Source organism: Tachypleus tridentatus, chromosome 1 (assembly GCF_004210375.1).
Source record: "Tachypleus tridentatus isolate NWPU-2018 chromosome 1, ASM421037v1, whole genome shotgun sequence".
Taxonomy (NCBI): Eukaryota; Metazoa; Arthropoda; class Merostomata; order Xiphosura; family Limulidae; genus Tachypleus; species Tachypleus tridentatus.
Window position 1 is genome coordinate 65,138,815 of NC_134825.1, and position 247,567 is coordinate 65,386,381.

General features: G+C 33.8%; 3 protein-coding genes, 1 long non-coding RNA gene and 1 pseudogene across 15 annotated transcripts; 4 read left to right on the forward strand and 1 right to left on the reverse strand.

Annotated features, from left to right (window-relative positions):
- Positions 1 to 6,569: 6,569 nt before the first annotated feature.
- On the forward strand, positions 6,570 to 32,236 carry LOC143250617 (uncharacterized; annotated as a pseudogene). Its single transcript, XR_013028255.1, has 10 exons — positions 6,570 to 7,062; positions 7,684 to 7,983; positions 12,319 to 12,370; positions 14,986 to 15,240; positions 16,992 to 17,052; positions 17,276 to 17,406; positions 18,216 to 18,385; positions 19,692 to 19,904; positions 21,553 to 22,581; positions 31,604 to 32,236. The product of XR_013028255.1 is annotated as an uncharacterized LOC143250617 (transcript).
- Positions 32,237 to 47,049: 14,813 nt separating this feature from the next.
- LOC143250621 (uncharacterized) lies at positions 47,050 to 53,557 on the forward strand. Its single transcript, XR_013028257.1, has 2 exons — positions 47,050 to 47,393; positions 53,269 to 53,557. It is a non-coding gene; the product is annotated as an uncharacterized LOC143250621 (long non-coding RNA).
- A 45,144-nt stretch (positions 53,558 to 98,701) lies between these two features.
- On the forward strand, positions 98,702 to 116,694 carry LOC143250622 (thioredoxin-related transmembrane protein 1-like). Of its 2 annotated transcripts, none has more exons than XM_076501475.1 (8): positions 98,702 to 98,934; positions 101,779 to 101,894; positions 103,678 to 103,723; positions 104,522 to 104,650; positions 105,074 to 105,119; positions 108,848 to 108,949; positions 111,875 to 111,979; positions 112,599 to 116,694. In XM_076501475.1, exons 1-8 carry the CDS (start codon positions 98,729 to 98,731, stop codon positions 112,686 to 112,688), a joined length of 840 nt encoding a protein of 279 aa, XP_076357590.1. In that variant the 5' UTR covers positions 98,702 to 98,728; the 3' UTR covers positions 112,689 to 116,694. The 2 variants fall into 2 exon arrangements, with proteins under 2 accessions (XP_076357590.1, XP_076357598.1); XM_076501483.1 differs by having other exon boundaries at positions 111,915 to 111,979.
- Positions 116,695 to 125,832: 9,138 nt separating this feature from the next.
- LOC143250628 (uncharacterized) lies at positions 125,833 to 239,519 on the forward strand. Of its 10 annotated transcripts, XM_076501515.1 has the most exons (21): positions 127,016 to 127,038; positions 133,675 to 133,848; positions 135,944 to 136,076; positions 156,090 to 156,273; positions 160,380 to 160,573; positions 161,048 to 161,156; positions 161,704 to 161,897; positions 173,167 to 173,483; positions 174,605 to 174,861; positions 205,931 to 206,003; positions 218,381 to 218,407; positions 222,399 to 222,538; positions 223,441 to 223,581; positions 224,307 to 224,481; positions 225,134 to 225,250; positions 227,016 to 227,108; positions 228,061 to 228,241; positions 230,073 to 230,150; positions 231,989 to 232,843; positions 235,010 to 235,101; positions 236,480 to 239,519. In XM_076501515.1, exons 8-21 carry the CDS (start codon positions 173,400 to 173,402, stop codon positions 236,666 to 236,668), a joined length of 2,502 nt encoding a protein of 833 aa, XP_076357630.1. In that variant the 5' UTR covers positions 127,016 to 127,038; positions 133,675 to 133,848; positions 135,944 to 136,076; positions 156,090 to 156,273; positions 160,380 to 160,573; positions 161,048 to 161,156; positions 161,704 to 161,897; positions 173,167 to 173,399; the 3' UTR covers positions 236,669 to 239,519. The 10 variants fall into 10 exon arrangements, 9 of the variants coding, with proteins under 9 accessions (XP_076357648.1, XP_076357660.1, XP_076357599.1 ...); XR_013028286.1 differs by lacking the exons at positions 133,675 to 133,848; positions 156,090 to 156,273 and having other exon boundaries at positions 126,974 to 127,038; positions 236,480 to 236,905; positions 239,369 to 239,519; XM_076501494.1 differs by lacking the exon at positions 156,090 to 156,273.
- Positions 175,142 to 206,341, reverse strand: LOC143250670 (XK-related protein 4-like). Its single transcript, XM_076501559.1, has 4 exons — positions 205,914 to 206,341; positions 180,883 to 181,399; positions 176,644 to 176,918; positions 175,142 to 176,176 (listed from the first exon to the last, which is right to left on the reverse strand). Coding segments are annotated over exons 1-4 (1,401 nt in total). The 5' UTR covers positions 205,915 to 206,341; the 3' UTR covers positions 175,142 to 175,568.
- Positions 239,520 to 247,567: the final 8,048 nt, after the last annotated feature.

Consider the following 247,567-nt stretch of genomic DNA (forward strand, 5'->3'; position numbering starts at 1 on the left):
GCATTCTCTTTATTACGACAACAAATGATGAAGTTCGGGAACTTACGATTCTTTTGTTCATTTAGAAGGTCTAAAGTTCTTTAAAGTGGAAGACACTTCTAGATAAACGCTTTATGGAAGAATATTTTTGAATTAAATGTTTTATGGAAGACACTTTTGGACAAATGTTTTATGGAAGACACTTCTAAATTAAACGCTTCGTGACAGCTGTAAGTCTTTATTTTTCACTTTACCTCTTCATTTTCAGATTAAGTTACAAGTATATCCATTTTATAGACGTAATTTTAGCTCTTTCTATTTTTAAAAGCTTCCCGATAAGTAGGGGACGTTTCGTGATTGCTTAATATTTAAAATGTGTTCATCTAATCATTCATACAGTTGTTAACCAAAACAAATTGTGTTGAAGAATGAGCAGTAATACATGACATCTCGTTAAACTGCATAAACTATGTTTGTTCTTTATCAGTGAGATAGTCCTTTTAAGATACTGCAAAAAACTACTTTTGGTTTTAGTTCCTATAACACGTTTTTTTCTGTTGTTCTTTTATTTTGCAGTCGTTTTAACTATCAGTTATTTAACCCTGAAGAGTTACTCTTAGTGATTTATTAATGCTATCATTTTTCACATGCTCACATTCTTCCAATGCATTAAAAATACTTCTTTTCAATGTTATTTTTTGACATTTTGCTTACTGCCTTCCATTTCTTATAAACACATATAGCAGTGTAAGACTAGAGGAAAGGTGGCTAGTCATCACCACCCACCGCCAACTCTTGGGCTACTCTTTTACCAACGAATAGTGAAAATGACCGTCACATTATAACGCTCCTACGGCTGAAAGGGCGAGCATGTTTGGTGTGACGGGGGTTCAAACCCGTGACCCTCGGATTACGAATCAAACGCCTTTACCCACGTGGCCATGCCGGGCCTAATTAAAGTCACAGAAAAATAATAATTAAAACACTGTGTCTATGTGTCTTTCAATGTGTCTATCGTGCTGCACTCAAACAGGAGAAAACATTGTTCCCTCACCAGTTACATCTATTTATATTGCGAACCATGGTGTCTGTTCGAGCGTTCGTCTGTCTACCGTTTAAAAAGCTGTGCACGCAGACAAACCTCAACATTCTCGTTGGAAACGACGGGAGAACAAACATGAATAATGTTGATGATAAATTTTATTTCACAAACAGGATATTCTACATCATTTAAATAATCACACTGTTATTATTCACATTTCAAAATGTGGCGTAACATAAATAATAAAAATATAGATTTACCGCATGCTATTCATGAGTAGCTCTTAGCATGACTGGAATGTTCCATAATTACTTTTCGCGTTGAACGATATATATATATATAGTTCAGATCTTTTGCTCTAAGTGAAACCAAGAGTGCAACACAATTAACCTCCTTAAAGTCCATGAAATAATTTAAATTGATAAATCAACTTCAACCTTTCCCGTCACTGGAGACGGGTACTTTTGTTTGCTTATTTATATGTTTCTCAATGTACATCTATTTATTCATTTTTTAATTTTGAATAATTTGGTCTATGGGTGGATTATTTATTTTTATTAAGTTTGTACCTATACAAGAACCTTCCTTAGTCATAAGTCACATTCATTTAAATGTGATGCAGTTTAAATCACTATGCGTTAGCTCATGCTCATCATGCGTCTCTCTAGTGACGACACTCTTTTTATCAAAAGAGTCCTTTTACACAAAAGTTGGATGTGTTACACCCTAGTTTCTGAACTAATCTTATAGAGGCAGACTATTTGTGAAAAAAACAACACCACTTTACTCAAAATCAGAAATCTGTGTAAACAATAAGCATGCATCACATCTTAACGTGTGTGTAGACAGTAAATGAAACAATTTTTAAGCTAAACCGAAGACATTTTTACAAGGTAAGAAATCACAGAGAAAATTTGCTTATTTGCCAAAAACGGGACTCGAAAATGAAGCAAGTAATTATTTGATGTTGTTGCTAATTATGAAGCCACAAGAGTAGGATATCTGTGACGTGTCCACCACGGGTATGGAAATCAGATTTTAAGAGCTGTAAGCCTTCAGACTTACTTATGAGCCACTTGGAGTTTGAAATAACTGATCAAAAAGGCATCTATTTTCTGTGAGTTGTTGATGAACTATAAATGTAGGTATTTACAAACATTCGCCTTAACACATTTATAACAATCATTATTTAAATATATATTGATTTAATTTTCAGTTTAATCGACAAGTAGTTCAGTCCATTATCTTTAACCTTATTACGTAGTGTTTAATTATAGATGAAGTAAGGATTAGATAAACTTTTACTTTGTTTCAACTATAACTTAACACCTTACTTGTTTGTTGTTACCCACAAAGCTACGCAATGAGCAAATTATGTTGTGAGAAAATCTAAAACAATAAGAACAAAAAATCCCTATTTACACAAGTTATTTCGTTAGATGTCTCTAGTTATAAGACACTAGGATAACAAATTTTAGAGCGAGTCATTTTACATACATAGTTTGATATTAAAAATATTTGGTGAACATACTGTTGTTCTCTAAGTATGTTTATTTTTAATAAATCTATAAGTTATATCCGAGGGTTTAAGTAATATTACTCTAGTAATTTGATAGTTGAAAAAGTATGTATTTTATTTACTTACAAAATATTTGTTTTCATATAACAATGTTGATTATCTGAAAGACGTGAGCTTTGGATAGTGATCATGTGAAGTTTAATCAACTGCCTTTCTTCAACCTTTAAAGTTTTTTATTTATTTCCATCTATAGGAATAATTCCATAGATAACAGTTTTGATATGTTAAAGCGTTTATCACTTTTTACAATACATATTTTCAATAATTTGATTCAAAAATATGATTCTTTCTGATTGATCGTGTTGTGTTTTCTGCTGAGGAAGATTTAATAGTTTCTCCCCGTCATAAAACCTGTGATTAAATCTCATAACTGTTCGCCTTAACGCGTCAAGGTCTAAACTGGCACTTTGGAGATTCCGTTCGTCTCATTTTGAGCAATTTTAGGAATTCCGTGGATTTTCATAATAAGTTTGTTTGTTTGTTTTGGAATTTCGCACAAAGCTACTCGAGAGCTATCTGTGCTAGCCGTCCCTAATTTAACAGTGTAAGACTAGAGGGAAGGCAGCTAGTCATCACCACCCACCGCCAACTCTTGGGCTACTCTTTTACCAACGAATAGTGGGATTGACCGTCACATTATAACGCCCCCACGGCTGGGAGGGCAAGCATGTTTAGCGCGACGCGGGCGCGAACCCGCGACCCTCGGATTACGAGTCGCACGCCTTACGTCAATAATAATAGGAAAGGACAGGACAGTTTGTTAATGTTAAAATTTTTATGAAGTCACTTACATTTTATGTTCTTTAAAATGAAATTTCTTTTCTTCACTGTCACAGAACAAACTTTTAAGCTATGTCTCCACAGAATATGAGGGTAAATTTAACTTTACATCTTTGTTTACTTCAATATATTCTAAGATCCTGCGACTTTTATTTGGCACTTTGGTATGTTTGGAACTTTTAATCCAACACACTCCATCCTGAAGGTACATTGTTCTACACACGTGCGTTATTGGAAGTCATTTTTCATATAAATCAAATACAAATCGTATAAATCAAATGTTCCATTTCCAAATGAAAAATTTTAATCAGTGTAACATTATTTTTCCTTCCTTCTTTTAGGCATAAGTTTTAAAATTTCAACGACGCACTTATTATCTAAAAAAAAAACTAAATAAAGCGTTCAAGTTCTGGTACGTGATTCAACAGATGGTAGTTTCAACTTTGCTCAACAGGCTGCGCCTTAGGGGAGCTTCTCTCACTTGTGCTCGTGTGGAACGACGCTGCACGTGCAACAGATGCCCGACAAAACGATAGAAGTTCGAATGATGTGGCAGAGAAATGAGCAAAAAAGCCCTTGGTTCATGTGACGGCTATTGTAAAGGAAGACAGGTAAGAAAAGAAAGGGCAGCTGGGGGCCTTTCCATGCAGACTATACTCCTTGACAAGCATATTTGGCTCAGAAGTTTTTAACTTAATTGATTACAATACCGATCACGTGACTCGTGCTGCCACATCTTAGTGCGATTTTTCGGTTATTAATTGTTGTTCATTTAACATAACAAACACATGGTACTTTGATGTATCAACAAACATTACTAGTGATGGATGTTACAACATGCAAGTAACACGTCTAAATAACTTATGTTATTGTTTACCTCAGTTTATAAAACATTTCTTATCATTGTGCCAAAATAACTTTTGTGTTCGGAGAGATTCTGCAGAAACAAAGTGCTGTATGTTAAAATATCTTAACATTCCATCAGTTAATTACAATTATTCAGTATACAAAAATGACGTTTGAATTATCTTTCTAAATACCAAGTCTATTCCCTTCACCTGTCAACACGAACCTATATTCCTCAGACACTGATTATATCTAGTGTTCTTCCTACAGGCGACTAAGAACCCTGCGTCACACTGTTCGTCATTCACAGAAGGTATGAAATAGACCTCAGCAGCACCAACAAGTGAGAGCTGAGTGGCCAGTGTCTGCAACTGTCACCACGTGTACCATTCTGTTATCTCTTAGACAACTGAGATACGAAATTATTTATGTGATTAATCCCTTCAAAGGGAGTATCTCAAGTCGAAATAGACGTTAATCACCGCCCTTCAGCTGTTTATTTGCATATAACTAGACGTAATTTTGCAGGTTTCTCGAAAGTGTTCTGTTTCAAGAGGGTATAATACTAAAGAGCAACGAATATTTTTATTTCTTGCTTCTGACGTTCATATGTCATTCTAAGTTGTAGCCATACAGTGTGCATAATTATTCTCGTAATTTATGGAATACGCGTTTTACTGAAGTCACGTCAGTACAAACTGCAACGCTACGCATCTTGTACATGTCAGTTTAATGTCTACCGACTGACTGACAAGCAAAACACTACTGTATCGTGGTGCAAATCAGTGGCGTATTTATGTGGCTAGAGGGGGGCTCAACCCCAGGGTCCATGGTCTTAATGGTAGCCCATTGATAATTTTATTATGTGTAAAATTACTCGGGATGTAGGGTCCACAAAAAGTATTAACCCCTGGGCCCACACAACTTTAAATCTGTCACTGATGCAAATGGTTAAAACAGGTGCCCTTTCATACGGCTTTCGGCCCCCTTTCGGAGAAATAACAAAAGGTTCCCTATTTTTACTTTATTCCATTGCGTTATATTCATGTATGCACACGCACACACACATACATGTAGTTTATTCACTCTAGTCTGTGTTTCAAATTCTGCGATCTACGGAAGAGAACAATCCTTCTGTCTTAATCAAGATTGTACTAAAGGCAGAATTGATTTTATATTCCAGGCTATATGAAACGGAAATCGTATTAGATCGTGATTGATGTGCATAGTTTTAAATTTAACAACTAATGTGCAGAAAATAATTAATATCCGTGAATATTTTTAATTCAAACTTAATATATTTAATGGTTTGCTTACAGGCAAATAATTAAATAAAACATTGTTAAAGTTTCGAGGATACCTTTTCATGGGTTTGGATATTCGCTAAAACTTGCACTTTGAGAACACAACTCACATTTTTTTATCACACTATATTGATACCGTAATATACATATAATTAATTCTGTATTAACTTCGGAATATAAATAGTGGAATGAGTTGCATACACAATATGAATATTTTGTTTTAATCTGATGTCGATGTGACTGATTTATCTTCACCAATGATAAATTCCTCGCAAAAATAATAGATTAATTTTTCCACATTTTGTTGTTGTTTGTTATTAAGCAAAACACCACACAAAGTGCTCTGCCCACCACGGGTATCGAAACCCGGTTTCTGGCAGTTTAAATCCGCAAATATACTGCTGTGTCACTATGGGAGCAATCCCGTTTTAGTTGCTTTATGTACAGCCTTGAATTCATTAGGAACCATTCAAGTTAAAAAAGCTGAGAATAAAAACTGTTTTGTATGGAAACCATTATTTTTTGCTAAATATATCAAAATGAGTTTGGTAGCAAAAAAAAAAACAACAACAGCAAAACATAAAAATACGTCCAAGGAGTAGTCGTCTTGATGGATTTCTGTTCGCCGAAATGACGGCGGATACAGCTGGTGGTCAACTCTGAAATACTATACATCTAGATAAGCTTAAAACAAAATATGAACGTTTGTATAATTAATTATCACTGAATGTCGATAACCGAAATGTAGCCCAAAATAAACCCTAACTATCAGTGAAAAATATCATTTTCCAGTTACTTTATAAAGTGTATAAATACATATATAGTGAGCAGTAACTTAACACAAGTTTAAAAAAAAAATGTAGTTCGTTTATTATTTGCAACACTTCTTGCTGTGTGATTCTAAAAGTACCACTTCATGAATTTAATATCAACGACGTTCGGGTTTTGCCAGAACACCACCGCTGCTTGACTGACTCCTATTACGTTGAAGTTGAGTACATGCGCCCGGCCCACTATAAAAACCAGGTGTCAAACAACAGCCCTCAGTCAGTAGCTCAGTTGTAGGCGTGTGGAGCTATCGTAGTTCTCGTTTAGTTACGTTGAAGAGGAAAATTCATTTATTGGAATCGCCAAACAAGCGTTGAAAGTTATGCAACTTCTTCAGTGGTATAGCAGACTTAGATCAGTTGCATTGTTTTTGACCAACAGTTGATTTTGAAAAACATCGGTTAGATGTTCTTATTTAATGATCACACTATAGGATGTAGGCTGCCGTGGTTTCCGCCTAGGATATAGCACCTGGATCCGCGGCGCGTTGTCCACCGGAAACACCGTCGCACGCGACTCACCCTGTTTTCTGTGTTCCTTCAGAATCCTGTCAGTCAAGCGAGCGGGCGGAGCCTACACGATTCAGGGACCAGGCCGACGTGTATCGAAAACAGACTTTAAACAGACGACAGCGTGACGCAATGGGGAGGCGAGAACGTGAGTCTCTGCTCGTTTTCGTGGTGTTTTTATCTGTAGTGTTACAGGTAAGATGACGTTGTGTAAGTTAGTACGTTAATTACAAATAGAAAAAGTATTTATCTTAAAATATTAACAATATTTTAGTAATTTAAATTATTTATTGTGTTAGATAATATTACAGTTACAATAAAGGTATTGTGTTATATTTCAAATTACGACTCAGTTATTTAATAATAAATAACAAAAATCTTTCATTATGTTTTGAAGTTAAATTATTTGATAAAAAATATATTTTGTATATATGTTAGAACTCGGGTACTTGGAGGTAATAAATAGAGAAAACGTTTGTAATGCAATTTGAAGTTTAACTGTTTAATATAATGAATATAAACATTTTTACTTATATGTTTACATGTTTCAATTAAAAAAAAATTCATGTCGATAACTACATTTTCCAGTGACAGTTTTAATATTAGTGTTATGCAAAGTAATATCTTCTCAATTAACGAAATATATGATATTTTTATGATTGTAGTCGAATTAACCAAATTCGTTTTATTGTACCTTAGCTGGTATAAATAATAACAGATATGACAGTTTTGTTGTTGTTGTTTTCTTTCTACAGAATTGTTTGGTTGTATGATAGACAACAGGTTAAATTTTCTGTTTTCTTTGCTGCACGGTAGGTCTCAAGCTCGGGAGCGTTTGAGTTTCGTTTGGTGTCGTTCTCCAACGATAACGGTCGTGATTTCGAAGGAAATTGTTGTACGGGATACCGAACCTCGCAAGGCTTGTGTAGTGGTGTTTGCCGGACATCTTTCCGCGTGTGTTTAAAACACTACCAGACAACTATTGACCCAAAGCCACCGTGCACTTTTGGTGAGATTATAACTCCAGTGTTGGGCAATAATTCAGTGCGTCTTTTGGATAGAAAAGTACCCGGATTTATCAACCCCATCCGATTCCCGTTCGATTTTTCGTGGCCGGTAAGTAATTACTTTCAAATCAATACAGTATTAATGTATTATTTGATAAAATCGAGGGTAATCTAACTAAATTTACCTGAAAGGTTTAGGGTTAGATCATTTTTCCGAGTACAAATGTATGTGAACTGGAACATGGGAAACATGTTTAAATACAACTACATTGTCTGCTGCTAACTTTATATTACATACACTATGGGTGCCAGGTGAAATAAATTCTTCCTGTTAATATTGTGTGGTCATTGAGTTGATATGGTATCACAGGCTAATTAATAAATACAGCTATAGGATTTAGAGGCTGCTTGTTTTTTATTATATCAATTTAACAAGTCAGTAGACAATCATTTCTCACTGTTGTTATTATTACCAAGATCCAGTCGATTTTTAAAAATATGCCAGATTATTGTAACAAACATTTAACATCAGTACAGACGTTAGTTTACCCTGATGTTCCTTTGTTAAAATCAATTAACTGAATCGTATGCCATGATATACTTTCGCAAGTTTCACATTGAATTTGGATAAGTTGTTTTTACGTTTAACACTGAAAAAAGAAATAAAAGCAAAATTGTATATATAAATGTGTCGTCAAGAAAACCTAGATGAAAACAGAAAATGAAACAGTTATGGAGGTGACACTTCTCTGAAGTACGTGGCAAAAACAAGCTTCGTATCACGTGACTGTCAGACGTGTTTCACGTTCGACGAAATAAACTGATTTTAAAAATCAATTCCGGTATTGATAACAAGACATTTTAAGAATTTCAATTAATTTTTTTCCTTAACCACATTTAGCGTTGTTACTCCAACTGTACCATAGTTAAAAAGGTCAAATTATGCTTCAAAATCAAATACGATCTTACGAGTTGTTAAACCTTTACCTCAGACATTTCTTATAAGCCGGTAACGCTAGATGGTATAAACATGAGTCATTTAATTTTAAAGATTCCGGGCTGTTGGTTAAAATGAACTAACGTTGAAAAACAAATTTTTCGCTTACATTTGTTTTGAATTTCGCACAGTGCTATCTGTGCTTGCCGTCCGTAATTTAGCATTGAGAGATTACAAGGAAGGCAGCTAGTCATTGTCACTCGCCGCCAACTCTTGAGTTGTTCTTTTAACAACGAATGGTATAAGTGATCGAAACTTTATAAAGCACCCACGGCTGAAAGGTTTGGTTTGTTTTGAATTTCGCCGAAAGCTACTCGGTGGCTATTTGCGCTAGCCGTCCCCAATTTAGCAGTGTAAGACCAGAACGAACGCAGCTAGTCATTACCGCCAACTCTTGGGATACTCTTTTACCAACGAATAGTGGGATTGACCGTCACATTTTTACACCCCTTCGTCTGAGAGTGCGAGCAAGTTTGGTGTGACGGGGATTTGAACCCGCGACCCTCAGATTACGAGTCGAGCGTCTTAACCACCTGGCCATGTCGGGTCTGCTTAGATAAATTAGGACGTTGCCGAAACGTATTTTATCTCCTCTGACTATCATTACATAAAACTGTTTTTGTTTTTTTCGCCATGTAATACCCTTCTACTTCGTGTTGCGTTTTAACTTTTAAACCTCTACCAGGTTGAAAGAATTGCGTTTTGGATCCGTTTAGATTTATAGAAAAATAAACGTTTCGGATAGGAAGTTTGCAGTGAAAACAAAATTTCATCATAAATAATACATTTTCTAAGTAGCATTTGTGTTATGATCATAATCTCATGCCAAAGGTTCGATAATCTTGCTTAATACAAGCTGTTAAATAAAACGGACTCTAGATGGCATCGCACGCCGGTTGATTGAATAATCCTTCTTATATATCCGTTAAGTGTGCACATTAACCGAGAAGTAATACGTTATGTGGCTCTAAACGTAGCTAGCTGATTATTTATGTAGCCATTGAAAGCAAGCTGAAAAACAGAAGATGTTGCTCATTTCTGCGTCATTTATAGCTTGATTACTGCAGGAAATTAGAGGTATGCACTTGTATGGGTACATTTGTATATTATGCATGTCAGATACATGCAAAGAAGAAATGTAATCACGATATTGAATTTGCTCTTTATAAAAACGTCGCTTAGATAAACAGATGGCCTGTTGGCTCTAGTTCATTAGGTCTAGGTTTAGAGTCCGTAATACGTCGTTCAGTACGCTCCACATATCCACCTTATGGGTACATTATAATAGTAACAACCAATACTGCTCACTGTTCGGTCAAGAATTAATGTGTAAGCAGGTGGTACTGTCGACTAGCTGCCTTTACTCTAAACACCAGTTCGACACTAAGAACCACTATACCTGAACCTTGAGGTCTCTAACCTGGTCATTTAGCTCATGTTTTGCATTGATGGTGTTCAGACTACAGAAAATACCAAATACAAAATCAAACCCGTTTAAAATAAGTTATTCGAGTTATCGAAGACTTTGAATGAAACCATTATTTGATTTAGCTGGAGACCGTAAAATTTGTGATGCATTTAACACAAATAGTTATTTATAAAACCATATACTGTTTATTCATCAGCTTCGTAATAGATTTTCTCATAATCGTAGAGATAAACTAATATTAAACTTGTACGTTTCTCTATTTCATCCACTAGATGTCGTTCATAAAGTAGTTAAACATTTCAGGCAACGTAATTGAGTATTGAGTTTGTATGCCAAGACATCGTGTTTCTTCTTGAGGTGTAAGTTGTAGATTTTCTAAATGTTTATAATAAACGCATTAAAACATTGACAAATTTCCTATTGTGTTGTAACATTCTTTATCTTCGTGACATAAACTGTCTGCTAGAAGTAAGTAAGACGTAGTTCTCGAATAATCATCCCTTCAACCCAAGTGCGGTGTGATTATATCTTTCTTCAACATACAATCTACTTGTATGTTGTATGGGTAGAAGTTTTACGTTCTTTATAATGCTCATTAATAGAATATAGGTTTGTTTGCTTTTTGAATTTCGCGCAAAGCTACACGAGAGCTATCTGCGCTGGCCATACCTAATTTAGCAATGTAAGGCTAGAGGGAAGGCAACCAGTCATCACGACCCACCGCCAACAAATAGTGGGATTGACCGTCACATTATAACAACCCAACAGCTGAAAGGGCGAGCATGTTTTGTGTGACGGGGATTTGAATCCGCAACCCCCAGATTGCCATGCCGGGGTTAGAATATAGATAGGAAAGCTGATGTTTTGTTTTGTACAAGACTAAACAATGGGTTACCTGCATTTTGTTTTCGGCGGTGAATCAAACCTCGGAGTTGAACATTGTAAGTCTGTAAACTTACCCCTGGTTCTGTGGAGGGAATATAAATACGAAAAAGGCGGATTTCTGTCATTCACGACTAGGGGGCACGTGGACCATCCTGGACTAAACAGTTGCCAGTCCATCTTTTTGTTTAAGTAATAGAGTAGAATAAAATAGACAATATTTGACGTCATCTATTTGTTATTCTCGCTATTTTTGTAATATTGGGGAACATTTAATTATATGAAACTGTTTCTCAGCTCCTGTTATTGTCTCTGAAAGTTTTGAAAGAACAGGTAGTATCAAACAACAATCTTTCCCCATATTTATAACAATATCACAATATGTAATGTGAAGGAATGGCGCTGAACCATTATAACGATTGTATAATCGCTTCGTGAATACATGTTCAAACAGCAATTATTTATTAATTACGTGTAAGGAGTCTTGTTTTTTATTGCATTTGGACCTATGATGACATGGGAGAGGAGAGGTCTAATAATTGGTTAATGATTATGAATGCTAGTTTCACACTTCTAATTACATTGTGTAACAAGGTTTTTACTTTTTCTTGTTCCTGGGCAGAAAGTGTTATTTCCCAATTGCTTATGCTTAAAGTAAATGGAAAAAGACCTATTTTTCTCTTCAAACTTTGCTTTTGTGACTTGGGAGCGTATAACGAAAACATGATGGGAGACTGACTGTATTTGGGGGTTGATATGTGAAAGTGATTTACATTACTGTCGCAAATCTCGAAAAACTACTCACCTCAAAACATTTTTGCATAACTTTAGTATAAATACATCTAAGTCTTGATTCATATGTTGTTTTATTCAGACCTTATGTAAATGAAACTGTGCAAATTTGCCCGTTTTTATATAGAAAATGGGTTAATTTCTGAATTTCATTATCCAGGTCACAAAAGCAAAATTTGAACATAAAGCAAACTTTTACAACATAAGCAATTAAGAAATAACATATACTATCCAGGAACAAAATTTGTGTTACATAGTGTTATGACTCAAAATGTAACTTGATTATATGAAGCGAAATTAGTATATTCTTGTTAATATCAGTGTCATTTTCATTCTTTCCTTAGGGAACATTTTCACTGATTGTTGAAGCCTGGCACGAAAACAATAACCGAGAAGGTACGTTTGTAATTGTGTATTGATTTTTGTCGTAAGTAAATTTATTAATAAATAATTCTTTCTTCCAGTGTTTATAAAATTAAAACATCGGATAAGTTATCTGAAACACGATCTTCTGAGAATTTCTATGAAAGATTGTGTAACATGAAAAACCTTTTACCCTCCGTTTAGTAAGTTGCAACTTGCGCAGGTTAAAGGTACTGCGAAGTGATTTCCGGATAATCTTCAGTTACTTAACACACTGTATAGCATGTACTGTCTCCCAAGTACTGAGAGGAAGGTCTGAACAACCAAACAAACTGTATAGCATGTGCTGTTACCCAGGTGTTAGGGCAGTGGTTCCCAACCAGGGGTGCGAGATAGCGTTCCAGAGGGTGCGAGGTAACATTTGTTTTGGCCACCTTCACCTTTATTCTTAAATAAATAATTATTGTGAGGGGTGCAAGAACATATTAAAATTTTTTAGGGGTGCGGGGCATAAAAAAGGTTGGGAACCACTGTTTTACGGAAAGGTCTGAACCACCAAATAAACTGTACTTACCCCACTGGCCCACGCTGAGGAAGTGAACAGACGTGTGTATGTGTACGATATGTATAAAATGTGGTACAGTCACTTACAGCCGTATGATATGTTACTCCAGATCCCTAAGAAATAAACTTTAGAAATAATTCAACTCCAGTTCAGTACTATCTATTGATTACACAAACTAAAGTGATGGGTAGACACTTTACAAAAAACTAATTCTGATAGCTATATTAAGTTAAAGTAATGAAAACGATTTTTTTTTCTGTTCAATGACGAAGCTGTAATAATATTATAAAATAATTGGTTTAAACGAAACAACTAAAATCATCGTTGTCATAGTAACACAGTTTCAATGAAACATCCAGGATTTGATTATTATATTTTATTGGTCGTTTGCCCGGAACGTGGAAATTACATTTATTCCCTCCACTCCCCTGTATATTGGCAAGTGAAGACCACTTGACAATAAGTTTAACTCATTTTTGCTAATACGATATTAATATTGAAATTTAATAGGATTCTCACGTACATGAGGCTGCGATCAATTATAGCATACCCATTTCAGTACCCATAGAAACTCATAATTGTATTCATAAGATTGAATAAATTCTGTAAATAACATTAATGTTCCATTCACTGCTTATTGTAAATTCAGCGTCCTATAAAATTACCCGTAAAACTTTAATTTTGAGCTGTCAGATTCGACACTACCTCAATAATCCCTGCAGTCTTATATCATGAGTTATTTAGAGCGCCCTCTAGGTTAATCTACTAACCTTGCTTCCCACGGTAGAGGCGAGCACATGAATCAAACATTGGCTGACCTTTCTTGCAGGAAACGGTCAGTCAGCCATCTGGCGTTCTCAAGATCAGTGGCGATGCTAAGCCTTGTTTTTTTTTTTTTCTTTCCGTGATTCACTTCCCCTACTCTTTCCTTGTCTTCTAAGACTGGGGACATGAGAACCGTGAGAAACATGCGCTTGTCCACAATCAATATTTGCTAAGTAGACAAAATGTCAACACGGCGGAGTGCACAAAAAATACAAATAGAAGGCACATTCTATATATAACAGTGGTTTACCTGACTTACAACTGGTAAATGTACACATACAGTTTGATCTAAACAGATTATATGTCGTTTAATCTTAATGTCTATGATAATATTATAAAACTGTTGTTGTTTTTATTCATAATACATTAAAATGAATTTCGCGTGCTATTTTTCAGTCTTTATCATGCAGTTAATTATTTGAAGCTCAATTAATACTTAATACAGTGATCAATTTGGAGGGGAATATTGTAACGTCTTATTAAGTTTAATTGGTTCGAAGTGTATTAAAAGTGTGGTTAATTCAATAACTATTTGTTAAAACTCTGACGCTTGTGAGTTGGATGTTACTTAATATTATATTATTGTGGGCTGATTTAGTAAAATTATTACTTAAAGTAGTTTAGTTTTAACGTTTAGTGGTAATACAGTTTACAATAATGGAATCTAGTACCATTTATAACCTTTAGGCATATACTTACAATTCAGAACTTAAGAGTCTGAATGGAATATTCAGACGTATATGAAACACTAATAACATTGTGAGTACCAGGAGGGTTGTTTGTTGCATTTCAGTTAAGAATCGCTTTAATTTTATTTCACTAACTCCAGTATCAGGAAAACAAATCAACTCGCCAGTAACTCCGTTTAATTTTAAAATATATATATATATATATGAAATTTTCGCATCAATCACTTTTTCGTAGCGTACAAAAAATCATTAATTTCGACTAGTTTTTAGCGTTGCATTCGTTACGTTGTTGTTGTCATGTTATGAAGAGGCAATGAAGCTAGCTATTTGTGTATGCCACTTTCAGGCCTCTAATCTCTGGTGACGAGAACTGTTATAGTGTTGTGCGATAACGTGAAACCATTAGTGTTATCTTTGCCATGTTGAACTTCTGTATATGTAATAAAACTATTTTTAAAGACGTCTTTGGATATCGACAGCAATTTAAATCTGCGTTTATGTAAAATTTGACATATCTATGTGTGCACGGTTATTAACGTCAATGTAATGAAGGAAAATGTACACAGCAGGAGAAAAGACATTGGTCAGTCGACTAGCCACGCAGCGGTGGCTGGACGTCTCACCAGAGTGGACGCAAGACGCACATCGTACGAACCACACCACTATGACTTATTCTTTTCGGGTGCTGTGTGAAGAAAATTACTACGGTGACGCCTGTGCCAAGCTATGCCGGCCAAGAGACGAAACGTTTGGCCACTACAGCTGCAATTCCAAAGGCGAGAAAATATGCTTACCTGGATGGACAGGCGAATATTGTTCCAATGGTAACTAATGATATCGTAATGCTAACCTTTTTTTTTTCATTGGTGGATATGTATTTCCTGCAATATTATTATTATTGCTTTAGTTGTAACCCAGAGTAATTTTATCATACAAACTTTAAGTTAGGTAGGTGTACGGGAGTTTATTGTGAAATCTATTATTAATATGTGGTGTGTAGAATAATGCGACGAGGGCCACAAGTTTTGAAAGCCTTGAAAAGTGCTGTTACTGTGAACCGAGTTAGATAACTGCAGTTTGTTAACCAAGAATGGCGTATTAAACAGCGAGAAGACATTTGAAACAAATATTAAACTTATGAATAGATAATAAAAATCTACAAGATAAATCATGACAGAGTATTAAAGCGCCATCTCTTTTTGTACTAAGTAATTTAGTTTGTAATATTTTAATATAATATCCCATAGAACTCCCAACCCGTCATTAAGTAGACAGAAAAATTACATATCAAACGCCCTCGTGGAGTTATTTATGAACTAGTACCTTATTTTTATTTTATCACGTGTATCGTAACACCTTTAATTTAATGTTTAATCTGATCTTCAAGTTAGTGAATTTTGAAACTTTATATTATTTAATATGTAATAGGTGGTATTTTTTTTATTCACTTCACAATGATCCCCGCTAGTACAACAGTAAGTCTACAGATTTACTTCGCTAAAATCAGGGGCTCGATTCTCTTCGGTGAGCTCAGCAGATCGCCTGATGTGGCTTTACTTTAAGAAAAATACACAAATACTTCACAATATCCTTTTTATTGATATATTTGTTCACTCATTCTGACATCGTATCATTTTACAATAAAACAATGGCTTAGTTATTTTTAAGGAGACCAACATTGCTTGTTAACATGAATCCTGTAAAGAGAGTTTGTTTCAGTGTAAAGCTATGTTGAGCTATCTGCTTTGTACACCAAGGGGAATTGAACCCTGGGTTTTAATGTTATAAGCCCATAAAGTTCCCGTTGATGCAACGGGGGACGTAACTTCTGTTTTTGCTCTTGTTTTATTGTTATTAACCACAAAGTTACACGATCGACTGTCACTTCTGTGCTCACCTCAGGAACCCAAACCTGAAATTTCGCGTTATAAACCCTCAAATTTGTTAAATGACATTAAGGGCAGAGTTATCATCATTGTTGATTTTGTAAGGCTAAAACTACCTGTGGTCGAAATACAGCAGCGAATCGGATTCCGGATTTAGTACTGTAAATCCGGAAATGTGCTGTTTACCCAACGAAGAGCAGGGTGCTTTAAACATCGTCACAATATTATATGGAGATTTCCTTTACTGTAATTAATGCCCCCCGCTAGTACAGCGGTTAGTCTACGGATTTACAACGCTAAAATCAGGGGTTCGATTCCCCTCGGTGGGCTCAGCAGATAGCCCAATGTGGCTTTGCTAGAAGAAAACACAAACACACTGTGATTAATAATTAATGTCTTTAGATATTGAATAAACAAAGTCACAGTGAGACTATTTCTAGCATTTATCTGACAATGCTCTTATATAATACGTTTAATGTGGTTAATCACTAAAATGAACTAACGAAACAGTTGCGGGTGCTTCGTTTCACTCAAGTAGTATGCTGCAACATTAATAATCGCTTATATGAAAACATAAAACTATATAACCTTTTTATAACTTTACATTAATATCTTTTATTGATTTTGTGCCTCGGAGGTTATTTTCATCAAGTTTCAGCTGATGCTTGTTTATTTTCGTGTTCTTTCAGCCATCTGCCTTCTTGGCTGCCACAAAGAAAATGGCCGATGCAATGAACCCAACAAGTGCAAGTAAGTATATTGTACACATTTTCCGATTTTCTATTTTAATTAGTATTTTCTATTACACCATGGGAACTTATAAACTTTCTGGGGTATTTTCCCCGTGGGAACTCTAACGTTTCCCAGGATAGTTTTCTTTCGTTGCTATCAAACTGAACACCATTATACATTGGGGTTACTTGTCGGTCGTGTTTGTGGCAAAACAAAGCTCTTTTTTTTTTTTTTTTTTCAGGTGCAGATATGGTTGGGAGGGACCCCTGTGTCAACAGTGCATGCGCTACCCAAACTGTGTGCACGGAACGTGTACCGAACCTTGGCAGTGCAATTGTGAAGAAGGATGGGGTGGTTTACTGTGTAACCAAGGTAAGAGGAGGTGTTACCACGTAATAATATGGTTATTGTTTAATGGTTAAACTAATATAATAGGAAATACTTTTAAAGCATAAAGATGAACGTTTATTATTCGCGTGTAGTGACTCTTAAATTTTTCCAGACAGTAATATTCGTAATTTTGAAAGTTGCGTTTATATTGTATCTTGCTCATATGTACACAGCATAAAGTCACCCGCTGTTACAGCGGTTAGTCTACGAATTTACAATGCTAAAATCAGGGGTTCGATTCCCTTCGGTGGACTCAGCAGATAACCCGATGTGGCTTTGCTATAAGAAAACACATACACACACAGCAGAAAAATATATTTTTTTAAATTCTCTACCGAAGTAACTGTATGCTAAAATAGATTCAACGATTTGTGTATTGAAACTTAAACAAATTCATATTGTTGAATAATTGAGATACGTTTCTGTTAAATAATTTGAACAAAATGGTAATTTGAAATAACTTTGAAGTATACTTTTGATTGACTGCATTTATTTTAAAATAAATTTAAAATGTTTCTTTAATAAAGTAAATTTAGTGAAAGCGTTCCAATGTTGAATTAACTTCAAACTATTTAAATATTGACTTAAACAAATGTATATGTTAAATTATTAGAAGAAAAATATAGTGTTGAAGTAGACTCAATTAATTAATTTAGCTGGAGTAGCGTAAAACAATTCGTATTGTTGGAGTTAGTTAATAAACCTTATGAGAAACAGGGTAATTTTCATTTTGTTTCATTTCAGTTTATCTCTAAAACGTTTAAATCTGGCGTCTCTTTTCTGTTATTCAGATTTAAATTACTGCACCAATCACAAGCCCTGTAAGAACGGGGGCACGTGCACCAACACTGGCCAGGGTTCCTACACGTGCACGTGCCCTGAGGGAATCACAGGGACCAATTGTGAGTTCCAGGTGGACAGTTGTGCTCTCCAACCTTGCCAAAACGGAGGGAAATGCAAAGTAAACATTTTGTTTTGTTTTGTTGTTACCTCAAACAAGGCCATTAAATATCCAGGTGGAAGTGTTGGGTAATTTTTACCTTTAGGTATTAGTGTAATGTAAGGCTAGCTCGTTCACTCCTGCGGAGAGTAATAATATAGTATCATTAAAAAAAACAAGGACTTGAAAAACTTATCTCTCTTCACTCTGTTTTCTTGATCATTTAATCAGAAAAAGACTGTTGCACCAGCTGCTCCGAGTGTCTTTAATAATTAAAACACAAGACAGCACACCTGCAGTTAAGGAATGTTGTAAGACTAGACCAGCTTGTTATACAATCGTTGGTGTAGAAATAAACTACTAACGGTGGGGACGTTGACCTTGCAATACTGATGCATAAGAACAGCCTGTGAGGATATTTTGGGTTCCCTTAACGCAGTGTTTTAGTTGTATAACTCAAAATTTGGGAAGAGGAACTTTGCCTTAATATATAGAAGATATTTGAACAGTAGAATTACGAACAAATAAACGCGAAACCTAATATGTTATTTGATTTACCACTTATCACTGAGTTGTAACGGTTTTGGTGAATTACACCCGTCGTCAGTAACCCTAGACAAGGGCAAATCGAAAGGTTAAACCACATATAGAAATGAAGTGTTCATTGTACGTATGGTGTCTTAAAATGTATTTTATTCACACAGTATTCTTATATTTATTTATAAAATGTCATGATAATGCAGCAATGATGCTACTATCTTGTTTTGTTTCATGAGTATGAAGTGTAGAACATGTTTGTTGTAACATATTCGTCATCCATGTGAATGATCAGAGACTTACACGTATACACGTCTTCTGTTAATGATATTTTGAACTCAAGTGTGTGGGACTTTGACTGAAACTAATGATGTTGATTGTTCCAAGTACCCTAATGTGGCGGTTATAAAACTAAGTCCCCACTACCTCAGTGGTGAGTCTACGAACTTATAACACTAAACACATAATTTCGATAACCGTGGAGGGTACAGCAGTGATAGTCTATTGTGTAGATTTTTGCACTTAACAACAAACAAGTTGGTGCAAGTTGTTACTCACGAGTACCGTAATGTAGATTTCATAAGATTGCGCGTGTCCTGGTGTGATGATTATGAATTTTATTGTTTCAGATATTGGTTGGCATAGTAACGGTTCTTTACATTTTCTGTCTACATCTGGAAAGCCCTGGTTTAATTACATTGGCTGGGAGCTTAAAAGATCTTATGATTAGTACAATTCTTGGCGGTCAGTAGTGGTCTGTAAACAACAAATCTATTTCATTTTCTTCCAGCAAACGGATAAAACCTACAAATGTGAATGTCCACGTGGTTTTTACGGCCGCAAGTGTGAAACGTCAACGAACACATGTTCAGCAATCCATTGCCAGAATGGTGGAACCTGCCAGACTGGACCAGATGGCTACTTCTGTATTGTCCTGATGGATTTTCTGGTGACCATTGTGAACTTCAACCTGATAACTGTGAACCAAACCCTTGTTTGAATGGTAGGTATACCATGTCAGAAGTTAACTTTTGTTTTTCATGAGATGGACGGTGGTGGTCTATTGGTTAGATACGATCAAGTTTTGCAGCGCGTATCCGCAAAAACGCACTTCGCACTTTGAATTCGTTGGTGCGTTATAAGAGTGACAGTCACCCCCAGTGGCACAGCGGTATGTCCACGAACTCACATTGCTATAAACCTGGTTTCGATGCCTTTGGCGGGCTGAGCAGAGATAGCCCATTGTGTAGCTTTTTGCTTAATTCTTAAAACAAAACAGACAAAGAGTGATAGTCCAGTACAACTTTTCGAACTATCATATGTATCCTAATATTTGGCATTGGATGACACTAACTAACTGTCTTTCGTCTTATCTATCAGTTTTACAGTCTGGCATGTTAACCTCTCTAACACGATCTGCTATTGCGTAGCTTTTTTCGGTAATTATAAAACAAACGAAAAGCCTTCCTGAGAGGGTCAAAGATTCAGGAAAAGACATGTTGTGATAATCGTGTCAAAACTTTCTTATAATTTTTTAAACTAAATTTTAAAAGGTTGCATTTTTTACATGTTTTAAATATAAAATACATTGTTAAATAACTCTGCCTAAGAAATTCGTGTGTGTTTGCGTTTTTCTTTTAGCAAAGCCACAACGGGCTATCTGCTGAGCCCACCTAGGGGAATCGAACCCCTAATTTTAGCGTTGTAAATCCGTAGACTTACCGCTGTTCTAGCGGTTGGCAAGAAATTCGTTTTCATAATTTCACTGAAGCTGGTATATTTAAGATAAACGGTACGCTTACGGACTTATAACCCTAAAATTTGGGGCTTGAATCTCCATGGTTGACAGGAGGCCCAGTCCATTGTATAACTTTGCACTAAAACACAATAAATCCTTGGATGTAAAGTGATAGAGAAACGCTCATTTTTTTGGTCTAGTTTAATGCTCTTCAAATATTTTCTTAATGTTTCCCTCTCTCTCTTTCTTTTTACAATCATTTAACCATAAAATATTTACTGTTACATTCATAACCAACACAAAGAGAGAGAAAGGAAAACTTGAAATTTGCAACAAGAAAAACCAACAACAAAGAAAACTTCTTTCGCATTGATCGCTTGAAGATATTACAGTCTTTCAGCTTTGAACAACCCTTGAATAAAATAAAACATTGAAGAGTATGTTTATTTTCTAAAAAATATGAATCGTAGAGTTTGTTTTTTACTGCAGACGTTCCAGGTATGACGACACTGAAATATAAAAAAAATGCAATAACAATAATAATCTCAAAATAAGGACATCTTAAGCGGATGTTTTTTAATGGACAAATTGGCTTTCACGGCGCTCTCTAAGGTTTTCTAATGCGCACATTGTATATTTGAGGACTTAGAGAAATCAGTAGCTTGCCATTAGTTCTCACATACCTAATACATAGGCAGGATGAAGCTAGTCTAGACATCAAACTCTCCATACTCAGGAAGCAAACAATAAAAAACGAGATATATCTAACATGAAAACTTTTCAAAACGTTCGGTTCCCATAAGTCGATTTGGCATTTTTAATCGAATTCTTTTACTGTATAATTCATTGCTATTTGTTGTATTTCATAATAAATCTGGATCTTTCTTAAACAGATATTTATGTGATCTTCTAGGAGGAAGCTGTGTACAACGAGTGGACGCCCACACATGCATCTGTGAAACTGGCTTCACAGGGATCTCTGTGACATAGATATTAATGACTGTGCAGAGAACCCCTGTCTCAATGGTGGTACCTGTGTGGACAACATCAACTCTTTCCACTGTTCCTGTGTTCCAGGGTTCGTGGGCTCTTTGTGTCAGACCAACGTGGACGATTGCCTTATAAAACCTTGTGCTAACGGTGGTGTCTGTCACGATTTGATCAATGATTTCCAATGTGACTGTCAACCGGGTTTTACTTCTAAGGATTGTTCAGTGGAGATCGACGAATGTCGTTCCAACCCTTGTCTCAATGGTGGAACTTGCATTGACCGTGTGAACGAGATCTTGTGTCTCTGCCCACCTGGATTTGGTGGTATTCGGTGCGAGGAAAATGCACATGCAGTTGAGGATAAAAGTACCAGTGCGCGATTTCACCGTGTAAGATTTAACAAGAATGCATCCCTCGACGGACCGAAAGCAACAAGCCCTACTTCTGTATTGGAAGTTTCTCATCATATCTCTGATGACGCAAAACAGTCTCGCTTAACAAGTCACCAGGTGGCGCTGATCGCTACACTTTCTGCGCTGATTCCTTTACTTGTTCTGATTGCAATTTTACTGATATTATTTTTTCGTCGCCGAAAGCAACAAGAAAGAGAGCACGAAGACGAGATAATACAAAAACAGAATGAACAGAATACAGTAAACAGCATGAACAACAAATTGTTAGACAGTAAAATCATTAACACCATTGGTAGGCCTAATCAAAAGTCATTAAATATTAGCACCGAAGGCCGAGATACATCTTCTGTTTTAAAAGGGCAAGAAAATGTGCACAGAACCAATATCAGCAGACTTCTAAATAAGGACTGCTGTAGCAGACACTCTGATAAAACATTGGATACAGACTATGAAAAACAGCTCTCTAGTTCGCAAAGTGCGTTAGAAAGGAGGGGGTCCATACAATCCATAACATCAGTGTCTTCTATTGTCAACAAAAGGTATTTATTTTTACTATTAACTTTTTTTTTATCAAAAGCTTTTTATATCATCGTAGTTGTGTTGCCTGAAATCTTTTGAAGGTTAATATTATTTTGACAAAGTTCTCTGATGAGAGGAAGACGCTATTTTATGTTACAAAAATCTTCCAATATAATCTTCCAATATATTTATTGTGTTAATTGTGCCTTCGGTACTTTATTGAATGAAGTTGCAGATTGCTAAAAGTTAAGCTTTCGAAAAATTTATATTTCTTTACAGCCAGTTTAGCTGAAATGCCCTTATGTAGGACCTCCAAATAAAAAGGTTTAGTAATCTGAGGATCGCGGGTTCGAATCCCCGTCGCACCAAACATGCTCACACTTGGGGGCGTTATAAAGTGACGGTCAATCCCACTATTCGTTGGTGAAAGAGTAGTCCAAGAGTTGGCGGTGGGTGGTGATGACTAGTTGCCTTCCCTCTAGTCTTACACTGCTAAATTATGGACGGCTAGCGCAGATAACCCTCGTGTAGCTTTGAGCGAGTTTCAAAAACAAACAAACAAAAAAGCTTAAGTTATCGTCCTTTACCCTGAACTGCCAATAATCACAAATATTCGAATTTAAAAAAGCAACATGGGCCTGCCGTTACTTACAGGTTTCTTGTTTAACCCAGTTTACAAGTCACAGTCACAATGTACGGTCTGATTTGACTTTTGAAGCTGTTTAACATAAGAATAATACAGAAAAAGATAGAAACAACGCTCGTTTTTATTGTCAACGAGAGATATTTGAAAAAAATTCAGAAGTTTGCCATCACCTAAGAAGCTCCGCTGTTTTCCATAATTAGTTATTATAAACTGTTTATTTATTTTATAACAAAGCCACATTGTTTTCTGTGTCTACCGCGGGTATCAAACACCAGATTTAGCGTTGGAAGTCCATAAACATACTGCTGTCCTACCGGGAAGATATTAATAAGAAAGAGAACAAGACCTTTTTAGTGGCAACATTTTAATATCATACGTGACTTTCCGTAAGCCTGTATAGCAAGGGAAGGAAAAGTTTGGAACTGAATTTGTCATTTTGATGAATAGAACTCGTGTTGAAATAAATAGTAAACAGTGATGCGTGTTCTTCCTAACAATCCAATACCATTGATACTTCATAAAAGTATTTTATGTACTGATTCTGCGCACACGATATTATTCGTCTCTAAAATTTAGTTTTAAATAAATTTTATAAATGGATATTGAAGTGTAAAAAAATGGCAACTTGATCTTTATTTATTTTTACAAATTTTTTATACAGTTTTATACAGATGACGCTTTCAGTGTGTGTATATATGCCGTACATAAAGGGACCTAAACAATTAATAACTGAATACATTTCACAAAAACAGTCCGTATGTCTTTATGTTCAACAGCGCGTGTTGCGAAAATTCAGGCTGTTTCAGTTAGTTTTTACCAGTGCTATTCGCCTTGAAAATAGAGTACTTCCTAATTCGTCTTCAGATTTGTTAGTTTACCGAGTTTCTCTATTAACTTGGGTTATTTTTGCCTTATAATTATTTGAGTGTCTGATAGTAGAAGGTTGAGTTTTTTACCGGATCTGCAAACTGCCAGAACTTTTCAAATATACAAAATTGGAAAAACATAAGAGACAAGTAGTAATAACTCGTTGTGATATATCCAGACTCATAGTGAGTAAATTGTAGACAGCTGGCCTGCACACCTATAGCTAAGGTCGTATATTGTCACGTACGTCATATTACCTGTACAGTATAAGGAACTGTCAGCTACTGTTCGTGGATCTAGTGTGTACTCCTGGACAGCAGTCTCGTGATGAACGGTAACAACAGATTCATAACTGAGGCATAAGGACGTGATTGCCCTGATTCAGCCACGCAGTTAACCTCATGGTACCATAAATTTTATTTGATATCAGTAGAATTGTCAATAACGTCGCTAAGTATCTATATCTTCACGTCCAAGTCAAGGCTTCATGTATCTATCTACCAAGATTTCGAATGTGAAAAGCCATAGATGGATGGCATGCTCATTATTGTTTATTATGACCGTTTCCGGCGTCTAGTCAGTAATGGTGTGGGAAGGATGCAGTGTGTAAAGACTAACAGATCTTGTTGTGGTTTTAAGTGGCAAATTTATCATTCTTTGACATACTGACTTGTCATGTGTGAAGTCAGACGACATTTTCTTTTGTTTCTGTGTTTTTAAGCGGAAAATTACACACTGGACTATCTATCTATCTAAATATATATCTTAAGTCCATCATAGATATTGAACCCCGATTGTTAGCTTTATAAGCCCTTAAGTGTGCTGCTGAACCACTTTATCATGATGCTGTAATTGTTCACTGTCATAATGTTAGAATTGTGATGGAATACACTGAACAAGAAACCGTAATATAATAGTTATGGACATTTCTGACCTATGTTTTATTTATCACCTTGGAAATAAATACACAAGGCAGTGTATTAGTTGAGGAATGGGACAAGATCTACTCACAGATTAGAAGCATTCCCTGCAGAACTTAATGGTTTGGTTTTAGAGATAGCGATTTAATGACGTTCCAATCTGGTTTCTTTAAAGCAGGTAACGATAATACTGTCAACGACACATTAAATGCGTTCAGTGGATGAAGTGATGTTCCTATGGTTTAATTATGTAATTGTTATTCATTCAGATGAAACACTTCACCTATAAAACCTCTCTCTTTTCATTTTTCTGATGAGTATTTGCCGTCAAGTTAACTGCATTTTCCCCTGCATATTTCTTCTAATTTATCCATTGCGACTCAAAATCGAAAAAAAAATAATAATTTTTGTGTTGTTCACAAGTTGCCGTCTAGAAGCTTTTTGTTCAACACCAGATCTCATTTAATAGTTTCCGAGCTTCCTGTGCTTAAAACCGTAACTTTTTGAAGTATTATAGTGTAAATAAAATATCGTTTCATGCATTGAAGATGTGTTAAGCTGAATAGATTCACAGCTGCGTCTCGCGATTTCTTGAAATACGCTTTGTTTATATAACGTTTTGTTTGTGCTGTTTCATTAACAATTAATTCATTAACCCATTGTTGTTAATTAACCTTCAATTTCAAGTTAAATGTTTGCTTTCTTTGGGACTTGACATGGCATGGTGGTTAGGGTCCTCGACTCCGCAATTTGAGTTCTACACTGCTAAATCGGGGACGGCCAGTGCAGATAGCCCTCCTGTAGCTTTGTGTGAAATTCGAAGCAAACCAAACGAAACGATTTTTTTTATTTTACTGAGATACCAAATACTGTTCAACTTTTTCTGTATTTTTGGATTTCTCCAGATATCGTATGAGTGCTATAATCCAACAAATCACTCCTACACGTTATCGTATGATTGTCAAAACTTTCCAATGCAACTATTTTGGTACACCCTGCAACAAGATAGGTAATATATGCCTCGAAAAGAACATATTCAAACGCAAGCTTTGTGTGCCTCGGCACAAACTACAATTTTCTTCACGTCGTATGCTTATGTTCTCTTATATAATTATAATCTATGGCGTGATCCCATCAGCGACTCAAAAGAGGAATTATAAGTAAACCGTCAGAGAATGGTATCTCAGCTCGTAGATTAGTGCACATTCCAGAAATTACAAAGCGCTATTTTTATGATGCGTATTTACGTTGAGCATAATGATGTTGTAGAGAATCTTCTTTGATATACAGGGTGGCCCGTAAGTCCCTACCCATCCATATGTTATTATGTTATATTCAATTACGCATGTATTATAAATTTGTTTCTTTTTTTTCAGAGAAATATGCCCGATGTAAGCCCATTTACACTTGAAGAGCGTATTGTGACAAGTACGTGGGTACATGAGCGCAAGAATACTGGTGACACCCTGGATACATAAGATATATGGATGGGTAGGGACTTACGGGCCACCCTGTAGAGTTAAAGTATCGAGAATTACGTCTACTCAACCACTGCGCCGTGACAGCTGTAATAATTATATACAACTCCCGTCTTATAGTAAAATGCACCAATAGAATAATTTGCTTTCATTACCGAGACCTCAACCACACACACACACACTTGTTTGATAAACTGGGTGCCACTCCTATCTATCACATCTGTCAACTGGATAGTCCTACTTATTCTTATAAAAGTAAAGGCAAACATGCTTATTATTCTGCTCTCCTAAAATATCTGTTTTTTCTCGCGCGCATTCTTTTCAAATAATCCCTTTTTCATTGTCGATATTTCCTGTCTTGCTTTCACTAACCTTTCAAAAATTAATCCAGGTCATGTAATGTTGTGTAATCCAAGTGCTGCATTTTGTTTGTTACGTGAAGCAGCACCTGGATTACACAGCATTACACCCCTACCCTACTCCACATATCTGAAGAATGTTCATCATTAATTCAGTTTATATAGGCCCGGCATGGCCAAGTGGATAGGGCCCTGGACTCGTAATCTGAGAATCGCGGGTTTGAATCCCCGTCACACCAAACATGCCCTTTCAGCCGTAGGGCGTTATAATGAGACAGATAATCCCACTATTCGTTGGTAAAAGAGTTGCCCAAAGTTGGCGACGGGTGGTGATGACTAGCTGACTTATCTCTAGTCTTACACTGCTAAATTAGTGACGGCTAGCGCGTATAGCCCTCGTCTAGCTTTGCGCGAAATTCAAAAAAACAAACAAACAAAACAATTTAGTTTATTACTGAACTCGTTATTTACTGTCATTTTGCGCGCCAAATTTTACCTTGACTTATAGAAACTGTCCAAAATCTTCTTAGTTTATAACCTCAGTAAACCATCTTGACTAGTTTGATTTGGTTTTTTTTTAGTTCAGGAAACTGTTAATATTTTATGTCACTTTTTGCTCTTATAACTGCAGACAGTCTTTTAGGCATTGTTGCAACATATTTAATCAAAGTATCATTTGGGATTATATTCCAGATGTCTATTACACAACCATAAATTTTCTTTAGAAGTAACTTTTGATTTGAGATAAGTTTCTTTCACCTTTTTTCCGCCGGAAGTACAACCTACACTTTGAACCAAATATTTCAAAAGTGGACTCATCCGTCCATAACACCCTTTGACAACCATCAACAGTTCAGTTTTAGGCTTTTATCAAATTTCTGTCTCTTGACAATATTTGGAGATCGAAGTAAAGGTGTGTTTTTTTTTAAAATGCTACACGATTGAATATTCTATTTTGATTGAGTCTTTTCAATACTATAGGCCTGGACACTTTTCTGTCATTTGGCACATGGTTGTTTATCTCATGCTTGTAGTCAGTGGCAGTCTTCCTTCTGTCCCGAAGGCTGCATAAACAAATAAATTTAACACCAGTTTCATTGAGTTTAGGTGTTCTGCCTCTTCTTTTCATATTTTCAAATTTACCTGTCTCGATCTCGCGATCTGTGGTGTACTAGACAGTGTTAAAAAAGGGTACTTCAACTGGCTGTCGATTTTTTTTCTCCAGCTGTGTAAGATCTGGTTTTTTACACTGGTCTAAGCCTTGTGAAACCTAGCTCTTGTCGTGATACTCAACTCTTCAGTGTACATATTAATCATTTTCCCATTTAGCTTTTGGATTCTATGAAATATCTGTACATTAACTAAGATAAACATCTCGCCTAAAAACTAACCTTACAGCCACCTTTTCCAAAGCAATCGAGAGAAACAATCAAATACAATGTTTTCTTGAGACGTACTGGGAGTTGAATTATCCACTTCACCTTTGGCCATACAATATGAATATTACCTTCCTTTACGTATTATGACCATGTTATGATCGCGGATTATCTTTCCAAAATCGTCATCCTAGTTCCCCGAAAGAACTATATTACTTTATTACTTTCCTTCCCATCATTTCACACCCCAATACACTTCATCAAAAATGTATCTGTCTAATCTGTTTAGGCTATTATAGTTTTTACTCACAGTTATTAATTTTGCATATTTAATCTGCTATGTTATCATTTGTTTACACTTCTACTCGTTCTCCTTGTTTCTTCAGTCACGTTTCACTTCCGTCCACACTACTGATGTTTCCTATGATTTGGGTACTTTTCTTCTGGTTGAAGTTGAGACACGACTCTGTGCCGACAAAATTTCATAATAAAACAAAACAGTCTCTCCTCTTCCAGCTCAACTAATTGTTTCTAGTATTTAATAAAAAGCATCTTAGGCAGCGATTATAGGAGACAAATAAAATACTATTTTTACACACCTCTGTTTTTGAACCGCAATGAATAAGTTAAATCAGTTAACTTGATTTTTGTAACAGTTTTTAGGCCTATTGATATCTAATGTTTCCCCGGTTTCATCGTTTAAACCATAATTTTAGAGATATATTTTGTTCCCTGCAAGTCCAGCTATCGGATTATTTCAATAATCAAAAGGCGTCTAGAGCGTGAGAGGCAGAGAAACGGTATAGCTCCATTTTTAGAGATATTGGTATTTCAATTGATTGAAAAAAAAACATCTGTTGTGAATAAGATAAGGTGTAAAAACCTGTAAGGTTATTGAATATGTATCATAGATTGCAGAGTATAAACTAATCCTTTATACGTTACTGACCAGAAAATCTTTCAAACAAAGTTTTGATTACTATTGATCTGTCACAGAAAGAAACAACTTATATTTTATTCGATAAAATGACTCATTATGAACAAAATATTTTCTGTAAATATTTGGAATTAGTGCTAACATATTAAAGGTTTAGACTTAAAGTTTTCTATTAGTTTCGGTTCACTATTGATAATTATTCTCAACAGTATTAACCAGTGTTTTTATTTATATTGAAGAACTTTAGTCCCCATCAGCCACCTTCCAATCTGAGTTTTATTTTAACCACCACTGGCATGAGAACTACTTTTCTACCACCCACACCGAACACATAAAAAGTATAAATGACACTGGAGCGCACTGACATCAGTTATGTCATAGGTTAGTCAAACGCTATGTGACCGACCATGATGACAAGAAAATTTACCTATATCAGGATGAAAAGGTCAAGCCACTTCTTTGACGTTTATACAAACTTTAGAGAAAGAAAGTGATGTTCAGATTATTTAACCCCTTCCACAATATGCTTTCGAAGTCACCTGTCTGCTTATCTGTTTAAATCCTGTGGATTTAGTTTGCTCACTGAGAAGTTTGTTTTAGAAATCTAAGTATAACGAAGTTTTGGAAAGTTTGTCAGTTTATGTGATCTAAAGCTAACTTTGTCTTCATTCGTACAAGCTTCTTATAATGGGTATTCCAATGCCGTGTAGTAGTAGTAACCATGGCAAGGAGAATGAGTGCTATCGTTGACTGAGGGATGAACTTCCAAGCACTAGACGTGGTTCTTGTAAAGTGTGACTAGCAGTCCTTGCGTGAGCACTCAAGTGAAACGTCTAGTGAAATTTCAGAATAAAAGTTGTTTTTTTTTAAGTTAAAATAAAGTATCGAATAACTATGTGTATGAAAACGCTGACTATAATTCAGCGAAATGGGCGATTTCCGCTGATAAATGAAACCCAAATATTTCTAATAAAATTAAAACTAATATTTTTACATAATGTTATTTTAAAATGTGTCTCAGACTATACTAGCACTGAAATTAGTAATGTGTATAAAAGTTGTTTTTAAAGAGTGTTTCAGTTATTCAAAAAAGACAATTATCCATTTTTATTATCTGCTCGTTAAGAAAAAGCCCACGTAATGGGCTATTTGTGCTCTGCCCACTACAGATATCAAAACGGCGATTGTAATATTTGCTGTACGTGAATGTTTAATACAATCGAGGCATTATAAAAGCTAGTACTGATGTGCGTGTCCCTTTATCGACAGAGCAATTTAAATAATTTTTGAGATTTATGATTAGCAGGAATCTACACTCAAGGTTTTTTTTCTGTAACTACTGTTTATTCATATATAAACGCTCCCCTCCCCAGTGACACATAGGCATATCTGCGGACTTACAATGCTACAAAGTGGGTTTCATTAACCGTGGTGGGCAGAGCATGGATAGCCCATTGTCTAGCTTTGTGCTTAATTACAAACAAAAGTATTTAAAGCAAATATATTTGCATGCCGATCTATATTATTATTTGCTGAAAATAAATAAATTTGTAACTAAAACTTAGCTCTTTTCCTGTGATTAAGTTATAATACTTACTTTTGACTGTAAATAGGTGATTAAAATGTTGCTCAAGGGGCCGTTCACGATTTCGTCGTTAAAAAGCATCGAACACACACATTCACACATCCCTTGTATCAAATACAAAAATTAAAGTAGGAAATTATTGTTCTCTTAGACACAGTAATTAAAAAATGGGTATTGATAGGAAAAGTATTTTAAAAATCTATTAACTCTGTCGCAATTTATTAAACAGGTTCGTACTTTTGACCATCCCATGTTTGATCCTTTTTATTAACGAAAATTGTAAACGACCCCTCTCTTCTTCCTCTGTATTGTGATACTTTTCATATTTCATTAGAGCGTAATGTTTTTTACACATACCTGATTAAGGTTTTATTTAACTTGTCCTGTTTGTTTGTTTGTTTTGGAATTTCACACAAAGCTACTCGAGGGCTATCTGTGCTAGCCGTCCCTAATTTAGCAGTGTAAGACTAGAGGGAAGGCAGCTAGTCATCACCATCCACCGCCAACTCTTGGGCTACTCTTTTACCAACGAATTGACCGTCACATTATAACGCCCCCACGGCTAAAAGGGCGAGCATGTTTGGCGCAACGGGGATGCGAACCCGCGACCCTCAGATTACGAGTCGCACGCCTTAACACGCTTGGCCATGCCGGGCCTAAGTTGTCTTGTACGCTAAATATTTATCTGGATCAATGGTAAACCTAAAACTTCTAACACCACAACCCAGGATTCGATCGTAGTGTTGAGGACAGACAGCACATCGTGAAGCTTTGCGCTTAAACAAACAAAACTAATTGTTTGCACTTGCACTAGTAAACTATTTCTAGTCACTATTTTTACTATTTTGAGCAACTAATTTTTTTTTTCTTTCAGTGAGTCCTCCCTTTCGTGTCCTCACAGCAGCGTGTACGTCATCGAAGAAAATTACAAGCAGGAGTTCAGTGAGGGGATCCTCGCAACCGAGGTGTGACGTCACCGTAAACACGAGCTAGCCTCGATAAAGTTTCCTAAACTATTTCAGAAAGAGTCAGTCTATGGATTATTTATTTATTGTTTACGAAGAAAGAAACTTTAAGCTATTTGTACAGCGAGTTCTCAGTGCCTTGTATGTTTGTAAAATATTTGGGGGCTGAAAACTGTCAGAAGAAAGAATTAGTTACTTTGTGATATTAATATACTGTATAGTGCGTAACAGTCCTATTGGAAGTCGGACTCTACAAGTTCGTACGTGTGTATGTTTATTGTTGATTAGGTCCACTAAGTCGCTACAGACTTAAGAACAGACCAAATCATCCTCTCTGCTTACTATGAGATCCTACTTGCTTGTAAAGTTCAGTCATCATAATTTAACATTAGGTTGTACATATCATTGCATATTTATATTATAGACGATCAGTTTTCTTGTTGTACATTGCATTTGTGTTTCTTTTTGTACAGAAACAACTTACATTTGTGTGCCACTTTTGCCTTTGTCAATAAAATCATGATCGTCTATTTTTGCACCACCAACATTTGTGTGTGCGTGTTATTATGCTGTATAAATACAGGAACTTCTAATAACACAACACTCATCACCTGTAAATGTTTTAAAATGAATTACGAAATGAGAGACAAGAGACGAAAACAGTAAAATATTCGAACATTTTGCTTAACTTGCACGTGGCTGTGACATTAGTAGTTGATTTCCTAATTAAAGTCTGGTCCCATTCATTTAATGTCAAGTCTAGGTTAACGCTATTACATTTATAGGCCAGGTGGTTAGGGCGCACGACTGAGGATCGTGTGTTTGAATCCCTGTCATACCAAACATGCTCAATTTTTCAGCCATGGGGGCGCTATAACGTGACAATCAATTCCACTATTCGTTGTTAAAAGAGTAGCCCAAGAGTTGGCGGTGGGTGGTGATGACTGCTAAATTATGGACGGCTAACGCAGGTAGCCCTCCTGTAGTTTTGAGCGAAATTCAGAAAACAAACAATACCAGATTTATAACTTTCGACGTGGTTATGACTTTGAATCTTGCTGCGTGGCAAGTGGTATCTGCTAAATAATCGATCTTATTAAGGAGAAAAGATTACAATATGTTTATTTTTATAACGTTTGAACAAAATTACGCTTCTGTTGATAGTGGAGTTGCATTAAGTTAGGTAAAACTTGTATAATTTCAACTCTTGCTGCAGAATTAATCCATAATTTTTATAATCTGTGAATAACCATGTATTTTAAGATGCATAACTTCAAATTGTTCTTCGTTTACTTTTATTTTAGTCTGTTGCACAAACATCAATTAAGATACTGGTGAAATAAATGTACCAAACTCAAAATAAATTTCTATTTGTTCTCATTTTCGAGTAAAGCTACTCGAAGACTATCTACGCTAGAAGGGCTTAATTCTGAAGTGATAGGCTAACGGAAAAGCAACTGACCAATATCTCTCAACGACATTCATTTTGGGATTTGACAGTAATTCTTAAAATGCACCAATGGCCCTAAAATGCGGAGCGAAATTTTTTCTCGGTGGTAATGGGACGCGAACCTGAAATCGACAGTCTGCCTCACTAACGATTGGATCACGCTTGGCCCAAAAGTAAATGAGAACAGCTCAAATGAAAACATTTTAAACAAACTGAAACAGAAACGAATAAATTAAACGTGATCTCTATTTACAAACGTACATGATTGAACATTTTGTCGTGCACGTTACATTCAAACAGAACAAAGCAAACTGAAACTCTTTGTTTTGATCTAGCGCAAAGCTACACGGGGACTATCTGCGGTAACCGTCCCTAATATAGCGCTGTAAGACTAGAGAAGAGTCAGCTAGTCGCCTCTATCCACTGCCAACTCATGGGCTACTATTTTACCAACGAATAGTGGGAATGGCCGTAACATTATAACAGCCCCACGGCTGAAAGAGCAAGCATGTTTGGTGTGACGGGGATTCGAATACTAGACCCTCGGATTACCAGTTGAGTGCCTTAACCACCTTGCCATGCCGGGCCTAATATCTTCGGTCAATGTTTATTTATTTGTTTGAAGTTAATCACAATGCGCTCTGCTCACCATGGATATCAAAACCCCAAACAGTGTGTTAACTCTCTATTATCATCAGTGATATTATGTACTCTCATTTAATGTTTTCATGAAATAGTTGTATAACTTTACAGTTGAAATAACTTTTACAGTATTCTTCAAAAATTATATTTCTCTCTTTAAAAAAAGTTCGGTAGATAACAATTATAAAAGCGTCGAACACGTTGTTTTCTTATCTTTTTTTTCGTAAGGCCATGAAACTGAAAATGGGTTCTGAGGTACTTTTTGTTTTCCGCCTGCAGTAGGGGGAGTGTCGAAATGAGATGATTTTACCCCAGTGGTCCTTCTACATGTCTAACCCATTCATTTAATATATTTGCAGTTTTAATCAAGGGAGAGGCTTTGAAATTCTCGTTTATTCTGTTTCTATAATATAATTGGATTCGCCTAATTTAGAAAGAACAACAAGCACATTGTTTCCGGAACCTGGCTGCAAACATGTTTTATTTGTTATGCAGGTAATTTCTTTAAAGTAAGCTATTTTCTATTTCTATGACCTTCACTGTTCCGGTCCGTGCCTGAGTCATGCCCCTGGAGTGGGCAAAGATTAACCGAAAAGTTTCTAATTAAAAAAGGAATACACTCCACCAGTAGATCAATCATTAAGCGCACTACTGTGGTCAATAAATTAAAAATCATAAAATTCTGAATCTTTCATGGTAATCTTTATTTAAAAACAAATAGAAGGAATTTAATACGTGTACATGTTTCAACCTGTCGTACATGTACACTATTTACTCGTGGAAACGAGCGTGACTAGGAAATGTTATGGCATTGTAGCTACTGTACACCTACGCAATATATAAAGTTACTTTCAAATACTACAAATAAAATACAAGACCAAAATGCATAATTTCTACTCAAGTTTGGAGACGGAGATACCAAAAAGACTTGAGAGGTGATGTTGAAAAACCACCCACACTTTATTTCACTCATCCAATATCACATAATTCAGATTTGTAACTGGACCCATAAGAACAATACTAGAAAATGAGCTGAAGATGACAGCTACCCCTAGTTTATTAGGCCTAAACACAAATATCAAAAGGTCGTCTAGAATACAACTCGGAGAGATCCAGAGCTTTAGGTAACTATGTTTCTTGGGTATTTTTATTTATTTTCTTTAACTTTACAATGTTCTATATTTTTAAGTGATCTCCAAATGTTCGATGAGATTTTTTGTTATTCTCTTGCCCTTTAAAACCTAGTACAGCTAAATTGAAAATACTCAGTATCCATGTAATTACTCTATATTAATTGGTCTGATTAATAATATGGTTGACAGTCACTTCGATTGAAAAACTTAAATTTGAATGATCATTTTATACATATATATTTAACCTGATTCTTTACAAGAAATAAAAAGGTAGTGCTTGATGCTATAAATATGGCTACTAAGGTAGATATACAACCATTTATATAAATTCTTACCTTATCAATGTAGGTAAGACTATTATATTTGAATAACAAAATCAACGAGTACTGTGGTTACCACAGGTAAGCCGCTGTGGAACGATTTGTTTAGGGCCCGGCATGGCCAAGTGTGTTAAGGCTTTCGACTCGTAATCCGAGGGGCGCGGGTTCGAATCCTGCTCGCACAAAACATGTTCGCTCTCTCAGCCGTGGGGTGTTATTTGGAATTTCGCGAAAAGCTACACGAAGGCTATCTGCGCTAGCCGTTCCTAATTTAGCAGTGTAAAACAAGAGGGAAGGCAATTAGTCATCACCGCAAACTTTTGGGCTACTCTTTTACCAACGAATAGCGGGATTGACCGCACATTATAACGCCCCCACGGCTGAAAGGGCGATCATGTTTGGTGCGATCGGAATTTAAACCCGCAACCCTCAGATTACGAGTCGAACGCCTTAACCCACCTGGTCATGCCGGGCTCTGTGGAACGATATATACCAGAACTACAAGTTAAGATTGTTTGGCAGCGCCTAATTATGCTTTTGGAAAGAATATGAGACAGCATTCTGATGAAAAATAATCATATATTTGGACCTAAAAAACGTGTTCGAATCTAAGATTCGAATTTTTAAGACAGAAATAATCCTTTTTTCCAAAATGAGGATATCCCTCGCACTTAATAGCATTAAAAATATGGAAATGAATCAACTTGGGCTTCGAAACCATTGAAAGAGAGACCTTTACACTAGTCTCATAAAGTGTGGTGTCTTATAACAGGTGACCATGAAAAAACTGTCCAAGTACCCCAAGCAAGAGCACACAAAATACTGAAGAACTATCTTTGTCTGAAAATAAGGTTAATAGGATATGAGTTCATCCAGATAAAGCTTACAGTCATACCACGCATTGAACAGTCCAACTGGAGAACGAAAACAAATATCCATACTTGTTCATAAGAAGACATACTGCTTACAACTGACGCACTAAATATGGATTTCTTTGCACCTGAATTTTTGAAACGGAAAGAAAGGACTTCAAAATCATGTGTTATACTTTTATAAGTCATTACAAAATGTAGTGTTAGTTGTGGGCTTGTCAAAGTGAAACCCGAACTACGTCAGAAGAAAACATATTTTTTAAATATTCTTTTTTATATAATAAAATAATGATATTTTTCAAGCATATGTTCCTAATTCCACAATTTTCAGTCCTTTTAGTTTCACATTTTAACGCGACTGAAACAGGATAGTTTGGAGTAAACTTGAGCAGACTCCAAATTAGGTATAAAAAAAAAAACACTTCGAAAATTGAATGACTGATGTATATCAATAAAGTCCTTACTGAATGATAAAACTCTATACAAATAAAGTGATCTGTTTCAACAGCAATCAAAATATTACTCCATATGCATATATTGTCTTACTATATGACAGAAACATTAAAACAATACTTGTTAAATGCGCATGATTGAACAGCAAAGTCCTGTTTCTTTCAGTCAACAACGAAAATAAGAATGAACAAAGATGTCTAGTCACGTGATCTCGTTTACCCTATAGATCTCTATCTTACTGCAGACTAACGTTGCATTGACTGTTGTTTTCACAAAACAAAACAATGAGGAAGTAGTTTACAAATGACTTTTTGTACTTAGTGTTGCCAGACAAACAGAGTTCTCAATGATAGGCCCAGACACCAGTGAGTAACGTTATAGCTGGAACAGACCTTGTGTATATCACACAACCAGACACTAGTGGGTTACGTTATAGCTGAAACAAATCTCGTGTATACCACAAAAACCAGACACCAGTGGGTCACGTTTTAGCTCCAACAGACCTTGTGTATACCGCACAATCAAACATCACTAAATAACGTTATTGCTCGAGCAGACTTCCTGCATACTGCATAACCAGCTGGTGAGTTACGTTACAGTTCAGGTAAACCACACGCTCAGGCACAGGAAGTGACGTATAGTTCAGGCAGATTATGGATAACATACAGCCAGACATAAGTAACACACTTAGCCATTCAAATAGACCTGCGCATATCAACAACCAGAAACTGTTCGGTTATAGTGGTAACTCAGACGGTTACATAGTAGTGTAGTATTTTGAATATATCCTGAAAATATATTTATCCTTCTAGAAATTTCTAGTTGTTATCTATATTTCAGGTATACTTCTAAACTTTGATCTATAAAACTCCACAACTAACTGCTTTAAACCAGTACTTTAAGAATGTCACAGATTCTTCAAACCAGTACTTTAAGAATGTCACAGATTCTTCCATTTTTCGACTGTTTCTGCGTTCTCAATCGTTTGTTCAACCAAAGTAATTTGGAAGTGATGTTCTCAGGTTGTTGACCCGACCTTCTCATGGGAATACAGAAGGGTCATTTTGTGAAACCTGTGCGGTATTCCTTGACGCACAGAACCACTCTCCTGATCACCACATTATATAGAAGTTCAAGAACCTAATACACAGGAGTAACGGTTTGTCGCTGGTTAATAAATGATCACAATATTAGCCTGAGCACAGATAAAAACAAACATTTGATTAACAAGAATGCTCACAAAGACTGCATCAGACCGTGATAAGTCAAAAAAGAATATTGAATTATAGCTTAAAAAACATTTTATATTTATATGTAAAAGAAGAAGAAAAAAGAAAAACTGTATTAACGTATTGTGAAACTGTAATAAAATTTAGATAGAGACTGTATTACTCTCAGACTAGAAGTCAAAAATATGCATTGAAAATTAAAGATAGTCCATGCACAGTTGTGACAATTAATACAACAGTCAACGACGATGGCGTTTTTGTACTAGTTAGCCTTGGGCATTAAGAGCAGAAACAAATTTATTTCTTTGAAACGCCAAACTGCCCTCACAAACAACATTCTCTTTACACCTGACCAATCACACAAATCCGGAAGTCTTACATTCAAGGTAATGTTGGATACAATAAAATTACTTATTGAAACAGTAGATAACATCGACAACGGGGACTATCACATACGTTTAATTACCACAAGACTTAGATTGTATTTACTTGAATCTCAAATAAAACTAGGAAAGTTTAAAAGTTTTGTTACTTCAGGAAGTTTAACATTGTAAATGATTGTGTCTTAAAAATCACTCGTGAAAGGAGAACAAAAAACCCATCAAAGGCATTTTAAGAATCATAAGTTTAAGTCCTCTGCTTCCAACTTAGTAGGGCCCGGCATGGCCACGTGGGTTAAGGCGTTCGACTCGTAATCCGAGGGTCGCGGGTTCGAATCCCGGTCGCACCAAACATGCCCGCCCTTTCAGCCGTGGGAGCGTTATAATGTGACGGTCAATCCCACTATTCGTTGGTGAAAGAGTAGCCCAAATGTTGGCGGTGGGTGGTGATGACTAGCTGCCTTCCCTCTAGTCTTACACTGCTAAATTAGGGACGGCGAGCGCAGATAGCCCTCGTGTAGCTTTGCGCGAAATTAAAAAAAAACAAACCAACTAAGTATTATCATACAGTTCATTCGTTGTCGTTCCTTTACTTTCAACAATATAGGATTGGTGATTTGATAAAAATTCATGTCAGTGGGCTTCATATTGCAAAGATCAATGACAATAGTCTAGAACAGACAAAGCTTGAGGGAACTTCATTTACAGATAGGTTTTATCTGTTGATTGAGAATGACGGAAAACATATTGAATAACTTCTGTGAAACGCATTTCCCCTAAGGTAAGCAGATGTGAATATATAATATTTTTAAAAACTTAAATTACCTTTTTAATGACTTGTATATTACAGAAAAATAGTATATGAAAATTGCACGTGGATGTCTGTATGTCACAATCTCTTTTCTGATTGGCATACACGCATCTGTATGTACAAGTATTTCTGTCTCCTTTTTTGTAAGAAATCAGATTCATACTGGTTTTCGTCTTCAAAGAGTAGAGTGCAGCAAGTCCCGTTCTACAAAGTTAAGTATTTCTACTTTTGGTCCGGTATGGTTAGGTGGGTTAAGTAACTCGACTCGTAACTTGACGGTCGCGGGTTCGAATCCCCGTCGCACCAAACATCCTCGCCCTTTCAGCCGTAAGCGCGTAATAATGTGACGGTCAATCCCACTATTCGTTGGTAAAAGAGTAGCCCAAGAGTTGTCGGTGGGTGGTGATGACTAGCTGCTAAATTAGGTACGGCTAGCGCAGATAGCCCTCGTGTAGTTATGCGCGAAATTCTGAAACAAACAAACAATTTCTAATTTTGACCAGGTTGTACTTGAAACAGTTGAGTGCAATAAGTTCCGTTCTACAAAGTAAGTATTTGTCCTTGAAACAGTTGCGTGCAGCAAATGCTATTCTGCAAAGTTAAGTATCTGTACGGTTGACCAGGTTGTACTTGAAACAGCTGAGTGCAACAAATTCTTTCTACAAAGTTAAGTATCTGAACTGATGACCAGGTTGTACTTGAAACAGTTAAGTGAAACAAGTCCCGTTCTACAGAATTAAGTACCTGTAATGTTAACCAGTTTGTACTTGAAACAGTTAAGTTAAACAAGTCCCGTTCTACAGAGTTAAGTATCTGTACTGTTGACCACTTTGTACTTGAAACAGTTAAGTGAAAAAAGTCCCGTTCTACAGAATTAAGTATCTGTACTGTTGACCACTTTGTACTTGAAACAGTTAAGTGAAACAAGTCCCGTTCTACAGAATTAAGTACCTGTAATGTTAACCAGTTTGTACTTGAAACAGGTGAGTGCAACAAATTCTTTCTACAAAGTTAAGTATCTGAACTGTTGACCAGGTTGTACTTGAAACAGTTAAGTAAAACAAGTCCCGTTCTACAGAGTTAAGTATCTGTACTGTTGACCAGGTTGTAATTAAAATGGTTGAGTGCCACAAGTTCTGTTCTACAAAGTAAGTATTTGAACTGTTGACCAGGTTGTAATTGAAACAGTTAAGTGAAACAAGTCCCGTTCTACAGAGTTAAGTGTCTGTACTGTTGACAAGATTGTACTTTCTTTTCGTCTTCATGTTGTTTTTCTGACTGAAGTCAAACTTTCCAACTCAGTGTTGCTACATTAGGTCAAATTTCTCCTCTCTGTTTTTGATCGATACACTGGCTACCGATGAATTAAGTTATTTTACTGCTGTGGGGGGCGAGTTACCTGTTTGTATATTTCGAAATAAGAAAAAGAATGCCACTTTAATTCAGACATATTTCATGTGCACTTCATTGCCAGGAACGCTTTACAGTCCGTGTCCTTATGAAAAGCTATGTTATGCCAGTAGCTACACTGAGGGTAATTTTACATGTAATCGACTTTGTGATCATAGTATGGGTTGACACAGGCACACATAGGCAATATTCAATGAGAAAATTTTCTTCCAAAAATGAAGGAACTACTTAGAGGGCGTCCTCAGAAATTTTCAGAAAGAGGAGTTTTGTTTTTTTTTCAAATAATTAACACATGTAGAAGTAAGCAAGCCATGATTCTGTTGAAGTCCAATACATGATTCTAACAAGGTTCGTTTCAGATCGAAGAAGCGCATTAGCAAACAAAAGTTGTTGTGAATATTTATTATAATGCCACATTCGGCAGTTATTATAACAGTAGATGTAATTTTTGGAGACTGCGTGATTTTAGAGAAGTATCTACACTTGCATTAAATATCAATTTCCGATGAGTCTAAGATTAAGAAAAAATTGGTTTCTTTCAAATTTTGCGCAACGCAACACGAGAGCTATCTGCACGAGCTGTCCCCAGTGTAGCATTAAAAGACTAGAAGGAAGGCAGCTAGTCTTCACCACCCATTCTCAATTCTTAGGTTACTCTTGAACCAACTAATAATGGGATTAAATGTGACATTATAATACCTCCTACAGCTGAAAGGGCGAGCATGTTTGGGGTGAGGAGAATTCGAACCAGCATCCCTCAGATTGCGAGTCGAGCATCCAAACTACCTGTTCAGGCCGGACCGAGATTAATAGTTTCTACAGTAAACTCATAAGGTCTATTTAACAGTTTCACTAATATGTCAAAAATGATTTTACTACAAGGCAACGTTACCATCCGACATATACAAGTATCGAGATAAACTCGCTTTTAGAGTCCAAACTGAATAGTCTAGATTATTAACACAACGTTTTTATTACTAAAATGTATTTCTAAGTTTGAAATAACACGTCTTAATTTGAAATAACGTGTCATCTCTTTCAGAGTGTAATTCAGAAACAAGTTGGCATTAGATCCATATCAGAGTCGGTTCATTTTTCTTTTTTTTTTACAAAAAGATACCACCTAAACGGCTATCCATTTCATACTAAAACTGATTAATTAAAATGCGTCTGTGGTAATTATAAATCTGTTTAAAGTGCTCTTTCGGTAGAGTATTAAAACTAATTATTGTCATAGTGCTAAATGCCAAAAACAAACAAAAACGTTGAAATGTGAAAGCTACTTTAGGCCTAAATATTGACGAAACATCGTATTAACTGTCAGATGACTTTGTTCACTCATGATTTTCCTGTTCAGGCCATTCAGCATTTCAAACAGGATATACCACCTGTATGATTTCTTTTAAATATTTCGTACCTGCTTGTCATCGACTGTATAGAATTCGCAGCATATGAGGCCTAAGTTGGATCTTTGGAACATAACATACACACTTTTTTGAAATCCAACTTGAACATCGTTAAACTCTAACACAAAGATTCATTTCTCTACTCTGTCGTATATTTTTTTATGTGGTACTCCTCTTCATCTTATATTTTAACAAAAAAAAAAACTCTACTCCAAGGTGTATAAGAAACCAACAAGTCCATTTCGACTTTTAAAAAGCAACCATCTTTCTGTAAGTCATTTTTAAATAATTTATTAAGTCAATGAAGTTGTACATTTAAAATGAAAAAGCTTTAGGACGCCCGAATGATGTCACAATTTTGTGTTCTAAGTTCTCAGTACGAATTGGAAAAGAACTTTAGCTGGAATAGTTAGGCTTTACGTCACATCACCTTTCATTTATTTATTCTTTTCTCTTTTTTTTTCGTGTGAGTCAAGGACAGGTAAGAATCTCACGGTTACTGATAAGGGAACAAGTAAGTGGACAATTACTGATCGACAACGCTAGTTAAACCTTGACTTTCAGACACCAATTATCCCGTTAGGCTACTAGACTGTCGGGACAACTGGCTGACACTACAGCTGTAATGCAGTTTAGGTAAGTTCACAACAAAAAAGAAAAACGTAAATTTTTACACGGGTTTAATGGCTTTTCACTCTCTTTCTAAACAGCGTGTACCTATACAAGTTTCCTTATTTCTTTTCAGTTTCTTCATTAACTAAAACCCAAAATTGGACGATGTAGTGTTGAAGTTCTTGCTAGTCTGAGCCTTCTTTAGTTGATTTTAATATTATTATGCTTGTTTCTGATGTTTATATACATCTGCGTATATTGTTCTGGGAAGTTTACAACCTGTTTAACATTTAAATTCGTCCCCTGTAGCACAGCGGTATGTTAGTGGACTCGCTTCGCAATAAACCGGGTTTCGATACCCGTGGTGGGCTGAGCACAGATAGCCCATTGTGTGGCTTTGTGTTTACCTCTAAAAAAATTAAATTGAATTTACGAAAAAGCATGGACGGCTTCTTTCCTATTTAAAGTCGAAATAACATAAAATAATACCAAAACAAAAACAAATAGGATGGTACATCACTTGGAAAATGTAGCTTCAATACTTACTGGCCCAGCATGGCTAGGTGGTTAGGGCACTCGATTCGTAATTCGAGGGTCACGGGTTCAAATCCCCGTCACACCAAACATTCTCGCCCTTTCAACCGTGGGGACGTTATAATGTGACGGTCCATCTCACTATTCGTTGATAAAAGAGTAGCCTAAGAGTTGGCGGTGGGTGGTAATGACTAGTTGCTTTCCCTCTAGCTTTACACTGCTAAATTTGAGATGGTTAGCACAGATAGTCCTTGTGTAACTTTGCGCGAAATTCAATCCAAACCAAATATTAAATGTAAATCTGTAATACGGATTAGAATTTCGATTTATAGCCATTCTTCGCAACACATGTTCCGATCCCAAGATCTGTTTTCTACAGTAAAGATTTCACTTTTATTTGTCTGAAACAGCAGTTTTTGGAAATTTTGTATTTTGCTGTGTTTGGTAACCTTATACAATCTGAACATGCTGTCAGTAATGAGCATAGGGCTAGTTATCTTTCTATTCATTTATGGTATGCTTATTTTTACAGAGTCCGTAGTTTTGAACATAGTGTCAGTTATTTTTTTGTCCATTTATGGTATACTTATTTTTACAGAGTCCGTAGTTTTGAACACAGGGTTAGTTATCCTTTTGTCCATTTATGGTATATTTATTTTTGCAGAGTCCGTAGTTTCAGTAATTTACCCAATTGGTGATCAGATTACCTAGGGCGTAGAAGATTAAGGGCAATTATCCCCAGTAGCTAAGAGGTGAAAACTGAGCATTCCCAGCAGCATGTTTCCACAGTTTTGAAAGAAGGCCGACCGCTACTTCGTGTCAAACGCAGTAGCTCCTGCGTTATTGTCACATTTGTGTGGGACTTTTGTAAGGCGTCCCAACATCTTAGGTTTCAGAAACGAACCTCACATTAGATGGTTTTGAAATAATTTATTTTCCAAGTAACTATAGCCAATATTCGAATTTCTGAAAGGCATAAACTATGTTTTGGAGATTCACTTAGTTTTAGCATCCATTGGTGTATCAAAACTTGAAATTGTGTATTTACTGTTTATCACTGATGTATCAAAATTTGGAATAGCACATTTACAGCTTATCGCTAATGCATAAAAAATTAGAGTAATATATTTAGTGTTTATCATTGATCTATTCAATTTATCACTGATGTACGAAGAATTGGAGTAGTATACTTAGAGTTTAACACTGACATTTGTTGGAACAGCACATTTAGTTTATCATTGGTTAATATTTCTACCAATAACATTGATCCATGATCGTAAAAAATGTGTATACTCAGTTATAAATTTGATTCCCATAAGTGCTATTCACGTTACAGTAAAGTGTTGTTCATCATCAGTATGACAATATATCTATCTTGTCACAAACCACGTAGAGGTATGGGATAGTTGGCCAAGGGGTCCTAAAAATCGGCATTTTAAATTTTTGGCATTGAAATTAAGGGGAAAATATTTATAACATGAAGAAAGGTTTTCATAGGCAGACAATAAAATGTTTTACCTCAGGGCTTTGTATGACCTACTTACGCCAATACTTGTCATGCAGGACTAAATCTCCTTGAGAATCGCGATATTAATCTGTTATAACCTTATAGAGGAGGAACTATAAGTCTGATACGTCTTTGGATCAGAAGAATCGCGACAAGATCACATTGCTGATAACCACGGACTAAGAAGGAACTATGAGTTCGACACATCTTTGAGTTAACTGGATCACGAGTAGATCAATTTGTTGATAGCCACGAGAAGAATGGACTGTACGTCTAACATCTAGCACATCTTTGGCTGAGAAGTATCACAACAAAATTAATCTGTTTATAGCCGCGGGTTAAAAATGGACTATATGTTTAACATGTCTTTGGATCAGTAGGACCACAAGAACATAAATAACTTTATAGCTAAGAGATAGGAAAGGACTGTAAGTTTGACACGGTGTTGGATGAGCAGGATCACAAGATCAATCTTTTTTATAGCCACGGACTAAGAAGGAACAGTGAGTCTAACACGTCTTTGAGCCAGAGGGATCACAAAATGATCATTCTGTTTATAGTCACGGGCTAAGAAGGAACAACGCGTCTAAAACATCTTTGAACCAAAGAAATCACAAAATGATCAGTCTCTTTACAGCTCCTGGTTGAAAACGAACTATACGTTTAACATGTTTTTAAATCAGCAGAATCTAAGAAAATTAGTCTATTTGTCTATAGCCACAGACGAAGGAGCCACTATAAGACTGACATGGCTTGTGATCCAGCAAGGTTAGTCACTTTATCTTAACCATCCAGTTTATTCTGAATCTTGGACAGTGGTTACGAATCCCTTCTTTAGTTGGTAAACGTGGACAACAAAAGCTTCTGAGGGAATCACAATGAAAGACCAGGTAAAAGTAGGTTAGGAACTTTTTTTTTTTACAGGTAATCTGTGAGAATTGGTTGCCGAACAAAGAATTGGTGGAACATACTAAAGATGACAAGCTGGTGATCCTACATGGCCTTCGGTTTTTGATAATTTTCAAGTAGATGTGTTTTATTATATAAGTCTTAGTATCTCAGACGCCCTCGAAGCCTTTAATTTACCCTAACTGTAAAGTATAGGGCTGGTACCAAATAAATGTAGGTATGAACGTATGGTGGTGGGATAGCCATTAGATCTACAGCTTTGCTAGTTGGTTTAGTACACATTTATATAAAAAAAAACGACCTAGAAGGTGTTGTAAGGTGACTTTGAAACCATATTTGCTTATCATGTTATGTTATTAGGAAATGCAGTTAAAAGCGTGAGTTTGATGCAAAAGCTCATTTGTTTCATGTGTTTGTCACCTGATCAGGAGTCTGTTACTGGAATGGTGTGTTGAGCATTTGAAGTCACGTGCTTTGATAACACCAAATTCTCAATATGAAATATACTTATTTCAAGATCAGTTTGCATCGCTACTTATGTTCTTTTTTAATGTTTCGTATGTATTATGAAACATCTATACAAATTGGCGAAGCTGTAAGTTGTATAGCTGTCTTGTGAGTATCATCACAAGAAACTAGTAAGGTACATATAGGTACACTGTACTGACAGTTCTACTACTGCTAGCTGTAAGTTAGTTAAAGCTAATCTAAACAAGGCTTCAGTTGTTATACAAGTTAACAGAAGCTCGACGTGTTTCGTGTATTATATAAAAACAAGTTCATAATGTTATTAATTACAGTGTACAAATCCCGCTAATAATACTACGGTGTAATATCAATCAAGTGCATTCAAACTTTTGATAGATTTTATAATATCTATGCATATAAAATGACTGTTTATTTTAATGATGTCATGTACATATGTAAGTATAATGGGTATAGTAAAATATACATTCAAAAAGCCTTAACACGTCGTGCAGATGTAAAAAAAATATTTTATTACGTCCACAGTTTCCTAGTTAGCGTACTTTGAGATGAATTGTTATAAAAAGATATTAAAAGGAAATTGAAAAATTTGTTTAGAATTTCGATTTAAGCAGAGAAGTTGTCCAATATAATAAAATGACGTCACAAGAGAAGTTGTCCAATATAATAAAATGACGTCACAAGAAAAGTTGTCCAATATTATAAAACGACATCACAAAAGAAGTTATCCAATATGATAAAACAGCATCACAAGAGAAGTTATTCAATATGATAAAACAACATCACAAGAGGAATTGACCGATATTATAAAATAACATCGTAAGAGAAATTATCCAATATGATAAAAAACAACACAAGAGAAGCTATCCACTATTATACAACAACATCACAAGAGTTGTTCAATATGACATGACAATATTACAATAGGATCTATCCAGTACGATGTAAAATCAACATCAGAAGGAATAATGAATAAAAATATGAACATTTTATGTAAACGTATAGATAGTCTTAGATCCATTGATAAACGTGTAACAATTCACTAATGGTAGAATATCTTCATTAATGTGATACTGTATATACAGACACAGCAATGCACCATTTGTCAAAGAGTCACTTAAAACGCTGACTGAAACTGCAGTATACAATCATTTCATAATAATTTGTATGCTACTATGAACGTAAGTACATACATGTACTCTATATGGAATAGTTTTAACCTTTATAATATTAGGTTCAGAACTTCTTGAGTGCGTATGAGACAAGACTTGATCAACAGAATCAGCTCAGCAAATCGTGACGGTTGAATCAAACGTGACACGATATGAACCTAGTCTCGTCAGGGGTCAGGCCAAACAAAGACATGAACGTTCCATTGCTGTGTTGGTGAGGCTTACGTGCGGATTGACTCTTGTGTGATTTGAGGGTTTGCACAAACATGTTGATGTTTGTTTAGAACAGTGGATGTAATGTGCGTACTGCATATGAACATCAAGCACGACGATTACTTTAAATGGGAACCTGGACATGATTTGAACTTAAAAGGTATTAACACGCATTCACCATATTCAAAAAATATATATACGCTACCATTGTTGAAGAGTGGGCGCATGACCATAATGTTTTTCTTTGTAGCTGTAAGACCACAATGATAATGCCATGCACACAACAATGCATGTTATTGTTGCTCCTGCATGACCATTACATTGTTTTTTGATGATAACGCAAAATATTTGAGCTTCAGAAAATTTACCATAAAAATCAATTTCATTGCTTCGTATCACCAATATGTAAATACAGTTTGTTTTTTTTGTGAATCCACTTTTTTCCTACAACTCCCTCTAACAGTCTTTACTGGTAAGATTTCAGGATTCAACTTGAAATTGAAAATTTCAGTTCACGATAAGACTCAAACAAAGCAACGACAAAAATCTTTGGTTATATTTTATCGTGCTAGTGGTAGATGTCGCTGAAATAAGAAGTGTGTTTTTATGTTTTATTTCTCATTTTAAAACCTGAGATAAATAATTGACCATAATAGGAGGTACTAGAGGACCGTTTTAAAGTGATTATGCCAAACGTGTTAGTAAGTCTAGTCGTTTTACATATGTTTGTAAGTAACTTATGCTTATCGTGAGTACTGCTACAAAAACACCAGAAAAAATACAAATCAAACCTCTGCTAGCTCTTCCAAATTTTTTTGTTTAGAATTTAGCATAAAGCTACACAATGGTCTATTTGCATTCTGCTCACCACGGGTATCGAAATCCGGTTTCTAACGTTGTAAATTCGCAGAAAACTTGTTTGTCCTTTAAGGCAATCAAATCAGAGATAAAAAAGTGTTTTACTTCAAAATCATGGTATTTTATATTTAAAAATGCGTCACGAAAGCTTTCAAAACATGCTGTTTGTTTCTTAAATTCACAGCTGAGATTTAGATATCATTTCTAAATTATGTGTTTTTTAAGAAAAAAGTTGCATTATTTTTTAAAGATAATGGTATATCAGAACTCATAGCTAGTCCAATTTTCCACCGAGAACTTGAGTTTTTCGTTGCTAAAACTATTTTTTTAAAAACGATAAACTGTTAGCTTACGAAACTTTATCGGGGTCATACGTCACTTTGTATAGTTCCTCAGTAGTACAGCGGGTATGTCTCCAGACTCCCTCTCCTAGAAACCGGGTTTCAATATCCGTTGTGTAAGTTTGTATTTAATTCTAAACTAAACACTTTCTATCTAAGATTACTGCATCAGATATTTAGTGTCAGTAAATGGAATTTCTCAGAATTAACGTTGAATCGAACTTTGTTTTTATTTTCCAGCTTTTAGAACAAGAAAAATGACTTTCACAATAAATGCAACGAAGTTTATTTTAGACAAGTAAAGTACAAGCTTAGAAAGTAATGCAATAAATGAGGGGGAAGGGTCCCGTTTAACTATTTTGAGTCTTAGCACATGAACCGTTCGTGTGTTATAACAAAGTACTCTAGCTAAAATCAACATCACACGCCCTCCAGTGGTTCAGCGGTATGTCTGCTGACTTACAACGCTAAAAACCGGGTTTCAATACCTTTGGTGGGCAGAGCACAGATAGCCCATTATGTAGCTTTGTGCTTAATTCAAAACAACAACTGCATTACACGTCAATTTAGTTTTATATCAACTGCACGTATGACATTTCCGACCTCTTGTTTTAGTTGAGCCTTCATTCGCAGCATTAGTTTCAATAATAAAAACTATTTTCGCAATAACCTTTAAAATAGTTTATGCACATTTATTAAACATGTTTTCACTTTTGTAATATATTTTTTAGCAACTGTCAGATATTCTAAAGCATTTATGAAAGGGGGGTAAACATTCCTTCAACTCATACGCTATTGCTGATGCTTTTATTTATATTGGTAATATTCTGCATCGTAGACGGATAACATTTCACTTCTCATGTCTGTCGCACGCTCTCCAGGTGAGTTAAGGTCAGTTTTCTTATAGTCCAGAGCAGCCAAGCGTGTGGAAGAAACGACTATAATTGTTTACATTCTTGAATATTCTAGTGCCAGCGAATTTAGATACCGAGTTTGACCACGATTTATATGAGTAAAGATACACACTTGCTGAAAGATTTACACGAACCTGTGGCTTTTTTAAACGCCATGTGATAACAAACATCACAGTAAAAAGAGTAAAAACTTTTTCCTTTGCATACACACACAGATTTTTTTACATAACAAATCTATTAAAGAGTAAGCCAGACAAACGCTTTTTTTTTTTAAGAAGACAAAATATTGTTTGTTTGTTTTGTCGAATTTTGCACTAAGTTACTACTGGAGGACTATTTGCGCTAGTCTTCCGTATTGTTGAAGTAATAGGGTAAAATGAAGGCAGTTGATCAACAACACCCACAGTCATACTATAACACACCCATTATTGAAGAGGTGAGTGTATTCGGCGACGATTTTCGATCCTGCGATCCTCAGATTGTGAATCGGACATCAAAAATATCAATCCATATCAATCCATATATTGTCGGTTATTCCTTGGTCCAAGAAAATGAAGCGTTAAATCAGTGAAGATAGTTTTCCGATAAACAGATCTTATGATTAGGTTTCAAGATGATTTTGTCAATTTCTTAAAATTTCATTTTATAGTGTATTGCCGAGTTTTTATATCTAATTGTTAGTCTCCTGTTTGGTGCGGTAAAATTATTTAGTATTTGTTGAGAAACATCTTAAAGCTTCTAGTCTGTTTGAGCTAACGTTTCGATTTCCAAGCATGAGCAAATATTCGTGTACATCAAGTTCTGATTAGTACATGCTTCGCTGACATATCTTAAGTCGTGACCAAATAATTTTCATTTAAATAGCACGTAAATACACTGTACTGTGTGAAATAGTTTATAACACAGTTAAAACCCACTATTACAGAAGTTATGTTGAAAAGGGAGTATGAAAATGACGAAACTTGTCGCTCTGTAATCGTGGATTGTAAACTTGTCGCTCTGTAATCGTGGATTGTAACTTTATTATAACTTTTTATTTACCTGATACATTTTAAAATAAGAGCAAATCGCCCCCACGGTGGAGGAGGACACAGAGGTTTGAACAAAATAATTTCTTAGCAGCGTTGCAGGAGGTAGGATGCGAACTAACCTTCTTTTGGAACACAAATAAACATGAAGCCACCACATATATTCGCATACTAATAGCACAAACACACCTCTTACAGATGTACTGAAGATCGAATTTCTTAATATAATGAGAACAGCCAAGCGTTAAACCATTCTGTAAAATCACAGAAAACCAGTATCATTAGCACAACCATGGCGTATTAAAAGTTACTGAACAATTTCTTAATATAACATCAATGGTTAAGCCTCTAGCAGTCTTTAAAATTACGTTCCGGCAAGATAAATCTTTTGTATTTTAATTCACACTGAACAATTTAATACGCTTCAGAATACTGTAGTTACGTGTTCACACTCACATACCTCTAGCCAGTTGTACACAGTACGATACGGTTGTTAAACTGAAAATGCAAAATAATTATTGAGATAGGGACTTACATACGTATGATTGTACGTAGACGTAAGCTTGAATTAAATAATAATTTTGTAAGAATGATTATTTAAGATTTACTTGCTCATCAATTAGTTCGCGTTATAACACATGCAGTTTTACATGTGTATGTTTGCTTATATATATATTCATTTCTGAAAGAAATGTATTATATATAGAAACGAAACTTCCACTAAAACAATCCTGGTGACGTCCATATTTCACGATGTGTTTATGTAATAAACACTTGATAAACTGTGAGGCATGCTAAACATACAAACTAAAACCGTGCAGCAGTGTCGAATAACCAGTTTAAAGCAGCAGTGTCGAATAACCACTAATCTTGTTAGTACAAGTGCTAACTTTGCTTTAGTGGCAATTTTTTCCACTTGCATGTACAGCATTCAAAATAACTGACACTAAAAGTAAGTGTTACATCACCTGAGATATAGGGTTAACCCACAAGCAGTTCCTAATAAGGCATTTTTTAAATAATTCACAACAGACAACATAATATTTAGTTATGCTTCCATTTATAGTATGTTTTATCATTTAAAGAGATTTTTAAAACTGTCCAACTTGGTTCATTAGATTTTAACATCCTTTAAATTTGTGGATAAGAAATGGAATCAAATTGTACGTGTTGTTCTACTAAAAACAAAACACAACAAAACGATAGTTCTCATAGGTGGAAATACTTGCTTTTAGTCGATCGTAGAGAAGATAGATAAAACCTGATGGAACTTTTTGACATGCACTATTAAAAGCCAGTATTTTCCGTCGTAAACTTGTCTTCGCATAACTTTAACCTTATTCATAACAAACAGCTGTTATAAAGAGGACAGTGCCTCAACTTACGACCGGTGTCATTTAGGTTCAAAGATACGAGCAAGTTTTTAGTTTATTTGTTCTTATACATCATTAACTCGTGCTTTTGTGGTTGTCTCAGATGCTGAGAACTTTGAAAACAGTCGGTTTCCAGGTATATTATTAGACAGACAATGTTAGCAGGGTATAAAAACCAAATCCTACGTTGAACTGATACTTTACGTTGGGAAGACGGGTTTACAATTAGGTATAATTTTCAATCTTGCAAATAAATTGCGGGTACTCATGAAATAATGTGTTGAATACTAATAAGTATTTAAAACACATGACGTAATAAATGTTTTAAATTCCAGCATCTTCATTATTGAAATTTTGTCGGTCACACAAATCAGAGATTCCATTTTTTTTTCTGCACAAAATAAAGAGTTACTGCGCTGAGATTGTGCTATTTTTCTTGCAATTCTTTATAAGATGGCCCAGGATGGCCAAGTGGTTTAAGGCACTCGACTCACAATCGAAGGTCGCGTGTTCGAATCCCCGTTACACCAAACATACTAGCCCTTTTATTCATGGGTGCTTTATAATGTGACGGCCAATTCCACAGTTCATTGGTAAAAAAGAGTAGCCCAAGAATTGGAGATGGACCGTGATGACTAGTTGCCTTCCCTCCAGTCTTACACGTTTAACACAGATAACCCTCTACGCGAAATTCAAAACAAACCAGACCAATTTTTCTTCATTAAAAGCAACAGAAATAAGAGGGACTTTGTCATTGAAATTTCTCGTTGTTTGTTAGAAGTAAATGGTTTATTAAAATCAGTTTTATAGTATTATGTAATGAAAGCATATTTCTAGTTCGCTTTAAATACAAACATGTAGACCCGACATGGCGAGGTGGTTACGGTGTTATGTGGGGGCGTTATTATATTAAGGTCAGTACCACTATTCGTTGGTAAAAAAGTAACCCAAGAGTTTGTGGCGGGTGGTGATGACTAGCTGCCTTCCCTCTAGTCTTACACTGCTAAATCAGGGACAGCTAGCACAGATAGCCCTCAAGTATCTTTGCGCGAAATTCAAAATAAGTCAAGCTTTATAAGGTCGAAAAATATAACTTATTTATTTTGTTATTTTTTAACTCCTTATCCATTGGCCATGAAGAGAAACAACTGCTTTTGACCTTTGGGGCCTGAAAAATACTTAACCAAAATGTCTATCAAGAATCGATGAGTCTTATTAGTTTTAGTTTTATAAAAAACAGTCAAATATTTTGTACTTTACTGTATTTACTTTTCTACACGGTAACATAAAAACTTCCCACTATGTTTATTAAGCATATTGTATTATAATAAATAAATTAAATGTATTTTTCATTATGTTAACTGTTTCAAGTCCTTGAAGTGTTTGTGTGACTTCTTAAAAACAGTAAATCGTAAATTTGGCAGAATAGTTGTTTATTAAACTTCGCGTTTTTAACAGTGGTTTAAATGTATTGAAAAATAGAAATAATAAAACATGTAAATGTACTAATCCTATTTTCAGTGAAGAAACATTATGAAGGTTATGAAGAGGGCGCTGTTAAAGGACAAGGATATTCCATCCATCACAGTTTATGTCACGAGACTAACCTCTCCGAGTCATTGTTGTGCCCACATCCTTTAAAAGTTCAACCAAATACAAGGAAGCTGTAAAAAAGTCGTTTGTTGTTTGTATCAGTTAAAAACATTATAGCCAGATACAAGAGCCGAATAGCATTTGTAGAGAAAAAACAAATAGAAAAAGAGAACGAGCAAGGAAGCGTTTTTCGAATTAAAATTTTAAAAAATTTCAATGTTTATGTGGAGATACAATTTGTTCACGTGATCCAATAACGATCTATGTATATATATATTTACAACTATAAGAAAACAAATGTAAATAATCGGTATAATGGCTGGTATCAAACCCCAAAAACCCCAGTTTTGACATCACACACATATTGAGTTCTAAGAAGGTACTAATTATATTATCATTTAGAAAAACGAATGGTTGGCAGGAATAAATTATATTTGACTTCTAGATTTGGGTTTGTTTGTTTGTTTTGAATTTCGCGCAAAGCTACACGAGAGCTATCTGCGCTAGCCGTCCCTAATTTAGCAGTGTAAGACTAGAGGGAAGGTAACTAGTCATCACCACCCACTGCCAACTCTTGAGCTACTCTTTTACCAACGAATAATAGGATTGACCGTCAAATTATAGCGTCCCCACGACCTAAAGGGCGAGCATGTTTGGTGTGACGGTGATTCCAACCCGCGACACTCGGATTACGATTCGAATGCCTTATCCGCCTGGTCATGCCGGTCTCTTAACTTCTAGGAGATTGATGGATTGATAATGTACAAATCTTATTGCTTTTTACATAAACGTCTGCTCGGACTTTTTGGCAGTTGACAAAAGACACTAAACTTGTGGATCCCTAAAAAGGTTTTTCTATAAAGTTTTATCTCTTTCCAAAGAACACTTAATACTGAAGCTCTTACACTTTACAAAACGGTATTTCTCCCTACACTATTGGCACTTTATAAAAGACGCTTCTTCTTAAATCTATGGCATTTTACAAAGAAAATGTTTTGGTCCCATAAAAAAAGTTTTTTTTGCTTGTTTTTTACCTTTTTCACAAAAAATACGCCTGCAAGTTTTTAGACAATCTTCCCTAATATTCTGACACTTCTCCCACTCTTTAGCAGTTAATTTCTATCTTTCACTCTTCTGCGTTGTCGGAACTTCTTAGGCACCATAATTCATGTTTTTACATTACCATTGACTAAATCTTCGAATTGGTACCCTGTTCTTTGCACTGAAAACGACTTTGATAGTTTGCATTATGTATGTCAAATGAAGATGCTTTGTTTTCATTTGTACATTTGTGTATATACACACATACAGCGTACCCGGAAGTTTATAACCATAGATGATATGCAGCTTTTTAAATTTAAGATACGTGACTGGTTTTGGCGCTGTCAAAGCATGAGAAGGTCAGGTTAAAAGTTAATACTGTTGTGTGGCAGACGAGGTTGGTCTCAGCGGAAGATTGCTGCCAAATAATGTAATGCATCCATTTAGACAGAGCGAAAAACATCACTTACAGTACTGATGGAAACACTATTAGTAACATCCATTTAGACAGAGCGAAAAACATCACTTACAGTACTGATGGAAACACTATTAGTAACATCCATTTAGACAGAGCGAAAAACATCACTTACAGTACTGATGGAAAAACTATTAGTAACATCCATTTAGACAGAGCGAAAAACATCACTTACAGTACTGATGGAAAAACTACTAGTAACATCCATTTAGACAGAGCGAAAAACATCACTTACAGTACTGATGGAAAAACTACTAGTAACATCCATTTAGACAGAGCGAAAACCATCACTTACAGTACTGATGGAAAAACTATTAGTAACATCCATTTAGACAGAGCGAAAAACATCACTTACAGTACTGATGGAAAAACTATTAGTAACATCCATTTAGACAGAGCGAAAAACATCACTTACAGTACTGATGGAAAAACTACTAGTAACATCCATTTAGACAGAGCGAAAAACATCACTTACAGTACTGATGGAAAACTACTAGTAACATCCATTTAGACAGAGCGAAAAACATCACTTACAGTACTGATGGAAAAACTACTAGTAACATCCATTTAGACAGAGCTAAAAACATCACTTACAGTACTGATGGAAAAACTACTAGTAACATGAACCATTGACACGAATATGGTTTGCAGTGTTCAAAAAGAAGTGGAATATTTACTCAAAACTTGTTTCGAATTACCAGGACAAAATATGTTACATATTTTGTAAAACTCGTTGAAGTGCCTATGGTTCCAGACTTTTCGGACACCCTGTATGTGGTATAAAATCTTAACAAAATATATTATAATAATTTTTAAAGCTTTAATTCTAATTGGGGTAAAAAACTTCTCAATTGCTCCAATTCAAATATATACATATATGTCAGTGTCTTTGCTGACATAATTTTAATAATATTGTGTTATTAGTTTTATTGTAAAGAAAAGGATTATGCGGATATTACAATAATGATTCAGGTTTTGAGTCTTTCGCCGAAGGATTGTATTGAAAAAAAAAAAAAAAGGTAGGGAAATGCTCACTTCACTATGATTTATTGATTTATGCATGGTGGTCAGAAGGACTTCAGATGAATAGTGAATCTTATGTAAAAGTCTGAACCTACGTGTGGTAGAGGAAGATGTGAACACTGACTACGACTGGTAATTGTCTTGAGAGGCCCGGCATGGCCAAGCGTGTTAAGGCGTTTGACTCGTAATCCGAGGGTCGCGGGTTCGAATCCCGGTCGCCCAAACATGTCAGCCCTTTCAGCCCTGGGGCGTTACAATGTGACGGTCAATTCTACTATTCCTTGGTAAAAAGAGTAGCCCAAGAGGTGGCGGTGGGTGGTGATGACTAGCTGCCTTCCCTCTAGTCTTACACTGCTAAATTAGGGACGTTTACCGCAGATAGCCCTCGAGTAGCTTTGCGCGAAATTTAAAAACAAAAAACAAACAAACAATTGTTTGGGGGTATTGTACCTATGAAATAAGAAAAGAGAGTTACAAACAACTAGAAGACCATGGGAACAGACGTCTGCTTGTGAAGGGAAAATTTGACGATTGTTGGTAAGAATGTATATGTGAACGCTGTCTTACAGGGCTTTAGAAATCTGGAAATCAGAAATAATCTTCTCCAACAACTTCTTATGAGACATGTAGTTGGGACGCTAGTAGTCCTTGTACAGCTTCAATTGCTTCCCTCTTTCTTATTATCCTTCTTCTTCCCGCCTTCCTCGTGAAATGTGACAGTCTGAAGTTCGCTGAATCTGCGGGAAGTTTCGAGTCCGCCGGAGGCTCTGGCTACTACAAAAACATGTGGACAATAGTTGACTGGTCGATAGGGTCCTAGGGGTAGGGAGAATAATAAAACTTCCCCGTCGTACAAACAACCTACCAGAATAAAACTATCAGAGATCGAGGCTTAGTTCACACGAACCGGTGTTCTCTTAAATTTCGCGAACAAGTAAAAATAAGTCTCATGAAGGGTTTATTTATCACGTTCTGTAGTTCGTCTAACTTCTAATACAGGTGTAATAACGCAACATTGTTGAAGCTATTGTACTTAATGTTTTGTTGTACATAAAAAAGCGTGACGCAGTACATTGATTATAAATATTATGTTATAAAGATGTTACCTAAGATACATTGCTAACCGCAAAAACAGAACATTTCTTACATAAATTCATTTGATATCGTACTAATGCTATGAATACCACTGTTGTTCGTAGAAAGTATTTGTAGGTATTGTAAATTAACTTCTAGATATCATTTTAAAAAAGATATCACTGCTTTTACATAAAAATATCTCACATTTAGTACCTACGTTAGAAAATAAAAGATTGTCATAATGGTTATACAGAATATATTTTTTGCATGATTTAAATATCTATTCTTGGTAAGGTTTTAAGAACACTTGAATCACGAGGGTCGCGGGTTCGAATCTCCGTCACACCAAACATACTCGTCCTTCCAGCCGTTGGTGCATTATAATGTGACGGTCAATCCTGCTATTCGTTGGTAAAAGAGTAGCCCAAGAGTTGGCGGTGGGTGGTGATGACTAGCTGCCTTCCCTCTAGTCTACACTGTTAAATTATCGATGGCTAGCGCGTATAGCCTTCGTGTAGCTTTGCGCGAAATACAGAAACAAACAAATAAACTTCACTTGACGGGAATGCTAGCTAGCTCTATTCTTTGTTCGGCCTAACGCGGTTTATAAGCTCACTTTTTACCGACGAATATATCTAATGCCTTCCTAGAAATACTAACGTCCGATGTTAATTCACTGATGTTTGTGATGTTCGAAATCTTTAAACGCTCCTGGTTAAATATCTGTACTTTTTCCGTTTGATAAGCATTTGTTTGAATTATAGTTTTAGCTTTAGAGGCTTATAGTGTACTAACTGTAGCGACTAAACAATATTCTGTATTGTCTTCGCGTGTTACGATACCTCGCTTTTATATTCATCAGTCGAAGTTCTCGAAAATTCAGCTGGCTCAACCATAGCTTATGTTTTCGTAAAACATGCATTGTTGATTCACTCGACAATCTTTTACAGATTTAGAGAATAGGCGGGACTTGCGCAATTCATATTTAACAATATACGTTACATGCATTAAAACGAAACATAGATATTAAAGTTATGTTAAATCCGTTACACAGTGTCAAACATGAGTACGTGACACTTCGTTTTTCAAACTGGAAAGTGTATTTGTTGGATACTAGTGATGTCATAGTCAGCAACAGATTTTCGCAGAAAATATCCATGGTGTAACGCTTTAAGCTGAACTTGAAAACTGCAATCATATAATTTTAAAATCACACTGGTAATGTGTTGTAAATATTGAATAATTTAAAACACCGACGAAATATTCAAACTGATCATTTTTAACTTATCTAAAATGCTACTTCAAGGAGGATAAAAAAAATACAAGGCAATGTAATCACCTGTTGGCTCAGGAGCATATCTGAAGACATATAACGCTAAAAACAGGGTTTCAATACTCGAGGTGGGCAGAGCATAAATAGCCAGTTGTGTAGCTTTGCGGTTAATAAAAAAACAAACAAGTAACTATTTATGCATGCGATAGATTTCCAGTTCAACTGTCTAAACATAAATATAAGAATCGTTGCTTGAGAAAAGTTCCTACTCCTGGGAGTTATAATCGCTTGTAAAGCGCAAAGCCCCCCTTCCTGTTATGCCTGTTTTTTTGTTTTTTTTAAGTTATAAATCACTCAGTGAGTGACCTTGGCGAGGAAAAGATTGTTGGGAGAGCATTGTGCTATATCTTTTGAACTCAGAACAGCCATCACCAGTTGCCTTGGGAATGTTGTTCTGGGACAAGCTCGAAATAACGTAGGGAATGGCGATTTATCTTTTGTTGTTCACCAGAGGGCAAACATTTCTAGACGAGTTCATCCCTGAATTTGGCTGAAAAGAGTTGTAGATTACTTGAGGTTCGTATAATATAGCTTATTCCAAAAGTTTCGCTGCATGTTATTTGTATATCTGAGAATATAACATTTAATAAGCCCCTTAATAATAATAATATAAGCATACAACACACATATAATGTCCTTCTTAACTTTTCATCTAGTCTTAGGCCTAATTTCATTCATTCTCTCTCCACCCCTAAGGCGGTACAGCAGTGAGCTTGAAGACTTACAATGGTATACTTCAGAAGCCTGATCTTTTTTCTTTCTTTTATTTTCTGGTTTACAGACACACTTACTTTTATTCTATAATAGGTTAGTGTCTCCATTCCGTACTATTTTTTCTCTTCACACGTATCACCTAGCTTGTCACATGATTAACGTTTATTTGTTCATCCCATTTATTATATTGTATCAACTTATTTTTTATTATTTAAAATTTTAAATATTTACTTGATGCCATGTTTGCTCTCTTTAAAGAATAAACATGAAAAGCAATTCCTATCTGAAACTCGTCCCGGAAAATAATGGTAAATACATCAGGTCTAACAAAAAACAATATTTGTTTGTTTAGCATTATCGTAACTTTAGAAATTAGGCTATGTGTGCTATACCTACTGTGCGCATTAAACCCATAATTATATTGCTATAGTTATTGTAATTACTCGGGTAACGAGGCTATTTACAACTGCATTTTTTAAATCTAACCATAAGAATGCAATTTAGTATTCCGATTAGAAGAATCAATAACAATGTTGATATTATGAATAATGTCACACAATAGGTTTGGTTTGTTTTGAAACAAACGCAAACCTACTCGAGGGCTATCTGCGCTAGCCGTCCCTAATGTAGCAGTGTAAGACTACAGAGAAGGCAGCTAGTCATCACCACCCACCGCCAACTCTTGGACTACTTTTGTTACCAACGAATAGTGGGATTGACCGTCACATTATATCGCCCCCACGGCTGAAAGGGCGAACATGTTTGGTGTGACGGAAATTCGAACTTGCGACCCTTGGATTACGAGTCGAGCGCCTTAACTACCTGGCCACGTCGGGCCCACACAATAGATTTATAAGCGAAATGTATCTTAAAATGTGAAAAACTAGTAACCGACATTACAGCTAAAGAAAATGAGTTAATGGACATATTATAAAAGAAAAGTGTTGTGTTAAAAAATACCAGCCTTTTATTTAAGTCAGCACTCGTAACAATAGTGTTTAATACCCACTACGCAAGGAAGTTTGGTACTTAGATTCTATTGAAAATTTGTCCACATCAGATACGATGACTCTTTAACTTTCACTAAAAAATTTGCTGGTGCTGGGAGAAGTCACAAGAGTTTAACCTTTCACGCTTTCAACCTTAGTACTAACTCCACTATCCTTGTCAGTACGTTAGATTCTCATATCTAAAGGCCTGACACTTACAGCTTTTTGGAAAGGAGGTAGTATTTTACCGTGTATAGTTTTGCGACTCAACAACGGGTCGCCTGATCTTCAATACAAGAACTGTTGTTTTAAGCCAAGTCTGAAGTTAATTTTCTTAAAACGCATCTAGGATGTAGAGGTTATTAAACAATATTGACTCATTTAACAAAAATAAAAAACGTTAGAACACTTTTAATGTTAATAATCTAGTAAAACAGCTTTTGAAACGGATATAATGAGAAATCTTAGAATGTTTCAACAATTTAGCCAATACCTCTCAGTAAATTGCTAAAAAAGCTAGAGAAGCCTTTTTTCCCCCTTAAATTGCCACGAAATGGATTATAATGTTACTAAAACGATCTAAGCCACATACTGCTACATCGTCACTAAAACTTCGAAACATTTGTGTGTAAAATCATGTTCAGTTAAAGAGAGAGGGGACGTAGTGAATGCGTAGTTTTGGTTTTTACCAAATTATCCCATACAGAAGGTGTACTATTAGGGCAAAAATAAAAGATACAGTATCAAGCAGACGCTAGACCAAAGCTACAAACCCAACATTTATATTCACCTTTTCGTATTAACGAACATATTCTGAATATGACTTTATTGAGAGTTTTTATTTTGTTGTTTTTTTCTTGATTCGTCTTGCAGCTCTCCATACCCACGGTAAACTGTAAACGATGGGTATCATGTTTACCCGCCTTACTCAAGCTACCGTTTTAGGACAAAAAAAAAACACGAAAAATTAAACTTAACTTCAGGCTAAAAGGCAGTAGCCATCCGTTAGTTAAGATACATTATCTCCCTTCCCCTGGGCTCGGCATGGCCAGGTGGATTAAGGCGTTCGACTCGTAATCTGAAGGGCGCGGGTTCGAATCCGGTCGCACCAAACATGCTTGTCCTCTCAGCCGTGAGGGCGTTATAATGATACGGTCAATCCCACTATTAGATGGTAAAAGAGTAGCCCAAGAGTTGGCGGTGGGTAGTGATGACTAGCTGCCTTCCCTCTAGTTTTACACTGCTAAATTAGGGACGGCTAGCGCAGATAGCCCTCTAGTAGCTTTGCGCGAAATTCAAAAAACAAAACAAATCCCGCTTCCTGGCTAAGTTTGAGAGAAACAGACCGACCTAAAAGTAAGTTATTTATATTCTAGTTTCCCGTTTAAATTGCGTTTAAATACGTTTTCTCGGTCAGTTAATTTTAATAAAATATTCAACATTTGATATATAATATTGAAATGTAATAACAAACTTAGATATTCTAAATCACACCCATATATGTAATAGATACAGACAACAGGACTAACAACACATTTTTATCTCACAGTTTCATTTTGTTTGTTTTTGTTTATTTTGAGGTTCGCACAAAGTTGCACGAAAGCTATCTGCGTTAGCTATCCCTAATTTAAAAACGAAAGACTAGAGGGAAGGTAGCTAATCATCACCACCCATCACCAACTCTTCGGCTACTCTTTTTACCAACAAATGGTAGGATTGACCATCATTTATAATGTTCCCACAGCTGAAAAGGCGAATATTTAGTGAGATGAAAATTTGAACCAATAACCCTCAGATTACGAGTCAAGCGCTCTAACCATCTGGCCATGTCAGGCCCTACAGTTCTATTCACTTCCTGCACTACCCAAATAAACTTAACCAAAAAGCTATGATAAATCACAAATAAATAAAATTTTATTAAGATCCGTTAAATACCACACGAAGTATTTACGTCTCTTACACTTAGAGAATGATGCGATGGATTACATTAATCCTGCTATCTTCGAATTCGTTTAGTTATATTTGCCCCTACGCTAGTAAAATAATTGTAAAGTAAGTTTATTTAGTTTCAGATGTTCAGTCACCTGTTTGTTGAATTAGGACTCCAAGCTAGTGCGACTAAATTAGTCACAATCCACCTTCGCTGCTTGTAAACCAAACGCACACCAATGGTTCAGCAGTAAGTCTATATACTTATAACGATAAATATTGGGTTTCGATATCCGTAGTGGACACGGCACAGATAGCCCATTGTGTAGCTCTGTGCTTAACATGAACCAAGTAGAACAAACAAATGGAGTTGGAAATAAAATTATTTAATCATATATTATTAGTATCCTCCTATATAGAAGTTGAGTATGCGATATTAAAATGGGATTGGAGTGTCACCATGTCCGGTTGTCCTCTGTCTAACCAGCGTGTATCTTAACAACAGGTTTGCCGTGCAGTTTTCAGAGCAAAAAGACTCGTCGTAGGGTGTCATTCCAAAGTGCATCATATCTCTCTGCTGGTTTCTATAATCAATCTGGTAAGAGTGGGTGACGGTTTCGCAGCAGCTTTTTCAACAATCTGATCGCAGAGAAATCCATAGGCATTATGTTTGGTTGACAAGTTTACTAGCTTATCATCCAGTGGAATAACATGAATAATCATTTTATTTTATAACTGTGTGAGGCACTCAATAGCTCAACAGAAAGTAGACTAGAAACCTTATATTGGTGAATTTATACTCTATCGGCTTCTTCTCCATACGGATGTCATTCTTGATTACGTTCTGTATTGTTTCTCAGGTTATATGGACATATTTTGCCACTGATATGTGTGTTTGCGGATTACTATATGTTACGAGACACGTCATTTTGTTTTACAACAGCTTATTTCAGGTCCATTTCTGGATGGCCCTTGTATCCGAAATTAATCCATATTCGTTTTTCTTTTCTTTTTTTCCGTTTTCTAAATCCCCGACCTGAACATATCTTTATGACTGGAGAGTAGTAATATTTTGTGAGGAAAAGAAGTATTACATACCTTATCCAAAAGAGCACAAGTTTTGGTGGCATCACCCTGCCAACACGCCACGCCAAACAACGTCAAAAATGTAATTCTAATTTATTCGTTCCTCTGCTACTCTGTATCAGCTGTTGTCGTCCCATGACTTGCTGATTTGTATATTGAAAATCGTTGTAATAAAACTTATTCAATCCTCTATATATGGTGTTTTAGCTAATTTTATTTTTCCATATAAGTGGTTGTATTTTAAATAAACCACACTTTCAATAGATTGGCTCGGGGAAAAAAAAACACCTGACAATATGATTTCAAAATATTATTTCATAGTCAAACAAACCACAGTACACAAGAGAAAATACTAAGAAAATACGAAAATATCTTGACAACTTTTATAAAGGTCTGTTTCCTATTGAACATACATGAACCTGGTATTATGGTGCGATTGTCCTTGTCCTTTGAATCTGAGGGTTTATGGTTTGTGGCTGGTTTTGTCGTCAAAACATGTTCTGCATTTTGTAACCATGTATACGTTAGGATCCTTGTTTACATGGTGCAAAACTTATGCCACACAATTGCTGGTTTTACCAAGAACTAACATTCTGTATTGATAGTGCTGCAAATTTTAAAATAATGCAACCCTTCCCTTAAAACCTCACAATGGCACAGCGATATGTTCGCGAAGTTACAACGCTAGAAATAATATGAATTCGATACCCTTGATGGGTAAAGCACAGACAAGCTGTTGTGTAGCTTTGTGCTTAACTTCAAACCACCAAAACTTCTCCTGAAGTAAAAATAGTTTAAAATAATAACATTGAAAAGGAATAATTTGTTTGTTTGTTTATTTTAACGCAGGGCTACATGATAGGTTATGTGCGCTTTGTTCACCACGGGAAATCGAAATCCAGCTTTTAGCAGCTTAATTATATACATTTATAAAAACAACACACTTTAGGAAGTTTTGAAGTTTCAGACTGTCGTGGCTAGCAGACAACATTTGCCAAGCAACAAGTCACAACTAATTCAAAAGTTGTAAATCAAGTGACACTGGCCGAGATTATGTAATGATTAAAAGATCAATCACAAATTATGACGTCATATATAAATCACGCAAAAAATGTCACAGCAATGTTATGACGTTGAATATAGGGCTATAAGAGTGACAGGTAAATCCCATTATTTGTCACACAAGAGTAGCCTAACATTTAGCTGTAGATTCTGTTGACTGGAACTTCTTTATATCTGAGCATGTCTGTTTGAATTAAATACAACTGCGTAGCTATGCAGAAAATTCTGAAAAAGAAAGCCTCCAAAATAATTTAATATTTACAAGTTTCTTTTAGCACTATCATTCTTTATTTACATCTTGTTTGGCTACTTGCTGGGACGTGCATTACATACAGAAATTCTTTTTCACGTCTCAAAACCAGTCTTCACATATTCAGATTGTTTTGTTCACCAAGAGACTTCATCACCAATTAATCATGTGTTTTCCATTATACAAGCTTATTTTCTTACAACATTATACTGGTCACAGTATCCATCACACACTCTCAGGTTACATGACTGATTTTTCCTGTACCTAAATGCCAATGGTTTGGAACTACAAGAGCACGAAATTTGTTCGAGTTAGTTATTTTTAAAACGTGAAAAGAAACTTTAATACTATTGCACTGTATTTGCCCGAATATAAAGCTCACCCAATTCTGAAAAGTTAAAGTATATTTGTTTATTGCACATCAGTTGTACACAATATATTGAATACTTTCTAAATACAGTAAACAACTATCGATGTATAAAACATTTTCAGAAATCTTTCACAGAATATTTTTTGGGCTTTAGTTTTGCAAAATTTATTGAAAACTCTCTATGTTGTAATAGACTGTGCTATTCATTGATTTTATCGGATATGCTTCTTTGAACTTCTGTTTCATTTTTTTCTATGTTATCCAGTGGTACAGCGGAATGTCTGCTGATTTCAATACTCATGATGGGCATAGCATATATAGCCCATTGTGTAGCTTTGTATTTAACTACAAACAAATCAGCTTCCGATTCCCACAACATGTCATCATACATTACATTGGACATGTAACATTTTTTGAAATCTATAATGATTTTCGGGAGTAGGTTTTTGTAAAATAACTAACAAATTTGTATGTGCGGAAATATATTACACAGTCAATTTGTCGGGAGGTATTTAAAGGATAAAAGTGCGCTTTATATTCGAACAAATACGGTATTTATGGGAAAGCTACCAAGTGTATCTGCGCCAGTCCCTCCTAGTGACCAGATCACTGATCAGTAACCTGTGGTTCTTTAACCCTCTCGTTGTCCAATTACTGAAGTTGGGGAAACATACATTGTGGTTTTCGGCATATACAGAAATTGGGAAAAGAAAAGCTCATGTTATTTGAATCGCCCACTTATGGACTCGAGGGAAGGTAGCCAATCAGCAGCATAGTACTGTTTACCATTTACGTTAAAAGACTAACTTTTACTCTGATAATGTACCCATTCTTTAAAGTGCGGGGAATGTTTTGGGGCATCGCACGAATTCGAAATAGTGGACTCTGAAATTTAGAGCGCTACAACAGAAACGTTAAAAATAAGGACAACAAATATGGGCGTATCCAAAATGTAACTATAGGCTGGTATTTCATTAAACGAATATCAGGGTAAAACCATAAAACTTCAAATTATATGTACACAAGGTCAACTTAAAATTGTTGTTCTACGTCGATTGGATCTAAAGAATATTGTCAAGTTGACCATTTTCACACCTCAAAAGAAGCTGTTGTGATTGTAAAAAATCAGCAGGGTTCGGATTTATATACCCCCATCCCCGCACATAAACATATGAATCTCTTTGTGGGTGTAATTCTTAAAACTAAGCAAATCGAAAAACTCGGTTCAAGTCGAGTAGTTTTTCTGTCGCAGATTATGGCTGTCCATTAAAGCGTAACGCGATGACAGTGAATGAACAACAACGGAATGCCACTACAAGTCACGAGCCACGTGAACTGATGCTTTAAGAAGCTTCTGGAAACAACAGCTTTGTTTTTATCGACGTCAGAAAAGGAACGAAGCACAGCTTTGAAAAATACCAGTAATGTAAAGATAGCTAAAAATTACACAAGAGTGTTTTATTTCTTTATATAAAAAACTCACATGTTTTGTCAGAAAAATAAAATCAAATCACATTGTAATCATTTCATGCGGTGAACTTTGCAGTATTCATGTTGTGTCACTACTTTTTAGTTGAAGTTTTACGTTATCTGACGTTTTCATACTTCCAAGAGAAGCTACAGTAACGTTTGTAACTAACCACATGACTTCAGAATTGTGTAAGAACAGTTTGTTTGTTTTGAAATTTCGCACAAAGCTACTCGAGGGCTATCTGTGTAAGAACAGAGCCAAGTTGATTACTCGCCTCAAGAAAGACAGCTGCTACAGTTTCTCATATTAAAAGATTACTTGATGCTGAGCTAGATAGGGTGGTTGATAATGACAAGATCTACACATATTTTATTATTACTCCTTACAGGCAGGACTTTATACCTTACAGCAAAGGCTCGCGCGGCCCACAAGCAACGTCGAGTTGGCGCGGGAACAGACGAGACTAAAACGACAGTAGGGGAATGGGGGAAGGGGAACGGCGACCACAATTGCTAAAACTTGCCATAAGTAGCTCCTTCAGCAGGGTGTTTTTTTTATTCACATTGTGGCTGTTTTTACCACGCTTAGTAACTACTGTGTTCGCTGATAACTAATATATATATGATAGAGAAATAAAGTTGAAATGTGGTTTTCTATGATATGACCTTACTCTTCGAATTTTCACCGATTTTTTTAAATTTGAAAACTTTTTAAATCCAAAATTTTATATCAACGATTTACTATAATGATATACATACGGATCACTAACAAAGTGCTTATTCTCTAAATTCAAATAAATATCACAGTACTAGGTACGTATTTTGCATTAATTAACAAGGCATAGCTATTACTCTTCCAGCTTTATTTGAACATATACATGCATAACAGAGTAAATAATTTGTATCTAAGTGTTGATAATTTACTAACAACACATGTAGAGTGTAGTGCTGAAAGAACACTATGTAACACAAATTTTGTTCCTGGATAGTATGTGTTATTTCTTAATTGCTTATGTTGTAAAAGTACAGAAAATGGTCATTATTCTTTTCAAACTTTGCTTTTGTGACCTGGATAATGAAATTTAGAAATTAACCTATTTTCTATGTAAAAACGGGCAAATTTGCACATTTTCATTTACATAAGGTCTGAATAAAACAACATATGAAACAAGATTTACGTATATTCATACTAAAGTTATACAAACATGTTTAGAAGTGAATAGTTTTTCGAGATTTGTGACTGTAATATAAATCACTTTCACGTACAGCCCCCAAATGTAATCTCCCATCATGTTTTCGTTATACACTCCTTGGTAGCAGTGTTCCAAGTCCAGTATATCTTGGTGGAAGCGCTCGCCTTGCTCCTCTGAGTGTGTTCCTATATTCCCCTTGAATTTATCAAGATGAGTGTCAAGAATATGGACTTTCAGGGACATCCTGCAGCCCATTTTTCCGTAGTTCTTCACCAGAGCCTCAATCAGTTACACATAATTTTCGGCCTTGTGATTGCTCAAAGAAGCCTCGAACCACTGCGAGAAAGTTGCCCCAAGCTTTTTTTCCTTCCTACTGAGCTTCTTTTGGAAATTCTGTGCACTTCAGGATCTTCTTTATTTGTGGTCCAACGAATACACCAGCTCTGACCTTTGCCTCAGACAGTTTAGGGAAGAAGTCTCAAAGGTACTTTAAGGCTGCAGACTCCTTATCAAGAGCTGTGACAAATTGTTTCATAAGATCTAATTTTATGTGCAATGGTGGGAACAACATCTTCTGGAGGTCCACTAGTGGCTCACACTTGACATTGTGCCTCCCCACAGAGAACTCAGTCCGTTGTGGTCAGTGCTTCCTGTTGTAGTGCGCTGCTGTGGTATTATGAAGAATAAGTTTATTTTATCCACAACTAATGTGTAAGAGGTTCATGCAAAATATTTTATATATGATATTTTTCTATATATTTCAAATTAAAAAAAAAAGATATTTAAACTTTAAAAGGTCTAAAATTTGTATAATATAAAATCTTATTATTCAAGTTAGCAAAAATTGTCCATCTTACCTTCTAGAGTTTTCTTGCAGTGCTCACAGGTAAAATGAGGTACCCAGGGTTTGTCCTGATCCCCAACAAGCATGCCGAAATATGCCTTGTAGGCTTCACACATTTTAGCAGATGCTGTCACAGAGTACTTTTTCGCTCTTGTCTTGATAAATTGGCCACATACGTAGCAGAATGGTCTGGAGAATGCTTGCAGCTTCTTGATGCTTCTCTTATAAAATCAGATAGGTCTATGGGTTCACTTAGGCAGCTAGAACTAAAATGAAGTGGTGAGTGGTGAGCCCCTGGATATATATTACTATGGAAAGTTCTAGAAATGTCTAAAAGGTTCTTGAAAATTCTCGTAAGTTCTACAATATTCTAGAAAATTCTTAAACTATTGTAAGTTCGAGAAAATTCTCTATCAGCTACACAGCACTGAATCTATCTGCAATGTTCTGGAAGATGTGTCAATTTGAAAATTTCATAACCCAGGTCACAAAAGCAAAATTTGTAAAGAAAAATAGGTATTTTCCATTTACTTTAGGCATAAGCAATTAGGAAATAACACTTTCTACCCAGGAACAAGAAAAAGTAAAAGTTTTGTTACATAGTGTAATAGTGTTTGTGTATATACCTCTAAAACGTTGATTTTGTTTGTTCATTTGGAGTTAATCCCAAATAGAATATTCATGCTGTGCTTACTATGAGTATCAAAACCCGATTTTTAGCGTTATAAGTCTACAGACTTACAGTTGAACTGCTGGAGGGGGTTAAATTTTTGACAGAAAAATTAAAACGAAATTTTCGGAATATATACTTCACTTCTCGTACCAATTTGTTGCATTCCGGTCATACAGCTCTACTCACTGTTCTAGGTCAGAGTGTTTACTTAAGATTGAGCCTCTATTTAATTACACAACGGTCTATGACTACATGCTTATAAATACTAATATTACATCATAATCGGCAGGTATCCAACTGTTAAAAGGAAAGAAACGACCCATGGTTGTCGCGCCCAGACTGTAAATCCATACTTTCGGGACACAAATGAGGTTTACACTTTGAGGTCGTGGATGCGCTATAGGGATCAGTTCATATTGCACTATTTTACGAGACAAGAGTGAGTCAATTGTTGGTAATGGGTATTATTGAATAGAAGCCTTCCTTCTCGACCACCAGCTTAAAATCTTAGACGATACCTCTTGTATAGCTTTTTACTACAATAATTCATATATCGATACTTTGATGAGTAAAGGTCAAGTAAAACTAATCGAACTGATAATACTTATTTGATGAGGTAAAGATTATTCGAGTAAAGAGGTGAAATTCAGCCTTCTAATAAGAATAGAATTCATGTACTGTCCTTATGGGACAGCGATAAGTCTTCGGAGTTACAATGCTAGCATCAAGGGTTCGAAACTCCTCGGTGGGGACACAGCAGATGGCTCAAGGTTGCTTTGTTATAAGTTTATTTGTTTTAACTTTCACGCAAAGCTACACGAGGGCTATCTGCGCTAACCGTTCCTACTTCAGCAGTATAAGACGAGAAGGAAGGCAGCGAGTTATCACTGCTAACTCTTGGACTAATATTTTACCAAAGAATAGTGAGTTTGACCATCACATAATAAGGCCCTCACAGCTGAAAGGGCGAGAATAGTTTGGTGTGACGGGGATTCAAACCCGCGACCCTCAATAACGAGTCGAGAACCCTAACCATCTAGCGATGTTGGGCTCAGGCGTTGCTATAAGATTGAATTTATACACATTTGTACTTGATTTATTGCCATCTGGTGACACAATATGAAAGCTTAAAAGAGAATCCGGCTGTAGAGGAAGGAATAATTATTAATAAAATACTTAACCTTTAAGTCAAACAGAACGGTTTCGATTAAAGCAGATACTTTCAATACAAAATAATATAACTTACTAAAACAGGTTTCTTTGTGTTAAGTGAAAAACTTATAATAAACGGGCACAATATTTTACGTTTGGGCTAACTGTAAAATTGTTCGTTTGTTTGTTTTTGAATTTCGCGCAAAGCTACAGAAGGGCTAGCTGCACTAGCTGTCCCTAATTTAGCGGTGTAATACAAAAGGGAAGACAGCTAGTCATCACCACCAACCGCCAACCCTTGGGCTAGTATTTTACCAACAAATACTGGGATTGACCGTGACTTTATAACACCCCCACGGCTAAAAGGGCGAGCATGTTTGGTGTGACGGGAATTCGTACCCGCAACTCTAAGATTACAAGTCGAGCGCCTTAACCACCTGGCAATGCTGGGCCTCAGTAAATCCGAGAGCAGTCTTTTTTCAGGTTGAATCAAGCCCGTTATGTACTAATGTATTAGTTGATCCAAAAGTTAGTTATCTCCCAATTAAATCTCTACAGGCCAAAACATATATATGAATTGCAATACTACAACTAGTTGGTTATTTGTCACTCCGTGTATCTTGCATAAATAGGAGTTCACGTATACTTGCAAGCAGAGTGTAACAAAGGAGTTTGTGTCCCTTGCTGCTTTGCTTATTAGAAGGCTTAAGGGTCAAGACGTGATCCTTACGTTAAATTTAGCGAAGATTGTACTCGAACTCTAGAGGTTTCCGATCTCACTGTTTAGTTCATGTATTTATAAGATGTTGTTGAAATTGAAAGAGTCAATACGTGTACAGAAATAGAGCAAAAGAAAATTGGTAGAGCGCTCTGAGGTAACTAAGTTTCATAAAACGTCACACAACAAGTTAATTAATTTAACGTAGGTTTTACTTGGATGAAACACGATCAAGTAGAATCTAAATCGAACCATCATATCCATCATTTTGAGTGAAATGAAACCACATATGTTATAGCCACTTCAGCGGCATAGAACGTTAGTAACCACTTTGAGCCCTAACAGTGTTGCTATCGCTCACTATTGCTAGACAGTTGCTCTGTCTATTTTAATACGAGCAGCAAGTCACTCATAAGTCATTATATATTTTCTGGGATATTATTAAATAAGTAACATTTCATCGAAGAATAACACTAAAGTGAAAAAGATTTAAACCGTCTTTGGTTTACAAGGAGCTCCGAAAGTTCCCTAGTTCGCGGCTCGTTGACACATTAAGGCGTTCTGCATTTCGGGGTCTGTGGGTGCGACATAACACATTTTACTCTTCGGTCAGACAAGAGTAGCCTAAGCGTTGGCGGTGGATGCGTTCAAAATTAGGAACAGATATAAGGAAGTTCGCAAACAATAGTAGTTTATGTGGTGGAGGAGAGTATACTTTACATTAGTTATCACCATTAGATTCCATCTAGGAACATAGAGCCGCAATTGCTTGCACACTCTTCAACAAGTATTTAAGTGAGCAGGTTGTTAGCCCACTGCACCGAGCCGTCCCTAATTTAGCAGTGTAAGACTAGAGGGAAGGCAGCTAGTCATCACCACCCACCGCCAGCTCTTGGGCTACTCTTTTACCAATGAATAGTGGGATTAACCGTCACATCATAACGCCCCCACTGCTGGGAGGGCGAGCATGTTTGGCGCGACGCGGGCGCGAACCCGCGACCCTCGGATTACGAGTCGCACGCCTTACGCGCTAGGCCATGTCAGGCCGTATACTTTACATATACTTGGTTAATAAGCGCTGTGTATTATCATCAGAACACACTGAAGTGCTTGTGTGAATAATTAACGAAATAAAAGGGAAGATCTATGGATTTCTTTCTGATAATTGCGTCGCCATTAAATTCCTTTCCTTTCGTTTGCGTTTAATTTGTTATTTAATTTGTGAATGGTACAAAATTTCGTACCTTACTCACAGTATAAGGATGAGCGCTAATGAAAGACAGCCAATAAACGATGTTTCAAAATGGAATTTGAAATATAAATTATCATATTTTCCGCATACTGTAATGTAATTTACAGACTATAGTAATGTTGTTGTTGTTTTTCTTTCAAACGAGTTTGATGGTTATTTTTTCTACTTTGCATGAAAATGAGTGCATGGACTACGTGGTAAGGAATATCAATAGAAAGTACATATACAAAATGCATTTGGTATTTTTTTATTTGAACAGCACCTTATGTAATCCAAGATTTAGGCAGAGGTATCCCTAATTCAGAACTGCTCATCGGAAGGAGGAGCAGTCAGTCACCAACACCCGAAGCCTATTTACGCATGTTTAACCTAATACCGTCACAGTTATAATGGCCCCACTGTTGAAATTGCGCTGCACACATTCAGTAGGATATCACGTCTCGAGTCTTTCGACCCGTAGTCCAGAATGTTAGACCTTGAATCATTATATAGTAATGAATATTAATAGAAAATACATGTGCTACCTGATAAAGAATGTTGATATATTACACAGATTAATCACTAGTGGTTTTTACAACGTTATTCTTATTAATAACAGTTTCAAAAATATTTGTAGTGACTGCACGTAGAGCATTGCTTCACACAGGCTTGCTGTCCCTAAGTTGGTATGTTAATTTTTAATATTCGTGCTTGATGGTTTAACATTTCTAACCTGTAATTTTTTTGTGTTAGAGAAATCTTTTTGCTTTAGTAAAACTAAAATATATTACACTCTATTTACTATATACGTTATTTAACTATTTTTTAAACATCAAGCAATAAGAAATAAAAATCGATCATCTATTTGAAAGTTAAAGAAGCAATATTTTATTTACATTCGGAGGAGGGGGAACCTTTTTATTTAGTGTAATTACAGTCAAGGTTCAATGAATGTCTTTGTGAAGACGATTCATCTTTGGATTCACTTACAAGAAGTTGACTTTCTGTAGGGATTAAAAAACTGTTTTCACAAAAGCATCTGTTTTAGCAAACCTCGTTCCTAATCTTTAAATCAATTTATATTGGTTGTTTTAATGAACAAACTGGATTGTAGTGTTAAGAAGGATTTTGATCATTATCAATCAAAAATAGCTATTTCCGAAACAGATTTAACAATTACTGTTTGAAAAATCCTATATTATAGTTAAATCACTTAGCTCCTGTTGTGTAGCAAGTAAAAACAAGAAATATAACAGGTCGTTACGCTTAAGGAATTTAAGTAACAGACTACAGCATTGTGTTGGCCAAACAATTTTGTTATTCACAGCCCAAACCCCTAACGTGTGGACTTAATAATGACTATCTTTTCATTTTAATTAACAATGTCGCTATCAGTCATGGTTATCAAATCGTATTTGATACGTTATGGCTCTGAAACTTACACTAAACGGGTAATGAAACGTAATTGATAATAAAAATCCTTTTTTAAAAAAAGTTAATCAGCCACACAATCACTGTAGATGATTGGTTAGGTTTCTTCCATAAAACATTTGTAGCGACATCTACGTAAAATAGCGTTCATATCGCAGCTGTCATGACAACAGGAAATCAGCATGTAACACACATGTGAATAATAATCATGTTATACAGAAGCAGGGTTCCATTAGTTTGCAGATAGGCCCACACCTATAAAGTAAGGCAGGTGTCGAAAGGTAGTATGACACCCTTTTCTCGTTTATTTCGAAACATAAAATTACGCATCCTGTTCAATTTCTTTCCTTGCACACAGAAAATAGTTCTGACAATAAAACACCAAGGTGAATCGAGTGTGTTTGTGTTTTTCTTATAGCATCGGGCTATCTGCTCAGTCCACCGAGGGGAATCGAACCTCTGGTTTTAGCGTTGTAAATCCGGAGACATACCGCTGTACTAGCGGGGGGAGGTCGGTAAATCGAAGAGTGCCAGCTATGAAAAAAATATTTGTACATTTTGCCACAGTAGACACAAAAGGATTGAACGTTACAAAAAAAAAAAAAAAATATTAACTTGAATATATTGTGTTGCTAAGCCTTTCGGCATCTTGAACGAACACACCTGTTACCATGTTGCCGAACTTTTTTGTATCATTTTAGCTCTACAACCTTCGATAGAGCACGTGTTGAAGTGATGGCAGTTATTTATTTCATGGAAAGGGCTCGCGAATTATTTGAAAATAAACCTAACAGAAACCAAACAATTTAATACAATTTTTAGAAACGTCGAAATTAGTTTAGAATTAATAACTAAAACATCATTTATGTTAGCTATTGTACAACAAAATATTTTCGTTTATATACCAAATGTTTATTAATTTATATCAGTTTCTTTTTCAGTTTTTAAAAGCGTGACTATCTCACATAAAAGGTGTAATCAGTAATGGCATTTTCTGAATATTACAGTTTAAAATCTATGTTGTATATATTAAAATCAGTGAGAGCGCTATGAAGTGTAGGATTGTGATTTGTTCATCCAGTTTCCGGTTCCAAATCAACGTAGCAGATGTATGACAAATTAAAAATTAAAATAAATTAAATTAAAGCTAAAAATAATAATAAGTATCTCAGACGTAAATGTTTCTAACGGCTTAATAATAATATCAATAATTTGTTTCTCTGAATCGGAAAACTACATTTGTCTAAATCATAATAATGAGATGTCATATGGTCGGTTAATTAATATTAAGATGGCTATTATAACATTGCTTATAAAAAAAAGAAAAAAAAAAAAATGGATATAGACGGGACTGAATCTTCTGCATTTAAAGCTTATATTGTGTCATATAATCCCAAGCCCAAACGTTTTTTAATACATGCAGCATTATTAACTGGAATATAGAAATGAGAAACATTTTTTAAACAGATAAATCTTCTAAATAATGTTGTTGTTGTATTATGTAGTTGGACATTATTCAAACAGAAACCTACTGAGCAGGAAATGGATTCAGATTTAAAGTAAAGAAGTGCAAATACGTGGAATGACTTCAAACAAAATATAACTCTGTAGATAACATTTTTTTCTATAAACACCATGTTTTCCTGGATATTTGCCATCTTTCACTGAGATCCTGTGATTTATTTCTTGATCAAACTTGTGATAAAGCGCTGTTATAAAACAATGAATATTTAAAATTATGGTATCAAGAATTGTAAATATCAACTGTCTTCGTTTATTGCTATTTCGCTTATTTTACTTTTCTTCCCATAATGGTAACAACTTTTTTGTTGTTTTTACTCTCCATAAAGTATTAACAAAGCGTCGGGTTTATTGATACCAATAATAGACTTTTGCTCGCCCTTTCCGCCGTGGGTGTATTATAATGTGACAGTCAATTACACTATTCGTTGGCCAAAGAGTAGCCCAAGAGTTGACAGTGGGTGGGGATGACTAGCTGCCTTCTCTCTAGTCTTACACTGCTAAATTAGGGACGGCTAGCGCAGATAGCCCTCGTGTAGCTTTGCGTGAAATTCAAAAGACAAACAATCATTTGCGTTTTAGCGCAAAGCTACGTTACCCAATAACTAAAATTATTTTTAACATAAATTGATATATACTTTAAAGAAACTGCTGTTTTTGTAAGTAACTGTTTAACATTAAAAGAACAACGACACTCAAACATGAGAATAGACTCCACCTTCAACATATTCATAATTTTTATATTTGGCACAGATTAAACTAAAATGTTTATAGAATTAACTAAAGAAAGAAGAGGTCTAATTTTATTACATCAACTTTTCACGGTACAGGGACAGTCTAAAGAAACAGCATCCTAACAATTCTATTATATCGGAGCTATATCGTGATCGTAAGAAAATGACGTCATTTTAACCATCGAAGTTGGGCTAATTTAATAAAACAAAAAAACAGCTACTACTGTTTATTTCTTTACTATGCTGTAAAATAAAGTTCGCCCCATTCAGAACAAGTCTAATTTAACGTTCGAAAGAGCATATGAAATGATAACACGCATGGTATGTCAAGCGGCAAATAATTTTGTGATGACACCAAGCTTGTCCTGCATATATCAACATTTCAAAGAGGTAAGAACGAAAAATGTATCTCGTTCAATATTCTCAGACGAAATACCTTTTGTGAATAAATTTATTATAGTAATCAATTATTTCAGTCCTTTTTAAAACAGGCTCGGCATGGTCAGGTGGTTAAGGCACTCGACTCGTAATCTGAGGGTCGCGGCTTCAAATCCCCGTCACACAAATATGTTTGCCCTTTCAGCCGTGGAGGCGTTATAATGTTACGCCCAATCCCATTACTCGTTGATAAAAGAGTACATCAAGAGTTTGCGGTAGGTGGTGATGACTAGCTGCCTTCCCTCTAGTCTCACACTGCTAAATTAAAGATGGCTAGCGCAGATGGCCCTAGTGTAGCTTTGCGTAAAATTCAAAAACAAACAAACAATTTTTTTTTAAAATTAAGGGTAAGAAGTTTTGTTGAATCTTGGAATTGTGTTTGCCCATGTTTATTAATTGTAAAAGTATAAAATGAGCTATCTGCGCTGCGCCCACTGTGGAGATCAAAACCCGGTGTTCAACGTTATAAACCATTCTGCTTATCGTTGAACAACCAGAAGACATGTATTTGGGCTTAAATAAGGCCTTTCTTACTGTATTGGGACTCATTTAAGGTCTTTATTTTGTAACAATGATTATTCATTCATTACTGAATTCGTTTATTATTATTAAGAATTGAACAAAGTTATAAAATTGTTGTAGCAGGTTTAATATGATTATTTTTGCAACTGTTACAATCTTGTCAGTATTACTCCACCATCTCATAATTAATATGCTTGATAAACATACAACATCTTTCTAGTTTTTATTAGCTGCTGTTCCACTCTTTGGAACATAAACTCCAGTTACAAACAACTGAAAAGCTTCCTCACGTCTGTAGCTTTTATCGTAGATGCATTTTTGTTTCAATATTTAGGTTCTGGTGCGACGCTGAACATTAGTTAATGTTAGCACCTGCACAACTGTCACAGGCAAGAGATGAGATGGATTAATGTCCATTGAAGCCATTAGAGCACCAATAGATCTATTTTTAAAAGAGATATATTTTACATTGTAATATGTGTACGTTTTAGCAGATTCTGGTTTAGATTTCCAACCAACGAAATTGTATCTTCTGCTGGTTAATAACTACTTTTGTACAATGGTTTGACTTTCTTAGAATTTTACTCGACTTTATATTGAATTCATATCAGCTCAGTTTGTCTCGTTTTTAGTTTAACCTTACTTCAACTTTCATTCATCTTTGTCTACTGTGTTTGTATTCCACGTATATTGTGCTTTTATCTTAATTCTACCCGTTTCTTAAATACAAAGTCTGATCTCTTCACCTCCCATATACCAAATATTTTGTTTGTCCACATTTGTTTACAGAATCTTCGATCTTCTAGTTTCTTAGTCCGTTTCGTAAAAGTTTTTCCTTGGAATATCTGTATTACCACTTTATATGCAAAACAATATAAAACACAAGTATGGTCATCCGCCATGTTTTCAAACAATGGTGTTTGATACCGAATTTGTCAAAACGCCCCATAGTATTTGAAATTGACAATCTTATTTTGAATGTCCTATCTATTTATCTATATTATATAATATAGTTATTTATCCGATTAAGAAATGTCATTAATGAAAACAATTTATTGCAAGCTTACAAAACTACTTGAAAAAGTAAGACAGAAATTATGCACACACATATTTTAGTGAAATACCTGATACTCTATCAGCGTACGTAATGTCTCAAATTAGAATTAGCCTGAATACATTAATAAAACCAGGGACTTTAGACCTTGAACAATCGCAGTATTTACTAAACTATCGACGTTATTACACCCCATTTTCCGATTCACTAAGTGCAAGTAGAGAGAAACAAAGAAGCCCTTGTTTTGTGATAATGCCAAACCACTAAACCAAGTTAAAACTAAGTTAAGACTACATCTAAATGCCACTAAAGCAGAAAGTTTAATTTCTAAAGTTTCGACTCATGTGCTATAGGAAGCCCAGAAACACAAACTCTCTCTTCTGGCCCGAAATATAAGGAACGTGATCCTGATAAGGAACCGAAGAAGACTTAGGTGTGCAATCCAGACGCCCCAAAACCTCAAATTATTCGGTAGCTACAACTATCAGCGACTCAACCTCATTCTACTATAGACCTGTCGACAGTATTTGTTACCTACTTATGTAACTGTGGTGAATCAATACAGGTGAACTTATCTTCAAGGAAATCTTAGAAGCACTAAATTAAAGAGCCAATCAGCGTAAAGCTATTATCGTCGAATGCATTATCGTGTACATGTTGAACCTGTAGTCACAGACGTTATAAACATCGTAAATAATAATGAAAAAACAACAACAACAAAAACTGGATCGCACAGCTCACGTTACCCAACGCAATAGCAAACACTTCAAAGTATACCGAATTCCGAGCTATTATGAAACAATATTTCGTCTATTTTAATTCTTTTTATTAAAAATACACAGTTTTTAAATAAGACAAATTAAAAATAAGTTTTTACCCTCTATATGTGCATAAGTGATATGTCCTATAAGAGAAGGTTTTAACGCTAGTGTCTGGACATGTTGATCAGCAAGTTTACAATGGTAGTTCATAATAAACGTTTTCTTGTATTCAATACAGAATACGTCTAAATGTCGCGAACATTTCCTAGCCCCAGTGGTTCAGCAGTAACTCTGAAGGATTATAACACTAAAAACCACGATCAATACGTATGGTGGGTACAGAACAAATAGCTAACTGTTTTGTAGCTTTGTGCTTAACTACAAACAAACCAAACCATTTCGGGAACAACGCCCCATTTTGCTACTCAATTCTTATTCAGTTATGTTCCATATATTCGCTTTTAATAACATTACAGGCCAACAACCATTGAATAGCATAAACATAAAACAAATAAAAGAGCAATACAGTACTTAAGTTGAGATGAAAAATACCTATCTCGAGAGATTTTTTTTAATACTGATTTATGAATTAGAGTTTTATTCATCTAAATTGCATTAAAAATATATCTGTAGATTGAAATGACTGTTATATATTAATCATAGTGTTTGGACGTGTTTTACTTTTTTATTAAGTGTGTCAAACTGAGGTTCCAGATGTGATGCCATAAATATGCTCCTTACTTTCAGCTCTAGGCGCGTTAAGAAAATGACAGACAAATCTTTTGTTCTGTTTAAAGCCAGGATGTTGCTGATTGGCCTCTTGTGAATAGTTTAACATTAGAAACAGTCATATCTGAGTTCTAGAGGTTTCTGATCTGGCTGTTTAACCTGGATACACGTGAGGTGCTATTCAGGTTTTAAGATTACAATTTGTATCATGAAAAAAAAATTACACATCACATATTTGGAACTCCATATATAAGTTCCACTATAACAAATTATTATAACATTTAAATTGAACTATTTTCTTGAAATTTAATCTCCAGCTTTAAGCCGTAAATGAAACCAGCTCATAATTGAAACTTCAGAAGAGTTTTTTTTATTCAGTGCCAGTAAATTAACTCAACTTTTAATACTCTCAGTTAAAATCTGTATTTCGTTCCAAGTGGCACAGTCGCATATCTGCGGATTTAAACTCCTAGAAAATTTGTTCAGCAACAGTATTTCGTGTGGCTTAATAACAGACATGTATATTTCAGCCGCCCTCTAGGGAACACGAAAGAAAATAAAATTACAATAGCAATTGTAAAAGTCAGTGAAAAATAGTATCTAATTATTTTTCAGAATACATTACCTCGGACTAATAATTTATATTCAAAAGGGAATTTCTGTACTGTATGGTGTAAGTGTTAAAAGTCAAATTATTTTTTTTATAATTCTGGCGGCTACGTGCTGGATTCCCACAGAGAAGCTTACATTTATTATAAAAATGGTAACAGAAAAATTTAAATGTATTTATTTTTCTCAGTAAATAAGCAATCTAAACTTAAATTTCGGAAATTTAATTACTATCTTCAAAACTGCCAAAGCCTGCCTACACTATAAAAGTTGGGAAACGGTTTGAATGAATAACGATTTGTTTGAAGCACAATGAGCTATCTGTGCTCTGCCAACCCTAGGTATCGAAAAACGATTTGTAAGGTTATAATTCCGCACACCTACCACTCTGCCACATAAATAAAGAAGAAACTTTATCATAAATGTACAACGTGTCGACAAGATTACGTCATCACACAAGTCGTCTCCAAACTTTTATTTTCTAAAAAGTGGGTTCCTCATCATCAAAAGTAATTGTTATACTAATAGAATTACTAAATTATATAAAATAGCAATAACATTCACAAAAAAACATTCAATCAGCTTTCGAAACAACTCACTAAATGTATCTTATTCAAGTAGGAATTAATAAACTTCATTTTATGGTAAAATAAAAGCCAATGTATTTTATTTGGTTGTACTAACGTTGCCTTATCGAATTGAGCTGAAAGTGTATCACCTACCTTCAGTGGTTTTATTAATTTTTTCTCTTTTAAATTCTTAGATCGTAGAGATGAGTTTAATATTAAAGTACAGAGTGAGTATTTGTTTGTTGTCGTTTTGGAGTACAAATTTGTACAATGACGTTACGTATCGTGTTCGCCAAGGGTATCGAAACCTGATTCTTAGCCTTTAAATTTAGTACTGTGCTACTTATAGAGGGTCTATGTGAATTATGAGGTTAGTGGATAGAAATATAAAATGTTCTATCTTATTTGTCAATTACGTGTAGGTGAAAGCGAATCTGTTATTCAAAATGAGGGAAATTATTAAGCAATGGTACAGGGCTTTGTTTTGTTTTAGAATTTCGCGCAAAGCTACTCGAGGGCTATCTGCGCTAGCCGTCCCTAATTTAGCAGTGTAAGACTAGAGGGAAGGCAGCTAGTCATCACCACCCACCGCCAACTCTTGGGCTATTCTTTTACCAACGAATAGTGTGATTGACTGTAACTTTATAACGCCCCCACGGCTGAAAGGGCGAGTATGTTTGGTGCGATTGGGATTCAAGCCTGCGATCCTCGGATTACGAGTCGAACGCCTTAACACGCTTGGCTATGCCGGGCCTGCTACAGGCCCCTATTAGGACTTATTTCTCGATATTGACGGTTCTTTATTCTAAAAACAAAACAACTTCTGTTGAGTGTTTTTTTCAAGTTGATTTAACCATACCTGACAGCTATAAATGATTATACGTGGTATCGTTGAAATGAACGGTATTTTACATGGTAGTTAATATTTTAAACGTGTGAAAATAGATACTAGTAAGTAACAACTATGGTATAGATTATAATTAAAAGAGGCCATATTGTACATAGCACTTCATATTGTACTACACCTGTAACAGTGTTATACTAATAGCTATGGTATCATTGAAATGAACCGTATTTTACATAGTAATTAATATTCCAAGCTTGTAACTATGGTGCAGTTGAAACAATATTTGTTCAAGTAGTTGATGATATAAATAGCGTCTCAACCATTACTTTTTCTGTCGTATCTTATATGGCCTGAAGAACCCCGTATTGGACGAAAGTCCTCATTGGTACTGGATATGATCGATATGTTGTGATTGACATATTATTAGATTCTTCTTTGCTTTTAGCCATAAGTTCTTATAACGGTAGTAGCTCCAAGAGCAACAAGGATCCTGAAACATCTTCTCGGTATAAGCTGTTTTTGATGTTGTAGTCTCAATGGTAACTAGAGGGAGTTGCGAATCTTAATGATGACGTAAATATCAGAAGATTTAATAAGATAGGCCTAGATTATCTATAAAACTATAAAGAAGTGATGTAAAGTTCTAGAACATACGTAGCTAAACTATAAATACGAGTAATTGTGAACTATGAAGTTTAAAGATAGATGAACCAATCAGTGCGTAGCTAATTCAGTTATTTAATGTCATCAAAGAAGGGCAGCAAGAGGGATGAATCTTTATCCATCCATTCACTCTGGAAATGGTTTCACACTTAGTCTAGTATAAATTCCACGCTACCTTCCTATCATAGTCTGTTTCTCTACTGATTAATGCTGAATTCTGGAAGTGGATTTGGTAATATCATAGCTGGAGTTGTACATGAATATTCCTCTGTAACAGATGGAAAAGAAGCAGTTTCCTACCTCATATCTGGTGTTAGATGTTGTTTTAGACTGGAGGTCTTGAGTGGCTGATTTAATAATTCATCTTCCATATGTTTTATTCTGTCACTAATGTTCTTTTCTCCCTAGTCAATTTTGTCATTACATCCTATCTGCACTTCATTCATGTTTCCCTGCATTTCTTCGAACTTGTTGTTGTGATTTCTCTGTATAATTTCAATAGTTTCATCGAACTTGTATTCAATAATATTTGTTTCAGTTTTAATTCTTCTTTGAATCAAACTACTTTCATGTTTTCCTGACCTTCTTTTATTTTTCTCTGTATTTTCTCAATTTTATTTTTATTTTTTGTCTCTCTTCAAATTTTCAACGTTCCGCTCCATCTTATCACAACAATTTTCGTTATCTCAAGTGACTCTTCACTCTCACTATTTGACCATATCATCAACGTCTTCACAGTTCAGGTTCAACCTCAGAAATATTCAGAGCTCTATTTTATTTTCACACACAAAAAAAGCCTCCCACTTTTGAAATCATTATTATATATGTTCTTTCGCTGGTGGATGCTTAAAAGTTATCTCATAAAAATAGAGCAATTTTCAGTCCACGTAACTATAGTAAATTACTTTATTTACTCCTTTAACGTTTCTACAAACTTGAACACTTCTACGCTGCCTTAACTTGCTGTAGGCCTACGTTACAAATGTGGTTAGCTAACGTAAAACAAATCATCTTACTTGTATGAAGTAACCGCGATAGCTATTACTTTAATTGATTCATTATTTTGAAATCACTCCACACGCTTCACAGCTATTTCGTACTTATGATATCGCTTCAAATGTGCTAGAACACTTTACGTCACATTCTTAAAAGTTTTCTGTATATTCTAGGCTTGTATTATTAAATCTTCTCCATTGTGACTTGCAGTTAACATTTAACATTTAAATTACATTGGATATATATATTTTTACACAGGTACTTTACAGAGTGTTAAGTAGCACAACTGTTTATACGAATACATTTTTTTCTTACAGAAAATAAAATGACATTTTAGGAGTTATATCCTTAGTCTATAAGTGATATTAAACGTTTATAATGTGAAATGACCATAGGTTAAGTAATAAATTTCTCCTCAAGTTTATGTTGTTACTAATTTACATTTTCTGTGATTCGTAATTCTTGTTTTCGACATACAATATTTCGTCTAGCTTCATTTACCACATCTTTAAATTCCCATAGAGATAGCTTAAATACTTGTATATTTGAATTTCCAAGGTGAACCGAAGCGAAACATTGAGTGAAAAACAATAACAAAAATACACATGGAAAGGCGTGATAAATTCAGATTTTGAAGGTCAAACTTTTAAAGAACTGAGAAGTGGAAAATAGGATTAATATCTTATGAAAAATTATGAGCGATGCTAATTTTTTTTTTTCTGGTTTATGATCATAGTCAGTTGCCGAATAAAATGTTTGTTTCCCAAGCATGGCAACAAAGACGTTTTCACGCTCGGTCGTTCTGTCGAGGGTGGAGTTCTTATCACAACCTTATGCACGAGTTGTTCTTACACTACTCTTTTCGTTGAAGCCAAAATTAGTGCCACTACCTTACCTCTCTTTTGTTTTCAACGAAATGACGGTGAAGTTTAGTCTTGTACTTTCTCATGACTATTGGTTTCGCAACTATCCGGTTTCCTGATGTGAGAAACAAAGCAAAAAAATTGGAGCTTAGTTCGAAACTAATTACACATGATAAAAATAACATTGTTATGAAAACTGGTTACTACACTGTATTCATGCGTGAAGTGAGTATAACGTAAAATAATGAAACCGGTTTTGATGTACGAAAATAGTAAGAACAGATTACGCAGTGCGGCCGAAACCAATTAATATGACGTCTTCGCTCACGTTTCTGTTAAATTCTAGTTTTCTTTCCAATGTTCTAACGAGCTGTGCTGGTACTTATAAAGATATATGTATCGTTATTACTGTATTAAATACGTTGTTTTGTCTCCCGTGTCATTCTTCATGTAACTCACAAACTTTCGGTCAGTATTAGAAACTGCCTTCAAGTATTTCAGTTTTCAAACAAGGTAAGATTTAAAGAATATTCGGACTCTTTGTTTTACATAACTGTAACGATAATCTAGTGTCAATGTACGAAATTTCATGGCAATAATTTTATGTTATTAAACGAACACGTTTTAATCACGTTCATATAAAGGCCACAAAAACATCTTTGTCATAACACATGTAATTAAAACTCACAAAGTTTTAAGGAGTTTGAAAGAACTTAAGCAACGTTTACTTGTAATGTTACGAAGAGGTGAGGTGTTTGTCGGTGTTACAATCTTGGAAAATCGTCTACTCAAAAGAAAGCTGTGAAATATATAACGTTTAGGTTTGTGTTAGCTTGACTTATTAAAAAGGTGTTACTAAAAATAAGTAAGGGGCAGCTAACCCTTTAGCTTGGTTGGAAGAGCATCGTTTTTCGTTTGAATAGTCAAGGATTCAAATCCTACCCACGGGAAGCACAAATATTTAAACTATTACAAACCACAGCAATACTTGCTTAGGTGTTAAAGTATCAAGTATTTAGGCTTAATTTTCTTAGTTGCTTTAAAATTGGTGAACATTTTGCCTGAAGTAACTGAGAATATAAATCTCACTGTCTCAAATTGTGGAATTTAAATTTTTAATTATTCATAAATTTATCAGATAGGCGGCAGCACGGTTAATGTAAGGATCGCTCGGATTGTTCATCGAAATAGTATTTTAAATACATTCTCAATAGGTCATCAGAACTTTACAATATTATATAATGTTTTTTTTATAAAAAAATATATGTAGTGATCCAGTCACAAGTTATTGGAATATCTGTTACTATCACAGCTAAAAGTTTGGATTTCTTTCTTATTCATGTCCGGTCCACAGATATAAGTGTTTAAAAGTTTTATTTTGTAATATAACGAAAAAAACAAAACAAAAATCTATTACATTAACAGTATTGCCCGACAATTATATATTACATAGTTTTGTATGTAATCTCTGTGAACACAAATATTCTATTACATATTCCATAATTTACAGCGACCTGAAAAAAGGATACGTAAATTAAATTCAAATGATGTGAAATACATTACATCACCATAATTATTATACCAAAATACGTTATTCACCATAACTTGCAAACATAAAAAATGTTTTATACTTTAAAAAAATATTATAAATGTTTTAAATGAAATTTTCCAATAATAAATCACTTTGTATTTCATAAAGTTCGACGTCTGTAAATATAGCTGTGTCCCTTAGTTGTACAGCAGTAAGTCTGAAAACTTATAACGCTAAAATCCGGGGCTCTGTTCCTGCGGTGGACACTGCAAATAGCTCAGTTTGGCTTTGCTACAAAACAAGCACACACAAATATGTATGTGTATTATACCAAAGCCACATCAGGCTATCTGCTGAGTCCACCGAGGGGAATCAAATCCCTGATTTTAGTGTTGTAACTCTGTAGACTTACCGCTGTACCAGCGGGAGACCACACAAATATATAATTATACACTATGCTTCGAGTCCTGGTCAGAAATAATTATTATAACAACATTTCTTAATTCAACTTTTTGATCAATACTTATATCACAGGTCGGGTGTGGCCTAGTTGTCAGTGTGCCTGACACTAACTCAATAGGTTTATGGCTCCAAGCCTGTTGCTGCAAATATGTGATCCAGTCTTTGAAATCATGAACTCTTTATACCAACGACAATCAAATCTCACAACTTAATCAGACAAGTGTAGTCTAAGAGTTGGCGATAGGTGCTGTAGACTAGCTGTCGTGCTTGTAATCTATCAGTTCAAAGGATGGTTAAGCACAAAGTTATTTGTGTGAAAGTGATGAGAGAAACGTAGTCCCATATTGGTTAGAATTTATGGTGTATATGAAATTGTGAATAAAATACAAACAGTTGTGTTTCTTTGATTTCAACTTTATCTTTCTGTCTATATGACAAAATTTATTTCAATATTTGTTATAAAAAGGTTCCTTAAAATTAAATAAAATGCAATAGTGAATTAGTTAAATTAATTCCAAATGTGCAGTGATTTTTCTTTTCCACTCATTACAGTGATCTGCTAATTTTGTAGCTTTATGCGAACCTAAAGCCAAAAAATTAAAAATCTGTTACAAATTTAATATTCATGGTATAAAACTTAGAACCCGTGACATGAACATGGAGGGTGATAAAGAAGGGCGTCGGTTTGCAACAGTAATATGAAATGTGCAGTTCAAAGGAGCGTGACAAGTAATTAAAGAAGTTTCTGCAATATGGTGTGTATTCAGTAGAATTTACTGTTAACTTCATTTACCGACTTTTAAACTTTTTTTATTTTTAGTTCTTGGAAAGATAACACGAATTACACATAGAAAATATTGTTGAAAAAAGAAACGTGTTCTATTGTTAAAAGACATGTGAATGGTCATTTCATTACGGCATCTATTATTATGCAATCGTCGTTCGTCCCATATCGCATAAGATTTTAAGAATAATTCTCTGTGAAAACATCAAGAAGACTGACCAGTGTCCAAGTTTTTCTAACTTAATTATAATAAGTGCTGAAACGTTCATATAATTTTTCACATCGAAGTAATTAATAAAAATGTACCTTGAAAGAAAACTGAGAAACTTTTTTGTAACAATGCCATCAAGCGTGTTTCTTTGTGTTTTTGCTTTATTCAAATATGGGACAAGACACATGTGGCTTCGAAAAATACTTTATTTCGTAAGCTTTTTCACAAACTCAGACAAAAAATTAAGATATATAAGGTTTCTGTTTTGTCTGTTGGTCTCAAAATTTCACGAAAAATTGTTCAAGGATTATCTATCCATAGCTTCCATAATCCCGATCTGAAAGGCAAGCGAAATAGATTTACTGCTATACACTTATTTTAGTATCAACGTTTGTTTCCATTTAATGCATGTAATGTATATTGTTAAATATGTATTGCGCAAGTCCCACCTGTTCTTTAAATTTGTAAAATATTCTCAAGAGTAAGAATCAACCACATATGCTTTACAAAAACACTAACATATCTTCCAATACTGTGGGATCAACTAAACTTTCTAGAACTTCGCCTAACTATTATAAATCGACACGCTAAGAAACAGTTTAAGTTTATTGTTTGGTCTGTACAGTCAGTAGCTATAATTGCGACAAACGCTTATTCATCGGAAAACTACAAATATTTGACCAAGAACGCTTGTAGATTTCGAACATTACAAACTTCAATTAATTAACATCAAACGTTAGTATTTCTAGAAGGACATCAGATATTTTCGTCGGTAAAAAATGAACTTATAAACCGTGTGAGGCCAACCAAGGATAGAGCTAGCTAGCTTTCCCGTCAAGTGTAACGATATCAACTCAGAATTAAGTTGCTCATTAGGGACCTGGATCGTCGATAAAATACTCAGTTCCAGATCTGATGAAAGACTAAATATTGTTTGTGAGTTTGTAAATTTTTTGTGTATAAATCATTATTTATAATAACAGTTACCATAAATTATATTGTTGTTTGTATATTAAAATATATTTCTGTTAAGAAAAAAAATATCAATCATGTAGACAAACATCATAAACTTAATACACATCGACATTTAATTAACTTCTAAATTAAAATTAAAATTTCCCGCTGTTTGAAATAGTAGCACGTAACATAATTAATCGGAGACTCGTTCAAGATAAATTATAAAACATAGCACAAAAAACAGAACAACTATTAATTCTTGACATATCACATTAACGACCTCAATGTGCGGAACTCTTTCTGCTGGCAACAGACGACAATACACTAACTTTCAGCATCACAGTCCGGACACTTAGGTGTTAGGCCACGCTTGGTCTGTGGTATAAGATATCCTACACCAGAGATTATATGTGTTTAACATAGACTTGGTTACGTTTATTATGAATGAGTTTGTATACTATAGTAATGATTTACAAGGGACATTTTCGCTTCTTTTCGATAAATCTTTCCCGATAAAAAATGATGTATGATTATGAGTTGGATAAAATAGTGAATATGCATACATGTTTGTTTTATTGAGTTTCGCGCAAAGCTACACGAGGGCTATCTGTGCTAGCCGTCCCTAATTTAGCAGTGTAAGACCAGAGGGAAGGTAGCTAGTCATCACCACCCACCGCCAACTCTTGGGCTATTCTTTTATCAACAAATAGTAGGATTGACCGTCACATTATAACGCCCCCACGGCTGAAAGGGCGAGCATGTTTGGTACGACGAGAATTCGAACCCACGACCCTTAAATTACGAGTCGAACGCCTTAAACCACCTGGCCATGCCGGGCCATGTAGACATGTATAGCTTAAACCTAACAGAACTTGCATGGTTTTACACAGATTTGAGAGCTCATATATGTCCGTTTGTAAAGTAATTCACAATAAGATTTTCTTAATAAAGTTCACAGACGGAAGACCTCAATGAGTCTTTGTTTACAAACGTTCACAAAATTAAGATTTCATTAGGGGATTCTGTTTGGAAAACGTTCACAAAGTAAAAATTTAATAGTTTTCTGTTTGTAAATCGTTCACAAAAACTAATGTATTAATAGATGTTTGTTACAACTGCCCGTAAAATGAAAACTCTCACAACCCTTACTTTTCTAAAACTGCTCACAAGACACAAGGTGTGGATTTCTGACTTTTGTTCATGACCTGAAAGTTTGGATTCCAGAAGCAGACGTCTCCCTAAAATGAAAATATCAGCAGAACTATAATGTACATAGATTAAACGTTATCCCAAACTCATTTGCCTCTGATAAATTAACCAATTCATTTATGTTGGTATTCACTCTATCATTACACTATTATAACGCACGTTTCCTATTTATAAACCTCTCATTCTTCACGAAAAAAATAGTTTCCAAATATGTAAAAACAGCTTCTTCTTTCCATTTACCACTAAACTGTTTTCTTAGTTTTATAGGGAAGTCTTTTAATTCAACTTTATGTGTATAAAAGAAAACAGCTAATAGTTTTCCCTACTTTTGATCATCAACTGATTTGGACGAAACGACTAACATTGTTATTTGTCATTTTGAATTTCGCTCAAAGCTTTGTTTGTTTTGTTTTTGAATTTCGCACAAAGCTACACGAGAGGTAAATTTATTCGTCTTTTAACATTTCCTTCAAACTTCCCGTACAATGATACTTAATGCTTAGCTGTTTATCACAACTTTTCTGTGTTTGGTTTGTTTTGAACTTCGCGCAAAGCTACAAGAGGGCTATCTGCGCTAGCCGTCCTTAATTTAGCAGTGTAAGACTAGAGGGAAGGCAGCTAGTCATCACCACCCACTCTTGGGTTACTCTTTTACCAACGAATAGTGAAATTGACCGTCGCATTATAACGCCCCCACGACTGAGAAGACGAGAATGGTTGGTGCGACCGGGATTCGAATCCGCGATCCTCGGATTACGAGTCGAACGCCTTAACACTTTGGGTGCGTTTTTCTTATAGCAAAGCCACATAGGGCTGTCTGCTGAGCCAACCGAGGGGAATCGAACGCCTGATTGTAGCGTCGTAAATCCGTAGACTTACCGCTGTACTAGCGGGGTGCGCGCCTTAACACACTTGGCCTAACATTACTTCCACTGTTACACTAATTAGGTACAACTGTTTAATTTCTTTATAATATTCTTAAATATTCTTTGTATTTATTTATGGGTGTGAGCTAACATTTTTTTATAAAACAAAAATTAAAACTAAATTTTTAAAGCAACATAAACTGTCAATTTTCTAATTTCGTTTAATATTCGGACGATGCTCTTGATAAAAAAAGAGAATAAAAACCATTATGGACGTTGCCATTCAGTAGTGACCATTAATTTGCCTGAACGAATGACTAATATTTGTTTCTTCAACGTTTTAATTATTGTTAATTATATATTCATTCAACAACCGCTAGACATTTATATGTCTTAGGCATGTATATGTCTCCTAATTCGTGGCATAGCCTGGTAGTTAAAGCACTCGACTCGTAATCTGAGGGTCGCGGGTTCGAGTCCCTGTCACACCAACTATCATCGCCCTTTCAGCCGTGTGGGCGTTATAATATACCGGTCAATCCCACTATTCGTTGGTAAAAAAGTAGCTCAAGAGTTGGCGGTGGGTGGTGATAACTAGCTGCCTTCCCTCTAGTCTTACACTGCTAAATTAGGGACGGCTAGCGCAGATAGCCCTTGTGTAGCTTTGCGCGAAATTCAAACCAAAACCAAACTTTTTAACTAATAGCTCTGCTATCTCTTGACCGAGCTGTAATGTAATTACAACTTTGGATAAAGGAAATCAAACCCTTCTGTTTGGTGTACTTGACCACGCCCAAAGCTTCATAGACTAATTTACTCTAATCCTGCCTAAAGTAATTTAAATTTAAAGATAGGATGATAGAGATCCTGGTGAATAATAAAATCAAATCAGGCGTAGGTGCGCCCCACGTTTGGTGTTGCTGGTGCAACAAAATATAACTAACAAAATGGGGATTAGACGGTCTTATAAACTAATTTATCCTAGTCCTATCTAGAAGAATTTCAACTGCCTCAGCTATAAAGGATTCCCTCTTGTTTTATTGTAATCAGTGCAAAGAGTGGTTTCATGTTTCGAATCGTTCTCAACTAAATTCGCAAAAGTCGCAATTTGTTTTGTATATTTTGCCATTTTTTTACAATGCAATGAATAGATAAATAATGGAAACAAAAACACACCTGAAAATGTGTATTTGTTATGTGGGTAAAAGCCTTCAATAAAGTTATTGAAAAATAAAGGAAACCCTCAATAAAATAAAACGAAAGGTATTGAAAACAACAGGATGCATTAGTGACTAATTAACGCTCATCTGCTTACAAATCATCTCATGCATAGTATTACAAGTTAAAATTAGAAGGAAGTGAGTGAGAACCTTTAGAAACCCAATAATTTGAAGATTTATTTTGCACTTGCAGCTCAGTTCATTTATTGCTCATTCAATACGCCTATTTAATTAAACTTTTCCTGTACTAGATTTTTGTTCAGGAAATGTCTCACGGTGAACTACAAATAAGTTAGTAAAAGTTACAAAGTAGACTCTCCGTCCGTGACTCCTTCCTGCCGATAGATGGAGACACGCTAAAACAAAACAAATTGCATCCTTTGGGTGTGCGTAAATGCTTGAAGCTCGCGGTTAGGTTTTATTGTGCTTGACTTTCAGGTTTCAGTAATCGATTACTCTGAACCACGTAAATTTACGCCAATAAACAATTCATTATTCTAAGGCACTGAATGTGTCCACTCTTTTTAGCTTCAGGGAACGGTTACATGCAAAATCGCACACTGCACAATAGAAACAGCATGGAAACATCTAACATCCTGTAAGGCAATTAATAAACTATATATCTAAGTATTGTCACCAAGAGGTAGACTGTATAAAAAAAGCCACCTATATTTTACCTCGATACATTATTTTTACCAAGCTTATAATACCCACCACTCTCATTACCCACCACTACTCATCAGATTCACGTTACTCACCATTTTCATTCCCTTTCATTACCCACCGCTACTCATCACATTCACGTTACTCACTACTTTCATTACATTCACATTAACCACCAGTGTTATCACATTGGTATAAACTGTATCATTTAACATACTCATGTTACTCACCACTCTTATCACATTTGTGTTATTCACTACATTTAACACCCCCATGTTATCTCATTAAACTTATCACACAAGTATCACTCAACCAGACTTCTCACACTCATGTTACACCGTCACATTTGTCATACTAATATCACCCCACAAGTCTTATTACGCTAATTATACATACATACATATATATACAGTCATGTGAAAAGGTAAGGACGCCTTATGAAAGCCTGTGTATTTTTGTAACATTTTTGGATAAATGGATATTTAATCTCAATTTCAACAATACTTAGAGATTATAGGAATATAACTAAACAATTAAAACTGAAGAAAAGACTTTCCAAGATCTTCTGTAAATGTAATTCTACAAAAATGCATATTATAACTGAGGGAAAGTTAGGACACCCTTCTCCCTAATAGCTAGTGTTACCCTCTTTGGCTGAAATAACTGCAGTGAGACGCTTCTTGCAGCCATCTACCAGTCTCTGACATCGGTCTGAAGAAAGTTTGCCCCGCTCCTCAATGCAGAATTCTTTCAGCTGTGAGATGTTTGAGGGGTTTCTTGCCCGTTTCAAGTCACCCCACAGCATCTCAATGGGATTAAGATCTGGGCTTTGACTCGGCCATTCCAGAACTCTCCATTTCTTAGTTTTCAGCCAGTCCTTGGTGGATTTACTGGTATGTTTTGGGTCATTGTCGTGTTGCAGGGTCTAGTTCCGCTTCAGCTTTAATTTTCTTACAGATGGTCTCACATGATCCTCAAGCACCCTCTGATACACAGTAGAATTTATGGTGGATTCTATGATTGTGAGTTGTCCAGGTCCTGCTGCAGCAAAGCAGCCACAAACCATGCCAATTCCACCTCCATGCTTCACAGTTGGTATGAGGTTCTTTTCCTGGAATGCTGTATTTGGTTTACGCCAAACATGCCCTCTGTTCTGGTGTCCAAATAAATCAATTTTGGACTCATCTGTCCAAAGAACATTATTCCAGAAGTCCTGGTCTTTATCTACATTCTCTCTGACAAACTTCAGTCTGGCCTTGATGTTTCTCTTAGAGAGCAAAGGTTTCTTCCTTGCACACCTCCCATGCAAGTTAAACTTGTACAGTCTCTGATTGTAGAGGCATGCACTTTCACATCAACAGAAGCCAGAGCCTGCTGTAGGTCCCGTGATGACATGTTAGGGTGTTTGGGTTAAATATCTATATATCCAAAAATGTTACAAATATACACAGGCCTTCATAGGGTGTCCTAACTTTTTCACATGACTGTATATACCACATTATCACATTCACGCTTCCGCTTACTCTTAACACATTCACGTTATCCCATCATGTTTACCACACTAGTTACTCCACCACTCTTATAACACTTACATTGCCTAGCACAATTCTTGCATTCATAGTGTCTATGATATTTACTAAAGCCATGTTTCATGCCAAACTTATGAAACTAATATTGGCTTTCAGAATTCACGCCCTTTCGCTTAGCACATTTATTACACTCACAATACCCATCACTCTTAACACACATATTATCCCACCGTACTCATCACGCTAGTTATCCTAGCACTCCAATACACGTATGTTTCATACCATATTTATCTCACTCGTGTTATTTACCAAACACATTGCACTTATATTATTTACTACACTTACATTGCTTATCATTATTATTTCATTCATGTTGCTTCATTCATCATTGTTATCACATTCATGTTACTGACCACACTCACTTTACTCATCATTCTTATCACATTCATGTTACTGACCACACTCACTTTACTAATCATTCTTATCATATTCATGTTACTGACCACACTCACTTTACTCATCATTTTTATCACATTCATGTTACTGACCACACTCACTTTACTCATCATTCTTATCACATTCATGTTACTGATCACACTCACTTTACTCATCATTCTTATCACATTCATGTTACTGACCACACTCACTTTACTCATCATTCTTATCATATTCATGTTACTGACCACACTCACTTTACTCATCATTCTTATCATATTCATGTTACTGATCACACTCACTTTACTCATCATTCTTATCATATTCATGTTACTGACCACACTCACTTTACTCATCATTCTTATCATATTCATGTTACTGACCACACTCACTTTACTCATCATTCTTATCATATTCATGTTACTGACCACACTCACTTTACTCATCATTCTTATCACATTCATGTTACTGACCACACTCACTTTACTCATCATTCTTATCACATTTAATCTTATCACATTCATGCTACTCCACTAGACTATTTCTTATAATACTCATTTTAAATCAACACTTACACTTTTTGAACAAATGTAAATGTATATCTCACAGTGTTTCTTAACACTAGAGGGGTACACCTTATAGCGTTCCTTAGTCCACGCATACTATCTACCGTACTATTACTTACTGAATTCACCAGTCTTATTTGACATGCTCATTCTACCATAATACCCACGCTTATTTTTATCACACGCAAACAGTAGCACCAACATTTCACACGTGTAGTCCAGGCCAGGTGTGGCTGAATGATTAGCATCTTCGAACTGTTGCCTTAGTAACGCAATCCACGGCTTTTGATAATATTTTAGAGCGATGGTAAGAAGAGAGTCTTGTTGAGGCTGAAATTATCCCAAAATGAGGCTAAGCCTCCCTTGTAGCCACCGCATCCAGCGAAAAATTCGAATGTCATTTTGTTTTATAAGCATTACAGTACGTGTGCCTACAAGAGTTTGAGTGCATTTCCCTCAATTTTTTCTGCCCAGTGAACTTCAGTCTTATAGTTAAATAATAGTATAGAATGCTAAACGTGACAACGATTGATAGTCGATCACCAAATCCTTACCTAAGATAAATTTTTATCTTATTGTTTTAAATTGAACTTGTAGCTCTACCTACTCATAGTCAAAGAAATTATAGCAATAGAAATAATTATGAAATAATCTTCGATATTTTAAGTATTTGTTGTGCCACTTCTGAGATTAATAAAGTACGATTCTTTGCTGCGAAGTCACAAATAAGACATTGAAAATGGAAAGTTATTGTACAGTAAAGTCGCGTGATACTGAAAATTCCATGCTACAAAAATTATTTGCAGGAAGAGTAAAATTTTCTGGAAACAAATAATGTTAGGGAAATATTAGTAAAATACCAAAATTAGTTACAAGCAACAAAGAATTATTTCTAGTTTCGACTTTGTGCTTTTTAAACTTTTTGTAATAAACGGTATACTGTTTTTATAAGCCTTAATGCACTTGTAACTCGTCACTTGCTGATGGAAATACTACCATCCAAATAAGCCTGTCTCATTATGAGAATATTTCACAAAAAAAAGTGGTTTTATCGGTCATTAAAGATACATAAAAACAAAAACTTACTAAAAGTAAAGCCATGCTAAAACATTTTAACAATGTGATAACATCTCGATTAAAATACTAACAATAAAAAACACGATCAAATATATTAATCGAATCTGCAACATATCATTAAAATGTAATAAAACGATAGAATAACACAATGTATTTTAAAGATTCAATCAATGAAACTATTTAAGTATTGTTTTAAAATCCCATAGTGTAACTGTATTTCTGAAAACAATTTTGTACGTGATAGAGGAAGAATATGTATAAATACATGAAACATTTCTGTATTTAGACATCGTAATAGCGTTTACTCATCTAATACTTTCGCAAATGAACATCGAAACTTGATAACTTACGATTTTCCAGTACTTTGGGTGAGTGACTCATTAAATTACAAAATTATTTTGTCCTAGTACATAGCCACACAATGGGCTATCTACTCTTTGTCCATTGAGAGGATCTAAATTATGGATTTTAGTATTGGAAGCCTTATTGCTTACCCACTGGGGAACGTGTTTGATTTTTACACAATATTAATTTTTACAAAATGAACATATACTAGTAATAAATTGTGACAGGATTGTAGATAGTGATCTGGAATGAACAGAAACTGTCACACCTTTCTTTAACATTTATATAAGTCTTGTCTCGATGACGAGAAACCCACTTGAAGTTAAAATGTATCTCAGAACGGCTGGCTTGGGTGTTAACACATACCAGCCGTTCTGAGATACATTTATATAGATAAATTTATATAAGAAATACTTATAGAACATACAGGCAAAATTATCTTAAAAAACTAGACTCTTCTTAAAACAACATTCAAGACTTTTTATCTCAATGGCTAAGACTACTAAAATATTAATATCATCAAAAAAGCTGATTTTTCGATTGCTAGACAAAATTCATCCATTTATTCTTCATATGGTTAATTATTCATATTATTCTTGTCCCACAAGCCTACAGACAAAATTGGCTATGAATATTTTATTAAAAATTGGAAAAACATACACAAAAAATCTTGTACACGACATAAGACTACTTTTATGTTGATTTTCAAAAGAAAAGGAGATATTTTTATCGCTACCGGGCAAGTTTCGCTTCAAAGCCATTCAAACACCGAAACCTATAATAAAAAAGGCTATATAAACAGAACCAAAATCTATGTACAGCTACTAAACAATCTTCTAAAAGATTGTAGAGCTATTTTTAAATTTATTTTTGAAAGTCGAGATTCCACCCTCTAAGATTTTCTAAGTTCTTCTTCGCTACCAACATAGGCTACTCAAGCATCACAAAAATGTAGAAGCTATTTAAGCATCCTAATACTGGTTGGAAATAATCCATTTTATTAGTTAGTTAGTTATCACCATTAGATTTCATCTAGGAACAATCGCTTGCGGATTCTTCAACAAGACTGCACTGAGCCGTCCCTAATTTAGCAGTGTAAGACTAAAGGGAAGACAGCTTGTCATCACCACCCACCGCCAACTCTTGGGCTACTCTTTTACCACCGAATAGTGGGATTGACCGTCACATTATAACGCCCCCACGGCTGGAAGGGCGAGCATGTTTGGCGCGACGCGGGCACGAACCCGCAACCCTCGGATTACAAGTCGCACGCCTTACGCGCTTGGCTATACCAGGCCAATCTATTTTATACCAGTATAAAACACTTTGTTGTATCAGAATAAACAATATGCATATTTATAATAGTGTTTACAACCTTAATAGTATTTGTTATAATTTTAAAAGCCGTTACAGAAAGGAAAAGCCTACAAATATCTTACTAAGTTCTTCACTTTCCGCCATTAAAAAAATCTGGTATTTTACTGATGCGAATTAATTGGAAAACAATTTGTGCAACTTTTAGCGCATTAATTTAAAGCTGCAACGTTGAAAATTTATCATTTCTTGAGTTCTGTATCCCACAGTGGAACAGCGATGCCTTTGAATTTACAACACTCAAATGAGGAGTTCAGTTTCCCTCGGTGGACACAGCAGATAGCCCGATGTGGTTTTATTATAAGAAAACACACACATTTTTCGAGTTCGCTTCTCTTCATTGTTTCTCGAATACCCTGCTATATTTTCTCCTTACAGAGTTTTCTGCGACTATTTCAGTGAGTTTTTTTAACAGTAGACGATCACCATAGTAGATTTATTTACTGTTAAGACGAACGATTTATTCAACTGATTTCGTACTTCACTGAAAATGTGAGTACGTATTTTATTATTTGTTTTATTATTATTATTCATATCTTTGTTTCACAAGTCTACAGCAAATCAATTGACTATCTTGTACTAAAACCAAGGTAGATATGTTATATGACACATTGCGAATGTTCATCACCTATTTAAAAGTTTGATTCTTTTACATTGAAGTTGGTTCAGGTGGCTATAAATACATAATATATGCGATGTTGTTGTGAATGGATTCCTTTGTAATCGGCATTTGTTAAACAGGTGTTGACACGAAACCTCAGACATAAAACCACCTAGCTCAGTAAATAACTGTTGGGTGAAAAAAAAAAGTAAACTGTTAACAAACATTTAACTGAAACTTAAAATTTATTCTCCATAAATAGAAATAAAATAAAGAAACCTTAAGAAACGAGATAACTAATTTCAGAAGGGGAATAGGCATCGTCCGTAAGTATAGAAACATGTTGAATCACAGTGCAAAGATTGTATATTCAAGCCAAGAAATAAGGACTCTAAAGAAGTAGACAACTGGACTGGAAACAGTGCTCCTTATTTTCTCAAGCTACAAATATTTATATTGCCTTCATGTCTATAGCGCTTTTCAATTTAAGCGGAGTCAAAATAACGACTTATAGCTTTAAAAATAGTATAGACACTATTTGCAGCTTAGTTTGTTTAGAGTCCCCAGTTGTAGGATTGAAAATGGAACTTGGCATTTTGATTCAACTTGTTTGTTTGTAATTAAGCACAAAGCTACACATGAGGCTATTTATGGGTATCTCAGGTATCAAAACCCCGATTTTAGTGTTGTAAGTCTGCGGACATGCCGCTGCGCCACTGGAAGGCTAAGCTTGTTTTTGGACTTTTTGACGAACGCTATTGATTTTTTCTTAAGTTAACAAATTTTAATTAATTTACTGCAGTATGTTAATTACATTTTTCTATTTATTATTTTTAAGGTACTTGGAAAATGGCATAAAACAGTTATTGTTGTTTTGAATTAAGCGCAAAGCTACACAAGGGGCTATCTGTGCTCTGCCCACCACGGCTATCGAAAGCCGGTTTTTAGCGTTGTAAGTCCGCAGACATACCGCTGAGCCACTGGGGCGCGACATAAAACACTTATTTTACTTTATATTAACATAATAAAGCTAACTACAACTCAAACAATATATACCATAGGCAAAAATATTTTGTGAAAATAATCGCAATGTATTATTGTACATACATGTGTTTAAAATAGTGTTGTTGTCTATTCACTTATTAATCATACTGGTAAGGCGCTGCTACATAACATACTAAAAAAAGCAACATGGCTACTTGGATAATGAGTAATATGAAGAACGTTGTGAACGTCTTACCCCCATGTCATTGTTCGAGAAAGACTGTTTTGAGAAGTTTGGTTTTATTGACCTGTTTCATAAATTTATGCCCTACAGTCTTAGGCAAGGGACAATTGTTGTCATTGGATGAAGATAACTGGCAAGAAATGCTTTCAGGAGAGTGGATGGTTGAATTGTAGGATTATTTTAAACTCAATTTTGAAGTTAAGCTTGAAAGTTTTACTTCAGTTAAGAGTAGCAAACAAGCTTTTGCTTAGGCTTAAATGAATTAAATTAGGTCTATGTGTACCTTTTTATCTTGAAATGTTTATTTTCCAGAAAGCTGGGTATTTAATAAAACTTTATGAATTACTTGGAAATGGAAAGGCATCTTGAACTTGGAACTTCGGTTTTATGATAGAGCTTTTTCTTCTTTGATGGTAGTATCCCTATTTATTTTGTGTATTGAGGCTTCCAAAAGTTTGACAAGACTTTTTACAGCAAATTAATTAGTATGTTAGATCTTAGTGAATTGAAGAAACCCAAAATATGGTTTAAAAATTAGCCTGAATTGGGAAACAGAGAATGAAGGTAAATGGTCATCATTCCATTTGGGATAATGTCACTATTACTTGAGTGGGTACCAGAAGGTTGTAGTTATTTTGGGATCTGTTTTTCTTTGTTATCTCTGCAAATGATATGGACTATACTGTAAAATCAATATGATTTGTAAATTTGCTAATGGGAAAGTTTGGATTTTTTGATTATGCTTTTATTATGCAGGAGTTGAGTTTTGTTAATGAACTGACATGTGGAAAATGAGTTGCAATATTGATAAACATGAGGGGGCAAGTAAGGTATGAACATTTGTAAATCCCTTATTTTGTATACAGAAGAAATACTTTCAGTCTGAAGAAAGAGTAGAATTTTGGTTGGGTGATTGATAAAAGTCTTTATCCTTTAGCTGAATACTTGGAAGTATTGAAATGAGCAAATAGTGTACTGGAGTCTATTTACCAGAATTTCGAATTCAGGAGTTCTAAGGTTATTATTACACTGCATGAAGCTCAGTTGGATGTTGTAATATTGTGTTCAACTTTATTGTCTAATTATAGAAAAAAATACCAAATTGCTTTAAAAAATTTGGAGATGGACTACTAAACTTTTGAAATATTTAAGCTTTGAAGAGATGCAATGACTAGAACATGTTTTACCTAGAACCTAAAAGTATTACAGATGACTTGATGCTAATATTTAAAGTCATTAGGAGTTCAAATAAACTGTTTATGATAGGTTTGCTGGAGTGGTGAGAGGTTAAGAATGAAGATGAAATTCTGAATACTAGAGTTAATAAGTCCTTATCCAGACTGGTTATTTGGAAATATATTTCCTTTGTTAGAATTATTAACTTGTAGAATGTTTATTAGATGATGTGATGATTTAAGCATTGTGTGGATCATGCATTCAGTTTTGGCACCTTGTATTTTAAGAAGGATGTTGAACTGTTGGAGATAGTTCAAAGGAGAGCTACAACTGTGCAGTGAATCCAATTATGTATTGCTTATAATGTGTAAGTTGGTGAAAATCTCTTTTAACTTGTTCTCTTTTGGAAAGTGATGGGGAAGGGATGATCTAATTGAAATAGTCAAAAGTATGATGAGAATTAATAACATTGGTGGATCAATTTTTTGTGTTCAATTCTGAGTGCAGTCGTAAATCAGAAAGATCAGACACATTTCTATTTGAGACAGGTTTATTTTGCCAGTAAGGTTATAAATTTGTAAAACAACTTTCTATCTATTGTAGCACAAAATACATCTTTATGAAAAGCTTGATGGATATTTGGAATCATTGCTGGATTCAGCAATTAATTTTCTGTTTGTTGATGGCAGTTGGAAGTTGATATTTCTTATGGGTTTATAAGATCCCACAGTATCCTGTATAGTTATAGTATTTGTTGTTTTTACTTTCTTTTTAAGGTTTTTGGATAATTTTATTATTGTAATGGTTTATATTTAGATTGTGTGGGTTTCTTTGTTTGTTCTGTAAAAATATCATGTAATTTGTTTCAAGCTTGGTGTTAAATCTTGTAGTAAAGGAAAATAGAAAGATAATAAATGTAAGACCTTGCTTGCTTAATTGCTTGCTTAAGGTTATATATACTGCAAAAATTTAGTGTATTATATACACTACAGCCAAGTTTTATTTATTTGAAATTTAATCATTGTCAATTTTTAATTTTTAAAATTATATTAGAGTACACACTTAAAAGTTATTCTTTATTCTACCACAGAAAGTACATGTCTGATATGAAATAATACTGATAGATTTTAGAAAATAAAAGTTGCCCAGGTTAAAATAAAATTATTTATGTAACAAATTCTAAAGATAATATCAGATAAATTTTTAGGTCCCATTTTAATTTTACTCTTTCTGAAACTCTGCATTCATGATGGAATGCATACATTGCAATAAATATTATCCAGTTATCTACAGTTTATAATTTAGAGACACTATACTTGTATTCTACTACTTGGAAGAAGGTTTTAAAATTTTATAATTCTAAATATATGAAACAAGTTATTTTTAGTTTTCTATGATGTAAAGAAACCTAATTCATAATTTCCAGTCCCATTTTTTATATTTTTCTTACCTGTTTGGTATTTAGGCTAATGACAGTCAGAGATAAAAAAAATCCTTCATCAGTTATTAAAATAGAATCATGTTGTAAAGAAGAATGTGAGAAGGGAGCCTAACCTGTATGTGAATAATAGTTAAGACTTCTCTTCATAGTTATGATTGTTTAATAGGCAGTAATTTAATTTCTGAATTGTTAAATTTACAATGAGTGAGTTGTTAAAATTGGTTATTTAGATTTTAAAATCCTTGGTTTTCTGTGATCAACTTAAAAAGCTTGATATGTAACAATATTACAAATTACATGAAGGTAATGTATCTTTCCCATTGTTTTCTTGCATGTATAAGCATTATTCTATTTGTGTATAAAACATGTTATTTCACTGATGGTTTTTTTTCACAGCTTTGCACCATGGTGCCCTGCATGTAAGGCTTTAGAACCTGTTTGGAAAGAGTTCTCAGACTGGAGTGATGATTTGGGAATAAAGATTGGAAATGTTGATGTTACCCAAAACCCAGGTATTATGTACTCTAAATGATTATTTGATAAAAAGTGTTTGATATTTGTGAATGTGTGTGTAAAGCTCTTATCTTGCATTTGGATTTTTTATAAACTGATTTTTTTTGTTCAGTACATAATACTGTTTTAACACTTAACTCCTTTTGGGTATAACCAAGACCACTTTTTAAAAACCAGTTTTGGTAAAATAAAGCAAAACCAGAAAGTATTTCATTCAAGAGGGTGTACAAAATTAGTCATAATTTACATTATTAATGAATAACACATGTAAATTAATAAGAAAACTATAAAAAATGTTTTAAATGACCATTCACTTATTTTGTCAACTTTTAATTAAATCTTTATAGCCAATAACTGTAAGGTTCCCCATATGTACCATGGATTTCTTATTTTGGAAATTTCAAAAACCTGAATGTGGATACTACAATCTCTTACTTGTTCATGATAATTTTAATGGAAATCCATGTATACATTCATAATAATCCACAAACTCCTTGACTCTAGTGTAAAGGCTTACATTTGAAAATGTCTAAAATTCGAATTTAGATCATTTTGTCTTTAGTTTCTTCTGCAAATACAGATTTTCAAGTAAAATTGCTCATTTAAGTCATATAACCTCAAAAAAAATAAACATTTACCTCATATATGGAACCCCTCAAAACCTTAATTTGTTGTTGTATATATATCAGGAACCAAAAAGCCTGTGTACAAAATTTCAAGTCATTTTATCAAAAATTGTGGAAGTAACTTCAAAATGATTAAATCATAGGTACAAAGTTATTCAGATATATACAATAATTTCAACTTACTCTATCTTATGATGTAATTTATCTTCTTACTCTATAGTTGATCATTCACTGGTATTTGTGTTATTTTTCTAATGGTGACTCCTCTTCTTGGACAATCTTTATTTTCCCCTGAAGCTGTCATTAGGTAGAATATTAATCTAATTTTAATTCATTAATGGACATAGCATTACTAAAATAGAAAATTTGTCTATAAACTCTTGTTTAAGCAATACATTTTTGAGATATCTGAAAATACTTTTTCAGGTGGAAAGATCTGAATTGCTTTATTAAAACTACTTTTGCTGACTCCATTTCGTTGAGTGAACAACTATTTTGGCAATTAATAATAAACATTTGGTAATAAAAAGATTAAATTGTACTTTATCTCTGTACTTTTTTAAACCAGAAACTTTTCTTTGCAAAGTAATGTATTTATATTAATTTTTTGTAGAATGTTTTAAATTTTAATGTTTGCTATTTAATATACAATTGAACTGTTACTTAGACAAGAACCAGGTGACAACAGGTGAAGTACTTGTCCATTATTGGTTGCTCTGTCCTTGTCAGTAGTTGTTAAGCAAAAACAGAATAGTCCGTAACATACATGCATGATTGCTCCCACAAGTCTAATCTAATTTGAAAATTTCTTCAGTAAGAAATAGATCAGCTCACAACTAGAAAGTCATAATCAAAGTTAAAATTAAAGAAAAGTGAAAGGACAGTCATGACAACAATGTATCATAATAGATTGGTTCAGAACTGTATAATTAAAAATGAATTAGTTTAACTTATGACTGGAGGTTTACAAACTTGATGTCATCACAACATTCACATCAATCAATCACCTGTTGGTTAATTCAGTTGGAAAAGTGCAGTCAAGTTTTCAAATTGACTTACAAACCCTAATTATATACATTTTAGAAAGTTTGGTTTTTTGATAATAAACATGTGTTACTCATTTGTGTATGTTTGAGTTTAACATGCCTTTTTGCAGGAATGAGTGGAAGGTTTATGGTGACAGCATTACCAACAATCTATCAGTAAGTCTTCTTGCTTATATCTTAATTGGAGATTTGAATAAATGTACATGGTAATGGTTTTATCTGTTGTAATTCCTATTATAATGGAGCTGGTGATTTATACATCCAAAACTTGGATCTGAGAAACTACTGATCATCACCAATCATAACTAGATAATATTTTTATAACTAGACAGTAATTTTATAGCTGAGCAATTCCGACAAAAATAGTTATTTTTTCTGATTTAACCAGTAAAAATTACAGACAAAAAAGGAATAAGTTTTGTATTTAATTGATTAAAAATTAAAAATAAACAAAATCTACAAAGAAATACTTCAATAAAATCTACTCTGTGATATAATGCTGTAATTATAGCTAATTTTTAAACTAAAATTTCAGTAATGTCATTTTTCTCATGGATGGTAAACATTATTGAATGTTGATTGTACATTGTTGTAGACGTGTCAGACAGTTACAGAAAAACTCCAGTCCCGATAGTCCTCTGCAAGACCAAATAGTCATACCTGCCTTCCAGACAGATATTTCTACTAGTATTGTTATTGAAAGCAGTGTGATTAATAGAACACTAAAATACTTTAATATTATGTAGTTGAGTGTATGAGTAATAAAAAGAAACATTTTCATACTTTATATGTTATGGTACATTATAGACATACTCCATAAATCACTGATGCAGTGAGATAAATACAGAATTATAGTATTATATATTCTGTATCAAATATACTTAATTGAACTACATACAAAATAAATTTAGTTATATATATATGAAATCTAAAGTTTATTGTCTGTGGTTTTAGTGTCATAGATGGACAGTTTCGACAATACAAGGGATCTCGTGATAAAGTTTCATTTATAAACTTTATAGAAGAAAAGAAATGGACTAGCACTGATCCTGTGTCATGGTGGCAATCACCCCAGTCCTTTATGTAAGTAATCAACAATTCTACTTTAATTTCTTATGATAGCCACAAACACTCATATTATAAAAAGTATTAAAAATTTCAGAAAGTTTTCAACTCCATTTGTTTACTTTCTTCACATGTGTTTGAGCTTATTTCACATACATTTGTACTCTCTACTTCATTAGAGTCCTGGTAATTGTTTCACATTTGTTTCCTTACGTTAGTTGAGCTGTTTCACCAATTTCTAATATTATTTCACATTACAGATTATCAGTTTAATAGGACTTCTGAAGATACAGTATGTACAATTTATGCCATGAAATATTTTAACTTTTTTTCCTATATTGCATAGGTGCATTTTTATCATTAAGCTTAAAATATAAGTTTTTGATGTGTACTTAAGTTGTATGCTTTCATGACTTCAAGTGTTTTCTTGTTTTTGTCTAGAATGTCTACTATCTCCTATTTTTTCAAACTGTCTATGGCACTGAGAGTGAGTATAGTTTCTTTTTGCACTTAGGTTTTTAATAACAATTTCAGTGTTGTTTTTTTAAAACTTATTATTTGTAGTTAAGTGTTTAAAAGCAATAATAGATGTAGTCATTTCAATACTTTTGTAAGTCCTAGGTTTTAAAAAAAATTATGTCAAAGTCTTTAAACAAAACAGTTATAAAAACAGAATATTGAAATAGAATGTTTTCTGGCTTGTTGATGACATCATTATTAACTCTTTCATCACAGGGTCAGTCCTTGAATCCACTCCATAACTAATTTATGCTTATTATAATTTTTGTGCTATGAATTTTAAATTAGTAAGCATGTGTTCATGACATTTGGCATATTATCAGTAAACGTTAAAAGGCTGTCATATGCAAAATATCAGATTTTTATAATTAAATCTTAAGGTTTGTTAAACAGTGTGTTTCTCATGCCTTTTTTATTTTTGCGTGTTGCCCATCCGATGGGAAAAGTAATTTTAATTTTAAGATTGAAAATACTTTTATGTATCAGAAAATTTTCAAATTTCACAAACAAAATCCTTATAATGTTCATATATTTTTATCAAATGTGTCTTAAGAAAAAACTGTTATTTTCGCTAACAGATATCTGTATAAGTTCAGTTAGTTTGACCAATTTCATAATCACCATGTAAAATAAGGAAATGAATATACATTATTCCTTTTTCATTCTAGAATGACTACAGATTATAAAATGAAAACATAAATGTTTAGACTAAATAGCTTAAATCTTGTAACATTATACATTTATACGGATTTATTATTTTATTATATTGACACTTTAGCCATGCCTAGATAACAATACAGAAGTTACAATAACATGGCACATGTACATTCATGTAACTGTATCCAGTAACATAAAACTGGACCTTTAGTTTCTACAAAATGACCTAGCTTGGCTGTGTTTTATTGAATTTGGATTAGGTGAAATTAGTCATATTTCAATTATTATAGATTGTGTATATATATATAGATTATTACTATTTATAAACAAGTTCTTAAACTTATTTGTCTTAAAACATAAAATAGTAAATAAAGAAATAAAGCAAACAATTATCTCTTCTAGTTATGACTGTTATACTCATTGCTGCTTGTCTTAGTCTTAAGAAATTTTGCACATGGAGGATGTGACACAAAATCTTTTTTTTTTTAAATCATAAATTACTTTATCAGTACAATAGAATTACATTATAATTTATCAAGTTTAATAACTAAGCTGTATTTGTATCTTAAAAAATATGAAATCAAAAACAGATTAAAGATGCAACTTTCCAGTTTGAAGGTCTGTCTTGAAAGAAAGAGAGGATACTGTTATCTGTTATATTTATAAATGGCTGAGAAAATCAGTAAGGGAACATTCTAGGCTTCTGAGTGGTTATTCACATGTCAATACAATGTCAATATAAATGTATACAAGGGACCATTTCCAAAAAGGGCAAGAGATGAGTAAGGGAGCCACTGTGTTTGATTCACTAAATATAGTGATAGCTTAGCAAATAGAGAAGATAAAAATATTTTTATTTTATATTCTAGCATGTTAATATTGGTAATTAGAGTCCCTAATTCTTTCAAAACTATAAACGTTTTTATTTTAACATCACAAACATTTAATTTGAACCTATGCTGCATTCAGTAAACCATGTGACACAAAAAATCAATGTTTAGTTGTGCCTGTTTAATATTTACTTTGAAATTAAGAAATTAAATAATGTATAATATGAAAATTTGAATTATAATCTACAGATTGATACCAAACTTAAGGAGATAAATTGATAAAATATTAGTTCAATAAAATTTTTAATGTTTGTCGAAAAATATAATAAATTAGCTTTTGACCTGTGATTCATCTGGAAAAGGAAGTTAGTATTTTGTGTGTGTATGAATCATGGTAGGAATTTAATTTTTTGCCCTAGACAGTACTTTTTTCACAGAGAAAGTGGTAGCAGGAAATACTACAATGAATCAATTGAAGGTATATTGTTGCATTTAACCTCACTCAAAGTAGGTCATTGTCCAACTTACCAATGTTAAAGTGACTCTCTGCACTCAAAAATTAATTTTTACAAGAGACACTACAACTATTTATTTTGATAACATAGCTCAGAAATATTATTCAATAATCCATTTGTTTGTAAACAAAATAAAATGGAAATTCTTTTTGGTAACAACTTGCAAGGGTTTATTCGTTCGGTTTAGTTAATCAATGGAAGAGGTGTTCATCTCTGTAGAAAGCTACTTTGTTGCCTGCCGTAAGTGCTTTTAATACATAAAACAACAACAATATATATATTTTATATACAAAAAAAATTAAATCATTATTTGTATTGGCCTTTTATGTAGGAAACTGCTAGTTAAAGATAAATTATATATATATATCTTAAAGAATTCTAATAATGGAAATTTTTTTATTTAGCAAACAATGACTGTTCTTGACCTGCCCATCTGAACATGCCTACTGATAATATCAAGACTTGCACTTGGACTAACTTTCTTGTATAAACAAACGTCATGTTTTAAAGATACTAATATTTCTATGGATCTTTATTTTAGTTTACTGTGACTTGTTATGACTTTTGCATAAATCACTCTTGTGACCTCTTAATATCTGTTGTGGTTTATGAGTACTCCTGGAATGTAAAGGTTGTTCTGAAAAAAAATTCATAAATCAGTACCTGATGCAAGTTTACATTATTTTAAGAACATGTGTAGTAAACTGATACCTGCTAGTTAGTGAAGGTACTTTGTGGTTGGTAACTATCACTTTATTCCTTGTTCTGATCAACACCTACTTAACTGTTGTGGAGAGTACTGATTACTGAATGACATATCTAAAGAAAATGTGTACTTATTGTAAGAAATAGCTGTTGCAAATTGGAATGTAAGTATATGAATTATACATATTATTGATTAAATTTCCCATTGTGAAGATTTCTCTGTGAAAAATCTTCTGAATTGTCAATTTTTGGACTAACTGCATACTCAAACCATTTTTATTTAAGTAAAAATCGTTCCTAAGCCTTACTAACTCTCACAAAATACTGTAAAGAAAATTCCTGAATATTTCAAATATTCAATTTAGAACACAAAAAGTATATTGGTCATTTGAATAGGATGCCCCAAAATTAATACAGTTTATCTTGATTCTAAGCAAACTAGAAATAGGTTAAACAATTCTACTGCTATTTGAAGCAATAAACCTGATTAATACAATCCAGGTAATTCTCCTTGATTAATGGCTTACAGTACCCAAATATCAGATTTTGTATTATTGACATTTCAAGTTTCTTAATTTCAAGAAGAAATATTTAATTTCAAACAGTTAGAAACAAACTATACATAGCTACAATAAATAATCTAAAATTAACTTCTTGCCCTCTTAATCTGATAATTGATAATAAAGTTCAATTAAATTATGAATATAAGACTAAAAGGGCATGATATGCATTTTGACCCATGGAAAGGAAAGGTTGTACCAAGAGAATTAAATGCTTGCTAAGACTAATAAGCTCAAGTTATTGAAAGCTTGTTAAATGTATTTGTTTCCGAAGTGTGTATTAGATATATCTATCTGGAATATTTAATATGTTGATATATAATTGTGTGGCTTAAGATGTAATTAATGTATTTCTTAACTTCATACCATAAGTATAGATATATATACATACACACACAGATTATATACTTGTTTCATTTTCTTCCACAGAGTGCACACAACAAAATAATTGAAGAGTATGGAATTCCTTACTGGGGATCATATATTATATTTGCACTAGGAACCATTGTATTAGGTGCTATACTGGGTTTGGTAAGTTGTGCTGTTTTCAATCCCAGTAGAGTTTGAAATACTTGATATTTGTTATATCAGAAAAGTGTGAATTCCATTTTTTCTTTTATATATGGCATTGACATTACTATCGTGAATATCATTAATACCAATTAATAGAGGAAATTTGAAGCTAGTTCTAGGTCATAAAATTTGTTAATCCATGAAAAATAGAGTTCACTTTCTACAGTGAATACATAAAGATTGAAGAATTTATAAAAGGGTGTGATAAGATTTCCCCCACAAATTATATTGTCATTTAATCTTACTTTTATGGTGGGAGATAATTGAGAAAGTCTAATAAAAAAGAACCTTTACAAAATCAGTTGGTGAAATATATTATGAAAGAAAGCCAGTATAGATTCACCATAGAAAATCTTGCCTCTCTGTATTTTGGTAATAATCGTACAAGAATTTAAAAGAAGTGAGGGTTTAGATTTTCAGTTTTCTCAAGGGTGCATGTGTAAGAACAGCCTTTAAGGACCAAATGGTTCATTGTTGTCTGCATGTTGTTATTTTACATTTTATTGTGTAAAAGCCACTAACTCTCAGTATTAAAAAACAAAAAATGAAAAATTGAGTAAGCTGATAATATGAACATTTATTAGCACTTCTCTAATAACTACCACATTCCTCATTCAAAATAAAGTGCTTAGCATTGTTATAATATTCTTTTTAAGCTTAACAGTTTCAGTTAATAACTAAATAAAAAAAAATTGCATAGTTAAAATTAATTTTAAATGTTAAATATGTTTAAGAAAGTGTAATGGTCTCATAAGGATAGTTATCTTAACACATCTGATTAACTTTTTTCTTGCTTTGTACAGATCTGCTTTAACTCTTCTGGATACATAAACTAAGAAGAAACTATGTAGTGATGTACAATAAATTTTATGTTAGAAAAATAGAAAAATATTTTAAGTGGAAATACAGAAAAAGAAAAACTTTGTACTTTGAAAGATCAGACATAATCTTCATACCTTTTATCAAACTGGTTTTGTGGCCAATAGCTATTTCATCAATCAGAATGTATTGAGTAGAACATCATGTAAAATATTAAAAGTGTATAATTGTTTGTTTGTTTTTTTCCAAAACTCTAAGTTGTTAGAGGGCACTATACTTTATTATGAAACATTTTTATATAATATGATTAACTATTTTTTATTACTTGTAATAAATCCATAAACAAAAGTCTTTTAAAATCAGACTGAAAAAAAGATATTAATAGATACAAATGTAATCTCAGTTGATAACTTGTGTGTTATAATATTTAAAAAAAACTTAGTGATTTTTTTTTCAGTGCTGAGTCAGGGTACTGTTGTTCTCTCTTTGATTTAATTATTTAAATTAGCAATATTCAGAAACTTATCAGGATTCCTACATGTTTCCCATACATGTCTGAGCAGAATATTTTTATGTCCCTACTATGAAACATTATAAAGTGAGACATGTTGGTTTTCCTCTGTTTATACCAACATTTTAAACAAGATATTTTAATATTGGATGGATGGGTAGTTTATGACTACTTATTCAACTAGTGCTAAATACAAAAATACAGATTTGATCAATTTTTCAAGGCCATGAGTCAGGAGATCACAAACTTTGTGGATAAAATATTTCAGTATAAGGTGAATAGTTATTGACCAGATCCATAAAATGTATTAAATATAAAGTTCTAGACCTTCTCAAGTTATTAAAGATGGGGAATTAAAAGATCACTTGTACAAAGAAAATTCATCCAGTCATGTGGACAGTTCCTACATAATCAAATGAAAGGGTAAAGCATTCAGGAGGCCCAGCATGGCCAGGTGGGTTAAAGTGTTCGAGTCATAATCTGAGTGTCATGGGTTCGAATCCCCATTGCACGAAACATGCTTGCCCTTTCAGCCATGGGGGCATTATAATGTGATGGCCAATCCCACTATTTGTTGGTAAAAGAGTAGCTCAAGAGTTGGCAGTGGGTGGTGATGACTAGCTGCCTTCCCTCTTGTCTTACACTGCTAAATTAGGGATGGCTAGCGCAGATAGCCCTCGAGTAGCTTTGCTCGAAATTCAAAAACAAAAAACAGAGCATTCAGTATAACATTATTGGGGGTATAAATGTTTCATAAACACAGTTTGAACCTTTTTTTTTCTCTTTAAGACCAGTACCTAAAACATTTGTTTTTTTGTATAATTTCTCTTCAGAAATTTTTTTTTATAATACAGTTTTATAAGATTTTACACAAAAAAGAAACATTTGTTGAATTATTCTTTGTGATCAAAGTCCACTAGAGGAAAGACTACAATAAACTTTGCCATTAAGGTTGGATGTAATTAACTAATCTGGTTAAACTTTATTCTTTATCTTTCATCTTTTTCATTGTACCCAAAATTATTAATGGTACAATTTGTTAATTAGTTTCTTCCTGTTTTCAAGTTAATTGATAAGGGAAAAGCATTATCACTGCAAACTAACCATTTTGTGAATCTGTTGATTTGGCACTCAGAAAAAATATTATAAGGAAAGTTACTGATTTTGTTGGGTTTCTTTCCAGCTTAATTATTAAATACAGAAATAAGTAATCAACATTCTTTCATTGATCGTTTTGATTTTCAAGTACTTTGGACCTGCAGGCCACTTCCCTTCAGCCATACAGCACCCACATAGCTAGCAAATTAAGGTTTAAGATGTAATTAATGTATTTCTTAACTTCATACTATAAGTATGAACCCTGAATATTTTTTTCATTTTTTTAACAGTTTGCAACTTCCAGTTAATCCAGTTGCAACTTCACAAATAAATTGTTTTTATTTTTTTAAAATTAATTGTTCAGATGAAATTTATATGATGTATGATACGTAATAGCTGAAGTTTTAATAATAAAGTTATTTATATAATTTGTGAAATACTTATTTTCCTTTCAGATGATTGTATGTATTATTGACTACTTCTTTCCTCCAAAAGTGTGTACACAAGAAGTATCTGAAAAGATTCATCCACCTGAAGAAGAACTGGATAATGGTGATTTGGTGAGTATTATAAATATACAGCTTTGTTTTTCAGTAGTTCTGTAATTTGCTCATGATAGTTTGTTTGTTTTAAAGTTTGCTAGATATTGCATAGCCACAGAATACCATTGAGTGTCAGACATGTATTGAAATTTTTGAAATTCTATTTCAGGATCAATTGTTAAGAGACAGTTGTCATTAACTTACCGTACCAGTACTGGTTTCATTGTAAAACAGTTTTATCACTTGGTAGCAAATCTTCTTACTTAGTATCTGAAGTCTCATGCACCAGTCACACAATAATATAGTTTTCTCTTGTAAAATGAATCAGTTGGCATAAGAATATACAATACAAAAACTTTTTCATGGAAGAGAAGCTAAGATAAAAGTAACTGTTTGTGCAGTGTTTGAATGTTGGTCTACAGTAGCTTCTCAGCCAATAGCAACACAGGAGCATGATACTGTTTAGTAAATAACACTTTTAGTGAAATCTTGTATGAAAAATGTTTATTATTTGTTGTTTAATTTACAACTTTTTTGTTTCTTCATGTCTCAGTAGAAATATATATTATTCTTAAACGTTTTTCGAACTACTCATAAGTTTTATGTTAATATGACGAATGAGATTTAACCTTTTTAGGAGGAGGAAGATGTGATTGAAGATGATATTATCAAAGATAATCAAGAACTCAGGAGAAGAAATATTGAAACAGAGCAAGCTGAAAAATGAAAATGTTACTTCTTTGTTTTCCTAATTTTATAATTGCCTTTCAGCAGGAAAAATGTGGGTCTGTTTTCAGTTACTAAGAAATGATGTTGGACTGTGTACAATCTTGTATTATTCAAAGGTTGATCTGATATGTAACTGATTAGTAGCAATTTATGGGAAATGTTTGTGTGATAATTGTTGCATCAGCATGTTTAATGCGTTGCTGATTCTGTTAATAAGAAATAATAGTGAACTGTGTACAACTCAACACCAGGGGCATGTGGTGATTTGTCTTGACAGGGAAGCATAAAAAGTGGATTATTAAATAAAAATATGTACAGAATGGCCAATAAGGTAAAATTAATTACATGTAGTAATTAATCATATTTAGTATTAAGTACTTCCAATTAATGACAAACACAAGACATGTTTGACTACTTACTTTATATGTTAATTCCATTCTCTTTTCATTTTCATTCAATAAATTTATTACATCGTAGTAAAAACTAACAGTCTTTATTTCCTTAAGGAGATTTTTCTCAATCATGATTAATACTAAACTTCCAAGTCTTTCTTGTCATTGTGCATTTTTGGTCTATCTGTGTATTATTTTTAAATGAAAGAAAGAATGCTCAGCTGAGGCATTGGTAGCTGGAAGAGTCGAGGTTAACTCACACACCTTTGTAAGTTGTTGCAGGATGCATCTAACTTGGAATCTTGCAAACAAAAAGTAATTCATTCACTAGTTTTCCTTTCAAATCAGCATCAGTGTATAAAACCAAAAGTTCACTTTTCAAGTGATGAATATCAAATTGTTTTCCATAATTATTTTGTAATGATTTTAATATTAATTCAGGAAATATTTTTTTTGTCTTCCTGTTGTTTAGTGTCAAGAAGCTCAAGGAATGATATGTTTTTCAGCTTTGAAACCTAATTTCAATTTGGCTGCCCAAAATTCATCAAACTTGTTTCTCATTCTTTGCAGAACAGTCACCATTTCATTTACTTTATTCGTACAGTAAGATATGTTAAATATCCTATTCTGTAGAACATCAAATATAACATTTGTATATGAAAAAATACTGGCAAATATATTCAACAAGAAACTGAACTCAACATCTCAGATCCAATGGAAGTGCTTAGGCACAAGGAAAGGTTTCAGTATCTCAGTTGCCAAAATTATCAACAATATTTTGAAAGAAATCAACATGTTTTCCTTGTATTCCAAGACAGTTTCAGCAAGATGGTGGTTATAATTCCAACCAGATGGGGCCACTTTTGAGAATCTTTAGTATCTAAAAGGTGTACATGCTTTGTTGATTTTGCAAAAAAACGAAGGGAATGATGTACATTTTGCAAAAATTCTGTCACACTCCTTGATCTTCAGCAAAGATTGCGACAATACTAAATTCAATCTGTGTTATATACAATGAATGAAAAGAACTTTTGGATACTTGTCTACAACTTTCTTTTAAAGCCCATTCAGCTCACTGGGCATCACGTTTGCCCCATCATAGGCAAATTTTAACTCAATATTTAATTCCTCGACTAAATTAAACACTATGTTAGATATACCTACAACTGTTCAATCTGCACTAACATTTGTAAACTCCAGGTATCTATCACAAATTTCACCATCTGTAGTCACAAACTGTACAACACTAGAAAGCTGAGAAATGGTTCTTTATTTGTTGTTTCATCTTAGCTAAGAGCCACAAATGGAGAATCACTTATTTCACTTTTACTTTTATTGAACAATCTTCCCTACACAGTTAATTAGATTGTTTTGGATTTTATTTGACAAGCCAGAAAACACTTGAAATGTTTATTGGAAGTACGTTTTATGCATTAGTGTAAAAATGCTTGATGGGTTAAAGTAGCAGTGAACAAAGTGATAACTTTGGATTTGCACTTTTATCTGAGGTATGGAACACTAGTGTGCAACTTTGTTTTTTTAAAGAGGTGCTAAAGATTTGACTTATGCTGAATGTTCTTGTGGTTTAAACCACATTTGGGAAATATCTTCCTCAACATTTTTTTTTCTACCAGACGTGCACTGTGGTAAAGTATTTTAGCAATGAGAAAAATGCCTCAAAATCGCTTCTAAATATGTAGCTTATAATTATTTTGTCCGTTAAACACTGAATGATACATTATTGCTTGATAAGTACTTTTGCACATGATAAACCAAAGTTGTTATTAAAATTAAGATTTCTCTTCATTTCAAGCTATTGAATCTTCATTACTTTAAATGAAGTGCAAATCAGTGAATAAAATTAAGACTAACACTGCAGACTTAAAATTACAATTTTCTGTTTCTTACTTTTATCTATACTTGTTGAATCATGAGTTGTCTCACCTAAATCATAAGTTATTTGTACTTTAAAATATGAAACAGTTAATGTATGTTTTGTAAATCCTTAATTTTAAAATTACTCAAAACACATAAACATGTTTAAATACTTTTTACCATTTCCATAAAAATGTGTAAAATTATTTGTTTGGTTAGTTTTTGGTAGGTTTATTAATTACAAGTTTTTTTTTCACTTAAGAAAGCTTATTAATATCTAATTAGCATGCAACAGAAAATGTTATTAATTACTGTATTTGAATGCTTCTGTGTGCATGTTTGAAGTTTTTGCAAGATAAATTGATATATACTTTACTGTTATCAGCTTCAACATTGAAGAATATCCCTATGAAAAAAAACACATCAGTAGTTATTGTGTGTATTAAACACATCAGTAGTTATTGTGTGTATTAAAAATATCAATTATTGATTGCTACTAAGATCTTTCACAACCATTTGGAATTCATAAGCATTAATGGGATGCATTTAAGGCTATATCACAACTGGTAAATTACCAGTTTGTGTTAAAAGATATACCATGCATAACTTTATTTTCAATCTATTAATGGGATCTTGGATCATTTCACTTTTCTTGTTCATGATTAGAGTAGTAATGGTTATTTTAACATCCTAAATCAAATGTAACCATTATAAAGTAAGAAAATTATTTAATAAGTTACTTCCTAGTTAATAACTTTTTGTTAATACATTGCTAGGATTTCAAAACTTGACGTCACAGAACAAACCTGCATTGTAATGCTGGGTGGCTAATTATTCAACATTCATTGGAGTGGTTGTTTTTCTCCAGAGACTAAGCTATTTAAAGCTTCTCAATGACTACTTCTCAATGAATTTGAAATAAATCTCAAGAATGATGACATTTTGGCTTTCTTTTGCCTCAAAAACAAACTTTTTTTCAAACAACTTCCTTTGGATATTTTAAAATGTTTGTTTTTGAGGCAAAAGAAAGCCAAAATGTCATCATTCTTGAGATTTATTTCAAATTCATTTCCTGAAACGTAACAGCTGTGCAAAGGTCAACTTTTTCTATCAACTATTTACAGAAATAACCTGAATCTACTATACTTTTTGTTATATAAAAGTATCTTTTTTATTTAAAGTTTAATGTTTACTAATTTGATATGATAAAAATATTGAAGTAACACAGTTGTAGTTCTGGTTGTTTTACCCCAGATTCTGTTTATGACCTGCACTTATAAAAATATTTTTTTTTTTTTTTTGCTGGTGTTTTGTTTTTCCTGATTTAAGTTATGATATAATCAGGAATAATAATATAATCACACAAGAATTGTGATATAGTTGAATCTCATGCTCTTATGTTTTATATAAGAAGAAATATTTTGAATGTCAATATATATACACACATATATATAAATGATCTGTTTTTAATTTTCAAGTGCTTATGGAAGTACGCATTTGGCATTCTTCGCTTCACAAACATCGTTAATTTGGGAATTGTTGGTAGATATTTGAATCCAAAATAAATTGACTTGAGCTCCAGGCTTATTTGTCATACCATTTCTGCTTCATCATTAATGAAAAAAGTTCTGTATTTTAGAAAGTGTGTCACTACTACTGAAATATAACTTGCACTATAAGTGCTTATTGTAATGCTGAAAAACTGAAATAAAGATTTACTTACTTTTTTGGGGTAAATTCTTGTCATGTGTCTTTTAATTTCAAGAAAATAAATTTCTGTAATCTAATTTTAATGATATACCAGAATATAACATAGAATTTAAGAACAATTAGAAACCTGTTTGTCCATCTAGACATCTCAGCAGCTAAGTTAAACTTGAAAAAGTTCCCAAACCACCTTTCCTGCGACGTTAATCAAAGTTTGAAATATGAGTTAGGCAAGTACCACACACACACAAGGCCCTAGGATCGATCTCGGGTGAAAACATTTTAATCCAATTCATTTCTATACTGTTCGATATTTAAAAAAGTTTCTTTGAAAAATTAAATTAATTACTAAATTCAAAATGGCTAAAAAATTCTGAAATTAATATTAGAGTAATCCCACTGTCTTATCAATAGTCAATTTAAATTTAATACTTCTAATGCATGTTTCATTATTTGGATCTGTCACATCTTTACACATCAGCGACAGAAACATCTTTGCATATCAACAACAACCACTGGAAGAAGAAAAAAAGTGAAAAAGACCTTCACAACTTTCTCTCTAAAACTTCCTGTCAGCAATTCTAAACGCAATTATAATTATAGTCACTGTAGTTAAATGTTTTCTCTCACAGGATGGACTGTAAAAAAAGGTTTTCGAACACCCCTAGTGGGAAGAGCAGGTAAATGTCACTTTGTTTTGTCTTCCTTCAAACAAGATTCCTGTCACAGTTGGTTTTTGTTTTGTTTTTTTACACTCAGACATTTTTTTCTAATGATTCAACTTAACCCCCTACTTATTCAAATCATTTTTAACAAGTCATTGATCTAATTTGTCATTTCTAAATTTAAAATGGCTAACAGTTAGTCCTCAAATAACAGCTCAAGATTTAATTAGCCTTTTTTTGTGGCACGTTGTCAGATGCTTTGTGAAAATCCAGACGCACTAAATCCGCACGCTTACCTTTATTTACATAAGCTTTGTTTGTTTGTTTGTTTTGGAATTTCGCACAAAGCTACTCGAGGGCTATCTGTGCTAGCCGTCCCTAATTTAGCAGTGTAAGACTAGAGGGAAGGCAGCTAGTCATCACCACCCACCGCCAACTCTTGGGCTACTCTTTTACCAACGAATAGTGGGATTGACCGTCACATTATACACCCCCACGGCTGGGAGGGCGAGCATGTTTAGCGCGATGCGGGCGCGAACCCGCGACCCTCGGATTACGAGTCGCACGCCTTACGCGCTTGGCCATGCCAGGCCCCATTTACATAAGCAGTAACCTGTTCAAAGAATATCAAAATATTAGTAGAACGAGATTTTTCTCTAGTAAAACCATCTTTACTATTTTACAAAATTTTACATTGTTAAATGACTTTGTAAAGCATCGTTATGAGACTTTCAAGAACTTTTCAAATTACTATTGATTTCAGATCAATAAGCCTATTAATGCCCGAACAATTTTTTATCACCTCACTTCAAAAGGAATTTTCTATAATTGGCCAAAAGTACAGAAGTGGTGCTTGCCGTCGGTGTTATGAGCACTCACTTTAAATTTAAATCGCTCTTAAAAACTGCTTGAGTCCTATTACTTGTGGGTGAGTGTGTGAAGAATCTGTTTTAAACAACTATGACGCTGTAAAACTGGTTATATAAACCTATATAAAACACGATACAATGACATTATTCCTTTTAGAAAATACAAGATATGTGTTTGAGTCCGCAATGATCACATCTCAACTATTTATAGATTCTGTAGAAGACATTCAATACACCATATTTCACGAAAAGGATAGAGAATGACGCTTCATCGTGGTTTGTTTTTATTAATAATTCTAATTTCCTTTCGTTTGAATACTACACACATCTAATAGTCGACAACCTAGTTTATCCAATATTAGCTTCATATAAAAGGTTTTTGTTTGTTTGTTTTAACTTCGCGCTAAATTATATGAGATATGTCTGCGTTAGCCGTCCCTAATTTAACAGTAAAAAAACTAGAGGGAAGGCCGCTAGTCACCATCACCCACGACCAACTTTTTTATCAACAAATAGTGGGATTGAACATAACTTTATAATGCCTCCACGGCTGAAAGGGTTAGTGGGTTTGATGGAACGGGGATTCGAACATACGCCCCTCAGATTGGTATGCCGAGCTTATAACAAAAGATACAAAATCAAACCATGACCCCCATCACACTCTTTGATTTTCTTTTTTCTTTCTTTCTTTCTTTCGAGCATCACATATTATAAGATTTTTATCATATGTAACTTCCATAGTTTAAAGTTAAATAACAGTAAGAAATTTTGTTTGAACAATTAAATAACAAAACATATAACTCAAGTACTCTGTGGGATTAAACATTTTTAACGAGTAGTAATGCTTCAAACGTTAAATAAACTTTAAAAACGCAGAATAAAAATATTTCAATTAGAGATAATTTAATGATACTAACATAAAAAATATTATTTTTGGATGTTATACAGATACACAGGTCATAGACACCTGGTGCGAGAGTGCTGGAGTACTTAGCAAAAGATATTAGTTTCGAATTTCGCGCAAAGCTACACGAAGGCTATCTGCGCTAGCAGTCCTCAATTTAACAGTGTAAGGCAGCTAGTCATCACCACCCACCACCAATTCTTGGGTTATTCTTTTACCAACGAATAGTGGGATTGACGGACACATTATAACGCCCGTACGGCTGAAAGGGCAAGCATGTTTAGTGTATTTAGTATCAATGTGTGGAAAGAGGGCTTTATCCGTTCAGTTTGTTTGTTTGTTTTGGAATTTCGCACAAAGCTACTCGAGGGCTATCTGTGCTAGCCGTCCCTAATTTAGCAGTGTAAGACTAGAGGGAAGGCAGCTAGTCATCACCACCCACCGCCAACTCTTGGGCTACTCTTTTACCAACGAATAGTGGGATTGACCGTCACATTATACACCCCCACGGCTGGGAGGGCGAGCATGTTTAGCGCGACGGGGGCGCGAACCCGCGACCCTCGGATTACGAGTCGCACGCCTTACGCGCTAGGCCATGCCGTATCCGTTCAGTATCCCTCTGGTTTTATAGGTATGTACATGTGCATTTCTTGGTAACTAAATAGCATGTTTTATTAGAAAAGCAAAAATTTGTTCTTGACATTTATAAGTACTATCTAGTGGCATTTTCAAACATAATTGTCTTTCAAGAATAGTAAATTTTTAGCAAAATATCTTACTACAAATTGTACCATTTATCAGACATTCTGACAGTTATTTGGCTCATAATACAAAAGAGTTCATTCATTGGATTTTGAAAATCTACGAATATGTTGCATGAGTGCCTCTGATTTTTTGGCCGCTGGTATTGGGACCAAAGTGCCAATGGAACAAAGAACCCATCTTGGTCCCAGGATTCCCAGAAATTTTGGGCATCTACCGTTACCTCGTTTAGTAGAGTTTTCATCAACAAATCAACATAGTTTATAGGAAGAGTTTAACATGTAAAAAAAGTAACAAAATTGCATTGAATTATATTAGTGTATCTATGATGTAGTTTTTCTCATAATTTGCTTTTTTCCCCTTGTTTGTTTGTTTTTGAATTTTGCGCAAAGCTACACGAAGGCTATCTGCGCTAGCCGTTCCTAATTAAGTAAAGTAAGACTAGAGGCTAGGCAACTAGTCATCACCACTCACCGCCAACTCTTAGGCTACTTTTTTACCAACGAGTAGTGGGATTGACCGTAATATTATAACCCTCCTCCCCCCACGGCTGAAAGGGCGAGTATGTTTGGTGCGACAGGGATTCGAATCCAAGACTCTCAGGTTACGAGTCGAACGCCTTAACCCACCTGGCTATGCCGGACACCGTTTTCCCCTTGTAATAGTAATAAGTATATTGAAACTTCTATGTTAGTGCAGACAAAAATGACTCAATCTCAATGTCCTTACTGAATAATGAATTAACGTTTTTGGCTTGAAAACTGTTTCCTCCTTTCTTCCATCTAGGGAAACAAATAATGAATACTGGTTGAGACTCCAAATTGACTATCTGCTTTCTCACTGTAATGAAGCGCAGCAAGGCACACGCTAGTTTGTTAAAGATCGCGATCTTCACAGTTTCTTTACGTTAAGAGATTCTTATTTGTTACGTAATTACGTATTTTCATTAATATGAAATAGTTTTGATAAAATTCCTAATTTGAAGAATAACTCACCATGTGAGTATGCCATTTAACAAAAAGTGTACACTCTCTGGGGCGAACTGTGTGGTAAGGCTGTAAAAAGCCTCCACACTGGAAGTCTGTTTCACAGAACTCAGCGTGTTTACATATAAATAAACAAACTTTACACCTTTGACCATTCTTTTCTTTGCAATAAGGTCGATAAGTTTCTCACAGACTTTTGTTTCTGAAAAAAAAAACAAATTATATACATATATCTTTTTTCCGAATACCTTGGAACTAATTTTCCTACTTTGAGAAACAGTATGGATTTGTTTGTTGTTTTTTCTCCAATGGTGCCTATCCATTACCATTAAGACATTTAACTTTTTAAAATAATACAGTAAAGATAGACGGCAAGAATCATACACATTTGTTTTAAGGTACTTTTTGGTTGTTAAAGGTTTAAACTCGTGCTCGTGTCGTGGAAAAAGTTCTCCAAAGCCCTTGTGTTTATTCTGGATATGATTACTTAGAAATATCTATTTGCATCAGCCAAGTGGATCTAACCATTAATTGAATTTACGCACTAGTAAAAGTGATTGGATATACCTTTAATTCAGTCAGTCAGATCTGAACAGTTCTACTCCTTTGCCAATCGTTCGACCTTTCAGATGCAACCTACAAAACTATTGAATACAAGTCTAAGTAAGAGAATTGATAATGTCAATGCATTAGTCTTTTATACTTAATAGTGAGAAATGGTAGAACTAAGGAACATAAATATTTAAAGATAAGTCATTTTAGCCCAGACAGTTTTAATTTTCTAATATGGTAGTTGGTTTCTGTAATAGAGGACTTTCAAATGATGGAAACGTTTAAGGAAGGCTTGATGAATATTTAAGTGATAAGAACTACCTTTTATTTTAGTATTTTATACTTTAGTGGTTGGACCTGCCTAGATGAACCAACAGCTATTTTTTGTTATTATTCTTAAATGCTAATTTATGTTAAAAGAACACTATAGGTTTTATAATCTGTATCATCTGTCTTAATTGCTAAAGTAATAAATATCTCTTTCTGTTTACATTGTGACAGGTTATTTACTAACCGTAAAATGAACTATTGATTGATTTACTTTTATAAATGTTATTATCTGTGGAACTTTATGTAGTTGATTTTAAATTCTTGTAATATGCTGAAGTTGCATTAACCTAAAATTATTAGAAAAATTTTGCAACATGCCAAACATCAAAATAGCAGCGAGTATATTATATATTTTCTCGGATTTACTTCTCAATTTGAGGATGGTGATCAATGATAGTGATGGCGACATATAGGTATGTTATGACAACATTTCCCTAGAATATTTTGTTAACTATTTAACGGATAAAGTTGTTCACCGTCTTTACATTTTCAAAACCACATTGATACTAAATACAATTTCATTGCTCTGCAACGAGAAAGCTAAACAAACTATTATATACAAAAAAATGAATGTATTGCCATACATTATGATTGAAACCATTAAATCACATAAGTTATCTATAGTATTCACCTGCACCAACTGAATTTCGATGGCTTTGTGTTGAGGCACAATTCCTTCACAGTATATGAACCATATTTTGCGCTATGGCTAGGACTGTCGGCTCTTCCATCACCATCAAGTTGAAGCCCACCCTTCCATCTTCGCAAACTATTATATAAGACCTTGTCCTTGGTTCATCCAAACACAAAGTTCAAGAAACACACGCTTATACGTTTTGTACATATTTTGCAAGATAATGCAACTTTTGGCGGTATCTATGACTTATAGGTGTAACGAATTTAATATTATTTTAATTAATGTGTTTGTTTCAGTTTAATATATATTTAGAAACGTATGTAACATATATCGTTAAATGTGTATTGCGCAAGTCCTGCTTGTTCTCTGAATTTGTGGAGGAATCTCGAGCGTAGGACTCAACAATGTGGTAGGTATGTAATGTAACACTGGTGATTGGCAGTATTGTTGCCAAGTAAACTTTCTAGAACTTCGCTTAAAGATTAAAAATCGATGCGCCAAGAAACAATAAATGGAATATTGTTAGTGTACTACAATCACTATGCTATAAGTCTCGGAAGCTATAAATGTGAAAAACGCTTAATAATCGAAAAACTAGATTTATGACCAGGAACGTTTATAAATTTCGAACATTACACATTTCAGTGAATAAACTTCGGAGGTTAGTATTTGTACGAGGACATTAAATTTCCTCCTTGCTAAGAAGTGAGATTATAAACCGTGTGAGGCCAACCAAGGATAGAACTAGCTAGCTTTCCCGTCAAGAGAAGTGTAACGATATTAACTCAGAATTAAGTTGCTCGTTAGAGACCTGGATCGTCGATAAAATACTCAGTTCCAGATCTGATGAAAGACTAAATATTGTTTGTGAGTTTGTAAATTTTTTGTGTATAAATCATTATTTGTAATAACAGTTACCATAAATTATATTGTTGTTTGTATATTAAAATATATTCGTGTTTTTTTTACTTTAATTTTTTTAAATCACGCTAATCGTGTAGCTTGTTTTGAATTTCGCGAAAAAACACACAACGGCAGTCTGCACTAGCCTTCCCTAGTGTAACAGTGATTTTGTTCTTTTTTTAATTTCGCGCAAAGCTGCACGAGGGCTATCTTCGCTAGCCGTCCTTAATTTAGCAATATAAGACTAGAAGGAAAGCAGCTAGTTATCACCACCCACCACCAACTCTTGAGCTACTATTTTACCAACGAATAGTGGAACTGACCGTCACATATAACGCCCGCACAGCTGAAATGGCGAGCATGTATTGTGTAATGGCCCTATCCACTCGGCTATGTCGGGACGAAATCACAAGAAACTTTTGATTAATACAATATTGTTAAACTGTATATATGCTAAAACTAAATATGCAATCAAACTTATAATTCAATTTATCACTTGTCACTTAGGTTATTACACATATTTCCTACTCTGCTGTTAGTTTTGAGTAAAGGTGCTAGTCTAATAGATGAAACTATTAGCTCTAATAATAAATATGTCTTTTAAAAACAACATTTAAACATTCTGTTTATTGTAATGATTTTCATATGAAACATTTAACTACAAAAGTTGGTATCCTGCCTTTCTGTCATATATATTTAATCAATGGAGAGAAAGCTATGAGAATCTCACACTTTAATGGTTTGGCACTATGCATATGCTTGACTTCAGCATAAATTGTGGTGATGGTTGAAAAATCTTCAGATTTCATCTTTTCATAACGAGAATAGATTACACATGTGTCCAGGTGTATCCAATAACATATTACACGTGTATCCAGATGTATCCAATAACATATTTTCCACTTTTTAAATGCAGTTTTGCTGTATTTAGTTAAGCGTTCTTGTAAACAGGATGTAGATAGCTGTAGATGTGCTTTGACCATTCTAAGACTAAGGTTATACTCGTTTGACCAGTATCTTTACCCCTGAATTGTGAATTATACTTTAGTAATGGATGCGTAATAAAAATGAGTTATTATACAGGTAATCTAGAGTGTGTCTGTGCACTTTCTTATAGCAAAGCCCCATCAGGTTATCTGCTGTGTCCGCTGAGGGGAATCGAACCCCTGATTTTAGCTTTGTAAACCAGTAGACTTACTGCTATTCCACTAGGGGACTTTGGAGTGTGAGAAACCGAATTAGAAGTTTAGCCTAACTTAAGAGTACGATATTATCAAAATTTTACTGTTCCTTGTAACGCAATGTTATCTCTTTTTATCTCTAGCAGTAAAAAAGAATTCAGAAAGCTGATGAATCAATATAAGATTCCAGCACGTTTTCTGTGTAAATGTATGGGATGATGGTGAAATAAATATTCTACGTTTTACATTTGTATTCGAGCCCTTCCTTCAGTGTCTGTGTTAAATTTATTCGTCTCTTAACATTTCCTTTAAACTTCACGTACTATGATACTTAATGCTTAGCTATTTATCACAACTTTTCGGTGTTTTGTTTGTTTTGAACTTCGCGCAAAGCTACAAGAGGGCTATCTGCGCTCGCCATCCGTAATTTAGCAGTGTAAGACTAGAGGGAAGGCAGCTAGTCACTACCACCCACCGCCAAATCTTGGGTTACTCTTTAACCAATGAATAGTGGGTTTGACTGTCACATTATACGCCCCCCCCCCACGGCTGAAAGAGCGAACATGTTTGGTGTAACGGGGATTCGGACCCGCGACCCTCAGCTTACGAGTCTAGTGCCTTAACTACCTGGCCACGTCGGGCCACTTTTCTTTGTGTAGTTTATAATAGGAAGGAAAAAATATACCTTACTTTCTTTATGTATTTTGGAGTATGTTTAGATAAAGTGTTAATGATGAATTTTACATTATAACAAATTTTCAAAATCTAATCGTCGTTAATTAATGGACTTGGCAACAGTAGAATATGTACATTTGATGGATGAGGTTCATTTGTGTTTACACAACAAATTCATTAATTTGAGAAACACTTTGTAATCATTTGATGAAAATAAACAAATAACAAAAACGAAACTACACTGTTTATTTGATTTACTACTTGCTTCTAGTGAATGCAGATTTGGAAGATGATACCATATTTTATGATATATAGACACACACACACTCAAAGAAATGCTTTATTAACACTTCTTTCAAAAGGTAGTTAATTATCTTTTCTCTAAAATAAACTTTTTTTCTTTCTAGATCAATGCTAGCATTAAAATGGAAGGTTTAAGTGTAACTTCATAACTTTTATGTTTTATAGTTTTTTTCAAAGACAGACATACGAATCAAATATCTTAAATAATTCGAGCACAAGAAAGTTATTGACCAAGACTTTTATCAAAATAAACAGAATGAATTCCCAAATATATAAAACTAACTCATACAATACAAACAGAAGGAAATTTATGTTGAAATACTGTCTCGAAAATATTTTGTTTGTTTGTTTGTTTTTAAGCACAAAATCACACAGCGAGTTATCTGTTTTCAGCTCACTAGAGGTGTCTAAATTTTATTTTTAGCGCTATAAGCTTATACCATGATTTGCCGCTGCGCCATCGAGGGGCACCTCCAGAATGAAATAAAGGTAACTTGTTATGTTGTACATTTTTTTCAATATTACAGCTGATAATACAACCTTACTGCTTGGGAAACTACATTTTAGTTCCCTCATTGATAGCGAACGCGTTGGAACATTCGCAGCAAAATTTTAATATAAAATATAATGAAAATGTACCATATTATACCATAAGTGTAAATTGAGATCAGACGATATGCTCACCTGCCAATTATTTTGATTACCGCTAACGCAAATCTTTTACAGGACAATGTGACCCATTAAATAACAATAATAAAAAATTCTATAGCTAAAGCACAGAAAATTGCATTTTCAACAACGACAATAATAACAAAAAGAAAATAAACGAGGTCTGACTTTTACTATTTAGATGATTGGTATATTTCAAGAGTTCTGTTAAATTTTACCCTTAACAACTAATGTAGCGACGACCGAGGATTACAACACTGAAAGACGGCATCTTTTATGATTAAAGTGTTTGACCAGTAAACAGTCACGATTCAAAATCTGCCCAGTCTCAGTTTTTACTTCATAAGAAGTTGTACCCATTCATAGAATCGGTGTTACTACAGTAACAACACAAATACAAAGACCTATGTTTTAATTAATATTTTATTTCATTTAATATAGAAATAACATACCAAATGATGGAATCTGTGACATGAAGAACAGCGATCAAAATATGGAAAAGCCTTTATGTATCCAAAGAGCTTTATGGTCCGAATTACGAGCACTTATCACAGCTACAGTGACTAAAATTTAATTTAGAGTAATAACAGTAAAGAGAAAAACACTAGTAAAGCACACCATAAAATGTAATATTTATATATATTCAAAAAATGAAGAAATTACACTTTTACCTAATTATTTTGTGAACTCTTTATTGCCACTTTGTTGGTGAAATATACAAAAAATAACAATATATGTTATGGAATTACATTTTATTATATATCATATGTTAACGTGACATTTATAACAATTATTTGTACAGATTAAAGTTGACAAAGAAACAACAAAACAAATTTATTTTTGAAGAATATTTTATTTTTCACATTCGTTGTACCATTACTGAGAGGGGCAAGTATCTGTATAGTAGCATGATATCAAGTTTTGTTGATAAGGGCAACGTGAGTAAAGAACTTCTGTATTATTTTATCTATACTGATGAGTATAGATAGAGAGATTAATTTATTTATTTATAACTTTACTGCTGTAGTTAAGTGGTATTAGTTTAGAAGAACTAGTATTTAGAAAATTGATACAGTTGTCGAACCAGTGTCAAGCATTTTTAAGAGTTTTCGTATGGTATAAAATTTTGGAACATATGGAATTTATAATTATAAACTCTTTAATTTTAAGTGTGTACATGCAGTGTACGTAACTTCACCAATTATGTAGTGAATTAGGCTAAGTTTGCTGTTATTGTTAATGCTAATGTTATAGTTTTGTTGTTTTATTCGAAATGGTCTCAGAAAAATAATTAGTGCTACTACTAGTATAAGAAACCGTAACTATTACACTTCATAGAAAAGTGTCTGAATCTTGAAAGCAAAAGCAACTATTTCTGCTCGACTATGCTATTCTTAGTAATAAATAAGAGTTTTGTTGATCATTCTTGAAATGTTTAAAAAATTTGTTTTAGTGGCATTGCAAATATCTGAATTTATGCTTATCTTTTGAAAAGTTTCAAATATATATATATATATATATTTCAATACTAGTATTAATATTGACCTACCAACATCATTCTTTTTGTAACTTAGCATTGTACTAGACTATATTTGTTACTTGAATTCATAACAGTGGTATTACTCGATATAACTGTGAGCAGAATAACAGAATTTAATACACTGGTGTAAAAATACTGATTATTTCATTATATCAGCAATCAACTTAACTCCAAGGAATTCAGTGTAAGTTTAAAAAGTGTAAAAGACTGTGGTAGTGCATTGGTTTTTTGTAAATGTAACAATTTGTTAGCAGTATTATATTAGTAATAATATTTTTTCTAAATTTTTGTTTTTTGAGTGTTTTTAGTTTAAGCATATAAGAATTTATGAAAGAAAGTAAATAGCGCTATATCTGCTATATGTTCAATGTGGTCTTTTGCCCAATGCTGGAGCTTATCAAGATGGGTCAGATATGACACATACATTTGTAGTTTAAATGCCATCTATATCATCATGTGTTCAAACAACACAGTTTCATTGGGGGTAAATCCTGGGAAATAAAAATTTAAATGGCTTTTAACTGTAACAAATGCAAGGTAGTGCTTGTGAGTTACTTAATTTAAATTATACTTTTTATGGGATCTTGGTGTCATGGTTGATCAGTCTTGTAATCCATCCAAGCAGAGTGCCTTTGCTAGTGGTAGAGAAAATATGATTTTAAATTGTAACTACAAAACTATTGAATACAAGTCTAAGTAAGAGTGGTTGGGTAGGCTACATGTGGAATATTGTGTTCAGTTTTGGGCTCTCATCCTCAGGAATAACATTCAGTTGTTGGGGAAGTATCTCACAGGAGAGATACTGGGATAGAAAATTGTCATGAAGAACAAATTAAGAACTCAGAAAGTATTTTTACTTTATAAAAGGAGAGTTAGGGATTGTTCAAGGAATTGATAATGTCAATGCATTAGTCTTTTTATACTTAATAGTGAGAAATGGTAGAACTAAGGAACATAAATATTTAAAGATAAGAGTCATCTTTAGCCCAGACAGTTTTAATTTTCTAATATGGTAGTTGGTTTCTGTAATAGAGGACTTTCAAATGTGATGGAAACAGTAAATTTAAGGGAGTTTAAGGGAAGGCTTGATGAATATTTAAGTGATAAGAACTACCTTTTATTTTTAGTATTTTATACTTTAGTGGTTGGACCTGCCTAGATGAACCAACAGCTATTTTTTGTTATTATTCTTAAATGCTAATTTATGTAGGAATTTTTTAAAAAAGAACACTACAGGTTTTATAATAGCCTGTATCATCTGTCTTAATTGCTAAAGTAATAAATATCTCTTTCTGTTTACATTGTGACAGGTTATTTACTAACCGTAAAATGAACTATTGATTGATTTACTTTTATAAATGTTATTATTTGTGGAACTTTATGTAGTTGATTTTTAAATTCTTGTAATATGCTGAAGTTGCATTAACCTAAAATTATTAGAAAAAATATATAGAAAAAGCCAAAAGTAAACATACAAGTGATTTTTAATATTGTGCTTCTCAGAAATAAGTTAATTGTATCAAATAGTGTAAGAGCAATATATTTAGTATTTATCAAACCAGAGGACGTGTTTTGAGCCAAAGATAACATCTGTCAAGGTATGTTATACAGACAACATTTAAACTAGAATATTTTGTTAACTATTTATGACCTGTGTGTACATTTATGTTACATGTAAAGTTGTTCACACTTTTGTTATCATAATGCAATAATTTTTGTATACATTTTCAAAACCAGAATTCCTCTTGAATGGGTTATTAGATTAAGTGTCAACTGATAAATATAAAAACAAGACATCTTAGATTTCTACTAATCATGTAAGAACTGACTGTTGGTAAATACTCATAGAACATAGAAAATTAAACTATTTAATATTGCAATACAAAGGAGAAGTGAACATGAACAAAAAAACCAACAAAAAATAAATGTTGTGCATCTGATATAAAAGCATTACCTGTTAAGAAGGTGGAGAAGGTAGTGTGATGGTTTGGAGGTGCTCTTCTGCTGAGGTGATAAGAGATATCTACAAAATAGATTGAATAATGGACCATCAGATTCTGATCTGTCATGGTATACTCAGTGGTTTGCATATTATTGGTAAAGGATTCTACTACCAAGAAAATGATGACTCCAAACATTCATACAACCTATGCAGGTATTACTTAGTTAATAAAAATGCTGCTGGAGTTAATCAAATGATGCAGTAACCCGCATAGAGCTCTAATCTCAACCTAATGCAGCAGACCTGAGATTTGACAGAACAAAAACTTTACAAATCAAAAGAATCTTCCAAAGAAACCTTATGAGGGGTGTATTACAGACATTTGGAGTAAAATTCCAAAGGACACTGTGGTTAAATATGTTGCAACAATACCTTGTAGATCATCTGCAGTTATTAAAACAAAAGAGACACAAAAAAAATATTAACTGTTTGCTGAACTCAAACACTTCCACTGAGTTTCTGTTGTACTAAATATGAAGAGTAATGAAATTTTGATATTTCTACTTTATTTTACCTTCCACTGTTGTTTGAAAGTAGTCTGAAATCTAATTTTTGCCTTTTTCCCAACACCTTTGCACAGTATTGTAAATATGTGAATTAACAATGTCAGTCTGATTTAAACTGAGAAGTGATGGAGTGTAAGGTAATGTTCATGTGGAGAATAAGAATACTTTTGTCCATTGTACAGTTTGCATATTGCATTTCCATTAACTTTGAAATACATATCTCTAGTTTGTTTAGTATCTCTTTATATTGTATCCTGTATTTACTCTTTTCTAGCGCAAACTTTTGGCAAATCAGTGGTGTAGGGTAAAAATGAATAGTTGATAACTTTGACATGAGGTGTTGAACAGCAGTATGTGGAAGGTTGTGGATTACATAGTTTGACCATGTGTACACAGGTGTAAAGAAACATTGTACTGGAGTCAAAAGTATAGATCACATGCTTAGATGTGTGTTTTCTTGATTTCTGCCCAGTGCTCTGAATGTCAAAGTGAAGAAATTCAACCAAGCGCAGGTAAACAGCATGAGTAACTATGACTCTCTTAAAGTAGTCAAGTGCCTTGCCATCTAATTAGTGATGAACATGAATGGATTAACAAGGTTCCCACTTTCCCTATCTACCATCTAGTGAAACCACAGCCAAGGCTTGGAGAAATCTTTATTTTTAGTTGCAATTTCAGTCTGTATTACAAATTAAAAAAAGTTTCATCAATAAATTTATGCATTTAATATCTAGTTTGAAACTCATTGATAAATTAATGTTACTGTGATCAAACTTTAATAACAGTATTAATACTTTCTAGACTGTAGACTATAGCTAGCATAATAATTTATTCTTGCCAATCTCTATATAAGGTTTGAAGTTTTGTAAGCATTGATTCCTTGTATGTATCCAATGTTTAGTCAGTTACTTTTTGGTTAGCTCTTATTATAGCAAACTGTACAAATAAAGGAAGAGAATACTTTATTAATTTATAGTTGGATAGTGAGCACCTTGAGAGAATATTGCAGAATTATCACTTGTATGTATGGTCATATCAGAACATTTTCGTAATGTCTGTATGTGTTGAAGGTGTGAACTGCTTTTGTTGTGATGGGCTTTTCTGATCTTCTTAATTTCATTAACATAAGTACTTTCCATCAAACATTAGAATGTATCTTGTAGTTTTCAATATACGTGAAGTGGAACAATGGTGAATCCCACTGGAGGAGATTACAGAGGTGTGTGATGCAACAAATTTGATGATTATCTTACACTTGTGACGTCATGTTATGCGAGTAGTGGCTGGTCTCCACCTCTCATGTCTTTGATCAGACCCATAATTTTGTTGTTACTGTGATTTTGTTGCTCACTTGTTTAAGAGCTAATGTTGTTGGACTTAATCTGTAATACAGTTTGTGATGATCTGTGGGGTGTGTGTTCTTAATCATTTTATTCCAGGTAAAGCTCTTCTCAATCATGATTAGTTCATCATACTCTCAAGTGAAAAAATATGTTTGTTTAATGTGAATTTGTTAATGTATTCTCATTATATCTATTATTTGACTACACAGAGATGATGCAAATGCCATTTTTACTATTTTATTTGGAATGTTTTTGAAAGATTAATATTATCCATCTGTACATTTACTTTTTGTTTATAAAAGTTTTTCTTTTTTTACTTACAGAAATTTGTAGTGGTAACTACAGAACATTTAAGATGATTTACAATGATTACAAATATCTACCAATGAGAGCAGCACTTGTTACAATATAGTGCATGATGTAATGTAGATCATTATTCTAGCCAAAGTAAAACATAAATTTATATTACTGCATTTGTTGTATTTATGAATATTGTAAACCAATGAAGTGCTGCTAATCTATCATTATTATGTTTGATGCTAGGAACTTGCACAATAGTCATAAAGAATAGCAAGTATAACCTAACGTTACAATCACACACTAGTATGTTGTGTATACTACAACGTTACAAAACTCAGTATTGAGTGTCAAAGTACTTGCAATTATTTCAGTGCTGTGAGAGATGCAAAGTTTCTACGAAATAAATATATAAGGTTGTTATTCTAGTCTCAGAACTAACGTCTTTATCGTTTATACAATAATAGTCCTCAATTAATAGACTTATTTAGCGCATTTCTGTAGCTTGTCTACACTACCTACTCTTTTCTAGTACGTGTTCGGGACTGTCCAGCTTCCGGTAGGGTGAAAACAACTCTCAAGTCTGAAACAGATTTGTGATTAGCATTGCGCTTCTGCTTTTGCTCTCGAAGATCATACTCTGTCTTCGGTTTATCCGTCACTTTTTACCTTTCTGTTCGTGTTTAGGTTTTTGTATTTTTTCATGTATAACAAGTCAAAAGAGCACTTGATATTCTCCAATGTTTTTATTGTGGAAACTGGATAACACAGAATAAGAAATGATCTCGCTTAACGCATGTAAGCAATAAAAGAGAAAATTATAAAATCAGCATGAAAAATATTGAAATAGATTGTCGTTTCTATAGGAAATTCAGGGATTGTAGGGATATAGAGAACACTGGACAGTGAGCCTGGCGTTGGAGTGTTAAATAAGTTATAATACCAGTATCTCGCGTTTTAACACTAGAACCGTACATTCAGTATTATTTTAAAGCTTCCTATTATAGCTAGATTTAAGATGATTAAAAGCTAGAAATGATCTAACACTAGCCATGCAGTTAATCCATACTTTTTTGAAAGGATTGAACACAAACTTAGTACCAGGTTATTTCTAGGTGTTTAGTGAAACTGACATTTAACAATTTAAAGAAAGAACAAATCAAATAAGTTTCAGTATTCTACTAGTTTCACCATGATTAACATTAATACAGGGTGTTCTGAAAGTCACTGTGCACTTATATATTTATTAACAGACATGTTTCAATATAGAATACAGGAGGTAAATAAGAATAACAATTATAAACAATGTTGAAAGTGACCTCCGTTGACATCAATACAGACCTCGGTCCTTCTTATTTTGTTTCTAAACACCACTACAGTTGCTGGCTTGAAATATACCGAATAAAATATGATTACAAAACTGCACAGTGACTTTCTGAACACCCTGTATTAGATATTGGTTAGTGTTTGCTATTTAAACTAAAATGTTAGATCTGTTTTTTTTTTCTTAAATCGTCACACCACAAGCACATGGATAAACACGCATCTGAAGGTTATTTTGAATAGGGTAAATTGTTGTTGTTTCGGAATTCTCATATTATATTAATGAAATGTGAATTAACACAGAATTTATTTAAAAACATTCTTAAGTGGAACTGTACATAAGTCAGTTTAACTAAAATAGTGAACATTAAATGATAACAGATAAAATCATTCTCTTAACTGTACAGATAACAACTTTCAGGATAATGTGTTATTATTTGAAAGTAGAATAACGAAAGAAATTATGTACGGTGTACGGTAAATTTTGCTGTGTACAACTTACGAAAGTTTTTCTGTGTTCGTTATTGAATATTCTAAACGTCTCTTATACCCTTCGCTTCTAGGTAATCGTGAATTTTTTATGTGCACAATTATTAGTTTCACTGTTCCCATTCACTACCAACGTCATAACCCATGTTGCAGTCAGTACGTGAACGTTAACGAATCAACCATTTGTCACATCGGTAGTGTTGCTTCACGTTACAGATGCGTGACTGTGGACACGTGCGTTATGTCAGGTGAATCTGTTGTTATTTTTTTCAATGGCGGGCACAGACTAATTTTTATGGATGTCCCGCAAAATAGATATACAGGAAAATGTTTATAGTGCTTCATGAAAGGATAAGAATGTTTAAAGCTTACAATTTTTAGAAATAATGGATATTATTTACAGTTATTTACACCAGCATTAGTATAAGCTATACCGTATTAGACGATGTTCAGTGATATTAGGTTTTGCATGACTGAAACATATATTTATAATAGGCTATCATAAATTTGGCAGTTGATATTTTTCATTTTTTTTATCCCACGCTTTTCAAAATTCAACCAGTTTTGTATTCTCTAACAAAATATATGCATATTGGTTGAACGCTGCTGGTTTAAATATTGTTCAAATTAGTTTGTTTTTTCCCTAAGGTTTACGAAGTAAAAACATTTCAATTATAAAATAACAACTTAAACATCTGTGGCCAGATAATGAACTGTAGTTAGTGTGAAGTTGAAGGTTCATGGTTTGCGTTCCGCTACCGCAAAATCACGCTGCGCACTTTACGAGTATAGATGCGATATAAGAGTGACAGTCAAATACCACTAATCGATTAGAGTAGCCTAAGAGTAGGTGGTGAGTGTTGTTGGAAAGCTTTTCTTTCTCTGGTCTATCCGTTAAAAATTAAGGGGTTTGGTTTAGTCAACTAAATATATAATAAATAAAAGAAATGAAAGAATCGAAGTTGTTTTTTAGTACATTTACCAACAATGTTTCACTATAATAGTTTGTGCAAATATTCGAAATAAACAAAATCTGAAAATGAGAAAAGTAAGTATTTTTTACGAGAGAAACCCTGATTAGAACAACACAGAATTAGGTGTTTGGACAGTTGGATTTGGTATCACATATAAAACGAAGTTCATGTATAGCGGAAGATGGTCCTTGTCATTTGAATCTACGTTTCTGTAGGTCATTAACTATTCATTGGCTGATAACACTATGTAAATTTTTGTTCCTGGATAGTATGTGTTATTTCTTAACTGCTTGTGTTGTAAAGGCACACAAAATGGCCATTATACCCTTCAGACTTTGCTTTTGTGACATGGATAATGAAATTTAGAAATTGACCTGTTTTCTATGTAAAAACGGACAAATTTGCACATTTTCATTTACATAAGATCTTAATAAAACAACATATGAATCAAGATTTACATGCATTTATACTGAAGTTATACAAAAATGTTTTGAAGTGAGTAGTTTTTCGAGATTTGCGACAGTAATGTAAATCACTTTCACATATCAGCCCCCAAATATAGTCTTCCATCATGTTTTCATTATACGCTCCCAGGTCACAAAAGCAAAGTTTGAAGAGAAAAATAGGTCTTTTCCATTTACTTTATGGATAAGCAATTGGGAAATAACACTTTCTGCCCAGGAACAAGAAAAAGTAAAACTTTTGTTACATAATGTAATTATCGATAAATAGATTGCGTTGCAGTTCTACAAATACATTAAAACAGTAGAAATATATTTTACTGACACTAAAGAACTAAAGATATACATCTGTTATATTTTCTTTATTATTTGGTGAAATAATAATTTTATGTGCGAGGCTTCAAAAATATATTTATTTGGCTTGGAAAAATTATTCTACTGTGTTAAGTTGTAATAGTGGTTACTAGTATGTGGAGTTAAGAGGGTAAATTACTTTGTATAAATTACAGTTTTACATTTGAATGGAACGCTAGTTTGATCGTAATTAATATTAAATTCTTATCAAGGCAAGATACCTGTATAGATCAGGTTAGAATGCACTGTTTTTCAGTTGGGTGCTTTCACTTTTAATTGTATATATCTCACAAAATTCGATCAGTTTATGAGAGTTATGTTAGTCCTCAACCAGCTAAGCTAATAATGTAAACTAATCCGCATAATGAAAAAGTGTATATAATATTACATTTGGAAAAAAATAAAATTATAGATTTCTGGCCATTACTATTAATGAAAATAATATTAAAGAAAGAACGTAGTACAGATTGCTTATTGTTTACGTATGTTCGTCTGCATCCTTATATCTTTGTGTAATTACAAAACTGACTTTAATTATTTTTATGTTTGACTAGTGAGAATATAGAAGACCTCACCTTAGGAGTATTAACAACTATAGATAAATATCAACAAACGACACGTGTGTGTCTTTTCTCACCAATGTACAATTGAAAAACACAAGATACTGAATATAAACTTGGAATGTGGGTAAGTACCTGAAAGGAGTTTGTATGAGATGTACAATTACTAGGTTACAACCTAGTTGTTATTTTTTGTCTAAATATCATTTTGCTTGCTTTTTTTATGTTTAATGGTATTGTAACAATAAGATATGAATAGAAGATTACCAATATTTGTAATGCAATTTATGGATTTACTGTTGGCATGGGCAAGTAGTTAAGGCACTCGACTCGTAATCTAAGGCTCGGAGATTTGAATTCCCGTCACACCAGACATGCTTACCCTTTGTGTCATGGGGGCATTATAATGTTACGGTCAATCCCACTATTCTTTGGTAAAAGAGTAACCCAAGAGTTGGCGGTGGGCCGTGATGACTATTTGCCTTCCCTCTAGTTTTACACGGCTAGCGCAGATAGCCCTTGTGTAGCTTTGCGCGAAATTCAAAACAAATCAAACCAATTTGTCTTAGTTAAAAGCAACAAAAATAAGAATGATTTTGCCATTGAAATATCTCGTTGTCTGTTAGAAGTGAACAGTTTATAAAAATCAGTTTTATAGTATAATGTAATGAAAGCATATTTCTTATTCGCTTTAAATACAAACGTGTAGACCTGGCATGGCGAGGTGGTTACGATGTTTTACTCGTCACCTAAGGGTCGCAATTCGAATCCCCATTACGTTATAATGTTATGGTCAATCCCACTAGTCGTTGGTAAAAGAGTAGCTCAGAGTTTGCGGTGGGTGGTGATGACTAGCTGCTTTCCCTCTAGTCTTTCACTGCTAAATTAGGGACGGCTAACGCAGATAGCACTCGTGTAGCTTTGCGCGAAATTCAAACCAAACCAAACTTATCAAAGCTCTTATTATGATTTATGGTATTTTTTTTTATAAAGTTAAACATCTGTCATGGTAAACTATAGCTTTCTGTAGCTTGATACTTTCTGATACCCTTTGTACTACTGTATGCAACTTTTACCTGTTTCAGTTACAAAATAAAAAGGTTTATGATATTTACAACCCGTGTTTCGAAGACTGAATTGATATACTGTTTTCATGTGTAACTCTTCCTTTATTTGTGGTTTGCGATAGAAATCTCGAGCTGCATTGTTTGTTTGTTTGTTTGTTAAATTTAGCGCAAAGCTCATCAAGTAATTTAGAAGTCATAAATTAGAAGGATATGTGTATGTGTTTTTCTTATAGCAAAGCCACATCAGGCAATTGCTGTGTCCACCAAGGGGAATCGAAGTGTTACCGTTGTACCAGCGGTGGACAGATTAGAAGGAACGAAGCTAGTCAACATTACCTGCCACCAATGGGATCGATCGTAATATCATAATGCCCTTACGACTAAAAGAACGAGCATTTTCGGTGACGAGATTCGAACTCACCGAATGCAGATTACCAGTCAAGTGCCTTAGTACCATGTCATATTAGATATTTCAACGTTTGAGTGCTGGTTTTGATTAATAATTTGTTCTGCATTCGTTGTTTCTGTCTATGCGAACAAAAAAAATTAAAATTAACCAACACTAAATGTAAAGTTTATTTTTCTTTTGATTATTTAGCATATAACGCATGATAAACAGACCCTCCAAGATATAACAATACCTGCCATTTTCTCAAGCAATGTAAGAGCCCAGAACAACGAGATTCCATTGTGACTTGATATTTTTGGAATGTTTGGGTGGAGTTTATTTTGGATCAGATGTATTCATTCATGTTACTAAACAGATAAGGGGCGTTTTTAACAGCTTCCATAATAATAAAACTGTGTTCGAAGTACAGTTAATTGTTTTATTTGTAGAGTTCATTCCACGCCAATAATTATTTTGTATGTCTGTCTGTGACGAAATAATATATATGACAAGAAGACTGACAGCAAATAATTTACCTTTGTTTGCTGTATTCAGAATCTTTCCTTTCGTACAATTGTGATTTAATCACTTAATGACAAAAAAACATACGAGTTTCATACCGATATATCGCTGAAAATCGTGAAAAGTGGTGTTTATAATTCTGCCTGAACTGTAACTAACCTTTTATTTTTATGATTTATTTGATATTTTAGAGACAAAAATAACCAATGATGTTTATACTCTGTTATAGACGTTACCTTTTGTGAAGTTTCAGTTCGCTTACATTCAACAATTTTATCTTATAAGGAATCTTAGCAAGGCATGTATGTATTATTACAACAGTATTATTATACAACTGACAAGTCACGTAGTTTTGCACAACGTTCACGATTTGATTTCGTGCCTAATACTGGTTGCTTCGCTTTTTCTATTTAAAAAATTCTATAAAAAAAATGGAAAAGGTGCTTTGAAACAGTTGAGTATGTTAAAGATTTGTTGTTCAGAAGTCACGCCATGTAGATTCTGTTTGATATCGATCCATGTTTGTTACTTCCTTTTCGAATTTCCAAACATTTCCTAGAAATGATGTGCAAGTATGTTATGAAAACGAGTTAAATGTATTTTAAATTACAAGTCTCCCTTTCTCACTCTTCTGGTCTGTGTAACATGTATACCATCAGACTAAAATGCTTTTCATAAACTCATTGTTGAACAAAAAACGACTTCGAATTTAAGAAAAATAAAGAAGTGATGTAGCTTATTATTATTATTAGTTGATATGGCTGTAATTATAAATGTGATCCATGAGTTGTGTGTTTGTGACTCGATCACAAAGTGTATTGAAGTTCATGGTTCCCCTCATGCTCTTCTTTGGCAGGTCGAAAAAATGATCGACTCTTGTTGTCCTTCTGAAAATAAGACTGTTCGAAATCATTTTGATTTTTAGCAAGTATTTTGCGCATATTCTTTGACTATTGGTTATATGCACGTTCCAAGAACCCTGGCCTAGTGCGTTAAGGCGTGCGCTTCGTAATCTGAGGGTCGCGGGTTCGCGCCCCAGTCGCGCCAAACATGCTCGCCGTCCCAGCCGTGGGGGCGTTATAATGTGACGGTCAATCCCACTTTTCGTTGGTAAAAGAGTAGCTCAAGAGTTGGCGGTGGGTGGTGATGACTAGCTGCCTTCCCTCTAGTCTTACACTGCTAAATTAGGGACGGCTAGCACAGATAGCCATCGAGTAGCTTTGTGCGAAATTCCAAAACAAACAAACAAATCCAAGAACCCTACCTCCATATGGAATAGGCTCACCTTTTGGGGTCAGTGTTTTTATACCCAGGCAACTGTGCAAACTTTTGGATAGTTTCTTAGGAAGTAGAGAAGTACCTATTCTACTTTACACTACAATCAAATGTTTTTTATGGTCCAACTTTTTAACGAGCAGTTGTATATTTATTTATATTTTTTTAAATGTTGTACGTTTTATCCATTTTCTCGAAAAGACTGCGAAATATCTATCTACAGAGGAAGGACAGTCTAGATTTTTCTCATAAAATTCAAACTCTTTATGTGCGCCACTGTGAGGTGAAAATAGGAAATAAAGTTGCTGTATTTAGATAAATCTCTTCTAGGTACGCCTATCTTAAAAGTAACAGACGCGGATCTTTGATACAGTATGGATTATTGAAGCCGAAAAACCTTTAATACACACAGCATGTCAATTAATTAAAATATGATAATATCAACATATTTCAATTATTTTCATTTAACTAATTCATACACTCGTTTCGGTGGATGAATATTTTTATTAATATCCTGCTAACGAAGTTTCTTTTTGTCTTTAGCAAGTGACTTCTAATTATTCTATTTATGTTATGTGTGTGTTTGTTTTCGTATAGCAAAGCCACATCGGGCTATCTGCTGTGTACACCGAGGGGAATCGAACCCCTGATTTTAGCGTTGTAAATCCGTAGACTTACCGCTGTACCAGCTGGAGACTTCTACTTATGGGCAGGTATGTTCTGATTGTACAATGTGCATTCCGGAAATGCACGTAAAAAGAGTGATAAAAATGTCCTAATGAGTGAAAAAAAAACCCTCTGTAGAAAGTGTTCCCCAGTGGCTCAACGATAAGTCTGCGGAATTATAACGTTAGAAGTTGGATTTTAGATACCCAAGATAGGCACATTACAAGGGGCCCATTGTGTAGCTTTGTGCTTAGTTACAAAAAAAAACCAAAAAACTGTTTCAGGTATTTTCAAACTGTGAGTCACGACAACTTGTGGGTCGCAAAAAATTGTTTGGAACTTGGAAATATGCAAAAAAAACTCACATAAATACTGTTATTGGGATTACGGCCGTAAATATCCGTAACAGCAAGGACACCTAACTGCTACATTATTACTTCTTTTATACATTTCCTAGTTAGATTGGTACACTAGTGCAGTGTTTATTGTATTTGAAGCTTGCTTATTGGAATTTACTGATACAGTTTTTAATCTTGCACAAAGCTACACGATGGCTATCTGTGCTAGCCGTCCCTAATTTAGCAGTGTAAGACAAGAGGGAAGGCAGCTAGTCATCACCACCCACCGCAAACTTTTGGGCTACTCTTTTAACAACGTATAGTGGAATTGACCGTCATATTATGACGCCCCCACGGCTGAAAGAGCAAGCATGTTTGGTGTGACAGGGATTCGAACACGCGACCCTCAGAATACGAGTCGAGTGCCTTAACCACCTGGCCATGCCGGGCCCCTAAAAGAGTTGCTTTACTTGTAATTGTGCTGCATGCTCCCTCCTTTCCATGTTTTTAAGTATCCTACAAATAGCACTTGTTCTCTGTTAACCTTTTCTTACACGACTGGGAAATTAGAAAAGGGACCCTAGATTAAAAAAGTTTGAAAATTTTTGCCCGACAATGTTTTTATGCTTTATGAAAGTTCAACTGCCCTTCCTTACATAAACGGTTGGCTGTGTTTTAAAAGTATATATTATTCTGAGTTGTCACAAGTAGTTAGAACACTCAAAATTTTAAAAACTGTTTAATGCACACTAAAAATGACCTTTTTTTGGGGGAGCAAATTTTTTGAAACGCTTAAATGTTAATTTTAAAATAGTTGAAAAATACTTTAAATTTTGAAAAATTAAAGTAAAATAAAAACATTCAAGTTTTAAATTATGTTTTTATAATGTTCCGTAATTGTGACTAGAAGGTCGCGTTTATAAAGTGAAATAACCTAGAGATGACTTGGAACTTAGCTGGATGCACGTTTTGAGTAAAGAGGGATTTGATTTCTATAAGAAAGTATCATCGATCTGCGACTCTGGTTGATCACACAGCGTTTTGGTGCCGTTTCAGATTACAAGCATTTTATTGGTTGACTTATTTGCATTTTCACTGCTGAATAGCGAATGTTACAGACGGGTAGTGTGTGTGTTTGCGCGCTTGAGATTTTTCAATTATTATTTGTGAAGCTGTTTGGAATTTCACCATGCTTAGCTAGAATAGTTAAACTTCTTCCCATAAGAGATAGTCATAGATCTTATAGGAGAGTGTTGACATGCTTGTAGAGGTGTGAGTGAAAAAACAAACAAACAGTGTTTGAGCGCCATCTGCGTTCATCACCATCTAAATTAAGCAGGCAGAATACCACGGTACAGTAGTAGAGTCTGCTGATTGGTTGCGTATGAATGTTAACAGGAATTAAAGACAAAAAACATATTTTGTTGAAACGTGAACTTTTGGCTCTATATTCGCGAATTCTTGAATAATTTCCTATAAGTTATTTTTGTAGAGACGTTATACTATCGTTATCTCGTTTAAGTCGTAGCACTTAGTGTTGTGGATGGCAGTTTTTTGTTATTTTCTTCCATCCTTGTGTATTTTTCCCTTCAGATTTAACAATCAGTCCAGATTAGCAGCAGTTCACAACGAGTAACTATGCCCCAGTTATTTACATAGAATTTGTAAGCTGTTGCGAAGATAATAAATAATTTGAAACTTAACCTCTTTGTGTTTTCCGTGATAAGAATAGCCTGCTCAAATTCATGTAATTCAAATATTAAAACAAGGCCTAACTGTATGAGAATAATTAAAGTTAAAAGAGATTACATAATCACGTTTCTAAGTTAAATTTAGTTTGTAGTCATTTCTGTCAATAAATACACGTGAACTATGGGTAGTTAGAGGAAGTGTTGTGTGTGTATATTAGGTTATTAAATGATTAAGTGGTTACGTTTTTTTTCCATGCCCATGTTTGTTTTTTGCAGCTTTACTCCCATGTTAAGGGTTTTTTTAGCCAATCCTGTACTGCGACTCAGTTCTGAGAAGATTTTTCTGTGTATACGTTTTTCAGCAAGTACTAAATGTTTAATGCTACAATACGTTGTCTGTACAAACTGGAACAGTCCATGTAGGTTGGCCTGTTCATTGGAATATATGTACACCATGTTCTACGGCAGCTGGACTTTACGCAAACTCGTGGTTTCCATGCTGATTTCTGTTTGTTACGGTTGTGTGCACTTCATTTTCATTAATATCAGTGTAAAAGAAACAGGAAACGTGTGTCATCACGGGTTTCTCAACGGTGAAAGTACATTAAGAAAGATTTAATTAATTACAGACAAAACTAAACACTTCAGGCTCTTATCATAGTGTTTTAGTTCTGAAGCTAGTCTAAAGTTAAAAAATAAGTCATATTTAAAGTTTTATAAAAATGTGATGAACATATATTTCAGATTTGTACGACCGGAAGTACTTAATATAACGACAATGTGAAAATGATCAACTATTTAATTGTTAGTAGTTTCGTCGTAACGATAAGTGAATAACGAAAAATAAGGTCTCTGAAATAGAATAAAATGACGTGGAAACGATATATATATGTGTATATATAGCCATCATCACTTCACAAGTGATATTCAACCCACGATCAGGATACTGAGGCTTCGTGAAGATATATATCTTATTAAAAAGTTGTATTTTTAACTGATATTATATCTAATTATGAAACGTATATATTTATGTACTGTTTGGAATATATAAATATGATCATTTGCTCGAATATTTCAAAAATTTCGTATTACGTATTCTTTAACGTACAGAAAAACGGGGTGAGGGAAAAAAAAAAAAGATGATGAAAATTACAATTCACATTACACTAAGAATAAAGACATGGTTTAAACTTCAGTATCTCGTGGCAGTAAAAGGTTAAAATTAATACCTTATAGAATGTTGTAACTGCATTAGGAACATGAACAAGTAGTTCTTATAGAAAGTAAGGAACTCTACTTGATATTCAGGTCAGTTCTATATATTGACTACTGTAACAGGACAAAAATAGAATGTCTTAATATAATACAATATGTCAACCCACCGGTAGCAAATGGTATAAAAACAGTAAGTAATGTTTTTGTTTGTTTTGTTTTTTTGAATTTCGCGCAAAGCTACTCGAGAGCTATCTGCGCTAGCCGTCCCTAATTTAGCAGTGTAAGACTAGAGGGAAGGGAGTTAGTCATCACCACCCACCGCCAACTCTAGGGCTACTCTTTTAACCACGTATAGTGGTATTGATCGTAACATTATAACGCCCCCGCGGCTGAAAGGGCGAGTATGTTTGGTGCAACGGGGATTCGAACCCGCGACTCTCAGATAACGTGTCAAACGCCTTAACCTACCAGGCTATGCTGGACCCCAATCGGTAATATGAAGGTTCTGTAGAAATCCGAATTAATTGGGCCACCAGTGGGCTTTTTTTTTTTCTGTATATCAAAGATTTGCAATGACGTAATAAGATCACATTGATAACTACAACATAGAAAATTAATAAATAAATATACATACAATGGTACCTCATTACTTTTGGACAGTACAGTTTATTTTCTATATTGTGGTTTCAGTCGAATCACAACTCTAAATTTACGTTTCATCAAAGCTATTGCAAAAACAACAAACAACTATGATTATTCAACCCAATATTGATATTATCCTGTAATTACACACAGACATAAATATAATGCAGCACAATGAGATGTGCTATACTGATTGTTATAAGTCATTTTTAATAGGTAAAATGATGCACTTATATCTTATGTTATGTCGTAGGGACATTTAGTTATGGTATTGTTTTCGCGTTTTCATTATTAATTAGGCTTAGATTGTTGGAGGGTTGGAATGGAACCTGATGAATAAAAAAAATTTTTTTGAAGTTTTCTTGTCGTTTCAAGCACATGCACGTGCATATCGTGAATCACGTAAATGCCTTGTGAATATATCAGCACGTTAAAGATAATGAGAAGCGGAAATAACGATTTTGATTCGCTGCTTGACTCGCCATGCATGTATATTTGAGTCACTTTCTGATTCTCGGCGTGTCATTTGAGAACAACAAAAAGTAGCGTCAGAAAATGCCATAAAATACATCCTTTTATGTTTTTGACTCATAGCGAAAGAATGAACATGTGGTGTTTACATGTGCCCTAAAATAACATGAAAGTAATAGAAGGAAAGTTGGGGTGTATGATTCCACCCATTAGTATTTGTATCTTTTGAAGACCTTACTCACAAAGCATCGATTCTCAATCACAGATCTCCCATTTGTACATTTCCAACCAAATACATTAAATTGGCCGTAAATCTAAGTATGTCATTAACTAGTTAGATATTTCTTGATATGTTGGATATCCAATCATGTATTTTTTTTTAATATACAATCTTTATATGTTTTATGTAGTCATGGAAACGCTCACATTTCTCAATATAAAAGCGTGGTGACAAAACAGAGAAATGATAAAAGTGTACAAAAAGTTTTCAGATAAAATTATTTTTATTGTTGTTAAATTTTAAAAGGTAAATTAAAACAAATTAGTATTTATGTTTTAGAAATAATCAGGTGTTTTATGCCACTTTTGCATTGCTACGGATATTATTGAGCCTGGTATGGCTTAATGTTTAGGGTATTCAGTTCATAATCATAATGCCCGCCGACTTGCTATGGCCAGGTGGTTAAGGCACTTGGCTCGTAATCTGAGGGTCTCGGGTTCGAATCCCCGTCACACCAAACATGCTCGCCCTTTTAGTCGTGGGGACGGTATAATGTAACGGTCAAGTCACATTAGTCGCTGCTAAATTAGGGATGGCTAGCGCAGATAACCATCGTGTAGCTTTATGCGAAATTCAAAAGAAACTAAACCAAAGTATGTCCGCCCTTTCAGCTGTTGGAGTGATGTGAAGGTGAATCCTACCTTTCGTTGGTAAAGGATGGTCCAAGAGTGGCAATAGGCACTATTGTTTAGCTGCTTTTCTTCTAGTTTATCACCTCTAACGTAAATTAGGGATGGCTAATGCAGATAGCTGTCGAGTAGCTTTGCACAAAATCCAGCAAAACAAACAAAGATACAGTACCAAAGATATATTTTACGAATTTCCATCACAATACAGAAGCCCTCAAAAACACGATGACAGTATAACATTAATTATTAAAATAGCTATAGAACACTTAACACCGTTACTACCTCATATTATTCAACTTCCTGTACTTCCACACAGAACATAACAACACAGCCAACATTGTTTCAAAAAGAAAGTGGTAACAGTAACCGGTAAACATTCAAACCAGTTTATCAAACCATAGAACATTCAAACAACAATAGCTCACAGCTGAAGAAAATGTAAATTTGAACCTGAGCCTCCAGGGTCTTCAAGTCCTAAATAGCGATGAAGAAGAGATACCTTTTAGCGCTGATAATAGACCACAATATTTTTTTATGAGCCATAATTCAACCAGTTTTACCAGAAAGGCTTTCTTACATATCAACCTATCGGATATTAAACGTGTATTAAAACTTTCGCAAAACAAAAACTGACATATAAAACTGCGTAAACTAAAATTTTATTCAAATAAAACCCCTTCGCTCGTGATACTTGTAATGTATCACAGTGTAAACATTTCTAGACATATATTTATTTACAAATTTGTGGTGGCAGTTTGTCTCATGAATGTAGTTGTAACTCGTAGCCTCTCTTTCCACGCGTGTAATCTTCACAAACTAATTTTATCCAGCGTAGTCTATGACGTTATGTGACTTGATACGGCCTTACTTGTTTCATCGCCCACCATTTCATATGATAGAGAGATTCATTGTACTTTGATCATTTTGTACACTAACCGGCATTGCATGGCCTGATAGTTAGGATACTCAACTCGCAATCTGCGGGCCACGAGTTCGAATCCCGTCACCAAACATGCTTGCCCTTTTAGCTGTAGGTGTATTATAATATGACGTTCAATATTACTACTCATTGGTAGTACTGGTTAGCCACCCTCTGTCACCTTTAAATTAGGAACGGTTAGCGTAGGCAGATAGCTCTTGAGTAGTTTTACACAAAATTTCAAATACAAATAAAAGATTCGACACTAATTATAGTGTAATACGCATTTTAGTTTTGTAAACAATAGAAATCAAATGAAATATTAAAGTTTCCCTTCGTACTTTTATTTAATGATCAGACCGTCATCTATAGTTTACCTAAAACATGTTTGTTCATCTGATATAATGTGGTATTCGTGAAGTAATTTCTGGTTGTGCTTTAGAGAACACTAACGTTTTCTTGAAAACGTGAGTTTATTATAAACAGAAGTACGAACAACTAACTAAAGATAAAAATGTTTCACTGTTTTTACCTGTACAAGTAATTTGCACTCTCAAATTGTAATTTTAATACTACGATACAAATTACCTTAATATTCAGTACGAGGCTGTCTATAAGTTGATGTAATGTTGTAATACTGCCGATAAAAATCGCCTTAAATTAATAGAGGGCTGTTCGTAAGTTGAATTGGTATTTTTAATATTCCAATAAAAGTGCTTTAAATTTAGTAACCATTCTCTGTAATTTGACCTGATAATTGTAATATTACCAATAATCACTTTAACTTCAACATAAGGTATTCATTCGTAGTATGTTCATCAACATATCGTGACTAGAACCTTGACTTTTGTGATCTGCAATCTTAAGTTCAGTAAGGGTTACCCATAACTTGATTAGTTAAGTATTTTGCACAATTTTTGTGAGATGTCTTTTGTAAGTAGCTTGTGTAGCAAACACAAAGTCACCGTGAAGATTTTTGAACTCAGTATATAAGCTATCACAACGTACACACCAGGAAAGATTAACCAAAGGTTGATTGTTTTTTTAATAAGATATATTTTAATAGCATAAGTATTTATCGAGTGTAAAAAATACGCATGTAGACATGTAATTCAAATACTAGTAATAATATATATAAAACGTTGGAATTCGAATAATTTTGCCAGGAGATTCCAGAATATGTCTCGTTGCGAATAAGCTCTGTGTTCCAGGAACTTGCGGTTAAACGTTGGCCCAAGGCTGTACGAAAATCACAAAAGTGTCAAACTTTATTAAATTATTTCAAGACTATCAATTATACTTAGCTAAGAATTAAAAGTCCACATCATTAAGGGAAATGTGAAAACTTTCGACAAATATTAAACCGTGTTTTAGTTTTATTTCAGTTTGATTTGTCAAAGTACATTCTCGACAGCCCATCCTACAACATATAGCCTTCATGAATATTTATAGTATTATATTAATATAAATATTTGATATTTATTCTCATTAGTTGTATCTTCTTTCCTGCTACAGCATGTGCAATGGAGACCAGATGACTGCCAGCAGTCTAGAAAGCAAAGATAACCATATACAGTGCTTGGTTTGTGTAAATTAACCTCTGATAACGTGAACGAATACATTCTGAATATTGATTTTCAAGCTAAACCTTTAATTTGATGATGCAATACAGCCTTTCGTGACAGATATCATTGCACTAGTGCATTCAAATGTACTTACATCAGATAAAAACATTACCTCCCAGTTCTCTCTCGAAGGACTAGAAAAGTAATAATTACGTTTTAGTTACAATTGATGTTTTCAACCAGAAAGTTTATTTATGAACAAGAGCAGGTGATGATACCAGACTAAACTCCTATACAAGATCATCCTTTAGCATATATTAGTAATGCCTAAAGTATTTTATTTTAGCAAAGTGTATTATGGAATTTGGAACAATACCCCAATTTTTTTACGTGTAACTATTCCAATCTCTGAAAGGTTTTTTTTTTTTTTCTGTATTTGTTTACACGTTATATTCGACTTTTTAACTAGTCAACAGCAGTTACTGTTTCTAAGTATTGGCGACAATACTAACATTTCCAGTTTTTTCTGCTGCTTCAAAAATCATTTTCCTGTAGTGTCTTTAATGCTTCTTGAAATTGCAATATTTTTTTTATTTCAACCTTTATTCTTTGCTCAATATTTTTTTCGGATACTAATCATGTGCCTGACATCCAGAACTTGTGTTCTGGGACATTATTTCTGTGGCATAGATACTGGGCTGAGCTCATAGGCGATTTTACCTATGGGACAAAATTGGGCAAATACTTGTGGCCCTGCACATGGAAGAGCCCCCCGATGCTTTGCATTTTAATCTACTTCTAATTTTTCTTATCATTATGGCGGGTTCGCGCCCGAGTCGCGCCAAACATGCTCGCCCTCCCAGCCGTGGGGGCGTTATAAGTGACGGTCAATCCCACTTTTCGTTGGTAAAAGAGTAGCCCAAGAGTTGGCGGTGGGTGGTGATGACTAGCTGCCTTCCCTCTAGTCTTACACTGCTAAATTAGGGACGGCTAGCACAGATAGCCCTCGTGTAGTTTTGTGCGAAATTCCAAAAAACAAACAAACAAAACAAACTTATCATTATGAGGGGCTCATTTGTTGAATTATTCTCAAGGTTCCAGAATGACGAAGACCGTCCCTGGCTGAGTTGGTTATTGTAAGATGAAACAGACGAACATGGTGTGTGTATATGTGTACACATGGTGTGTGTATATGTGTACGCCTGTTAATTTATAAGAAAACTTCCCAAGTATTTGTTTCGATGTTATTCTTGGTAATGGGACAGCATGCTATAGAATGTTTAAGGACAACACGAATCTCGCTTGCTTATAGTCACTAAATGTTTTGAAGAAGTATAGCAGCGCTGTAGAATTTAGGTCAAGTGTTTAGAATTGTTGTATTTTGAAATAGAATTAAAGATGTAAAGTTTACATCTTATCTTGCTTTCTTTAGTCAAGTTTTTACACGTGTAAGGTTAAGAAAAAAGATGGATGTAGCTTGGCCAAATGGTTACTGTGTCGAGCTTTAAACTTGAGGTTCTCACCCTCCTTGCCACATATTAAAAAAAAAGAAAAAATACAAAAAAATTATCTCCATACTTTTGGCTGCGTTATAAGAGTGACAGTCGAATTCCTCTATTCCATTAGAGTAGCCCATGATTTTACTAACTGCCTACCGTCTAATTTATTACTTCAAATTTAGGGTTACTTTACTTGAAATTCAACAACAATTCACGAATGTACGATAATACTGTTGTTCAGTGCAGGGAACTGCAAACATTATCGTCAGAAAACACTTTCTACATTCTGCCTGAAAAGGTACTTTATTTTGTGAACGTTCTTCCTTTAAACAAACAAAAAAGAAAACATTGTTATGTAAAACCTGTCTTATTATATTTAAGTTACATTTTTTATTTCACCTTTAAAAAATAAAAAATGACTCGTGAATTATATGGATTTAGTTATATCTTGAGTCACTTAAAGCATATTAATATATTTTTTGAATCTCGTGATAGCGCAAATTGACAATTTTCAAAAATTATCGGTTCTGAGTTTCGATTGTACACAACGCGTACATGTTTAGAGAATCAACATTATTTAGTATCATGAACGTAAGCCTTGTGACATTCTTGTGCAATGATAGGTCACGAGCTGAAATCGTTGTTCATTATACTTGAAGTACGAGATTTGAGGTATCAACGCCCTGTAATTTTTACTTTAAAAGTAGTTTCAAATGGCAAAACCCTTCTTTCGTAGGAAAACTTCATCGCCTTCATCTGGTTGCGAAAATAGCCGTTTTTTTTTAACGTGTGCACGCACTAATGGACGTTACACCTGTATTCTCTCATGCATAACAATTTTATGTCAATAACGTGTTTGTATACATACATAACGTCTTTTTTATGAGTACATTTCTTACAAGAACCAATGCAGAACAACATCTGGTGGAAAATAATTTGAGCTTCATGCTCCGATTCGTATATAAGTATGTGTTTGTTAAAATTGTAAATCAGAAGACCAAGGACCTCAAGCTAGTATGTTAATATTGGGTTACTTGTGGATGCGAATGGTGATCAGTTTCATTGGTAGTATCAAGAGAGTTTATGTTTTGTAGCAGTTATTGCAAACTTCGGTTGGCGACCAACCAATATTTTTAGTCGTGTAACACGCATCTAGTTGAGTTAAACGTAATTATTTTGCTGAAATCCAAACTGGAGACTGGACGATTTTACGATACGCCATGAGAACCTTTACTTCTGTACCAGGTAGACTTGTTCCTTATTTGTTTTCAAACTGATACTTAACTTTAATTTTGCAATGCACTCATCTTTAAGATTGCCGGGCATAGCCAAGTGGTTAGGGCGTTCGACTCCTTATTTGAGAGTCGCAGGTTCGAATCTCAGTCGCACCAAACATGCTCGCCTTTTCAGCTGTGTGGGCCTTATAAAGTTACGGTCAATACCACTATTCGTTGGTGAAAGAGTAGCCCAAGAGTTACACCGCTAATGTAGAGAAGACTAGCGCAAACAGCCTTCGTGTAACTTTGCGCGAAATTCAAACAAACAAACAAACAAACAAAATCTTTAAGATTTAATAATGTTATAATCTTTGTAACAGACGAAAGTGAGTTACAGGTTAGTTAAAGAGAGTAGAGTCCCACTCTTTTAGTATTAAGATTAGAGTTACAATAATAAGATGGTTTATAGTATTTTATATATCTGCACTTCTGGTAAAGAACAGGTGCAGATGTTGATAACGGTTATGTATAAATTACATATAAACATATGTATATATATTAGTGTGTAGAAACAATGACGGTGACTCACTTTTATCAGCATGGTCTGTATAGCGAACCACATTTAATTAAAAAAAAACTTTGTTTTTGGATTTCTAAAAACTCAAAGAAAAGTAGAAAAAATAGTTTAGCGATTTTCACTATTACTAATAACCTAACAATAAAGCGTCTTACAGAGGCATAATCGTAACGAAACTTACTGTTGTTGTCATAAGCTGATTACATTCAGCCACTTTAAAAATTATAGTTTTATTTTGTGGATAGCTTTGTTCCTTGTCCGATTTGAGAGATGATATGTGGTAAAAACGTATAATTAGCTTTGTGATTCGCCCTGTCCCTTAGAGTTTAAATCTTAAAATCTTTTAATGTTTTTGAATGGTGTAAGTACCCACAGTGATTGTGTGGGTAATCATGTTTCTATGAACTGTTGAAAACATGTAGTACCTGTTGAAGTTACTGTTGAGTATTTATAAATAGTTTAAATTATCGTGATGATTATATTGAGTTTACAAATGTCTGACTCCTTCCCCCCCTTCCCCTTGGACAGCGGTAAAATAAAGGGTTCGATACCCTTCGGTGGACACAACCTGATGTGGCTTTGCTATCCTAATATACACTTCTCTGAATCGTTGAAAACATGCAGAACATGTTGAAGTTTATATCGAAAACAGTTGATTATTTTTAAATAGTATAAACTTCATCGCTAAAATCCTGGGTTCGATTCCCCTCGGTGGACTCAGGAGATAGCTCGATGTGGCTTTGCTATAAGAAAACATACACATAAACTTCATAATAATTGTGTAGGTTATCATGTTTCTTTGAATTGTTGAAAACATGTTTTATGTAGTGAATTGACGTATCCGATAAACCGAAAAGTTGGCTTTATATTGAAATATAATTGTGTAATGAAACTTATGTTTAATCCAACGTGCATCAGATTGTTGTAGTGAGTGAAATTTCACCACATAATATGATGTATAATGTTAGTTGTATAATATGTAGTTTAGCAACACTTTTTTTTTTCGTTTGAGAAAACAGTTTGTCTACTCGTGATACATTTTTAGTATGTTCGGTAAATCAGAACTAAAATTATTTCTTATTATTCTTCTTTTAAAAGTAGAGTATAAATGATGTGATAAGTAATATACTATTTAAAAAATAAAAAAAAACACTGAAATAAATCTTAGAGTTCTGATGTAACTATATTCTAAATTAAAATAATCTAATGTTGCGCTAAATCAATTGAAATTGAATTATTTTATTAAAAAGTACTGTTAATCAAAGTAAGCAGTGGATTAATTATTTTGTTTATTTAGGTTTATAGAAATCAAATAAATAAAAGTACGACTAGAAATGAAAATGTCACTAAGACTGCTTTAAGCTGTCGTTATGCTTTGATAGTTTCTTCTCATATCTAGTGTTATGAGCAGGTGTTATTTTAATTTGTTAGTTAGTGTTGATCTGAATCCAAAGGAAAACCTGTTTGTTGATCCTTAGAAAAAAAGAAACACGTTTTATATCTTTGTTTTTCTCTTTCTTTTTAGTATTTACAGGTTTCTATAATCGAAGGACAATTAACTGGTTACAATTAATAAACCAGTGGCTTGGCGACAAGTCTGAAGGCTTATAACGCAAAATCTGTTTTGAGCACTCGTGATGGGCACAGCACGAATAGCTTATTTTGTAGTATTGTGCCCAACAATAAACAAACAGTAAATCGCGTTAAAGAATTGAGATAATCGCGACGTAGTTTCATTAAGCTAAATATATACACACAAAGACTTGTTGTGTCACTTATTGCTTTCATCTTGTGTCAACAAGTTGTCGAAGTTTGATTTTTCACTGTACGTTGTATCTAATACTACTTCTCTTTTCTAGCAAGACAGAAAAATCAAATATCCCATCGAATATTAACTGATAGAGTGATTTTAACTGTGGCTAAATTCCAGGAAAAATATTGTCATTCTTGGATCATTCATTATTTCATGGGTTTGAATGAGGACTTTAGGTTTTGTTTCTTTTTAGAATGACATAGTGTGAAGATAACGTAACAATCGAGCTTGTTTTAAGTGGAAAAGTGAACAAAATGGGTTACCTGCAATGTGCCCATTGCAAAGATCAATTTTGTTTTTGTTTGTGAACACCAACCTACATAGTAGGCTATTTATGCTATACCTGACACGAATATTTACACTAGGTTTTCACGGTGTGAGCTCTCAGATATACCGCTGAGACTTTGATTTGCGCACGGAGATCAAACTCCGAAATTGAGCGTCAGGTTTACCGCTGGGCTATCGAGTGGTAGTTGAATTTCGCACCCTAATGAAGCTCAGATATAGAACCGTGGTGAGGTAATTCTAGTGGCGTTAAATTATTGTATCAGTATACATCTTTTTCAAGCATTGGACGAGACTTTTCCTTATCGTAGTTTACAGACAAACTGCACAGTCTGTAATAATTCGTCATTGGTGTGACGTTCTGTTATTTTAATGTAAGTTTCATGATAACCTATTCTGTATGAGTATTTGATGTGGAGTCTTCTCAAACTTATAATAAAGGGAGTTGCTTATGGAATTGCACGGTGATTGGTAGAATTCGTTTGTTGCACTTGATGGGCGGAACGGCTTTTAAAAGATGTAGGTCACAGTTTAGCGTTACACATATCTTAGATTTAGCCATCTCTACACCTAACATCTTACCACACGTATCTAATTTTCGGATTCTTCCCAACATTGTGGGAGATCATGACCCCATCTATTTCACATTATATAACCCAGAGTTAATCAATAGTGAACCCATACCCGTAATTCACGATTTTGCTAACACTGACTGGGGCCAATTCCGAATATTTCTCAACTCTTCTTCCATCATCACAGATTATACCTGTCTCAATAAAGATACGATCTACATCCTGACAGAAAAGAGTATTTCTTCCATACACGGAGCAATCAGGGCTACTGTCCCACAAAAAGCGCTATCCCGCGAATACAAGTCATGGAAATTCACACCTGAAATACATTTACATATTAAACAGAGAAGGCGGTTACGCCGTCAGTTCATTGTTATGCGTGACCAACATCTTAAAACACTAATCAATAGAGAAAATAACCTTATCAAATCACTTATTAAGAGACAACAAGAAGTTAATTGGGAAAATTTCTGTATTACAATTAATGAAAGTAAAAATGATCCGGCAGCATTTTGGAAAAAAATTTAAATCAATTTGTAACAACTCCAAAATGCAAGTTAACTCAGTTATCATATATAGCAGCTCAACAGCCACAACTGATTCTGACAAAACTAACCTCTTTGCACAATATCTTGAACACACCTTTCAGACACCAAACCTCCCATTTTTTGACAATAATCATATTCACACAGTTAATAACTTTATCGCCAACAACCAATATATTTTTCAAACTAATTTCGATCACTCATCTGACCAGTACACAGTTCACACTCACGATAATATATCTCGTCCCATATCATGCGCTGAGCTCAGAATTCATATTTCAAAACTCAAGAACACTGCCTCAGGTGAGGACCAAATTAAGAATATTATCCTAAAAAACTTCCCAGACCTACGTTACCTCACTATCCTTTAGAATATCATTATCAACAGGTTATTTCCCTAAACATTGGAAATCTGCAATAATCATTGTTATCCCCAAACCAAATACTGACTCAGAATCCTGCCAGTTATCGACCCATAAGCCTTTCGAATTCCACAGGTAAACTGTTGGAAAAATCGTGGCTAGCCGACTCCTATACTTCCTGGAATCCAACAACATCATCAACGATATACAAAATGCCGCCAGACAAACCAGTGATCATTTACTTAGACTTACAGAAACCGTGTTTGAAGCTTTTAATCGTAAACACAAGACAGTTGCAGCGTTTTTGGACGTTGAAAAAGCATTTGATAGTGTCTGGCACAACGCACTACTATTCAAACTACATTGTCTCAAAATCCCACACACGATCATAAGGTGGACTTCAAGTTTCCTATCTAACAGACATGCTAGTGTTCGGGTGAATCATGCACTCTCTTATCATTTTCCAGTAAAAGCCGGCGTAACGCAAGGGTCTGCCATCAGTCTATTACTTTATATTATCTATGTTAATAGCAATTCCATCCCTAAACATAATTACACGCACGCGTCCCAATATGCTGATGATGTGGCAATCTTGAGCAAGTCTAGCGATCTGGCTGCCGCAGTTTCGCGCGTTCAAAGCTCACTAAATAACGTACCAGCATGGTGCAATCACTGGCGCGTCGCATTGAATCCTAATAAAACTCAAGCTATAGTGTTCTTTCGTTGTCGTAAAAATAAAAGTAAAAAATTGAACAATCTCTCATTAAAATTACTCAATACCAACATCAAATTCTCGAAAACTGTTAAATTTTTAGGGATTACTTTCAACAGGTTATTGGTCTGGACCGACCACTTTAATAACATATGTAAAGCAGTCTACCAACGCATCGCGTATCTAAGGCGGATCGGTGGCATTCATGTTGGGTGTTCTCCGGAATCGATCCTTGTCACTTATAAAGCATATATCAGGTCACTCATGGAATATGGCTCCATGGTCACATGCAACATGTCACCTAATATCTCAAACAAATTAGAATCCATACAATACGGGGCGATCAGGATAGCCTACCGTTTGCCTAAATACACTCCGCTATCACACCTAGATTCCCCGCAGGCACTACCCAAAATAAATACCAGGTTTCGTAAACTCGCTGTTAAATACTGTAAGTCTGCACACGTAAGAAATTCTCTTACAAAACAGTTCCCTATATTAGCTGCCACACCAAGTACCTGGCGCATTCATAAGTCTCCGTATTATGTCTCTCACACCTAAATTCTGGTATATGTATTAATCATATTTTCTTTTTCAGTTCTCAACTCAAGTTCTTCGATTTTGCAGTCAACTCAGGCACTTCCCAATTAAATTAGCATGGGAAGTGAAAGTGGGTTTTCTCGGGGTGCTCCCGTTTCCCCCACACTAAATTAAACCAGACATCGGATTTATTGATCCACGCCGCCCTGAATGACCCTTTGTCATCAATTGGCCATTGATTTTGTGGTATCCCCTCGAACCGGGTGCTTGTGGTCGGTTTTTTTGTGCTTGTGTCTGCTTGCCTTTTTCGCACGAGTTCGGTATCTCATATTACTTTTTTTTTCTTTCAGGAAGCTTTACCATATTCAAAATTCGTGAGCGGGGCGAAGAGGAAGCCCATCTTTCTGAGCACCCCCGGTTATCTCTGTCTCCTCTGGGGATAGAGAATTTCAAATCGAAATTACTGTCAGTTTTGTTGTTGTTGTTGTTGTTGTTGTTGTTTAGCCTTACACTTGACTTCAAGATTCAAAAGACGTAAATATTTTACAGCAGTTGTTTTGAAGTTTATGTTTTTCTTAACATCGTTTTAGGAGTTGCATCAAAAACTAATAATACATTTATTACATGTAGGGTACGTGATTTTAAATGAAAATCAAATAACAAGTATGTACAAATCAAATGTTAATATATATATAAAAGTATCTTTGATAAAAGTGTGACTTTTGGATTTACTTGCATTGCACTGTATACAAACTCTGCTTTGTCAACATTGTTACTGTTCTGTGATATGGGAAGAGCTTCCCTCCTGTCAGTCCATGGATAATACATGTTGTTTGTTTAAAGTGTGAAAATTGATGTTAAATATTTCATTTTGAAAACAGTTGTTTCAGTTAAAGATAATGAGTTAAGTGTTATATAAACATCATGATTTATCTCAATATGTATCAACCAGAAAAGGATTAAATTTTACTTTTGTCCCCATAATACAAAGGATTTCCAGTTTCCTTAATTTAGATGGCATGTGAGACTGTTGGAAATTTTCCTTAAAAATAAAAAAATTATAACAGTTATTAACAACCAAATAATGGCGAATGAGGAGATTTCATAAATATCATGGCAAATCAGATATGGGTTGGTCATCAATAAACTGACTGACTTTATATTTTTGTAAATTTGTTTGAGAAAAGTTAAACAAGCATTTTATGTTATTGAAATGGAATATTTTATATAAATTTTAATACTTAAATTACTAGGAAATTAAGAATAAATCATGTTTTAATGACAGTCCCAATATAAATGTTTAAATATCCATATTTTTATCATTGTCATTCTTATCTTTACCTTTAACTGTTCAATTTAATTTTTATCTTCCTAATCATCACTACACTTATAACACTTATTATCATTGGAATCTTCCTTTCCGAGCATTAACTGTGATGAACAAATGTCTCATTACTTAGACTCCATTTCATCATTAGTAGACTCTGATACATCTAGATTGTATGTGTAAGCTTTGTAGTTTATCCTTATAATGTGATCTTTAAGATAACTTGTTAGGGAAAGTACTTTATGCAGTTAGAGAATAAAATGTCAGTGCAGGAGCAGCATTACAGCTCTACTGGTTGGCTGATATACTAAGTTTGACTTCCCGATCTTAGCTGAGGTATCAGCAGTTAGTGTAGCCACTTTCAGTCAGTGGTATTATGTACTTTCTGAGCTATCAAGTGGTATTTTACAGTAAAATGTCAGCACAACTTAGTTTATGAAACTGAGAAAGAAACTTCAACTTATTGATTCCTAGATTGTAACACATTAAGATGACTATCAAGATATGACTAATAGAGGTAGCTTGTGTTGGTTATCGTGGTAATGGTGCATGAACTACATGATGATTTGGATGGTTGATTAGAGGGTGGACATTGAATGAAGTTGATTCAATTGTGGAAAGAAAAAAATAAAGCAGTATGTGAATTAAAATAATAGATTTTATCAGAATATTAATATACTGATATGTGAAGTAAATGTGCAAAGTCTTATCAGATTATACGGTGAATATATTCTCATTAAGACTTGTAAAACAATGTTTTCAGTTTCTTCTCTGAAATATTTGACAGATGATGGATTTTTGTTGAAGAGGTAAGAATAATGAATGAGCTTACTCTTTGTTTAGGAAAAATGTTTTCATAAGGATAGTTTCAAGTGGAAGAAATTGAATATTTGTGAGTGAGTGAACTTGTTTGTAGAAAGTGGTAATGATATATACAGTCATTGGTTATGCTATATATGCAAAAACGGCTCGTTTGGGTTGAGAAAATATTTTACGTAGAAGAGCAAACAACGTTTCGATCTTCTTCGGTCATCGTCAGGTTCACAAAGAAAGAAAGAGGTAACTGACCGGAAGCTGACTACATGTTTGGAAGGGGTTGTGTAACTGAGTGTCGGAATGTAGAGGGCAGTGTTAGATGTTTGAATATATAATTTTATTTTATTATATTTAATATAGGTATAAAGGTGTTCCTTTATATTGGTTTATTTTAGGTTTAAGTTGTTGTATAAGTAAGGCTTCTTTAATTTTGCGTTTGTTTATCTTTGTTTCTTTATTTAGTATTTGAGTGTTTTCTATGGTTATGTTGTGTTTATTTGACTTGCAGTGTTCAAAAATGTGTGAAGGTGACTTTTTATGTTTTTTGAATCTGGTTTCCATTTTTCTACTTGTTTCTCCAATATAAAAGTTGTGGCAGTTATCACATTGTATTTTATAAATAATGTTGGTGTGGTGCTTGTCAGTGTAGTTTTTACATAGTACAGACCTCAGTTTTGTGCCTGGTTTTTGAATAAATTTGGTATTAACTGGAATGTCATATTTTGTTACTAGTTTTTGCCAAATGTTGGTTATTTGTCTGCTGATGTCGGGAATATATGGTGTGCAGCAGTATATGGTTTTGTGGTTTTTTGATTCGTGAGATATATTTACTTTTGTTGGTTGATTTTGCTTTCTGTCTAGGTGTTTTCTACGGTTTGTGGAGGAAACTTATTGATGTTGATGAAGTATTGTTTTATTTTGTCTAATTCATCGTTAATTTTATCTGGTGAGCATAGTTTTATGGCTGTGTTTATTTGGTTTCTTAGTATGTTGAGTTTTTGTTTTGTTTCATGTGCTGAGTCCCAAGGAATGTATAGTCCAGTATGGATGATTTTTCGGTGGATTTCTGTTTTGAATTGTGTGTCGGTTCTTGTAATTTTGAGGTTAAGAAATGATATCTGATTGCTTTCTTACTGTTCACATGTGAAGTTAATATTGGGATGTATAGAGTTAATGTGATTGAAAAAATTAAGTGTGTGTTCTGTAGATCTGAATCCCACAACCGTGTCATCTACATATCTGTACCAGTATAGTGGTGGATGTAATGCTGTGTTAAATGCTTGTGTTTCAACTTGTGTCATAAAAATATTGGCTAGAACTGGTGATACTGGGTTGCCCATGCTTAAGCCATTTGTTTGTATATAGTTGTGGTTGTTGAACATGAAGTTTGTCTTTATCGTGGTGAATTCTGTGAGGGTTGCTAATTGATTGCTGGGAACGTCTATAGTTGGGTTAGGGTCTCGGATATAGAGTTCTAAGGCTATCTTGCTGGCTTCAGTGGTTGGAACTTCTGTAAAGAGGGATATAACATTGAAACTGGCCATTAAGGCTTTATGATTAAGCTGATTTGGATTAGACTTGAAATTACAAGAGTCTTTGATGAATGAGCTGGCTGATGTTACTCTTGTTGTTTGCTCTTCTATGTAAAATATTTTGTCAACCCAAACGAGCCATTTTTGCATATATATTTCTCTACAAGTGGGTTTTCTCGACATGACTGATCATTGGTTATGCTGAAAATTCACTTTTTTTTGGCCTCAACCAAGTGGTTTGTTAGCATTTTCACTGCCAGCTATTAATCAGTTATTACAAACAAATTAAAATATATAACCTCTATGATTTAGTCAATGAATAAATGTTTCCGGCAGCAAAAGAAAACAAAACAAAAAATCTCACTGGGATTCCCTCTTCCACATGCATGGACACTGGAAACATTTTTCTTGTTTGATTTGTATTAATTATGCATAATGTTGTGGACACTCTCTGCTGCCATGCGTTAGAGTTGGTGTGCCAATGTAAAATTGAGATTAGAGGAATTTTAGTCATATTACATGTAATACTGAGAAATTTTGGAGTACATGGTGAAGGAAGTCATACTAACAAGAATGAATTGTGTATAAAATGCATGACTTTCCTGGATCAAGTATTAGAACAATAACATGGAACTACTTTGGATTTTATAAAAATCTGAACAATAAATAAAATTTATTAATTATGTAAAACTATTTAATTAAAATCTACATTATTGCCAATAATTTATTCTGAATATGTTTCTTAACAAAAATTTAAAAATAATATTTATCATAACATCAACTTTCTAAGAAATGAAAAAGGTTAAACATGCTTAAAGAAAAAATATGCATTTTTTTGACAAAAATATTGTTAATTTCATTACATTTTGCCATGTTATAGCAGCATTTTTCTCTTACTTGTATTATAAACATTTTTATTATTAATATATCAGTTTTATGTGCTTCAACTTTGTATATTTGTACAGGGTGGGTGATGGAAGAAGACAACAGTCAGGATACCTATGTTGCTCAACTACGAGAGGTGTTTGAAAGCTGTGACACTACAGGGAGTGGGTATCTTGGCCAAGATGAGATTACCTCTCTCTGCCAGAAACTGCAGTTGACAGACCAAGTTAATATCTTTGTAAAACACTTGTTGGGTAGTGACCCCAAAGCAAGAGTAAGTTTCAGTGATATTTTGATGATTTATATCCACTTTAACATGCCTGAGAGATTAATATGTTGTTATCTCTTTAGAAAGAAGGTAAGAAAAGCCAAAACAAATTAATATGGTATGGGTTTTCATTATTACCATTTATTCAACAGTTTTACTGCATAATTGTCTTAATTCAGAAATACCTAAAAATATTTTGAAGTATGTTTGCAGTGTCAAAGTAAAGTTAATATTGTTGTTATTATTTATTTGGAAACCAAAATTAAAATCTTATGATTTGAGAAGATTCAAAATTTGGGTTGAAATTTGAATAGGTATCTAGTTTTTGTATGTTTGCTGTTGATTTTCACAAAATTGCATTGTTTTATAATTTATCCATTGGGTTTCATAAAAAATATTTTGCACAACATATGCATCCAGTCTCATACAAATTACAATATTTTGGTGGTATTTGAAAAGATAAATCAGATTTTTTTTCAGATTGCTTTTCATGAGTTTAAAGAGGGGTTCATATCACTGTTAACACAATCAGTTAACATCAAAGATGAGGAAGAAGAATGTGATGATTCTACAGTTTACCAAGTTTCAGGTTTGTGAAGATTAAGAAATTCTAATTTATACATTTATTGACTCCACTTGTGATGCTGTAAAAGTTAGAAAAGACTCAATTTGTTTTTATGACACAAAGCATATAATATCAGATTGGGTGTATAAAATTTAATTAGTTAGTACTGTTTTGTAAAGGGTTTTGCCACTAGTTCCTAGTTGGTTTTATCCTCTTCTTTCTGGATTATTCAGTATGACTTAATAGTTACTATAATGCCAGTATAGTAACCATCAGTTCTGACTTTTAGTTATTAACTTATGTGACCATTGACAAAAAGCATGATAAGTTTGTTTCTAATTTTATTAATGTATACTTCAATTTTTATTTAGGTTTCTAATTAAAATCTGCTTTTGTTTCTGACTAAATTTTATTTAGTTTTAATATATTTAAATGCTAAGGTTTTATTCTGTAACCTAAAGGACTGACCAACTTTTATAGTGTTTTCACAGATTCTAATTATTCATTGTTTTTCCTATTGCTAATCCAGAAAACTTCAAGATGAAATTGAATCACATGACTGTTTTTGTAGATCGTGAAGTGTCACCCAAACTGGTGCTAGGAAATAAGAAGTATGGAAGACGTTCTCGGCCAGAATCTTTAGTAGGTGCAGAAGATGAGGCTCAGACGAATTATTCAGATTCAGCAGTGCTTTATATGGCAGATAGCACACCAAGTATGATGTGGATCACTTCTTCTAAAGTGGATAGCAGTGATTTAAAACATGTAAATATGATTATTAAATCTTTTTTGTGGTGAGCATTGATTCATTAAAAACATTAACATAAATAAAGGAGGCTCCAGAAACACTTTATTTCTTTGATTCTATTTTATTTTAATATTGTCAACAAGAACCCAAGATTTCTAGAACTGATTGTTATTGTTACTCACTGAATTATCAAACTTCTAGGAGTACGTGTGAGAGCAGGCTGCATGCTATTATCTCTAGGATGATTCTCTTGAGGCAAATGTTCAAATTTTTAACAGTTTTTATGTTTGTCTGATTAAGTACGTACTGAATGAGACTCCATATAAAAACTGTTACAGTATTTCCATTTTGAAATACTGAACTGAATGTTTTATTTATTCATACAGAGACTTCATGGAAAGTATTAAATATTAAATTTCACTGGAAACACAGTCTTACACACTAGAAATTCAATAATAATAATGAACTTAAACATTTATCATTTTAGACTCCATTACTCAAACATAGACTCTAAAGAACTGTATTTGTCAGCTCAGCTGAAAATAGTTTAAGTATGTTGGAATGTTTTAAATATTTTAAATATCATCAGATGAAAAACTCTGTAATAACAGATGAGCTTGCAAATTTGAAATTAGATGTTTGCAAAGCTAAATAAAATCACTTTGCCTGTGGTTTTTAGTATTGCTCAAATTAAATTAGAAATAACTTTGCTGGAACAGTTATTAATTTCCCACTTCTATAATATCCTTATTCTGGTATATATATATAGAGGTAGATTGTTCAAAATACAATTGATTTTCTGCATGTCATTTCTCATGCCTATGTCAAATAAATGTCTCTAGGCTGTAAGCATGTCCTAATCCACTTACATATTTGTTTTCAAGTCAGTAGTTAACTTGAACATGTTTCTGTATGAATTTCTTGAAGGTAACCTGTTTAAAAGGCAGTACAGAAACTAGTACAGCTGGCTTGGGATAGCTTAGAATTGAAAATAAACACTTAGACTTGTAAGATACCTTACCAAAGCTTTTAGTTGAAGATGAAAGTGGGATATTTACATAGTTTCATCACTTTTTTTTCTCCTGATTTTGCTTTTTCTGTTGTTTTATTCTGATGGACATTTCACTTTTATCTTCAACCCCAGCAGCTAGTCACATAAAATTAGGAACTGGCCAGTAATGTGGTGATATTACAATCATTTTTGTGAATACAGGTGATTTTTTATTGTTGTGCATTTATTTGTTTGTTTTGCTCTCTGTGTTCTACTTGTTCTTTTGTTAACAATCCTAAAGTTGCATTTATGTTGGATATAAGTGTACCTGAATACTACAGTAGAAGTCTCACACTGGACTCATGAATTTTCTTGTATTTACAGTTATTCATGGTTAAAGCACAGAAACTTGTTTTTGTCCTCTCAATCAAATTTTAAAAAAAATTTGTTTCTCTAGAATATAATTACTTCTAGTAATTAACAGTTTTAATGACTGATTGGCTACCTTGCAAGATTTTTTTATGATAGCACAGATAAGTTCCAGAAAATAATTTTTGTGTTACATCTCTATCTATCTCTTTTTCTTTCTGTTGCTATGTGCTGTTATTAAATGAACCAGATTTGAAATTACATTGGAAAATTCTCATTAACTTCAATATTTTATGGCATGGTTATTAAATATTCAGGAGAAATTATTATAGAAATGAGATCACTTAGAAGTATACACAGTTTTTTTTTTAACAATTAATAACTAAATGACTGCTAATCACTATTTCTCTCAGAAATATTTGTTTCTCTTTTATTAAAGATATAATAATTTGTTGCAGGAAGTAGTGTAATAAATCTATGATGTTTGTCATCGATAAAACTAAAATTTGTTGTGATTCTTTCATTGATAAAGAAATTTTATTGTTTAAGGATATAATGTAAACAATAACTAATGATCAGTTTTGTTAAATAAGCAAAAAGTAATATACATTTATTAAAGTGATTCTTTGTTAAAATTAGAGCCAGTTTTAATGATTATACATTTTTGTTTTCAAGAATATAGGTCATTATTGTAAAACTTATAATCTTGGAAGGTTACTGGAAAAGATAACACTAATAAATATCTTTTTCCTAAATCACAGTTTTTCTGCTATGCCAGAGAAAAATTTAAAAAGCTTTCAAATATTTACAAGTGCATATCTCAAGAAAAGTGATAAAGTAGTACTAATTTAGTGTAGTTAATTGGAAAATGAAAATCATTTTTAAAAGTCATTTGATTTAACAAATGGAAAACTGCACAAAGGAAAATTTGATTGTAACGAGCAGTATTTAAACTGCTAGTATCACGGTTTATGTTCTTTGTGTAATAAACTGTTCATTTAATTTATAGATTAGAAACTAAAAGTAATTTAGTATTTTGTAATTAATCTGGCTGTTTTTTGTCCATCTTCTAATTCAGCTACAAATCATCTTGACAGGAGGGAACATTCAGGGTCATTGAATATACCTTAATTTATCAGTATGCATTTAAAACAGAGATTGAATCATAGTTTATTTGTTCTTAGAGTTATATGATTCAATATAATACACTTTAAGTGTCAAGGTGTACAAACAAGGATATGCAATATCACTCCTGTATACTGATAATATCAAAAAGATACTGTTTAAAGATTTTCATGTGAAACTTTACTCCTGGTTATAATAATTCCAGTCTGCTTAAAACTGTTGTATTCTCAAATAGACTGATTTTCATTCATAGTAATTAAATAGATTCTGCAGAATAACAGGAGGTTTTTTAGTACTAAATCTGAATTCTCAGATTTTGACTTAGTTATGAAAGTAACAAATAGGGCACAATTTAGTGTGAAAACAATTATTGAAAACGTAAGACAAATTTGTGAGTGTTAAAAAAAAAGTTGGTGCTTTTACTGTAGACTGTGAACACCAAATAAGTTAAAATGATTTTCAGTAAGTCATGTGATCACAGTCAGTATGAAGTCAGGTGGAATGGAGTATATTAGAACTACATTTTAACATTGGCACTTGATAGGTAGTATGATGCCACCAAAAATTGAACACTTTTGTGAAGAATATGTAAAAATCCTTACTGAGATGAAATAGTATATTCAGGTATTAAAGATGTGTTCACATTGGAGATTTAGAATTTTTTTAAGATACAGGTATTCTTTACACTTAATAGCTTGGAAAACAAAGCGACATAGATCAATTTGAGGCATCAAACCATCCAGAAATAGATTTGCTATAAGTTGTATAGTGCTCATGGTAAACAAAGTAAAGTACTGTAACAGATAAGAATCCATTGAACTCAAAGGCCAGTGGCAAAAGCCATCACTTGTCCAGAATAACAACACATAAAGTAATCAAGAAGAATTTCCAGCTGGTAAAGCAACACAATTCAAATGTTTCCATGCCATATCTAGAAATGGAATGTTACCAAGCTGTGGAAAAATGGATATAACTTCTTCACAAAGCTTATGTATAGCTTAATATCTGTAGCAACTGTCTTGCCATTGTCTACAAATAAATAGGTGAAGAATTGTTTACAGTGATACATGTTGTGCCATGAAAACCTTTCAAAGGACTTCAGGATCATCAGCAAATGTTGTGCCAGTGGCTAGTTAGGGGTCAGAAGAATTGATATGTAAGAGAAGTCTAATCTGCTTATTATTAGACTGATGTTCCAGATCTTTTGTACCACATATGGAAATGAGACCAACAATTACACTTCTAATTCAACTGTCACATACCTCATGCAGCTTGAGAATGAATGGGTGTTAATGCCATTTCATATCAGGAGACACTGCTTTAGTCACCAGACAGCTCCTCTAATTTTCTGTACAAATTGGATTGTTGCAATAGTTGTTAATGATTTGTCTTTGTATACTAGATGAATTATGGAAAACATGCAGGATGTGGTAGTGCACTTGTACATGATAGTATTCATGGCTATTATTCAGATGCATCATCATCAGATAGAGCATAGCCTAAAGTAGCAGTGTGTAGCTCCAAAATTATTTTAATATAATGCATTCAGCCTTTTCTAAGCCTGTAATAATAATAATGCTATTCTTCCAAGGGTGTATGTACTATCAATGTCATAGTTGGTCTTTTCCATCAAACAATAGCAGAGCTAATATCCTCAAGGTATCTACTAACCTTCAAGTGCAATAAATTGCTGTCTACTTTTGCAAACAATACTTTTACTTGTACAATATTCAACTTTACAGAAATATTTCTTATGACTGTAAATTAATGATTCAGAACAATAGGTAATTATAGCAGAAGGAATTTATCTAGCATAAGAAACATCTAAAATGCATATAAAAATTATTTAAACCTCAGATCAGCTTATTCTAAAGCTCATTTTTAAAAGAAAGAATAGCTTTTTAATAGTTGAATTAGTATTAAAGTGGTAGTTGTACAATTTACCATTGGCACATTTTACTGTATGTAAATTAGCAATTCTGCTTCATCTTTCCTGGTCACTTTACTTTCTAAGTATGTAATGAAGTGAAAAGAATATCAGATTGTCTTCACAAATGTAACTGATGTGTATTTTGCTACATAATTTACAGTGAAGCAGTTTTATTTTTAGTTTAAAGATTTTGGTGTAACTTTAGATATGTACACATTAACACTTATTCTTTCCAAAAGAGAAGTTAAGGCAATTTAACTTTCCATTTTAATGTGGCACTCAGGTTTTCTTCATATATTAAGGGAGTAAATTCAGATATAAAAATGTATAAGCTTACATTTGAGACTAAAACCCTTACCATGACTATCTGAAAACTGTAGTTTTACATAGTGTCATTTCTCATCAGCTCAAATATGACAGTGATAAAAACTATTGTCCAATGAAGCTTTAATGGCTGTGCTGATGAGAACTGACATTGCCTGAAACTTTAGTTCTCAGCTGGTCATGATATATTTTTCCTGTCACTTAAAATTTATTGAAGATTTTATTCCAAAACACACACACTTTCTCTCATGCTTTATCTTTTTCCCAACAAAAGTTTCTCTTCTCATTGCCCATCTAAACATTAGTATGAATCTTACCTCCAGTATTTATATCCCATAATATTGATTATAGCAATCTAAATCTTGAAATTCTCTCCTCATATGTTAATGTATCCCCTATACCAAATTTGTATGTAAGCTCCCCCTGTTATTACTTCTTATTCACTTTTCATTATGGCAGAATGTTATAACGATAGTTGTATTTGGTTGCTGTGAGATTTTCTAATGTGTTGTATACACTTTGAAGGGTTTTTATTATTAACTTGGGTTTTAAACTTATCATCTTATTTTCTTTAATTTCCAAAAAAAATTCAAAATTTTGAGATTCTTCCAATATGAATTCGGATATTCACATTGCTGTTACAGAGTCTCCTAGTGCTCCTAATCTGCCACTTCTAGAGAATTTGTTCTCTCTTTTCCAGCTCTTTCTTTTGTTCATACAGCTAATTATGAGCCTAAGATGGACCACCCACCTCCTGTACTGTTTTGTAAGTAGTACATCAAGTTTGTAATGTCTTCAGCATTTCCTTTGTGGTTAATGACTCCTTTCTTTCTTTTTTGGAGCAAAGTCATTTGGTTGTTTACCAAGTCTTTCCACCTTTGCCAAACATTGGTGTGCATGCTTAGAGATTTGCTGGTCAATTGAGAAAGGATGCTGTCATGCCTTGTCCTCTACATTTATCAGATAATCATGCCTTGCTTTCTATCACACTTGAAGGACCCATATTTATATTCTCATAGGTTAAATTCTCTTCTTCCTATTTGGGGTTCTAGACCTGATTCCACTATTTGATCGAACTCAATTTTCCCAGACTTGATTTTCCTATATAACAATTTTACTTTCTTTTTATCTTCTTTCCAACTGTTATCTGATACCTATAATGGGTATTCTGCCCAATTTTCAAAGGATCTTAGTTATTTATTCACATCTAATTTGGTAAGGTAATCAACTTCTACTCTCTTTGGTTTTTTGGTTGGTGTGTTGCTTGGATTTTATGGAGAAAAATGCTTTGCATGAGGGTGTCCAACTTCCTTCTTCAGCCTTTAGGGTTATCAGAGAGGCTTCTTTTCTTGTACATTCGAATTTTGCAAATATTCCAGATTCCTTGGAATTTGGGGTGGATGTGGTCCATCTTTACCCTTCTATTTTGGTACTGGCCTCTCACCTTTTCCAGTCTTCTATTTGATGGTTTACTGCAACTACAGTTTGAGTTTCCAGACCTCCTGTGGACTCCACTTTCTTTCAGGCAAAGGGAAGATTCTGCCCTTATTAGGGGGAATCCTGTGAGGGCTTGATTCAGATGGCTTGTGTCTTTATGTGAAACATTTGTCAGTGATTAAGGGGTCATTCAGGTTCTTACAAGATGGTTTGTTCTTCATTTCACATCTCCTTCATTGTTTGCCATACTGATTGCTTTTTTCCTCCCCAAATATTGTCTTACATCTAGGTATCAGGTACAAGTCATCCAAGATTTTCTGTTTAATGTTACCATAGAGTGCATTAACTATTCTCTCTTGAGGGTTTTATTTCCAGTGTTTGTGGTACCAAAAAAAGCAGGCAGTTGGGTGACATGACATCAACCATTCTCATCTCAATCATTTCCTAGAGCCTCTTCAGTTTATCATAGAGTTGTTTTTCCCTCCAGTGGCACTTTGCACCTAGTCTATAGATGAAAACACTCAATTGTGCTGATACTTACTTTCATATTCTGATTGTGGAGTCCTCACGTTGGTATCTACATTTTGTACATGAGAGATAGGTTTTCAATTTTTACTCTACTTTTCAGTTTTGCATCTATACAATAAAATAATCAGATCTTTTTCATGCAATCCTCACTCAGTGGGTAGATACAGTTACCATTATATGAGCAACTGGCTTATTCTTGCTCCTTCCCACCATTTGGCAGACCTTCACACTTCTCTTTTATTTAATGTGGTAAGATCTGGATTTCTAATCAAAACAGAAAATATTTTCTTACCCATACACAGTAACTAGTCCATTTTGGGGTATTTTTCGATTTACATCTCAGTTGGGCCCAGCCTTTTCTTCAATGCCTTCAAGCCATGTAATTGGTTATTCTTTTAATACAGTCATTTCCTTTTCCATCAGTACATGTAATTCTAACTTTTGTGAGGATGCAAACATTTTTGAAATCACTCATTCCTTTGGATCAGGCTCACATAAATTCCCTTCAGTGGTTATTATATGACCAATGGAACATTTGCATGGATGTGCCATATTATCTGGTGACCATATCTTCTATCAGCCTGCTTGATTTTGACTGGTGTTGAACAATGACAATATGGCAGTAGACTTTCCTATCACCTGTCCAGAGAAATATTTTTTAATGGATGCTTCTCTCCAGGAATGAGAAACTTGTGTAGGGGATATGGAATTCAAGGACCTTTGGACAGAAGAGGAATCTTCTCTCCACATCAATCCTTTTGAGCTTCTAGCAGTTCAACAAGCTATGTCTTGTGCTCTCGAATTGTTGTGAGAGAAGATGGTAATGCTTCACTTGAAAAATTCCACTGTGGTCTACTACATTTTCAAGCCAGTGGGTACTCGCTCACTTCATGTCTTTTTGTTTTCAGACATTGGATCTTCTGTTTTGAGCCCACACTCACCAGATTGTTCTCCTTGATTGTAATCATCCAGGTGTTATGAATTTAATAGCCAATTAGTTGTCTTGACCCAACAGAGCTCTTCTCACAGAAAGGATGCTTTACCTGCAAGTTTTTCATTAGAATGCATCAGATTGATGTTTTTGCCAATCACAGGAATGCCCAGCTTTCACCCTTTTAGTATCCTGTCCCTCACTCTCTGGCTTTGGGTATAGGTGTTTTCAGCACAAATTAGATAACTTTTCATCTTTATGTGTTCCCTGAGTTTCATCTGTTATCCAAAGTTCTTGCACTGAATCATTCATCATCCTGTCAAGTTGTTCTGGTGGCACCATATTGGCTAGGTCAGCCTTGTTTTCCACTGCTTCATTATCTTCAGAACTTTCCACCTACTCTGCTTCTTCTTTGTTCATTCTTCTTGTTTCAGACTCAGTCGAGCATTCTTCATCTGATGATCACTATTCTCCAGTTTCTTGCCTGATTTTTTTATGCATTCTGTTGCATGATGTCAGAGATTGACCTTTCAGGTGGAATCTTTATTGATACAGTCCATTTAACATTCTTCATTAGATGTTTATCAATAGTGTGGTTTACTTATTATAAGTGGTCTCTGAGACATTGTTCTAATCCTTCTTATTCCACTGTGTTGGATGTTTTTTATATTTCTGATGTGGTTATTCAACAAAGTTTGGCACATTTGCCCATTTCTCTGTACAAGGTGGCTTTGTCTGCTATTTTTCATTTTTTTTGAAGATGTAAAGTTTTTAGTCCCCAGTTCTGTCAGTGCTCTTACAATCTTTTCAGGTTATGAGCCCTCGATGCCTTCTCCAGGTTCCTATTTGGGATATCTTGGTGGTTCTCTTTATCCACCCTTTGAACCTTTAGTACCATGCTCCCCAAATTACCTTTTGATTAAGACTTATTTTCTTCTATTGTTGGTTAGTGGATGTCAACATTTGGTTGTGTTTGCAACTCATGTTCAGAAGACTTTTTATCATTCCACTTATGTTCTGTTGCATTCTGATAGGTCCTCTCTTCCTAAGACGTAAGTGACTAGAGAAGAAGATGAGGCTTTCTCTCCTATTCAGTTTTCCTTCACTTCCCATTTTTATGAACACTTTGGCCTGGATTGTCTTTTATGCCCTGGTTTGGCTCATTGATTTTATGTTGTATGCATTGAAGGATTTTGAGGGTCATGTCACCATTATTTGTTTTTACGTTGAGATTCTAAGGTGCCATGCCACTTTGACTAGTTGGGCTCATCAGATAGGGTGTATTGCTTACACTAGGCTTTCATTGGAAGAACAGAGAACTTCTTTGGGTCTCATCAAGTTTACAATATCTTGATATCTCTGGCAGCTCAATTGTGTTGTCTACTGAAGGAGATTGCACAGGCTGGTGTATGGACAATACCTAATACATTTATATCTTATTATTTGCATATCTCCTGTAGCTATTTTCTATGTCCCAGTTTATTTGTAAAAAAAAGGTGATTTCATTTATTTTGTGTTTATTTCTGTTCTTTTTCAGGTTCTATCTTGCCCTTTTCATTTGGATCTCACTCTGTGATGGGTATTGCCTGATCAGGTGTGCTTATTTACAAATCTGCCATAGTTACCAGCTGACTGATTTCAAATTTTCTTAACAGCAACAAGCTCTGTTGAGATGGGGTGTTCCAAATCACCATCTTCTGCACTTTCTGAATGTTACACAATTATAAAACAAAGACAAACACGCTACTGGACTGCCACTCATAGACTATCATGAATAAAGCTTAAGGGAATTTTGCCCATCCTTACTGACTTATAGATTGAATAAAACAGGGTGGTTTGCACTGTCTCCAGAGCATCATTCTCAGTACTTTCTAATGTGAGTATTCCATTTTTCCTAGTGAGGCATGGGAGTCTTTATTACTACTAAATTTAAATCATTAAAGTGGTGGACAGAGGTTTATTTCTCTTGAGTGATACTTGTACTCATTATTCTACACAAGGAGAAGAGAACCCAGAAGACTCTCTTGTAATTCCAGCTCAGAGAAGACTCTTTGCTATGTGGTTGAATTCTGTATGGCCATTCTTTTTTGGTCATTCCCTTTATTTTGATGATCATGCAAGAAGGTCTTTGATTCCTTGTAATTTCATATATGAAGTGTCACTTTCTGTGACATTGATTGAATTTAGTTTGTTCCACATACTTCTTATAATTCTGGGGACAGAAGGTGTTGTTATGCAAGGTTGGGAGTTAGCATTTTGGTTCATAATTGCAAACTAGGTAATCTCTGTTTCTTTAGGTTGAGTAAGGCAGGACAGGTCATATAATTCTGAAATTGGTTTATTACATTTTGCTCATATTCAGGTTGGGGTTAAAGTATATTAACTTTTGTATTGTTTGGCTTGTGTTCTTAATTTTGGTGGCTTAACATACAACATTCTGTAACTTTCAGGTTGGTTCCAATAATACTGCATTACCAAACAAGGCCAGAAATGAACTTGTCTTCATGCCCTAGTCACTATACCTTGTTTTGGGATAAAATCTTCAAGTGATTGTAGGTAACAAGAAAAATATATCATAAACAGCTGAAAACTAAAGTTTCAGGCAGTGTCAACTCTCATCAGCCAAGAATGAAAAACAAACAATTCACTGACTGAACCAATTTTCAGTGGCAGGAATTGTTCTAGGAATCTGTTTTAATATTATAATATCAGTTAAAGTTATACTTGTGGAAAATATTTTATGTTTTTAAAGAAGTTTGTTTTACCCTTTAGTTAAAATTTCCATAAAAGTAGTAGACTATGTAACTCCTCAAGAAATGAGTTCTATTTTTCTTTCTCTCTTGTGTTATATCAGCTGAAATAATTGCTAATTTTACCCTTCCACAAGTACCATAGAATATATCATTATTTAAGATTGCTTATATAATTTCTGTATGTTTCCATCCAGGTATTCTGCATATGGTCACAGTTTTCTCATAAACTGGTTGTACAATGGTCATAGATATATAATCCTCTTACTCAAGTAAAGGTTACATGTTATTATGACAATTTCATAGAGCTTATATCACCTTGACTCTGTATTTGTGTCTACTTCCTTGGGTTGGGTAAGCCCGTATCAAAGGGTGACTCAGATATTTGTACAAGGTAGTATGAGTTGGGGGTTATTCTTCTTTATATATGTTATTTAGAAAGAGTTGTAGGATACCACACTGTGACCTTTGTCTGTCTTTAAAGTGTGGTATTTCATTATTATTTATCCTGGTTTGCCCTGAGTAGATGTTTTCAGAAGTATTCTATCTACTTCAGCAGCCAGTTTGAGCTTTAAGAAAGAGATAGTTGGGCTACTGGATAAAAACACAAAAACAGTTATTGTAGATAAAAGATTATTTTATTTTATCATTTGTATATTTACACTTTCTTTACCATCCTTGACTAAAATAATACTTTGTATAAAATTTCCAAAACCAGATTTCACAGATGGGTATCTGTGCACCTGAATACTATAAAGTTATAAATTTTATCTTTTTTTTTTTTTTTTGTCTATGATAATTTATTTTTGTAAAATTTATTTTTTACATCTTGAATAGTTAATGTAATTAATTCAAGATTACATATTTGAAGGAATATAATATTGTTTCATCCTATCTTCAGGAGACCTCATGGACTGAAAGGGCAAATATTTATAGAAGATATAATGATTTAATCCCCAAAACCTCAACATTCTATTCTCCCGTTCAATCAGTATCCTCTACTTCAGAGCACAAATTTAGGAACACTATAGGGCAGCATCTACTTCCCAGACAGCCAACACTGTGGAATTGGACCCATCATTTAGTTCACATAAAAAAAGTGCAGAGGAGTTTCTTAAAAGTATCTGGAAAAAAATGGATGTTGGTAAAGATGGATATCTGAATGTAGAAGAGTTGACCAGTGTATGTGAACATATTGGAATGGAAATGTCTGATGATGTAAGATTTGACATTAAACTACTTTTAGTTAACAGTTTTAAACATGTCATTGAGTCTATTAATAATGTGTAAAAAAGTTTGAACTGGATTTATACTGTTTCTTGGACACAAAACAAAGTTAAAAAACATGATTGATACCTTTCTACCAAAAAATACTTAATATTTTGTGATTGGTCTAGAAAATAGTGCTATTTTTGTTAAAATGTATACAATAGCAGAATATGTTGATGCTTTTTGAAATAAGAGGTAAGACACTGCAGTGAGAGTATGTTTATTTATACCTAGCATCCTTGTGTTCTTTGTTTATTGTATCACAATCTTCCAAGGATACATGTGAAAAGTTCTCTTCAATCAGTCTATTAGTGTTTATTGATCTATTATAACTAGAATTATATATATCCTAATTAAAACTAATTAAACTCAATCTGTTCCAAAACTTATATTGAAATTATGAAACCAGGACTATCTACAGTCTAATCAAAACCAATTTAGGCTTGATGTTCGACTTAAAATAATGATGGTTTTTATTTTAGTTCACATCAAACTATTCATCTATATTTAATTGCATTGGAAGAACATTGTTATATGACACTGATACTGACCTAGCCCATGTGTATTCGTGTATATAATTTCCAACAAATAAACATTTGTTTGGTTGTCAAAAACGTTTTTGGTGTCTGTGTATGTGTGTGTTTTGAATTTTCAAGACATTGGAATCCTACAAAAATCTGTGTTTGCTCCTCTGTTACCACTTGTTTCCTTAGGTTTGATTTACAAGAGCTTATCCGAGATGCAAAATTGTCAGTTTACAATAAAGATGCCAGTTGTTAAGAATTAATTACTACAATTTTTTATTATTCAAAATGTATGTGTTTATATATATGTTGTTGTTTTAACCTAGAATGAAACAAAATAGCTAAGCATAGTAGTAAAATGTTAAATGATTTTATCTAATGCAAGATGACCACAGTGCATAACTTTTCACTGCAATGAAAGATTTGTAATTATTCGTGGAAATTATATTTTGGTTTTATTCTTCCTCAGGTTATGTATAGAATTTGGATCACATACTTTAGAATTATATAAATAAGTGTAATAAAAAATAATTGTGTTTTACATAGGTTGTCACTCAGTTGTTTGATAAATTGGATTGTGACCAAGATGGACGGATTAGTTTTGAAGAACTTCTGCAAGGACTTTTCCAGCACGGAGGACCAAGTGCTACCCACTTATCATCATATTCTTGTGATACTCCCCTTGAAGGAAGTCCTGTTCATAAACCTGAGTTTTTCAAAAGCACTTCTGGGGACGATCGGCAGATGGCGACAGAGGGTTCTGAATCTGGTGTTTTCTCTTCCATTGATCCTGACAATTCAGGGTAAGCGTTTGCAGTATCATAATTTATTTTATAAGGTATATGTAAGACATGGAATAAGAATAGGTTGTTTGTTATAGATGATGTTTGAATTCTTGATACTTGAGTATTTACTTAAAAAACATATTACATTTTATTTTCATTAAAGATTAAAATAATATTTTGACATGTTTCTTGTGCATGCTAATTTGTTTCCCTTGTTTAATTTAGCACTTTGCTAAAATTAGTAATAGTATTTGTAACAACATACATGTATATTATAAATTATTTCTAGTATGTTTTATTTATTAATTCATCGTAGTAGCGTGTATGAAGTAATTTTTTTCTAACTTGCGTGTTTACCTACCAGCTGTATATACGTTATAATAATTTTATTTTTTGACGTTTCCTGTACAACATGAAACATTGTTTTTACAATAAAACCACATAAGAAATAACAAGTCTCTAAAAAGCTGTGTATAGGTATTCTCAGTAGAAAGGGTTTTAATTATTTTATAGTGAAGACTTAAAAATGCAGATTGATTGTTTTGTCAGTTCGACACTTTTGTATTGATAACGTATTCAAGCCCTCGTTATCCTACATAATTTATCACAGTTTTTTTTTCTCTCTATAATATTTGAACTATCTTCTCTACAAGCTGTATTTTAATCAATCTCCTCGTGATTCGTTAAATGCATTGATCTTCTTCCAAAGCTCGGTGTTTGTTAAATTAACAGCAACCTGCTCGACGATTCTTTACTGGGAGTCTGCCGTTAGGGTGACAGAAACGATAGTACACAGTCATGATACTTACACCAAATAAAGAGCTAGTAAACACACCAATAAAGGCTGGCAGGTGATACCACACGGTTGACTCAGCCTGTATGTACCACAGCACAGTGAAAGTGACATTTTCAAGAAAAACAATGATGTAATATGCGGTAGCTTTGTACCTCGTGGGTTCGTCCTTCACATTGAGAAAACAGATGAGATAAATTGCCCCGATGACAAAGTTGAAAAGGTATTCTTCACACTGATGTTGTTCCCCCATTTCGCCATCACAAAAATGAGTTTGTTGATGCATGATCCAAACGGTCATGATACCCCAGTGCCCCACACATAATGGCACTAGCCACAACTTGTACTGTGAAGCAAACAGCGCTAGTGCAAACACGCGTGCTCCGATGGTACAAAAATGCCACATAAATTGAAGCGCAGTTCCAGTTCGTGTCATGTTCTTCTTGTTTTGAACTGACCGTCGAAGAGCACGTTGATAAAATGCTAAAGTCCAGGAAAGGTTAAATAGTGACGAGCTCACAGAAGCCACCTGGAGACAAACTGTAAAACACTGTGATGAAAAACATCTGCCCTGTATATACTAATATGATATTAGATTTATTGAATCTAAGCGAGCATATATCCTGGAATTTCAGTGTTTCAAATAAAGTGGTAGTTTGATTGCAAAGAGTAAATTTACAAAATACTGCCATGCATAATGTGATTCTTATTACATGTTTCCAAAATACTGACATATAATTATTTCCAGAGATAAGAACACAAGACGGTTTTTAAACTTTAATGGATTATTTTAAGTTTAAATTGCTAAATAACAGAAGCATGCATAAGGTATTAAAATATACACTAAGGTAAAATAAAATGTGGTTAAGTAATATAAGTTAAATACCATTCAAATTTGAGAACGAACCTGGTAAGCATAATTTTAATGAAAATAATCATATTGTAATCGTTAGCTTCACGGCAGGGAAGTTTATGGTAGATAAATTCAGAAAACTTGCTAGCTGTACCTGTCGTAAGATCATGAGACACTTTCTCTCGCTGAGTTAGAATGTAGATTTGCAACACCAGTTGAGGAGCTGATTCCATAAAGCTCTGCAACAGAGCTAGAAGCGTTGCATCTCTGTCTTCCTGAATCATCAGAACGTGGTGGTCGACACTGCTTGGTTGCTCTATTCGCATTGGTGAGGGCTGTCGGTAGTTAAGGTGCCAGTTTCGCTCTCTGCGCCGTTTTTCTTTGTGGAGCTGTCTACTACGGAACCCATACACAAGTACGTCAATATATCTAAAAAAGAAGAAATATGAAAAGTTACCTGCACGATTTAATGGGCCGGTCAGATAATACAAAGAAACAAGAGAGAAAAAATACAAGTAGAATATACAATTGACGTCCCCCCACCATCCTATTAATGTCCTGGTTACGTTCTCGAGAATTGGGATATTATTGAAAACGACGTTACTGGGGACCAAATTTCCCATTCTTATAATGGTATAAGTTGTGTTCCAGCAGCGTAATTGAACGCCCTACATATGATCACAGGCAACATATATTACAACGTATATTACCATAATAAAAATTAATCAAGAATAGATGAAATTAAAAAATACATACCATAGTACAATATTGACTGAAGAGCTGAGCTGGCAATAGTTTTAGTAAATAAAGCCAGTAAAGCTAACCCATGAAAGGAATTTATAGAAAAAACGTTATTTTTTTTTGACAATTTCTAATTTTCTTATCTCCCCACCAGAAGCACAGCAGTAAGTCTGCTGACTTCCAGTGCTATAATACGAGTTTCGATATCCATGGTGGGCAGAGCACAGATAGCCCGTTGTATAGCTTTGTGATTAACTTCAAACAAACAAGCAAGTTTTACGTTTTAATTTCATTTAATATTTATTAATTTTTTCGACGATACAAAAAGTGAAATGATGTAATTGGGGACGACGTTAATGGGGAGTCGACCGTACTTGTAGAAATGTTTGCAAGATTCAAACTTAAGAGAAAAAAACGTATTAAAAGGAAGTGAAAACACCATACAAACTTCACAGTGGTTGAATCACAAACTACCAGTGTCCACCTGGCGGTATTATGTTAAAGGATTGTTTGTATAAATGCTTCACATATTACGGTTTTTATTCATATGTGTAATCATCTCGTAGCCGAAAAGTTTTATCATAACTGAAATACATACAGTGAAATTTACTATAAGTACGATTTACTGAACGAAAGTAAATATACAAGTATTTGTGTTTTATTTTGACTTTCGTAAATTGTACTTACCGTGAATTAAAATTGTGTTAAAAGTTATGCATGTGAAATCTTTGTAACTCTGAATAGGCTGACTCGGCATGGCCAGGTGGCTAAGACACTCGACTCGTAATCTGAGTGTCGCGGGTTCGAATCCCCGTTACACCGAACGTACTCGCTTATTCAGTCGTGGGGGCGTTATAATTTGACGATTAATCCCACTATTCGTTGGTAAAAGAACTGATAGACTAAAGAGAAACAGATAGCCAGCCGAACTTACGAACAGCTACTGGGTTAATTTTTTAAACTGAAGAGATGGATTTAACAGTCGTTCGTATAGCGCAGCTATGACCCTCAAATGCGGAACAAAATGTTTGAGTCAATGTTGAGTCTGCACGCCCTATCTCTTTGATAAGTCCTAATACTTTTTAATATACTGGTATAAACATTCATCGCTTTATTAGTAAGAAGTTATGTTTTTGTAATATTTATAGCAGATGTATTATTAAAGTTCTATTTTTACAGTAAAATTAAATATTTTATAAAATTATTTTCAATCAATTTCTCCAGATTATTTAATTTCACTCGTGGAACATTTTTAAAAACAAATAACATTTCCGAAAAGAGCACAATAAAACGTAATTTAAAAAAAATGTAGACCTGAAGTGGCCTGGTAGTTAGCGTATCTTTACTGTGAACCAAAGGTTTCACAGTCCGTGATCCTTGCCGGAAAATAGCGCTCCACGGTTTGAAATTGTGGATGCTTTATAACAGAGACGTTCAGAATTCCACTGATTGGTCAGACAATAGCAGTGCAAAAATTAACAGTGAATGTTTTCGACTTGCTACTTTCAGTTTTCTTTTTCTATCATTTCATAATTAAGAAAGGCCGTGTATAGATCGCTGCTTTGTTGTTTGAAATTACAACAATATTAGTTGTAAAAACAGAATACATTACTTGAAATTATAGTGAGAATTACTACTCGAAGATTTGATGACTTTAATTTGCCGTTTCTCTCTCTCTCTTATTTGTTTGTTCGCTTTTTTAATTTCGCGCAAAGCTACAGATATCTGCGCAAGCCGTCCCTAAGTTAGCAATGTAAGACTAGAGGGAAGGCAACTAGTCATCACCACTCACCATCAACTCTTGGGCTACTCTTTTACCAACGAATAATGGGACAGACCGTAACATTACAACGTCCCCACGGCTGAAAGGGCGAGAATGTTTGGTGTAACGCTCTCTCTCTTTCTTAGTAACAATATAAAACTAATGAATTCAACTTTGCAATTTTAGATAGAAAGTATCGAGATGACTTATTAATGAACTGTGACGTCCATAGAGTAAAATTATAAAGAAACATCGCCAAATTATTTGTATAATTGGTCCAAGTAAAATGTATCTTATACACTTAAAGGCAGTTAAGTTCTGTTTATCTTTGGGATACTGTTTCAAGAACAAGTTATTTGAACAGCGATAATTACTTGCAGGTATAGCTTTACTTCAGGAAATATAAACACTTACTTACTTCCAGGGATTGCTTTGAATACATTAGACACACTTAAAAAGCGTTTAATATTCACCAATTTAAATAGCATCCTTAGATCTCACGGTAATATGTTTTGAAGAGGTCTGAATTAAAATTCAGAAGTGTTAGAATGTAAATATTATATTTTTCCTCGACGTATATAGAAACTTGAAATTCCTCGAAGATATTTTTAGACGTGGATTTTTTAATGTCAAGTAATGCTTGAAGGATTGGTGAATTTGTTTAATGCACTAATGAGTATGAAAAATTTCATGCGCTTTTGATGTGAATAAGTAACGTTAACACTACATTAATTATGAACATGACGTCATGTTCTATCTAACAATTATTTTCCCCGGACTTCCCTGCATCCCTTTATTTATTATAAAGAAATATATTAGGTTGCACATTTTAGACAGTAAAACATAAGAGTGCAAAACTGACATGATTCAAGCAGCTGTAAAAACATTTGTGATCTGTCAGGTTGGTTTCAGTTTTTTTTATGTTTTATGACTTCATTAAAAGATCGTGTTCGTTATCGGCCACGGAACGTATTTTATAATGGCTGCGTTAATTCCTGTTTCAATAGATTTCGTGTATCACGCCTGTAATATATCATACATAGTCTCATGGACTCGCGGAAATTAAATCACCCGCACTATTTATCTATATCAAAACTGGTGCTTTCTGTTGACTCATTACACCATTCGCTTGTCGTAAAGATAAACGAAAACGTGTAATCTTGTATTCAATTGTTGTGAGGGAAATCTAACACGTGTAATTTTGGTTGTAATTATTAATAACGTTTGGTAAATATATTGAAAAATATTATTTTTATTGGGGTTACTACATAAATATTTCTAAACTTCTAAATAAACTGTACAATTCCCATCTAAACCCATTTTAAACGTGTGTTATGTTAATCAAACCTTTTATACAGTAATTTAATTCACTTCTATTTTATAGTATTCAGAGAGTTGTGTGATAGAATAGTACTACTTCACAAAACAGCCCGGCACAGCCAGGTAGTTATGACTTGTAATCTGACGGTCGCGGGTTCGAATCCCCGTCACATCAAACATGCTCGCCCTTTCATTCGTGGGAGCGTTATAATGTCATGGTCAATCCCACTATTCGTTGGTAAAAGAGTAGCTCATCAGTTGGCGGTGGGTGGTGATGACTAGCTGCCTTCCCTCTAGTCTCACACTGCTCAATTAGGAACGGCTAGCGCAGATAGCCCATGTGTAGCTTTGCGCAAAATTCAAGACAAACCAAACCAATCAGATGAAAGGGTTTATATTTTTAGAACTTGTCTCAGTGAATGAATTTGTAACACTTGAAATTATACTTTGAGACCAATCTTTTCTTTAATATACAGTACTCTGTTACCATTGACAAAATCACCTAAATTCAAACTTAGTAAAGGTTTGAACATAGTTTTTGTAGTTCAGGTCATTTGTAATAAGCTTTACCTGATTACTGGTCCAAGGAGAAGAATGTGGAAGAAAACACGGACCACCCAGTCAAGTTTCGTTATATGAGGTCGAAAGTGTGTGTGGGCCTTTATTTCCTTGAGGTACCAGCGGATACTAAATATGTTAACTGTTAATGCTGGAACCGCCGTGGCTGCTGCCGTGAAACCGAACCACCACAGGTTATCTTCCACATAAAGAAAGTAGCTCACTGCTACATCTGTACCAAAGTTAATTATGTAGAAAACGATACAAACAAAGGTGGCTAAAGCACTGAGCATGGTGAACTGGTCCTGTTCTTCCCATGTCTTAGTGAACACCAGTTCGTTATACGTTTGGTCTGGGAATTGATGATCCAACGTGATGGTTTCAATCTGGCAACTTTCATGGTCGCTGGTCATCTTTGTGTTTCTCTTGTTATTCTTTTTCATATGCTGGCGGCAAATTTTGATAGCTGGATGATGAATATCAGCAAACTGGTCAGTTTCATGCACGATGGCCTTTGAACTTCTGTTCACTAAATCAAAAAGTCAAAATTTTTCTTTTAAACTAAAAACAATAAAAGGTGAATAATGACATACACTATGAAAGATAAATTTAAAAAATAATGTAGCATAATTATTTGCTTTATCTAATTCCATATTCTGTGGACATCTAGCTAAAACGTGACAATCTTTTACGTGAGATAAATTATTTTTAACCGAAAGGTATTATTTTGCTACTTTTGTACAGCCTTCAATAAAGATATTATGAAAAATTTTTGCCACTTAACATAGTAGCTACAGATAACGTTTAATTTTCTTTATTCGATACTTACAGCTTTCTAACTAACATAAATTCTGCTGAGTCGGTTGTTTTCCAGGACGTGATAGTTTAATTAGTGTAAAGAACTTAATTAATATAGTCAATACAGAACATAAACTGGGGGAACACACAGTAGAGCGCATACCGTGTTGATAATATTAATTGTAATTTTTTGTAGAAAATATTTAGCAAACTCCTGGTAAGCAGTTATTACGTAATTGAAGTGCAGTCAACCAAATCTTTGTTATTTACTTTATCTAAATTTTAAATTCTCCCAGTTTTCTTTTCTGTCAATTTTGGTTCCATGAGGTGTCGATCTCATGTTGTTTACCGTCACTGTGGAAGTTATCTACAAGTAGATATTCCGCTGGTGGATTCACCCTTGGTGACATTGAAAATTGCCCTGAAAAAACCTTGGACTCTTCAGCTGGTTGACATACCACTTGCTGGCCTTTTTTATTATTCTTGTATGTACAATAAATTACGGCCTGGCATGGCCTAGCGCGTTAAGGCGTGCGCTTCGTAATATGAGGGTCGCGGGTTCGCGCCCGAGTCGCGCCAAAACATGCTCGCCCTCTCAGCCGTGGGGGCGTTATAATGTGACGGTCAATCCCACTTTTCGTTGGTAAAAGAGTAGCCCAAGAGTTGGCGGTGGGTTGTGATGACTAGCTACTTCCCTCTAGTCTTACACTGCTAAATTAAGGACGGCTAGCGCAGATAGCCCTGTAGCTTTGTGCGAAATTACAAAACAAACAAACAATAAATTACTTTGATTTGTGAGATCAGTTTTATATATTTTTACATAGCCAAAACTGCACTGACAGTCTGTTTATATGCACCAAACTGCCGAGAACTGTAAGGACAGCTTTTGTACGTTTATGCAGCCAAGATCGAATTACGGTTATTTTACATTATGTAATTTATTACAGTTTATTTTTTTACTGATTCTAAAAATAGAAGAATTCTTTATTAAAAAATAGGTTTCGGAGCTATTAATAAAATAACTATAATTCGAATTATCTAACTTGTTGTTATTATAAATAAAACTATTTACGTTTATTTTATTTTCTATCCAGCTGTACACTGGTGTGAAAATGGCTGATATTTAAGGAATTCGACAGACAACCTTTAGTAGTAGAATATATAGTTCTTGAGAATGTTGACGTCATGTTATGAAACCTGCCGCGATTACCATACATCCATTGGTGTCGGCAGCAGTTGTGTGATATTTTGTTCGACTTCTATGCATTTGTCAACTTTTATGCCGAAACTTGCGCTAATGCATGTTTCACATCATTAGTTAGCACCATTATAGAAGCGCAAGTTCCGTTTTCCTAGTGCACGTGCCATACCTCAGTGATTGTTCAGTGACGAACTCCTGTGTAAAATATCCAATGATCCAAAAAACTCTGATGTTTCTAGTTTTTGTAACATTTTTTTTTCATTCGACTTCTCTCCTTCCTTTGTATACTTCATTGAGTATGGAAGTATTGCACTTTGTTCTGAGTATGCCATGAAAAATGACAAACGGTTCTGCAAAACAGGTGCAATGTATATACAACACCGTAATCGCTCGCCTTTTGTTTATTTCACGTTTTTTCTTCTATTCTCTTTGTTGTTTTTTTCAACCATTTGGAAGAGTTGTTCTACTTCTCTGATGATGACAAATTACCAGCAGTTTTGAGACAATGTGTGCGTTACGGGTTTTAAATTTTTTATTTGCGAGCCCGAGATTTACGGTAAAACCATCCACATACAGTATGATATAAAAAATAATGAATTCGGAATCACGTTTCTAGTAAAAGATTGTTTTTCATGAGTCCCTAACACCAGTATCTTGTTTTAATTACGATTTCCTAATGAGGCATTCGCTTGGAGTCGTCCAACAATCCCCAGCATTAAGGCTGATGGATGACGGCTTATCAAGTCGTATGTTGTTTTTTTTAACAATATGAGGCCGATATTGCCGAAAAGGGTTTTCCTGTACGCTTTCTTCACTGTTAATTGTAATTTAACGTGATATAGAAGCACAATTACTGCGTTTAAAAAAAATCTGTTTTTAAAGGTTTTAGACAATAACAACAATTAAAAAACTTTAAAGTATAAATCGTATAGAAAACACAGTCAAATGTGTGTACTTAAGAAGAAATTCAATATAAAATTGGGAACACACTCAAATTGAGAACAAAATAACAAGCTAGCTAGACAATAGACTTTTATACACATAAGAAGAAACAAAAACCAGGTTAGGAAACCGTATCAATATTTGCACCTATAGAAATAAGTAAATAGACTAAAAATAGTCACATATATTTATGTAGACGTAATTTCACAATAGAATAGAATATAGTTGCATATATTTATGTAATCATAATTTTACAATAGGCTAAAAAATTGTATATATTTTTGTAAACATAACTTGACAACATGGTAGAAATTACTTGCATATATTTAGGTAAACATAATTTAACAATAGGCTAGAAAACAGTAATTTTTATACACTTATGAAGTCTTAGGAAAAATGCTAAGACACTTAAACTTGCTTATCTTGGAAAGATAGAAAATAGATCAGAAACAAACACAGTCATAGGAAGGGCGTCTGTAAGGTTTGAATTGTGTCCCATGAAACTGGATATTATTTTGTCATTGTGTCTTAGTTTATTGCAGTATGTATTATAAGGCCATTCTTTAGGCATCTGAAAAACCTTAGGCCAAATATAGGTGCCCATAGACTTTGTAAATAAGCATATCGACACAGCGGCGTCTATTGGACTGACATCGTGACATCGGATGAAGAATTACTGCTAAAAAGAAATACTTTTAAAAACTGGGTTTCAGTACTCGCGGTGGGCAAAGCACAAATAGCTTATTATGTAGCTTTGTCCTTAACTTTAAATACAAACAAACAAACTTTGAAACATGTACGTAATATCAGGTTGAAGTGTGATACTTACTTCATCTGTCGTTTACACATTAAATACAAATGCAATACGTTAGTAAAGACGCTCGTGATACACATACACACTACGGTTTACTTCATCGCAGGCATTGCCAGGTGGTTAATGCGTTCGACTCGTAATCTGAGGGTCGCGTGTTCAATTTCCCTTCGCACCAAACCTGCTCGCCCTTTCAGCCATGGGGACGTTATAATGTGACGGTCAATCCCACTATTCGTTGGTAAAAGAGTAGCCCAAGAGTTGGCGGTGGGTTGTGATGACTAGCTACTTCCCTCTAGTCTTACACTGCTAAATTAAGGACGGCTAGCGCAGATAGCCCTCTTGTAGCTTTGCGCGAAGTTCAAAACAAACCAAACACAGAAAAGTTGTGATAAACAGCTAAGCATTAAGTATCATTGTACGGGAAGTTTGAAGGAAATGTTAAAAGACGAATAAATTTACCCCTCGTGTAGCTTTGCGCGAAATTAAAAACAAAACAAACCCAACAACAAACAAACTTCATAATTTCAAATAAAACAAAAATCTAAAATCTTAGAATGCTTTATCCTTCTAATTGGTTTCGTATCCATAGATGATCTTCAGAGTGAAACACGGAGCACAAAGACCCGAAGAAAACACATGCAGAAGAAAAATAACTAAACGTAATTAATAAAACATTTTCTTTTATACAGAAATAAACTTTTGTTCTTAACTTTATCTAAATTTTGTGTATTGTTGATTAAAAGTTACAATAAATTTGCTAACAAAGTACTTAGTTTTAGACTTTGAACAGAAAACAAAAATTGTATTATTTACCGAATACAAGTTTACCCATTCCTTTTACTGAGTATAACACATTATTTTTTGTTAGTTTCCGACTGTTTTACTACATTAAAAGATATTTATTGATAATTGTAGCTCTACGTTACACACACACGCGCGCACGCATGCAAAGAAAGCCTGGTAAACCATGCTCTTAAATGATGACAAGCAAATTAAAGGACCCCCAACAAAATCCTAATTCTGCTAAATATGACGAATCTATAATTTACAATGGTTATGGAAGCCTAGTAATTTACTGCACGTGACATACAAAGAAAAGCGTATTTATTAAGTTAACTGTGAGCTATTTTTCTGAGGAAAAATGATCCATTTTTCTCTAAAAAATTCCCTTCATTCAAAAAGACTGTTTTTTACGCCAGAAAGGTCTGTTTTGTGTGTGTAGGGTTTAGGGGTTACATCTCGAGACTACTGCTGGTGGATCAGAGGTAAGTCTACGGACTTACAACACAAAAGTCCGGTGGACTAAATGTAGGTATCATGTTCTGTAGCTTTATACCCAGAAGAAATGTCTTTCTATTAAACACTTCCAATAAAATCGTAAGTAAACTAAATTCGCCTCGTGCTTTGATGTGGATTGTAAAGATGTTGTTAAAAGTTACTTAATGCATCGCTAAAGTATATTATAAATAATGCAAAGAAAATATCTTTCGAAATTACAAATTGGACTTTATGTTGCATCTTTTATCAATGTATCTGGACATGGTTAGCGTGCCCTAACGAGAATTCATGGATCGCGATTCGTTCCCGCACACTAAGGTTAAATGGCACGATCAGACCGGATAGTGGCCCCCGCTAGTACAGCGGTAAGTCTACGGATTTACAACGCTAAAATCAGGGGTTCGATTTCCCTCGGTGGGCTCAGCAGATAACCCGATGTGGCTTTGCTATAAGAAAAACACACACACACGGACCGGATAGCCCAAATGTTAGCGGTGAGTACTGTTGAAAAGTTGCCTGTACTCTTGCCCAGCGATTCTCGACCTTTTGAGGGTCAGTTACCGCTTTTTGTTTAAAAGGATGCAATAGGTTTCAGACGTATTTGAAAAGAAATCTGGTGTAATTTTCGTCAAGTTCACGCGAAGGTCGGGTTCAACATTCAGCCTTTATTTGTATTTGTTTTTTCAGTTTAAAAGGGAGTTTCACAACAGTAAGAAATTGTAAAAGGCATTAAAAATTCTGAAGCAGTGTCAGGTAATGATTTTGACTGTTCTCTAGCTTTTAACCAAAAACATTTTTAAACTACCGTCGCAAAAATGTTCAATTAACTCCGTCTTTTCCGTCAATAAAAAGTGAGTAGGTTATTTGTTTCTTAAAAGAGTTATTTTAAATTTCACGCAAAGCTATGTAAGGGCTATCTGCGCTCGCATTTCCTAATTTAATAGTGATAGATTATAGACTAGAAGGAAGGCAGCTATTCATCACCACCCACCGTCAACTCTGGGGCTACACTTTTAGCAACGACTAGTGGGATTGACTGTAACTTTATAACGCCCCCACGACTGAAAGAGCGAGCTTGTTTGGTGTGACGGGGATTCGATCCCGTGGCCCTCAGATTGCGAGTCAAGCGCTCTAACCCCCTGTCCATGCCAAACTATATACTGTTTATTATTGTTAAGCGCAAAGCTGCACAATGGGTTGTCTATGCTTTGCTTAATGCGGGTATCGAAATCCGATATTTATCGTTATAAACCTTTATATTTACCCCTGAGATTTCAAGAAGCTTTACACTGTTAAAAAAGTTCGTTGAGACACAATTTGTGTGTTCTATCGGAGAGCTATATCTAAAAGTTATTTCATTAGACCATAACGGTTAAAATATTTCACTGCTATGAGATGGTGAGTAAAAGTTTCGAATACCTTTAATTAATTAACTAATTTACTTAATGAAATAGTTACAAAATTTGTAAATACTACAGCAGATATAAATGTTGACATATACATATCTGTATAGTTTTTTTTATAAGGGGTAGCAAAGCAATCTTGTATACTTATTAGCAGTTACCGTTAAATTATGTTGATTACAGTTGCTATTGAAATGTTATTGAATATGACCACTTGTTCTGTAAAACTATAACAAAGCAATTTAAAAGTTACCATATTTACAAAAGCATAAAGTGAAAGTGCGGATATAGTACCCAAAAGCATTGGGGAGTATTCCGACTGTCAAACATAATCAAAACAATATATGCAAAACTGGGAAGCAAGTTACAGTGTCAGTCAAGGATTAGGACCCACAACGCCCCAAATCTCACTATTACTCATCGTTTACTGCCTCCCGTGGGCATCATAGATACTCCTAAAAACTAATTAGTAAAATGAAAATATCACCCTATATTGCTATTAAGAACATCACTCAGTTTCTCACTAATTACTAATCATTAATTACTCTCAGATATTAATATACAATAGTGGATTAGGAACTATATGGTAACCTGACAATTGTCCCCCTCATCAACTGTCTCAGTAGCTATATCTTATTTTATGGATATAACTGACTAAAATAGGAAGAAAAAACACACACATATTTCGTAGAAGAATGAATTATCTAAAACCGTTTAAGTAGGACAAAATAACACAGGTTTCATGGTTTCGTGTTATAGTTTGTTTATTATAATAAAATGAAACTGCTGAACTATGTGAAGTTATGTACGTACACTTGAACTGTAAGCTATGGCTTGTTCCCCTCAAAACGTCTGAAAAATTGTGGTTTTCAAAATCTTCTACAGTGTTTGATATCCGAATAGTTGATTCTTGATACCGCTTCTTATGTGTTACGTGAATTACTAAAACCTCGTGAAGTATGCAGTAAAGTATGGCGGGGGCGAGAGGAGAGGGTTAAATGTTTCTTATATAATTCATTCTTCTATAAAATATGATAAATGTGTTGTCTTTTTTAGTCAGTTCTATAATATAAGAATATATATGGTGGGGAACAGTTGTCTGGGGAGCAGTTTTCCTACGGGGGCACTTGTCCTACAACCGAACTATATAACCCTCCTATATAATCCAAATAATAATACTTATATACCATTCCTTCGCCCGTAAATCTACTGAACCTGCATGATAATTAACCAGTATAGTTGGCTTAGCACAGGCAGGTGGTTCAGGCGCTCGACTCTCAATTTGAATCGCCGTTAAACTAAACATGTTTTCCTTTTCAGCCATGATGGCATTATAAAGTAACGATCAATTTCATTATTCGTTGGCGGTGGGTCGTGATGACTAGCTGTCTTCCCTTTAGTGTGTCTTTTTCTCATAGCAAAGCCTCATCGGGTTATCTGCTGTGTCCACCGAGGGGAATCGAATCCTTGAATTTAATGTCGCAAATCAGAAGAATTACCGCTTTCCCAACGGGGACATCTTCCCTCTAATATTACACTGCTGAATTAAGGACGAAGAGCACAGATAGCTCTGTGTAGCTTTACGCGAAATTCAAAAACAAATAACCAAAGCATTTTGAAATATAATTGATGATAACCTGAATTGGGTTTGAGCACTAATCAGTTTTCTTTATTATGTTTGCACTATTCATTATAAGAAACAATAATTATTTAAATATTCGTTAGACCACAACAATTGAAACATTCAAAGTATTAATAGATATGCTTCACAAGACAGTGTTTCCTGTGCAGCACTGTTGTTAGCTTTTCAACTGGTACTTTTATTTTTATTCTGCTATTTACAATGACAGCGATCACCAGTTATCTCGCACTGTGCAATCTTGTAGATTTAAAGTATATCTTTTTGTTTCTATATTCATGAGTATTCTAAATGTCTTCTTTATTCATTTAATGTCTTGTTGTATCATTGTGCCTATAGATGACTTTTGTGTGGTCAACACAAGTATCTTAACGGAACTTGATGACGTAGATGATTTCACTGTTTTTCTTTTAAACTAGAATCAGACGGTGTGCTCAGCATATGAACTGAGTGTGCTACGGACTTCTGTTGTTTTTCTTAACTTAAAGACGGTGTTTCGGACTTCATGCTGCGACCTTCATTAGACGACGTATGGAAGCGAAAAAACGTTTTGTTTCAAATCAAAGAAAACGACAGAAGTCCACATAGTTTCACAGTTTATCTTTCATGCATTTTAGGCTTAACAGTTGAGGATCAGTCTCTGTGTATGAGTTTTTCCTCAAACTTAGCTGTTCGAACGATAAATATCACATTAGATCTATTGCTTGATTCGAAACACTGTACAATAGAAATAACTAAGTTTAAAGTTCGTAGAGCCTCGAGATACATATATAACAGAGAATACGACACTTCTAACGTAGCGCCATCTAATGACAATCATGGTAGATGAAAATTGTCTTTTTTTTTTCTGAACAGAAAGCATATATCTATATATTTCAAACACATTTTATTTTGTACAACGTATTAATAGTTTCATTTGAGAAATACAATGTATGAAGTAGACGTGAACCAAGATACAGCTTAACTCTTTCTTTGATCTTACCAACTTATATAATAAAAGTCGAAGAAAACAAAAAATGGTAAAGCCACGTTGCTAACTGAAATATAATGAATCGTTGCTATTAAACCTTTCGTGATACATATCCGAAAGATGTTCAAAATAATTTGTCACAAAATTTAATACATGCACAGTTATTATCTGGTTCTGTGAGGAAGCCCTTACAGTTTTGCATTAAATTCGTATTTTCTACTTGCATTATTTTACGCTATCATAACGTTAATAATAATAGAGAAGTTAAAGTAGGTGAAACCTTAAATTGTTACATTAAAATGTTACAAAACTACTTTTTACTGTAATTGATCTTTTTCAGGCATAAAATGTAATAGCTTACACTTGTTATTTTAGACATTCAATATATCCTCCAATTTTAACTTTGTTTGCAAGTAAACCAATCTGTTCACATTTATGCTCCCAGTGGTTCAGGGGTAAGTCCGAAAGCTAAAAACGCTAAAAATCGAGTTTCTGTATTCGTGGTGGGCACATCACAAATAGCCCATTGTGCAGCTTTGCGCTTAACTGCAAACAAACTATTACAGATTCTTGCGTGGTGTATCAGAAGAACAAATATCTAGAAATAATAAATATACAAAAATTAAGAAATATTGAAAAACAGGTATTTCAGTCAAGGAAAATGTTAACAACTTACATATTTATCATCCGACCATTCTATTGGTAGCTGACACATAGACACTTCACGTATTTCCTTGAAAGGTATTCCGTCATTGGTTGAAAATAAAACGAGCAACAAACACGCTAATTGGAATTACTTGCCACTGTTCCTGATGTATCGAACGGACGAAACAGCTAGGTAACAGGATCAGTGAATAAGGACGAAAGTTTGATAAGACGTGTGTACATCTCATTTCACCAGCAGCTGGGTTATATAAGTTTTTCATGAAAAATTGACAACAGGGTTAACGAAGTGTTTTATGCATGATTCATTATAACTGATTGCTTTTTAGCGAACTTAACACGCCGTGATGTATTACTGGGGAGTTGAATAGTGAAGCTTCCAAAATTGGGAGGATTCGGCAGAAATGTGTTAATCCTCTGATGCGTAAGTTTACTGCAGTTAATTTACCGAGCGCATTGGAAGTCTGCTGTCTGTGCCAGATAAGTCTCATTAATTAATGGGCTAGGTGCTGGACCTGGCAGAATTAATGATATTAATCACCTGAATGACGTGAAAGCACATATTTCATTAAAAATTCACTACTAGAAGTTTGATGTGGAGATGCATCAGCCGTTGTTTCCTATTTCATATTCGTTTATGAACTGAATTGAAATCTGTCCATTTACGTATTGGTATTTTCTGTTAAATTGAATGAGTGTGTGGAGTACATTGGGAGTTAGGTTCTGTAAATTTGATTGATTATTTATTTGTGCGTGATTAAATATTTTCTTCCTGGTACATACTTCAACGATAATGATTGCAGGTTTTATACCGTGATCAGTAAAAATGTTTTTAAGCAATTAAAGCATAAGATAGGCTGCTTCTATTATAGACCCAAACTTTGTACTTTTTAATTACTGAAACAAAAGGTGGGGAAATCGTTGTAAAGCTCTTGATCATGTTGAATTTAAACGTCACCTGTTAATAATGATTACAACCCCCCAGTGACACAGCGGTATGTTTGCGGACTCACACCGCTAGAATGAGGTTTCAATATCCGTGGTGGGCAGAGCACAGATAGACCATTGTGTAGCTTTGTGTAATTCTAAACAAAATACTAATTACAGGTTTCTTTTTATTGAATACGTTTTATAGTGTGTCGTGTGTGTTTATGTATGCAATACCAGCTGATGTACTCATTCAACGCACGTGGGAGACACAGAGTACCCTGGGGAAAAGCGCTAATTTCCTATGTCACTCGACGCAAGGCCCTAAAGGCGAAAAGTGGCCCAGAGGTATGCCAGTGATAACCGTAAAGAATGCTCAGGAATGACGTGGGGGGATCTTGGCGACGACCCCCTGTGTTACTTCCGTAGGAGCCCCAAGGATACATGCCAGGTTTGATAACGATTGCTCCAGCGGTTTGTTAGTTACAAGCGGACACACAAACACAGACTTTTTCCAAATAATGGTTTCGACATTGATGTTAGACTTCAACGCTTAAGTTTTATTCAGTACATTACCATGGTTGAAATCGTTACAAGAAGAATGTATGCGGACTTTGAATAACTACGTTCATCAATGATGTGTAGAAGAGTATGAGGCTGGCTTGTCATTGTAGTTACACACACACTCACTCATATATTAATATACGATCAGAATATCTGGAGAAGAATAGACCATTTTGATCATATTTGTCTCATCGATTTGACAATAATCTCGGACTAAATGATGTGCTTCTGACAACAAGGCATGTACCAAACCGGTTCTGTGATTCCCGTCAAGATATATCTATTTATTTCGTCTAGAATTTGACAGCTCTTTTATGGCGATTTACAATAACGTTATGATGATGTACGTCTGTATCTTTGGATGCGTGGAAACCTATGAATGTATGTCAAACTGAAACAAATGAATTGTACGTTAAATATATACTATCGGAGTAGAATCCAAATATAAAATAACCTCGCTTATCTTAAACGTTTCTTCAAGAAATTGCTAATGCTTATATTTTTTATTCTTAAAAAAAATGCATATACATAATTCTGAGCTGCAGAATTCCATCAGTCTAGGAAATGCAGCATTATAAAAATAGTTGCAGTACACAACGCTGACTGTGACAGTGGTTAATCACTTAATAGAAGTGAGCTATGGGATTGTGGAGTTCAGATGTAAATATAATTCTAATTAATATTTAGAGGTATGCTACCAGAATACTTTTGTTAATTTAACGTAAACGTGTATTGTAAAGACCATGTACTTAAATTTATACATATAGGTTCTTACTGTAAGATGTTACTTGTGTATATGTTTGTATTGCCTCAGTGATCTGGAATATACAGAATAGAGGTTGACGGTCTGTGTAAACATTGTATAGAAACATTAATTAACTAGCTAGCTTATTACTTTAGTCATTAATATGATTTAATTGGTTTGTAGATTTGCTTTTGTGACTTTTAAGTAATCGATGTTTAAGTAGATGAAAAAGTGAACAAGCAAGCTTCACATTTGTAGTTCTCTTACTGTTTGTTGGCAAAGTGCTATTATAATAAGTTACATTTGTCATGAAACACTAGTATTAGGTTTATCATATATTTGTTTATAAATACCAGTTACCTATTCCCTCCCTAAGGGTTTCCTTGAAGAAGAGTGTTAATGATATTTCAGCCATGATGAGGACACGTTTTGTCCAACACCAGAGCTCATAATGTCATAGAGTGTTAATGATATTTCAGCCATGATGAGGACACGTTTTGTCCAACACCAGAGCTCATAATGTCATAGAGTGTTAATGATATTTCAGCCATGATGAGGACACGTTTTGTCCAACACCAGAGCTCATAATGTCATAGAGTGTTAATGATATTTCAGCCATGATGAGGACACGTTTTGTCCAACACCAGAGCTCATAATATCATAGAGTGTTAATGATATTTCAGCCATGATGAGGACACGTTTTGTCCAACACCAGAGCTCATAATATCATAGAGTGTTAATGATATTTCAGCCATGATGAGGACACGTTTTGTCCAACACCAGAGCTCATAACGTCATAGAGTGTTAATGATATTTCAGCCATGATGAGGACACGTTTTGTCCAACACCAGAGCTCATAACGTCATAGAGTGTTAATGATATTTCAGCCATGATGAGGACACGTTTTGTCCAACACCAGAGCTCATAATGTCATAGAGTGTTAATGATATTTCAGCCATGATGATGACACGTTTTGTCCAACACCAGAGCTCATAATATCATAGAGTGTTAATGATATTTCAGCCATGATGAGGACACGTTTTGTCCAACACCAGAGCTCATAACGTCATAAAGTGTTAATGATATTTCAGCCATGATGAGGACACGTTTTGTCCAACACCAGAGCTCATAATGTCGAAGAGTGTTAATGATATTTCAGCCATGATGAGGACACGTTTTGTCCAACACCAGAGCTCATAATGCCGGATGTGATACAACAGACATAGTAGTGGTCGAAACGCTGTTTAAACATCTTTAGCAGTTGATATTACAGATATAGTGTGTTGAAATACTATTGTGCACTCTTCATGGAAAATTTCTAAGTTGGCAGGGGATCTAAAGAAAAGGATGGCTTAGCTCTAAGTCTGTAGGTTTGTGATAGTAAAAATCGTGTTTCGATGTCATTTAGTAGTTTACGATATTCATAATGTGTATCAAAAGACACCGAATAATTCACAATGATATTGTTTAGAGTTATACACCCATAACTAATGTTCACAGTTTTGTTACAAACGTATTTTGCGTATTGATGAATAAGAGTTTCGGGCTTTAGACTAAAAGTAATTGATTGGTACCTGAGAATTCGTACGTAATACATGTGGACCACTTGGTTAATCTGTTGTGTAAGTTGTGTTTTCATGTAAATGATTACAGTAGAATTATAATACGAGTCTAATTTATTTTGTGGAATATACGAACAGATTGCATAAAATAATTTGTTAAGTATACAACACAAAAATCTCAATACAGTTTTTAACATAAATTAGGGGGAGTTTTTGTTTTGACCTAAAAACACTTCATTTTCAGCTTTACCCACGATACTTTATAACTGAATACACATGACATGATTTTTTTACCATATATTTATTTCATAAATTATAATAGTATGCACTAAATGCAGTGTGTGCACCAGGACAATCTCACCTAACAGATATTTCTCATGGGATGTTTCTGTTTAGAACAACTTATTTGTAGCTGGTTTCTTAGGTCATCTTCAGGTTAACCTGAAACGTTGTTCTCTGCTTTATCAGTAAAAGTGTTAATACCCATACCAGCCCTCCTGAGATACATTTTTGTTTCAACTGGATTTCTCATTATCACGAATTTGTTTAACATATTTTGTTTCTTATTCTGACTAGTGCAAAGTATTCATAGAGGTTGAGGGTCCACGGTTCGATATCTGAACAGTCGCGAGCATTTGATCTTTTTGTCTGTGTTTATTCTGAATCGTTTATGAGACGTTGAACCTCAGTTAAAAAGTTAATTTTTCAAATATTAGAAACGAGAGGTCAAAAGTAATTATTTGAATATTTATGAACTCATGATGAGAATCTGTTTTCTTACATCTGGTACTCAACTTACCGGCATATAAAGGATGACACCATGAAAGGGAACTTAGAGTGAGTAAAGAGAGCAAACAATCAGTGCTAAAAAATATGTAATAATAAACTGAAGTTGGAGGTGCAAATAAAATAGACAATAGAGGTGTTGAATTTCGCACAAAGCTATACGAGGGCTATTTGCGTTAACAGTCCCTAATTTAGCAGAGGGAAGACACCCATTGATAACTCTTGGGCTACTCCTTTACCAACGAACAGTGGAATAACATTATAACGTGCTACGGCTGAAAAGGCGAACATGCGTCGTGGGACGGGTATTCGAATTCGTGACTCTCAGATATTTCATACGCACTAAGAAAATAAACAGGCAATCAAACAAATAAAAAAGAAGAATATAGTACATATAAATATATATGGGTAGCACGAAAAGGACAGATTAATTACAGTAAGATTGGGGGAGAGAAACAGAAATGAAACAGGAGAGAGAAAACGAGAGAATGAACGATCAATAAACGAGCTGCAGCAATTTTCATTGGCATCGATATTTTATGTATAGTTTATACAGAAGTTGAAGTTTTCGTATGGATCTTCAAACTACATATGTTTCAAAATTGATGTTAATTAAAATAAAGCTGATTTGTCCGAAATCCAAGTTAAACTGGTTTATGAATGTTTCATGTCCTGTGTTACGTATTATAATTTATCTCGGACGATTCTCCGATGTATTATGTTACGTACACTGGATATTGCGATTTCAAAGAGCCGGAAATTTTAATTTTAATTTGTAAGTTAATTAAATGTCGATATGTATTAAATTTATGATATTTGCCAACAAGATTGCAGTGGACTCAGCAGATAGCCCGATATGGCTTTGCTATAGGAAGACACACACACCAGCAAGATTAATACATACAATTTTCTTTCTTAACACAAATATAATTTAATATACAAACAACAATACAAATTATAATAACGGTTATTACAAATAATTATTTATATACAAAAATTATACAAATTCATAAACAATATTCAGTCTTCTATCTGGTCTAGAGCTGAATATTTTATCGACACTCCAGATCCAGAATTTTATGTTGATACACAGATACACTTTATTTGACGGAAAAGCTAACTAGCTCTTTTCTTGTTTGGCCTCACACTGTTTACAAGCTTACCTTTCATAGAGGAAGATAGATATTTAATGTCCTCGTAGATATACTAACGTCAGAAGTTTGTTTTGTTTGAAATCTGTAAACACTCCTGGTCAAATATATGTAGTTTTCTGATAAATAAACGTTTGTCACAATTACAGCTTCCGGGGCTTACAGTATACTGACTGTGGCGATCAAACAATATTCTTTTTACTCTCGGCGTCTTGCGATGGGTAGCTTTTATACACATTAGGCGAGATTCTCGAAAATTCACTTGACAGCAATATTCGAAGACAAGCTAGTGCTTTCGTAAAACGTATATTGTTAATTCTTACACTTGAGAATCTTCTACAGATTTAGAGAACAAGTGGGACTTGCGCAATACACGTTTAACAATGTACGTTACATGCAATAAACTGAAACAAACGTACATATTAAAATAAATATGTAACAGTAAATTCGTTACGTCTATAAGTATTGAGTAAGTTGCTCTCTTTGTTTTGTTATTGGCAACATGATCGACACCTTATGCAACAGAAGGGTTAATTTTCCAGGTCAAGAGATTCTGAGGATCAAATAGAACCCGGCTACTTTTAATCGAATAGCGAGATTGACTGTCACGGTTTTAACGCCCCCATATCTAAAAGTTTAGAGCACTTTCAGCGACATTCTGCGGCTCGAACATTGGACCTTTCGTTCCACAGTCTGGCACGGTATCCACTAAAAATCCAACCTTCTTCACATTAATATAATTGAAGTAACGAATATTTAAAGTATTGGAAGTTTTTTCTTTTCTTTGTTACACTGAAAATCAAATGAGCGCAACATGTATAACTGAACCAACTAGAGACTGTAAAAGTTCGCTCACTGGAATATTTTTCTATTCAAATGCTAAATTTATTTAAAAAAACTGAATTATTCAATAACTCGTGAGCCTGAATAATGTAAGATTTATATAATTCAGTACGGCAACATTAAAGAATCCGTTTTGATAGATAGTTCAGACAATATAGGTACGTATTTTATTGCTCTCTAAAATTGTCACATTAACTGAACTTTTGTACCAAATGCAGTTGCTGAAGAAACTGATAAAACTAACGGTCAATGGGATTACTGGTCAGTCGGTGCCTGATAAGGATATCACGATCGCCCAGCTTTCGAGGTTACTTAGATTGGAGTTTATTGTGACAGCAGGAACAAAAAAGGTTTGCGAGAAGGAACATTATTTGTGTGGTTTACTTTCTTCCAGGAGCTTATCTGTAAAAAGAAGAGAACCACACGACTCGATAAAGTACTAAACTAATAACGGGAGAGGCATGCCACATCTAATAATGTACTTCTCATGCGTCCTTCCCCGTCAGATTTCTAAATAAAACGAACATTTTTATTTTATAAGTGTATGAATTAAGAAAGAACCCTTACAATTTCTCTAGGGAGACATATAGTGATGTAGTTGTTTGTACTTCATTGATTGCTTGTTTGATGGTTTTGGCTGAAGTACGTGTCATTTACTCGCACATGGATTAAAAAATATCTGATGACTACTAATTTAATGGTATTGGAACTGACGGATATTAACTTCCTCTCGAAGTTATATGTGAGGATGTATCTGCATCGGATAAGTTTCTGACTGAACTACTACTTACAGTATTAAGTGTAAAAGATATATACATAGCCAATGTGAATACACTTTGTACCCAACTTGTATTTTGTATTGTCTAAGGAGCATCTACACAGGGTAAAATAATTACAATACTTACTATATATATATGTGGATTTTGAAACGAACCAAGTTGGCACTTGTGGCAAAAGTGGCAGGAAACGACAGAAAATATATGGATGCAGAGGTTTAAGAAATTAGTTAGTGACACGAATTACTCGATCGACTGTCACATTATAATGGATGAATGAGCGAGAATGTTTGGCGTCGGGTTTCGATTCATCGACTCCCTAGTAACGAGTCTGGCGCTCTAACCACCAGACCACGCCAGCCAGGTATTGATAATTTGATTATGTTTGTTTATTCTTAAACACAAAGCTGCTATTCTTGCTCTTCCCTTTGCGGATATCGAAACCCAATATTTAGCCTTATAAGTTCTTGGACTTTCCACTGGACCACTAGGTAGCTAATAATATCAAGTTTAATCTCTGGTAGGCGTTGGAAATTTTTAACATTATTCTTCTAATGATATTTGTACGAGAGCGATATATTTTGTTTTCTTACCCTATTGTAAATAATTTATTTAAAGTAACAAAAATAAGCTGTTAAATGTGCAAAAATCATGTAGCTAACACTTTGATTCTTTCACGGTGCAACGACTTTAAACCAAGTAATAACAGCGTTATGTGCACTGTGTTCGGAAAGTCACTGTGCATTTTTGAAAGCATGCGATAACAGCATTCATTCAGTCTATTTCTAGTCAGCAACTGATAGCAATGTTTATAAACAAAATAAGAAGGATCCAGGCCTGTATTGATGCCAACGGGGGTCACTTTTAACATTGTTTATAATTGTCATTCATATTTACCTCCTGTATTTACTTTCCGAACACTCTGTATAAGTACATTAATGAACTCGGAAAACAAAACTTCTTAGTTTTAATAAGTTTACTAAGCGAGAATCCGATAGTTAATTACATTTATCGATTGTATCCATTTTTGGAGTGCTTTCTATATCCTAAGAACATTGTCGTGCATATGTCGCTGTAATATCGTGTTAAATATGTAATCAGCGTGCATAATTTTTGTTTATTGTATTACATACGTCCAAGCTGTCTTAACTTTAAAACAATTATTGTGGTTATATTTCATGAAAAGTTAGGCCTGAACTATTTGTATTTGTGAATATGCGATTATTTATGTGTCCGACAATATATGTATTCATGGCGTGGATGCCATCACATTCATATCTGTCAGTTTTCCTTTTCCTTTCCAGGGCTCAGCGGTAAGTTTCTGAGCTTATATTGTTATTTGTTGTTAAGCACAAAGCTATACAAGGGACTATCTGTGCTCTACTCACCGCAGGTATCGAAACCCAGTTTCAGGCAGTATAATTCCGCTGACATATCACCGTACCACTGGGGGTTTCTGTGCTTGTGACGCTAAACACCTGGTTTCGATTTCTGTTGTGGTCATAACACAAATAGTCCACCGTGTAGCTTTGTGCTTAACAACAAATAAACCCATTCATATCAGAAGCAAATAATTTCCGACAGAACTTGTCGGTGTACATCAATATGTACACCTGTTATTCTTCATCCTAATTTCGCAAAATTGTAAAACTCAGCCTTTATAATTTACGTCTTTAATAATCGGTTTATGGTCTGAAAGCCGGTCATGAAATGAACATTATGGATCTCCAGGTGTGGAGAAGATGAACTGATTTGCATTCCTGAACGTATCGAGCGTGGTCCTGTGGGTTAACGTGCTGGTCTGTGAAACACAAGTCCATTATTTCATGTACCGTTGGCCCGGCATGGCCAGGTTGTAAAGGCGCTTGACTCGTAATCTGAGGGTCGCGGGTTCGAATACCCGTCGCACCAAACACGCTCGCCCTTTCAGCCGTGGAGGCGTTATAATATTACGGCCAATCCCACTGTTCGTTGGTAAAAGAGTAGCCCAAAGGTTGGCGGTGGGTGGTGATGACCAGCTGCTTCCCTCTAGTCTTATGCTGCTAAATTAGGGACGGTTAACGCAGATAGCCCTCTTGTAGCCTTTGTGTGAAATTCAAAACAAACACACACAAAAAACTTTAACCATTTGTATAGATACTCAAAGTTAATAATAATAATAATATTTTAGGTAATTTTAATTACCTAACTTACAGGTAGAATAGAAAGAAAAAATCATTGTGCAAAGAAAAGCAAAATGTGGGATGATTTTTTTTTATTTTGATTGGTTGTTAAGAATTTATGTATATATATGTATGACTCATTGTATGCAATAGAGTTATTTCAAACTATTAAAAATAAACGGTTTAAACCTATTAGATCTCCCTATCTTGATGGCTTACAACGTGGTTTGATCCTTATGGTAGAGGCGGCACACATAGTCCATTGTTGTGTTTTGTTCTTAACAACAAAACAGAAACATTTAAATTTATTGTTTTTATCTTTTATCAAGAGAATCTGTTCAATGTGTGTGAATAATATTTTTTATACAGTGTCTGAACAATCTGAGCAGAAATCTGAACTTTCTAAACTATCGGGTGTGTTTTTCAGTTCCTTTTGTTCGCTATTGTTGCGTTTGTGTGCACTTTTGCGAATAAATATTTTTGTTTAGTTTTCCAGTTCAGAGAATTTGATGAATCTTGTTTGTACATCTGTTTCTTTGCAACCAACAGGCACATAAACTTGTGTCTCAAGAACGAAATATATGCAGAAACCATACATTTACTCTTAAGAAATAGATGTTGAAATTTAATTAAAGCCAATGAAACTACCACTTTTCTGGCACTGGTACTCGGGGTTATCTGTAGTGAGTAATAGACATATTTACTTAAGAGTTCTGAAGCGTGGAGACACACTGAAGTGATTGAAATAAAAAGCCTTAGGAACGTCTTGGTAAAGAATACAATCCTTTGGGATTAAATTGAAAAGTAACACTGGACTGGAACAAATTCCAGAGAATATTATTAACTTAAAATAATAAAATTTAAAGTGTAAACTTCTATTGTTTGACTTTTAAATCTACCTATCGGTAAGTCTACGGACGTACAACGTTAAAATTCTGGGTTCGGTTCCCCTTGATGGGCAAAGCGTTGATAGCCCATTAGCTGGCTTTGTGCCTAAACAAACACAAACCTAGGTAAATGATGAGTCAGTTCATAGACAGTTCTGATTATACGGTACACTTAAGTTGGTGTAAGATCAGTAAAGTAGAGGCTATTTGTTAAGCTATACGCGACTAGTATTTAATATAGGGTTTTAAAATGAATTCTTCATGGATATCTGTACTTGGTAAAACCCAATGTACTTTATACATTCATTGTGTGTGTGCTATATCACATCATTGTAATATGTATTTATGAATACATAAATGTATTCGAGAGTTTTAGTTAAGAGTATGCTAAACTTATTATTGACAATAATAAGTGCCATTATTCGAATGGCACTGAAAACAAGATACAGTGTTTTTATTTTTGTAATTGTCGCGCAGCCTTACTGATGTGACCAAAAATTAAAGACAAAATTTGTAAGAAAAAAACATTAGATTAAATGATATATTTATTATTTCTTTACTTATTAATCTTTAAAAAGCGAGGACGTGGTAGTTCGAAATCTCCACAATGCACTTCATCAGCTGTACCACATCAAAATATGAAACATTGAGTCATCTGAAAATTACTCTTGAATACCATTCCAAAAATCGTTATGTAGTTAATTATGTGAACACATTTTACTTGTGCTATTGTGAGACTGCGAAACTGTTTCGGTGCAGTTTTCTCGTCTCACCAGCTAAGGAAGCGTATACATATTTCGGTTGCAGGTTTTATAATTTGCTGATTTCGTGATTATTTCAACTTTATTATGGATCCCGTATAAATGCGTAACAGTACTATCTGGTTCGCATCCCGGTCGCGCCAAACATGCTCGCCCTTTCAGCCGTGGGGGCGTTATAATGTGACGGTCAATCCCACTATTCGTTGGTAAAAGAGTAGCCCAAGAGTTGGCGGTGGGTAGTGATGACTAGCTGCCTTCCCTCTAGTCTTACACTGCTAAATTAGGGACGGCTAGCACAGATAGCCCTCGAGTAGCTTTATACAAAATTCCAAAACAAACAAACAAACAGTACTAACTATTACCTGCAGGTGGAGGTTTGTTACGAAAGTCCAGACTGCTAGCGCTTTTCATCTGTTAAAATATGAACAATCAGATAAATAAACGACAATGCATAGTGGGAATGTTATGGACAGGCTGTAAAACAACTAATTGATACACTAATTGGCCTGGGTGTGACCTAGCAGTTAGCGTGCCGGATTGTAAATATGAGGATTCACGATTCGCGTCCTACTGCTGCAAAGTCGTGCCACCGGTTGGAACAACTTGTGCGTTATGGGAGTAAAGGTCAAACCCCACTATTCTATTAAAGTAGCTCAAGAGTTGACTGTAGGGTGCTAACATTATAACTGCATTCTCTCAAGTTTATCAGCTCTTAATTAGGGACGGCTATTGCAGTTAGACAGTCCTTGTGTAGCTTTTAGCGAATATCCAAAAACAACAACAAACAAACGATACACTAGATATCCAGGACAGCGCGTGAGAGGTAAAAACACCATGTAAAGTGATCGTTGTCTGTAAACGTGCCTGGTAAAAAAAATGCCAGTAACCCGATGGACTCAATGTGGACATCAACACAGAAACTGAAGTGATTATTTGGAACTAAATTGTTAGGAACAATTTCGTAAGTCTAACTCAAGTCACGAAGATCTGCTAAAGCCCCACAATTGACCATAAAGCACTCTTGAACTACTATGGAGGTTACCAGAACTGGTGGTAATGCTGTTGGGCAACTATATACTCTTCACGTATAAATTCAGGCATAATATCATTACCAGTGTATCAGCAGTGATGTATTTCAACACTTGTGTTATGATTTATATTTTAATTACATGACCCACGGTTCTGTCATTGGAATATTTTCCTCTTCTTCTATTTTCAGAGAAGAGGGTCTAATATGAAAGTAATGATGATAGATGGATAAGTTTTACATGGTACAATATGTTTAACATAATATTTACTGAGTACAAAATCAAGGTGTTTTTTTTTTAAACTCTGTATATGACACTCAAGAAACATCGAACTCGTATGATTATACCAGTTTCTTGTAAATTATTTATGAAAGATAGGACAAACATTTGGTTTTACCAAAATAATATGATCGTTTTAAACAATTTATTTTATTTTAATAAGTAGTAATAAAGGTTCTAGAACGTTCCTGTGTACCTTCGATCGAAATTATTGTAAAAATGGATTTGTCAAATTGATCGAATCTCTCTCGTTTCTCTGGTCGTTGAGTCTGCCAGTCAATACATATTGTAAACAAACGTAGTTTTGATCAGTGTGTACGTTTTATCGCATAGATAACACAATAATAAGTGTTATGAAAGGAGCACATATCTTTCGAATGTCAATTATTTCAAGTTTTTATTATATATTGCTGGTACTTGGATGTTTTCTGGTTGTGTGTATGTGCACATTTAGAAAATATATTTAAATGGGACTTCGTTGAATATGTTTATAGTTTAGTAAATGGTGAGCGCAACTCTCATTGTTATATGTCTAAGACAAGTTCAAACAGATTAATCGTGATGTAAAGAAAAATTCGTCATTTTGAAACATTCATTAAAGAGGCTACAATTCAAAAAGACGAAGGTATTTATTTTTGTAGTGATTATTCGTATGTTACCAGTTCCTACAAGGTCTTTAGGTTTCCACATGTTGTTTAGTTCAACTTTATTAGTGCGTGTATGTCTAAATAGACGTTATATTCTGGTTTAAGTTAAGGTAGCAGTAAAATATTTTACTCTTTCGTTTTAAAGCTATAATTTTATATAGCACATATAGTGTAAGCTGTCGTATTAAATAAAACTAGAAAACTCAATTATTGTACCTATATTGCTTGGAACGACACCTAACTGAGGAGTTTTGTTTCAGAATTTACGTAAAACTGTATATATTAGGGTTACCGGCTAGTGCTTTCCTAATTTTTGGTTGATAGACTAAGAAAGGAAAGTGTTCACTGATCCCAACACGTGGGCTGCTCCTCTGCGATGGAACAGTGTGATTTGACCGCCAATCTATTTGTACTCCCACGACATAAAAAATACGGATTTAAAGTCATTGCATGCTAATCACACCAGAATATTCTTAGAACTGATAGCGCCAAGGAACTGCTATAACGTGTACCTTAAGCCTGCATAACTGTTTCAAATACTGATGTGTATATTTTAGGTAAAATGCTTGAATCATTAAACGTGTGTTCTCGGGAACATGATTGAATATCTTTTTAGTCATGTTAAAACGATGCCCGTCTTCATACATTACAGGAAATTCCGTTAGGTCAGAATGATATACATGTGGATACGTATGTGTGAACTAAGAATAAGGTTCTTAGCTGAGTTTTAAGAAGCGATCGAATTGAGGACTAGCACACATCCGATAGTTGAAAATAAGTGTTTCTTGTAATAAGATGAATGTTATATATGTTTAGTTAGTCTGTTTTTGTTTTATCTTAACAATATCAGGTTTGTTGCCTTGTGCAGCCATAAAGAGATTCAAGGGACATATCTTATATACACGCGTTTTAAACAGTGTTCCCGCCAAAAATGTATGTGTAGAAATTGAAGATTTCGCGAAAAAGAAGGCAAACTTGTAAAGAAGTTTATGTAACTTTAGTTTTTAACATGTTATAATCATACTGGAACGGATCATGAAGAGAACACCTAACACTTTGTCATACTCTTTCTGGAATTGATCATGAATAGAACACCTAACATTCTGTAATACTCTTTCTGGAACTGATCATGAATAGAACACCGAATAATATGTCATACTCTTTCTGGAACTGATCATGAACAGAACACCTAACATTCTGTAATACTCTTTCTGGAACTGATCATGAACAGCACACCTAACATTCTGTCATACTCTTTCTGGAACTGAGCAGGAAGAAAATATTTAAATTTGTTTTATATTTATGCTAGAACTAATCAAGAGAGTATCTAACAGTATTCAACTAAGTTTAACTATGAATACGAGACTCTTATTATTTCTTGCCAGAACGCTCCCTATAACATTAAATATTTTACACAGATGAGAAGTTAGTTTTAAAATGTTTAATTAAGCATTACGTAATTACTTTTATTGTTGTCTGTACACAAGTACTGATATTTATGCATAGTGAAGACTGATTATTCGTATGAGTAACCTAATAAATGTACAAAATATATATATATTTTCTGAATATATAATTGTCATGCTTCTGCCAAAAAGAATCATTATTGTCTTACAAAATCAAATACAGTTTGTAAACCATCTCGATTATATTGTTTAATTTTTATTTATCTTGTATAGTTGTCAAAGGAGGTTGAAATTAATAGGAACAGTTTATCTGTTACATTATACAATCATAAATGGCACAATTATACCGTTATTTAAAATATTTAAGTTTATAATTTTTTTAATGAAATGAATTTCGTCGCATACTACAAAACTGCCTCTCTAGCACAGATGAGACGCTAAAACGTAGAAAAGTTTGACTGTTCAAAACTCTTAATCTCCACTATGTAAGTATACGAATTTCGTAGCATGCTACAAAACTATCCTTTGGTAACGAGGGCTACCAAAATCCCAGGAAGTCTAGATGTTAACTATTAATCCAAACTACGTTAATATACGTGCGACACCTTTAAATGTAGTTGTAATTTACATCAAATTATTATATGAAAATGATATAAAATTATGAGTACAGATATGTAAAATGTAAGAAAATGATGCATGCCATTTTTATATTGTTTTGTCACTTCACAACGTACGTAGTAAAATAAAGTTTTAGTGTTAAAACTACGATAATGCTTTTTTGAAGAGGTTAAAGTGAATTTTCTAAACTTACTTGTGACAATTCTTTAGGTATGCTGATGTTTCCTCTGTGGTAGAACTGTGGCAGTCGCTCGGCCTGTCGGGAGGCATGCAGTTTCTCAAGGTAAGACACTTGTCACATCAAATTTCTTTTCTTGTTTTTTTTTTCAGTTCGCATGCTGTTTTCAACTAGTCGGTGTAAGTTTTATTTTCAAAACTTTTGTAAGCGTGCCAAAGAGGACAGGCTACCGCTTTCAAGCCGTCTAAAAAATTCATTCGCGTGCGTACACTCTTCCAAAGCCAGTATTTACTTCGGCACGTTCCAATAAAGCAAGCGAAGCTGTCACAGCTGAATCAGGTGCCCTCGGCCGTCAAGCTGCTTCACCTCACTAAGTTCAAGGCGTTCTCCCCCTGTTCATTCTTGTGTGCAAGAGAGAAAAGGCAGGCTGCTTGGCATTACAGACGAACGAAATCGACGGCTGGCTATTGATTTTTCTTCAATCCATTCACGAAACAGCAGCCGATCTGCATCAAAACGTGTTTCACAGTGCATTTTTTTCTTCTTCTCACAGAATACAGTTCACATAAATCTTTAAAGGTCGAAGCTAAATCTCCAATAATTTAATTAACTACTCTCTAAGTAAGAGCTGAGAAATAAATTAAAATATCCTTAAATATTTCGATTTTTTATTTTTAGATTATTTTTTATAGATTTTTTTTTTGTATAAAAGGAAATAATTGGATAAAAATTTAATTTCAAAGTAGGCTATTGCGTATTTTTAAATAACTACACACACTGTATCAGCATAACTTACGTTTATGTGTTTATCAAAGGGTTTTTAATTTAACTTACATTGACTGATATTCGTCTTATCTTAGTAAAAGTCTAAGAAGACCATGCGTAATTAAAGATAGTTTTTATTATCTTCAGGCTTAGCTATTTTTATTTTTATTTCTGTATTCACAAATTTTCTTATTATATTCATATAAGAAAAAAAAAAGTCTCGAAGCAGTGATTGTGATACAGTTAAACAGATTAGTTTCTTTTTCACAGTTAGTTTGAAAGTAACCTAGTGGTTAGCGTGAAAATAGGTTATTCCTGGTTTGCACAAAATCTCACAACATACTTTGTAGTCCTGGGTACTATCAAGTCTCACAATATCTGGCGGTAGATGTTATTGTTTTCTTTCTGTTATTTCAAATAAAAGTTGGAGATGATTAGCGCGAATATCCGAAACAAAGTTTTTAACAAATACAATGAGTACAATTATAATGTTCAATATTTCATACTTTCAACAACAACGAACAAATTGGTAGTATTACGCCTGTGCATAATTAGCTAGAAATAGTGCATTGTTATATCTACATAGTTTTTACACGTTTTGAAACTTAATACATCTAAAGTTATCCTTATTGTTTCCCCAAATAACTTTTGTAGGACGGTGTAGTTCTTTGTTGAAAAATATTACAGATATATGAATTATTTTATAGACCAAGACAATAATTTTGTATGAGTTACTTTTAAAATATTTATATCCAGTTAGGTTTGGTTTGTTTTGAATTTCGCGCAAAACTATACAAAGGCTATCTGCGTTAGCCGTCCCTTATTTAGCAGTGTAAGATTAGAGAGAAAGCAACTAGCTATCACCACCCACCGCTAACTCTTGGGCTACTCTTTTACCAACGAATAGTGGGATTGACCGTAAATTATAACGCCCCCACGGCTAAAAGGACGGGCATGTTTGGTGTGACGATATATCCAATTAGTACAACATGATTTCACACCTTTGATATCTCTAATACCAAACAGCTTATAACAACAGGAAACTGTGTAACATTTGTCTTATTTAATTTATTGCGATTACGAATTTTAGCGCCTGTTGGTTATAGCGCTGGACTCACTATCTCCAGGTCATGGGATCGAAACCCGTCTCTCAACATTCTCGCTCTTTCAGCCGTGGATTGGTGGTGGATGGTGTTGTTTGTTTTTGAATTTCGCACAAAGCTACTCGATGGCTATCTGTGCTAGCCGTCCCTAATTTAGCAGTGTAAGACTAGAGGGAAGGCAGCTAGTCATCACCACCCACCGCCAACTCTTGGGCTACTCTTTTACCAACGAATAGTGGGATTGACCGTCACATTATAACGCCCCCACGGCTGAAAGGGCGAGCATGTTTGGCGCGACGGGGATGCGAACCCGCGACCCTCAAATTATGAGTCGCACGCCTTAACACGCTTGGCCGTGCCGGGCCCGGATGGTGTTGAACAGCCGCCTTCTCTCTAGTGTATCACTTTAAAATTAGGGACGGCTAACGCACGTAGCTCTCGAGTAGTTCTGAGTAAATTTACTAAATATACAAACGAATTCCAACCAAAGATCAGTCCTGTGGTTCCAGTATGTGTAAATATACTTACGAATATGTACATACTGCTAAATCAGTTTACAAAATTACTAAATAGATCAACGGTTTGAGCTGTGTTTGTCTGTGTATCATAATATAAGTAGATATTCACATATACTAGAAATTAACATTTAATTTGTTTGTTTTTGAATTTCGCTCAAAGCTACTCGAGGGCTATCTGCGCTAGCCTTCCCTAATTTAGTAGTGTAAGACTAGAGGGAAGGCAGCTAGTCATCACCACCCACCCCCAACTCTTGAGCAACTCTTTTACCAACGAATAGTTAGATTAACCGTAACATTATAACGCCCTCACGGCTGAAAGGGCGAGCATGTTTGGTGCGACGGGGATTCGAACCCGCTACCCTTAATTTAATTTAATACTTGTATTATTATTTTGGGCTTCTAAACAACAGGGTTAGTCTGTGTTGTTACTAACTGCTCGTTTATAAATGTATTGAGAAAAAGTTTCTGTGTAGAGTCAAAGACAACCGCTAGGTGAAATCTAGGACGCAGGTGTTAGTGGACGTCTCTAAATGTTTACCTTTCGCCACTACAGTAATGTATATCTGTGATAGCTTGAGCCCAAGAGGTTTATGTATACAGTTATAGCGTCTTTAATCGGAATAACCTATATTTACTTTAGTTTAAGGTGAACTACAGATCTTGCATGAATAATCTAGGTCGATGACGAGACACATCCAGAATCTTAATGAGCTCATCAATGATAAAAAAAACGACAATTCATTTCCTGTCTATAAAAAGAATTAGGAAAGAATCGAATAAAGAACATAGAAGAAATCATTTAAATTTGATTGATTTTTGCAGTTTTTTTAATAAAATAAGACGCACTTAAATTTTGAAGAAATACCAATAATATTTATTTCAAGCCCAGTCGAAGACATGTCGCAATATCACCATGTTTTTGGTGGGCTGATAGAATACTGTCGTCAGAAAACGAGTTATTATAAAATATACATTTCCTTTTAACCGATACTTCAAGAGGGTCTGAACTGAATGAACTGCCAGAACTTTAACTTGTTAAAGTTATTTTCATTAAAATGGGTTTGAAGCTCTTTAATTATAGCTTCCATGTAAGTACTGTACTGTACTTTCAGTCTGATACGTTACAATTTAACTGTCATCTTATATGTTGTATCTAACTCGCTCATAATTTCCATTTGTACTTGAGAGTTATGTATTTAGCAAGTCCATAGCCTGTACTAGTTGAACTACAGATTTAATCATTTGGTGGCATCAAAACACAAAGTACTATGCCGTGCAGTCAAAACAACCTGCAGGATTTTTTTTTTTTTTTTGAATTTCGCACAAAGCTACTCGAGGGCTATCTGTGCTAGCCGTCCCTAATTTAGCAGTGTAAGACTAGAGGGAAGGCAGCTAGTCATCACCACCCACCGCCAACTCTTGGGCTACTCTTTTACCAACTAATAGTGGGATTGACCGTAACATTATACGCCCCCACGGCTGGGAGGGCGAGCATGTTTAGCGCGACGCCGGCACGAACCTGCGACCCTCGGATTACGAGTTGCACGCCTAACGCGCTTGGCCATGCCGGGCCCAACCTGCAGCACACACTACCTTATTAACAGGAGTGATAGTTAATAGTTTTATCGATTTTCTACTTGCTGTAGCTCGGACTGTGGTAATCCAAACTATCACGCTTTCAGTGGATGTACTTTATGCAAAAAGCCACGAGAAATATCGGTCGGAAATTTTTACTACAACATCACCTAAGAGTAAAATTAAATCGTTTTTAGTTTTTATCATCTGGGCTAAAGACGACTGATTTAGAAAGAAAAACTCTAGGGTGAAGAGACATAGAGGTATATGAGTATTGGTTAAGCCAAGAAAACTAGCAGTTTCTCGCTCAAGCTTTCAAAAGAATCACACGGATAAACAGTTACTATTCATTGCCAACTTCTAAGCACAATTTTGCTAATATTTATAAAAATATCCTGATTAAAAAACGTTTCGCGTAACGTGATAGTATCTAAAGCAAGTAGGGTAAATAATGATGTTTAAAACGGCCATACCGAGTGCACATGGGTGATAACAAGAAACTATTAGTCTAAATTCCATGGCGTTACTTTATAGGAAGTTATTCACACTGTTTTAGAGAGTGAAAGCTTCCACTTTTTTTTTTTTTTAAGAATCTGGTTGGTTCTACAAAATATAGGTCTGTTCCGAATAATAGAGTTGCGATCCTAAAGCTAATATTGGTTGCTATCGAGTGTCGCTTTCTTACTTGCTGTGGTTTATTTGTGTGTCTTGACAAAAAGTCGTGATATTTAATCAAAAACACCTTAGGTGTAAGAAATGAGTATGGCCAAAAAAAAAATCATACCCCAAATTTAACAAAAAACACGGCCTATCTTGCTAGTGAATGATTATTTGCTGTAAATTTATTAGCAATGCTATAAGTGTAGCTGCCAGTTTGGCCTCCAATTTTGATGTCGTTCCTTTAAGTTGCACACTCAGTCCTTTTTTTTTTAGCCACACTTTTTTTTCACACCAAAGGTGTTTTTGACTATATTGTTATATCTAAATATATGTTATGGCTGTCGTGCTACGGATTGACAACCATTAGTGCCCAATCCTCGCAGGTATCGTACTAATGTCTAACTGTGGATTTGTGATTCATGATCCTTTGCCGCAAAAAACACGATCCGTACGTTTGTGTACTTGTGGGTGTGCTATGAATAGTAGAACTTGATAAAACAAGAGTAGCCCAAGTTTTAGCGGTGAGTGCTTTAGAATAACGCCTTTCATTTAGTCTGTTAGTTCAAAATTAGGAAAGATTGACGTAACTATTTTGATTACTACAATAAGTAAACAATCAATTGAATTGGTTTTATTATCATATCTACTCACAATAAACTGATGATGTGTTGTAACTAAGCGTATTTATTATAGTTTGTAACACGTTTTAGGATAGTACATTTGACAGCTTGAAATTTGACCAAAATTTTGAAACAAACAAACAAAAGCCCTCTAAACTTTACCTCAGAGGCGACATCATCATTGAAAAACACAATGTTCAGATATCCTCTATGATCGTTTTGCATTACCATTACGGACTGACAGTCGTGTAGTTTGTTTGGAACCATAGAGTGAGATAAAAAAATTGAAGTGTGCTGATGGTACTGAAACGCCCAATCGGAGCGAGAAGAAACTTATATTTAGAGTGAAGCCAGTTAATATTTATCATGTGAACAATTAAACTTAACTGTGCATTTAAGAAATGCAACACTGAATCGAAGAGAGAAATTTACGATTATTTTGTTTGTATACGTGATTTTCTAGTTTCCTAATGCTTATTAAATCTTCTAGTGATGTAATTGCCAGGAGACATTTCGAAGGTCTTAAACCTGAATATCATTACAAAGTTTTTACGGATGACATTAAAAAACATGAAATATGTTGTCAAATCTGTGGTCATTTTCATTATCCCACGGTAGGCGTTTTCTAAGCTTACCATCAGATACATTTTACAATACTCTCACACTTCTGATTTCATAGTGAACTAAGTAAACAATCATTTGAATTCCTGTGTTGTTCTTGTGCATGCAGTGATGTGTTTAAGCTGGTTATGACCAATGCCCGTGATACTTAAATTCCGTACACTTTATTACAATCTACACCAAAGCTGAAATCTCATGGTGATCATGATTTGAATACTGTTATCAATTGGAAGAAACGTGTTGGAGTACACGATTCACAATGACAAAGATTGTAACATAAGACTATTACTTTTTATACCATCATGTTAAAGATGAGTCACGAAGTCTGAAATTGTAATATATTGTTATTTGTTAAAAGGAAATAAAACAAAAGTCAGTGTGGGTTTTCTCCAACAGAATTAAACAGGTGAATGACCATATTGATATAGACCAATTATGTTATCCAGAACTTTAACATACAGTAATGCAGTTACACTGTGTTAAAGTTTGAAAACTCAAAAATTTATCAATCTGATGTAAGAAGGTAGAAAATGATAATTCACACAATGAAGTTCTGTTTTCTTTAACTCCTTAGAATTCCTCCTTTTACAAACTTTTTCTCTCGTTTTAATTTCATTATTTCTCCACATGTAAACTTTCAATTCCCCATACAAACGTGTAACCACTTATCTGTGTTTCCATATAACACGTTTTCACGTTTTCTGGAACAACACAAAACTTCTTTGCTTTATGCTTTCTCAAATTATTTGACAATTTCAAAAGAAAATAGCGTTCTTCTGCAGTTTGTAATTTATGTTGTTTCCCAAAACTATCAGATTGAACACTATCTTGCGCAGTCGTTTTCCACATCTTTCATCTCAGTTTACAGCCCTAAAGCTGTGCCGAACATCTGTAAAATAAAGTAAAAAGTGTGAGGACTTGTACGAATTCCAGGATTACCGGATCAGGTCCAAATAACCCTACTGAGTAAATTTACAAAAGCAGTTCCTTGCAGTTTTCTTTATTATAATTAAAAAAGTTTTGTATATTAACTTCTTTAATTTTCTGCTTGAGAAGGTCTAAATTTTCGTGCTATTTTGTATAATTACAAGACGAACGCCGTAGTTAAGCTGCCAAGCTTAGAAACCCAGACCAGAGTTAACGCTACATAAACTGGTAAATTACATTATTTATATCGATGTCTTAAAATTATTATTAAAACCAGAGTACGTCCTTGAATTTAAGATCATCAGAGCACAAACGTTAAAAATCCTAAATCTTGTTTATGTATACACACAAACACACACTTGATATTGAATACACTGTGTTTTAGGGGCTTGTAGTAGTAGTAATATGTGGAAACGTATTATAGGGTCTTTGTTTGTTTTAAAATTTCGAGCAAAGCTATTCGAGGGCTATCTGCGCTAGTCGTCCCTAATTTAGCAGTGTAAGACTAGAGGGGAATGGAGCTAGTCATCACCATGCACTGCCAATTCTTGGACAACTCTTTTACCAACGAATAGTGGGATTGACCGTCATGTTATAACGTCCCCACGACTGAAAGGGCGAGCATGTTTAGTGCGACGGAGATGCAAACCCGCGACCCTCAGATTACGAGTCTCACGCCTTCACCCACCTGGCCATGCCGGGCCATTTTTAGGGCCAGCGCTCAGACTTTATTTGTAAGTTGTGAAAGTATAGGGTCAGCGTTTAGACTTTATTTGTAAGTTGTGAAAGATGGCCTATAAAAGTCCTTAGATAATTGAAGTTTATTTTTACAGTTTGTTTGTAGGTAAAAACAAAGCTACATTATGGGCTATCTGTGCTCTGCGCACCATGTGTATGGAAACCAGTGTGCTACTGGGGGACTCTTACAGAATATTCAGTCACGCCGTGATATCTTAAACCATAATAATAGATTAAAAATCATGTGTTTCTTGTATGGAAAGACTGAAGATACAATGTAACGGTCAATCCCACCATTCGTTGGTAAAAGAGCAGTCCAAGAGTTGGCGGTGGGTGATGATGACTAGCTGCCTTCCCTCTAGTCTTATACTGCTAAATTAGGGACGGCTAGCGCAGATAACCCTCGAGTAGCTTTGCGCGAAATCCAAAAACAAACAAATAAACTACTAAAATAATTTACTATTTATACTTTTATATGTAATAATATAAAAGAACACTTCCAACTGCTATATAGAAAGTAAATTACGTGAACACACTACTTCAGCACAGAGAATTGTTTGTTGTTCTTAAGCGCAAAACTACACGCTGGGCTATCTGTGCTCTGCCCCATGCAGTTATCGAAACCTGATTTTCAGTGCTACAAGCTCTTAGACTTACGACTGAGCCACGGGGGATATGTATTGTTTTTTCGTTTTTTGATTTTCGCGTAAAGCTTCACGAGAGCTGTCTACGCTAGCCGTCCATAATTTAGCACTGTAAGGCTAAAATGGCGAGATATTTGATGCGACAGGGATTCGAACCCGCTATCATCAGATTACGAGTTGAGCGCCTTAACCCACCTGGCCATGCTGGGCGCGATTGTATTGTGAATATTGTAATATGTAGCTAAGTTAGTTTTTCTTAATATTCAGTTTGATGGTAATACTTTTTACTATCGATTTTTAGAACATATATTTAATATTTTAAAGTTGGGATTTTCATACAATTCATAATCATACACTTTACAGTGCTATGATTTTTAAAATCCTTTTTAAAAATACACTTATCAGTCGCTTTCACGAACGCTTATAGATGAACAGGAAAAAATTAATTCGATAAAATATTGATTTAAATGTAGACCATTTGGTCAAGATAAAAGCTGGTTGGAACCACCTATTAGCTCCACCTTCCTGGTATTCAAGCTTGTGGGAATATTGTGTTATACATTAATTCAATTAAAGCTCTGGTATCGCATATAGCCTAGTTGCTTTGCGCCATAAAACACCAAACCAACCTAGTTCTAGCATAAATGTCCTTCTAACTGTTCTAAGAATTCTATGTTGCTAATCAGCTAATCTGATGTGACGTATGTGGTAATATAGACTTACAAAGAACCTCTATAGAAAAATCACTTTAATATGCGCTGCCCTGCACGTAGTAAATGAATTGACTTTGTTCATTTTATTTGAACCACGTAGAACGATTTTTTTTATCAAGACATAATGTTAGAAAAATTAGGATGTAAGTGGTTGCTAAGTTTCTGAATTTTTCTTTCACTGTTTTACAACTAATTTGCTATAATGTATTAGAAAGTACTCTTTAGTATACATGCATAAACCAGCCTTATGTGTCATCTGGGACGAGAACTGCCATCTGGTTGTTAATATGGCACATGCTTTAAAGAGTAAATCTCACGCACTGTGTAGTTTGAGAACTTCCGTGTCAATATGTACATCTAGCACAGCGTGACAAAGGGATATTGGATTATACTTGAAGATATGCCAAACGAAATGCATGATGTTCCTTCTTTTCTTCGATGTAGAATATTCAGATATATTTAGAAATAAATTCGGTCTTTATTGTTTTAATGTAACCTACACTGCGCAGAAAGCGAACGTTTTACTATTGATGAGAGTTTCTTGTTGTCAGGGTAACGTTCATAGCTTATTTTTCGAAAAAAGAAATAAAATATATTATAATTTTGCTCATTGCACTCGAGTTACATTCTAACTTCGTGGTTGGACCTATTTCTTGATTTGTCTTTGGAAATACGGAAAAACTCATTTAAGACGCATGCAAGCAATCACATTGTATCTATCCAAATTATTATAATGCACGCTAAAACGTCATGAAACTATAACATTTTGACAGTAATGTGCACGATAGTATTCTCACGCAAACAGTATTTTTACGTACACTCAACTTGGTTTATTTGTTTTTGAATTTCGCGCAAAGGTATATGAGGGCTATATGCGCTAGCCGTCCCTAATTTAGCATTGTAAGACTAGAGGGAAGGCAGCTAGTCATCACCGCCCACCGCAAACTCTTGGGCTACTCTTTTACCAATGAATAGTGGGATTGACCTTCATATTGTAACGCCCCCATGGCTGAAAGGACGAGCATGTTTAATGAGACGGGATTCGAACCCGCGACCCTCAGATTACGAGTCGAGCGTCTTAACCATCTGGCCATGCCGAACATATAGACTAACTATACCAAAACGTGTAGAATTATTCGTTAGTTTGTAGGAAGTCCATACAGAAAAAACAAACAAAGAAAATACAGCTATGATCTCAAAACAAGAAATACTGAAAGAACAAAAATATCTACAAGCTAAAATTTAAAATATGATTAATAATGGAGAACAACTGGTGTGTGTGTGTCTATATTTTTCATATATACTCTTCAAAAAAAGAAACGCAAAAGGGATATTTTTTTTTATTTTAAAGAGAAATATATGTAATAACGTTACAAGCTCAGAGTATGTGATTTTACACGTGTTAAGGCACTGATTGTCAGACCAAAATGACAATAAAAGTTGTGCACTTTGAAAACGGAGGAAAACATCGGATTTTTCGCCAAAACGCATGCGTGTCCAATAAATTTGTTTGAGAGATCTGCATGTTCTGCAAGTGCAACATGTGCAAAATCCCTATAAAAGTGACGGGTTCTCGGTTTCCATAGCTCAGTGTTAAGCCACCGACACGCAATACAGTTACGCCAAGACTGACTGAAGCACAACGCAACAACGCCATTGGTCACTTGGAAGCAGGCGAATCTCGATCAGATGTTGCCAGAGCTGTGAATGTCCACCCAACCACCATCACAAGGCTATGGAATCGTCACCAACAACATGGATCAACTTGTGACCGTCCACGATCTGGCAGACCTCGTGTGACCACGCCCGCACAAGATCGCTACATCCGGTTACGTCACCTTCGGGATAGGACCACCACTACAACGTCTACTGCCTCAACCATACCAGGGCTGCGTAGGATTTCCGATCAGACCGTACGCAACCGTTGACGAGATTCTTAGGCCCCATGGGCAACCCATCATGGTTAACGTCAACGACGTTTTTCAACATCACAACGCCCGTCCTCACACAGCCCGACTCTCCACTGTCTTCTTGAGACACCACAACATCAAAGTTCTTTCCTTGCCCTCCAGATCACCAGATTTAAACCCCATCGAACATCTTTGGGACGAGTTGGACCGACGTCTGCGACGGCGACAACCTCAACCGTAGACTCTACCTCAGCTTGCAACAGCTTTGCAGGCTGAGTGGACAGCCATTCCACAGGATGTGATTCGTCATCTCATCGCTTCCATGGGCAGGAGATGCCAAGCAGTTATTGATGCTCACGGGGGGCATACTCGTAATTGACGTTGAGTGACATTAAACTTCAACTGGTGAGCGTGGACTTCGCCTTTACAGACTTTGGATGTTCAGCAGTGAATGTGCAAAGTTTCACACATGTCATACAGAACTACCCGGAATAAACTTGTTAACAATATGTCTCAAATTTTGCCTTTTGCGTTTCTTTTTTTTGAAGAGTATATATTGCAAACAAAGGTGTCTGTCTCCCGTTTAAAACGCTGCGCTCGCAGGTAAAAACTCAACGTTCACTTTGGAAATGACGGGAGAACTATTTGTTTTTTTCTTATAGCAAAGCCACATCGGGCCATCTGCTGAGTCGGGAGAACAAACATGAATAATGTTGATGATAAATTTTATTTCACAAACAGGGTATTCTACATCATTTAAATAATCACACTGTTATTATTCACACTTCAAAATGTGGCGTAACATAAATAATAAAAATATAGATTTACCGCATGTTATTCATGAGTGGCTCTTAGCATGACTGGAATGTTCCATAATTACTTTTCGCTTTGGCTGAGTGAAACCAAGACCGCAACACAAATACATGTTTTACACTTCATAAAATAATTTAAATTAATAAATTAACTCGAACTTTTCTCGCCACTGAGGATGGGCCCTTTGGCTTGTATTTTTATATAGTGAAAGCAACGTTATCAGGCTTGGTATCAAAAGCTGAATGAAAGCGATCGCATTAGCCGGTCATGCGTTTTAAGAAATTATTCCAAACATAATACAATAAATCGGTAAATACAGCAAAGCTAATATATATTTTAACCATTAAAGACGCAAGCAGTTATAACGGAAATAACGCTAACAGTTGGTAGAACGATAATATTAGTTATTTTAGTAGCAAGATATGGACGAAAAAAATAACCACTTTCCACTTATTCGTAACAAAGATACTGTGTATTTGAAGTAATTTTCAGGTTATTTATATAATAAGCATTATGATGTTGGTGAAATATGGCTGTTAATTGTAGAACTGAAAGTTTAATACTAATGCAAAAAGCCCACGTGTATTAAATACACTTTTCATAGTTAATTAAGAATGATTGCGTGTGAGTACCGCATGATACATCAGAACACAGATAGGCCAATGTGAATTTCTCAGACTATATACCAATTCTATTTTTATTTAAAATTGTATCTATGTAGAACTTACCTTAACTATACAACAGTTTTAATGAGAAAAACAGGCATATTTTGACTATATATATATATATAATTAAAGTATTGTTCTCTGTCATTTATTGTGAAGGCTGTGAAAACCTGTGCCTAATATTAACTTCATTAACCCTTATGCTGCTAGAATATACATTTTACGAAGACGGCGAAGGTATGTACAAAAATTATAAACTCTATAAAGTATTAAAACTAAAATAATTAGATACTATGTATTTTCTCCTAATTTATACGTTAAATCTATTTATAGCGTGCATATGATAATATATCTAATATTTGTTGAAAAACATGTAACGAAAAAGGCGAAGTTACGTTTATATGACTACAAAAGCCTGACGTTTCGCGTACATTGTTAAATTATAAAATTAAAGATGCTCTATATAAAACATTGACTTTAGAGACAATTACCTCAATAAACTAGACAGAAATGCATGAGAAGACATTAAGTTAATCCATAAACTTTTAGATGCTTATAAAAAACAAAATATTTTTAAGTAATGAAAACAAAAAGTGAAACTTAGTAAACCCTAGTAGTAACCACCAGTACCACAACTTCATGAACTTCCGTTCTTCTGGGCCCGGCATTGCCAGGTGGTTAAGGCACTCGACTCGTAATCTGACGGTCGCGGGTTCGAATCCTCGTCGCACCAAACATGCTCGTCCTTTTAGCCGTGGGGACGTTATAATTTACGGTCAATCCCACTATTCGTTGGTAAAAGAGTAGCCCAAGAGTTAGCGGTGGGTGGTGATAGCTAGTTGCCTTCCCTCTAGTCTTACACTGCTAAATTAGGGATGGCTAGCGTAGATAGCCCTCGTGTATCTTTGCGCAAAATTCAAACCGTTCTTCTGCACTTAAAATAAAGAGTCTCTATGCTTAATATATTGTGCAAAAGAAAATAATTCTATATTGGAGATGATAGATATATGTATACGATCTGAAACCTTTCGAAACAAAGAAAACTCAACAAAACAAACACGGTGGCAGTTACTTTTTGTACTTCTCACTGTGATAACTTTAACAGTGATTTATTTAAAATAATTACACGAAGAAATTACTTCCACATTTATATTAAGCCTAAGCATTACCGGTTGTCTATCGCCTTCGCTGGCGAGAAATTTGCTTATCCCCACTGTATTTGTCTCCCGCTGGTACAGCGGTAAGTCTACGGATTTACAAGGTTGATTCAGCAGATAGCCCGATGTGGTTTTGCTGTAACAAAACACACACCACTGTATTAAAACAAATTCCAGCTAGCGGCAAGAAATCGAAACTTAAGGCTAAAGTTTCTATTTCTTTTATTATTATTCTGAATGTTAAAATGAAACTTATATCAAAAGACAATTTAGAACTTCAAAATTTCACTTATAATTTAATATTTTTGTGGAAACGTGTAGGAAAAAATCACAATAGTGACGTATTACAGTTTGAAATAGAATGAAACTGACTTAAATTGTGATTTAAATTTAGAAATTAATTAAATGTCGAGATGTATCAAATTTATGATATTTACTAACAGAATCGATACACAAGTTTTTCTTTCTTAATACAAATATATTTTAATATACAAACAATAATGCAATTTATAATAACGGTTATTATAAATAATGATTTATATACAACAGTTTTACAAACTAACAAACAATATCGAGTGTTCTATCTGATCCAGAACTTCCTTGATATCCTATCGAAGGTTCACGATGGATGAATTAATTTGACTTGATATCGGTATAATTTACTTAACGGGGAAGTAGCTGACTCTTCGCTGATTACATTCGAGTTTTTCACAGCTGAAATTATATAATATCTTCGTGAAAGTACTCACATTTGATGTTAATTTGCTAGTGCAGATAGCCCTGGTGTAGCTATGCGCGAAATTAAAAAAGATAAAGTTAATTTGCTGAAGTTTGATTTGTTATGTTCGAAACCTTTAATCGTTCCTGGTCAACATCTGAACTTCCTGATTGACAAGCGTTATTCACAATTATAGCATCTAAGATTTATAATATACCAACTGTAGCAAATTAATAATATGTACTGTCTCTTGGCGCGTTATATTAGTTAATTTTATAAGCGTGAGGCGAGTTTCTAGAAACTTCAGCTTGCACAACAAAACTGACGATCATTAGCGTTTACGTTAGTGTTGATTCTTGCACTCGAGAATTTTCTATAGCTTTATTAAGTAGGTGAGAATTTCGCAATACAGATTTAATAGTGTTAATAGCTTCCTTTATAGTAACGCCATGGAATTTAGATCAACAGTTTCTTGCAATCTCTCCCATGCAATCGATACAGCAATATCAAGCATCATTACTTATAGTAACTGCTTAATGTAATATTAGTGTCACTAAATGTTCTTTAATTGTGATAATTTCTTAAAATTTAGTAAGTTTGTGCTGAAAAGTTGACAGTTAATAACAGTTCACCCACATGATTATTTTGAAACCATGAGCTAGAAACCCTCTCACATCAAACATGTTCGCCCTTTCAGCCATGGGGGCATAATAGTGTTACAGCCAATCCCACTATTTGTTGATAAAAGAGTAGCTCAAGAATTGGCAGTGGGTGGTGATGACTAACTGCCTTCCCTCTAGTCTTGCACTGCTTAATTAGGGATGGCTAGTGCAGATAGCCCTCGAGTAGCTTTGGGCAAAATTCAAAACCAACCAACCATCACTCTTGCTATTCATTTACGAGTAGTTTCAGGTGGTCGAATGACTAGTTGCTTCCCCACTTGTCCGTAGTTCAAAATTAGGAGCAGCTATGTCTGACTTGGCTTTTTAACTCTTTGTGTGTAAAAAATAGACAAAAGAGCTGTTTAACTGTTAGTTTTGTTATTCACTAGAACACGAATTTCAATGAAGAAAAGTTCCCTTAATAGGCCTAACTCATTCTTTTATTTGCTAGTTGATCCGCTCAATAATACTGTAAAATTAATTGTGTATCTTGCTTGTTATCCAAACACCTAAATTATTTTATATTATTAGTGGTGACTAAAGAACTATACATCAAAACCAATCCAAGAAGTTGTCAAATCTTTAATTAAAGAAGAAGATCGTCATAAAATTGTGCATGAAATGATTACACTATAATGAAACTCTTTGATACAACAGTGCACAGTAGTTAGTTGGGCAGAAACTGTATTCCATGTGTGCTTTAATACCTGCAATGCTACTGTCTAATGAAATGAATGAGAAAATACTTTTAGGCATGTTTAACCATAATTAAAATGAGAAAATTCCAATTAACTATTACACCTAAAACATTAAAAATTTGAGCTTAAAAAAATACTATGAGAAAACTAATACCAGTATCCTTGATAAAAGAAATGCAGCTATAGTGAAATCTTTGGCATTATGAGGTTAACAATTAAGACAGACATGAAAGGATAGTTGGAATCTTGATATGCTGTATATACATAGATTCTCTCTTTCTATTTTTACACTTTTAGCAGTTGTTACTAAAGTATCTGTGAACAATTATAAAATTCAGATGAAAAATGACCATTCCAGGAGAGATGGTGAAAGAGCAGAGAAAACACTTGCAATTCATCCATTTTAATGTTTTATCGAAAGTACTTAGTGTTATGTTTGTATTATGTACAAAACAGATTTAAATCATAATTTTTATTTGTTCTGTTGAAAACATCTGTCATGTTTGATGGACTAGTTTTTAGACTATAACTTTTAATATAAAAAAATATTAATTACTTTATTGTCTTGGCATACTCAACCTGCTGTGCATAAACAAAATTTTTTTATTCTTGTAACTTAATGTTTTTTTGTTGTTTTTTAACCACTTTCAGTAATGTATTTATTTACTTATATGTAATTTAAAACAATTTAATATTTATTTTGATGTACTAGAGGCCATTACAAAATATATTTCATCAAACGTCAGTTATAGTCCTATTTATCTAACAAAGGATATATGCATGGAATGTACTCTTAATGAAAAATAAAACCAATTACTTTTTCAGTGAACTTTTCAACACCAGAGTTCTGACAAATTGAGTAATCAACACAACATTTTATTAGTTTATTTAGTTTAAGGTTAGTTTAATATTTCTATCATATCTGTACAGGTGCTAGGTACTGATTGTGCATGTAGTGGTTTTAAAAAGAATGTTAATTTTTTTCGTTTTCAGGAGCTGGGTTACAATACTAACTTGAAAGTTAATCTCCAAGATTTGACACTTCTGTTGGAAGAGGAGCTAACTACAGCTTGTCAATCCAGTGGATTTCATTTTTCTTTAACAACATACTTGAATGAACTTCAATACCTCAAGTAAGTTATTGATTGGCTGCCTTCTCTTTAGTCTGTTAGCTCAAATCTAGGGACAACTATGTGCAAAAAGCTCTTTATGTAGTTTTGTGGTAATTTTCACAACTTATTGATTACAAATTTTAGATAATTGATACCTCTAATGCAAAAGGGTTTGGTAACTGTACAAAATATTTTGGGTAATTAGTTTAAAAATAATATTTTGTATGTTATAAATATGTATTCATGGCCAAATTCATAGTATTAGGAAAACTTTTTTATAATTTTTTTCTGTTTTTCCACTCTAAAACATCTGAGCAGAGGGTTTTAATATCAAATGAAAGGCTTTCATGAACTCCTGTGTAGTTTGCTTAATGACACTGAGAATAAAGTCTGTTGGATATTTGGTTAAGAAACATTTGGATACACTAATGTAATGGCATGGATAGTTGTTCATGCAAGCCATGGCATTATGTTAATAAATACTTAACTTAATCCATTTGCTGCCTGAATGGAACGTGAGATCAGTGTATTGCTCCATGTTCTATGACACAATAATTTGAGAATGATGACTCCACCTCAGCATAGGCAAATATCTATTCAAGCATTTCATATTTCCAGCACCTGGAAAATAGAATGAGTATTTGTTTTAAAACATTTAAAAGCTTTTATAACTTAGCATTGTTTGCATAACCTCCTAGTACCTTAAACTCTGTAACCTAATACTGTATACATTACTTGTTTAGTAATAGGTCTGTTAATACCATTAACTAGATATATTAAACAAGCAAATACTTCTGTAACATTAAACCTTTTAATGATGCACATATATAATAAAGACTTCATTCCTAGAGACCTTATTATTAATAGGTTTAATCTTTTGAGATACAGACTGTGTTAACTAACAATGTATTTTATCCATGTAGAACAAACTATGAACAAGTAAAGGCAGAAAGAAACAAATTAAGAGTTAACTTAGCAGAAGCTAATACCAGAGCTGCCCTGCTTGCACAAGAGGTTGACGATCATCATGCCAAGTTAGAGAAGGCATCACAGAACAAATTAATGTATGTGAGTTTTATAACAGAAAGAAATATGTAGGTTTTAAGACTTTAATACATTAACTTACAGGAACAAAATAAATGATAACATATTTACTTTGTATTAACAGTGTTATATTGCATTTTAACAATCAAAAGGAATACTTAAGGATAGACCTTTTGCATCCTAACTTTCATAAAGCCCTATTTAGATAAAGAAGAATTCTATAGGACACGGTCTTTATCCCAACTTTCAAATAGCCTTATTCAGTAGGAGAGACTTTTTCAGCATGTCAAAGAAATATTACCTGATTACTGAAAAACCAGCTTGCACATAGAATAGAAAATGTAAAGTAATAATGATGTACTCATAAAAATTTCTAAGGACAAAAGGACTCTTGACGAATGGACAGTAACATAAGATCACTCCCTTTTTTTGTGATTGTTAGTTTTATGTAGTTTACAATAAATATACTGAACCTAAAAAAGATATGATTCACAATTTTTTCTTCTTCTTGGATTTATATTTTTAGCACAGCTAAATAAAAGACACCAATAGATTGTTGGTTATTTCAGTGAATTTAAAATAATAAAATCCAGTTTTAGGATAAGTTTATAATAAATGTTAGTGTATAGTTAAATAGAAATAGAGTATGTGTAATATATGTATGTATGTGTCAGAATGAGTGTTTGAGAGGTAAATGCTTTAATGAGATTACTCTTTCACAACTGATACTGTTCTCTCTGCTAAGACACCTTGAGAAAAGATACCAGGAGCAACTGAGAGATTTACAAGAAGAGTTACAGAAAGAAAGAGATTCTTTAACAACACACACATCTGGTTTGAAAAAGCAGCATCAGGAAGAATTAGAGTTGGTTCGAGATGAAGAAAATAAGCTACGTAGCAGACTGTCTACTCTACTGAAGGTGAGAGAATCTTTATAAGATATATGGACTGATTTAAATGTTTTCCTGCCTTTGAATAACTACAGTAGAGACATCTATTACCAAGAAAAGTGGTTAATTATCTCATATATCACCAGAACTTGATATTCCATACTTGTACTGTTATTTACCTTTGAATGATATGGTACTTATATCTTTAAAGAGAAAATTCCATTTTGAAAAGTGAGTTAGTTTATAGTAACCTTTCATATGACTTTTACTTCATGAAAACTTATTGTATTCATTCTAAAATGATTATTGATTAACTAAATAAAAATATTTAAACTTAAACATCAAAGAACATAGTAAAACAGATAAGTAAAAATTAATTCAATGTATTGTTAAAGAAAAGGGATCAATTTTTAAAAGTAATCAAGCACAATGTGAATAATCTGCTGAAACTTTTACTTAATATTGTTTATTTTTTATCTGGTGTGCTTTTATTTCTGACATATAACAGTTTCACTGATATTTATTTGCCGTGACTTAACCAAGGTCATCTGACATTTCTTTCTCATTGTTAAATCTTCTTTGAAAATTTATTTAGCTGACAACATCAATATCATACTTGTTTTGTTGTGTAAATTATAGCTTTAAATACACTGTTATTAATTAACATTTCATTATAATTTAGGAAAATTCTCGTTTGGAGGCTGAGATTCTAGAAACAACTAAAAAGTTCAGTGAAGCTAAAAAATTAAATGATGTTCATCAGAAAGAAATAGAAACTGTTGGAGAATTAAAGGAGAAGGTAAAAGAAATTTCAACAAACTTCACAAGTTCCTTAAATTAAAGCACATTGTCGAATTTATATTATCATTATGTTTTGAAAAAAAATATTGTACATCTTCTACCACTATCAGTCTTTCATTTGTACATATAATGCCAGTACACTTAGTGAAGTAACCATCAGTCTTGTATTATTATATATAATATAATATATTTCTTTACATAAATCAACTTTTAAAATAAACAACTAAATATTTTTGTAAAGTTGAAATTAATTTTTATATGCAACTTAGCTATTATATAATGCATGCACATCCTTACATGCAAGACTAGTTTTTAGTTCTTTTTTCTGTTAAATTTGTTTTGCAAAATTTTCTTTTTTACAGTATTTTGTGAGTCGTTTTTACTTCATGATTCTCAAGTTACTTTTGGTTTTTCTTTTTTACAATATTTAATTTGAACTGATAGAAAAAAAACTGCAAAGTTTTATTTTTGTATGTTATGAAACCTGAAATTTATGGGAATATTTTTGTTGTTCTTATCAGCATCAGGATTTCCCAAATGAGAATTACATTTGTTTCAGTTGAATATCTTAACCCATTTGATGCATAAAACACATTGTGTTGGCTTCCAAAAAGCATCAGTTATCCATGAAAAAATTAATTTAGAAATTTGATCTTTTCTAGTCTTTTATCTCACCAAATGGCTGTAAATGTTAAAGCAGATATAGTTGCTTGATGCATCATCAACATTGAATAACAGATCTTTGCAAATTAAGCATTTTGTTCATGAGTTTTAATATGAAGGTTTTCTACTGAATCACTTGTTTTCTGAAATTTACGTACACAAGACTCATAACCTTCTTAGTTTGGTCCATTTGTTTTCCCCTACTCTGATTTAGCCACCTTAACTTCAGAAAATTCACAGACTTTGATTATTTTCATGAAATATGTAGGATAGATAAGTAAAAATAATAATTATTGATAATTTTAAAGTGTTTTTTTTATTTTGTGCAGTTAGAAGCAAAGATGCAAGTGTATAAATTGTTTGTAGATTTCAGTAATATTATTTTGTACCCTAAAATGGATGTAATTATATTCATAAACATAGGTTTATTTACACTAACTTAAAACATATGTTTGACCAACTGAAACAGAGTAACAAGTGTCATTGAAATTCCAAGTTACATATTAATTATGACTTATTTCTTTTATTCAACCTTCTAAGGACATAAGTACTTGTTTGATGAAATTTGTAATTTTGCTTGTGCAAATTCAAACTAAACTATATTAAAGCTTAATGAAGTAAATCATTATAATTGAAAAGGTATATGTAATCTGTATTATACATAGATCAGGACGTAAAGTTATTATAAGAATTAATTTGTTGAGCTATCAATCAGTAGAATGGTTTTGTAACACTCCTAAAATATGTTTCAACTTATAAAATACAGGGTGTTTGGAAAGTCACTGTGCAGTTTTGTAATTATATTTTATTCAGTCTATTTCAAGCCAACAACTGATAGCAGTGTTTAGAAACAAAATAAGAAGGATTCAGGTCTGTATTGATGCCAACGGGGGTCACTTTCAACTTTGTTTATAATTGTCATTCATATTTACCTCCTGTATTCTATATTGAAACATGTATGTTAATAAATATATAAGTGCACAGTGACTTTCTGAACACCATGTAAAATGTATTTTGAATTTTATTCCTGCAACATAAATTATAAAATAAATACATTTATAGTAATGTGTATATAGTTTGTAATATTATAAGTTTTATAGATTGCAGAATTGGAATCAGGTAGAGATATACTTCAGAACCAACAGTATCATTCCCTTCTTCAAGAATGCAACCAATACAAGAAACAAAACAAGGTAAGTTATCAACAGTGTCAGTCCCTTCTTCAAGAATATGACCAGTATAAGAAACAAAACAAGGTAAGCTATTGATAGCATCAGTCTCTTCTTCAAGAATATGACTAGTACAAGAAATAAAAGAAAGTGAACTACTTCAAACCAGTGACAGTGATGCCAGATTCTTCTTTCAAGTACAGCAACTATTAAAGAAACAATGAAACAATAAGAACTGCATAGAATCATTACCCACAATATAAATTCTATTTCTACAGTATTTATTTCTTGTATCATTTGAAATATTTTTAGTTAATTATTGCACATTGGCATGTGAAGTTCAAATTGTGTTAACAGTGATTAATTTCTACTATAGATTATTGTTTTATGATTCTGATTTTGAAAAACTATGGTCATGCCTTGAAATTGATTTTGTATCTCTGACCCAAAAGAAAACCTTATTAGATTTAACATAATCAAAACTAAAAGCTTGTTTTGTAAGGTGTGAGAATTTGGAAGTTAAAAGTGTGTTATAAAAGCTGAGGGAGAATACTGTGAAAAGGGAAACCCAAATGAGATTCTTATATTTATTCTTATAAAAAAACAGGAAAATTTGACAAACATAACCCACATTTGCCATTGAAATTTGTGATAATATATTTTGAACAAACACTTTCAAGTTAAGGTGTTTTTAATCTTTGTAGATTTTCTAAAAATGCTTGTTTTTCTTAAAATAAGAATATCCAACGGGATTTACCATTTATGAAATACTAAAGGTCAGAAACTTAATGTACCTTGAATACAAATTTATTGCAAAAAAATATTATAAATATGCTCTAATAATCCACAATAACTGCATCTTTGCTTTGTCATGATTGATGTTTCTTCTAAATTTCATTTATAGAGTGATATCACTGTAGCATTTATTGAAAATGAGAAAAGTTAACTAAAGTTAGGCTTTTTTTTGTTTGATCAGGAATTACAGGACCACAATGATGAATTAACTTTGGAAGTAGAGAATCTTCAGCAGCAACTGACGTTGAGTACTAGACCACAGGAGAAGAAACATAAGCGTACAGGTTCTTGGCTTTCTGACTACAATAAAGGAAGTAGTCCTGGTAGTCGATTGAAACGGCGAGGAAGTGATTCCTCTACTGGTAAGTTATTATAAAAATTTATGATTGAATAATCTGATAACTCCAAGTGGTATATAAACGTCTGTGCACATACTGATAATATCAACTTAGTTTTCCTATAAAGAATACTGTATTATTCACCATCTGTTGTAGAAGTTCTTCATGTATGTGAAATCTATTTATTTAATCAACTCACCACAAAATCCAAATAAAAGAAACAGTAAAAAGAACCTTTTCAATTTTATCTTTCTACAGGAGTGACTGCATAATTCTACTTGCAATAGAGAATTAGATAATATACTTGTTTCCACTCTCATCATCAGCTTTGGAGAATAGAACAGAATGATGATATGATCAGTTAGATAATGTGTCACTAAAGCAAAATCTATATGAAAATGAAAAATAATAAATATTGTTAAAAGAAACAAGTGATGATGTGTGGTGTCTTTGCCAATTCCATACCTCAGAGATAGACTTAAAAGTTGACTTCCAAACAGTAGTAAAACTGATGGCCTTTTAAGATACTTAAACAAGGGCTTGCAAAATCCACATATCAATACCAGGCAATGCATTTTAAAGGGAAAATCAACCATGACAAGACACAGATGTAGTTATTGTAAATTATTATACCAACTTTATAATAAAGTAGTGGAAGTGTTTATATAAAAATATCTTTCACCTTGTCAAAGGTAACATTATGAAACTTACTATTTGTTCTTGATGCTTTTATAGATGAGAAACATTTTAAATTTATTTTTTTAACTGCATAACTTCATGGCTTTGGAAAATGTTTAATATTGAACTGATAACAGCAAAGTGGATCTTACTTTGAAAATATAAACTGTTTCTGTCACAGTTGTCTAGTAATAATAGAAAGTGTAATTAAAGAAACAGAAAGAAGGTTATAAGTGTATCTTGCCTAATTACATGTAGTAGTTTATTAGTATTTCATGTTTCAAAGTTACATGTAAACATATATTGTACTTGGTATGCCTAGATAATGTTCCCAAACTGATTATGGTTTGATTAATTAATGAAAATATTAAACTAACATAGATAATCAGTATTTTGTATTGAACAGTATAAAATAAACTGTTTTAGTACATGCATAATTGAAAAAGCTGAACTGCAGTTTACTTCTAGGAGAAATATTGTGCAAATAAAATAACAGTTTGGTGTCATTCATCAGTCTTCTACTTTTACTAGTGCATCACACATATAGTAATGAATATAAGTAAACTCGGGTATCATTGGACCTCCAAATCTAGAGAAAGAATATTGTTTACTAAGTAATATTTATTGCTTGAAAAAGTTAAAATGTTTTTATCAGACGTGAATAGGTAAAATATACAGGAAATGACTTGTTGAAACACCATTCTGTTTGAGGAATTACCTACACCTTGGAATGGTAGTAATTATACTGTTAGAAACTGGTTCTTCTAAACATTACATAAAATGAGAAAGCATGGTGTATATTACGTCTTATTATACTAAGTTATTGTAAAATTTACACATAAATATGTATTTTAACAAGCAAATAATTTCTTACATTTTCTGTCAGGTTTTGTTGAAGAGACCAACTACAAAACTTGTTTTTGGTTAAATCCCAGTTCCTGTTAGCTACTGCAACTGTGAATATAAGTTCAACTGTTCATTTTATGAACATTTGAAAAATATTTTAAATTCCTGCAGCAGATTAATCTTTAAAATATTTTTATATTTAGATGCAAGATAACAGAAACCCTATAACTGAAGTGCTTTTGAAAGATCCACCTTTAGGAAGCACTTGGGTTATAGGGTTTTTATCATTTTAAACCTATGTGTTTTTCTAACATCATAAATTTATATTTAGATGATAATTCTGGAGATGAAAGTCCTAAGCTTGGCAAAATAAGGAGAAGAATACATTTAACACCAGAAGTTTCAAAAGGTATATGTAGGACATGTCTTTAACATTCACATACCTATTTATAATTTGATACACACTTGCAGCAAAACTAGTGCATACATTTAAGCTTTTTATCAAAATGATGTATAATTAACCAATATTAAGAATTGTTTTGTATCAGTTTTGACACAAAGTATCAGTTTGAAATGTATTTTGAACTTTTCAGTAACACTTATCATGTTTCCTTGTGTTTTATCTGCATTTTATTTATTCTTATGTTGTACAAATGTTAATTATCTCTATGCATATGTGTGTCAGAAGAACAAAACCATGCAGTTTTATTAAGTGAAGTGATTTTCAGTAGATTTGAAATTACATCCAAATAAATTACACATATTCCATTTGTTGTTAGATGATCAGTAGTAACCTGTATCTTTCTGAATGACATTCTTCAATAAAAGTTATTTGAAAGTGCTATAGACATTATGAATTGTAATATTTGTAAAGATAAATTGCATGTACATATTGCTGTCTTGGAATTTTCTTTTAAGGATGTATTTAGTAATACATTTTTTACATTAGTAGCTTGTATGAAAACCATCAGTAATTTAATTCTTTTGTGCCAGATTTATTTGTTCATTTAAATTTGTAAACTATTCATTTCCCAGGATTTTATTGTATTACACTACTATTTTATGATTTGATGAATTATGTTACTATTTTCCTATGTTTATATTTCTAAATCCAGTTTTAGTTCTTCTAATTATAATTTTTTCTGTATACTTGCAAATTTTAATATTATTTGGGTGGTAACTTGAACAATGTTTTTATCAGTACTTTTGTCACTGTGCTCTGTGTTGAACATTTATTATTAGAACCTTTGGACTAATTTGTAACAATCATTTATAGCCTAATTCCATTGTAACACAGTCTTTAGTGTCTGGTGAAGGGCATATGTTTGAAATGTAGCACAAAATAAACTTGAAAACATTTCGTTTAGATGTATCAGTTTATTTTTTATTACCATTTATTCAAGAACTTGAATTTCAACCAGGAATCAGAATTCAGACACAATAACTAACATCTGTTGTTTACTGTATTAATAGTGGATCAGAATAATGGTTGTTTCAGTCGTTTCCATGCAGTATTAATATATATTTATATTTAGAATGAAGCTAATAACATGTTACTTCTGTTGCTAAAATATGCACAGTTGTGTTTTTTTCAGTACCTCATGACACACAGTTGTGTGGCTAATACAACATGATATAACACTGTATGTTATTAAAAGGATGATAGTTTAGCAATATTCTATTTTCTTTAATTCAGACTGGTAATCCAAACTATCACACATTTTCATTGAGTGTGCTCTACTGGTAGTCAGGTTTTGTTTGAATTTGTTTGTTTTTTTCTCCTTTTGCACAGAAAGTATGAAAACTTTATTTGATAGAAAGACAAATTTTGTTACACTGTTAGATTTTTTACAACCCACACTTAGGTGTCAAATTTGGTCCAAATACAAGTCACATGTGCAAAGTTATTCAACAAGTACTGGCTTAAAAATTCACCGAGCTCAATCTTTCAATTAAGCTAAAAAATGTTTTATCAAAAGTCAAAGTACTCAAATGCTAAAAAAAACAACTGATACATCTCCAGTTGTTTTTCAGAGCAAAATGGTTAACTGTACTATTTGTATTGTACATTGTTTATTTATAGATATTACAAAAATAGTGAAATTATAAATGAATAATATTTTACTTCAAAAAAATTTTAGTTTTCATTCTGATTTTTTAATTTTCATTTATGTTTTTTTCCTGAAAAGTATTTAGACTTGAATATTTATGATATGAAACTTTTATGTTTCAATAATTGTGTTTTAGAGTTACAACAAATGCCATTTGAAATTGAGAAGATGAAAGAAAGCCATCAAGATGAGCTGGAAAACTTGAAAAATAACTACCAAAAATCCCTTAAAGAATTGGAAGACTCTTACAGAAGTAGAGTGTCTGAACTAGAAGCTCAGATTCTAAGACAAGCAGACCTGGACAAGGACCAAATGGATATTAGTTTAGATGGCTGTGCACAGATGGATGCTCTGGTAAAAAGGTTACAAAAAGAGCTGGACCAACAACAAAACATGACTGAAACTTTAAAAAGTCACATGCAACTTGATCTGGAGGAAATAAAAAAACAGCTTGAAGAGGAAATAAGAACCAAAGAACAAGGTTTTAATGAGAAGCAAGCTGAGATAGAAAAATTGCAAGAACAGTATACCTTGCTTTTAGACCTGAAAGACAAAGAGCTAAATAAGCAAACTGAAGTGAACAGGCAGCTAGAAATTCAGATGCAAGAGCTTGAGAAGAAATTGGAAACTGGGATACTAAACTCCACAGATAAAGAACAAAAGGTAGAAACTAATGAAACATCTAAAATCAGGACAGAAAGTAAAGAAGACACTAAAAACTTCAAAAAGGGTGCTAGTGTGGAACTTAATCCTTGTATTAAATCCTTGAAAGTCCAACTAAAAAATGAATTTGAGGATCTGGTAATATTGTTAAATTCTAATCTAGACCAGAAAGTGGGTGGAGATGATGGTTTTGGAAATACATTTGATGAAAAACTGGATGCCATCCTTTTGGAAACACTAAGTGCTGTAGATAATTATCTAGAAAAAAGATATCTTCAACAACAGGAGACAATTAAAGAACAATATGAAGGAGAATTAAAACAATTAAGTAAGTTTCATTTTGTTAATACTATTAATGATACTATGCACAAAGTATGAAATAACAATTTTATTTGTTTGTCAAAAAAGTTCACAATTTGTGAACTGATTATAGGAATTGGAGAGCAAGAAAAAAAAGACAATTTTTTTAAAAGTCTACATAAAGTAAATATACTTTAATAAGAAACTGGAATATATTTGTACTGTTATAAATAAAACAATTTACACAGTGAAGTTACTACATTGACAATCTTTTCATGCATCAGATATAATTTAGTTTTGTGCAAATGTAATGAGTTTGTAAGTCTTGAACTTATAACTGTCACATTGTTAATAACAGTCTTTACAGCACCATTTTCACAACAGGAGTTAATTATGTTAGTATTGAAAATTATAATAAAATATAAATATATTTGTGAAAGTATGTAATAGTTTACTTGGTACAGGCAAAAACTAATGATTTTGTCGAGTTACATTCTGCCATTAACATTTTAATTAATCAGGTTAATAGATAGGTATGGATAATAGCACAGCAGCCATGGTTCTGGATTTTTACATGAAAGTTGAGTCATCTCAGAATAGACAAAAGTAAAAATTTATGCAAGCTAAATTGTTGATGTTGATAGATATGTATTATTATATATATTTCTTCATGTTACATAAAAAAGTAACATAGATGAGTATGCTGTTTAACATCCCTTGAATGTGGTATTATCTCTCATTCACATTGCACCATTGTGTAATGGCCTTATTTGTATCATTTATTTTGAATCTTGCCACAATTAAGCTTGTATTTATATGCTTTATTCTTTAAAATTTTCATTTTACAAAAATGAATGTATGTTCAACAAAATTTAATGAAGTTTCAGTTTCATATACTTTCACTTAAACTTTATTTGTATTGTAATGTGGAAGGAAATTTAGTGAAGATAAAACTTTAAATTTTGCCTTATTTTCCAGATGTAGTTAGTAATTTTCTGAGTGTTTATCATTGTTTCAATCACTGATACCTAACATGTAGGATACTAAAACTTTTTATGCAGAATATGGATTGGAGTGGTGTTATTTGTATGCATTTGGGAAACATTTATTTTCACAATTATCCAAAAAAAGGAATAATAACATTCAATAATAATCTAACACAACATCCAAATGAAAATTACTTCATCTATAAAAATGTTGTACAAAAAAGTTAAGTGGATTAAATAATGGTGTGGTATGTTATTTTGTATATAAAAACAAATATTCTTAGTTTACAAACGTTTAACTTTATCCGATAACACTAAATATGGGTTTGCTTAGCATGCAGAAGAACATTATTTTGTATTACTAGCAAAATCCCACAAAATACTGATGTATATTACTAACTAATATTTTTACTTGACAAATCTTTTATCCAATAATTATCCAATTTTTCAAGGACTTGAGCACTAGAAATATGAAACTGATACACAGTTAGCATCAGCACAGTAATGGTGATGGCTGTGCTACTGGTGTTGAGTTGTTTCTTTATTAGAAGTATTTACAGTAGTAATTGATGGTTAGGTAAAAAGAAATATATTCAGCAACTAAAGCTAAGTGATAGTGTTTAAGTTTATATGTTTTTTTCATAATTTTATAGCTTAAAAGTTTTTGACACCTTAACCTTAGATTGCTCTAAAATTTAATTCAAATCATATATAAAAAAGGATACCCACAATGCTAGGAGTTGCATTTAGCAGTAGAAAGTCATTTGACATCCTTTATTTGATAGTTGATTTCTTTGTTTCTAATTAAGCACAAGGCTTTACAATGAGCTATCTGTGTTCTGTCAACCACTGGTATTGAAACCAGGTTTCTAGTGTTGTAAGTCCGCAGACATACCACCATGCAACAGTGGGGTATTGATAGTTGAAGATGTCAAATATGAACATGCTAGTTCTATTACAATAAATATTAGAAATGCTAGTTAATGCTACCCTGTTAATAAATTCAGAGCATAAAGCAAGGGAGTAATTCAACAAGATTCTTAGAGAAATAAAACTGCAATAATGTGAAGACAATCTTCAGAAAAATCCCCAGAACAACTGTATCATTTAAAACCTATACAATGTGATTATGTTATCTGATTACGTATGTTAAGTAACAAGATTATTTTAACGTCCATGATTAATCCAATAATCAAATGTGCCTTTAGAACAAGAACATGTGTTGGAGCAAGTTGATATGGAACTACATTATAAGGAGGAACTTCACAAACTACAACACAACCAGTCACAATACTTGAAGGTTGGTAATGCATGATTAGCATATGTTGTTTTTGTGTGTGATTCACTTAAGCTATATATTCTTATTCTAATCCACTAGTGGGTTGTTTTCTGCTGCAAGTGAGGTCTGATTCTTTAAACTTATAACGAGTTCAGATTGAATTGAAACAGATTGGAACATGATATTTTTAATTATAAAAAAATAAGTCATTCACTTTAATATTTTCCAGATACTTTCTCCATAATGGGTATCTTGAGACATCGAACAATAAAATTTATTAGTAGCCTTAGAGTACCTCTTTTTCTTTCTTTAAAAAAAAAAAAAGATTCCTCTACATTTAAAATATTCCAAACATGTATGGTGCACGTAATTTATTTAAGCCAGACGAAACAAAATTGCAACAAACTTTCTTATACCTTCAACAAGTTTTTTTTTTTAATTGGTATTTAAAGAAATAAGTAATATTGGTGTTTACAGCATTTTGTAAGTAATAACTTTTAATCATTTTGTTTAAAAACATTCATACACAGTTACTGGGTTTGATTTTTACCATTTATATTTAATATTTTCTTCAAAAGTGACAACTTATGGGTTTAAAATAACAGAATTACTTCCAGAAAGTATGCATTATTTGTATACTTCATTGAAGAGTACATTTATGGTGTATCAAGGTGTACTTTGTATGCTCCATAAATCATTGGGAACACCTTAAAAAATTACCATTAACGAAATTAGTGCATTGCATGAAGTGTAGGATAAAACCATCAATGGGTAAGAGTGAAGACAAAAAACAATATTCTGCAGGTCCATTTATAGTTTCTAACCAAGAGATGGTGTATATAAGAGGCTGAGGGGGGAGTTTAGCCTCCCCTAATAAATCATCCCCCAAGGGCATTATTCTCATTAACTATAAATCATACAGTACACATAGAGGAAGACAGAGAAATCAAAAGAAGGTATATTTGAGTAACTGAGGAGAGTTTATTCTTCCCAATTGTACAACCCCCTTCTTCCCAAAGTGACAGAGTAACCTACCCAAATGAAAGACTTGCTCACCAACTGTGTTCCAACTAGTTAAATTTTTGAAATGAGGGAAGGGAACCCCCCATGTCCAATATGCACACAAAAAAAGATTATTTTAATACGTGTGTGTATGTATATATGAAGTTTTCAAAGTGAGGGAGACATTTTTACATTGTAGACTTTTTAATATAATATTCCAGCTATTAGTACTTTATGTATATTGTTTTTTGAATAAACTTCCAATAGTATATAATTTTTTCCTTACTATCTATAAATATTAGGTTAATACAAATATTATTAAAAACGTTTTAATGTGATAATCTTACAAAGGTAATGCTTTGTAAAAAAAATTATAATAATTTGTTCTCTATTTCAGATGAAGTATCCTAGCCAGACAGATGTGTTATTGAAAGACTTGTATGTAGAAAATGCAAATCTAAGTATAGAACTACAAAAATGTGAGGAAAAGCTGCAAAAGGCTGAACAAAACAGTACTCGACTACAGTACAAGTGTAAAGTGCTGAGTAAACTGTTGAAAGACATTACACGAACTGCTGTACTCTAATAAGCTGGTGTGCCCAGAAAGGCTGGTCAGTTTTAAACAGACTGCTTGCAAATTTTATGTTACACAAAATGTAGATTTTAGGAATATTTAAGTAAAGTGCTTATCAATGTTACACACTTTACAGAGTACATTGTTGGGGTTGGCTGCAAGTGGGAAGACTGGTCAGTTAACCACCATTTGTGTTAAGTTGCCATAACAGAATTTGTTATATTTGTGGATTTTAGCCTGCAGCATATGGTAAGTACATAAATCATATCTGTTGAAATATGTTAATGTGCTTGTACTGAACAAACTTGAAATGCAGTTTGAAAAATGAGACTGCAGATCTTACTTAGTTTTCACTTTCATTTGTAATGTATATGAAAATCATGTTTGTACTTACTCTGTATTTTTATGTGTGGTCAGTATATTTTATTATATAAATTATACATGTTTTTGCTGGCTGGCTATTAAGTAATATCAACAGAATAGTTGTTGCACAACGTCCATCTCTATCACATATGAACACACATGCACCAGTTCCAAGAAATCCAACCACATTGTCACCTTTTCTGCACACCCCTATAGTTGTCATGTATCCAAACATAAAGAACTGTTGTTATCTTATTTTCACTCTTTATTATGCAAAGCTTAAAAGTGATAATTTTACTACAAACAACTGCTAGCAAACTTACTCATTTTCACACTTTTGTATACTGTCGTATTCTATGCTATAATAAACATACTAGACAAAGACACTTCCTGCTGTAAATATTTTCATTGTTACTTTGTTCATAAACATTTAAATTATTTTTTGTGAGATATATTTAAAGAATGTATGTGAGGTAAATGTCTTATTTTTATACTTTTCAAACACTCACAGAATGTTTAAGTCATCATTGTTTAAACAATGAACAGTTTAGATGTTTTCTAGAAACTCAAAGTGCTTTTGTTATGACTTACATTGCACCACATGTACCATATGATGTATTTCTCAGCTTTCAAGAAAAAGCATTGCATTACCTGTGCTACTGTTTTCAGGAATAAAATGGTTAATTTCGGAAGTCTGACGTCACAATAATTTTCCAATGGTACATCTTAACTGAACGTACACAAGGTAAGTTCAAGGGACTAATCCAATATTGGAAAAAGACGTGTTGACTGTTAAAAGTCTGACTATGCAAAAAATCAATGTGTGACAGAAGTATTTGCACTCAGGATATGTCTGAATTGATGATGGCAGTTTGATAAGTTATAGTGGAAGTTAATTTTAATGTGACGAATTAAAATACATCGGTGTATTGTACAATTTCACATCTACAGGATTTATTTTTCAAAATTCCTGTATGTTGTATCTGGTATTTACTCATTTCAACCAAGAACTGTTGCTAAATAAGCATTGTAGTGTAAAATGAATAGTTAATAACTGTAAAAGATCCTGCTGTGCACATTTCAACCCCGTCCATGAACATTTAGTTAATACATGGTGAATTATAAGCATTGTTTAACATCACACTAGTAACAGCATTATACACAGGATTTAAGCATCACTTTAAATTTCTTATTATAAAAGCATCAGAATTATCTTCTATGTAAATTTCTTGTTCATCTTTTAACTGAAGAAGTTGAGGATGCATAAGAGTTGTGTAGGTAATCATTAAATAAATTGTCTCAAACATAGTAACAACATTAGTAGCACATGATAAAATACCCATATAAAACTTGCTATTTCTGTGTGGAACCAACTTGTATTCTTAGCATGTGAAAACATCAATTCTCTGTAGTAAAGTAGTTTATATCAGCAGAAAATGACAACATTTACCCAGCTGCATGGCACTTTATTTCTGTGTAAAGCCATATTATTAATGGATTATCTGTGTACTGTCCACCACATAGAACTTAACCCCAAATTTTCAAGTTGCAAGTCTGTAAACTTATCATTTGAGAATGCTGTCATTAAAATTAAGATGTTTGAGGTATCCCATATATGTGTTCTGACTTTGTTTCCATTTGTTCTACACTTTAAAGATGTCTTCCATTTCATTTGTTTGTTTGTAAAAATAACTTACAGATTTTAGTTAAATAATCTCTGTAATTGGCATAGTAAATGTTAGAAAGAAAAACAAGTTTTATCAAAATTCCTGAAGATCAATAGTGTACACATTTCACTTATGTTTTGCACATTGTCTAGCCTATCCTGAGCTCACTATTCATGAATATACGTTACTTAATGTACATGCACTTGAATGTTTTGGTTAACATTCTCATACATCTATTAAAACATTGTTTTACTGTGTTATTATTAATGACCAACATCTGCTTTTTTTTTTCTCCAAAATGTCACATAGTTATTCATCATTTACCCGTTTTTTTAGTAGTCTGATTAAATTAACATAACTAATACTTATGTAACCATCTGAGTAATTGTTAAAGTATGTCACTGTTGTGAAAGTTCATTTTTAAAGTAACATAGTATTCTTTTTCACTGAAATATTTAAGTGTTAATTTATTTCTTTTTCTTCATATTTTGAACTTAAACTAGAAGCATGATTTTTTCCAGTATTTGTATAATGCATGCAAGTTATTTGGTGGAAAGCTGGACTCTGTAGTGTCTCATTTGAATTCATATTTATAGAATGTGTTCAGTGTATATCAGGTAAAATAGAAAAACATGATAGTAAAAGAATAATAATAATTGTTAAATACTGCTTTGTCTTCTAGGCATGTACTGCATATTTAGTATATACATGCTTATATGATGAACCAGAAGTTTTATACAGAAAGTAGAAGCTTAAAGGTTTGTATTGTTAGCAAGCTTTTGTATCAGAAATTGTTAGAAGCATCTTCATAGTTAATAAATATTGTAAAATTATGTTCAAAAACTATTTTCAATGGAAATATGAACAAGTAGGTTAATGATGTGTGCATGCTTCTTTCATACAGAAATTTTGTTGGCATTCAAAAATGGCAAAATTGTACCATAATACTTTATTTAAGGGTTAGAAAAACTGTATCTCTTGCTGAACTAAGATCCAAAGATGAAATACCTTACACCTTAAACTGGTATAAAATAAATTATATGTCTTTTACCTGCTCTTTCAATTTTTAAATTCAGTGAAGTAGTTATATTTTAGTATTTGTAAAATTAAATATTAGTTTTTTTAATGAAAATGAAATTGATGGAAGTTCAGGTTAGATATTATATTTTGCTAAGTGTACACTATTAACATGGACCCTTCGATATAGTATTCAAATGTTTTATCAACTACCTTCAAGGAGTTATAGAGACAAAATGTAAATCTCAAACTTAGCCAACCTGTAACTGTTTTGAAGCTGTAGTACAAACCAGTAGTGAACTACAATTACTAAGAAATGAACTTTGGTATTTCTGAGCATAAAATGTTTTCATAAAAACAACATCAGGATGATATCACCCAGAAAAACCACAGAATTGAAAATTTTACTTGTACTTTTCCACTAATTATAAAACCCTCTATATTCTTTATACTGTGAGTGTTATCAGTGATGTCGAGAAACCCACTTGTTGAGAAATTTATATGCAAAAACGGCTCGTTTGGGTTGAGAAAATATTTTACATAGAAGAGCGAACAACGTTTCGACCTTCTTCAGTCATCGTCAGGTTCACAAAGAAAGGGGTAACTGACCGGAAGCTGACCACATGTTTGAAAGGGGTTGTGTAACTGTGTGTCGAAATGTAGAGGGTGGTATTAGATGTTTGAATCTATAATTTTATATATTTTATTATATTAATATAGGTATAAAGGCGTTCCTTTATATTGGTTTATCTTGGGTTTAAGTTGTTGTATAAGTAAGGCTTCTTTAATTTTGCGTTTGTTTATGTTTGTTTCTTTATTTAGTATTTGAGTGTTTTCTATGGTTATGTTGTGTTTATTTGACTTGCAGTGTTCGAAAACGTGTGAAGGTGACTTTTTATGTTCTTTGAATCTGGTTTCCATTTTTCTACTTGTTTCTCCAATATAGAAGTTGTGGCAGTTATCACATTGTATTTTATAAATAATGTTGGTGTGGTGTTTGTCAGTGTAGTTTTTACATAGTATAGACCTCAGTTTTGTGCCGGGTTTTTGAATAAATTTGGTATTAACTGGAATGTCATATTTTGTTACTAATTTTTGCCAAATGTTGGTTATTTGTTTGCTAATGTCAGGAATATATGGTATACAGCAGTATATGGTTTCGTGGTTTTTTGATTCGTAAGCTGTATTTACTTTAGTTGGTTGATTTTGCTTTCTGTGTAGGTGTGTGCTTATAATGTTTTCTACGGTTTGTGGAGGAAACTTATTGATGTTGATGAAGTATTGTTTTATTTTGTCTAATTCATCGTTAATTTTATCTGGTGAGCATAGTTTTATGGCTGTGTTTATTTGGTTTCTTAGTATGTTGAGTTTTTGTTTTGTTTCATGTGCTGAGTCCCAAGGAATGTATAGTCCAGTATGGGTGATTTTTCGGTGGATTTCTGTTTTGAATTGTGTGTCAGTTCTTGTAATTTTGAGGTTAAGAAATGATATTTGATTGCTTTATACTGCTGTATACCATATATTCCTGACATCAGCAAACAAATAACCAACATTTGGCAAAAATTAGTAACAAAATATGACATTCCAGTTAATACCAAATTTATTCAAAAACCCGGCACAAAACTGAGGTCTATACTATGTAAAAACTACACTGACAAACACCACACCAACATTATTTATAAAATACAATGTGATAACTGCCACAACTTCTATATTGGAGAAACAAGTAGAAAAATGGAAACCAGATTCAAAGAACATAAAAAGTCACCTTCACACGTTTTCGAACACTGCAAGTCAAATAAACACAACATAACCATAGAAAACACTCAAATACTAAATAAAGAAACAAACATAAACAAACGCAAAATTAAAGAAGCCTTACTTATACAACAACTTAAACCCAAGATAAACCAATATAAAGGAACGCCTTTATACCTATATTAATATAATAAAATAAATAAAATTATAGATTCAAACATCTAATACCGCCCTCTACATTTCGACACACAGTTACACAACCCCTTTCAAACATGTGGTCAGCTTCCGGTCAGTTACCTCTTTCTTTGTGAACCTGACGATGACTGAAGAAGGTCGAAACGTTGTTCGCTCTTCTATGTAAAATATTTTCTCAACCCAAACGAGCAGTTTTTGCATATAAACTGTGAGTGTTATGTTTTGAAGTATACAGGGCAACTTGAATAAAATTTAAACAATAATCTTTCAAAATAAATTCTGGGCATGTGGATTTTTACAATGGAATAAGTCCTCTCTTCTTCATCCTGAAAAGCAGATTATCTGTTTACATAGGTACTTAAAGGTTTTCCATAATTTTGACTTACCATTTTAAAATAGTGCCAGTCAAACTTCTAATGAACATTAAGACTTAAGTTTACTTAATTATGTTCTTCTCACAGTAAATGCTCATGTCCTTGAACTATCTGTGCAGTAAAACTTAAGAAACAAAATGATCAACTGAAGAAAAGAATTTGTTCAGTGGTGTCTCTGTGTTTAACAAGTTCTTTTGAATTAGGAACAAAATTTTTTGCATATCTAAAAAGAAGCATGTTCAGATAACTAAAACAAAGAAGGACAGATAAGCCAACTATGATACAATAGAAAAAACAAGTAAAAGAGAAGAAAAACAAGTAAGGGAGAAGAAAACCAATTGAACTGGTATGAAGTTTGTTTTTTGAAATTCACGCAAAGCTACTCGAGTGCTATCTGCACTAGCCATCCTTAATTTAGTAGTGTAAGACTAGAGGGAAGGTAGCTAGTCATCACCACCCACTGCCAACTCTTGGGCTACTCTTTACCAACAAATAGTGGGATTGATTGTCACATTATAATGTCCCCACAGCTGAAAGGGCGAGCGTGTTTGGTGGGATGGGGATTCAAACCTGCAATCCTCGGATTATGAGTCAAACACCTTAACCCACTTGGCCATGCTGGGCTGATATGAAGATATTAGAAAATATTCTCAGCAGTCTAAAACAAAAGTGCCTTTGGAGAACTAAGCAGGAAAGTGTATAACCTGAAGATGACCCAGAAAGGTCAAAACATTATCTGTTTTATTATTAAAAGTGTTAATACCCATACCAGCTGTTCTGAGATATATTTTGATTTCAAGTGGGTTTCTTGTAATCAAGAATCAATAAGCAGAAAAGTAGTCTTACATGAAAAGAAAAATTGGAAAAAAAATTAAAGATAATGAAAAACAAAGAACATTTATTTTATTAAAGAAAACACCACATTGGAAGAAACTAAACATTTGTACAAAATAAATAAAGAGTTATTTTATCAAAACACCAAAAGAAGCAGTAACTGAATTTCTAAAGGAATTTTTGATCAAGTCATCTTTGAACAAAAAATGTCAGTAAATATGAAGAAAAGAATTTTAAAGGATCTAATACAAATGAAATGAGCTATAATTACAAAAGGTGATAAAGGTTATGATATTATCAAAGAAGTCATTGAAAAATACAAGACCTGAAAAAGTAAAACACGAAACATGGGAAAGCACATTCATATTTAAAGCAGTCAAATGACAAAATTTGATAAACATTGATCTTTCTTTACTTTTAAGAAGTTCTGCTATACCAGTAATATGAAGTACCAAAGGCAGAAATAACTCTTGTTAGTGAGATCAATCCTGTAAGTATGCCTTCATTAGTTATGAATTATGTAAATAGTTAGCCTTGATCTTGAAACTTAATAACAACACATATAGTAAATATACACTCAAGAACCATTTAAATTATATTAAACAAAATAAAGCATAATGACAGCAGAGATCTAAAAATACATTTATAAGATATGGAACAATTATATGAATTAGCAACTCTTCTATATTTGAAAAACTTTTATGTAGAGACAAGGTTACAAACAAAAGTCCTTTATCTGCAATATTGGCAATACCATTCCTTATCAGTACAGATACTAGTGTAATTAATACAGCTATATGTTTACCATTTATTCTGGTAGAAGTATATATGTTGATAATATTCTGTGTTTTTAAATAAGAAGAAGTGATGGTTTTCTTAACATTGGCAAACAACAGAAATGTGTAAGTTGCTTTTTCCACGTTATAAAAAAATAATACTAAAAGATCATATATTGACAGCACAAAGATTATGCACCAATAAAAATGTGTAAAATGAACTTTCAAAATATAACAAAATACTTCAGAACAAAAAAAATCTGTCTCTACAAGTGAATAACCAAAATACCCATGAAGATAAGGAAAATAAATGCACTTGTAGAACAACACTGTTTGTGGGAGTTATTAGTAAAAATTATCTCGTAGGACAAACTAAGTAAAAAATGTTAAACATAAAAGGCAAAATAGTAACTAAATTACAAAACTAAGTTTTCCTTCAAAATTATACAACAATGAAGAATATGGTATTGGCACAGTATATAAAATAAAACATGCAAAACTTTCTATACAGGAGAAACAGGTAGGAAAATTACATCAAGGTGAAAAAAACATTAGAAACGAAAATAAAACATAAATGATTGAAAAGCAACACAAAATCAAAACTTCTAGAATACTGCATATAAACAAAAACACAAAACAATAATTAGAAGCATTACGAAAAAATAATTTAAACTTAAATAAAACATCAGCAGCAGCATTATGGATTATTTTAAGTTTACATAGAAAAAAAAGATAGAGCATGTGTCATCCTAAATATGCCCATCTTGTTAAGTTCAAAGTCACTATCTGTGCTGAAAAACCTGATTTCTAACATAACATTTACAGATAAAGGACCTGTTGGCCCATCTAGATTGTTTCATCCACTAAATTATACTATGTATAAAGAAAACCTCAAGATCAGCCTTTATCATTCAAATAATTTGTAAGGCTTCTCTTAAAATTACTGCTTCTACCACATCTGTAGGAAAACCATTCAAAAAGTTGAAGATGGCTCCTATTCTGCCATTATTTATATTTGTGTCCTCTATTCTTACCAGTCTCACCATTAAATGTGCAAAAAATATAATAAACAATCACTATCAATTTCCTTAGCAACTTAAACACCTCAGTCAGATCCTTCTCATTTTTATTTTTCATGACAGAGTGACAGGTCTTAACCTTATCATACCAGATATCACCCTAGTACATCTCCTCTGAACTCTTTCCAACAGTCCAATGTTGTTCATGAGGTAAGTATTTAAAGAGTGAACACAATATTTCAAATGTGGCCTAACCAGTGACCTATACAATGACATTATAGCCTCTTTAGACATTATTTAATATTTCTGTATGTACAATATCTGACTTGCCTTACCACTAACAGCATACAGCCTGGATAACTTAAGACTGATCAATGAGAACACCAAGATCCTTTTCTTGAATAATACTGTTATGGTTATTCAAGTAAAAATTATATCTGTAATTCTAGTTACAATAATCTACAATACAGCATCCTCCTCACAACAAGCAACATCCAAGGTCTTAATATAATTTGCAACTTTGTGTAATTTACCAACCATTCCTTCATCTGTGTTACTGATATATATAAAAAAGGATACAAAGGTACTAACAATGAGCCCTAAGATACCCTACCCATGATATTAATCCAGTATGACTGAACCACATTTATAGCAAACCTCTGCTTTCTTCAACACAGCCACTTTTTATCCAATAAGTTCATTTTTTTTCTAATAGGCCTTTTATGTGTCACATTATTAAATGCTTTTTGAAAATCCAGATACATAAAACAATATATCTACATACTAAAACAATAACCTTTTCAAAGAATATCAAAAGATTGGTGAGGCAAGATTTTCTTTAGTTAAACCAGAGCTACCTGACTAAAGTTTAAACTTTGTTAAATGACTGTGCTAAGCATCTTTTATCAGCCTTTGGAGAGGTTTTTTCCACTACTAATGTAAGACTAACAGGTTTATAATTACTGGGGCAACTTTTATCATCTCAACTCCCAATCCTCTGGCACCTGTAAAATTCAAGAACTTACATACACAAAAAAAATAGTAGTATTGACTCACATGTCCAATCTTTAACTTTCTTTAAAACACTAATAAATATTATCTGACCTAGGAGTTTTATCATTCTTCAAACCTTCCCAATTTTTTCTTAACAACTTAAGAATTAATGTCATCATTTTGCCTTCACCTAATAAATATTCAGGATAAGGAATATTGTTTAGATCTTCATTAGTAAAAACTGAATAAAATGTTCAATTTAATGACCAAGCCATGCACTGTAAGCTCTCAGACTTATCAGGAGAGCAAGATTATTTATTGGAGGTATAATTATTATAATGTATTTGTACTTCTGAATGTTTTACATTATAATAATTCACTGGCAGAAATGTAACATAATACCTAAATCTATAATTTCATCAAAGGTTTTAAAATATTAAATTTTTACTGCAAAATTCAATGTGACCATTTTGGAGGGAGAATATTTTTCCTTTCTCAAGCATAAACTGATGAGTAAAAAAAAACAAACAAAACTTACTATGCAATTTTTAGTGATTTTATAGAGATTAGTAGTTTTTACTATTTACTCATCTGATATATACTGAAGTTTGGATGCTGATACTGTGGTAAGGTTCAGAAGAAATTTCCAGTTTAGTTGATGGAGGTAACATGGCAAGGAACAAGTTTTATTTGTTCATTAGCAAGAACAAAGCTAAACAATCAGCTATCAATGCTTTATCCACTGTAGATATCAAAAACTAATTTGTAGCTTTCTAAACCCTTAAGAGTTAGTACTGAGCCACCATGGAGCAGGAAACAAGGTAATTAGCAAGCAAAGTGAAGCTTCATTATATATCTGCTGTTATAGGTGGCAATTTTATGTTGTGCTAATTCACTATATATTATATAGTAATTTATTTGCTGGGTATTCAAATGTTCAGCTCAATTGTGTATATCACAAAAATACAAAAATTAAGATCCATAATTAGCTTAATTATGGAATTTCTACAATGTCTAATAATCTGTGTATGAGAGAGAAATTAATCTAGGTGTTGAAGTGCCATAGCTGCCAGGTGTTGCTGTATACAAATTTGAATGACAAATTTCAGTAAGGATATTATAGTTGGTGATCCTTCATAAATTAGTAATGAGTTCATGTACATTTGATACATCTTAATATGTTTGTCATGCCTTCTCATAAACAATTAACCCTCAAATGTTAGTATTTTTTTTACCATGTCAAGAAAATGTGGAAAAGAAAAGTAATGTTGACAAGCAACAAAAAAACCTAATGACAACGATAAGCCCATAATTGTATCTAGTAAATGTTAATATACATCTAATAAATGGTATTAAAAATGTTATATACACACACACATATATATATTTATTACCATGCCCACAATGCTTTTTTCATTTAACAGTTCAGCACTTTAGCTTCTTTGGAAGAAGCATACACAATCAAACATCCATGCTGTATTTGTTGAACTTTATAATAATACAATTCATCATCATATGTTCCCATATAATTCATTTTAAATGCATAGAACCAATAAACAACAAATGAATATATAGTATCAATATGCATCAAACATTAAACAAAAATGTGATACAAAAAACAATGAGCTCACAGAAACTCATCTACCTTCTCAGAATGTATTCAGTTCTATTAGGTACTTACTATCTTCATATTTCTAGTCATTTTTACAGAAGACCATCTTTGATTTATACCAAATATTGAAAATAAAAATACGATGACTAAATCATGTTGACCTCCAGTGATGTAAGAAAGTTAGCAAGAATGACTAATGTAGAACATGTTTAAATAATTATGTAGGTATAAAATGAATATACATGTATCAATATCTTCTAACTTAAAGAAAAGTATCAAAGTATTTAAATGTTTCAAATAAGG

Coding starts and splice junctions, on each gene's coding strand:
- LOC143250670 (XM_076501559.1), bottom strand. Junction 176,919..180,882: donor CTCCTTGGACCAGTAATCAG/GTAAAGCTTATT, acceptor CTTCTTTTTTAG/ATATATTGACGTACTTGTGT. Junction 176,177..176,643: donor GTCTCATGATCTTACGACAG/GTACAGCTAGCA, acceptor AGTGTTTTACAG/TTTGTCTCCAGGTGGCTTCT.
- LOC143250622 (XM_076501475.1), top strand. CDS start 98,729: ATGGCTACTTGGATAATGAGTAATATGAAGAACGTTGTGAACGTCTTA. Junction 104,651..105,073: donor CAATCACCCCAGTCCTTTAT/GTAAGTAATCAA, acceptor GTTTTTGTCTAG/AATGTCTACTATCTCCTATT. Junction 111,980..112,598: donor AACTGGATAATGGTGATTTG/GTGAGTATTATA, acceptor TAACCTTTTTAG/GAGGAGGAAGATGTGATTGA.
- LOC143250628 (XM_076501484.1), top strand. CDS start 173,400: ATGGATGTTGGTAAAGATGGATATCTGAATGTAGAAGAGTTGACCAGT. Junction 206,004..218,380: donor GAGGCATGCAGTTTCTCAAG/GTAAGACACTTG, acceptor TTATGCTGCTAG/AATATACATTTTACGAAGAC. Junction 230,151..231,988: donor AACACCAGAAGTTTCAAAAG/GTATATGTAGGA, acceptor ATTGTGTTTTAG/AGTTACAACAAATGCCATTT.